The sequence below is a fragment of the Phodopus roborovskii genome, unplaced genomic scaffold (genome assembly GCF_943737965.1).
Source record: "Phodopus roborovskii unplaced genomic scaffold, PHOROB, whole genome shotgun sequence".
Lineage (NCBI taxonomy): Eukaryota > Metazoa > Chordata > Mammalia > Rodentia > Cricetidae > Phodopus > Phodopus roborovskii.
In genome coordinates, this window is record NW_026126541.1 from 18,350,884 (window position 1) to 18,575,789 (window position 224,906).

The window sequence follows — 224,906 nt, forward strand, 5'->3', positions numbered from 1 at the left end:
GAAACTTACCCCTCTCCATGGTAGCAGATTCAACTATAGTCATGGTGTAATGCCTGGTCTTCTCTGCAGGGAGAGAGCTGTGTTCTCTCAGGAGGCAGGGTAGCATTCTAAATATTCCTTGTGTCATTTCAAACACTGATCTTATTTCAACAAGTGCTAGACACTGTTGCTAAGCAGCTTTTCAGGATCATCACACTTAATCTTGGAAACAGCTCTGTGAGAATCACTGTTATTCTTATTTTATAGGCTCTTCAATGTGGTTGGAGACTAAATCTCAGAATGCCATCTGAAATACTGGGTTCCTGTCTTTTATATGCTTCTCTAGGGCTGGGATTAAAGGCATGAGTTCTAACTGTCTTTGAGACTGATTCACTGTAATGTAGCCCTGGGTGGCTCTGAACTCACAGAGATCCATCTGCCTTTATATCCTGTGACCTGGGATTAAAGGTGCGTGCCACCACTGCCCAGCTTCTATAGCTAACTAGTATGGCTAGCTTTGCATTTTGATTCTAAGTGCTTTATTAGATCATAAACAATATGTCACCACAATTCCCCTTTTTTGTCTAATACAAAAATAAGGCTACAACTAACATAAGAAAAACTATATATAATAATTACAATAAGTATATACAATATATACAGGTGATAAGTACATTAATAGTATCTAGTCCGTTTGCATTTGACAAATTCAGAGAAAATTTCTAGTCCACTTTAATTTGACAAATTCAAAGAAAATAGTTCATTATCTGTCCTATCTTGGTGAGTTTAAAGTCTTGTACCTAACTTACTTTCTATTCTAATTTGCATTGTCAAATTATCTTTTTTTTTCTGCTTTTTATTTTTTATTTATTTTTTCTTATTTTACATATTGATCCAAGTTCCCTCTCCCTCCCTCCTTCTCATGCCCCCTGACCCTTCTCCCATCCCATTCCCCCATCAAATTATCTTTTAATGTCTCTCAATCTTATATAGTTTACATTTCTTCAGTGAGTTTCTTTTCTGAGTCTGGTAAACTATAACTGTAACTATCTAGTCTTCAACTCTCTCAGAGACCCAAGAAAGAAATAATATTAACTGAGTAAACAAGAAGTTTGAACAAACAACTTCTAAAAAATGTGAGAAATGACAAAAACAGCTGGCTGCCTGGACAGTCACCCAAAGTTTTTCTGAAATGTTGGGGCATCCATCTTTGGCTTAAAAGTCAAGCATGTGTGACAGACATTTCTGTGAAGCAGGATATTTGAAGGACTGTCCTGCCTTGTATTGGCAAAGTTTTGCAGTCAATCTCTTTTCTGTCTTGTTTGTCCAATTCAGACAGCATACTGCCATCAGTTGAGACAAGGGCACTTTCTTGCCCAGTGGCTACTTTTGCCACAAATGAAGTAAACTCCACGTGGAATTTTTTCAGTACCTGTAGTGAGATAGTCCTTCTGTGGCACTGACCACGCCCATTGGGGGGTGGAGCCATGGGCGGAAGTGAGGTACCTGTGGAAGGAGGTCGGAGAGAGAGCCGGGAAAAGCTCTCTTGCTGGCGTGACTCAGACAGGAGAGCATCGGGTGGAATTTCCTGGGTTCATCTGTCTAGGTTGTAAGTTATTTCTCCTTGAATAAAAATCTATTCGGCCTATTTGTTTATCCTGATCCTTATTTAACCTACTACAGATGACTGGTTTTCCTAAAATATATCTCTGTTTGACTTTGAGAACATACCTAATGTAACTACAAGTTCAATTGTAATAGTTGACTAATTATTAACCTACATTTTTTTATTATCTTATGCAGTTGTTAATAATAACTTTCAAGGACTAGAATTTTCAATAAATTGTTAAATGAGTTGTATAGGTACAATACCTTGAACAATATTAGAAATATATGTACAGTATTAATTAACAAAATTAATCTCAAATTTGTATTAATTATGATACACAGAAGACCAATCCAATAAAAAATATTAAAACTAGTAGTTGCTTTTTAGACGTATATTCAATAATCTGCCTTTTTATCTCATCATATCTGTACTTTTCAGAAGTAGATTCAATAATCTAGCTTTTTATCTTACTATATCTATATCCTTCCTTTTTTCTTTTCAGAGTTGATTCAATAATCTACCCTTTTTATCCTATCACATCTGTATCCTTTTTTTTTTTAATTAAAGCAAAAACCTTGAATTTAATCCCCTTTGTTTAACTTTCTTTCTGACCACAACCAACAACATTTTGTAATCAATCCCCCTAAACAATGACAAATTTCTATAACCCAAGAGTGACCAAATACAATCTACCCCACCTCTTGGGATGTGGGCATCAGGTTCTTAAAGTTACTTTCTGCTGAGTGAGGGTGGTGGCATCTTTAGGGGATCCTGAAAAGAAAAATTTGGGTTAACTATTACGCTGTGTCATTTTTGTCCAGGCTAAGCATGAAAGGAAAGTCCTGGCTAGAGTATAGTGTGTGAGGCTGGATCATCTCAGATGGTCATCTCAAAGTTGTTCTGAGCAGTGTCTGTAGGGCTGGATCATCTCAGCTGGCCTCCTTGAAATTGTTCTGAGCCATTTGTAGTCAAAGCTGATCTTTAGTTGGTGTTGTTCAGCATAATGGTGTTGTTATAGTCCTGGTGCAATTGTCGTTGTGGGGCCCCATCATCTTTTTGGAGACTTCAAAGGTTGCTGTTAGGCCTCATCATGGTTCACTGCAGAAAGCTGGTAGAGACTCAAACCCACTATCTTGTACAGGAAGGTAATGGAAATCTTTTTCTAGGATTAGTCAGTACTCTATATGACCATTAACATAATGGCAAAAACTTTAAAATACATACATAAATCTTATAATTTTTAAATGTAAATATAATATTTATGATTTAAGAAAAGCTGTTAAAAATCAATATAAAACCAAAGGATTATGAGATTAGTGTCAATACAATAGTCCTTTAATTATTTGTTTTTCTTCTGTCTCATATATGGTGGCTCTTCTGACATGAAACAAAGATTTTAGATTTTTCTTTAACAAGGACACTTGGGTTTAGAGAAGGATAGAGCCACACTCCAACTCCAAAGCCAGCTTTAATCTTTAATTGGACTACAAAAAGACCATTTGTATGATATGTCTGTAGAGAAAAACAAAAATAAACATTTGGGAAGATTTATGAAATTTTATCCTGTTATAAATATGATATACCAATAGGCCACTTTACTCCTTTTCTTGGGACAATTTTTCTGGATTATTGGTTTTTTTTTCTTCAGATGTCTCAATTGTCCAGTGGTCTTTGTATTTCTTAGCAGGATACCTTTATTCTCCAGAAAAGACAAAATTAAAACACTTCATCAACCCTAAATTTTGGAAAGGTTCTCCTTTCCAAATGTGAAAAGCATTTATTAGTTATATAGGTTAGTTTAGATTAAAGGGTCATGCTGCTTGATGTACAATCATCTTTTCTAATTAAGAGGTGTTGTGCTCTTCCTCAGTGTAACACATGTCCTGGTTTTTCTTCAGAGGTCAACTCATCTTTAAAGTAAACTGGCTCAATTGTTTTGTTAATTTGATACAAGCTAGAGTCATTGAAGAGGAGGGAGTCTCACTAGAGCAAGTACCTTCATAAATCTGTAAGGCATTTTTTTTTAACAAAGATTAATTTGTCAAACGCTATCGCCTTGCCTGCAAGAACGACGCTCAACAACAGGATTCTTCTGCAGCTATGTTTATTGCGCGGCTCATTACAGCAAGTTGAGGGAAGACCCCGAGGAGGAAAAAGGGCTCTGCTTATATATGCTCAGAGGAGTCGTGTCAGTTACTGACAGTTGTAGCCCACAACGCTTGTAACGGTCACCCCATGACGTGGATCGCACATCCGTGCCTTGCTGGCGTATGGACAGGAAACCGGTGCCATCTTCGGGAATGGCACCGGTGGCTCTCTACATTAATTGATTTATTAATTGTGTTTTACCTGCATATATGCCTGCACACCTGTTAAGAGTGGGTCATGTCCCCCCCCCCCCCAAGTCTGGTAGCGGGAACGGAGAGTGGACCCCAGAGAGCCCTGAGAGCTTCACTGCTGTCGCCATCTCAGGCCGAGACCCAGCAGCTGCCCGACACTCTCAATGCCACTGACACCAAGCCCGGCCTAGCTCAGTCAGTAGAGTATGAGACTCTTAATCTCAGGGTCATGGGTTCATGCCCCACCATGTTGGGTGCCTTTATGTTAAGAGTGGATCTCGTCCCCCCTCCCCCGCCGCCGGTCTGGTACCACCACTGAGCCAGCCCCAAATAACACACAGAAACTCTGTATTTGATATAATACTGTTAGCCTGTTACTATAATTTCTTATTAGCTAACGCTGTCTTAATTATTAGCCCATTTCTATTAATCTAAGTACTTCCACACACCAGAAGAGGTCACCAGATCTCATCATAGATGGTTGCAAGCCACCATGTGATTGCTGGGAATTGAATTCAGGACCTCTGGAAGAGCAGCCAGTTCTCTTAACTTCTGAGCCATCTCTCCAACACCATAAGGCATTTTTAAAATTAGTGATTGATGTGGGAAAGCCCAGACTGAAGGGAACAGACCCTCACCCGGCCCCGTGCTTTGGCAGCCATGAGAGGCTGCAGAAAAGACCCAGCAAGAGGTAGGCCTCAGCTATATGTGCTGAGCTTCCTGACCTTTAAAGACCTCCCACTCACTGGGTCAGATACCCTCCACGTGGCAAGAAACCAATCAGAAGTTAGCTGGCGGGCTCTGTACTCTACATTAACAGTGACATAGCAATTGCCCTGGGAGGGCCTATAGGCCATAGCAACCAATTGACCAATCAACAAAGGCCAGGTTGCCCAAGCCCGGAAGTGCACCAATCCTGAGACTGTTGCAGACCCCAGACACTCCCATTGCTCCACCCCAATAAATTTCCTGCCCCGAAGTCTCTAAGGGTCCTTCTTGTTCCACTTGCCTTGTCAATGGACAGATGAACTGAGTTAATCATTAATTAATTAAAGACTCTTTGCTTTTGCATCAGATTGGGTCTCTTGGTGATTTTGGGGTTCAGAATTTGGGCACGACACAGACCATTATGAGTGATGCCAACCTGGTCGTCCTGGGTTTTATTGGAAAGCAGGCTGAGCAAGCCATGAGGAGCAAGCCAGTAAATAGCACCTCTCCATAACCTCTGTATCACCTCCTTGTAAGAGTTACAGCTCAGATGGAAAGGTATCCTGGCAACTGGGAGCCAAAGAATACAAATAAAATCACACAGCACAACAAACCTCACACAAGAGATGTACTGAGTGGGAAGAACCCAGGAGGGTGTCTGCCTCTGCTTGGGTGAGGAGTAGCAGAGAATTGGGCAGAACACAAGGGTTATGTAGAGTTTCTTGGGGATAGGGGGTAAATTTTCTAAGGTGACCTGGGATTGGAGGGATTATGTGGCCTGATTTTGGGGTCAGCTCAGGTATTGGTGAGATTTTTTTTTTTTTTTTTTTTTTCTTGTTGGGCAGGGCCTGACCACTCACTCTCTCCCTGGGGCTGGGAAAAGCTGATATAGCTTTAGGAAATGGCGGTTATTGCTTTTAGCGAAGCCTGGGATACAGGACCTCACAAGGTTTACAAAGTATAACAAAGGTTTTGAAGGGAGTATGTGCTCACTTCAGGGAAAGCCTTTCCTGCTGCTTGAGGTGTTGAGGATTGCCAACACTCCTAACTCCAGGTTCCTGCCCTGTTTGAGTTCCTGCCCTGACTTCCTTCAATGATGAACAGTGATGAGGAAGTGTGAGCCAAATAAACTCTTTCCTACCTAAATTGCTTTGGCTATGGTCTTCCAGCACAGTTAGCCCTAAGACATAGCTTTTACTTAAAACCTACTCATTTCTTCTTTATATTTAAATCATCATGTCTAGGTTATAATACCTAAGGCTACATTAATAGCTTTTAAAATGCATTACTTAGTGAATAACAAGAAGGAAAAGGTCTGTATACAGTCACTGTAGACCCTCCTTAACTTCTACCTTGAAAGTTTTAGATCTGCTCTTGGTTCTGGAAACAAGGTTGGAGATATGGGACCTGTTGTTCTTGGCTGACATTCTCGGCCTCAGTTTTGCATTTCAGAGAGTCAACGTTTTATTAGTGTGTCTCAGTAAGTTTACTTAGGGTTGCTTGCAGTTTACCACTGGCTATATACCATTGAAGAAAATGTCTTTTCTTCCCTGTTACAATCTATGGTTCCTGAGTAAGGGCATCAGGGGTCATGAGCCTTCTACAGAACTGAGAAGCACGGGGCTTCACAAGCCCTTCCCAAAAGTCATTTTCAATCATCAACATTTCTGTAACTCTTAGATTTACCTATGGGGGTGTGTATGGAAAGTGTAGACTGGTATTTCTGAATAGATTCTAAAAGTCGGAGGAATTACACTGGTTAATGAAAACGAGGAACTACATCTCCCGGCAGACCTCGGGACAGTTTCTCGCCCACCCTTTCTTTTGCTCTGTGCCACCAATGACAGTTAGATATTTGAATAGACCAATGATAGCATGGAAATGCTCATCTGTAGGCGGGGACATAGGTTCATCCAATCGTACGTGGGTTGAGGAAGCATTCTAACCAATCTCGGTGCTCGAGGGCGGAGCTTGAGGCGGGCCCGCGGACCAAACTGCCGCGGAAGATGGCGACTGAGGCGCTGAGTGGAGGGGAGGCACCGGCCTGCAACTCCGGCCGGAGGTGAGCCAAGTTTTCACTCCTGCTGCCTAGGAGACGGGGCCGTGGGCTGGCGATGTCGCCGCCCTGCCCTTGAGTCACCGTGGCCCACAGGGCCGAGCTTTGTTCCTCGCTCCCGTGGTGTCAACGCCGTCGCGCCAGCGGGGGCTGAGGCACGTCGCTGCGGTCTGAGCTCCCGGCCGTGCGTGGGGCCCGCCCGCCCGCTCTGGCTGCAGACTGCGGTCCGTGACGACCCGTCCCTGCCCTAGCGCTGAGCCTTTTGAATGGAAACTGAAGTCCAGAGCGGTTCAGCGAATGTCCCCCTGCCCCCACCCCCCGGGATATTTAAAGTCTCAGCAGGGACTTGAGTGACTGTTAGAAAGGGATTTGTCCCCCAGGCTGCCTGACCTCTCTCGGCTTCGTTTGTAAAAGAACATATTTTAGAATACAGAGAGTGAAACAATCCGTTTAAAGCGCCCAGCCTGGCAAATACTATTCGAAATGTGATAGATTTTGTGTTTCCTTGGAGAACAGCCGTGGGTTCTACTATCCATGAAATTGTGACTTCATTTTTCTTCTCTCCTAAACGGGAAAGTCGAGTCTGTCTTAATTGATTACAGATACTGGCGACCGATACACTCCAATAGAATGAGTTTATGTACATTGTCTCAGAATATGATCGGTACCATACTTTGATACCAATGGCAAGGAACGGAAGAGTCTTAAGATCTGTGAGAAACTGGGTTTATGAGCCTGATTCTTTCTGAGCACAGATAGGTTTTTTTCATGGTTGACAACCCCCACCCTGACCCTAACTATGCTGTGGGTTGATAAATGTCATTAGATCATCCCTCATCCAACTCGAAAATCCTGAATTATAATGAAAATGAGGACAAATGAAATATTGTTCCACAGCAAGAGGACTCTAAATTCCTCCCCAAGGCTACTGCCAACAGAATCTAAAATTTAAACTGTTAACCACAAGATCAACACAATACAGTTTTATCTGATTCTGAAACCTACTTGCTGTTATTGAGACAGGTTCTTGCTAAGTAGCTAGGCTGGATTGGAACTCCCAGTCTTGCTTCAGTTCTCCAGTACTAATTAATTGCATATTGCAGAAGATAAGTTCAGGGTTCTTGTGAGGCTAATTTATTTATTTATTTATTTACTTACTTACTTTTTTTTTTTGTTGTTGGCTTTTTCTGTTCTGTTTTTTAAGACAGGGTTTCTCTTTGTAGCCCTGGCTGTCCTGGAACTTGCTCTATAGAACAGGCTGGCGTTGAACTCAGAGATCCACCTGCCTCTGCCTCCTGAGTATTGGAAGTGAGCCACCACCGCCCTACTTTTTTTTTTTTTTTTTTTTTTTTTTTTGGAGACAGTCTCGTAATCCAGGTTGATCCTCCTGTCTCTGCCTCCCAAATGCTGGGATTACAGGCATCTGCCACCAAGCCCAGCTGTATATAGTGCTAGGAATGAAACCCAGGACTTCATGAATGCTAGTCAAGCATTCTACTGATTGAGCTAGTCCAGCCCCATTTAATTCATGGGACTAAAAAGATTTAAATCTATTACCTACCGTATGTATGTGTGTGTGTACATAGGTGCCACAGTAGAGGCCTGGGAGGTCAGAAGACGACTCACATGTGGAGTTGGGTCATCAGACTTGGCAGTAAGTGCCTAATCTTACTGGCCCAAGCAAGGTGCATAGTTTAGCCTTCACAGATATTTTGTATAGCTTTCTTTTGGTGTCTCCAGTAGATATGAGGGAACATCTTCTTCATGAGAAAAGCTTCTGTGAGAGGCATGCATTGTAGCAGTGGGTATAGGAGTGGCTGTAGATTCAGTACTGGGCAGTACTTTGGTTAATTAACCCTGTGGGGACCAATACTGCTTGCTCTAGGAAGAAAAGCCTAGGAAAGGGAAAAAAAAAGGGAGTGTGACAGCTGTCTGTCAGACATGGAGATGTTCAGGCTGGGTTAGCAGGGTTTCTTACATTCAGCCTAGGTCATACTCTTTGGAGTTGGGTGCCCCTGCATTTGGATCATCTTCACTGCTACACTCTGGAGAAGTCGAGCTTCATACCATTTTACTGAGCAAACGCATTAAGAACAGATACCATGAATCTAAATTCTTCAGTCTGTGTTTCTTTGTTTCAAATAGCAATGATTTAACTGTCTGCTTAGTAAATGCTAGCATAAAAAATTTGAATTTGTAAAGTGCTGTTATTTTAAAAACTTTAAAAATAGCTAGGTATAAAATTCTCTGTTCTCAAATTAGGAGATTTAGAAGAGGGACAAGTTGAACTAGAGGGTTGAATGTTCCTTTATTAACTGAAGCCCCCAAATGGGATTTTGCTGATTCCATTCAGTTTAGAAGACTAGCATTAGAATCTCATCTTTGGAGTATAGTTTGCTATTTGGTAGGGACCATTTAAAGTAACTTGTTATTACATTTTTTTTTCTTTTTATGGAACCGGGTATTTTATTTACATTATGAAGCAGTTGATACTGTATATCACAATTTCAGGCATTTATTTCTGGGCTCTCTACTTTCCTTGTCCTCTTTACTTCTTGTTTTTAATCTATTTGGTAGATGAAAACATATGCAAAAACTAATAGATGCAAGCCAATAGAGAGCCCAGTAGTGCAAAGAACACTTTGAGCTTTCCTCCTTTCTGAGATCTGTCACCAGTAACTTGAACCTAGTTGGGCTTCTCCCATGTTTACTGCCCCCACCTCTCTCCTTTGTGATGTTGCTGAGGTACCTATTGCTGAGCTATATCTCTGTCCCTGTTTTTTTTTTTTGCTTTAAAATCAGAATGGTTTAGATGGGTGTGGTGGTGAATACTTGTAACCCCAGTGCTGGTGAGGCAGAGGCAGGAGAAGCAGGAGCTCAAAGTCAGCCTCATCTGATGTAGAGAGTTTGAAACCAGCCTGGGCTACATGAGACCCTGCTCAAAACAAAACAAAGAAACTAAAAACAAAGCCAAAATCCATTATCTTGGGCAATGACTATATGCTATATAGTAATTCTGAGTAATGACTAACATTTTACAGAATTGAAGATCAGGTATGCATGTACCTGTATTCCTTAGTACTAGAGTGGCTGAGACAGCAGGATGGTAAGTTCAGGGTCAACTTGGGCTAAAGTTAGTGAGACCTGTCTCAAAAAACAAAATATCAAAAAAAAAAAAAAAAAAAAAAAAAAACAAAACAAAACAACAACAAAAAAAAAAAAAAAAAAAAAAAAAACAAAAAAAAACCCCAAAATACCCAAAAACCAACCAACCAAACAAAACAAAACTCTTCAAACTAATAAATTTCCAATAAGATGTTCCAGAGCAAAAGCACAGACTGATTCTTAGACAATTTTCATCATTCTGCATTTTGGAACACACAGATGTAGACTTAGATTTGCTTCTCTGTACTAATTGCCTGGGACTCTTGTGCCACATCAGCTCCAAATAATACACAGAGATGCTCTGTTATATATAAACTGTTGGCCTATTACTAGAGTTTCTTATTGGCTAGCTCTGTCTTGAATATTAACCCATTTCTATCAATCTAAGTATTTCCATGTAGTCTTATCGGAGAGAGGGTTCAGAGTTCTGCTCTTTTGGTCCTACATTTTAAATCTGCCTCTTCCCAAATCCTCCTTGTCTCCTAGTCTGGCTTATCTTCCTTTCCTATTGGCCAACAATGCTTTATTCATTAACCAATATGAGAAACATATTTACAGAATGACATCTCCCATCACTTTTGCCATTTAAAGTCTATACAAAATAAATTTGTATTGGGTAGTGGTCCCAGCACTCAGGACACAGAGACATGAGGGTCTCTGTGAGTTGGAGGCCAGCTTGGTCAACAGAGTGAGTTTCAAGATAGCCAGGGCTACATGGAGAAAGCCTGTCTTGAGCCCCTCCCCCAAAAGAAAACAAACTTGCAAATCTTTGACTCTACTTGTTTGAGGAGTTAGAGATTTGACATATAAATGGATAAGAGGGAAACCTTGTTAGTGAGATATAAATATTCCTCAAATAGAGAATTTTGATGTTTCTTTAAGAAATTGATTTTATTTATGTGTATGTGTATGTTTGTGTGAGTATATACTACATGTTTGCAGGTATCCATAATAGGCCAGAAGAGGGTATCAGGTCCCCTTAAGCTGGAGTTACAGGTGATTTTAAACTGATATGGGTGCTAAGTACTCTTAATGACTGAGCTGTCTTGCCAGCCTCTGATGTTATTTTAAAAGAACAACAACATCCCCACCCCCATTATTATGTGTTTGTGCCATGGCACACTGTTGGAGGCCAGAGTTCAGCTTTCAAGAGTTGGTTCACACTTGTCACTTTTTGGGTCCTAGAGATCACAGAGTGTTTGGGTCCTAGAGATCACAGGGTGTCAGGCCTGGAAGCAAGCACCTTTACCCACTAAGCCATTTCACCAGCCCATTGGTGTTCTTTTTTGTAATGCAATTAACTTCCTTCTCATTCTACATTGTTTTGGGGAAGGAAATTATGAGAGATGTCAACTTACAAGAGTAATGCCAATTCTTCTGACACTCAAAATAATAAACATTACCAATAAGCCACACTCTTCCATTAGATTCCAGTGTGTGGGTGACAAGGTAAGCTTAGCTCAGAGTTCTTTCCCCTCTGGTTTGTCAGTTTTTGTTAAGTTGTTCTTGTAGCTTCAAATTAAGTTGAGATCAAATATAGGGGCTAAATGCATTTTGCTGATGGTTGTAGCCTAGGAGATAAGTATAAGCATTGGGGCTCAAATGGAAGGGTATCCTAGCAGTTGGGAGCCAAGGAATACCCCAAAGTCACCATGAGCATAGCAGTTTACAGTCTTGCTCCAGAGAAAGGTTTCCCCAATGTAACAATTTTGCTCTGTCCCCAGCAAAGTTGTTACAGCTGGGCTACTCTGCTTGAGGGAAGTGTTAAAGGTACAGTGAAGTGTTACAGCTCTGCCTAGGTGACCTGAATGTAACAACTCTGCTTCTCTAGGGAAAAGTTTCCCTAGTGAAAGTGTTACAGTTCTGCTCTGCTCTGGGGAAAATGTCACCCTGAACAACAAACCTCACTAGAGGTTTATTGGGAAGAGAGAATCCAGGAGAGTGCCTCCAGAGTGAGACAGCAGCTAAGGGAACAGAGTACAGAGTTTATACAGGGTTTGGGGGGAGCTTTCCAGGTGGCTTGGGATTGGTGGATTTTGGTGGTCTGATTCTGGGCTGAGCTCAGGGATTGGTGGGATTCTACAACCTGATTGTGGCAAACTCAGGGATCAAGTCAGGGTCAGGATTAGGGTGTTTTTCCTTGACTCCTTTCTCCCTACAAGAGGTTCACATTATAGAACCTTGGCAGGACAGTGTCTCTTAGGGTCAGACTTTACGGTTTCAGTGTTCTAAGAGATTATTACTGTTCTGTGAAGCTGTGTGGTGCCACTTACTGCCCTGAACTGTTTCTCGTAGCTATAAGCTATAAGCTGAGCACATGCCCTGTCTTGTCTTCTCTATGTACAGCTTTCATGATCCAACTTAAACTTGTTATGTAGATGTAGCAAGAGGAAGAATATACTACCTTTGTTTTGTACTTTATTCCTTTTCTAATAGGTACCAAACAGAGTGACATACTTAGCACTGCATTTCAGAGTCTCTTAAAGTTGAAAACACACCAAGAGAGTGCATACTTCTCACAGGGTGGTAAGTCAGGCTTAGACAACTTTAAATATAGCTTGTATTTTGAGAAATGCTGCCAAGGTTGTGGTTCTTAGAGAACAAATCAAGTTAAGCAATTCACCAGGGAGGAAACATTTAGTTTTGTGGGTTTACAGTTTGGACAGGAGTCAGCCAGAAGATCCATCTGCAGGATGCTGCCTTTTGCTCCCTGGAGCTGTGTGGGTTCATGGCTTTAGTGCACTCAGAAGTACTTGCATTTCATTTTTCTTTAATTGATTTATCAAAGGTGGATCCTCTTTCCATCCCATTCCAAGCATATCGATTTACATGCAGAATACTATCTAGTGATAAAAGAAATCACTGTAGACTAGGTTGTAAAATGACTCTGGGCTCTGCCATTCTTGGAGATAGTTGCTTATCTGTTTGTCTACATACCTAATTATTCATTTTCCTCTTCTGACTGTACCTGTGCTTTTAAATTCAGGTCCTCATGCTTATGAGGCAAGTGATTGAGCTATCTTCTCGACTTCTCCTTGCCCAACCTGTTACAATTCTTTGATTTTTTTTTTTTTTTTTTTTTTTTTTTTTTTTTTGTTCTTTGTCTTCAAGACAGGGTTTCTTTGTGTAGCCCTGGCTGTCCCAGAAATCACTCTGTAGACAAGGCTGGCCTCTATCTCACAGAGATTCCCATGCCTCTGCCTCCCAAGTTCTGGAATTAAAGGCATGCACCACTGCCTGGCTGATTTCCGATTTCTGAATTTTTAAAAGTATTATGTGGGGTGGTGGTGGCACACATTCCAGGCTTGGAGTTCAGTCTTCCACTGAAGAAGGGATTTTTGAATTCTGATGTTCTACAAAGACTGAAAACTAAGTGTTCTCAGACGCCCTAGAAAAGGTTCTCAAGAGTGATAGAAGGTCTGCCAGTTTTGTCATCTAAACTATTCAGGTTTAAGAAAACAATGGAGCTGGGAGGTGGCACATACCTTTAATCTCAGCATCCAGGTGGCAGAGACAGGTAGATCTCTGTGAGTTTGAAGGTAGCCTGGTCTACAGAGTGAGTTCTGGGACAGCCAGGGCTATACAGAGAAACTCTCTCTCTCTCTCTCAAACAACAAACAAACAAAAAACAACAAACAGGAAAACAAAAACAAAACAAAAAAGAAAAGAGAAACTTAATGTAGTTTAATGATTTTCTGTTTTTGCTTTGGGTGTTAAAACTAGGGTCTGACACATGGCAAGCACATGCTTTATCTTGGAGCTTCATTCCCAATCCCATAATGATGTTTATGTTACTTGTAGTAAGATTTAGACCCAAATTACTTTGTTATCTAAAAAACAAAATAACAAAAACTCTCTCAAGAAACCCCAAATATTGTCATGAAACGTTGCTTTACACAGAAGTGTGTATGGTAATACATACTTTATTCCTCGGTCCCAGCAGATCTTAGCGTTTTGCCATGTTAGCTTCCAGCCCCCTTCACTTTTCACAGTTCAGTGATTTATAACTAGCGCCTGGCAAGTAGTCCCAAGGATGACTTGGAACTCCTGATCTTCAGGTTTCCTCTTCCCAAGTGCTGGGTTACAGGTACGGTCTGTAATCCCAGCATGGGAGAGATAGGTGGATTCTTGGAATCACCGGCCAGCCATTTTTGCTGAATTGGTGAGCTCTAGGTTCAGTGAGACCCTTGTTTTAAAAAACAAAAAAGTGGAGGGTGATAAAAGAAGATACCAATAGTCAACCCCTGGGTTGTATTCGAGTGGGTGAGAGCATCTGTACACACATATATGCGTACACCGCACACAAAATTAAAAGAAATTATGAAAGATACTGGAGTTGATTGTTTGTGGCTGGAATCCCCTGCACTTGGCAGGTGGAGGCAGGAAGTTCTTGAGTTTACAGTCAACCTTGGGCTGTACAAGGGGGTCCTACCTAATAGGAGCACCCCCACTCACCAACAAACCAAAACAATCCCTTAATCATTGAAGGAGTGTGAGCGTAGGTTAGTAGGATGCTTCCCTATCATGTGGGCAGAGTTTGAGTTCCACGTCTTACAGGAATGGGTACTGTGGTGGGTTGAATGAGAATAGCCCCATAGGCTCATGTATTTGAATAGTCCCTAGCCGGTGGACTGTCAGGGACGGATTAGGGGATGTGGCCTTGTTCAAGTAGCTGCAGCCTTGTTGGAGGAGGTGTTGTCACTGGGAGTGGGCTTTGAGGTTTCATGCCAGGGTTAGTCTCTCTCTCTCTCTCTCTCTCTCTCTCTCTCTCTCTCTCTCTCTCTCTCTGCCTGCTGCCTGTGGATTAGGATGTAGAACTCTCAGCTAGTGTTCTAGTCCATGCTTGTCGGCTTCCTATCATGATGATGATGGACTAACTCTCCGAAACTAAGCAAACTCCAAGTAAATACTTTCTTTAATAAGAGTTGCCCTGGTCGTGCTGTTTCCTCACAGCAATAGAACAGTAATGAAGATGAAGATATTCCTCTACCTTTAGCTGTGACTACTGAGACAAAAAATGGACCCCACGAAATTGGAATTCCCTCAGTTGGGAAGAAGGAAAGTGCAGAGGCCATGGTGCCAGCTGGAGGGGGAGCTTGTTTCCTGGAAAGAGATTGCACAAAAGTCTTATCATCTTGTCAGATCACCTTGTGGGGAGACTGGGGCCCAGACAATGGTGATGGGGGGGGGGATCACACCTTGTCTTAGACTCCTGAATTCTGCTTACCACCTGCCTTCCATTTAAACCTTAACCTTGCTGGGTGGTGGTGTCACACACCTTTAATTCTAGCACTTGGAAGGCAGAGGCAGGCGGATTTCTGAGTTTGAGGCCAGCCTGGTCTACAGAGTAAGTTTCAGGAGAGCTTGCACAGAGAAACCCTGTCTCAAAAACAAAACAAAACAGAAAAAAACCTTAACCTTATGTCATGACCCCTGAAGATGGCCTGGGAGGGGACATGTCACAGTACCCCCTTTCCCTCTTTGTTTTGACCACACTGAATAAGTCTCCCTTCTTTGTTTTTCATTATTTGTCCGTTTAGTTGGCCTATTGAAGACAGGGCAGCCAGGGTCCAGGCTGTGATTCTAATAACTGAGGTGACACCAGCACTTTAACACAAGAAGCAAATGCGTAATAGAACCTCACAAAAAGTCTTCCCAGTCCTTCAGAGGCACTGCGATTTTTTTTTTTTTTTATGGAAAATATATATAATGTGTGGACATATGATGCATGTGTGGTCCCATGTGCCATAGAGCCTAGGTAGAGGTCATGAGGAGAACTTTTTGGAGTCAGTTCTCTCCTTCCACTCTTACATGGTTTCTAGGGATTGCAATTTGAGTCACCAGGCTTGCATAGCAATTGCCATTACCTTCCGAGCCATATCCCTGGCCTAAAATTTTTAATGTAGGTAAACATTCAACATTTTCTTTGTGGATTATGCTTTTATGTTTTACCTCTTAGGCTAGACTGGCTGGTGAACTCTCTTCGCCTCTTCAGTACTGGATTACAAGTGTGTGCAACCACACTGGTCACTTTTATAGTTTCCAAGGATGGAATTCATGTTGTCTGGCTTGACAGCAGGTTTCCTTTACCCAGTGAGCTCTCATCTGCATAAGAAATTAAACAACATCCACCTTTAATAACCTGTGTTGGACTAGAGAGATGGTTAAGAAGGCTTACTGCTTTTGCAGAGGACCTTGGTTTGGTTCCCAGTACCCATGTCAGGTGGCACACAACCATCTTTAACTGCAGTTCCAGGGGATCTTATTGACTCCGGCCTCTGTGTGCACATAGAGTACAAACTCACATAAGCACACATATATACATGTAAAAAACATGGCTTCTGAGAGATCATCCCTCCTCCATCCTATAAAATTCCCCATGCTATGTGCTTACATTATGTGGTATTTCATTTCCTATAGCCTGCAGTGTAGCGGTGAAGAGGGATTGCCGTTAGTTTCATCCAGAGACTGGCAGTTAGCTAGTCTAGGTTTTTTTTTTTTTACTTCTGTTTTGTCCCTCCTTGCAGAACAGTCCTCAAAATCTTAGTGAGGGCCGCTATTGAGGGCCCATAATGTGGCCTTGTGCCTCCTACATGCCTGGAATTTGTGTAGGCTGCACAGGGGCTGGGAAGGAAAGCCCTTGGTCACAGCAGGGGAAAGCTTTGTCCTGTCCCTTGCACTTAGCCATGCCTCATCAGAAGCTTTCGGCATTCATGTAAGAGCTTTAATTTTTCTTCAACTTGAGTGGACTTAGTTTTAAAATTTTGTAGAATAGGTGTTGTCTTCCCTAGTACTAGAAATGTCTTTTGATAAACACATTCTTTGATGTTGTTAGCTTTGTGCTGAAGTGTGTGTCCTTTGGGAAGGAATTAGTGGGCTTTACAATGGGGGAAAGAAAACCTCTTACAGCTAGCTATCTCCCATGTCTCATCTTCCACTCTTTTCCTTCTTAAATTATTTCCGTCTCCCAAGTCTTCGTACCAGGTGCTCCGTTTGGAAGAAGTGAGGAAGAGGGTAAAAAAGATTTTGCTTAAAGGAAAGTGTGGCATAGTGAGAGTGAATGAGCATGGGAGGAGAGTAGGGGGATGGACAGAGATTACTTAGGCCTCATTTACACATTAGGACTTCCAGTGTGTCTTTTTTCTTAGGGCAGCCTTGAACCTGCTCAAGGATGTTTAGGAGAAAGCACTTCTTTCAGGGTGGTAGGAAGGAGAACTTTGTGGTTCTAGTCTCTTTTCAAATGTGTATGTTTGATCCAACTTAGTGTCGGGAGGGTCAGAGGAGGAGAAATCTCAGTCTTAACCAGTCATGCACTTGATGTTAAAATAATGAAAATTTGTAGGCTTTTACATGTGTATTTGTTTCTACTTACGGACTACAATATATATGTTTTATATACATTAATGCTAGAGATAATTTGGTCTGAAACCAGTTATTCAGATTTAAAGGGATATGGATTATATTGATTAGACAATCACAAAGTTATTTTTCTTGTGCTTCTGCATTTCCTGATTTTTTTTTCCCTGTGGTTACTTCATATTGGCAGTGATTATAAACATTAGTTCCATAGTGACTCTTGTTTCTTTCCTGTAATAATTGACACTGAAAAAAGAGGCTTTTGTCAAAGGGTTAAAATGGAATTGCTTCTCATGCCTTTAATCCGAGGACATGGGAGGCAGAGGCAGGCTGATCTCTGAGTTCTGGGTCAGCCTGGGCTATCCAGAAAAACACTCTGAAAAACAAAACAAAACCCCAAACCAAAACAAACAAAAAAGAAGTTGTTTCTGATTGTAGTTATCCTGCAATTACTGAGGTGTCTTAGTTTACATAGGAAAGCAGTCTGAACTAGTATGAAAGGCTGAGGAGATAATCTTCTAAGTGTTCTAGTTAGTGAGAACACACATTCAGTGTGTGTGTGTGTGTGTGTGTGTGTGTGTGTGTGTGTGTAGGTGTAGGTGTGTAGGCATGTGTGTAGGTCAGAAGACAATTTGTGGGAGTTGATTCTTTACTTTCATGTAGCTCCTAGGGATCAAACTTGGTTGTTAGGCATGGTGACAAGCACTTTTGTTAGCTGAACCATCTTGCTGGCCCTAAATTCTTACAGTAAAAGGCATATAGTAACCACCAATTGAAGATTGGGGTTGTTAGAATTATGCAATATTGTTTTTCAAGGAAGTACAGCTGAACTTTGAAGTTTACTTATCTGTGTCTTGTTTTATTACCCTGTTATTAAAAATTATCAGCTGGGCTGAGGATGTGGTTCAGTGGTAGAGCATGTCTAGCATGTACTCAGTCCTGGTTTTAACCCCCAGTACCACAAACAAAACATAATGCCAGGGTATGGCAGTTTACACCAGTAATCTCAGTATTCAGAAGGTTGAGGCAGTAGGGCTACAAAATGAGTTTCAGACCAGCTTGGTCTATAGAGTGAGACTGTCTCAAAAACCAACACACCAAACCAAACCAAACCAAACCAAATCAAACCAAACCAAACCAAACCAACCAACCAACCAACCAAGATTGGGGATATTGCTGGGAAGAATACTTGTCTAGAATGCAAAAGCCCAACACCAGAAAGGAAGATCATGTCCTGTTAGAAAGATATGTTGTTGATTAGATCTGTTTAATATTTAGAGGCATTACTGTTCCTGGAATAGTACTTGATAGCCTGGGTGCATGGACATTTTATTGTGGAAATATTTGTATGAGTCAGGAGAACTTAACTTTGCTTTACTGAGATATGATAAGATGCCTTTTGTTGTGTGTGTTATATTTGATGTCCTTTGTAGTGTGTGTTATATTTATTCATCTGCTATATAACTGATGATTGTATATGTATATGATAGAGATTAGAACCAGCCATTAGAGATACTTGATGGTAAGTACAATTGATGATGTGTGTGCTATAGGAGGTGTATTAGTACAGTTCTTATTTTTATTAATTTAAATTAATAATTATTATAATTTTTTAGGATTCTTATACATTTTTTTGCAGATCCTCGGATGCTGTAGTTTCTGGCAGTTGTGGGCTACCTAACATGGGTACTGGTGACTAAACTTAGGTCTCTGGAAGAGTAGCAAGTACTCTTAACTGCTGAGCCATCTCTCTAGCAACTTAACTATGTTTTGAGTCAGGATCTCATTGTATAGGCTGGTCTTCAGCTCCTAGTCTTCCCAGCCCCAAGGAGAATGCTGATACTATAGTCAAGTGCCACTGTGACCAACAATAGAGTTATTTTTAAAATTTTACACTTAAAGATAATTTTTGACATTTATTTTGTGTGTATTTGTGAGTGTGTGTACCACAGCATGTATGTGGGGATCAGAGGACAACTGGTGGGAATCAGTTCTCTCCTGCCACCATGTGAAAGTCAGGGGTCACACTAAGGTCATCAGGCTTGCCTGTCTTACTGGCCCAGCAATTGAGTTCTTAAATACCAAGATCAGGGCCTTGTAGAGAAAAACCTTTCTGTGCAAGAGTTAGATAACTCATGAGTCAGAGGCACCCAGAATGGAAAGATTTAAAAGTAAAAGTGGGTTTGAGAGAGAGTAGTATAATGTCAGAGAGCACTTGACTAACATGCACAAAGAACCACCGAATAAATGAATAAACATCGGCGACTGTGGCCGAGGCAAAGCTGGGTTAATGTGCATCTCTGTGTAGCGGTAAGCCTCCATTCTGTGAATGCGTTGGCTATGATGAGCAGATGCCAAGGTCAGGGGCTTCTGTTAGGGGAAGCTGCCTATTAGAACCCTCTGCTGTGTGTAGCTTCAGGACTACAGAACCCTTAGGGTAGGAAGCAAGAAACACAAAAACAATTCCTCCAAAGAGCCTTCTGTTTGATTTTTTTTTGTTGTTGTTGTTGTTTTCCAGTGATGCCATCTGCAATTTTGTCATTTGCAATGGTTCTCCCCTTCGAGGTCAGCCTATTATCTTCAATCCAGACTTTTTTGTGGAGAAACTACGACATGAGAAACCAGACGTGTTCACTGAATTGGTGGTCAGCAATATCACAAGACTTATTGATTTGCCTGGAACTGAGTTGGCTCAGCTGATGGGGGAAGTGGACCTTAAGTTGCCTGGTGGGGCTGGCCCAGCTGCAGGGTTCTTCAGGTCTCTAATGTCTCTCAAGCGGAAGGGTAGGTCTTATGTCTGGGAGGGGCAGTGGGTTTTAGCTGCTGATTGGGCTTTATTCTCTTCTGAAAAGAAATGTCTTTAAAAATTGTGTTATGAAGTGTACCTGCCAGCTTGTGCAGCAGGTATATGTAGGTGCCCATGGAAGCCAGAAGATGGCATTAGATGCCCTGGGACTGGAGTTACAGGCAGTTGTGAGCCATGCCAGGTCCTCTGCTGAGTAACAGTGCTCTTAACTGTTGAAGGGGGCTTCCAGGACTGCGCTTTATCCCGTTAACATTTTCACCCTCACTGGAAGTTGTAATTATCCTAAAGCATTTTCTTTCGTCTTTCCCTCACATTTTCATTAGTAGAACTTTAGACATTAATAATAAAATTATGAAACTGTCTAGGTAAAGAAATACTTAAACCTGGTATGGTGATGCAAGTCTTGTAATCTCAGCATTTGGGTGGCTGAGGCAAGAGTGTCTGAAGTTTGAGGGCAACTTGGACACATAGAAACAGGAAGAAGAGAAGGAGGAGAGGAGAGAAGGGAGAGGGAGAGGAGAGGAGAGAGAAAATATATATATTCAGTGCCTGAAAGAGGGTTTAGGCAGTTATCAGGGCATCTACGAATATTGTACTAGAATAACGTTTTTCAGGTGGCCTTCCCTTCTTCCTTTCCCTCTTGAGTTAGTATCTCACTGTGTTGTGTAGGCTGATCGCACTAGGCTCAAGTGATCATCTTGCCTTAGCTTTAGCTGGGACTACAGGAATGCACCGCTTAGTTCAATTACAATGATACTAGAGAAAATAAAGTCACATAGCAGGATAGTATAGTCAAGGAAGCCTGAAGATCAAAATATAATTGTACTCACATAGGAAATTCTCGAAGAATAAATTATATATATGCGTACATCTGTATTTTGATCCTGTCTGCCTTATTCCCCTCCAACTTCCTCTGTACTCCCCTTGAGTATATCCCCATCTGAGTTTCATGTTCTCTTTCCTTCCTTTCAGTTTGCTTATTTTAGACAGGATTTCATGTACATCCCTGGCTGTCCTGGAACATGCTATGTAGACAAGGGTAGCTTTGAACTCACCAGATATCTACTTGCCTCTGTTCCCCAGGGTTAAGATTAAAGGTGTGTGCCACCTTGCCCAACATTTTTTTCCCTCCTACGACCTAGCTGTCCTGGAACACACTCTGTAGACCAGGCTGGCCTTGATCTCAAGAGTTCTGCCTACCTCTGCCTCCTGAGTGCTGGGATTAAAGACAGGCACCACCATTGCTTAGGTTTTTTTTTTTTTTGTAAATAACTTACAGAGTCTAATTTGTGCTGCCTGTATGCACAGGGCTACGGGAACATGAAGAATTTACTAGTGGCTACACAATCAGAGAAAAATGGTTCTCCCTGCCCTAGCAGCTATCAGCTGCAATAGCCCCTCAGCTAGGGGTGGGGCCTGTAATGTTGATCTTGTGCAGGTAACTGTAATTGCTGTGAATTCCTAAGTACAGTGGCTGTTTCATGTCCAGAAGAGAGCATTTTACAGCATTCTTCTCTATCTGCTCTCTCTCTCTCTCTCTCTCTCTCTCTCTCTCTCTCTCTCTCTCTCTCTCACACACACACACACACACACACACACACACACACAGAGTTTCCTTTTATTTCAAGTTCCTTGAGTCCTTTGGAGAGAATGCTGATACTGATGTCCCATTTAGGGTTGAATACTCACAGTTAGCTATTCAAAGCACTGTGACCATTATGAGTCTCTACATTAACTGATGCCCACTTGGAAAAGAAGGTTTCCTGACTGAGAGCGGCTCACATCTGTAGCATAAACTTATAAAGACAGTTTGACAGCTTGACAATTTAGCAAAAACAATAGTAGGTTGCTGCTGAAGGCCTATGGACCTCCCCAGTCTTGGGCTTTTGACCAGGCTAATAGTTCCGGGTATGAATTCCCTCCTGTGGAGCAGGCCTCAAAGCCTACTTCTGTTTTCTTTTAATGATTTTATTTGTCCTGTGCATTGGTGTTTGCCTGCATGTATGTCTGTGTGAGGGTGTCACATCCCCTGGAACTAGAGTCACAGACAGTTGTGAGCTGCCATGTGAGTGCAGTGGAAGAGCAGCCATCTTTCCAGCTCTGCAGCACTACTTTTGATAAGGTATTAAATAAAGAGGCCCTGCTTTATTTTATTAAATGTGAGAAAATCACTAAGGCAGGATGGGATATTTAAACATTAAAGATCATATCCTGTGTCAGCGCTAGTGAATAATCACCATGACTTCACAATCATGGTTCAGGTTCTTTGTTTTTAAATTAAATCTCAATGTGCTAGGTTTTGTTTCTTAAATAAGGAAAAGTTGTTGTCTCCAGAAATTCATGATCTAATACTGAATTTAGACAGAATTGACTTGACATTTGTTCTGACAGCATTTTGGGGTGCATTTCTAGTTTTTAGTCATATATATATATATATATATATATATATATATATATATATATATTTTTTTTTTTTTTTTTTTTTTGTTTACCAATCTTGTGAAAACATTAATTGAAAGTAGAATGCTTGCATGCTCTTAAAATCATGATATTTGGGCTGGTGAGAGGGCACAGCAAGTAAAGGCATCCACTGCCATCCTGATGACCTGAGTTCGATTCCCAAGAACCACAGGGTAGAAGGGGAAAGCCATCTTTCTTAAGTTGTCCTCTGAACATCATATTTATCATGCCCCTGCCCCCTGAATAAATAAATATGGGTAAAAAGAATCATTACATCAATGACCTTGTACTCTTTCTGTGCTATAACCCTGTGATGTGTTTTTTCAGAAAAAGGAGTGGTATTTGGGTCTCCACTGACAGAGGAAGGCATTGCCCAGATATACCAACTGATTGAATATCTGCACAAAAGTAAGGCTACTCAAATATTTAATGAAGAATTGCCAGTTCTCCTTAGAGAGTTTGCTGATGGGTTAGAGATACCAACTACCCATCAACAAAGAATCATTGATTTTCAGGTGGTAGATTTTATAAATACATTTCCTTTTGAATTTCATGTCAATTATTGATTTGCTTTGCTTTCAAAGATGTAGGTAAAGTATATAATGTCTATGAAATCATAATTAGCTCGTAGACAATTCTGGAAGAATTCCTCATTCTTAAAGAATTATGACATCTTTTCAAGAAAGCATAGTATTTCCATCTTCAGAAATCTGTCATTAACATACACATGGAGTCTCACTTAGTTTTTAGTGGTCCTTCGTGTCATGTCATTGTTCTAAGAGTTCAGCACAGCCAAGAACGTGTAAAATGTGGAGCCTTTTATGTGACCTTATACATTTAAATACCAGCCAGACATCCCTCTCTGACTTACTGGGTGTGGGACACCATGTATGAGGAGCTCAACAGAGATTGTGGACTCAGGTCTTGAAAGGGTTTGTGGTGTCTGGATTTGTGGGTTTTTAAAGTTTTTGCATTTTTTTTTTTTTTTTTTTTTAAGTTTTGGCAAAGATGTGATTGAATTAGCAGCCCAGCTGCTGTGTGGACATGACCTGTGGAGCTCAGGGATGTGTTGTGTGGTTTGTTGTGGGTCCCCTTCATTCCTTTGCTGTCACTTGCCTGGCCCTGAAGTGGGGGGAATATGCAACAATGTAAACATGGACAAGCTTCTTCCAGATAAAACAATGTGACTGTCTACCTCTCTTTGTGACATCTCCTTACAGGAGCTTAGAGCCTAGTAAGGTGGGAACAGCTCACTTGGAATGACCTGAGCCTTTGGGAGTCTCTTAGCTACAGGGTGATCTGTTAGAATTCTGAGTCACATAGTAATGCAGAGATTCTGGGTTTATTCTTAGCTGAAGAAAACACTTGATAGGAGCCACAAACGCCCATACATGCACTCAGCTCCTTGAGAGTCTGAGGAATAAGCATAAAGGGGTATTGAGATGTGGTTTTATTTCATGTTACTTTTCAAGCTTTTTTTGGGGGGGACACTGACTGTTAAATTCAGTATTGAGTAGTTCCTCAGGAGGATAAATGACCATTGCAGGAACCTTTCAGTTTGAGTCATCTCTAGGTGCTCAGGGGGTCAAAAAGATTTCATGCTTCCCTAGAAATATTGGTGGAGCCTCCTTTATAAAGGTGCGGTGCAAGGTCTTTAAAGGGAAGCCATGTTTACACTGTATACATTAATCGTGACTCTCTTCTCTCTCCTATCGGCTGCCGTGCTAAGCAGACTTGCGAGTGGAAGGCTTGTTCAGAGTACCAGGCAACAGTGTCCGACAGCAGATTTTGAGGGATGCTCTCAATAATGGAACCGATATTGACTTGGATTCAGGAGAGTTTCACTCAAATGATGTTGCCACGCTGCTGAAGATGTTTCTAGGAGAGTTACCAGAGCCCCTCCTGACCCATAAACATTTCCATGTTCACCTCAAAATTGCTGGTGAGTATAAGAAGTGGGAAAGAGATGAAAATACTTTTTTCAATTTAGTCAAGTCCTTTGTGATCTCTTGTTGCCCATTACTCACTATGATGGGCTGATATTGGCTCAGACTTCATGATCCTAATGGCCTCCTCTGGCTACTTACAAATCTTGGCTAGTTAAGTTTGATTTGATCAATTGTTGTCTTCTTCCTCTTCATCTTTCTCCTTTTAAAACATTTTTTAAAAATTACAATTATTTTGTGTGTTCATGTGCATATGACATGGCATGCATGTGGAGGTCAGAGGACAAGTTTTGGGAATCAGTTCTCTCCTACCACGTGGGTCTTGAGGACTGATGTCAGGTCCTCAGGCTTGGCAGCAAGCATCTTTACCTTTTGAGACTTTTGAGACATCTCACTGACCTTATTCAGCAGTTAGAGCACTGACTGCTCTTCCAGAGGACTTGGGTTCAATTCCCAGTACCCATGAGGCAGCTAACAACTGTCTATAACTCTAAGATCTGACACCCTCACGCAGAGAAACATACAGGCAAAATACCCATGCATATAAAATAAAAATAAATAAATCTTTGAAAAATGTTTTGTCTGCAAGAACAGTAAGTACTCTTAACCTGTGAGTCATCTCTAAATCCCCTTAAATGTTTTTGATAAATTTCTTTTTTGATTATTATTATTATTATTATTATTATTATTATTATTATTTTAACTCCCTTTGGTTTTTCAAGACAGGGATTCTCTATATTGCTTTGGAGCCTGTCCTGGAACTCCCTCTGAAGATCAGGCTGGCCTTGAACTCACAGAGGTCCACCTGCCTCTGCCTCCCGAGTGCTGGTGTTAAAGATGTGTGCCACCAGTGCCCAGCTCTTGTTGATTTTTGTATCTCATATGTAGACCACCATAGTACTAGGAACATTTTAATTGCTCGATAAAGGTGTGCTTTCCCATTGGGTTGGACATGTCATTGGGTTTATTCCTCTCAGGTGGTTGCTGGTTCTGTGCTTTTGCTTTGGCTTGGAGTTTTTGCATGTATTTCCATGCTGAAGATGAGGCCTATCTCTGCCTTTGTAAGCTCTTCTTTTAAAAATATTATTTGCTTATTGAGTAGGCAGTTAACCCACATGTTCAAGACGGAAAAGCTTCTCTCCCACCCTGTTCCTCAGCACCAGCTCTACCCAGAGACAACCACTGCTGTGATGTCTAATGTAGCCTTCCAGAGGTGTTTGTACACTATGTGTATATGTTCTTTTCTCCCTGTGTTTATGTAATGGCAGAGTATTATACACATTGTTCTGTGTTTGCTTTTTCACTCACTGTACCTTGGAGACCGTTCGATTCTAAGCTCATAGTTCCCTCATTCTTTGTATCTATGTGGGAGGGAATTCATTCTTAAATTGAACAGCTATTATGGTACAGAAGGCTCTAAGTGTGCACAGTGCCAGAATCCATGCTTAGTTTTCCACCCATGGCATTCCTTCTCTCTCTTCCCACCCCTTCTCCTCCACCCTTCACCTTCTCTGCCTCCCTCCCTCCTCCCTCCCTCCCTCCCTCCCTCCCTCCCTCCCTCCCTTCCTCTCTCCCTCTCTTTCTCACTACCTACCTCTGTGAGCCAAGTGCACAGACATGCTTCCAGGCAAAAGACCCATACATTTAAAAAGAGACCCAAAGTGATTTCACTGTTTTAACACTCCCACCTGCAATAGAAGGGTTAGTGCTCCTGTTCCAGTATGTGTATTGTCGCACTTCTGTTCAGACCATCCTAGCAGCTGTGAAGTGGTGTCTTGTGGTTTCTGATAGACATTTCGGGCACACTCAGGCTTAGGCTTACTGACCCCATGTTTGACATCTTCCTTCTTTCCTTTCTCTTCCTTTTCCCCTTTTCATTGACAAGGCCTTGCTAAATTACCTCAAACTCACAATCCTTCTACTGCAGCCTCCTAAGTAGCTAAAACTGTAGGTCTGTGTCACAGTGCCTGGCTTGTGTATGTTATTTTCTTGAAAGGGATTCTATTCAGTTTGTTGTTTGCTTTTTTTTTTTTTTTTTTTTTTTTTTTTCCTTTTCGATAAGGTACCACTATTAGGAATCAAACTGCCTCTCAGTCTTCTGAGTGCTAGGCACATGGGTGTACATCACCACACCTAACCTTCTACTTAAATCTTTTTCACATTTTAAAAGTGGATTGTCTTTAGTTATTGAATTAGATTGACATTTATTTGTTGTATTTTGCATTTTCTTTCTTGTGCTGGGGCTCATGCTATACCTGCTAACATGTTCATAGTCACACAGGAAGTATCTTGCAAAGCTCATTGCCCATTTTACTTTTACAGTGTTGGTATTTGAATCTAGGCCTTTCTTATAAGGTATAATAGCAGTTTTGAATTTCCTTTATGATTGATTCTTTTATTCCTTTTCTTTCTTTAGTGAGACTGAGGAGAAAATAATAGCATTAACTTTTCCAGCTGGTTTATTCCTTTCTTTTCAATATTTCCTTTCAAGATTTGATGCAGTTTGATGATAAAGGAAATAAGACCAACATACCAGACAAGGAACGGCAGATTGAGGCCCTGCAGCTGCTTTTCCTCATCCTGCCTCCAGCCAATCGTAACCTGCTGAAGTTACTGCTTGATCTCCTTTATCAAACAGCGAAGAAGCAAGACAAGAATAAGATGTCCGCCCATAACCTTGCCCTTATGTTTGCACCCCATGTCCTGTGGCCCAAAAATGTTAGTATTGAGGGCAGATCTTCAGGGCTTGGTTTTCTCAGGCTGGGCCCCTCCTGTGGTTGTATACTGGTGAGGTTACCAAGGATCCAAGGTCCAGCCTTCATATTTATGAGGTTAGGAGCTTAGGAACCACCAGAGCTGAGGGGCCTGGTTCCTATAACCTCACTGATAAGTCAGTCTCTAGTAGCCCTGCATGGCCACATCTTCCTGGAACATTCTAGCTGCAAAAGAAGTTAGAATATTTGTTTTGGCTAGATGGTGTTAATCTCATCTTAACAGGAATGCTCCTTGGTAATCAAATTGATTTCTAATGATTGAAGGATTAATAAAAATTAATTTTTTGCAGGTTTAGAATAGTGTGATTGTATAAAATAATATTCCAAGCAGACAGTGCAGTCTAGCCTATGCCAACAGTTTTACTCCCATGCATTCAGTTTTCTTTCATAAAACTGAATGTGCTTCTTACTGGGGCCATGGCCTCATTAGTGGCTTACATTTTAAAATAGTTTTAAAATAGTTTGCTAAACAAATGTTTGACCTGGACACACAAAGCTCAGGTTCCTGCCCTTTCACAACATAGGCTTTGATGGGAGATGAGACTTTGAGTAGTTTATCTGGGTTGGAAACTACAACCCAGATCTGTACCTGTTTATTTTTGCTTCCTTTGTAAAGTGGGCATGGAGTAGTCGTTACCAGTTACCTCACAAATCATTAGAAAAAATAAAAATAGATTGTTATAGTGACTCAGGAGGCAGATCTCTGTGAGTTTGAGGCCAGCCTGATCTACAAAGCAAGTTCCAGGACAGTCAGAGCTTATAAACAGAGAATCCCTGACTTGAAAAGCCAAAACCAACCAACCAACCAACCAATCAAAGACAAAAGAAATAAGGAAAGGGAAATTAAGGAGAGAGGTTATATGCAACATTTTATCTTTGTAAGTAACAATTCAAAATTAATGGACTGCTCTGAGCTAAGAAAAGCCAGGGTTGGGTTAATGGGGATTGGATACACCTACATTTGTCCACATCAAGGAGCTCAAGTCTCATTGTGAAGGTTTTTGAATTAGCTCACCAAGTTCTAGAGGGCTGGATCAGAGCTTGTACTGCAGCCTGGAAGTGACCCTTCCCAAACAACCAACCAATGAGACAAAACCTCCAATGCTATACAGAAACAAGCTGTGGCTATAAAAAGAAGCATGTGTGAGACCTTAGGAAGCACAAACAGATAAAATTACAAGGATGAAGGCATGGCATAAAGAGATGCTGAAATGCTTAAAAAGGCAAGAGAAACAAGAGAAGGGATCAATGGCAGTTTGACTGTTTAGAAAATGTCAGCTCTAGGAGCATTAGTAGGTGGTCTCGGTATGAATGCCCCAATTTCCACAGAGCCACTGTCCTTGATGGCTGGGTACAGACTGTGGCCTTTCTTCTGTGTGTGTGTTTTGAATCCTAGGTTAGATTTTTTGCTTAGGCATCTGTGAGCAGAAGTAGGAAATGAAGAAAGCTTAAAGATTTCCTGTTCACTTTAGGGATACATGTCTGTGCTATTAATGTCACTTCAGGAGGAAACCTGCTAACTCAGAGCCTTTCAGTGACAATGTACTGGTGAGCCTTTCCAGTTCTTGACACCCTTTGTTTGGTCTCTTTCCACTGATTAGGTCACTGCAAATGACCTTCAGGAGAATATCACAAAGTTAAATACTGGGATGGCATTTATGATCAAACATTCCCAGAAACTTTTCAAGGTAGGTAAAGGATGGCATTTGGCTGGCAACAGGACAAGAAGATGGGGGCAGAGTGGGATCCTGGATGAGAGGCACTGTTTGGGATTGTAAGGCAGAATGGATGGTGGGTGGGCTAGAAACAGGAGCCCAGCCTTCTCTGTCCTCTGGCTAACTGACTTCATACCTTCATGGAGGGAAGCATGAGCTGGTAGTTGCTTAGTTGGGCAACCAAGCTGGGTTGCAAGCCGGGCATGGTGGCACAGGCTTTTAATTCTATTACTCAGGAGGCAGAGGCAGGCAGATCTCTGAATTTGAGGCCAACTTAGCCTATGGAGTGAGTTCCAGGACAGCCAGGGCTACTAGAAGAAACCTTGTCTCAAAAAACAAAACAAAACAAAAAAGAAACCAACAAAACAAAAAAACCCTAACCAAACCAAACTGAAATAACAACAATAAAACCCTTGCAAATAAATAGATGTCACATACCAAAATTAGCTCCAAGTCTGTACAACTTACTAATGAACTTATTTACAGTTAGAGCTGATACTTGAAATGGAACTGTGACATTTCATGTTTCATTTTCTGCTCTCAGGCTTGATTATATTTTATGTACTATCCACCACCCAAACCAAAAATCCATGACAGACTTAGAACTAGCTTTACATCCTCTTCCATAACTCCTGTCTATCACCTGTGTTCAGACCTTCCACACTCACTAGTATTTTGCTTCTTCCCTCTTCTTCATGCACATATACTGCACCCACATATGCACTTGTTTACATATATATGTGTGTGTGTGCACGTGTGTGTGTGCACGTGTGTGTGTGTGTGTATTTGCCTAGATTCTGTATAGGAGAGTACTTGTGGGTTATTTCTGAGTGTGACCTTGCTTAATAGTATACATTTAAGTCTGTCTATTTTCCTGCAAAATTTTGACCTCATTTTTCTTTAGAGCTAAGTAGTATTCTATTTTTTATGTTTGTACCAAATTTTCATTATCAGTTTATCTGTTGATGGACAACTAGATCAATTCCAATTCTTTTGCTATGACTAAAGCAGCAGTAAACAACTGCTCTGTGGTAGGGTGTGGAGGTCTCTGGGTATACATGTCCAGGAGTGAAATAGATGTGATATTTGGTAGTTCTATATTTATGTTTTGAGATAGGGTCTCTGTGCAGCTCTAGCAGTCCTAGAACTCACTCTGTAGACCAGGCTGGTTTGAACTCACAGAGATCTGCCTACTTCTGCCTCCCGAGTGCTGGGATTAAAGGTATGTGCCACCACCACCTGGCTGGTAGCTCTGTTTTTAATACTTTTTTGTCTTTTTATGATTGACTTACTTATTCAGCATATTGTCCTCAAATTAATCCACACAGTAACATGTGACAGCTTTTCCTTACTTAAGGCTGTATAGTATTCCATTGTGTATACAGCACATACTGCTAATCTATCCATATGTGAATAAACACTGAGATTGCATCTCTGGTAAACTGTTGTGAGTAATGCTGCTGTGAACATGAATGGTTAAACATTACTTAAACCATGCCTTTATTCTCTTTCTTTTGCGTTTGCTTTTTCTTTTTTTGAGGTTTCTCAGAGATATGCCTCCTCTGCCTCCTGAGTGTACACCACCACTGCCTGGCTCCTGCCTTTATTCTTTTTGGTATAATTCCTAGACTATATGGTAATACATTTTAAATGTTTTTGAGAATCTGCCACACTGTTTTCCGTTTCTCCTAATAGTAGAATGGGATCCATGTCCTTAATAGCCCCTTTTTTCCTGATAGTTTTTTTTTTGTTGTTGTTGTTGAGACAGGGTTTCTCTTTGGTTTTGGAGGGTGTCCTAGAACTTGCTCAGTAGACCAGGCTGGCCTTGAACTCACATAGATCTGCCTGCCTCTGTTTCCAGAGTGGTGGGTCTAAAGTTGTGTATCACTGCCTGCCAGCTCCTGATAGATATTCTCTGATCATTGTTATCCTAATGGATGTGGGGTGGGTGGGTCTCACTGTAGCTCTGATGTCTGCAGTGATGGGTGATGTAGAACATGTTTTCATATGTCACAATCACTGTTTGTCCGATTGCTGGCAAGACACAGTGGCCGAGGTCACTTTTTCATTTTGTGAAATGACAGGGTCTCTCTATGTCGCTCTAGCTATCCTGGAACTCTTAATGTAGACCAGCTTGGCCTCAAACTCACAGATATCCACCTTTCTCTGCCTTCCAAATACTGGGATTAAAGGTGTGCACCACCAAGCACAGCTAACTAAGGCAGTTTAGAAAAGACAGCATTTAATTTGGGCTTACAGTTTTAGAGTTAGAGCCATGACGGCAGAGCAAAGGCTGCAGGGGCCACTGAGAGCTCACAGCTTGATTTGCAAGCAGGAGGCAGGGAGACCCTGGGAATGGTCTGTATTTTCATGTTGGCTCATGTGAGTGCCACATGCTGTGTTTGTTTTTTAAAATATCAGCAACTGCAGTGTTATGTTCCTACAGTTTCCCATCAGATCTGTTGAGGTGCCTGTTGGGTGGGAATATGGTATTTTGGCAAGTATTTGGCTTTCCATAGTCATCTACCCTTTAGGTAATGTTATGATTCTCTTTCTGTGGCCTGAAAGAATTGTCTTATTAACCACTGAGCCCTGGTTTTCTTTTATACCCTGCTCAGGCTCCTGCTTATATTCGGGAATGTGCCAGACTGTATTATCTGGGCTCCAGAACTCAAGTATCAAAGGTAAGAACAGGAAACTGGTCTTCCAAAAAGGGAAGAATTAAGATTGGTGAAGTTTTAAAACAAAGTAATATCATCATTAAGCCAGTACTTTTAATGTTACAGCTCAAACTTATCTAGTCATTTGTTTTAGCAGGGACAAAGACTAAGAAGAAAGTTTGTGGAATTAAAAGGCCCCTATGAATAATATGCTTGCTTGTTTGCTTTCAGAAGTATACACATATACTCTCAAAATAAAAGGAGGAAAAAAGGATTTGTATTTTAGATTGCTTTCTGCTGCTGTGATAAAAACTATGGGTAGAAAAGGGTTTATTTCATCTTACACTTCCAGGTTACAGCCCATCCCTGAGAGAAGTGAGGGCAGTAGCTTAAAGAGGAAACCATGGCTGAATGGCTGAATGAAGGCTGCTTCCTGGCTCACTTGCTGGCTCATTGCTTAGCTAGCTCACTTGCCTAGAGATGGCGCCACTTACAGTGGACTGGGCCCTCCCACATCAGTTGTCAGTCAGGGCAATCTCTAATAGATATGGCCACAGGCCAGTCTCTTAAGGCTGTTCCTCAATGGAGGTTCCCTCTTCCCGGGAACTGTTGGTTGTGTCAAGCTGACAATAAAAGTTAGCCAGCAGCATTCGAGAGCAAATGAACTTAGAGAAATATATGATGCTTATTAACAGAAAATTACGTAAGAGCATTGAGCCGTAGCCATGAGAAACTGAGGAAGCCTAGCACGTGGCTGACTTGTATTTAGCCTGAGTTAGAGACTTGGAGATTATGTCTTATGCTGTGTTTTCTACTCCTGTTACTTTCTCAATCAACAAATATTTGGTGTGACTAAGAAACAACATTTTTTGCCTTAAAAAAAGATTTATTTATTTTTATTTTATGTGCATTGGTATTTTACCAGTATTCATTTCTGTATGAGGGTATTGGATCCCTTGGAACTTGAGTTACATGGAGTTGTGAGCTGCCATGTGGGTGCTGGGAGTTGAACCAGGGTCTTCTGGAAGAGTAGCCAGTGGTCTTAACTACTAAGCTATCTTTCTAGCCCCAGAAACGGCATTTTAAAAACTAGTTTAACTAGGATGTTGTTTTCCATGGAGACCTGCAGCTTTTATTCCTTTACTACTTTCATGTAGTTTGTGTGGAAGAGTTTGAGTTAAGGCCCAGCAGCTATGGGTTCTAGGGTAGGAGTATCATTTCAGTGTGTAGATGAAGTCAACTTTCACCTCAGATTTTTGTTTCTGTTTGTTTTTGTATTGCTTTGTCTGCTGGGCCTAATACTGTTGAGCTTACTTTATTGGATAGCAAGAAGGATTACTTGAGATTAAAAGGTGTTTTGAAAACTGAACTCAAACAGCTATAATTCTCTATGACAATATTCTAAATGCACATTGATTTTCTGGGCAGATCATGGAAATGGACCATTCAGAATCCTTTATTAATAGTTTTTCCTTTATCTGGTACTTGTGTTAGGGTTTTTCATATTCCTGCATGTAGTAGTATGTAATGGGAACCCAAAACAAAGCCAATAGGATGTATTAATTTGCTTTTTTATACATTTTTTCTGTAGGATGATCTTGATCTGACAACCTCATGTCATGCCATGTCCTTCCAGCTGGCAAGATCTCAGAAACGGAACAGGGTAGATTCTTGTTCTCAACAGGAGGAGACCCAGCAACATACAGAAGAGGCACTGAAAGAACTCTTCCAACATGTCCATAACATGCCAGACTCCACGAAGAAGAAACAGCTTATTAGACAGGTGCCTGGATGCAGGGGGATAGGGTGGGCTCTGGGGGTCACCGGGGAGCACAGTTAAGACTCTCCCTTAGGTTGCAGTCTCACTTGGAGCAAGCTTTGGCACAGCCAAAATAGCAGGCTTGCCCATGGAATTGCAATGTACTCCTGCCCTGGGGAGAGGTGCTTGGTTTCTGCAGTTAACTGTGCTTAGAATAGCTGTATTTTGACACGTACCGAGTTTGCTTGGAGAGAACCAGCAGTTCCAATGCTCCAGAATTTAAGTGCTGTGTGTTTTCTAGGTGAACAATTTAATTTCTGAATTTCAACTTTCATGTTTGTAAAACAGTAAGAGTAACATATGTGTCCCACTTGTAAAGGTGGAGAGGGTGGGCAGAAGTGACAGCTCTTGCTAACGGAGTAGTTTGTAGTTAGGAAACACCATAAAAGCAGGGTAGTGGGTATTAATCAGGAATTCTGGTGGCTGAGTTTGCTCATTTTGGGGTCTTGGAAGTAAGATTAGGTCTTTCATTTGCCATTTTGAGAACTCAAAGCATGGTTTGAGTGAATCCTTAAGACTTGGGAGTTTCTTGGGAAATTTGTCTGTCCCTCTTAGATTTTAGCTGCATAGGCAAGGTGAGTGCATCCCTGTACACACTCCCGGGATAGTCAACACATGAAAGGAAGCAGATATGCTTGGTGAGCAGTTGTGGAGGTTTCTGTCCATGACTGAGTGTCCCTGTTGCTGCTGGGCCTGTGGGAGGGCTGACATCATGGCATCATGGCATCAGCAGAGTAGGTGCTGCAGTGTATCTCGTGGTCAGGTGCTGCAGTGCTCCTTGAGGGCATGCCCCCAGTGAACTAAGACTTCCCAGCAGGCCCTCCTGCCTCCCCAGAGTGTAGTGCCATAGGATACCTTCCACCCCTGACCCCAGACCTGGCTTTGGAGGACACTGTAGACCCATCCACAGCAGGTCAGCTTTTTACACTTCTTGTTCAGTGAGTACCTTCTTTGAGCAAGATTGCCTTTATTTATTTTTTGGGCATCTCCACCATAGGACAAGATATAAAAAAGTATCAGACAATGTTGGAAACTGAGCTGTTCTCAACAATTGACAAAGTCCTGCACAAGTGTTTTATATGTGGCTATAGAGATGGTTTAGGGCCTCAGAACTTGAGTGTGGTGTCATACATCTGTAATCCCAGCAATAGGGACATAGAGACAAGCAGATCTTTGAGTTCAGTAGCTTGGTCTCCATAATGAGTTCCAGGACAGCCAGAGATACACAGGGAGACCCTGTCACACCCAGAATGAATGAGGGCATTGGCTAAAGACTGTACACTAACTGCATCTTCCTTTTTTCTACTGGAGATACGTCTACACAAAGAGCTGACAGCATTAAAAGTCTGCACTCAGTCTGTTTCCCATCACAGCAGTGAACTCCAGTCAGAGAGCTTTGATATTGGAGGAACACTCTGGCTTAGGAATGTAGCTCACGAGGCCCTGGGCTGGATCTCTGACACCTCATAAACTGGGTATAGCCTTCTAGGTTTATAATGTCATGACTTGGAAGATGGAGGCAGGAAGATTGGGAGTTAAAGGTCATCCTTAGCCATGCAGAAAGTTGTGGTCAGCCTCTGCTACATGAGAGTTTATCTTAAAAATAAATCTTGTCGTAAATCCTGTCATACAATTTGTTAAAATGAGGACTGCTGTGGGTTGTGCTAGTATCAAATACCAAGGTATTTGATGCAAAAATAATTCTGGTGTACTGTCAGATCTTAGACCAGTTCATAAGCATTCTGGATCTTGGTTTCTAGTCTGTAAACAGGGATAGTGAATGTCCCTTCTGCTTGGTGATTGCTTATCAATCTACTTGCTACATTTGTACAGACTCTTTGGCTTTCTGGGTATTTACACTCAGCTGTTGTTTGCCCTAGGCTGTCATTTTTTGATGGGGCAATATTAATAAATATACTCTGTATTTTCTTGTAGTTCCATAAGCAATCTTTGACTCAAACACCGGGGCGAGAACCTTCTACTCCCAGGGTGCAGAAGAGAGCGCGTTCACGTTCCTTTAGTGGGCTTATTAAGGTAAACCTCTGTGCCACTGCTGTTCACATGGGTCCTCAGGAAATCAGTGTCTTGTTTTCTTGTGTACAAACAGCTTAGTAGTTCTATACCTTGGAGTTCTATAAAGGGTTAATTGGTGAGGGTATAGAGTTTGGAAAGGCCTTTTTCCAAAGCATTTTACTATGTCACAAATGGATTAACTCTGTAGAGAAAGCAGCACCTGCCTTCCCTTCCTTCCTGTGTCTGAGGACAGGAGTCTCTTACTTACTTCCTGCTTTACATTACACACTTTTTTTTTTTTTTTTTTTTTTTTTTTTTTCTGAGACAGGGCTTCTCTGTGTAGCTCTGGCTGTTTTAGAACTCACTCTGTAGAGCAGGCTGGCCTCAAACTCACAGAGACCACCTGGCTCTGCCTCCAGAGTTCTGGGAGTAGAGGTGTGTGCCACCGCTGCCCAGCCACACTACACATTTCTTTATGTGGTTTGCTACCTGTGTGGGGAAGTGAGCGAGCTGAGCACCAGGTAAATTGTTGGACAAATGGGTTTTCTAAGACCCCAGTGAATTCTGATATCTTTAATTTTGATGAACTTAATGATGTCACTGTTGTTTTAATCTCTTTCCATATAGCATAGTTATCAGAAATCTTGATTTTGTATATTACTGTGTTGTTGCTGCTGTCCCTGTGTGCAGATTGCTGAACATGAGTGCAGTTAGTAAGTGTGCCATCAGGTGGCAGTAGGTGATTTGGTCATAGGGTTCTAATTTCAGTCCTAACTATGATGAGCTAACCTAGAGGGATTAGCTCTATCCTTAGTTCTACTTTTCTTTTAAAAACTGTTTTAACATTGTTAAAGTATATAAATCTACAAATATAAAGGATACTTTTACTAAAACTTTTTTGTGTAACAAATGTGTGCCTTTTAATTTCCTCCCTTTTATGCTGAAGTCATTAGCAGTTGCAATTTCATTTAGTCCTAATTTTGATTCTTTTTGTGTTTTATAGAGGTCTAGAAACCATTCTCCATCCTCATGGTTGGGGCCAATGGCCTTTGAAACGTGACACTTGCTGCTTAGAGAGTTTTCTTTGCTATCTACGATGGAATGAAAAGACAACTTGTGAAATAGGAGAGAATATTTGCAAGTCATGTATCTGGTTAGGAGATAATATCCAGAAAAATAGAAAGAACTTTCATAGCTCAAAATTGCTGAAAATCCAAGCTCATTATAAAACAAGCAAATAACCTGAGTAGAGGTTTCTCTCAGGACACACTCGTGACCAGAAAAGACAGGGAAAGGTGTTCATTATCATAATTGTGTAAAGCGAATAGGGCATGTGAGGCAGAGTCATAGTGCGGTCACTTCACACCCACCAGGGTGGCTCTATCCGCAAAACAGAAAGTTACAAATGACGATGAGGATGTAGGGAAATGAAAGCCCTGTATACTACTGCTAGGGATGTAAAACAGCAAAGCTGTTGGGGAAAACAGTATGACTGTCTCTCAGAAAATCAACAATAGAGTCATTTATGATCTACTGATTTCAGTTCTGTGTACATACCAATGAATTGAAAGCAGGGTCTCCGGGAGATATTTGTGTACCAGTGTTCATGGAAGCAGCATTTACAGTGATCAGAGGTTGAAGGAGCCTCACTTCCCATTGAAGGACTGAAGATGTGGGGTGTGGAGAGAGTGCAAGGTTCTCATCCTTAGAAAGGAAGGCGAGTCTGACACTCTCCTCACTGTGGTGGGCTGGGGATGCGACACCAGACCCCATAGGCCAGTCACCAAAAGCCAAGTGATGACCATTCTGCTTATCTGAGGGTGCTAAAGGGATCACAGTCATGGAGACAGGGAATGATTTGTGACTACTCATGGCCAGAGGAATGGAGGGACTGAGGCATTATCTTCTGTTTAGGAGGAATAGTGTGGGGATGGGTGAGCTGGCGCCGTTAGGACACTGAGGTGTACACTGAAGTGGGGAAGGTAGTAAACTTAGTTGTAGTTAAGTTCTTTTCCCTTTCTTTTTGAGACAGGCTCTCACTATGTAGCTCTGGCTACGTATAAGTGTATAATTGAAGCTGGATGGCTGTGGTTTTGTGGTTTGGCTTGAGATGTATTGGCCGTTATTGCTTGAAATGTAGGTGTTGCTATCTGTTTGACGGTTGCTTACCTCATTACTAAAGGAGTATTTGGACTTCAGAAGTACTTAGGAGAAAACATTTTAGAAATTATAATTGTTTTCTTTTTCTGTTTTTGGTGGCACCGTAAGCTGAATCCAGGACCTCATACTTACGAGCAAGCACTCTTCCATTGAGCCACACTCTAAGCCCAGAACAACAGCTTTAAACACAGATGTTGTAATAGCAAATTTTATAAAACTGAGGGACAAGGTGTTTTCATTATAAATGAGGAGACTTTTGAGCTGATAAAAGATACAGGCTTTTGCTTAGTAGCTCTGCAGTGAAAATGTTAAGTACCATTTTTGTTGGTGAGTGGTGCTGGTCCCTTGCACATGGCAGGTCCAACTCAGAGTGCCCTTTTGAAAATTCACTGGAAGCTTTATAGCTAGTCTCCTGGATCCTGGCATTCCCAGTTCACCATCCTCAGATGACTCCTGCCTTCTGGAGGGAGGGTATATAGGCCTTAGTTTTCTAGCACATTTGTGTGTGTGTGTGTGTGTGTATGTTTTAGCTGTTTGGTTTCTTAAAAATATAGCTATTTCATATCTAAGTCCTTTACAAATGAAAACGTTGGAAGCTAGTGAGGTAGTGGTAGCACACACCTTTAATCCCAGCACTAATAGGAAGAGGCAGGTGGATCTCTGTGAGTTTGAGGCCAGCCTGGTCTACAGAACGAGTTCTAGGACAGGCTCCAAAGCTACACAGAGAAACCCTGTCTTGAAAAAACCAAAAACTAATCAACTAACCAACTAACCACCACCACCACCACCACAACAACAAAAACTTTGGAGGCTGGTGAGACAGCTCAGCAGAGGACCTTGTTCCAGGCCAGAGCTCAGTTCCCAGCACCCACCTTGGGAAGTTTACAATTGTCTGCAATTCCACCTCCAGGGGATCTAATACTGCTGCCCTCTGCAGGGACCTGTACTCACATGTGATGTGTGCACACACACAAATAAAACAAAATCTTAAAAACATTAAAACTTGTAGAAATTTTCTTTCCTTCCAGTTGTACAGAGGTATGCCCGATAGTGGATCCTGCATCAACCTCTTGTTTTGGAAGAAGGTTGTTCTCTGTGATAGTCATGTAAATAGCTGATCACATTAGGATATTCTGGACCCTGCCATTGATAGTCATAATGTAGAGTTTAATGCTTTCGTTTTTTAGTTTGATAAATTTTCTTTGGTGTTTTAGTTTTGATAATGTTCTTGTCTTAGAATTCAGCTTTATTCTGCAGGGAAAAGGAGGAGGGGCTTCTCGGATAGAGTTGTTCCCTTGAGCTGCGGCAGCAGGTTATATCACACAGATTTCAGGCCGCTCAGAGGACCTTGTAGTTTTGCTCTGTGTATCAGTGGTCATGTGATCTCCCCCCCAAGTCCTGGGGCCTTTAGTGTCTGTATTAGAAACTCTAGACAAATTTCTGCATATTTACTGTGAGGATGGACAGAGAAGCAGAATCCTAGAGTTCCCTTAATGGGGAGAGGAAAGGACCCTTAGCAGCTGCCAGAGAGACTACTCCCTCTACAAACCCCAAGTCTCCAGGAAAGCCCAACTCTCAAGAGTGACTGGTGTTCCTTTCGTGCTCACAGGTGCACTGCTATTAGATCATATTAGGAAGGCTAAATTACCCAGGGAAGCAGTAGTTCTTGTTGCTTGCTATGTGCTCCCCCTCTCCTCCATCACAAGGCCTGGGTCTGTGCAGAGTATCAGGATGCTGAGGGGGATTTTTGTATTTGCTTTTGATTTTCTGTGTAGTTTTGTAGGCCAAGCTGGCCTGGAACTCACATAGATATGCCCGTCTCTGCCTCCCGAATGCTGGTATTAAAGGCGTGCACCACCACTGCCCGGCTGATGCTGAGGTTTTTAATTGAGGATGTTAATAGTTTTGAAGATCAGCACAGCTACAAAATAGCAAATGCTCATGAACAAAATATTTTCTGTTTCCAAATCAGCGCAAAGTCCTGGGCAATCAGATGATGTCAGAAAAGAAAAACAAGTCCCCTACTCCAGAGTCTGTAGCCATGGGTGAAATGAAGAGAGTCAGCAAAGAAAATATGAGCTTGGTAAGAGCACGTCCTTTCCCTGTCCTCTTGGGGGAAGAAGAGGCTGATAAGTAGGCTCGTGCTTGCTGTGCTGTGGTTTTCTGGCTCAGTCAGCACTGCTCAGGGCCTTTTCTGTAGGTTTTCACCAAATCAATTACACGCTTTGAGTTCAAGAAAGACATAGCATGTGCATTAATGTGCTTTCTGTGGCTGTGATAAACACACCAGAACTCAGGAGGGAAAGGGCTAATGCTTACAGCTCACAGTCCATCATGGAGGGAAGCAGGGGCTGAAGCAGAGGCTGAGGAGGAGCACTGCTTACTGGCTTGCTCCCGGTGGCTCACTAAGCTTCTCTCTCTTTTGGGGGGTAGAACCCAAGACTGTTTTCCCAGGGGACATCTCCACAGTGCCTGTGCCCTTCTACATCAATCATTAACTAATAAAATGCCCCATGTGCTTGCTTACAGGCCAGTCTGATGGAGGCATTTCCTCAGTTGACATCCTCTTCCCTGATAACTAACTTGTGTTAGTTGATAAAAAACTGACCAGCATAGATGGTTACAAGTACAGATGACCAATATAGCACAATGGCTCTGTAATCAGTTAATTCTTGCCAGAATGTCACAAGGCAGGTCCCTGGCTCTGTATCACCTGTGGGCAGTCCTTTAAGGTAGCCTAGACTATTTCCTTAAGCTAACGGCAGCCAATGATGATCAGAGAGGTATAATTTGCATCTCTGTAAAGAAGCTCTGACAGGGCTGGAGAGATGGCTCAGTGGTTAGAACACTGACTGCTCTTCCGGAAGACACAAATTCAATTCCTGGCAGCTCACAACTAATTCCCGTTCCAGGGGCCCCGGCACCAGTGCCACAACACCAATACACATAAAACAAAACAAAACAAAAGAAAAGAAAACAAAGCAGCACTGACATTTGAAAATTTAAGCCACTCTACAATTTTCTCATTGCAGTTCTTTTCCGGTTCTCCAACTGTCACAATGACGCCAACAAGATTGAAATGGTCTGAAGGGAAGAAAGAGGGGAGGAAAGGTACTCATTGTAATTGTCCTCCATTCTTACTGAGAATGTCCATGCTGAGAGTCCCCTCGAGTCACATTCCTCTTCCATGCATACTTTAGACCTAGTCAGTGAAGCTCCCCTCCTCCCCTCCCCTCCCCTCCCCTCCCCTCCCCTCCCCTCCCCTCTCCTCCTCTCCCCTCCCCTCCCCTCTCTCCTCCCCTCTCCTCCTCTCCTCCGCTCCCCTCCCCTCCCCTCTCTCCTCCCCTCCCCTCCCCTCTCCTCCCCTCTCTCCTCTCCTCCTCTCCCCTCCTCTCCCCTCTCTCCTCTCCTCCCCTCCCCCTCCCTCCTCTCCTTTCCTCTCCTCTCCTTTCCTCCCCTCTCCCCCTCTCCTCTTCCTCTCCCTTTCTTTTCCTTTCCTTTTCTTTCTTTTCTCAAGACAGTATTTCTCTGTGTAGCCTTAGCTGTCCTGGAATGGGCTCTGTAGACCAGGTTGGCCTTGAACTCAGATCCGCCTGCCTCTGCCTCCTGAGTGCTGGGATTAAAGACCTGTGCCACCACTGCCTGGCATCACCAAAGCTTTTCTGATGCAGAAGGATCTTGGGACTCATGTTAGCATGATTTTGAAGCTCTTTAGTACAGAGGGGATTATTATTATTATTATTATTATTATTATTATTATTTTTGTTTTTGGAGACAGGGTTTCTCAAAGAGTGAGAGGATATTTTAGTGCCACGATCACGGACTGCTCTGAGCTCTTCTGTTGAAAGGCTGCAGGCATGGTCTGCATATTTGGAATCTCAGCACTCAGGAGGGACAGCTGGAGGATTTCTGGAAGTTCAGTTACTACTTGGTATATCAGCAGCAGAAAGAGGATAAGTGTGTTGGCCGTGTAGCTCCGAGGTAGAGCACACATGTGAAGCCTTGGGTCCTAAGCCCGTCATAACAAAATCATGGTGATGCAGCTTTATTCTTTTCTAGGAAATTCCGCTTCAGTATGGTCTCACTTTGATGAATGCCTGAGCCCACCTCTCTTCTTCCCTTCCTTTTGCACAGAATTGTGCTATGGAAGCAAGCTTAGTATTTGAGTTATTCATATCCAAATATTTAAAAAATTCACAAATCAAAGTATGAGTTATTTTTTTAAAGAATATACTGTATTAATTATGCCTTTTGCTATTTTCATTTTTAAAGATAAGCAGAAAGTCATTTCTCTATCTTGACAACTCTGCTTTGGGAGGAAAGGAAGGAGTTTCTTCAGGAGAGTAGCGGCCCGCAAATAATGCATGACATTTTGGTGGATGAGGAATGGTGTCGTCACATGTCAGAACCTTCCTTCTCTCTTCTGGTGCCTTCATCTGGTGTCCTAATGACACACCACTCTTGTCTTCCTCTTTAACCTTTCCCCTGGTTACTATGGGTTACTGTTACAGGCCAGCCCCCTGCTTCTGTCGGTTTTAGTTGTGGTGATGGGATTGAACCCAGGGCTTCACACATGCTCTACTATTGAGCTACATTCTTAGGCAGCCCCCTCCCTTCTTAGATTTTTTTTCTTTCCTTTTTGAGACATGATTTCTCTAAGGTTCCCCAGGTTGGCCTTAAGCTTGCAATCTTCTTACTTCTGCCTCCCAAGAAGCAGGGATTTTAGGCATTATATAGAACTAGCTTGCTATTGGGTAATTGAGTTAAATTCTCTACTCTTCTCTCTTGCTTTTCCCTACTTAGGGCCTTCATCTGTTTCCACAGCTCACTCCCAAATAGCATCTTTAGGTCTGAACTCTTCAGTCTCCAAGCTTGCAGCTCAGGAGCCAGCCTGCCACGTATCTCTTACAGAACAATGGATACAATCCTGGCTGTTCTTGACACTGATGCTGGAATCACCCCCAGAAGAAACAGTGCACTGTCACTGTCACCACCAATAGCTTGGTGGAGACTTCTGTTTAGCCAAGGGCTTCTTAGCCTGGCCACTGTTGACACTTGGGTCATATTCCTGTGTAGAGCTGCCTTGTGCATTGCTGATATCTAGCGGCTTTGATCCAGCAGATGCCACTAGCATCCTGCCCTCTGTTTTGATTATTACCAGTGTACCTTGAGGATACAGGGGCAGAATTACCCCAGATAAGAACACATGATGGGGCGCCCACTCATCAAGGGGCATTCTTTGCAGTAGTCAAACCTTTCCAGTTCTTCCAAGTCCAGCTGATCCTTCCCTCCTGCTCCTCTTTGAAGCCTTGTCTGGCTAACTGAGCCAGACAGAAGTAACTTTCCATTGAATTGTCATCACTACTGAAGAACAGACATTGACTATGATGTATGATAGTTACCTCGTCTGCACTGTCATATCCCTGCATCAAGGAGGCAAGGGTCATAGGTCAGACTTTAGGATAGATAGGATCAGTGTTGGAGTGCTTGCCTGGCACCTGCAGTGTCCTGGGTTCAGCGCCTTGTCCCGCCAGCACACACTCATGCACACCCACACGCCTTTAACCCTTTTGCTCTTGTCTTTGTCTCGGCAGTGTCCGTGGCTTGCTGCTCCTGGTTTAGTTAAATGGCCTCTGGTGAGCAGGGCACAAGCTCCACACTCACTTAGACTTGGGTCAGCTCCATCTTAGTGCTTGCTGGCTTTCTACCCTGGGCAGGTCAGCTTCTGTGGGCTGCAGGCTCTGCATCTGTGAAACGACAGCACACCTCCTCCCGTATCGGGAGCAAGCTGGATGGAAGCAGAAGCAGACATCCACAGCTAAGCACTGACCAAACTCCTGGAACCCAGTTGTAGAGAGGGAGGGGTGATGAGCAAAGGGGTCAAGACCATGCTGGGGAAACCCACAGAGACAGCTGACCTGAGCAAGGCTGACAGCTGGGGAACTGGCATAAGACCAAACCTGGCCCCTGAAAGTGGGCGTCAGCTAGGAGGCCTAGGCAGTCTATAGGGCCTCTGGCAGTGAAACCAGGATTTATCCCTGGTGCATGAATGGACTTTGGGAGCCCATCCCCCAAGGAGTGATACTCCCTTAGCCTAGGTACGTGGGGGGGGGGGTGCTAGGCCCTGCCCCAAATAACTTGACATGATGATCCCTCATGGAAGGCCTCACCCTCCCTGGGGAATGGATGGGGGGTGAGGGGACATGAGAGGATGGGAGGGAGAGGAAACTGGGATTGATATGTAAAATAAGATTGTTTCTAATTTAAATAAAATTAAAAAAAAAAAACAACAAAAAAAGAGCAAGCTGGGATTAACCAAGCAGACTTGATGATATTTACATGGTAGAGGGTCAAACTCTCACATTATTTAATCCAAATGTGGAGAAAATACTAAAGTATAGATTCTGTAGCTTTTAGATGGGGCATTTAAAAAAAAATGAATGTTTTAATTGATGTCTGATCCTCTTGTTTCTGTTTTCACCTAGGGTTCCTCTGAAGGGTCACTAGAGTTCCCCTGTTGTTCACGTGAAGTTCCTCTTTGGTGGGACAGGTGATATTCTCTTCCCAGTGAAGTTTGCAGCTTGCTTTCTGCATTGAAAACTGTGAAAGCCAATCGAACCACGATGAACTGACCCCTCTAACCCTGTCACTGGTGTCTTTGAAGCTGTGCCTCTGAGAGTGTGCTCTGCTCTGTGTTTGTTTCTAACATCAGGAGCCACTGGACACCTGCCAGCTTACACAGTGCAGTGGGTGGGCCCAGCTGTGCTTAGTCAGTGTGCTCAGGACAGTTCTGTTTATTCAAAATAAGAAATTTATGTTTAATTGCTAGTAATAGTTTTTAAAAGTCCTGTTAGTCTTAGTGGATTGCTCTACTTTAATTGGTATTTGGGGCTTTTCTCCATGTTGTTAATAGTGAGTAATTGATTGTTTATTTACTTGTTTTAAAAGCCATTTAGATTCATTTCCTAGGTGGATTCTAAGTTAAATGCCTTTGATACTTTTCATTTTGAGCTTGAGAAATCTCTTTATCTTATTTGTGTTCAAAGGATTACCATTTCTTGTGTCTAATATAGGGCATTTGACATGGCCATGAAAGAGAGTTCAGTACAGTATATTTTAACAGGTTTCAGCTATTAAGCTGCACCCCATGCCTCACTATCTTCCCCTCAGTGATGTGGGAATAGCTATGTGGTTAACTTGCTTCCTTCCTTAGTGTCCTCTCATCCAAAACATCTCTGCTGCCACTGTAAGACTTTATGCCAGAGCCCTGTGACTTGGGAAGAGTCAAGATCTGCTACCCAGAGTGTGCTGCAGTCTGCAGTAGCCAGGAGGGGCTGGTTGGCTCTAGTAGTAGGTTCCTGTCCCACACTGCTAGGTATCAAATATGCCATTCAACTGTCTCCTGAGAGCAGCTTGGAACCAGGAAAGAAATGCGCAGCAGTATTTGTAGATCTGCAGGATCTAATAAAGAGTTCCCACAGGAAGCAGCTGTGTGTCCCTGGTGATCTAGGACAGTTGCTCACTGCCTTCTTGTCAGGGTGGGCACAGGAAGCAAGAGCCACTGCCCACTGAGCGGCAGGTGGTGGGTGAGGCCGGTGAGGCATGGGCTGACTAGAACTATGCAGCCATTCTCAGCCCACTGTGGGGAACCAGGTACACAGCAAAATACGGTTTGCCAACCTAATGATAGACAGTTGAGAATGCTGTGTTATTGCTGTGTCTGTCTGCCACCCCACTCTTCCATACTATACTGTTTATTTTATTGTATTCACAGCAGTGGTAAAGGAAAATGTGGTTTTGGCCTTCCAGATGGATAGTTTGGGAGCAGTGGTGGTGTTTAAGTTCCTTTCTCTACAAGTATTCTAGGTCATTCTTAAAGATCTTCATTAGCAAAATCAGTTGTCTAGGTTTTTTTTTTTTTTTTTTTTTTTTGCTTGTAGTTGTTGTTGTTGTTACTAAGAAAAGCTGATTTCTTTTTAAATAAATTTCTTGTACCAGGTATATAGTGAGGTCAAATAGAAATCCTTTTGTATCACCAAATCTAAGTAGTTCTCTCCCCCACCCCCCACCCCCCACCCCCGCATGAAGCTTGCTTTATGTATGTTCCACCATACTGTAATGTGTCACCAGATAGAGAGAGTCGAGCAATGCCATGATGTCCCCAGGGGTTTGCCTTCTGTTAGAGAGAGAAAGGGAGGATTGAGGAGATGGGTGTGAGCAATGACCAGGGGTGGTCTGGGGAGGGTGGAGAGAGACAGTTACCCCATGCACATGCTTGTCTGTAGCTGGCCTCTTGGGCAGTGTGTTTTATTTATTTATTGGATACTCAGTCTCTTGCCTTAGGGATATTATAGGTCATTTTTTTTCTTATAGAAGCTGTGATCCAGTGCAGAGTAAACTTGAGGAAGCACACAGTCTTCCTTCTGTGTCTTATAATATGTACCTATTCTAACCCTGTGGTGTCTTCTGGGAAACTGAGACAAACACTTCATTGTTGCTCCAGAGGGTTCTCTTGCCGTTCTGACAGGGTGTACAGTTACTTTTTTTGAGCCAGTATTTAACTAATGTTTTTAACCTGTGTCTTTTGTTTTTTGAGACAGGGTTTGTCTGTGTAGCCTTGGCTGTCGTGGAACTTGTTGTGTAGACCAGGCTGGTCTCGAACTCAGAGACCTCCTGCTTCTGCCTCCCCAGTGCTGGGATTAAAGGAAGGCTTGTGCCACCAGTACCCAGCTAACCTATGTCTTAAAGAATATTTGTTGTGTTTATTTTTCATGTTGGAGCAATCTCTTGGAAGTACCTTTCCTTTATTTCTGGGGTTAATTGCCACAGGCTTTGATGTTGTGTCAACATAGGGTAGTATATTTTTGCCAGGGGGACACAAGTCTGAAGAGGCAGACCATGTTGGATTTGGGTCTGCACTGGGTGGATGAGTAGAGACTGCAGCCTTTTTCTCATCTTTCACAGAAGTGGATTTCCTCACTGAACTCAGTGATCAGGCTTGAACCTCCCCCCCTCAAAACACACGCGCACACACGCACACACCCACACACACACACGCACACACGCACGCACACACACACACACACGCACACACACGCACGCGCACACACACACGCACACACACACGCACACACGCACGCACGCACACACACACAGAGCGAAGGGAATGAGGCTTAGGAGATATTGGTTGTATGGTTGTATTTCAGCACCAGACATTCACTACCAGCACAGCTGATATGCACAGGGGAGGGAACCCACAGTTGGCCCTCCATCCAGGATGTGCTTTACTTGGAAGGTCCTCCTGGAGTCAGTTATGATTGCTGAGGAAACACCCCTGGGAGATGAGGTAGTATAGGATGCTGACTACAGAAATAGGATGCTGCTCTCCTATACCCTGAAGCCTTCAGACTGAAGTTAGGATTGACTCTAAACCAATAGGACTGTCCTAGAATTTGGCTTCCTGAGGTGAAGCTTTTGTGTGACCCCAGTACTTGTTAACCCGATGGCAGACTCACCTGTCAAAAGCTGGCTTTACTAAACTAGACAGCTAATGCTGAGAGCAGTGTGGAGTTGATGGAGGTGGGCTAGTGAGGAGATGGAGGATAAATAGCTTGTGTCACCATGGAAACTGGAATGTGTGAGGCCGCAGCCCACTGGAAAGAGCCTTGGAGCATGCCTCTGGGATGCTTGGAGCAGTGGGCTGTAGGGAGGGCATTCTGTCCCCCCCCCCAGGCCTTTCAGCAGGGCTTGCCTGTGCTTGTCCCATACGCTCGCTCACTGACCCCCAAAAGGGTTCTTAGGAGAAGGTTGCACCTGTTTGTTACTTTTGATTATTTTGCATATATATGTAATTATAAAGAAACTATCATATATATTGTTTTTATATTCATGTAATATTCTGAAATTAAATTTCTGTTTCATATCTGTGGCTGACATTGCTTTGAAGGGAAGTGGCTTCTTGTTCTGAGGGGCACGATACCTCTGCAAAGCGCTCTTCTTGGGTGTGTTTTCCAGTGGGGGAGGGTATGTGGGGGTTAGGAGAAGTGGGCTCATGTGAAGAGAGTCCGCTAGATGAGGGAGCACACACCTCTAATCCTAGCGTTTGGGAGGCAGAGGCAAGGTGTGAGTTGAGGCCCCCTGAACCACATCAGCAAGATCATTTCAAAACAAAATAAGGCTGGGTATGGTGGCACACACACCTTTAATCCAGCACTTGGGAAGCAGAGGCTGGTGGGTCTCTGTGAGTCTGAGGCCAGCCTGGTCTACAGAGAGTCCTGGAGGACAGCCAGGTCTACACAGAGAGACCTTGTCTCAAAAACCAAACCAAACACAACACAGCTTTGAGTCCTGGGGTAGGTGGCCTACTCCTTGAGGAGAGCAGGTTGTCTAAGTTACTGCTTCACTCAGGGTTACTCCGTATTGTGGGGATAGTAGCTTTTGGGCTGTGTGCCCCAGTGGATTCCATTTTACAAAGTGCATCCAACTCCCTTTAAAAATTTCTAGAAATAGCTGTTTTTACTCTTAGAGCCTTGGTATTAAGAAATGATTAATTCAGTCAAACCAAATGTGTGGGCAAAAGAGAAGGAAAGGAAGCCACCATGGGCCGGAAGGGTGAAGAGCCCACAGGGCTGCAGCCGCTGTGCTGACAAAGCTAGTTCAGACTAACTAGGAAGACATCAGCTGTACACACGGACACAGCACGGACACACGGACACGGGCTCTCTGGGCACATGATGGCCGAAACAGTTACAGACTTAAGTTTGTACTTGCACAGTTGCACTCATCATGTTTGATGATTAATATCTATGGCAGTACCTCAGGAGGGGTAGAAATAACCGGAAATAAAAGTGTAGTGTGAAAAGGGCATGCATTGTTTATTGATGAGAATACATTCTGAGAAATGCATCATTACACAATTTTGCTGTTGTGTGACGTCATAGAGTGTACTTACACATGTAGCCTCAGGAGACACAGTAAACAGGATGTGAGGATGCTGCTTGCAGAAAGGTTTGGGTTTTTTGATAATTAGAGGAGTAACCTCTAACTAAAATAATGATAAAAAGTATAGCACAGTTAAGTGGCAGACCAATAACATGGCCGTTTACTGTCATGGGAAGTTTGCTCATGACTAAGTTGGTGAGGGTTGCCATGGATGTAGAGGTGTAGGAGAATCAGGACAGGACTGTCTCCACAGCGGGTAGAAGGGAGCAGGAGCAGGAGCAGGTCCTCTGCACCTTAAATGGTAGCAGTGGGCCTGGCATGTAGGGTGCCGAGCAGCAGCTCTCAGGCTTGGACGCAGAGGAAACCAACTGCAGGAAACACAGCTGGGTGGGACTCCAGGAGTTCCTGGCCTTGTATGTCTGAAATCCCAAAACATGCATGTTTAACCAGTTCCCAGGTGAACAGCTTTCTTCAGGGCCACACTGAGAGGGGTGGGTAGTTTTGTGTCCAGTGGCGGGACTGATAAAGGCTACCAGAGGGAGGAGAGAAGGCTCGCTGGGAAGGCAGGCGAGCGCGGGAAGGGTGACATGAGGACAGCAAAGGCTGAGAGCCAGTGCCTTGTGCAGCAATCACAGTGGGCACAGAGCGGGAGTAGTCAGGGCCCAGACTGGCGCTTTCCCACTATGGGATTCTAATCAGTTGGGGTTGAAGGAGGAAGAGAGAATTAACCATGCTAGCTAGCCATCCGCTCTGAGAGGAGGGATAACACTTTTTTTTTTTTTTTTTTTTTTTTTTTTTTTAAAACTGAGCACCCACTGCACCTCAGGCATTTTATATCCAACGTCACAAGATGAGGGTGCTACCCTGGAAGCAAGAGAACTTCTCCCCCAGGTAGACCCCTGGTGCAGTCCACCCTGGGCTTATCCGCCATATGATGGCCCCTGCTACACCCTCCACCTCAAAAGGTCTAAAGTCAGCAGAAACAATTGTTAGGTGTTAGGTTTTAACTTTTCCCCCAACACAAAGTCTTTAAGATCTAGTATACAGTTGCACAGACATTATATCTCAATTCAGAAAACCCACATTTAATTTCCAGTGTTCACTCAATAAGCTACATGTCGCCTAAGGGGTAACACTGTCTTGTGTGTCTGTAATCACTATTTTGGCCACTAGATGGCAGAAGTGACCTATCACTCAATGTTTAGGCAATAAGCTGTAGAAAGGGTGGAGCCGCACCTTAAATCTTCCTGTCTTTGGCTTATTTTTGATGGAAGTGAAGTGAGTTAGAAAGACCCCAAACCATTAAAAACTTAGTCTAGAGCAGATGAGTTGTCATATCAGCACCTGCATGGTGGAAGGAGAGAGAACTAACTCCCACAAGTTGTTCTCTGATCCCCAAGTAGGTGTTGTTACACACACACACACACACACAGAGTATAGGAATAGGAATAAAACACCTGTTTCCTACTGTCCTACAGGCTGATATCCATGCAGAAAACACTTTACTAAAAGTAGACAAAAATTAAATGTGCAAATTAAAATTTACACATTAAGATGTAATAGTAGAAAACAGGAGGGGAATTGTTTTAGGGAAGCAAAGGGACCAGCTGAGGTTACCAGTGAGGGAGGGTGAACACAAGCAAAGTACAAATATATATTATATATCTAAATATCATAACAAAACCCACTGTCTTGTACATAGAAAGTAGCAATTTTCAAGTTACATTTATTTATGTGTGTGTGTGCATGCACGCACACACACCTCAGCATGTAGTGGATGTCAAGAGGACAACTTGGGGAGTCAGTTTGCTCCTTCCACCATGTGGTTGCTGGGAATTGAACTTGAGTTGTCAGGGTTTCAGGGTTGGCGGCAAGCACCTTGACCCATTGAGCCACCTTGCTAGACTATAGCTAATAACTTTTTAGAACTTAGCAAGTGAAAGGTGCTTCTTGTGAGGGATATTTTCTTACATTGTTTAGAACCAAAGACCTGTGAAGATATGAAGGAGACTCAGCCGTTAGTTAGCCTTCCTTGTTACCCTCCCTTCCTTCTGTGAGGTGCTGCTGACCTCGGCCACCCTTGTGTTTCCATTCTGTATCAAGAATGAGGAAACAGCCTAGAGAGGCAAAGTTCTTTCCTGTTCCAGGAGTGCTGACATTCGGCCTAACAGTGGAGACTGGTAGCCCAGCCTAGGTGTCCAGCGCTCTCTCTTGGTGCTGCTTCTTGAGAGGTGGCAGCAGTTACAGCCAGCTCAGTGTGGACACAAACCCCTGAACGCTTGGCTCTTGCTAAGCTGGTTCTAGACTGAAGACTTACCTATTGCTGCTGGGCCGGGGGGAGACCCTGAGAAAAAGAACGGCATGGGTCGGAGACGATGGGAAATGTCTCATAGGTGCTTTAGAAACGTACTTCTGAGGAGAGGGACCAGGCAGTCAGCCACCTGTTGGCAGGTTGGGTCACGCTGGACCCCTTCCATCATGGAGGAGGCATGGTTTGTCCTGGTGAGAGAGGTGTTTATTTGCTATCCTTTCCAAAATACTCTTGCCAGCCCATCTGGCTGTTCAGGAAGTGTCTCTCAGCAGCATACTGTTATACAACATGTTTCTGACCAGGGCTCTCATTTCAGAGCCACCCAGCAACAGGTTGGTGCTTATGCAAATTTACTAGTTTGACCACATGCCCTTATCCCAGAAGCAGCCTGAGGGTGCGTGGGGCTGCCTGCTGAACACTCAGTGCTGGTACCGTTTGGCCTGGAAAATCAGAGTTCTGTTTCACAGAATACAGTGTGTGCTTGGAGGCTCAGTGTTCCTACCTCGGAAATCAAACGGGCTCCTCTCGCCCTTAAGTTACCACCTCCCTCTTGGGGTGGATTGCTTCCCCAAGGCATCCTTCTGATGGGGGAAGGCGGTTATCAGGGGATGCACACACATGTCTGTTGAGGCTGCATTTAGCCATGTTGGGCTTGTGCTCATGCTGCTTCTGAGCCAAGGGCATAGAGCTCAGCCATGGTGGGGCTCTGCTTAGCATTTCCATAGCAGCACCAGAAGGTACTAGAAGACTACAGCTGGCCAGAGTGGAGCTGAGGATCCAGCCCTCTCAGTGGTGGGAGGTCACCCTTCTGGGCAAAGTTCCTTCATCGACCGCTGTATTGGAGGGCAAGGGGAGCCTGGAGCTAGAAAGGAAGGAGGAGACAGGGACAATCAGCTGTGAACTTGGGGCAGGCAGGCTTGAAGGAGCAGCGTCTATGCAGACCGTGTCCTTCTGCTCTCTGTGAAGGTTAACTTTGTAGATGTATTCAAGTGGGTCCCTGACAGTTCATGTAACTAAAGCTTTCAGAGCTGGAGACTGTGACCATTGCTAGAGTTGGACACAATGCCTCCAGGGGACTTTGTATATCATCTAGTCCCTCGTGAGGAGGGAAGGAGAGCATGTGTAAGGGACAGTTGCACCGTGTCCTATGTTGAGTGGAAGCTGAAGGATGGGTGTGAAATCCTGCTTATACACATTGCGTCATACAGCTGATACAGGCTATGTTTGAAGTTAGTACCAAAGAAATAGCTTTAACTTTGATTATGTGTTACATGTTAAAAAGAATAAAATTTCAGATATATTAAGTGAAATATATAAAAATAAATTTCACCTGCTTTATGTATGTGCATGTGCTCATTTATTTACAGATATTCATGCTCACTTTCTTATTGTGGCTATCAGAAAAATTAAAAAAAATTATGCATACAACAGATTCAAAAGCTATAAAAGGATCTGCAGACCCATGAAACACATCAAGTATTTACAAGTCATGTATTGAAGGAGTGCATCCTGAATGGGTAAAGAACTCTTATAATTTATTAATTGAAGAAAATAACCCAATTAAAAGTGGGCAAAGATCCAAGCAGATGTTACATCAGGGAAGGGACTCAGATGGAAATGGCTGGTTGTGGTGGTACATGCCTGCAATGCCAGCATGCTGGAGACTGAGGCAGGACAATCAGGAGTTTGAAACCAGCCTGACTGACATAGCAAGTCCCTGTGACCCTTACCCCGCCCAAAGAGAAAAGAAACAAATGGCCACAGAGCATGAGAGAAGACGCTGTACTGCTTACAGCTGTCCTGCTGTAAACATTCATGTCGGCTCCACTAAGACCCAAAGATTCCTCTCCAAAGAAGGCGGCTTGCTTCCAGTGGGACACCAGGGGGAGTCCCACTGCAGTTTGAACATGATCACTGTGCTCTGTGCTTCCTTCCCGGGCAGGGTTAGAATCCTTTAACCTTTGCATCTCCCAGGCCTGGAGCGCTGAGGGATCAGCACATGGATGGAGGCCTCAGCAGGAACGCCACCACAGTCTGGACTGTGGGGCAGAAGGCTAGGAAGCCATACCTGGCCAGATGAAGACTGATTAGAGGGCAAAACATTCTGGACCTGTGGATGCTTACTAAGAGGAAGCTGCACTCTGAACTCAAGAACCCATCTATTCAGTTTGTATATTTTTAACATTCTGGGGTCCTGACTGGGTGGGAGGGCCAGCATGTTACTGTGAGTTGCATAATAGGCCTGAGGAGAGGCAAGCTAGAGAGGCTCACTGCGGGACTTCGGCTCAGAATGGCTCTCTATGTCTTCATTCTCTGCATCTCAGTGCATAGGATTCACGGCACCTTTGAGTCCCTGTTCACATGCTCTGGTCCCTCAACACTCAGCCAGCCTACCCTGCTGGCTGACCACCGGCGCTCACCTCCTTTCTCTAAGCTGCCCTGCAGCCAGGCCTTCAGACCCTGGGTTCAGAGGCCCCTCTAGCCTCAGCATCTCTGTGGGGGAAGCTCTCTCCAACTGCCACCTGCTCAGTCATCGATGTCAGGCTAAGACAGCCATCTGCACTCTGTGTCTGTTGGTGAATGTGTCTAGTGAATGGTTCTGTTCCTTTACAGTTGCCTCCCAAACCAGGGACTTCCTGAAGGCTGGAAGGGTGTCTGCAGCTCGCTAGTGTTCCACAGAGCCCTGCACGGGGAATGTATGCACAGGGAAGGGGGTGTGCCTACAAAAGTGTATCACATACTGGCACCCTGCATCATACACTTGGCTTGTTGAGAACACACGGTTGGACATGGTAGGCGGGGCAGCCCCAGGGAGCTGCTTTTGATTTCCCAGACCCAGGGAGTTGGTGATGTGCCCCAGAAGAGGACATGAGCTCCATGTAGCCCCTCCGTGCGACAGCAGGCATGAGGGTGTGACAGCCAGATTGGCTGGCACTGGGTCCTGAGGGCTTGAGTGGAGATCCACACGGTGGCGATGGGGACGCAGGGCAGGATCAGTGTTAGTGGCAGTGACCCAACACTGTGGCTTCTTCCCTGAAGAAACAGTGCACCTGTGTGAGCGATCCCAGAGGCCCCGGTGGGGATGGAGAACTCCACATCCTGGCATCTCAGAGTTTTGCCAGTGGTCCCTCCAGAGGCAGTCACCAGGAAGTGAAGATACAGTCGGCCTCCTGGGGCCAATCTGGTACCAGGCCTGGTCCCCATGTTCGGGGAACTTTGCCAAGGAGAAGGGAGCTTGGCAAAGGCAAAGTACAGAAAGCTATCTGGCACTGAATATTTTCCAACTCTTTCTCTCTCTAGTTTTTTTCAAAACAGGATTTCTCTGTGTAGCCCTGGCTGTCCTAGAACTTGCTCAGTAGACCAGCCTGGCCTCAAACTCAGAGGTCCCCTGACTCCTCATGCTGGGATTAAAGGCATGTGATACCACACCCAACATTGAGCTCTCTTTCTTCTATGGCTCTTGAGCTAGGGAAGGTTCTAGGGCTCATGTTGGCTGTCTCAAGGCGTGTGTTCCTTACCCATGTTCACCATCTACCAGGAGGCTCTCAATTGGCCGCCAGGATGGAGAAGGACAGAGTCAACCTGCTCTCCTCCTTTCTGGAAATTTCTCTGGGGAGGCTGGGCATTGGGAGGAGGCCAAGCATCAGTCTGTAGCACAGGCCATTGGCTGAATGCTGATGTGGTAGAGTCCAGTCAGGCTTGTTAAACGTTTGTCATGGTAATCTGAACTAGCCTCTTTCCTCCATCTCCACAGGACACACTTCCTTCACAACACTTATTGTGGCTCTACATACCTTTTTTATGTTTGTTTGTTTTAGAGAAACTCTCATATGTGGCCCAGGCTGGCCCCGAACTCTTAGACTCTCCTGGAGTATTGGGACTAATAGATGTAAACCGCCATTACTAGCTGTTCTCTCTCTCCACACATTTGTGTGATGATGTCTGTCTGTCCATCTTGTTGGAGCCAGGCTGAACACTCCTCAAGGTCAGGAACTGGGCCTCTGTTGTGTTCTGAAACTCTGATGCTCATTTGTTGCCCTGTGCCCAGTAAGTATGCACCCAGTGTCATCTGAACACATGAATGATCTGGAGGAACCGTGAGGGAGAAGCATGCTCCCTACGGCTCATGGGGCCAGGCACAAGAAGTCACAAGGAGGTTGGTTTGCCCAGGACACAGAGCCAGGAAGCGACACCCAGTTCAGACTCACAGTGGCTGTCTGGAGGAGGCAGTTTAGGGTCCAGGATTGGCCAATGGACCTCAAGCTGGGGAGAGGATTGGGGGAGTCCAGGTTCTTTTTGGTCCTGGCTATTGGATGTGAAACAAGGGCTTGTGGTGGCCATGACTCTTCCCTCATGGGGCAGCTATCCTGAGAACATAGTCACATTCGAGAAAAGAGTCAAAGGCAGGTGAAGCGGAGGATTGACTGAGCCTGATTCCTGGGTGCTGTCCCTTGAGTCCTCTGTGCTTTCAAAGGAGAGCCACTCCTGACCTGTGTCTGAGAGGTGATGAGCAGCTGGCTCATCCACACATGATGGAGGAGAAAGGGCCTGGAGCCACACACCTGGGCTTTGTCCCCTTCAGCACCGGGTCCTTGGATGTGAGCACAAGTCTTTTTACCTGCAAGTCTCACATCCTGGGCTGTACCACCGGGGACTCCCTCCCAGCTCCTGGGTCGGGGACAGGAGTAATGGGAAGGCACCGAGGTCCGTGACTGACAGATGTCTGGCATCCCACAGTGCTCAGCGAGTGTGAACTGCCTCACCTGGTTTTGTGGGTGGCTTTTGGTCACCAGTCTTGGAACACTCAGATCAGCTTAGAAAACGAAGTCTTTAACCACTGTCTGTTCTGAGAAGGCCAGAGGTGGCACAAGTCCAGGATAGTGAATTCATAAGCTCTGCATTATCACCGAGTCTTAGGGTTGGTTTTTTTTAAAGGTTATTTTCTCGTGTGGGAGTTGGAGTGTGTCCAAGCCACAACACACATGTGGAGGTCAGAGGTCAACTTTGTTGATCCCTTATGTGAGTTCCAAGGAACTCAGGTTGTTGGATTTGGCAGCCCTTAGGGTCCCCCTGTCTTCGGCTTTGTGGCTCTCAGGGTCGTAAGAGGGCTGCCCTGGATCCAGGCAACATTATGTGACATGGTGTGAGCCCGAGGAGGAGTGTTTATTCCTGTGTCCCTCAGTAAGAGTGGGGAAATTTCCCAACAGTCTCCAGCAGACATGGAGACCTGGAGACCTGGTTCAGGGTCTGGAGCACACACACACACACACACACACACACACACACACACACACACAAAGCACACACGCGCGCGCACACACTCTCACGCTTCTAATCAGAGAGCTGTGGGAGAATGAAGCTTAAAGTGGTTTGAAAAAAAAAAAAAGATGTTACAGGGCAGGAGCTGGAGACAGGGCTCAGCAGCTATGAGCATTTGTTCTTACAGAGGGTCCAGGTTCAAGTCCAAGGACCCACATGGTAGCTCACAACAACCCAGTTCCAGGGAATTCAGTGCTGTCTTCTGACCTCCGTGAGCATCAGGCATGCACATGGTGTTCAGACATACACCAAGTCAAACACTCATACACATTAAAAATAATAATAAAATGTATCATTAAAGAGAAGTGTGCTAGGGAGGGGCTTCGTTTGAAAGCACAGAGAACTCAAGGGATAACTACGCCCAGGAACTGAGACTCGGCCAGTCCTCACTTCACCTGTGCCAGCAGGGAGAAAGGAGGAAGGGGAGAGTGGCTTCTGGGCTATGCTGGCCATATTTATTCATGGCATCCCCAGCATGCACAGCGCCTGCACTAGGAACCCTCTGCACTGTCTGCTGAGGGCAGTGAGCAGAGGAGGGAGTTTCTTCAGCTGATGGAGGACTTGGGGAAGTACCCAAACCCTGACTTGACAGGAATGGGGCTGAGAGAGGAGCCTGAGGAGGGGGCTCTGAGCCGTCAGCGGAGGGCCAGGAAGCCAGGCTTGAATGGCTGTCTTGAGCGTTCTTAGAGGTTCGGAGCAGTTCAAGATGAAGAAAGGAGGGCACAAGTAGAGAAGTAGGCATAGACAGAAGTTTCTGCCCTGCCAGGTCCTGCAGCCATTTAGTCCCGAATAAACACACAGAGGCTTGTACAAATTATAAAACTGTTTGGCTGATGGCTTAGGCTTCTTATTGGCTAGCTTTCTCTTAATTAATTATTAACCCATTTCTGTTAATCTGTGTATCTCCACGTGCTCTTGGCTTACCGGTGATGCCTGGCCTCTTACTTCCTGGGCAGCTACATGGCATCTCCCTGACTCCATCCAACTACCTTTCTCTATTCCTGTTTGGATTTCACTCCTGGCTAAATCCTGCCTGTCCATTGGCCAAAACAGCTTTATTCATCAACCAATAAGAGAAACATATATTTACAGCATAAAGAAGGACATCCCCCATCAGGTAGGGCTCCAGAGACCCCTCACAATAGCACATGGTAGAGGTAAGGATAGAGGTGCAGCTGGAGGGCAGCCTGACTGCTTTCTGCTGTGGTATTTAGTCCCTCGGTGTCTCTCACCCAACAGTCACCTGCAATATGAAGCTGAAGTGCGTTTGAGCATTCCTGACCCTACATTTTTGGAGCATGTCATCTGATGCCCTGTCCTGGCTTGACTGAAGATGAAATCTACTAGCTTATGCCAGACACGTTCTCTGCTCCGAGCTTCAGCTCCAGTGTTAGTGTCCTGCTAATGAAGTAACAATTACTGATGACTTACTCTGAGGAAGGAGCTTATCAAGAGCCATGGCACCCCTAAGAGACCCCACTCTACCCCTGGAGAAACTGAGGCTTGGTATCTCACAGAGCATCTTCCTGAGGCCAGGGTGCAGCTCAGTCAGCAGTCAGAGCTGAGTGCCAGGGACTGTGTGTGTGTGCGACATTCTTCACAGAGACAGACTGCTCTCCTAATTCTGACCCCGTGACAGCACATTAGGGTGGCAGAAGGGTGGCGGATGAGTTCACATTAGAGAGTTTGGGGACCAGAAAATGGGATTTGACAGGAGGCAACAGGGCGTCCGAGTCACTCTTTGATGTGCTGCTGTGGCTGAGACCCTGGGTTGTCATGTTCTGTGGCTCCAGGCAGAGCTCAATCATGCTGGCTCTATGAGAATGTCCCTAGAGGTGGAGGGGACCTGGGGACCAGGCCCAAGGAGGAGAGGTATAGCAGAAGGCTTTGTAAGAACCCAGAGCGGGAGGATGGGGGAGCTGACTCAGCCTTGAGTCACCCCCGCCCCCCAATTCTTCTGTTAGTCCATGTAAAAAGCTTGTTTTCTCAGAATGTGGTTGTTGAGAGGATTGCAGTAGCTGCCCCTCCCCCCTTTAAGTCAAGACAGGGAATCACATAGCCCAGGCTGGCCTCAAGCTTTCTCTAGCTGAAGAGGACCTTGAACTCCTGACTCTCTTGCCTCTTCCTCCTGACAGCTGGGGCTGCAGGCATGGGCCACCATACCTGCCTATTGTGTTTTCTTTTTTCTTGCTTTTTAATGGTATTTGGGATGAAATGGAAAATTGCTGAAGATTCACACACAGCTTATTGAGTTATTGGAAAGAACTGATCAGGAAATGCAGCTGAGAAGCCTCCCTGGCCCTCTCCTCTTCCTTCACACCAACTAACTCCCCTCTGGGCTTTTATGGGAAGCAGTCCCCACATTTATTTATGATTTTATCACCCATGAGTGCCTTCTCAAACTCACAGAGGGCTGGGATTGCGGGTATGAGCCGTCATACACAACTCTGTTTTTTGTGTGGCTGATTTATTTCATTTGGCGCACGTCCTTAAGAGTCATCCATATTGCACCACATGCCAGAATTTCCCTTCTGTGATGCTGGGATGACATTAAGTTGTATGTGTTTCCCACACTTCCTTCATTATCCATTCACCTGCTTGGACACTGAGTTTCCTCTCTGCGTCCTTGTGAAGAATGTGGCTACGAGCTCAGCTATACACCCACCTACATTTCAGTTTGCTGTATCTTTTAAGCCTCTAAGCCAAGTTCTGCCTCCCCACTTCTAACATAAGTTGGAGAACCCGGGGCTTTTAGCTGGTAGCTGTCTCCTGATCCCGGGTTTTACTAGTGGCGGGCTCAGCATGTCGTCTGCCTGTATTTTTAGAGGCTTCATCAGAATCAGGTTTTGATTATTTTTTGCAGCTTGAGGTGGTGATGTTCTCTTTCATCAAAAGGAACATAATGCCTTCTTCCTGTGCGTGTGGAGGGTGCTCACAGCTGTTGATGCTCAGTGCCTACATCCATTAATTAACTGGTGCGTTCAAAATGGTGTTGTTCTAATTTGATCATTCCACTTTTGTTAATTAGCTGCAAAAAGCTCTTTGACAGTTTGGCCACTGGAGAGAAGCCATGTTACAACCAACGCACCCCAGCTAGTGTGTGTGTAGGTATACGCCTGTAGATATGTTTGCAAGTATGCAGGCCCATGTGTGTGCCTGTGGGGGCAGAGAATGATTAAAGAAGACATTCTTTAATGACTTCTTTAATCACCTTATCCACTTTAGCCAAAGTCTCACTCACCTGGAGCTTATCACTTGTAGACGGGCAGGCAGTCAGCCCCTGGGATACTCTTGTTTTGTTGTGATTACAAATGTATGCCTCCATACCTGGGTCTTTATATGGGTGCTAAGACTTGAATTTATATTTTTATGCTTGTACAACAGACACTTTTATCCACTGAGCTATCTCCCTGCCCTGTATCCCAAAATATATATCGTGTGTGTGTGTGTGTGTGTGTGTGTGTGTGTGTGTGTGTGTGTTTAAAGTAAGTTCTCATTATGTAATCCACTCTGGCCTGGAATGTGTCACCCTCCTGTCTCAGCCTACCAAGTGCTTTGATTAGAGCTGTGTGCTGCCATACCTAACTGTGTTTTATGTATACTGGTTTTGTATGAGCTATTACTGAAAACAGAATTGCTTATAAAAATGTATAGAAGACCCATTACAGATAATGATAGCTGATTCAATTAATCTGACTCTTTACTCTCTTGAAGCCCTAGTAAACGGCATTTTTTTAATTTTTATTTTATTTATTTTTTTTTAGTTCTGGCTGTCCTGGAGCTTGCTATGTAGACCAGCTGGCCTCAGACTCACAGAGATCTGTTTGCTTCTGCCTCCCAAGTGCTGGGATTAAAAGTGTGCACCACCATACCATGTAGCATGAATAATAGTTGGTCTTAATAAAAAACGCAGAGACAGATATTGGGGTTAAAGCTGAATATCAGAGAAGCAGATCTTCCAGCCACTAGAGTTCTCACCTCTAACAATGATCAGACCTGGGGCGATCCTGTCCTCAGACTGACTCCAGACTGCATCTGTCTCCAAACCTCAGACTGCACTGAGCTCCTGTCTCCTCCTGCCTTACATTTCTCTCTAGTGCTGGGATTAAAGGCGTGTCATCCCAAGTGCTGGGATCCAAGGTGTGATCTCTGTTTCTCTGCTTCACTCTCATGTAGCCCAGGGCAGCCTTGAACTCACAGAGATCCATCTGCCTTTGTCTCCTGAGCGCTGGATTAAAAGGTGTGTGCCACCATTGCCTGGCCTCTATGGCTAACTAGTGTGGCTAGCTTTGTGCTCTGATCTTCAGGCAAGCCTTGTTTGTTAGATCACGAATAAAACATCACCACAATACCCAGCCAACAAAAATAATTGTGAAGGCAAAGGCTTGCAATGATTGGCAAAAGCAGAGGGCCCACAGGGACAATTTGCAGTCAAACTAAAAGGCCTGTGCACCCTGTAAGACAGTGGTTCTTGACCTTTCTAATGCTGCAACCCTTTAATACAGTTCCTCATGTTGTGATGATCCCCAACCATAAAATTATTTTCCTTGCTTCTTCATAACTATAATTTTGCTGTTATGAAGTATAATGTAAATATCTGTGTTTTCCAACGGTCTTAGGTGACCCCTGTGAAAGGGTCATTGAACCCCAAAGGGCTCACGACCTACCGGTTGAGAACTGTTGCTCTAACTGATTTTGACAAAGGTATAGGAGAAGTGTGCCCGTCAGTGTCTGGGACTGCTCCCCTCACCCTTTCACTTGATTGACAGGGTGGTGGGGTGTAGGATTCTAAGTTGGAGAAGGAGCATGGCTTTGGGTCAGGTGGACTGGACTTGTGTTTGAACCTTCAACCTCATTTCACCCTGAGGATGTTCACGAGTGACTTGCTTCTTTACCCGTCTTCAGTTTTCTTATTTTAAAGTAGAGACGAGCTGGGGACCCAGTTCACGTGGCTGGGCTTTGTCTAGCATGCACAGGACCTTGGGCTCTGGCACCAGCATGGCATAGACACAGTGTGGTGGCTCTTAGCTGTGACCTCAGCACTCAGGAAGCAGAGGGAAGAGATTATCGGCCAAGACCAGTCTCAGCTACAGGGAAAGTTTGAGACCAGCCCAAAGTTGGACACTTTACCTAAAAACAAGAACCAACAGACCAACCAACCCACCCACCCACCCACCCACCCACACAAACAACCAACTGACCAACCAACCAACCGACCGACCAAACAACCAACCAAACAACCGACCACAACAAAAAAGTGGAGGAGACAACCTACCTTGCCAGCCCCTGTTGTGGGTGTGGGAGAGCTTGTTAGTCTTGAAGCATTAACTGGAGGAAGTGTAACCAGAGATCGGAAAATACCAGAAGCTGGGGGCTGCTGCTCACAGCTGTGTTTGATGGAATCATCAGATGTTGGGGAATATTGTTTTAATGCGTTACTTTTGTTTATGCTGTGGAACATTTCTTTATGATGTGGAGATGTGATACTTTTGCTTGCGCTGCATTTGTTTAACTCTGTGATTCTTTGTCTAAAACACCTGATGGTCTAACAAAGAGCTGAACGGCCAATAGCTCTGGATTCATGGTTCCCTGTGGGTTGAGTTAACCCCTGCCAAGGGTTTTTCTTAGTCAAGTGTCCCTTAGGCTGTTACTTGGCCACTTCTCAATCTGCCCTTGAGAGGCCATTTCCTCCTGAGGCCTGAACCTGGCCTTCAGGGAAGGTGCCAGGAGCCCGGCAGTGGATTCTCTGTCTCCTGAAAGTGCAGCTGAATGAACGAGGCCACCAGTGCGTCTCTGTTAAACCTCTTCATGAAGGAAGGCGCAGGCTCATGTTCCTTAGTGACAGGACACATTCAGAGGAGTGCATTAACAAGTGTAAACTGGGGTGGCTATGGCGTCACGACCTGTAGAATCTGGTACCTGGCCACTGTGTTTCCCATCTCCCACTGGAGCATTGTTATGCGGTGCACACACTGGGGATGCACAGGGAAAGCCAGCTAGTTCTGTATCAAAGCACAACCATTCAGAGCACTGATTGAATTGGTTCTGAAGCTAAGCTCCACAATGGAAGTATGGTGATTAATTAGTGACAACATGGGCTAGGGGTGTGGCACTCTGCTCTTTCTGTGTTTGTCATCACAGACAGGAATAAGTTTCTTCTTACAACCTCATAAAGCACGCTAATTTAAGTGTATAAGTTGATATATACTTCCATGCATGTGTGAGTGTGTATGTGTCTGTAGGTGCACATAATCCATATTCAGAACCATTTTGAGACCCAAGACGCTGGTCTGTAACCCCCTTTAGTCACACTATCTCAAACTTAATCTTTATTTCTGTTCTTATTTCAGTTCATATTTTTGAGACCAGGACTCACTGGGATTGCAGGGGTGATATTCATTCATCTCTCTTGATATTTGCAGCATAAATTTCTTTTGATCCTGCTTTACTTTATATAAGTGGAACGAAGCAACATGTGTGCAGATTTCTGGCTTCTCGTTTCCCATTAGTGCCCATGCAATTAACTCACATTGCTGGGTGGTTTGTTTTTGCTCATCGTTTCACTGTATGGTTAAAATATAGCTTACTTATATGTGGCTTGCTCCCAAGTTTGAGCTATAATGAGTGAATAATGGGCTGTAAATAGCATTTTGTGCATCTCTTGGCGGACTTACTCACACCTGCCCAGGCATCCTGGAGAGAAACCTGCTGAGACCCAGAGTGGATGAATTGGCTGGTAGGATAACTGATTCTTACTTATACCTTATCAAATTGAACAGTCTGTGACATATGTCAATCATTATGCTGGGCTTCAGGCAGACACCGAGCTGTCCAAGAGGACTTTGCCTCTGAGTTGGAATATCAAACACCTAATGTGCCCAGGCACCTCATTGTCCAGCATCCTTTCCTTCCTCCCTCCTCCCTCTCCTTCCTTCTGCCCTCCCCCCACCCCATGCTTACCCTGTTCCTCTGTGGAGGATTAAACCCAGGGCCTTACAGGGTTCAGTGACTTCATTGAATTTTAGTTTCTTTTAGAGTTGAATAACCCTTTAAAAAATGTAAAAAGAAATTTTGTGTGCATTTGTGGTTTGCCTGTATGTTTGTGTTGGGGTGTTTGATCCCCTGGAACAGGAGTTAGGAGCTGCTACATGGGTGCTGGGAATTGAACCAGGGCTCTTAACCACTGAGCCATCTCTCCAGCCCCTTGAATAACTTTTAACTCACCATTTCTTTCTTGACTTTTCTGGGGTTTGCCCAGGCTTGCAGTGCTGATGGCCAGTCTCCTTCTGTTTTCTGGGGCTGTCCTAGAGCTGATCTTATCTGTGCTGAATAGAACATGCCTGGGGCACCTCCTGGCCCATTGGTCAGTTCTTTGTGCCTAGAAAGTCCAGGAAGGTCCTTAAAAAGTGACCTCCTTTGACCTGGGCAATTGGGAATATTAGTGACTGTATTTGTGGCTTGTTCTGACACCCTGTGTTTGCTTACCGCATCAGGGACTTGTAAACTTGCCTTTGACTTTTAACAAGGTTCACACTTCTCATTTCAGCTCCATGGGGTGTGTTCACGGCAGAAGTGCAGCAAATATTCATTTAATGGACTTAATACAAATAATTTAAGAAAACATTACACAGACCGTAACGAGAAACTAAGGAATGTTCTGGTCTTTAAGTTTTTATTTTATTTTTAAGACAAGGTGTAATGCAGCCCAGTCTGGTGGATTCACTATGGGGCCAGGGGTAACTGATCTCTGCCTCCACATCCTTAGTGCTGGGTTTACAAGTGTGTTCCACGTGCTGCGGATCGCACCCTGGGCCTCTTGCGTGCTGGCCAAGCACTATACTGTCTGGGACACATCCTTGCCCTTGCCCCTCAGCCCTAAGACTCTGTTTTTATTTAAGTATGTATATGGGGGTGGGGTGGGTATGAGTACATGTGTGCAAGCACTGTGGAGGCCAGAAGAGGTGTCCGGTACTCTGGGTGGGAGTCATAGTGCTGGAAATGGACTGGAATTCTCCACAAAAACAGCACGGGCTCTTGACCACTGAGCCATCTCTCTAGCACTGAGACTTTAAAGCAAGACCTTTGGGATCTCCCTACCCTGAGCCTTGGGAGAAAGGGTGAGTGGGTGGGGAAGCGAGCTTCCTGGGCAGAGCCTGAGTTGGGTCAGCTTGTTCAGTCTCTACTGGTTGCTTTGGATACCTGTTATTATTCCTGGGTTCCTCCCTCCTTCTACTCCACTCCAATCTTTTCTTCCCTACCTCCTTGTCTTCCTTTTATAGTGCTAGGGCTCAGACCCATAGCAGTGCACATACTAGGCAACTGCTCTACCACAAGCTACATCCTTAGTCTCAGTATTGCCTAGATTTCTGGAGTCTGTAAGTTCGATTTGCAAGGCATGGGTAGCGGGTACTCCGCCCTGTCACCTCTGTGCCCTTGGGGAAGGCACTACTCTAGGGACTTATCCATTTCCCTTTGCTGTAAAGTGAGGTGTGTCCCATGGAGCATTCAGCTGTACTGGGCTGAAGTGTGTTCATCTGTCTCCAAGGGAAACTGAGGACAGGGTGGCTGGAAAACTGAATTCGGAATACAAAGTTGGTCCAGGGAAGAGATGCAAGTCCATGCTTACCCCTTTCCAGATGGTGCTGGAACCCTCCCCAGGGGCCTTTACTGTCCCATTTCCTTTGGCCACAGGCAGCGCTCCATCCACCCCTTTGTGCAGAGGCCCTCTTAGCAAACATCCCCATCTACAGGCAGATGCAGGTGGCATCACCAGCCCAATTGAAATCATCTGCCTTCACCCTTCTCTCTCTGCAGGGAAACCCCACAGCAGTGTCCCCTGTGGTGTCCTAGGGCTGCAGCCCCAGAGAGCAAGTGCTTGTCCTGGTGCCACCCCCATCTGTCACCCCAGGCCTTGGCTGCCTGCGGAAAGCATCTTCATCAGAAAGGACAAGGCCTCCAAACGCCCTAGAGCTCAGTGTATTATATCTGTCAAAAAACAGAACCAAACAAAACCAAAAACCAACCAAACAAAAACACCCCTCACAAAATTCCATTTCTAGTCAAGATGGGACAATGGGCCAAATTTGCCCCTCTGCCTTAAATGATGAAAAAGCAGGAGATGTTCTGTAAGTTTGAGGACAGTCTGGTCTACAGAGTGAGTTCCAGGACAGGCTCCAAAGCTGCAGAGAAACCTTATCTCAGAAAAAAAAAAAAAAAAAAAAAAAAAAAAAAAAAAAGTGAGGGATGTGAATGAAATGACTATTTTCAGACATGGAACGCTTAGTAGGTGGTGTGGGATGATGATTCCTAACAGAAGGAAAGCAAATGTGATGATCTGTGTCACGGCCAGGTCTGAGGCCAGGGAAGGGAGAAGCCAGTATCGCCCTGAGCAGAGCAGAGCTGAATGCAGGATCCTGGGGGAGAAAGCTGGAGGTTGCCGAGCAGAGCGGGAAGCACTCTGAACCACTGCGCCATCTCTCCAGGCCTAACCCCATATGTCTTAATATGCTTGCTTCCCTCTACTTCTTGTACGTGTGAAAGAGTTTGAATCTATTGATTTTTGTCATCTGTGTTATTTCCAGGCCAGCTTTGACTGATTGATTTTTCTCTTAATTATGGGCAGATTTTCCTATTATTTTCCATCCTAGTAGTTACTAATTGATATGAGACAGTTCATGTATGCATGCACTCAAACGTGTGCGCGTGCACACACGCGATTTTTTTGTCATTGTTTTGTCTCTCCAAGTTACAGAATGCGTCCCAGGTCAGCTTGGATGATGTAGGGAACCCAAGTCTCAGAAGCAAACAACGAGGACTGAAGATGTGGTAGAGTTTGCCCAGGCTTAGGTAAAGCCCTTGGTCCAGTCGTAAGTACTGCAACCAGAGACAAAACCTGCAGGGTTCAGGATGTTGTACTAGATGGGCTTAACGATGGGCTGGACATCGAAAGAGAAAAGACAATGAATGCAAGAGAATAGGAATAGTATTAACAATAGAAATAGTAATAGTCAAAACAAAACACAGAAACAAGACTAAAAAATAGGAACAAAGCATCAGCGAGCTGCAAGAGAGCTTCAGTAGCCCTGATTTTAATAGATGTGGGGCTCTGGATGGAGACGGAAGAGAAGAGGGGGCAGGAAAATGTGTGAAGGAACCATGGTGAAAACGTTTTCAAATCTGTTGAGGACTATGGTCAAAGTGTACAAACCCTGCTGAGAGCCAAGCAGAAGCCTCAAACTCCTGGCTCTCGGCTCCGAGTTGGCACGCACTCAGCCCTGGGTAGCGGCCTATGGTCCACAGGGCTTGGTGCCTTGCCTCGCCTTTCTCCTCTCTCCCTCCTCTAGGTGCTGGTCTCTTGCTTTACTGGGCAGGGTTGTCTTGGTCACATTGGTTGAGTTAGAAGACACTAACCTTAGGGCTAGGGAACCTGTCATCGCTTTAGACTCCGTCACTTCATACCTCAAGTACATCAGCCTTCTGTGAGTCTGAAGCTATCTAGAGATTTAGAGATTTAAAACACCCCAAGTCTGGCCGGCACTGGCCTCCCAGGTGTGTCCAGCATCACTTACTTACAGCTCAGCCCTGCACTTCCTTTCACACAAGAGGTCAGCTAGTTTCTTAGCCACTAACTGTACCATGAGGTGTGGATTCAATACTTTCTTAACATTTTTTTTACATGTATGTGTTAGTTTTATGTGAGTACTGGGGTGAGAGCAACACCTGGTAATGGTGTCTTGACCCAGTGAGCCGCCTTGCCAGCCTAGGATGCAGTATATACGCTTTAAATTCCCTTCCAGCTCCAACAGCCAGTTCCTGAACTTCGTCTGTTCTGGACTCTGTCTTCTGCTATGCCTCATGCCTGCTAATGGGGAGCAGAAGGCAGGTGGCTACTCCGTCAGTGGCTTCCTCCCTACAGTCCTCTGGTGCATGTCTCTGGTCTCTGGAAACCCACACGGTAGAACGGTACTGCCCTTCTCTGTTCCGTGCCGAAATCCTGACTAGGAAGGCCTGGGGTGGGTCCAGGAATCAGCATGGATGATAAACACCAAAGTGTCTGTGTGATGGGAGTTAGATCACGGTACACAGGGTATGTGTAGCAAGCAAGTTGTAAGCATGTGTAAGCACATTTGTCCAGGTGTGTTTCTGAGCAGGAGAGCAGGTCAAGTGATACAGAGGTCCACAGAGAACAGCTGTACCCCGGTCCCCAAGATGTCAGTCTCATCGACCTGACAGGCTTTAGGCTCACCTTGAAGACAAACCTCGGCATGCCTTGAAGGTGTTTCTAGAGAGCTTTGACTGCTGGGGGAAGATTCACCCTGAGTATGGGCAGCACCAGCTCCCTGGGCTGTGGTCCCAGACTGAGCAAAAATCAGAGAATGAGCCGAGAACCGGCATTCATCACTCTCCACTCCTTGACTGCAGACAGACTGTGATCAGTTCCTCACATTCCTGCCGCCATCCTGGCCTGTGACAGCCCATTCCCTCCAACTGAGCCAAAATACCCCTCCTTCCCCCTCCCCTCCCTCCCTCCCTCTCCCCTCCCTCTCCTCCCTCCCCTCCCTCCCCCTCTCCTCTCTCCCCCTCCCCTCCCCTCCCATTCCCTCCCTCCCCCTCCCTCCCTTCCCCTCCCCCTTCCCTTTCTTTCCCTCCCTCCCCTCCCTTCCCCCTTCCCCTTCCCTCCCCTTCCCCCTCCCCTCCCTTCCCTTCTCTCCCCTCCCTCCCCTCCCCTCCCTTCCCTTCTCTCCCCTCCCTCCCCCTCCCCTCCCTCCCCCTCCCCTCCCATTCCCTCCCTCCTCCTCCCTCCCCTCCCTCCCCTCCCTCCCCTTCCCTTTCTTTCCCTCCCCCCCTCCCTTCCCCCTTCCCCTCCCCTCCCTCCCCTTCCCTTCTCTCCCCTCCCTCCCCTCCCCTCCCCTTCCCTTCCCTTCTCTCCCCTCCCCTTCCCCCTCCCATTCCCTTCCCTTCTCTCCCCTCCCTCCCCCTCCCCCTCCCTTCCCTTCTCTCCCCTCCCTCCCCTCCCCTCCCTTCCCTTCTCTCCCCCCCCCTCCCTCCCCTCCCTTCCCTTCTCTCCCCTCCCTCCCCTCCCCTCTCACCCCCCCTCCCCCCCCCCTCCCCTCCCTTCCCTTCTCTCCCCTCCCTCCCCTCCCCTTCCTTTTCTGATGGGGTCTTACTATGTAGGCTGAACTGGTGCTCACAGTGGAGACCATAGTTCAGGAGGCCCTGAACACATAGTTTGCCTGCCTGCCTTTGATTCCAGAGTACCTAATTAAAAACATAAACCACCAGGTTTTGGCCGCTCCCTTCCTTGAGTTGCCTTTGCTGGGCATTTCCTCACTGCCAAGGAGCTGCCCCTCTGCTGGTTTTGTGTCCCCCGCAGCCCTGTTTATGGAGAGGCTGGTCACCCAGTGTTGCTGTCCAACCTTCTCCTTGTTGGCTGAGGTCTTCTGAAGGGCCTTGTCCTGCAGGGAATCCCCAGGCCTCTCTGCCCTCCCTTCTCGTCCTCTGCAGCCTGCCTTCCTCACCTCCAAGCTCACCTCACTCAGACTTTCCCTCCCTCTGCTCCCTTGTGGTTTGGAGGACCAGGTTTATTCTGTTCTCGGATGAGCAATCCAGTCCCAGGGCTGTCTGGAGTCATCAGTAGTGGTGACAGAAGCCTGCGGGAGGAGGGACCTTTGTACAAAAGCTGGAGGGGAGGCACTCTCTGTAAAGTCATCTGGAAGGCAGTGGCCCTCACCGGACAAACACATGGCCGAGGGTGTGTCCCTACAGGCGTGGCTCATCTCACTAGGATGGGGAAATGTGATCCTATGTTCTCCTATCTGGTTGCCTGCTAGTGGACGGTGGGCAGAGCTGGCTTGGTGGAGCATGGCTGCCAGAAGCAAAGTGCCAGGCAGGCTCCTCTGCCCGTGCAGAGGGAGCAGGTGGCCTGGGCTGCAGGGAGGGGGTAGGGAGACCCCCAGAGGGAGGGGCATAGGAGAGGAAATTGAAAAAGCAAAGTAGGGGGGGCAGCTTGGAGTGTGTGGCTGGCCAAGCGGTTGTTTAATGAGTAAATGTGCCGGGAGCACTAATGAGCTGTGTCCATTCATGGTAAGCTGCCTCTAGGATCCGGGAGCCCGCCGGGCTCTGAGGTGGAGGAACCAGGGATGGAAGCCAACTTGGGGAGCTGCCTGGCTGCTGGGGCAGGGCCTCCCATGATGGGCTGGTAGGGGAGTCTTTGTCCTGGGCCTGAGTTGCCCTCCTCCTTTCCCTCTCTTCAAAGGAGAGGCCAGGCCTTGCCAGGCGCTGACAACTTGGCTTAGGGCCTGCTTGGAACTCACTGGTCAGGCTAGTCTGGAAGCTTCTAGAGCCATATACAAAGTTGATCTTGCACCCTCCTACCAGCTCTCTCCTTGTCACTCTGAGAACCGCAGGGCATGTTGCCCAGTTAATCAACACTCTCCCCTACCCCACATGGGTCCTGCGCCCCTCCAGATGATGGCGCTGGAACACACCACTGGAGCAGAAGGCTGGAGGCTCCTTCAACAGTTGAGTGCTGTCTGTGATGGGCCTACTAAGTGCCAGATGCTGGGGTAGGTGCCACAGGAGGAAGTGGGGAAGGCGGGGTGTGTGTGGTGTGTGGTGTGTGTGTGTGTGGTGTGTGTGTGTGTGTGTGTGTGGTGTGTGTGTGGTGTGTGTGTGTGGTGTGTGTGTGTGTGGTGTGTGTGTGTGTGTGGTGTGTGTGTGTGTGGTGTGTGTGTGTGTGTGTGCGTGTGTGTGTGTGGTGTGTGTGTGGTGTGTGTGGTGTGTGTGTGGTGTGTGGTATGTGTGGTGTGTGTGTGGTGTGTGGTGTGTGTGTGTGTGGTGTGTGTGTGTGTGTGGTGTGTGTGGTGTGTGTGGTGTGTATGTGTGTGTGTGTGGTGTGTATGGTGTGTGTGTGCGTGTGTGGTGTGTGTGTGTGTGGTGTGTATGGTGTGTGTGTGGTGTGTGGTGTGAGTGTGGTGTGTGTGGTGTGTGTGTGTGGTGTGTGTGTATGGTGTGTGTGTGTGTGTGTGTGTGTGTGTGGTATGTGTAGCACTTTGGTCCTGGGGTGTCGAGGAAGGAACACAAGTGTGAAGAGCTCCAGCTACAGAAGAAAGACAACCCAGGCACTAACGAATGAGGATTTCCTTGTTTTGGAGGCTGGGGGATCGGCTGGTTTTCAGGGAGGAGAGAAGAGTGGCCCTTTGGACTTGGGCCTGGATGGTGGAAGGTTTTGAGATCACACCATGTGAGGACTCCCTGAGAAAGCTCCCTCTCCTAAATTACGGAATTTGTGCTCAAGAGCTCATAGTTGGGTGGAGGCCATGACTGTAATCAGAAGCACGAGCCAGAGCTTGAAAAAACAAGTGTGGCATTCTGGTCATAGTGCCCTATGCACCGAGAAATGTTAGCCAGATTTGAAAAGACAAAAACCCCAAAGGTTCTAGGCAGGTCATCTTGTGGTGACTTCAGTACCTTAGCACAGTGATGCGGACAAACTGCTGCCCTGCTGGGCTTAGCCTCTGCTCCCAGTCCCGTCCCTTGCTGCTTTCCCCTAGGCAGGGAGGGGAGGAGCTCGGGAGCAGCCCCACTAGGGGAGCATTGGATGCCTCAGTGTCCCTGCTGTCTCCTTTGCCCAGTTGTGCTATCCTCATGGGGCCCTGACTCGCGGGGCTCAGCCCACTAGGACCCCCAGGGCTTGTGTAGAGGTTCCAACAGAGCAACGCTTGACAGAGCCATCTGCTATTGGGAAAAGTCATCCTCTTTGACCGAGGGCAGAGCTTTGAGAGGGGATACCCACACTGCCAGTCAGATCACCCAATCAACCCTGATGATCAATGGGATGACAGATGTCTCAGCCAGCTCCCCCTCACATCCCGAGCCCAGCTCTTTAGAGCCCCAGCAAGTCACAGCTGTCCTTAGTTTGGGGGAGGGGCTTTGCCTTTTCTGGGGTTGGAGAGAATTCCGTCCCTCACTGGATTTCCTATTCATACCCACACCCCCAACTACACCAGAATAAGAAAAATCCTCGCCCATGGGACTGTGAAGCCCAGTACAGGTGGCAGGTGTCCGGGTGGTATTTTTCCCCTAAGCAGGTTGTGTGTTCTCTCTCTCTACTCTGTCCGTGGCCTTTTGATGATAGGACCAAATATTCCCTTTCATCTGTTTCCACCTGTCAGGTGTGGAGAAGGCCTGGCGTGCTTGGAGAATGTTTGCTGGATCTCCAAGACTCCCCACAGGCCTGCTTCCTCATTGGTATACCAGTAAAGGGGCTTGGGCAGAACCCCCCCTCCCAGTACAAAGTCCAGTCAGGACCCTTGTCACCCCGGCTGGCTGGCTGGCTTCCAGGGAGAAAAGAGGGGCTGCCATTTGGGGAGAGTGAATGTTAAGTGGACTAACCTGGCCTGGAGCTTTTGTAGTCTCTCAGGGATCTTCCCTCAAGATCCCAGGAGGGCCACCTGGGACTAAAAGCTTCACCAACAATTGATAAAGGACGTTGTTGGGGCCTGGTGACCTCTTCAGCCATCAGGAAAATCTGTGGTCCCAGGGAAGAGGGGGGCGGTAGGGGAGAATCCCTTTACTACTCTGGGCCAGCAGCTGCCTTGCTGAAGTGACTGATCTAAATGTGCACATCCTTGCAGAGAGGGGACAGGGGGGGGGGGAGAGAAGAGAGAGAGAGAGAGAGAGAGAGAGAGGAGAGAGAGAGAGAGGAGGGGGGAGAGGAGAGAGCACAGAGCCCACAGAGCAGGTCCAGCCTGCAACCCCTCCCTCCCCCAAGCCCCTGGCGCCTGAGAGGTTGCACCTTTGAAACTGTATGCCAGCGGCTCAGCCTCTGCTGCAGTAGAGGAGTGGTGGGGAGGAAGCGGGCGGGGGTCCGTGGGGCGGAGGGGGGGCGGGGGCGGGAAGAGTCTGGCCCTGAATATGTGCTTTTCGATTGATGGATGACTACCGGGTGTGAGCGAGCGAGCCAGCGTGTGTGTGTGTGTGTGTGTGTGTGTGTGTGTGTACGTGTGCGCGCGCACACGCGAGGTGCGCGCGCGGGGCCTGCCCATTTTTCCTGCTCGCAGCAGTCAGTTGGGAGCTGGAGTGAGGGAGAGGGAGACGCCGGCAGCGAGCTCTAGGAGAGGAGTCCTGCGCTCTCCGCTTAAGGCGCCTTTCCTTGCTCGGAGTACTGTCGGGGTCGCTGGGAGCATCTAGGTGCCACCCGGACCGCTAGGGCGCATCGCACGATCTCCCCCGGCTCTTTGGTGGCTCGGCGGGGATAGCACCTGGGGACGGCCCCAGACGGTGATGGTCAGCGGCTGCAGCCGTCTGGCACGCGAACGGGACACTGTGAGGGCACCATGGCGCTGACGCCCCAGCGCGGGTCCTCCTCCGGGTTGAGCCGACCGGAGCTGTGGTTGCTGCTGTGGGCAGCCGCGTGGCGCCTGGGGGCCACGGCATGCCCCGCCCTCTGCACCTGTACCGGCACCACCGTGGACTGCCATGGCACGGGGTTACAGGCCATCCCCAAGAACATCCCGCGGAACACAGAGCGCTTGTGAGTACCGCTCCACCGGTCCACTGGGACTCCTCCCCGCCCCAGGTTGCTCTCCCACCCTGACGCATCCGAGGGCCAGGGATGGGGTGGGAGACGCAAGACTGTTGGGCTCCGTAGCTAGTAGAGGAGTCAGTGCGCTGGTAGGTCTTTTGGGAGCCAGAAGCCAGGAGCGCGGCTGTCTCCAGGTGCGGGATTCAAAGGGTGCAGAACGGGTTGTCAGCCCATTCTCACACCTGCCCCTTGCGCTCTGCTTGGTGGCAGGCCCTTTCCACCGCACAACACTTTTATTCCGCCAGGATACCTGCGAATCAGTGCCAGAGAGCCTTCCTGGCACCCAGGAGAAAAGCTTCCCACACACACCAAGCGCAATGTCTCCTTTTGGACACTTGGGGCTTGGCTGGGTTCTGAGTGAGCAGGTGGATTTAGGCTCCCAGGGCTGGCTGCTTGGTGGTGCCATGGAGCAGAAGTTTCTGGGCTTCTTTCTATTCTATCCATTGTTTGTCTCCAAAGCCTTGGTAATTCTTCCCTTAAAGGTGTCAGCCACCTACCTCTCCTTCGGTCACCATCCCCAGGCCAGGCAGGCAGACAATGGGACCTGAGAGCCTTTTGGTTTGGGGTTTGGGGCATGTGACATTCAGTACCCTGTAAGGGTTGGATGTGTCCTGGACTAGAAGCCCAGGAATGATACTAAAGGCGAGAGGCGAGACGCTTGGCCTGGGGGCTCAAGGTTGAAGACATTGATGGTGACAAGTCTTAAAAACCACCATTTCTTTCATCTACTTCTGGATTCTTGAGGAAACTCCACCCTTTTCTAGACCTGCTGAACACAGTAGAGCATGTGTTTACAGACCTGTATGATGTGTTTTCTGTTTTCCTGCCGAATGTGGTCTGTGTGAAATCCCAGCATCTAAGAACACCACAGTAGTATGACGCCATGGGTCTTTGGGTCTTGCAAGTGGATTTCTAGTCACACACAGGGCCTTTGTACAGCTCTCAGAGGTGACTGCACTGGAAGCTTTTTATTGCTACTTTGGAAAAGGTTGCTTCTTTGAAGCCGGCTTCCCCTTTCTTCCCACACTCTTGGATGAGTGCAGTGAGCTCCAGAAAAGGTATATATATTTTGCTAACTTCCGAGCATATTTTCATGAGTTCCAGCTGGTCAGCGGCAAATCCTAGGGAGAACTATTTGATACATCAAACTCTGAAGTATTAGTGAGGGTGAGCTTAGCCCAGACTCTTTTTGGCTGGGTTTGAGACATTCCTGTGACAGTTTCAGGGACTTTGCAGTCTGCATGCAATGTAGTTGGGAATTGGTGCAGGCTCACACGTGAATGTGTGCGTGCATGTGCGTGCGTGCGTGTGTGTGTGTGTGTGTGTGTGTGTGTGTGTGTGTGTGTAGAAATTGGCAGATGGCACCAAACTGAATTTCCTCTAGGCAGCTTCACGGACCTGGAGAGGAATGAATGACCAAAGAGTCTGGAAGACCTCTAAGGTCATCGGTCACCTGATTGGCCTGTTCTGGATACAATTCCCATCCCCTGCTTTACCTGGCATGTTTCTGCTGCAGTTGTTACTCTGGCCGCAGCCTGCATGTGACACACACGGGCCCCTCTGCTTTGCAGCCTTAATTCTTGTGCACCGTTTCCCCCGCTACTTGAATGTTAGGATAGGGTCTGTTTTGACTTTCATGGATTCTGTAGTTCCCCCCCCCCCAACCCCCAGAGACAGTGTGTAGCCTTGACTGTCCTAGATTTCATAGAGATCTACCTGCCTCTGTCTCCCGAGTGCTGGAATTAAAGGGTGTGCCACCACTGCCTGGCTCTTTGGCCTTTTTCTAGTCAGTGAGATGAAGTGAATCCTGGGATAGGAGCAGAGTTGGTTCTGTGAATTATTGGCTGTGTTACCAGACGTAGTTGCTTTCTGTCAGGACATGGAGTTTGGGCTACATTAGGTTTTTGCTTCTTGGGAGGATGAAGGTAATGTGCTAAGTAAGCACAGGAGATGCCTCATGTTTATCAAGCCAGTACCTATCCTGGGTGCTGAGGCCCCAACAGAGAGTGAGCCTGCCTCTGCCTTCACAGGGCAGATGGTGTGAAGGATTGTTAGCTAAGAAATGTAAGGAGAGGCCAGGCTAGCCATGTGAATGGCCTGTGAGAACACAAGAAGCCCTTTTTGGGGGCCAAGGGGTTTCTCAGAAGATGGGGTGTGCTATTAGGATTTGTGGGTTTTGCCAAGTACCGGGAACACAGGCAGGAGTGATACCTGAACACAAAGCCTTCAGCTAGGAGTGGCTGGCCTGGAGGCAAGCAGTTCCCTGGGGGCTGAATCATGGTGTCCAGAGCCGAGAGGAGGCTGGGGTTGTACAGAGAGATCAGGAAGGGCCAGGAAAGCCTTTCTCCAGCTTCACATTACTCTTGGGGATGTGGGAGTCCAGGATGAACATCTTAAAGAGTGGGAAAGATGTGCTGGCTAGAGACCGGGCAGCGGCTCCCCAGGCTGGGAGATTTCTGTAGGCTATATGCGTGTCCGCTGAGCATCTTTGGTAGTAGCCCAAGGGCCCCAGCAACTTTATGGCCACATATTTTGTAACTCTGGGTTCACACCTGTTCTCCCAAGTGGGAAGAAACTGCTGTGGCTTTCTGTGGAGACTTCTGGGAGGAGTTTGTGGAAGGCTTAGCACGGCTGAGGAAATTGGTCCAGCCACAGAGGCTGAGGGCTGGGTGGACTGATGGGAAGGGATACTAAATAATTCACTGTAATGGAACCATTACAGTGACGAGTGAGGACTGGAGACCTGTGGCCAAGATCCTGCAAGAGTCACGTCTTTGTAGGGCCCAGGCTCAGAGGGACTCAGCCATGCTAGCCAAATGTTGACTTTCCCCCTTCCATCTTGACTTTCAGGGGGCCTCCCCCCTTAATTTAAACAATGGTTTGCACTAGACTATCCAGGAGTGCGTCAAACAGGTCTAACATATCCTGTCACTCATTAGGCTGTGAGATTTGCTTTCTTGCCCTTGTCTATGTCCTGTACCCTTTTGCTGGTTGGTCTGTCTCACTCTAGCTGCAGGCATGCTGCCAAAGTCCATGGCTAGCCTGGGCTGGAGCATTCCTTAGGGCTGGACGGTCACATTTATGATTTGGGGGACCCATTTAAAATCCATACAATGTTGGGATTGAGGCCAGGGGCTGAAACCACATCTGTCATCCAGGCCTGACTAGGTGAGCCACTGTGGGGGTCTTATAGCAGAGAACTGCTCTGAGCAGGGGACTTGGCCCTGGTAGGGTTGAGTCTCCTGCTTTCATAGGTACCGGTATGGTAGACAGCATGCTAAGCTCAGTGCTGGACTCTGAGCAACTTGAACAGAGAGCCAGTGGTGGTCCTTTACCTGCACAAGACCCTGTTGCTCACATATAAAGGAAAAATGGCAGCTTTGCAGGAAATATGCTGGAGTCTGGTGGCATGTGGCTGATGTCATCTTCCCTTGATCTGTGGGAATATCTCCTATTCCATAAGACCTTCACAAGGATTCACTCATAGCATGTTGGGTGCTAATACTGTGAGAAGCCCATGTGAAAGACTACAATGTTGGGTACTTGGAGGTACTTGCTGAGGCTCAGCCATGCTTCAGGCTGTTCTCCTGAGCTCCTGCCTCTCAGAGCAAGGGGTCATTATACTTGGGCATCTTTTCCTTTGTCCCCCGAACTTTGGGTACAGGGAGAAGGGACTGCAGGGTGGAGGGTCGTGATGGCATGACTCTAGTATCGCCTGTCTGGCGTTTTGTTAGTCTTGCTCTGCCTCTTGGCAGCTGGGGCATCCTGTGGGGTTACATTCCCTCATTCAACAGATAGCTGCCATCTACTGAGCTCTCTGCATTTTGCCTAGTGGAAGGAGAAACTGCCTCTCCCCAAGTTCCTGTCCAGCAGGGGATTGAGAAGAATAGCTGATAGGAGAATAAAGACATAATTGCAAATTGAGATAAGTGCTTAGGAGGAGCGCACTGCTTAAACCCCCAGTTTCTTGCCCATAAAGTGGGGGTAATGATAGGACCTGCTTCAAAGGCTGGGCCAGAGGATTGAACTCCATAATAGGCAGAGAGGTGCTGTGTGCCTCACAGAGCCTGGCAGAAAGCAAGTGCCCAATAAATGGCACGATTATCGTTGCTATTAACGTGACAGAGAGCTCCAGGGACATAAAAGGATTCGGAGACCACTCAGTGCTGGATCCCTGTAATACTTACCCTCTTCTTTCACCAGGCATGGCTGGGAGTCCTTCCTCAGTACCCTTCTCGATGTCATGCCAGGAGCTGGTCCATGCTGCGGAAGGCTGCAAGCAGGGGCGTCCATGCTCTCTCGGGGCCTGTGTGGGGCGGTGGGGACAGGCAGCCCCCGCGTTATCGGGAGCAGACGGGCAGGCGTTTGGCGGAGTTGCCGCCTCCAGTTCTGTGCCGGCATTAGCAGCTCGGCAGGGCTCTTGCTTAATGGGATTTTCTTCCCAAATGCTGTAATTATCGCCATACAAATACTTATTACCCAGAGCAGATGACGGCCGGGGCTTTGGGCAGTAGCCAGGGAGCTGGGCTGTGCTGGGGGTGGAGAATTGGCTCCTGTTTTTGATGGCGCTTGCCACCCCCTCCTCTCCTTTCTGGAAACCAGCCCGTGGCCAACAAACAGCTGTTGGGCACCTGCCGTGTGTGCATCACATCAAGAGAGGTCTGGGTACGGGCTGGTTCCTCTGGGAGCTTGTAGCGGGTCCGGAGAAAAGAATAGCACGCATGGACATCTGTAGGGACCGGGAGCACAGCAGCTTCCAGCACAGGCAGGCATCAGTGTGACAATGGCCTAGTTTGCATCCTGGCTCCATCAGCTGCCACCTGGGAGACTTCGGGCAGCTCGGCAGTGACTTGATTTCCTGGGACCAGTGATGACATTTTGCTTGTAGAGCTGTAAAGTTGAAATGAAATCACCCTGATAAAGGGCTTAGCCTATTGTGCAGTTTGCAGCCAGTGTCCCATCAGTGCAGAGATGAGGGTGATTGATGGGAGGCACTTGGTGATGGCAAGAGAGAGATGGGGGCAGGGCTGGAGTCAACTTAGGGTTTGAATCTGGAAGGCAGGTGGAGTTGGGGGAAGGGTAAGGGCTTTTGGGGACACAGAGTTGAGTCCCGTGGATTTAGGGTGGGTGGGGGCGGAGCACATCCACCTGAAAAAATTTTCAGGTGAATTCTAGGAAGGCATCGGTTCAGGGGGCTGAGAAAGAGAAGCTACCAGTGTGTGTGTGTGTGTGTGTGTGTGTGTGTGTGTATGTACTTGTATGTAAAAGCTTGTATTAATTTTTCAAAAAGTCAATGATTTTAAAATAAATCAGCAGAGTTGTTCAAATACCATCCAAGTTTGAGTTTAGATTATTTTGAACACTCATAAAGAACCCTTGTGCTCACTACCATATTTCATTTTGTTAGAAAATTTTTGACAGACGGGTCAGGAACCCCCGTGTCTCCTTTAACCAGGCCCATTCCATTCCATTTCCTTTCTTAACTATCTCACACTCATACTTAAGACATGGATGCTTGAATGCAGTTTTTAAGGCAGGGTCTCACTTTGTAGCCCAGGCTGGCTTTGAACTTATGATTCCACATCCTACCCTCCCAAGGGCCAGGGTGTCAGACATGTGTCACCACATCTGGCCTTGTGATTTTTTTTCCCTCATTTAAGAATAGGCTGGAGACCCTGTAAAGTTTAAGTATTTGTACATTTTCCAAAAGCAACAAATCTACCAAAATTAGAGCATTCAATAACACAATATTGTTATCTCTTCGGTAACTCATGTTCAGTTTTCATCAGCTGTTTTAGCAATGTCTTATCAACACTTTTCCCATGTTCAGACTCTGACCTAAGACCCCAGATAGCATTTAGAGGTCACGACTCTTCATCTTTAATTGGGGTGTCTCCTCTGCCTTTGTTCTTTTTGACTTTGACATACTGAGGACTACAGTCCAGCTATCAAGCGGTGTGACCTTCAGCTTGCCTGTATCCAATTGTTCCTCAGGTTACATCCCATTTTAACTAAGAATTCTAAATAAGTCACATTGTTTCCTTCTTTGTGTCCTGTGAGGAGAAACACATGTCAGTCTGTCCTGGCATTGGTGACTTTATCTCTGATCCCTAGGTCCGTAGATGTCAAGGCTCATCTGTTTTCTTCTGTGTTAAGTAATTTCTGGGAGATAGTTTGAAGCCGTGTGTATAACTTTTTCTTCAGAACTTTGTCTGGGGCTTCAGACCCAGTAGCTGATTCCTGGCCGCATCTTTTCTTCACTGGTTTGCTGGTAGGAGGGGATCTCCCCCATAAGAGACATATGTTACCATTTTACTTGTTGGCATCTAGTTTGTTACCATTACTATTTGATGCTGAGAGTATCTCGGATTATGCTGGTGGGAGCCGGTGCAAGCCCATCTGGTGTCCTGTTGACAGGTCCCTTTGAGCATCTGCCCCAGGGGTTTTGAGCAGTGAGGGGTAAGTATGAATGGAGTTTTCAGGAATTCTGCCGCCACGCTTTGGTGTGTGGAATAATTGGAATGGTGTTGAAGGGCAGCAGCGGGCAGTGCGGAGAGTCAATTATGTGATGTCTGTGTCTGGGATTTTGTCATCATTATTGCTATGGCTTTATTCTTTTTTTTCTTCAAATTAAAAGCTTTTTCTCCCAAAATGGTTTTAGTTGATTTAATTCATGAAATAGTTGACTGAATTAGAAATTTAGATGGTTCTACATTTCAACCACCTTCCACCAATGCTAACTTTGTAACCACAGTGCAGTTAGCCAATTGAGAAATTAGCATAGCTATGATGTTATCATCCAAGCAATGGGCTTTTTCTCCTCCTTTTCACCCATAAATGGCCCCCGAATCCCAGGGGTCCACATTGTATCTCGTTACATCTCTCCTCAGTCTCCTTCAGCCTGGGGCAGGCTTTTTGCCCTTTCATAACTTTGACTCTTTGGAATGATCATTAGCTAGTTACTTCGTGCAAAGTTCATTGACTTGGTTGTCTAGTTATCTGTCTCTCTAGTTTTTGAGGCAGAGTTTTATCATGTTTTCCTAGTCTGGAACTTACTATACAGATCAGGCTGGCCTCAAACTCTCAGAGATCACTGTCTCCTGAGTGCTGGGATTAAATGTGTGCATCCCATGCCTAGCTTGTTTAGTATTTCTCATAATTTGGTTGAGTCTGTGCATTTTTGGCAAGAATATCACAGGGGTGATGTGTCTTTAGAGTGTCTTGTGGGCAGGTACAGCCACACGGTTTGTTGCTGGCTAACCTGCACCCCCAGGTTAAGATGATGTCTACTAGATTCCTCCTGTAAAGTGACTTTCCACATTCAGGTGGTGGGGGATGGGGTGGTGCTTTGAGACTGCACAGTGTCCTGGGTTTCCTTAAAGTGTCAGCTATTTTAGCATTGATCAATGCATCTTATCTTCGATAATCATTGTCCAATTATTATTTTCTCTTTCCCCAATCTTTCTATATTTATTAATTAAATTCTTTTGGAAGGAAAAGCATAATAATATGCTTCCCCTTTTTGAGACAGGATCTCACTATGTTAGTTGTATTCTGGAACATGCTATGTTGTCCAGGCTGTCTTCAAACTCATCATGTTGCTATCTCAGGCTCCTGACTGATGGGTTGCAGGCAAGCACCGCCAAGCCTGCCTTCTACTTCCTCAACAGTAGCTTGTCCGGGGACTACCTTAGGGTTTTGCTTTCCCAAGGGCACACAGGCCTTGTGCCATGGACCATTCTATCCTTGGTATCTGCAACATGGTACTCAAAAATATATATATATATATATATATATATATATATGTTTAATGAGTTCTTTTTATTTGGACGATTCCACTCTTGATGAGACAATTCATGGGTTCTGATCTTTTCTTTAGAAAATAAGGCCCCAGTGTCAGACTGAGTGACAGCCCACAGAGATGCCCATATCTATTCCTTAGCACATGCGACCTTACTACCTTACAACTAAACTTAGTAGATGGGATTGAGGCCACGAGACAGTGGGGCTGGGGTGAGTGATCCTGGATCACCTGAGTAGCTCTGCACTGTCAAGGGTCCCTCTCAAAAGGAACGAAGGGCAGGACAAGACTTAGAAAATGTGGTGATGGAAGTAAGAGATTAGAGGTCGCTGAGGAAGAGTCCACAGCCAAGGTACATAGCCAGTGAAGTGTAAGGAGGGGGCAGTCTCCTGAGGTGCCCAGAGGGAGGCAGCCTTGAGTGCATCTGCTTCAGCACCGTGGGAGGCAGTGGATTTGGGGCAGTTTTGGCTGCTAGGTATGCGATTATTTTAACGACCATGACAGATATTCTCAGTCATCGTAGAATTTCCACAGGGCTGAGGCTAGGCATTGGAGAGGCCCAGCCTGGGAGAGACTAAGTCCAGTCTAGCACAAAATTCCCATTCCCAGGCTCATCCCAGACATGTTGATTCTATAGTCTTTGGCAAAGGCGATTTCAGATTTGGGGTGCACAGAACGAGATCTGGAAGTGCTGCGTGCTCCGGGGTCTCCTGATGAAGGAAGCACCTTTGAGGCCTCAGGCGGTGTGCCTCTAATTCTAACCCACACCGAGAGGACTGGGGATGAGCCGGTGTCGAGGAAAGGGTGGCACATGTGGGAGGAGCTATGCTCTGGGTGGGGAGCACCGGGTGGAGCCAGGGAGGAGGATGAGGACGGTAGGTGAGGATGAGGGCCGAGGCAAGCTGCTGGCACGGAGGCCAAGATCACTGCAGCCTGGGACTAACAGCTTCCTAGAAGGAAAGAAGGCAGGCGGGAGCAGATGGCGGGAGTGGGGGGGGGTGGGAAGCCTGGGTGGGAGAGGGCAGCCTAGAGGAAAGTCAGCAAGGTCCCAGAGAGTTGCTTGCTTGTGTTATAGCAATGGGGAGGCAGGGACATTGAGGGGTGGAGCACAGAGCGCAGGCAATAGGTCAGAGAGGGGTGGATACAGAGCTCTACTTGGATGGTGCCTGTGGTCGCCCTTTACCTCTCATGCCAGACTCAGGCTAAGATGCTTTAGAGCTTCATCTACACTCTGTCTTACTCAGCAGTACTGGGAGAAGATCTTACTTTAACCAGCTTCGCAGAGAGGTGGGGCCATCTGCAGCAGGGACAGGACAGCTGGCTGCTCAGTGGTTGGCTGAGAGTCCCTGAGTCATGGGGCTGTGAGATGTGTTTGTGTGTAGCTTTTAAATTTGACTGGAGCCTGCTGTTCTTCAGATGTTAATAAGGCTTTCACTCACCCAGCTCTACCCAGCACCTGTCAGTGCTTAGCACTGAGGCCACAGTCGATTCCTGCCTGCGTGCATTTGGGGTAGACTCAAGTTACCAGCTGGCACAGGAAGGGGGCGCCATCTCATCCAGAGGTGGAGGGTAGTGAGTCGACTCTGTGGCTACAGGGAGGTCAACCTCAGGGAGCCAGTGACTGCCAGTGTGGAGTGGCTACTTGGGAGGATCCTTGCTGCCTAGTGCTTGTGTGTAGGTAGCTCACAGGAGGGGACTGCCAGATGCAACACCCCAGTAATGAAGGGACCAGTTGACGTTTGACTCTCAGAATAGAAAAGTACAAGGGATTGGAATTGAGTTGGGCCCAATCCCTTCACTCCTACTGGGATTGCTACCATTAAAAAAAAAAAATTCCCAGACAGAAAGTAACACCTGTTGGTGAGGACATCAAAGGAATTGGCTGCTGTGCAAAACCAGACGGCAATTTCTCAAAAATTTAAAAATAGAGTTACTGGCCAGGCGGTGGTGGCACATGTCTTTAATCCTAGCATTCAGATGGCAGAGGCATGTGAGTCTCTGTGAGTTTGGGGCCAGTCTCATCTATATAACAAGCTCTAGGACAGTTAGAGCTACATAGTGAGACCCTGTCTTAAAAGACAAAGCAAAACAAAAGACAAACAACTGCAGAGGTTTGAATGAGAATGTCCCCTATATTAGCTCATATAATTCAACACTTGGTCCGCAGCTGGTGGCACTAACTGGGGAAAACTCTCCAGAGGTGTAGCCTTCCGGGAGGAAGTGGGCTCCGAGAGCTCAAGAACTCTGTTTCTAGTTTGCTCTTTCTGCTTCGTGCTTGTGGTTTAAGATGTGAGTCTTCGGCATCTAGGCCAGTTGCTCATACAATGGAGCTGTAAGACAAATAAACCATCCATAGAAGCCTCGATCATGGTGTTTTATGGTATCACAGAAAGCAAACTGATAATACTGCATGACTCAAAAGGATTGAGAACAGACACTTGAAAAGCTATTTTGTACACTTACATCCATGTTCATAACAACATTGTTTCCTACGGCCGAAGGCCAATGGATGCTCAAGTCGTAAATACACACAGCAGGCTATCATCCAGCCTCCAGTGGGAGGCTGTCCTACACACTGCAGCAGATGCGCCTGGGGGAACCCTTGTGGCCACCTGCTTTCACCAGCAGGGTTCCCTTGTTCACACTGGGCTCATCTAGGAGAGCAGAAGGCCTGGGAGAGACGAGGGTGTTGTCGGGGGCACACACTGTATGTGGAATGTTCAGGATATGTCCATCTGTAGAATATGTCAAGTGGAGGAGGGAAACAGAGGATGGCTGAAGCCAGCACTCCTGGAGACAAATCAAGTTAAGGCAGATCCACCCCTGTGTTCTAGAAAGCCAGTAGAAATAGGTGTCATGTGCTGTGCTTGACCATGGAAGAGGTCAGACAAAACAAAACAAAATTTATCCAACCAATAAACAACTTGGGGGTGTGGCATCAGTTGGGACTCCTTCAAACCCCTGAAAAGCAATCCCTGATTTGGGCTGTGGAGTAGAGGGTGATTGTGTCTCTGGGAGAGGAAGGTTTGCTACCAGAAAGTGAGTTAGGCGAGGGAGGGCAGGCTCAAAGACCGCCACGGGGCTCAGGGCTTGGAGTCTAGTGGGGATGGGGGTTGGGAGCACCTCAGGCACAATGGGGAGCTTATAATACATGGTAAGGAGGTTTTGTCTTGACTCCAACAGTAAAGGCGGTAAAGGGTAATTCCAGGACTTACATGGGGATCCGATTCACAGCTTGAAAAGACTCCCCTGGCTGTGGCTTTTCCAACAGAGACTAGAGGAGAGCCAGAGTGAGTGTGGGGAGTCCTTGGCATCTGCAGGAAGCTGGCACAAGGCTGAAGGCCTGAGGCGGGCTCTGCAGGCAGCTAGACCCACTTGTAGGTGGCTGGCCAGGCGCTGTGGGCCTCAGGACTCAGGTTAGCACTGAGGAGGCATGCCCCTCAGCATTCCTGCCCCCAGGAAGATTCCAAGGGAAGAGCTGGGCACAGCAAGCCTCACAGCAGGTTTACCTCATTCCCAGTGAGAGCTTCCCATGACCACTGCAGGCTTGGGCCATCACGGTCCCTAGAGCAGCTGGAATTGCATGGTGGGGTGTTGGTAAGGAAGTCCAGGGAGCCAGAGACAGCAGAGACTGGGAGGAGCCTTCTGAAGTCTAAGCTACCTGAGGACTCTCTTTGTGTTTTCACAACCCCCCAGATGCTGGTGAGTATCCCTGCTTCCTGAGAGGGTTCCAGAACTCCTTCTGGTTTGGTTTTCCCTTACATAGCTTTGCTTCGGAGACTTTTCTCCAAAATCTTTTGCCATTGAGATTTTTCCTTTAGCCCTGAGGCTGAAAGCTGCCCTTGTGGGCACACCACCTGCTGCTCTGACTGCAGTGGTCTTGAAGCGGTCCCAGCAGCACGTCCCGGGAAAGGATCTCCATGGCAGCACTGTGGGACTACCTGTTGGAGGACCAGAGGCCACAGTTGCCCTGCTGAGGCAAGGGTTTGAGGATCTTGGGAAGTTCACGTCTCTGCTAAGGCCCCTGTGATATTTCCAAGTCACAGCTGCCCTCAGACATGGGAAAGAAAGGGGTTCTCACTTAGATCTGGCCACTGAGAGTGAGGGTACATTGGGCAGGTGCATTGGGAAAGCACCAGCAGGGACTCCTGGGAAAAGCTGGACTTGGGTTGATGTGTGAGCCACAGGCCCTTCCCTAGCTTGTGTAGTCTTTTTACGTGGTGATGGAGTGCTGGTTAGGACATGAGGAGGAGGGACCGGCTTGAGGTGTGTGCCCCAGTATGCTCACCCTCTCAGGGAGATGGGAGACACGCAGGAGCCAGGTATAATCCGGACTCTCTGCCTGACAGTCCATCTCCACCTGCCTTAGTGGGAATTCGATGCTCGGGGCTTCCTGAGTCCCGTGCTGGCCCTGTCTCAGGCAGACAAGTCCTAGCGTTTGCCTTTCCTCTGTTTTTGTCAGTGTGCACTGGGAATATGCTATAGCTAGCTGCCTTATAAAATGAGGAGCCCCAGTGGTGTAGCAGAAGCCAGAGGCCTCAAACCGGACCAACAACTCATAGCAATGGACACTTACAAGGAGAGATGCATGGACTAAAGGGTAAACCGTGACTCAGCAGGGCACGCAACAGCTTCCATGACGAGATTCTTCTTCTTTTTTTAATCTTTATTTTTGCTTCCTTTCATTTTTCTTTTAAATTTGTTTTTTTGCGGGAGGTTGTAAGGGCAGAGGGTAGATGTGAAGAGACAGGGAAATGAATGGGATCAGAATACATGATGAGAAATCCACAAAGAATCAATAAAAGTAAAAAAGAAAAAGAATCGGTCTTAGCAAGTTTTTCTGAAGATCTTGTAAGGATAAGGATTGCATCCAAAAAAGCAGACTTGAGAGAAAAATATTCTAGAATATCCATGGAGATTATCCCTAGTGATTATTCTTAGTGATGTGTGGTTTTCATCTTCTTTCTTTCCCAGGAACTTGAAAAAAAATTCACATGTCACTAATTTTTAAGTTTTTTAAATTAACTTTTTTCATTTAAAAATTCTAGTAAAAATTTAAATGAAATAAGTTGTATACTATATTGGCTTATAAAAATTAAAGTGCAGGAAAGTAAGCAGAAAAGATAGTAAAGTCATTTTATTTCTCATCACTTAGCAGTTATAGCTGTTACTATGAGGCTCCCGGGTGCACAGATCTGTGCATGTGTGTGAATGTACAATGACCACATGAGTGGCTTTCATGGAATACAGGCTGTCTTGTAACCCACACGTGTTCTGTGTCATGGCAGCTCTCTTGGTCATCAGACCCATCTGTAGCTCACAGTATGCATTTGATTTTCTGCGTGGGCTGAAATTCAACCAAGCATTTTTCTACAGCCGACCATTTGAGTTCTATTCATAGATTGGTGGCCATTCTAGGGAAGAATGTTTAGATCAGTAAGATAAAGCCTTGAGGTTGACAAGAGCTGTCACACGGAGAAGATGTTTCTCACAGCAGTGAATAAGAAGGGGCTTGGTTTTTGGGCACTTGCCGAAGCTCTGGCAACTTGGAAGTCACTGAAGCCCCCTTTGATCCTACTATAAAAGGGGCGGGGACAGGGAGTCCTAGGCATAGAGAATGACGGGTCAAATGAATTACTGGTACTGTCTTGTCAGCTTTGATTGGGCCCTAGGGTCAGAAGGTCACAACTATGGGTTCTGTTACCTCTAAGCTGTTGTCTTTGGGACACACCCAGCACCAGAGAATTGCCTTCCCTCATCCATCAGGTGGTCATGATGGCACTAAGGTTCCTGGGGCGTGTGGAAGCAAAGAACACATGGTTCTTAGGGAAAGCGCCTGGGAACCCTTGTCCAGACCGCACGTCTCAACACACTCCAGGGCAGTGTCTTGGACTTGGTTTGAGCTCATAGCCATACCTGGAACTTTTGGCCACTGTTTGGTTAAGTGAGAAGAATGGTTTACAGGTAAACAGGGAGCGTGTGTGCGTGTGTGTGTGTGTGTGTGTGTGTGTATGTTTATGTGCGGGTGCACGTGTGTGTGTGTGTGTGTGTGCGCATGCATGCACACGTGTGCATGTGCATGTGTATGCATGTATGTGTGTGTTTGGGTGGGGTATTTAGGTTGATGGAAAGCATACAGATGATAGTGACAGTATGGCTCCTGCCTCAGGGATGGATTAGATGCTGGAGAGGACAGCCGGGGTCTGGATGTGTGTTGCTGTGGCTCAGACAATGCCACTTTCTGGTACCGAAACTTTCTGAGAACTTTTTGTTTGGACTGGCCTGGCTTCCTGAGGCTGAGCAGGCCCTTTGGGAGGAGGAGCTGCTGGGCAGAGACTGAAAGAGCACTAGGAAGCTGGGTAGGAGAGGGCCATCCGGCCTCTGATGTAGGATTTGTGTCTAGCATGCCAAGCATGCCAATGAAGATGCCCACCAGGGTCTGTTCTAGTTTCTGTAGGTGGGCCTAGGGAAGGCAGATGTGACCTTGGAAGGGAGGACAGGGCAGACACCGGCGTGGTGTGAGAGAAGGAGACACAGCATCAGAAGGTCTGGCCTCTGGGGATGGGACGTCAGGCTCCTTGGCCATGCCCTCCTGCTAGCTGCTTCAGGAATGGCCTCGCGGGCTCCCGGGTGAGCCCTTCACTGGCTCCTTGCTTTTTCTCTGCTTGCTCTCTCAGGAACTGTGTTTGCTTGAACCCATAGCCCCCAACTCTCAGCCGTCTCTCAGTCATCTCAGACTTGGGCTGACTCAGTGACTCTTCCTTAAGTTTGCTCCGTGCCTCCTCTGGGCAGGCCTTTCTTGTCTTGAGCCACTCAGCTCAAGTCTCACGTCCTCAGTGCCCCTGAACTGCACGTCCCTCCCCAGCTTCTCCCGCCAGCATATTGTGCACTGCCACCCATGACAATACTGCAGCGTGCCCAAGGACAGACATGGTCTTTACCTGTTTATGCTGGCGTGAACCCCATGAGGCTGTCACAATCAGCACCCCTCATTTTATGGGTAGGGATTCTGAGGTCTGGCTGGGATACCTAGAATGCCTCTGCCATGGCCTATTTCTAGATTCTTCCCCTCCGTGACTTATCTTTCCATCTAGGTGAGTCCCCAGAGGGGAGCCATGCTTGAGGGATTCTGCAGCCTCAACAGCAAGTCAGTTTACTGTTCCTGCTGCAGGAATGGGGGCTGCAGAGAGGCTCCTGCCTGCCTGCCGGGCTTCTTGGCTGGGAGGGTGAGGGGGTGCTGAGCTGAGCCAGGAGGAGGGGAGTCTGAGCTTAGTGCTGGGGGCTCGGGCCGCTCTTCTTACCACGTCCCTTTCCCCTTTGTCCGCCAGGGAGCTCAACGGCAACAATATCACCCGAATCCATAAGAATGACTTCGCTGGGCTGAAGCAGCTTCGAGTGCTGTGAGTATGGGCTGCTGTCCCCCATGGTCTGCATCCGTCCTCACCCCCAGCCTTGGGTCTCTAGATGGAGGTCTTGATGGGAGTTTGAGAGTCACAAGCTAGCCTAGGCCTTCTATTGTGGAGCCAGGAGCCTTCTGAGTGAGTAGAGGGAGTGATGTTGAGCATCCTGACCCAGAGAGGCTACTGCCTCCCGCAAGGCTGAAAGAATGTGTGAGGACTTGGATGAAGCAGTCTTGGCCGTTTCTGTCTCTGGGGGAGGAGAGTCTATAGATCTCTGCTAGTTCAGCCTGCTCTGGTGTTGGGACCTAAGGCACAGATAGGCTTTGCTCAGGTTCTGGAGGCTGAGGTGCTGGATCAGTCCTGATCAGGCTGGGACCTCACGTGGCCTGGCTCCGTGAACACACAGAGAGGACTCGCTAACCCCTGGGTATCAGGGCCCACCCAGATCGCCACTCACTTCACACTGTCCCTAACAGTCCTGCCTCCAAACACACCGCACATCGGATGGGGGCTGGTGAGGAAGCGCAGTGCAGCAGTTTGAGGGGTGGGCGATGCAGTGCAGTCCACCATGTCAGAAGGGCTTCTCAGCTCCTCGGTGAGGCCACAGGCCCTGGTCAACAGGGTGATGAGAAGAACACAGGCCTGACTTTACTCGGGAGTCTGAGAGTGGAGATCCTGGAAGTGGACGGCATAGCCCTGTTAAGCAGTGGGCCATCCATAGTGCCTGCCAGGCAGGGCAGACGCGAGGGGCTCGTGTTGGCCCTCCATCCCCCTGTGCTTTGCTGGTCTTGGGCAGCAGAGGTAGGAGGCCTTGGCACCCAGGCATCTTCACCACCTCAGTTAGATTTGGGGGCCCTGCCCTATCCGGATGTCAGGAAACCCACCATCACATATGCAGAGTCCCTCACCTCCCACTCAGGATAGTACAAGGTTCAGAAGGGCACACGTCACAGTTCTGGGGGTCTTTGGGATGTGTGGGGGACCTTGTGGATAATCCTCTCTGAGATGGGGGTGCTGAGTTACTGGAGTCTGCTGCTCCAGAACTGACCCACATTGACCACACTTTCCTCTTCCCATTCTGGGGAGTCCTCCTCTCTTTCCGGAACTCCTCCCACAGGCCTCCAGCCGACAGAAAAGAATACTGTCCTGCCCCAAACTCTGCCTGAAGCCCATTCAGGAACATGCAATCCATCTGCTTGGGAGTGGGGAGGGAAGAACACAGCAGAAACACTCCTTCAGTGTCTCCAAAGTGATCACACAGCATCCCATCTCTCGGTGACAAATGCTGCCCACCAGTCAGATGCTCCGAAACAGAGCATGTTGGTGGGGGAGATGCAGAAGCTCATGGAGCCAGGTGGTTGGTTGGCCTGGCACCCCACTCCATTCTTCAGCAGATGGGCCTAGGCCGAATTCGGTGCAGACAGCGGGGGTGTTGTCTGGCAACTCTAGCATTCTTGCTTATGTGTGGGCTCTGCCCAGTTAGTATGGCTTTCCTCTGCCATGCTGGCCATGTCTCTGGGATGCATGCTCTGGACCGAAGGACCACATGTGCCTCGGAAACCTAGCACCTTCTTCAAGCAGAGTTGTGAACCGTGCCACACTGCTCCTGCCAGGCGGTGCTTGCTGTGGAACCTGAGTTGGGGAATTTGTGAAGTTGTAACCACTTCAGCTAGAACTTGGATCTACATGGGGCCCGGGAAAGGCTTTGGTCCGCATTATGAGCCCACATTGCTCTGGCAAAAGCTAATTGGTCCTAAGAGCCCCTGTTTAGCGTCCTGCAGCTGTCCTGTCTCTTTGCCTCCCAGGCAGCTGATGGAGAACCAGATTGGAGCTGTGGAACGTGGAGCTTTCGATGACATGAAGGAGCTGGAGCGGCTGTGAGTATAGGGCAGGGGCTGGGGGCGCTGCTGGGGTTGCAGAGAGGCTGTCCGCAGGCCTGTAGTAAGGACTGAGGTGGGAGCATCCCAGCCTCACCCTGCCTGATAGTGCATAGAGATGCTAATTGAGAGAAAAATGGGAAGGAACCTCCATTCCCATGCACAGTACAGCCCTGCCCTTAGTCCCGGAACACGTGATGGCAAATGTCCTCACAACTGGGATCCCTCCCACCTGTCTTTCCTGAGGTGTGGCTGCCATTCATTGGTTTTGCGGTTCATAAAGGAAGTCACTGGTGTGCTGAGCAGGACTGCCAGGGAAGTCCCCAGACTTGCTGTCTCAGGTACAGGGCCACAGTACAGCAAGGAGGAAGTAGAGGCATGCTCGGAGCTTGCACGGCTTGGTCCTGGGTGGGGCTTTCAATTTTGAAAAAGGTCGTGGTGATCTTTCTGCATTCACATTGGTGTCAATGAATTGGTGGTGGTGATGGAGGGGGGTGGGTGGGCTCTCGCCTCTTTATGGCGGTCAACCTTTTGGTGCTGCAAAATGGTTTGGATGCAGATGTTGGGTGGGGTAGTCCCAAAGTTCATATTCTTTGACCAGAAATTTCATTTTATATTTAAGAACTGACCAGAAAAATGGCTGGAAATGAGTAATTCTGGATATTCTTTGCAAATTACCAAAAATTAGAAATAGCCAGATAAGATACAATCAAGACTGAAACACCATGGACCCCCCACCCCCACCCGGGATGTGATCACAGTGCAGATTAGGCAGAAAATGGAGGAATGTATAAATAAAATGAGAGAGAGGGAGAGGAGAGAGACAGAGAGACAGACAGACAGACACAGAGAGAAAGTGTAGTAGAGGAGACCATTAGCTTAAGAGGTGAGACAATGGGGTTTTCTCCCTTGATGGTCTGTCTCACAATTACAGCTAATACTGAGTGCCTTCCACCGCCCTTGGCCCTGTAGCATGTCATCTAACCCCGAGGTAATGCTCCTGCAAGTGGCATTCCACAGAAGAGAGACCAAGGTGCCTAGAGGCTAAGCCGCATGTGCAGAAGAGGGGATTAGAACTGGATTGTTTTGCCTTCAATGCCGAGGCTCTTAATGAGTAGGGCCTAATTAATCTCCCTCCTTTCATTTTTATGTCAAAGAAAAGAAAGCATTAGACAACGAGAAAGGGTGAGTTTGTCCCGTTGTTTCTTGCAGCCCAGGAACCCCCTTCCCACCCCAGCCTTAAACTGAGCAGTCAGCCATCCAGTGCTAGGCCAGATGTTCATTCCTGTGTTTGCTTCCTTTGAAACGCTCACAGTAAAATACCTGGCTCTGAGGGCCGGGCTTGGGTCTAATCCATCCCACCCGGCTTCTGGTGCTGCCTGGCCGTAGAGGAGATGAGAAGGCCGGAGTGGGGAGGCCCGGGCTTGGCAGAGTCACCCTCTCAGTCATGACTTGCCACTCACTGAAGACCTTGTCCCTTCTGTCCGTTTTCAGCTCCGTTTCTCGGGGCTGGGTCACCAGCCACTTCACCGCAGGCTGTTATTCTATCTCTGGGGGTGTCAGGTATGCACTGTGCACCCCTTCAGTGAGCAGCCAGCGCAGTGGCCATCTGCTCAGATTTGTGGGAGACCATGGGGATTGGTTTGTGAAAGCTGTTGGACGTGGCAAGCCAGAATAAAAACACCCAGATTGTGAACATAGCATTTTCAATTAAAATGGAAATGTGCATTTATTGGCCTCTTTCCCAGCCTCTCCCCCTGAAGAATTTCTCTATTCCTTTTAGTATGAGACAGTGACTGGGGATCTGTATGGCTTTATTCATCCAAACCACACACACAAACGGTGTGCTATTTTTTTTTTTTTAATTTTGGTTTTCTTGAAGGTAGAATGAGATTTCTTTTTAGCACCTTGGAAGCAATTTAGGTTGAGAATGAAATCTTTTCTCTGAATTCAACCACCCTTCAATTGGCAGCTTTCCTTTTTTTTTTTTTTTTTTTTTTTTTTCTGCTCTAAGATCTTTCCAGAGCAGCCAATGTAATTTTCATATAGATGACTCTCGCCCCCATAACATTTCATTTATTTGTGAATGAAATTGATTGAATCACATAACCCTGCTTCTAAGTACCTGTGGCATAAACAAATGACATAGGTGGTTCTCACAAGCAGTTAGGAAAAGTGTATGCAGAAGCTGGAGTGTGAGGCCCTGGAAGCCATGAGTCTGAGCCATGGCTGGAGCTGGCCTATTGCACAGAGGTCACAGAGCGTGCTTAGTTGCCTGGAAAGTCAGCTATGAGGAAGTGAGGCAGGATGGGAGCTGCAAAAATGCTAACTTCAGAAGCCTAAAGAGTGCTTGGATAATTCACGTCCCTCTTGGCAGCTCTCAACGATGCCAGCAAGCGGATCTTGGGCACTGGTAAGAGCCAAGCTAACACAAGATGGTGGCATTGAACATTTACTCTTGGGGTGGCTGCAAGGAGGAAGGCTGTGCTAGAGTGAGAGCATTGTTGTTACACGAGAGGAGGAAGCCCATCCTTCCCTCTGCTTTTGTCCTGTAAGGTGATGTCTAGGAGTGTCTGTCTTAGTGTCAAGAGTTCCAGAAGGCTAAGTGACAGGGAGCCCTCAGCAGCTGCTTTCATTCTCAGGTGCCCAATGTCTCTTACCATAGTGGCTCCCTCCTTTAGTGTCCTTTGGTTTTAAGTTAGTCATTGAATTCCCTTCCCTTCCCCCTTCTGAATGTTTTCCAAACTTGAAGCCAGAAAAATGAGAAAGTCTTGGGGGAAAACAAAACAAAACTAAACCTAGCAATTACCAGGCAGTGTAAATACCGGATTAATTTATTGGACTGGGGATAAGGGACTGGGGGAGATCCAATGTCAGCTCTTGTTGCTTTAAGGCTTACGTTGGTAGACCCCTTTCTTCCAAGCCAATGATTTGTTTCCCTAGGAGCCTGCCCTTTCAAGTCAGTTTCTTCCAATTGGTCTCCTAAAGCTGTAAATCCGATGTCTGTCCTGTGCTGGAACATGGAGATCCCCAGTGTGGTGACAATGGCCTTTCTCATATATCAGATGAAACACGACCTCAGAGGAGGTAGCCATGGATGAGTTCCTGAGGGCTGCACAGAGTTCAGCCTCGTCCTGTCCATCCAGAACATTTTTTTGGCTGAGCTGGCTCATGGCAGTCAGTGAGAGAATCCCTTGGGGGACCTTCGTGTGACATGCTGTGCCGATGCCTTGCTGGAGACTGTGTTGCAAGTCTCTCATCTTTTAAAAAACTATCGTCTGCTATAGTTTCTCAAAAATTAGACGGTGTCCTTTGCTGCATTCTAGATTCCCGTGTTAAGAGATTAGCTATGTTAGTTTGGAACAGCAAGTCTTCCCAGGGCAGGTCTGGGTCCTTTGGTGTTCTGTCTTCCCATCAGGCAGATCCCAGACCCAGCCTTCTGGCTCCTGCCTGTGTGTACAGTGCCACCCTCTCATCTGTCCCCAGAACAGCAGTTCTTGACCTATGGTCGCTGCCCCTTAGGGGTTGGACTACCCTTTCACAGGGGTTGAATAGCAGATATCCTGCTTATCAGATATTTACATTATGACTCATAAGAGTAGCAAAATTACAGTTAAGTAGCAAGAAAATAATTTTATTGTTGGGAGTCGCTACAACATGAAGAACTGGATTAAAGGGGCAGAACTTTACACGGAGGTTGAGACCAACTGATCTAGAATATCGAAAACTATGAAAGCACTACTTTAGGCATTAAACATTAAAGTGTGGCTGGGGTACAGCTCGGTGTTCTAGCACTTTCCTTACATGCATAAGGACCGGGTTTACCCCTCAGCACTGAAATAAAGTCTCTACTGTTTGGCAAGGAAAAAAAAACTTGAGTAAGGGGCACACTGGTGTTTGAGTGTCTCTCTTCCTGTAATTTGAGTTTTTTTTTTCCTATTTTGTTTTTTAAAGTACATTTGTTTGCTGTTTTGAGACAGGGACTCTCTGTGTAGCCCTGGCTGGCTTCAGAGTCACAGAGATTTATCTGCTTCTGCCTCTGGAGTGCTGGCTGGGATTAAAGTTGTGTGACACCATGCCCAGTGCCTGAGCATTTGATTTTTTTAAAAACAAACATTCTCTCTTCCTTCCCTCCCTCCCTCCCTCTCTCTCATCTATCTATCTATCTATCTATCTATCTATCTATCTATCTATCTATCATCTATCTAATTTCCTGATTTTTTGAGATAATGGTCTCAGTCTGTCCCAGGTTGTTCTGGAACACACTATGTAGCCCTGACAACCCTCAAGTTCACGGTGATCCTCCTGCTTCAGCATCCCAAGCGCTGGGGTTAAAGATGTGCACTTCCATGTCCACAAAAAGCTTTCATTTTCATTAATAATAATAATAAATGATGTCTTCTTCATTTTGGAAAAAATGAACAGAGCAAACAATAAAATAAAAAAATAAAAATAAAAAACGAAAGCTCGGTCAGCCAAACAGAAATCAACACTGCCTAGACAAGCGTGGACAAAACACCAAGTTCTTTGATGTTTAGCCACCCTACCCCAATAGGAAATTGCACATTTCATACGGTTAAGGATCCAACTCACAGTTGGGATTATCTGGGGGTCAGAGTTTGGTGGCTCATGAAGGGGACAAACAAAGAAGGTCACTCTTGCTGTTTAGTTGAGGGCTTATCCTTCCTGGTGCTGTGTAGCTGAGTGGCCACTCACAGATGAGCTGTATCTTAGAGAAGATGCCTAGGGGGCTCCGCTCCGGCCCTACTGGGACTCAGATCCAGATGACTTGGAATGCAGGGCTCTCTGGCCTCTGGCCATCTCTTGAACACTCGGGTGACTCTCACCTCTCCTGTTACCTTTTCCAGACGACTGAACCGCAACCAGCTACACGTGTTACCTGAACTACTGTTCCAGAACAACCAAGCTCTATCCCGACTGTGAGTTACACATGAGGGTTGCTGCCTACCCTGAGGGGTGGGATGGAGTCAGTGGCCCTGACCTTGGGCTCATGTTTCCTGCTGGCAGGAAAGGCTTGGGCATTGAAGGCCAGACCTTTCTATAGAAGTCTGTGTGGGATACTTCTCCAGGCAAGAGTTTGACAGGGTTTTATCCGGCTACATATGTTGCTGCTGGTGGCAGGGTGTCCTAGGGGTGGGTGTTCCATACCTGTGCCCACAGTCTGCTGTGGACATCCTTACATCCTTGCCACTGCCTTGGGTGCCTGTCTTGGGGTGGATGTTTATTCATTCCACTAAACACTTTTAAGCCTATTTCTATTTTCAGCTCTATCTACCTTTAGGCTTATTGTTCAGTGAGTATATTTATTACAGCGGTGTAAAACCATAGCTTTATTAGCTGCCAATGCACTTCTTCCAAGTGTAAAGGATACTGGCTAATTGTTGCTCCACGATTCTCATGTTTTTGAGTTGTTTTAACATCTATTCTGTTTTGTGGGATCTGCAGTTGGATGGGGTCTTTGAGACTTACTAGGGAGTTTCCAGTGTAATCTCCAGCCTACACTCTAAGCTTAGCTAACTCCATGACTGGGAGTTCATCACTGGACTGAGCTCTTGCTTGTCAGAAAGTTCTTAGCTTTGAGCCTCTCATTTGTTTTCTGATAACATATTTCCCTTAATTTTTATTTCTGCAACTGCTTAGAACAACCGTGTCTTATTTGTTTTCTAGAGGGTTGTTTGAATTTTGAGTTGGGAGATTTTTGAGTCCTCTTAATGGTGGTTATTAACAATCTTGGTAGCACTAGGATGGGGGCCTCTGCATGGGGTGGGAGGCAGGCTGGGAAACAGTACATCAAAGGTCAGATGGTCCTGGGTTTCTCAGCGTGACTTTGCTGGGAGCCAGCGTTTCTTCCTGAACTTTGTAAACTCCCAGCTGAGCTGGGGTGTGCATCCATGCTTGTGGGTGGCCTGCCATGGGTGTCTGTGGTGTCCCTGATCATGCTGGTTCCTCCGCAGGGAACTCCGGCACCTGTCACACGTGGCTGTGAGAAAGGCGGTGTCTCAAAGCCTCACTGCTGTAGAGACAAGGTTGGAGAGGCAAAGTGATACCCTTGGAGTCGACATGAAGCCCCTTTGACTCCTAGCCCAGCACTCACTCTGCATGTTTCATGTTTCAGTAGGAATTTTGGAGCAAAGGTCTTCCACACTTTAACAAATATTAAGTAACCAGACTTCATAACCAAACTGGCATATGGAAATCCACTCAAGGAGGGAAGAACCGAAGGAGAGGACCCTGCTCTTGGCACTCTCCTGGGCTGGGAGCCAGGGAGGCCCTCAAGGTCTCTCTCTCTCTCTCTCTCTCTCTCTCTCTCTCTCTCTCTCTCTCTCTCTCTCTGTGTGTGTGTGTGTGTGTGTGGTTCCCAAGTTCTACCGGTAGAACATCTGAATGTTTCCTGCCTGGCCTTCCAGGCATCGGCTCCCTTGCTTGGCAGGAGACATTGTTGTTTATGTAGGGCCAGAGCTGGCCCTGGGTGAAGGGAGACTGTGTCCAGCTCCTGTCTTTCGCTCTCACTCTCTCTCTGTTTTGGTGCTGGAGATGGGTAAATTCCATCTAGAGTGTTCTGAGTACACACTCTACCACCAAACTATACCCCAGCTTTTTCATATTTCTGAATCTCCGCTGGCATACAAGTCAGTAGGACTCGGCAGAGAATGCCTGTGTGACACGTCCCTCTGACATCAGTCAGAGACTGAAATCATGACAGAGGCCTGTGCATCCTGTGCTCCTCCAGCATGTGCTATCTTGAAAAAGGCACTATCTGTAAGTGGCTGCTAAGCAAAGTTTTGTTGATCGAGTCTTTTCTCCTGGTGTCTGTGCCCACACAGCCACTGTGGCCACTGTGGAGGTGGCTGTAGGGGCAGATACGGGAATGTTTAAAGGTTTATTTGCTGCTACTCTTTGCTTCATTCCCATCCCATTCTGTTGATCTGAACATCTGCCTTCCAGAACTTCCCTGCTGAGTTCTTCAGTTGTTCTGGCTAGAAAGCTCTCAGGCATGCAACCCTGGGGACTGGTGGGGTGAAGCTGAACTGGGTACTGTAAGCCATGATTACTAAGTTCCCAGGCTCCCCAGGATAGGGACTAAGGTACAGCTATCCTTCACAGCAACTGAGCTGTGAGGATGTTTCTAGTTCTGGGTATCCAGCTTGTTGTCTTGCTCCTTCCTACACCACCATCCAGGCCCCTTGGCAACAATGACATCACTGCACTGATCATTTGCATTAGTCACAGTGTTGGCCCTCCTCCTCCTTCTTGTAACCACATAGGTCTGATCTCTGTAGGGTCTTGGGTCCTGACTCTAGAGTCTTGGGAATAGAAATCTGATGAGCTCATTTTAGGCCAGATGATGGCTGGGACTTGTGGGATCAGCTGGTGCAGTGGTAACTCTGGAGCTGCCTCCTCGGCTACAGGACCACAGCATTCCTTAAGAAGGCGTGCCTAGACCAGCACCTTGTTTCTGGTCCCTCCGTCAACTTTCCCTTTGCTTTGGAGGGATCTGTGGCTAAGCCTTTCCATCTGGAGGAAATTAAAGACTTTCACGCAGCTGCTTTGCTAAGCATCATGGCAGTGGACCCCAGAGGCCACATGTGCTGGGGAAGGTGTGGCCAGGGGGTGTGCAGGTGGCATAGTCCGTGGTTCAGTTGATCTTGTCTGCAGCTTCCAGAACCTAAATCCACGTACTGTTTGTTCTATACTGGCAGTTCCGTTCCTTCCAAATGCATAATGAATGTCCCAAAGAGGGGCTTTTTCTCAGAAACACAGAGCAGTTAGATGTAAGGGCTGGAATTAGGCACTGGGACTCTGAGGGTCTATTAATGAGCCCCAAAATGGGCTTAAACCAGGACCTGGAAATCTCACTATTGGGGATCCACCCCAGGAGATCAAACCCCAGCATAAGTATGCATGCTGCAGCAATATTTAGAATATTGAAGAGAACATGGAAATAACCTTAATGTCCCACATCAGGGAAGTGGTTAGGCAAATTCCAGCATATCTGCTTGATGGGATACTTAAGCAGTCATCAGAAATGGCCTTCATGGGAGATGTCAAATAATGCACATGTTTGTGATATCAAAAGCCAGGGTTGTATTGATCCCTGAATTACTCTAAATAATGCATGGAAAATGACTGCAGAATTCTAGCAGGGATTGACTGTGGGTAATGTTTTTCTTTTGTGTTTCCCAGACGTTCTTTAAAAAGGACGTATTGTATTTATGGTAGGGCACCTGCTAGTTTTGAGCAGTAATGGAAAGCCCCGTGTCTGAGTTCAAACTAATGCCGGTGGGATGTGGAGGCAGCACAGTGGTAGAATGCTTGCCTAGCGCGGGAGAGGGCCCTAGGTTCCAGGCCCAGCCCCAGACAAACAACTAGTGCCAGACATGGTGTGGTTTCCATTAGCCCCATGGAGCCAGCTGCTCTTTTGTGGGACCAAAATAATGTCTACCTCCCAGGGCTGTTGGGAGGTTGAAGAGAGATGAAAAACTCTTGTTCCTTGGCATTAACACTGTGGCACGTGGCAGGTGTCTGGAAATATGGGCATCCATGCTGGCATTGCTCTGGAAGGGAAAACCTGACTCCTACACTTTCAGCCTGAGTGGCCAACCACACATAAGTATTGTTTAGCATCAGTATCTGCTTTCTCTCTTCTCTCTGGAGACCCAGCCTGGTGGAGCGCTCTTATCCTTAGCCCAGAACTGTCTGTCCCTTTACCATGCAGGAACCTATCCTCAGCTTTTGTTTCATTCAGTTAATTTTTTTTTTTTTTAAGAAGGCCTTAGGTACCCGTGCAGAATTACCCAGAAAGGCTATGGAGGGAGGCTGGTTTGCTGGCCATTAGAGGGCTAAAATCTGGCTTGGAACAGTCCTGTTGGTCACAGCAGAGGGGAATCCAGCAGAGAGCAAGTAGGCGATAGGGCTCGAGTCTCAGCTCTTAGAGCCCTTAAATACTCTCCAGCTGAGGAGGCCTGAAGTTCCTACTCAGCATGCCTCTCGTCTTTATTTTATTCTTGTTTTGCATGCGCGCGCGTGTGTGTGTGTGTGTGTGTGTGTGTGTGTGTGTGAGACTTGTGTGCATGTGAACGTGTGCTCATGTGTTGGGGTGTGTGGGTACATGTGCACAAGTGTGCACATGAGTGTGGAGGCCAGAAGCCAATGCTGGGTATCTTGAATTATTTTTCTCTTGCTGAACCTGGAGCTCATCCAGCCATATACTCTGGTTTCTCTTCAGATCGTATAAATCTTTCGTCTTTTACATCCAGCCATTAGCACCTGCTATTTATCTACACCAGCCATCTACATGGAGCCTCCTAGATGCCCTCTGTCCCCCAGCTCCTCGCTATCCTTGACCCCACCTCTTCCTCCATACGTTCCCACCCACTCATTCATTCTGAAGTTCTTTGTGGGCCTCCTGCAGGCCTGCAGGGTTGGTCAAACTTGGAGAGATAGCCATGTGGCTCTCACGTGAATGTCCGCCTGTCCAGGAGGTGATAGTCCACAGGTGCTCTCTGAGAGCTGTCTGGCTGTCAGAGTTCAGCAGGTAGGAAGAGGGGAGGGCAGACCCCAGCTGTTGCATCTGAGTCTCCTGTGGCAGCAGGTTGCCTGGGTGTGGGACCAACTTCCCTCTTTCCACTCAATTCTCAGGGGATGTGGGAATGTCATTTTCATGGACTTTCACAGGGCTCAGGTTTGAGCTAGAGGAACATGTCTGACTTCTGACAACTTCTCCAATCCCAGACATCACTCGGCTAGGTGGGGTCAGGTGCTTGTGTGCTTCCTCGCTCTAGCCTCTGTCCCCTAGGTCTGACAGACAAGATGTTCTTGTCTGGATGGCTGCATCCTTTACTCATCTACAAATTGCTTCGGACACTCTGTCCTCTGGGCTTTCGCTTAGCCTTGAAGCCCATATGCATCCTGACCAGATATACTTCTTGGTCTTTGTTGGTTTCTGTAGGTTTGGGAGGGGGCAGGCAGTTATTGAGGCAGCCCAGGGCATCTACTTCCCATGTGTGTATATATCTCTGTCGTAAGGACCACGGCAACTCATTAACAAGGCCCTGGTGATAGCAGCCAGGCTGTGAGCCTGCGCAGGCCTGTGGAAGAATGCCTGACCCTCATGACCCCATCTCAAGCTGGGTTTAATTAAACTGTCAGCACCGGTCAGAAGAACAAAGCATCCCTTCCCGCCAGGGCCCAGCCCCCATCGGAGGCAGGAGGCTGTGCCACTGAAACGAATAGCTGTACAGAATGGATCTGTCTCGCCTCTGAGGGAAATTACCCGAAGCAGAAGGTGACCTCGCTATTGCCACACGTCCAGGCCAGGAGGCAGAAGAGCTGAGCTTGACCAGCTTCTGGAAAGATGCAGACGGCTGTGTGGGAAGTCGGACTCCCGTGTGGCTTCCAGCTCGGACGGAGCCTCCTTCCTGTCTGAGCTGCCCCCAAGGGTTCTTGCTAGGTGTCCATCACTCCTTAACATCCTTTGTCCAGGGAGAGGAAGCCTGTGAGGGGCTCAGGGTGTTAACGATAGAAATGGCCTTGCTTAGATGCTTAGAGGAAAGCTGACTCAAGCAGCGTCATTCTAGGGGACTTCTCTGCTTCTAGCACATTGTCCGATGTCGTGAAGCTGTGGAGAATGCCAGCGAGACGGCTCAGCAGGCAAAAGCACTTGTCTGTACAAACTGGACAATGAACCTAACCTGGAAGGCAGGGTAGAAGGAGAGAAGTAACTCCCAAAAGTGGTCCTCTGAGCCCACACACCTCATGACAGGAGCTTGTGCTCGTCCATACCATACACAGGCACAACGATAAAGCAGACTTAAACAAAGCAAAACAAAAAGCTGCTCCAAGCCAGGAATAGTGGTGCACACTCTGTGAGTTCAAGGCCAGCCTGGTCTACAGACACCCAGAGCTACATAGTAAGAGACTGTTTCTAACAACAAACAAACAAACAAACAAAAAACCCACCACCAATAAAAAAACCCAAACCAACTCCAGGGAGATACAGGTGGTCCCATCTCCCAAACTTGTTTTCCTATTTAAAAATTTACTTTTTTCGAGGGAATCCCCTTTAAAACCTTCTGGACTTAGTGTTAAACGACTGGCCCAGGTTTCAAACAAGAAGCAATGAGAATCTAGGTTTGAACATCTGACCCCCAATCCATGCGCTTACTGCTAAACTGTCTGTGGCTAAACTAGGGTGAGAAGTGTGTGTGTGTGTGTGTGTGTGTGTGTGTGTGTGTGTGTGTGTGTATATGAAAATGGAGGTTTTCAAGGTCAAGGTCATCAAGGTCCTGAGTCAGTTGGGGCAGAAGGGCCCCTAATCAGCAACATTATCACGTTCTTTTTCTTTGGTTCCTATTTAATGAGGCATGCTTTCCCCAGTGTGCTTTGGGGGTGCGGTTAGGTGGAGACCCATGGTGGGCATGTACCTCTGTCCAGCCTGGCTGCAGACTGAGAGCTGAGGCTGCCAACCCCAAGAGCAGATTCGTCACCCCTAGCTGCCAGGCAGAGCCGTCTGGGGATTATGAGTTAGCAATTATGGAGCACTCTGGAATCTCACCGTGCCTTCCAATCATTACATCTGTGCCTGCTGTCAAGAGAAGAAGGCCAGCATCCCACTGAGCTGGCACAGGGGCCTCCGAGAAAAGGGCAGGGTGGCTGGTCTCATGTTGACAGCTACTTCCAAACAAGCCTCTGTGTTCAGCATGAATGGATGTCTGTCCACACAGCTCTGGCCCGTGCTTTTGGACCCAGTCCAGCCCCAAAATGGCTCAGAACTATGCTGGTCTTCATAGCTATGAACAGCTAGGGTGCCCAAAAAGGGTTTCGTGGTCACCCCATAAGGATGCCCAGTGAATGCCAGGTGTGGTGCCGGCATGGCCCCCGCACCACACAGAGCAGTATAAGGCAGACAGAATTCTTCAGCCAGAGAAGACAAAGGAGGGAGGTGTGCACACAGGCAGGGGCTGTCTGGGAAACCAGGGAATAGGGGTTGTCCCCTTCTTATACTTTGAAGACTATACAAACGACTTTCCTGGGATAGCGAACTTTGGAAACAAGCAGTTAATGGGCAAGAGGTTTAGTTGTCCCACTAAGATATTCAACAAAGTTTCAGCTAGCATGCAACTATTTAAAAATATTTAAATATTTAAGAAATATTCCATTTAAAAATTGGGTTGGGGGATTGCTGTTCAGACAGGGTCTTAGGGACTTGTGCACATACATGTTTGTGTAGCTTGGTGTCCTTGTGGACGCCTAACAGTGGGAATGGGAGGCACCTCTGACTCTTTTGCCTGCTCTGGGTCCTTTTCCTCCTAGGATTACCTTGTCCAGCCTCTGTATGAGGGTTTGTGCCTATTCCTATTGCAACTTGTTATGCTGTGTCCGGTCGATATCCCTGGGAGGCCGGCTCTTTCCTGAAGGGAAATAGAGGAGGAGTGGATCTGAGAGAGAGGGAGGGAGTGGGGAGGATTGGGAAGAGTGCAGGGAAGGGAAACTGGTTGGGGTGTAACGTATGAAGAGTAAAAGAGAAGAATAAAAGAGAAAAGGTGGCAATAGGAGGATACATTGATAAATAAGCATTGTGTAGAGATTTAGCACTGATGGAAATGATGCTTGAGCAATCTGGAAAAACAATGGCCCATATTGGTACATGAAAACCTAGGATGTTAAGGTTATCTATTGCATTGAAGAACAAACTTAGTGGAGGGGGGGATAGGGTCTCACTGTGTAGCCATAGCTGACTTGGTTTGGAATTCATGGAGTAGTCTTGTGCTTCTGCTTCCTGGATGCTGGGATTGCAGGTGTGAAGTAGCATGCCTGGCTTCATGTATACATTTGCCTATGGATGTTTGAGTGTGTGAGTTTGTGCATGCAGGTGTATGTATGTGGGGACATGGGTGCTTATGGGGACCAGAGTTGATAATGTCTTTGCCATTGCTCCCTCCCCCTTAGCTTTTGAGACAGTGCTTTTCCCTGAATCTAGAGCTCACTAATTTGCTAGACTGGGTGGGTGGCCAGTGAGCTCCAAGCATCTATCTGCCTTTGTCCCCTCTTCCACCCTGCCCCCAGTGCTGCTGTTCCTGGCTTTTTATGAGGGTATCGGGGATCCTAGCTCAGGTCCTCGAGCTTGTATGGCAGGCATTTTATTGACTGAGTCATCTCTCCAGCACACACACAAAATGCTTTCTTTTAAAATTAAGTTTAATATCATTGCAACATGTAGTGGTTATATGACTATCTGTTATGTCTTACATGCCAGACACTTTTCTGCTTTTGGTTGTTACAGTTCCGTGCAATCCGTGTCTGATAGTGTAGGGACTGAGGCTCACAGGGTTAAACACAGTGTGGTATGGCTGACTGTTGGTGAATCTGGCTCTGGCTGAGTAGCTGCTCCTTTTTTATATACCTCAAGTCCTGGGATTAAAGGCGTGTGATCCCAAGTGCCGAGATCACCTTTGTGTGAGCTGTTCCTCTTTAGGACTGGATCAATTTCATGTAGCTTGGTGTGGCCTTGAACTAACAGAGATCCATGCATCTGCTTGTCTCTTGAGTTCTGGGATTAAAGGTGTGTGTCACTATTGCCTAGCTCTATGGCTTGTGGTTAGTGCTGCATTCTGGACCCTCAGGCGAGCTTTATTAAATCATAAATAACATTTCACCACAGATTGCTCTGAAGGTTTCTAGGAAGGTGGCTGAGCACCGAGGAGTGTGTAACAGTGGGTGGAGGAAGTGGGTGTGGAGGCATAAGACGGGGATTCCAGCTGCCCATGAGCACGGCTCGCATTTCCCACTGTTGCATAGAGGTTCCCTGGAAACAAGCATAGATGGGTTCTTAAAATGTTCTAGAATGAGGACTGCGTTGGCAGTAGGCAGTGGGAGTCACAGAGTGTTCTTAGAGCAAGGTGACTATGCAAATGCATCCCAGACCCTCCCTGTGGACCCTCCTCTCCCTGCTCCCTGAACCTGAGCCGGAGGGAGGGTCTGTCTCGCAAGCCTCTGGCTCAGTGGAGAGAAGGTGTCCCCTTGTGCTTTTATGACACTTAATGGGGTAAAGTATACACAGCAGTTGTCTTAACCACAGAGAATGTAACAGCCAGTGGCATTACATGCACTCAGGTGTGCGACCATCACCACTGTCTGTACCTACATATCTCCCCACACCTCTGTCCCCTTTAAACAGTAGCTCCGTCTCCCTGCCTGGACCTCTGTTCTGCTTTCTGTTTTTAAGACTCTGCCTGTCCTATGTCACATAAATGGACACATGAATGCTTATTTCCCTTAGCATGGCACTTATTTTCTGAGGTCCATTCATATTGTTGTTCTTGCTACTGACCACATAAGATTCCACTGCTTGGATGGCCCACATTTTCTTTATCCATCCAGCTGCAGATGGACCTGGGGTTACATTGCCAATCTGTCTGTTAGCCATCACTGGAACCTCAGTTAGAGTTCTTATAGCTTTCTTTATAATCCAGAGCCCCCCTTTCCTTACCAGCTGAACAGAATCTCACCCAGGTTCTGCCTTGCTTTCTCTGGAGCCAGTGGGTTCATCAGGCTGAATAGGCTGCCTGGCCATGTTCCTGCTGGTCAACTATTCAGAGGCTATGGGAGGAGAGGGTCAGCCTTCCCGCCCTTCCTAGCTGACTCTGGGATGCACACTGTAAGTCTGGGCTTGGCTCCACTGGATCTGGGTTCAGCCTTAGCCTGTGGCGCACAGACCCAGTGCTGGTTGTTTAGGCTAAAGTTATCCATTGGTGGCACATTAAGTGATGTGTTGGAAGAGTTGTCTGGACACCCTACTATGAGGGCAATCACAGACACAGACAAGATCCTTGCTTCCAGGAGCTGGGGGAAGTGGATCTGGAAGTGCATGAGGAGAGGTTGAGGGAAAAGGGTGTCCCTTGCAGCTGGAGTTGGTGAGCAGGGGTTCTGATAAAAATGGGTTTGGGAGCCATTATAGTCGCTTGTATATGTACATAGGTTCTGATGAGCCCTGTGTGTGTGTGTGTGTGTGTGAGAAAGAGAGAGAGAGAGAGAGAGAGAGAGAGAGAGAGAGAGAGAGAGAGAGAGAGAGAGAGAGAGAGAGAGGCTGTAACTGTGACAGAGTTCGGCTTTGTAGCCTGGACCACCCTGGAATCATAGACTCCAATTTTGATGTTGATGGCCTGGGACCTGGCATCTCCTTTAGTTCCAGCCTTTAATGAAACACTGTAGCTTGGGTGATTCTATTTCCTGTTTGGGATTCCTAGGACACATCAAGGGATCCCGAGGGTCTCAAAGGATAGCTGGTGGGTTTCTCAGGAGACCCTGAGTCTGTGCTGTGACCCAGCTTGCTACTACAGTGTGCTGTCTTTGGTTTGCTGGGCCTTGCAGCATGGGCAGACTCCGTAGTTATTCTGTGGGTAAGAATCCCTGTCTGGCAGTTGATTAATTTGGGAAAATACATTATTGATGCAGCTATTTTAACAGCCTTTTTTTTTTTTTTAACTGTTGGGTTTGGGTGTGGGGTGAGAAAAGTTTAAAAAACGGTATCTTTTCTGGACAGGAACCAATGTTTGTTGTGTTAATTGTTCCTGCCTCAACCCTTGCATCTAATGTCCTGTTCACAGTGTCCATCCACTTCACACGTGTCTGGCTTCATCCCCAGTGTTAATGAGGAACCTGCAGAGTCTAGCTTTGTTCCAGGGAGCTCAGAATATCCTTGTTCTCACAGGTGGCCTGGGAGGTACTGGTTGGGTCAAGAGGCAGTGAAAACTGGTTCAGTTACTCTCAAGTGCCTGCCAAGTCCCTGGTTCTTTCCCGCCATCTTTCTGACCTTGACAAGCAGGCTAGACGGTGCTGACCCTCATGCAGACCCAGTGAGCCAGAGTGGGCTTCATTGGTCAGATTGGTTCTGGCACCATGGCTTGCTAAAAGACATTGTCGGGCTAGAGCCAGGAGAGCCTGTGAGGCGACAGCAGCCTGCAGAGATGACAGGGCAACTCTGACTTTGATATGAGCCGTATGTTTCCTCTATTAAACAGTTATTGATGTGTAGGTGTGTTTGCGTGTGTGTGTATATGTGTATGTGTGTGCGTGCATGTGTATGTGTGTGTGCATGTTCGTATGTGTACATGTGTGTGCATGCATGTGTGTGCATGTGTGTCTGTGTGTGTGTGTGTGCATGTGTGTATGTGTATGTATGTGTGTGTGTGATGTGGGTGCCCATGCTGCAATGCACATGTGGAGTTCAGGGACACCTAAGGAATCCTTTTCATCCTTCTGCATGGTTCTGGGAATTGAACTTAGGTTTCAAATTTGTGCAGCTCAGCTCAGTGAGTGCCTTTCGTACCTTTACTATGCTGTCATCTCACCCACCGTAGGTTTTCCTTTTGAAATGGGGTCTCGCTAAGTGGCTGAGGCTGGTCTCAAACTCATGATCTTTCTGTGTTGGCGTTCCTCGAATTGGGATTGTAGGTTGGTGAAGCTATGTCTAGAGTTTTTTCTTCACATTTTAACGAGACAATTTGTCAGTTTTAGTATTCGTGACTCTTCTGAGCTGACAGCTGTGAGCCAGTTTTCCCATGGTGCCTCGTCACAGTGTAATGGACCGGGAGCCATGCTTCTCTTCAAGGACATCAACCCAGTGTGTTTTCCTTCCCTGGTTAAGATCTGCCTGTGCTTTTAGAATGTTTTTATTAGCATGTACCAATTATATATAATGGTGGGTTTCATTATGACATTTCATACATATATATGTAATGTATTTTGATCATCGTCACCCCCCATTACCATTTCCCTCATTTGCCCACCCCTAGTCCTACTCAGGCAGGCCCCTCTTCTGTTTTTATGTTTTTAAAAAAAATGTTCTTGAATTCAGTTTGCAAATATTTGATTGAGAATTTCTACATCTGTGTTCATTAGAGTGGTTGTTATATAATTTTATTTTATTTTTGTTATGCCTCTCTAGTTTATCATGATAACAACTAGCCTCTGAGTTTGTAAACATTCCTTCTGAGTCTAGTTTATGGAATAATTTGAAAAGGATTTGTGGATTGGTGCTAGGTTTTTTCTCTTTATGAACCCTCGATAGAATTCTTCAGAGAAGCTTTCTGTGCCTAGACTTGAATTTTTTAAATTTATTTTGCTTACAAAATTGTCGTGTGTGTGATGTGCATGTTCATATTTGTGAGTGCAGGTGTGCACACACAAATCAGAAAAGTGTTTTTGTAGTCTGTGTGGGTGTGAGAGGACTATTGTGGGTACCAGTCCTTGCTTTCCACTTGTTTGAGGCCGGGCGTCTTGTGTGACTTCATTTCCCATCTTCCTGTAGGAACACCGGGATCACAGACATGTGCTGCCATGGCTGGCTTTTGCATGTATTCTGGGGATTTGAACTCAGGTCCTCGTGAATGTGTGACAAGTGCTTTATTTACTGAACCATCTCCCCAGCCCCGTGAACTTTTTTAGTTGGGAGATTTTTAATTACGGTTTCAATATTGTTGCTTGTTTTAGATCTGTTTAATTTTTATGAAACTCATCTTGGTTTGACTTTGGTAGGTCCTACACACTGGGAAAGTCTCCTTCTCTTTTGGATTTTACAAGTTACTGGACTATAATTTTAAGGCATGTCCTTTTGACTTTCTGAATTTTTTGGTATCTGTTGTAATATCTCTATTTTCATCTCTAATTTTATTGATTTTGGTGTTCTCTCATTTTTTTTTGGTCAATTTGCCTATCAGTTTCATTGATTCTTTGTATTATTATTTTTTTTGTTTTTATTTCAACCATTTCTGCTCTTAATTACTTGTCTGGTCTGATGTTGCTGGCTTTAGTTTGTTCTTATTTTTCCAAAGCCATAAAGTCATTATTACATTATTTTAAATTTTTCTGATCTGATACAATTACAAAGTTTATTTTCATTTTGTGCATGTGTGAGCATGCATGCGTGCGTGTGTGCGTGTGTGTGTTAGCGTATGAATGCCATTACATGTGTGTGGAGGTCAAAGGACCAACTTTGGGCAGTTGTTTCAGGTCTGGGGATTAAACTCAGGTAATCAGATTTGATACCAAGCACCTTTAGGCACTGAGCCAACTTTCTGACCCCTGTAATATTTTAACGTAGACACTGATAGGTATAAACTTCCCTTATAGGGTAGCTCTCATTGTATCATATAGGTTTTGTTATGTTGTGTCTTTATTTTCTTTTAATTCTAGAATTTCTTTATTCAGTGGTGTATTATTTGATCTCCATGGGTTTGTGAATTATTTTTCTAGTTTCACTTGCTGTTGGTTTCATAGCCAGCAGAACACAAGAAGCAACTTCGACTTCCCTGTGTTTTGAGGCTTGTTTTGTGTCCCAATGCACAATTTATTTTTAGAGACAGTCCCAGACTACAGTGTTGGGGTGGAATGTTCCATAGATGTCTGTTAAGTTCATTTGACCCAGGATGTCATTAGTGCAGTGTTTCTCTGTTTTCCTTTGGTTGAGATACCTCGTCTATGAGTGAGAGAGAGGTATTGAAGTCCCCATGATTATCACACTAGGGCTGCTCTGTGACTTCCGTCTTGTAGTTTTGTTTTAGGAAATAGGGTGTGAGTTTGGTGCCTGTGTTTGGAACCGTAATGTCCTCTTGATGGATCATTCCCTTCTCAGCATGAAATGTTTTCTTTATCTCTCATGATTCCATTTTCCTTGACGTCTGTTTTGTCCGATATCAAAGGGACTCAGTGGACAGGGTCAGGCACCTGGATCTGGGTTTCGTTGTGGGTGTTTGTATTTGGAGGAGGGTGACAAACATTGGGGGCCATCTGGAAAAGCATTTTATTGGGGGTTTAGTCCAAGGCCTAGGGCTGTTTGGTGTGATGAAAAGAAAATACAAACAAACCTGCAAGAGATTTTTCAAAGCCATATGAAGAGTTGCTTCGAGGATGAGGGAGCCGATTTGTTCCAGAAGCTGAGCACAGTAGGCAGGAGGTTTGGGGAAGCCATTTGTGTTCCTAAAGCCTGAGGGCACCGGCTGACATGGGGTGGTGGCCTGTCTACTCATCCCTCATCCCTAGGAGATCAAGCAGCAGCTTTGTCCATTTCTGCTAGGACGTGTGCAGAAGAGCTGGCCTGGGTGTGATAGCTTTGGGGTGTTCACGAACACAGCCATTTAGCAAGTGGAGCATTTAGGAGCAGAGAGTGGCCTCTCTGTGATCATGTTGTGAAACTGGCAGGTGGTTGGAGCATGAAATTCCCCTGACCCAAACCTCTGAGTTAGAAGCTAACCCTCCAGCAAAGTGGCTCTAGTGAACTGTTGAACAAAATATTTGCAGGCCCTGAGTTGTGTCTCATATTTGAGAGTCAAATTTGACAAATCCATTTGGGGATAACCTGGGATCTGAGAACGGACAGAAGTGTGGCTTTGCCACAGTGTTCCTTAGGAGGTGTGTCTGGCCCAGATGTGCAGGCTAAATGCTCCGTGGCCTGGCCCCTCCCACTTGTCCCCCCTGCACATCGATTGACTCATTCCCCTTTTGAAGTTGATGCCCTTGTTTTAGGAGCCTGGTTTCTGCACCCCGTGTTCTTCCAACAAAGGCGCTTCTGTGGGCAGACCTCAGTGACCAAGCAGGAAAGGGTTAGGAGGGAAAGCTATTGACGGAATACCAATAAGGAAGGAAGTGTGTTCCTACAGAATCAGGGGCTCCTGGCAAATCTGGGGCCCACTTGTACTGTCCAAACAGAGCAGAGAGTCCCTTCACAGCTTTGCTTTACTGGTCAGCAGCGGGAGGGAGGATGGGAGAGAAGGAGGAAATACCTCACAATGAGAAGTTTAAGTTGCATCTCTTGTTGGGGAGGGGCTGGCTGGGCACTGCAGGGCCAACAAAGAGACAGTGTGGGCTGGCGACAGTTAGGGGGACACATGGCAACTAATGGGGTAGTAATGGGCGGGGAGGTAACCTGGGAAAGCTGGTACAAGGAAAGCTGGCGCATAAATTTTGGTCGTGTGACATCCTCCTTGGCAAGGAGACAGGCACAACTGTCACCCTCCCCAAGGCCAAAGCCAGAGATGTCACGGCTCCCAGAGATGTGGCCAGGGTGAGTGATGGTTGGAAGGGGAGAAGCCAGGCTTCTGTGCAGTGGCCAGGGAAAGAGACGGAGCAGAAGCTCCAGATAAATGCCAGGCATAAAGGTAAAGACGCAGGATAGAGCCTCACCTCTGAGAGCCTGTGCTAATCTGGGGAGCCCTCATATACTCACTGGGACTGGCATTATGACCCCAAAAAGAGGAGCTTGAAGATGGGGAGGCCCAGGAGCTCTGCATGCCATTTCCACAAAGACCCTTTGAACATGTCACCTCCCAAAGAGGACAGTATTTATTGCCTGGGGGCTTTTGGAGGAAGCCATTTCACAGTTTGTATTTGGACTTTTTATGGCTTCCGTGGGGTTCCCCAGACAACCCGGGGCGTCCCGGAGTCCAGAACAGTGAGTGTGCTGTCAGTGAAGGTTTTGGTTCAGTCTGTTACACACCAACTGTTTTTTGATCAAGTTAATAATACTCTTAAAAAAAAAAGCAACTTTTTATTTATTTGTCTTTGTGTGTGTGATTAGCTCTCTTCTTCAGAGCCCTTAGAAATGTTTAAGAAAGAACAGACAGATCCACCCCCACAACTGATATAGACACTGTGAGCCCCTCCTTCAGGGCTCCAGGCCATGGTGTGAATCCTTAATGCGACCCCCAGTTGGTGTTTGCAAAGTAGCAGCTGCCCTTAGACCCCCGAGGACTTCCAGTTTCCCATGGTGAACATCCCTCAGAAAGGCTATGGGAATTCTCTGCTTAATCTTAGCCGGAAGGCGATAGTGATGGGAATTCTGGAGATGACCCCCAGCTTGCTGCTGCCTGAGAGCCAGTCTACCCCGGGCCTCTGTCTCTGGATGGGTGGTGGTTCACTCACACAGCTAACTTATTACCAGCCTGCCACGTGCGGTCATTTGTCAGGCACTGGTTTGAGGATGGATTAGGTATGGCGTTGGGTTTAGGTGGGAGTTAGTGGTAAAGCCGCATGCAGTTACTCATTTCTCAAGTGGGTGGTGTAACCTGTGAGGGTTTGATGGCTGCTTTATAGCCTGGCTTTTGGCTTTTTCCCTCCCAGTACCAATGAAATGGGATGGGGGTGGGGGCATGGAAGAAAATGAGTGGACGTGAACAGCCAGCCCTATCTCACAGGGACAGATGCATACCCATTGCCACACAGCTGTGCCAATGTACCCGACTGCCATTCATCTTCTCTTGTCACGGACGTATTGCATTTTGGTTTTGGTACCTGGGGACCTTCATGTCTTAACTCCTTGAGAGGTGACCAGAAAACACAAGCCAATTCCCTACAAGTCCCACCTTCATTTACAGGAAACAAAGGGCCAGGAATCATTTTGGGGCAGCTTCTTACAGTAAGTGGTGTAAGCAAGAGCTGGAACCCATTTATTGCTGGTCTGTAGTAGCATCTTTCACAGCTAGCCGACCTTAGCATGAGACCAACCTCCCTTGTTCCCTTGGGACAGCTGTGGATGAACCCTCACCACAGACCTCAGTGACTGCCCCCTGGGTCCCCACCACTGTGCCCTCTGTGGATCAGCAGCATCTCTTGACAGTGGGATTGAGTGTGAGGCTCTGCAGTGTATTTCTAAAGGGACGAGTGAGCCCTTTGCGTGGAGGAGCCACGGAGCAGCTTCCATCGGGTGGTGTCTTCTCTGGTGCTGGGAAGTGGCTTTAATCAGGGAACAAACAGAATGTGGGAATTGAGACTCTGGGCCCTGGAGTCAAACTGCTCCTCTACTTACTGACCTCAACCTGGGGCAAAATCCAGACTAGGTCTTCTGCATGTTTTAAAAAAGTCTTTGTGTGTGGAAGTGGAGGGGGCTACGGTGCTTGTGAGTATGCGTATGGTGTGTGTATGGGAGCCCAGGCATGTGAGCCGTGGCTCCAAAATGGAGGTCAGAGGATAATTTCCAGCCTTGGTCCTTGCTTTCCACCTTTGTTTTACCTGTTTTTTAAATTTTTACAAGGAGGAAGGAGTTTTCATTAGGACACTTCCACGTGCATGTCTGTGTTTGTGTGTATGTGTACATATATGTATGCATGTACGTGTGTGCACACATGCATACACACACACACACACACCCAATCTTTTTCCTTCTTTTTTTTTTCCCCCTTTCCATAGCCTCAATAGTATTCCCCTCTCTCCTTTCATTTTAATCTTTCACCTTGTTTGGCACAGTGTCTCTTCTTCTCTTGGCACATCAGGCTAGCTGGCCTTAGCTTCCAGGATTTTCCGGTGTGTCTCCCACCTCACTGGAGGAGAGCTGGGATTACAGGGCACACCACCACAACCAGCTTTTACATGGCTTCTGGAGACCCAAACTCAGGTCCTTATGCTTGCCTGCCAGTTACTTTATTCTCTGAGCCACCTTCCCAGCCGGAGACTCAGTGATCTCATCTGGATAAAAGGTATGAAAAGCCTAGATTCTGAGTACGGGTCACCTCAGGTGATGATGGCAGCGGGAGCATCGGAGACATACTAAGCTTATGTTTTTCTTGATGTTTAGTTTAAGTCCTCTCATATGCGCATACACACTCATATATATGGAAGGGCACACACATATATACACACATACACATGCATACACACAAATATATACATACATATGGGGAAAGATTAAATTTTTGTTATCCAATTACTAATGTTTTCATTTTCCTCATATTCTTGACTATGTTAGAACAAACTTTTCCAGAGAGGTTTTTAAGATTTGCAAGGGTTTTTCTGTTTGGTTTTTTTTTTTTTTTCAGAATCAAGACACTTAAGCATGCCTTAGGCTGGCTACCAAGTGTGATGATTCTTTTCAGCAAGAGAAAAACAAGCCATGAAATGGCCCTCTCCAGAGTGCTCTAGGTTGTATCTTCTGTTTCTGACTGGAGGTCCCAGAAAGACTTGATTTTTCTTCACTGTCTGGAGGAGGGAAACCCTGTGTTCCCATCCCTGTCCCCATCACCTTCTTCACCATCAGTTGGAGACACAGTGTCCTGCAGCCCAGGCTGGCTGCAAACCGATGAGGATGACCTGGGACTCTGGGTCTTCCTGCCTTCGCCTCCAGGGTGCCGCAGTATAGGTGTGCACCACCACAGCTGGTTTTATCTGGTGCTGAGGATGCACATGAGGCGCACGTTCTACCAACTGAGCTACATCCCCAGCCCTGCAAGACATTAGTTTTTAGAGAAATTAAAATGAAAAAGCAAGCGCCTTTTGTGCTGACAAGAGGGATGGACCTAAATCAGCAAAAAGGGTCCTATTCTTCTCCATTTGACCTCACTGAGGAGTGACTGGGTTGAAGTCCAAGAGGGAGGATGCTGGCCCGTCTGGCTCATTTACTCCTCCGCGTCGGTCTTTGTTGAGGGGGAGGACTTGGCAGTTATCCGCTTTGACACTAACACGGAAGATGGGTCCCAGCTCAATCTGTTCCAATCCGGTCCCCATTGTTCCCATCACCTTCCACCCAGAAGGGACAGAGCTTGAGAGGTGTCCCGTGCCCTAGCTCATGCTACACAGTCTATCTCATCAAGTGTTGGGGACGTGGTGTTGTAGGGTAAACTCTGAAGTTGGGGATTCGTCACATGGAAAGATTTCTCAGCTTTTGCAGCCTTGAAGGGGAGGGGGGCAAATCATGCTGTGCTCTGTAATAAGCCCAGCAGGGATGTTTGTTTTTATTTTTATTTAAAGTGTTTTACACACACACACACACACACACACACACACTCACTCACTCACTCACTCACTCACGAAGAGAGCCTAGCGCTTTTTGTTTAGTTGTACTTTGCTTTGGAGGAAGACATTATGTCCTTGTTGGCAGTAACCACTTCTTGGCCTTGCCTTCTTTCTGTCCCCTCTTCCATGATTCCGGAGCTGTGGGAGGACGGGGTTTGATGTAGATGCTGAATTAGGGCCCAGCGTTCCCAAGTTCCTTATCTCTGCGCCTGCCCAGGCGTGGACCTCTGTTTATCATCACAGCAAAGAGAAGCTCATCGGGTGAAGCAAGAGATATGCATTTGTCTGTGGTCCTGAAGCCGGCAGGAGTCGGTCAACTACCATGCTCATTTAGAGGATCACAGTGGAGGTTCTACCCTGGCTCTCAATCTGATCAGAGAGATCGTTAACGTAAGGACAAAGCATATCACGTTGAGCTTTACTTGGGGGCAGTACCCGTCTTCTAGGTACAGGAAAGCCTCTAGAATGTCCTTCTTCTGCTTGCGGCAAATACTCTACCCACCCCAGGTCTGGGCTCGGTGATTGCTTTGGGAGGCAGGAGGGGGATGTTTAGTGTCCCAAGCTTTGTGGCTGCTGCAGCCCCTTTTCTCTCTGCTTAGGGCACAGGTTTGGGGTCTTTCTGCTTGCTCTGAGGCCGCAGATCACTGCCCTCGGTCTTGACAGGTCTCACGGTATTCGGCTGTGTCTCCTCAGGGACTGTGAGAGGTGGCTTTTGTGTTTAAGTCTCACAGCTGCTTTGTCTAGTCATATGACTTTGGACCAAAACATGAGCCTCCAAACCTACTTCCTCACGTGTAAAATGAGGGGAGTGGGTGTTGACCTGCTCTGAAGCAGATGAAGACAGGGCAAGAGACTCGGGAGAGGTGAGTCAGGCAGCAGTGGTACCGGCTCCCAGACGCATGCGCAAGGACTGTTCCTGAAGCCCAAACCTTCCAGTCCCAGGGCAGAGCGCCCCAGCCTTGATGCGGTCTCTCTCTCTCTCTCTCTCTCTCTCTCTCTCTCTCTCTCTCTCTCTCTCTCTCTCTCTCTCTCTCTCTCTCTCTCTCTCTGCCCTTTCCCTTTCTTCCTCTTCCCCTCTCTCCCTCTCCACCCCTAGGTCTGATCTGTCCTCCCCTTCCTCCACCTCCCCTTTCTTGCTTTTCTTCAGTGCTGGGAATCAAATCCAATGTCTCGCCCCACATGCTAACCGAGTGCTCTGCCCATCGCCGGTATCTGCAGCCCTTACCCTTCGTTTGTTTTGATGCTGTGTCTGCATGTCCAACACTGGAAAGTCAGATTTCTGACAAAGGAGTTTTGTCCCCTGACTTGCAACACCCACAGTTTGCCAGCAATCCCCTCCATTGCCGGTACCTTGGGCAGCCTGGTTTTGACAATCCTTGGCACTCTGGCATCTTCTGGCTGTGGTCTATGTGTATGATTCTGAGTTTGTCCTGTTCCTCTGGTCTAGGTACCATCTGTCTCTCTCAGCCTCTGCTCCTGGTACCCTTCTCATCGGGGAGATATCTTTCTATGGCCTCATCTTTAAAACACCAGTAATATCCCTTCTTTCTTTTCTCCTTGGTTGGTGATGGGGAGGATCTCAGAGTTCCAGCCTAAAGAAAACAAATACTGTTCAAAAATTCAGTGCATGTCTGTTATAGAAATGGCCTTATGGATTTCAACCAGAAGGGACTTTTTTAAGATGAGAAGGACTTGGGAAGACTTATAAGAGCAGGAGGCAGGGGTGTGGGTGAGGTCTACTGACAGAATAAGCACTGAGTGTGTGTGAGGCTCTGGAGTCAGTCGCCAGCATCAAACGGAGTTCTGCATGCAGGTACAGTCATTCCACCGATGACGTCACCATCCCACGCCTTCGTGGTATGTTAGTGTTCCACAACCATGCTGAGCCCTGCGCAGGGGTCCTTTATGGGGACCTGGGAGCCGGGACTCACACCCATGGAGTTTGGCCTTCATGGCCTCCATTGTGTGAAGAGACATGATGCGGGTTCCCAGCCAGCCTGGGAACCTACGTGGTCTGGTCTTTGCTTTGCCAAGGATGAGGGTTGCTCCAGTGCCGAGTAGTACTCTGCACATGGAAGTCTGGTTCCTGTCAATCTTCCCAGCGGGTGGGGGAGTGGAGAACTTTTAGAGACTTGTCAAGAGCACACAGTGAGAGAGTGGACGACACTGGTGTCCTCTCCACCTCTCCAAGACCACACCAACCAACCAAGAAGCCAATCAAAGGCAATGAGGACGCCATTACTGTGGCCAAAGGTGACCATCGATGCCATGGGATGTGTGGATACCTTGAATCCGCTCTGGAGGAGAAAGTACTGACTTGAACCGTGGTGGAGGGATGTCTGCTAGGGACAAGAAAGTCTTAGTGCAAGGTGGCCTTCCTTCAATAAAAGGAACCTGCTAAGAACCTCAGGTGGAGAGATTCCTGCTACTCAAGGCTAGGATGAAGCAATTGTGAGGAGGTGGCCGGCCTCCTGTGCCTTTCTGGCTTGCATTCTCCTGTAGACCTTGCCTGCGTGGTGGAAAGCCCCCATCCTACCCAGGGGCACAGAGAAAAGGCTGCCCTTTCCCAAACTCTGTGTGCTTTTCCCAGGGGCCATTGTTCCTGGTTGCCAGGAAACCAGGGCCTTCAGGTGTCACCCTGGAGACAGGGGCCTGGGTATTTGGGTTTAGGTCAGGCACAATAATGCCTGCAGAATGAGATGGTATCCCCAGGACCTCCTCAGTCATTTGTCACACAATTGTGGTTCCCAATGGCTGCTCGGACCCAGGGGATGAGGGAGGAGGTAGACGGGAGGGAGGGGGCTGGTGGGCTGAGGGGCACGAGATAGGGCTGGCTAATGGTCCTCCCCCTGGAGTAGAGCAAACATACCTCAGGAAACAGGAAGTGAGGCTGCCCCAGTGTCGGGGCATCAGACGCCTGGATCTGACCAAGATTTCAGATGGCCAGCTGGAGGCTGGGGCTGAGGGTTTTCTAGACACAGAGCAAGGAGGCTACAGGAAGAATTCAGCCACTTCCTGAGATGCTTCAAAGCTGGCCAGGCAGTCCAAGGGCACAGTCAGAGTAAGAAAAAGTTAGTATGACTATACACGGGTGATGGCAAATCAAAGTCCCGCAGGGGACTGAGCAATGAGAAAGGGGTTCAGGAAGCCAGGGCTGGGGCTGGGATCACATTTTAACTGGCCCAGAACACATCCAGAGCCTTCCTTCTCAGCCTCCAGCACAGTGGCTCATATGTATGACTCTGAGCTTGTAGACCCTCGTCTTCTGTTTGCAAAATAGCTCTCTCCCCTTACTTCGTTTTAGAATTTTTAGATCATGATGACATGTGTATCACATAAAATAAAACCTACCAACTTAGTCATTTTAGATATATGGTGATGCAGTGTTACGTGTCTTCATCTTGCACCAATCTCCAGAATTGTTTCACTCCATAATAGTGGAAATTCACACCCATCAAGCAATAACTCCCTGCTATCTCTTTCTCTAGCCCTGGCAACAGCTGTCTGCATGTTGACTGCTTTGGGACCACAGATGAATGGAATCAAGTAGTGCCCATCCCTCCATCCCTCTCTCCCTCCCTCCGTCCCTCTCTCCTTCCCTCCCTCCATCCGTCCCTCCTTCTGTCCCTCTACCCCTCTGTCCCTCCCTCTTTCTTCTGCTTCCTCTTCCCCCTCCTGCTTCTGCTCCCTACAGGCTCCGTACAGAGGGTAGGTGGCATGCCGTAGACGGAACCCAGAACCTTGTGTGTTAAGCCCTGCCACAAAGTTATACTCTCACCCACTCATTCTGTCTTTTCGTGAGTAGCTTATTTCACGTGCATAATGTCCTCCAGTGTCATTCACATTGTGACTTGTGTTATGGCTTTCTTCCTTTTTTAAGGGCTGAGCAATGTCCCTTAACTGGCCAAGTATGCTCTGAGTACCAGTTGATGTGTGTTGGGCAAGGGGTGGCTTCTGCCCTTCGCTTTGGGGGTAATGGGGGAAATGGACTCAGGCCATTTCCAGGCTCACTGTGATTTACTTTCTGACCCCAGACATGAGCTGTGTGGGTTACCTTTGCTCCTCATCTGAACCCTTGAGGGACCCGACCTGGAGGTGGACAGTGAGTGACTCGCTTTGTGCTTACCAAAGATGCTCTTTTCAGCTGCTTCCTTCAGCAAGGCAGCTGGCTGTTCTCTGGAGATCTTAATTTAGGCCGGGAAGGGGGTGGGTGAGGAACTGAGTGTGCTGGTCCAGCTGGCGCTGAAGGTTTGGGCAATGTAAAGGCACAGCATCTCAGAGGCTCAGGAATCCCAGTGTGCTAAGGCAGATGGTGCTGGCAGGCTTGGTGGAGAGTGGCACCCAGGAGGTGGGAATGTACCAAATGGGGGTAGGTGGCCTTGGAAGTGCAACGAGGGACATTGGAATTTTAGAGTCGTAGTTTAGGCTTTAGGGGTGAAGCAAGGAGCAGAAAGGTGGGGATGGCTGCCTATCCAGTTAGTGAGCAGCATGGAATCTAAGTGGAGCATTGACTAGACAAACTGGACACAGGCCGCAGCTGTGATGATGCAGGGGTACCTGTACCCAAAGCTGGGGAAACCCTGGGGACTCGCAGGGGTGGGAGCTGTGGTGGTGTTTGGGAAAGCAGTGCCTCCTGCCATCCAGTGCCTCCTGGTGTTTTCACTACATGGGGAGAGAAGGATGTCAGGGACTGAGCTGCTAGGGACCGCAAGCCAGTTTTGCCTGGAAACCAGGGTCACCTGCATTTGAAGGGTTCAGGGTGTGTGCTGAAGCTGGCAGAGTAACACATCAGTTGATAGGTGCCAGGAACCTGAACTTTGAAGGAAACATGAGTTTGACAGTCCAAGGTCTGAGAAAGCAGCCTGTAGCCACGGCACTAACTGAAGCTGAGCCCTGGAGCCTCATTGGAACTTGAAAGTTGGGGGAGATGGACAGTGACGTGATTAAAAACAGCTGTGTGTACTCTTTATGTGGCAGTTAAAGGTGTATGCAGGAGACCATGCTGGGCCCTGGTCCCCACTCTGCCCCTCACAAAGATGTGTAATCTTGAGCACATTTCCTATGCTTTCTGCCTTGGCGTCCTAAGCCAGTGTACAAAGATGCTAGCAGTTCTTTGCTTCACACGCTGCTCTTAGGACTATTGGTGAGACACAGCATAGGAAGGGACAGAGTGTGATGACAAATTGGCCAGGATGTTTTAGATGGAACAGGAGCGACCTCCAAGAAGCTCTGTGCTTAGGGAGGCTGCTTTTTCTGCTCCCTAACCTTTGCGGACTTTGGGGACCTGGGAAAAGACACATCTCCCAGAGGGCAGACTCAATAGCACCAGTAAGGTAGTAACAGTGCTGGTGTGTACAGCACTGGCTGCCTACCATGGTTGGCAGAAGCATGGGCTGGTATGTCCTAGAGCTGCTGGCTCTAGGTAGGCTGGCAGAGCCTTCTGCAAGGCCTCAGTTGCGTCCTCACAGGCCTTCAAGGCTGCCAGTACCCTGTGGAATTGGTTTTAATTAGCTTCTCCAGGCAGCCTATTTGGGATAAAAGCTGTTAGCAGGGTTTGTAAAGGGCATGAAAGTAGGAGGCTGTCCCTAGCTGGAGGATCTGCAAGGGTAGGTGGAAACTGACTGGGAAGGGAGGGATTTCAATGATCCTTATTTAAGTGCAAGCGCAGGTCATGGGGTGGGAAGGCATTTTAGAATGTTGGCATTATGGCAGAGTGCACAGCAGTACAGTATAGTGCACAGTATTGCATAGAGCACAGCAGTATAGTGCACAGTATTGCATAGTGCACAGCAGTATAGTATAGTGCACAGTATTGCATAGTGCATAGCAGTACAGTATAGTGCACAGTATTGCATAGTGCATAGCAGTACAGTATAGTGCACAGTATTGCATAGTGCATAGCAGTATAGTATAGTGCACAGTATTGCATAGTGCACAGCAGTATAGTATAGTGCACAGTATTGCATAGTGCATAGCAGTACAGTATAGTGCACAGTATTGCATAGCACAGCAGTATAGTGCACAGTATTGCATAGTGCATAGCAGTACAGTATAGTGCACAGTATTGCATAGTGCATAGCAGTATAGTATAGTGCACAGTATTGCATAGTGCATAGCAGTACAGTATAGTGCACAGTATTGCATAGCACAGCAGTATAGTGCACAGTATTGCATAGTGCATAGCAGTATAGTGCACAGTATTGCATAACGCAGAGCAGTACGGTATAGTGCACACTATTGCATAGTACACAGCAGTATTGCAACACCACACTAGCCACTCTGCATCTTGAACATTCCACGTGCCTGGTGCATGCTAGTTAACTCAGACCTACTAATATGCTTATACAGTGAGTCCAGCTGCCCTCACTTTGTAGCCGGGGAAACTGAGGCACAGAGATTTCACAGGTTGCCAATATCACTAAAATGGAAAGGAAAAGCAGTGCTTGTGCCTGGGAAGCCTAGCTCAGGATGTGGGCTCTTTGTTCTTGTTGTCTTAAGTGTCTCAATACTTCTGCTGAGCTAGATGGTCACCCTGTCTAATGTTCAAATGGCTACCCTCAGCCCAGGGGTTGATCTCCAAGGCTGGCCAGACAGTGTGGGGAAGAATCCAGCTTGGCTGCCCATCTCTCTTTTGAGATAAGATTTTGGACATAGTCCAATCCCCAAGTACCACATCCCTGAGAAATGGAAACTTCCAGAAGACATCTGAGAGAAGCTCACAGAGCACCCAGTCACCCAAGTCTCATACTCCTGAGTGCCTGGGACCAGAAAAATGGTGCAGGAGGAGGGGGCAGAAGGAGGCAGGAGGAGATCACAGAGTGGCGTGGGTACATGGGTGCATAGGGATAAACGCAGTTGTTTTCTGGAAGCTTTCATCTCTTACATTCTATCCGCACTCACCCTTCAGGCTAATGTTCCCAATAGTCATTATTTCTGCTTTTTAAGGTGCATGCATGTGTATATGGTGTATATACATATATGTTCATGCCATGCAAATGCTGTGCCACTGAGCTGTACCCAGCTCCACCATCTGAAGCCTTTCAGGTATGGGGCTAGTGGCACAGGTGGCTTCCCACTGCAGTGCAACCACACACTACCTATCCACAGACCAAATCTTCCCTGACCAAGTTCTGTCCCTGCTGGAGAACACCGCCCTATCTCCCTTCACCAGCCCCTGCTAACCACCTCCTGTCTCTATGAATTTGACAACCTAAGATACCATGAAGCCCTACATTCTGTCCCTTGGTTATTGACTAATTTCATTCTGATATCCTCTAGGCTTGTTCTTCTTGCTGCATCTGTCTGAATTTCCTTCCTTTTAAAGGCTGAATAATATTCCACCCAGTCATGGGTGAACTCTGGGTTTTGTCTATCTCATGACCAGTGTGAGCTGTTGCTATGAACATGGGTGTGCACATGGCTTGTTGAGTCTGTTTCCTTTCTTTTGAATGCACACCCAGGAGTGTAATTGCTGGATCATATGGCAATTCTATGTTTAAGTTCTGAAGAAGTAACTGCCAGACTGTGCCAGACATTTTTCCTTCGTGTGCCAGACTTTTATACAAATAAATCCATGCCTATTTTAGGATTTAGAAATCTCCCTCCCCAGCCACTCAGAGCCCTATCCCAGTGTTTTGTTTCTCTGACCCTGGCTCCTGTCTGTCAGCTGACACATGGCCCTGTGAAGAAAGTCCCTTACCTTTCTTCTGTCTACATAACTTTTGCCTGCACAGTGGGGCAAGGGGGGAACTGGAACAAGGGTACAGAGGTGCCTTGTTCCTGACAAGGGACTTGCCAGGGCCCAGGCAGAGCTGGGTCTATGCCCACCATGAAGGTTTTATCTGTTGTAAGCTCAGAGTGGGAAGCACCACTGTGGCCATACTATCCTGCCTCGAACTTGATGAGGTTTGGGCAGATAATGTCACTCAGGACCTGTGTCATTTCCAAGGAGCAAAGGCAGTAGAGCTGTGCTGTGGTGATGGAGATCTTGGGACAAGGGGCACACGGAGGTGTGGTGGGTGTCTCCCTGGGACATTCTCCCTCTGCTAGTGTCAGCCACTCACAGAACCGGCATGCATGACCACAGTGCTACCCTTGCAGGACAAGCCACATGTCACCTGGTCTCACTCCTACTGTCCACAGCCAGGGAATGTGGGCATTTGTGGGTACTGACTGAGAGCTAGGCGCTACGCTTGGTACATCAGGGGATTGCTAACCTCAGTCTTCCACACCACCGTATAAGGGACCTGGATTAGTTTCCCTGTCTCTCCAAGGGCCTCAGCAGTCAGTAGAGAAGCCAGGATTGGACAGTGACAGCTACAGCCCAGGCCTCAGGCTATCCTTCTCCTTAGCAGTGGGCCTTACCAAATAAAAGCTAATGTTCATCCTCTCCTGGGATTTTTATTTATTTATTTTTATTGGTTCAGGTCATATATTTAAGGGGCAGGGAAGAAACGTGGCTTATAGCTCTGTTAGAAGACTGGAGATACTAGCCACCCCTGGGTGTAATCCCAAGCAAGTGCCTTTCTCCCTCAGGCAGGCAGGAGGTGGTGGAGATGAAATTTATCACTAAAATGTGTCCTCGCCTTTCCCCTCCATTCTGCTCCTGTACAAAGAGAAGCCTCCCTCCAGATTCCAGCTGGGCATCTCTGTCTCCTAGCAACTGCCATCAGCCAGGGCTCTGGGCTCTGGGCTCTGGGCTCTGGGCTCTGGGCTCTGGGCTCTGGGCTCTGGGCTCTGGGCTCTGGGCTCTGGGCTCTGGGCTCTGGGCTCTGGGCTCTGGGCTCTGGGCTCTGGGCTCTGACTCTGGGTGTGCCTTTCTGGCTCCTACACACATGATGCATGAGAGAGAGGGGCATCTTAGCCTCGGACCTGGAGGGAAGAGGAGCAGGCAGAAGAGAGCCAGTGGAGTGTCCTCTGGTGGACATATGCCCAGCTCTTTGCTGAAGAGGGGGGTGATTGAAGGAGTGTGGTGGGGAGCAGGGCACCATGCCAGGTGAGTGATGAACACTTCTGCTTTTCCCGCTGGGCCCATCTTCATGATTACACACATTTGCTCAAAAGGTTTGTTTCTTCAGTACAATGAAGAGCCCCCTGGGTCTCTCTGGCGGGGCTTTACTTTGGGGGGTGGGTAGAGCCTGGTAAAGGGGTATTATGGACCAGGGATAGAAGGGAAGGGCCAGGCTCAGCTGTTGTATGGCGAGAGCTTGAGGGGGAGAGTGAACACATGAAAGGTGGGAAGAAGACGCTAACAGGGAGGCCAGAGGAAGTTGATTCACTCTGAGGCCTTCCTTGGCTTGCTTGCTGAGGAGGCGTGGGGACAGCATCTGTCTCGAGCTACTGCTTTGTGTATGACTTTCTGCCTCTCATTCTCAGGCAGCATCACTCTTTCTACCTGAAATGAGCTAGCAGGTTCCTGAGGGAAGGCCTAATACATGTCTTGACTTTGCTGATGAAGACACTGACCGGAACTTGGAGCCCCAGCAGGGAGGGAGTAAAACTGAGAGCCAGACTTAGACACCTGGACACTCAATTCCCGCTGCCTTGCTCCCTCACTTAACTGGGGTCTTTCCTGCTCGCTGGGGAGCACCACTAGTGAGACACAGGCACATGAGCAGCGAAGTTCCAGGGTGTGGTCACATGCGCCACAGCGCAGGGCTTCCACATGGGGGAGGAGCTAAGAGAACCTGCTGGGCTCAGATCTTCCCCCAAGACCGGGTTTTCTAAGGGGACCCTGGCTGGCCAGGCTGCTTCTCTGACCAAATTACAGGCAAGTTCCAAGCCTGCCTCATACAGAGCCTGGATGCTGTATCCCCAATGGCCCTGCCTTGTTAGGGTGTCCTAACTCACAGTGTGTGGTCACACAGCCTTTCCCCCCTCCCCCATCTCTTTTCCAAACTACAAGGCAGGACTGATGAGCTGGCTAGTTTGGCGATCTAAGAAAGCCTGAGCCTGAGAATGTGCTAATGGGTTGGTGATGGGCAGGAACTGGACATGAGACAGTGTGAATGTCCTCTTGTTGAGCTTTTGAGGACACCCGTTCCCTTTTTGTCCCTCTGCCAAGTTGGGTACTTATTTTTCCCTGTTTTGTTTTTTTAAAACAGGGTTTTTCTGTACAATGGCTCTGGCTGTCCTGGAACTCGCTCTGTAGACCAGGCTGGCCTCAAATTCACAGAGATGAGCCTGCCTCTGCTTCCTGAGTGCTGGAATTAAAGGTGTGTACTACTACTGCCCAACTAATAGATACTCATTGTTCTATGCCATCTCTTTCTGAAGCTCAGAGAGCGTGAGCCAAAGATCACAAGTCACACAACAGGTAAGCAGCAGAGCTGAGACTAGAACCCATCTCTGCCACTCCTCCAGTATTTTTCCAATACGCTTACTCCCGAGGACAGAAGGGGCAGACCCCTGAGAGGTGGAGGGCCTTGTGCTGGGAATACCAGCAGCCCTGAGTAGAAGGAGCGAGTGGCCTTTAAAAATGTCTCCAGAGCTCAGCCCTTTTGGGTTGCAACTTGAAAGTATTTCGAGGTCACTGGGCTGGAGACACAGCTCAGTTGGTTAGCAAGGATAGCCATATTGGCAAACTTAATTCCTAACATCAGTTCCAGCCCTCAACGTGTGTACCCACATGTGTGCCCAAACACATGCAAACACAGATACACACACGGGGCATTAAAAAAAAAATGAAGCTAAAAAGTGCTTCCAGGCCTCTCTGGGAGGTTAATGGGTGTAAATACAGGTTTTCCATGGTCATGGTTCTGCCTGTCTCCTTCCAAGCCCTGGCCACCCAAGAATATCGAGCTGATGTAGTTTGTACCTGTGAATTATTAAGAAGACTTGAAAAGTCCCCGACCTTGGAACAGCAAGGCTTGAGGATGTCAACTATCATGCAGAGGGCCCAGGTGACAGACCCCCACTCTTGAAGCTTAGTCTTCCAAAGCCATGGATCCCCAGAATGTCCACAGATGTCCAAGATATCCCCTCCCCACCCTTCCTGCTCATAATTGGGCACTGAGCGTGTGTCATTTAAGATCTACAGGGACAAAAGCTTCCATGAATGTTTTGCCTTTTTGTTTAGAGCATTTAAAAATTGATAAAGGTTATGTGTACTCATTAGGGAACCAACCATGCTAGAGGGCAGCTGTGGGAAGCCGGGTGCTGTGACTGCCTGCCGAGGTCTGCAGAGATGGGTCTCTCTGCTGAGATGGGACTCCCGTGAGTCTTGTGTGAGAGGATTTCTGTTGATTTAGGTGGCAGCAGCAGCCAAAACTGGCAGAGGTCCTAGACCTTCTGACTGGAACCCAGCTCTGGGTCTTTGCATTTGGCCTTGATGACTTGTTTCAGCTGCTGGTTGCTGACTCCTCGGAAGTATGGATCCTTCACCTAGTTTCTCTGCCCTACAGTGTGTCTGGAACAGGGCATGGTAAGTGGAAGGTGCTGGTTTCCAATTGCCTGGGGACAGTCAAGATGCGGTCTGGGTACCCTTCTGTACCACACTGCCAAGTGACAAGTGATCTGTGGATGGACTCTGAGCTCTTCACTCCATGGCACAGTAGAGGGACCTGTTTGACAGTGGCTAGCTGATAGTGACAGGTAGCTGGAGAAGCTGTGCCATGCCCCTTTCAGCATCGGTGGGTCTTGGCTTCTGGGCTGGATTCTTTGGGAAGGAGGAAGAAGGAAGTGAAGGATGCTGGGAAGAGCACAGCATCTCTGTCATGTGGGAGCCTGAAATTCTGTACCTCCATTTCTTCATTTGTGAAGAGACGCCACAGAGATGCTGACTTCCTCAAAGGTCATGTGATGCTGTGGTGCATGGCTGTGGTGCAGGGCTGCAGGGCTGTGGTGCAGGGCTATGTGCAGGGCTATGTGCAGGGCTGTGGCGCAGGGCTGTGGTGCAGGGCTGAGGTGCATGGCTGTGGTGCAGGGCTGAGGTGCATGGCTGTGGTGCAGGGCTGTGGTGCAGGGCTGCGGTGCAGGGCTGAGGTGCATGGCTGTGGTGCAGGGCTATATGCAGGGCTGCAGGGCTGCGGTGCAGGGCTATGTTCAGGGTTATGTGCAGGGCTGTGGCACAGAGCTGTGGTGCAGGGCTGCAGTGCAGGGCTGCGGTGCAGGGCTGAGGTGCATGGCTGTGGTGCAGGGCTGTGGCGCAGGGCTGCAGTGCAGGGCTGCGGTGCAGGGCTGCGGTGCAGAGCTGCGGTGCAGGGCTGAGGTGCAGGACTGGCTCCATCTCCTTCCAGAACTAATGGCTGTTGCAAATGCCGAAAGGACGGGGTGAAGGGTCAGGTGATGCTGGAGGGGAGCCCTTTAAGGTGAGACAGGTGACATAGACTCTAGGAGAGTCAGGGAATGGCCAGCACAGACTCGGAGATGGTCTGAGGATGCAGAGTTGAGGCTGCTCTAGGACTGACCTAAGCCAGAGCAGCTCCCAGGCAAGGACACCGTGAGATCATTGTTGGCCCTTAGCAAATGGAGGAACTGATGAGTGGGTGGCCCTGAGACTTTCCAGAGACACTGATGTCTCTGAGTTCCTCATATGTGTCTGTGTCCAGCTAAGTTTGTACAAGCTCTTCTCTCCTGGGCAGATGCTCATATATACATGCAACACAAACACACACACACACACACACAGAGGCATACACACATGCATATGCACACACAAACACACAAAGGCACACACACACACAGAGGTACACGTACACAGAGGCACACACACATGCATACATAGACAAGTATACATACACACAGATAGACAGACCGGCACATACACAGAAACACACATGCGCGCGCACACACACAATCCTCTGGGCCATTTCTTCATCCTGTGGTCTCAGCTGAAGCACAAGGCCTCTTTTCATCCACTTGTGGGTTAGATGGTAATCCTCACTTGGTGCTTCTTGATGCCCTTGACCTCACCTCTTTGTAACATGAGGGTGTGGTCTTAGGAAGGCTGGGGTGCACTTCTGTGGTATTTTCAGGGCTCCCCAACCCTTCCGAACCAGGTGATCTTGTGCAGTGCTTCAGCTACTCTATATCGACTGCCATCTATAAGGTGGACGTAAGTCCTGTAGACACCTGCCTTGGAAGTCTTTTTGTGTGTGTGTGTGTGTGTGTGTGTGTGGTTGGAATGATAATCTCGGCATCTATCTGTCATCAAATAGCTAACTTCCATTTACTGAGAAGGCAGGACAGCTCTGGGATTGGCCAGGATCTCAAGGGCCAGACAGGAATGGGCTAACAAAATGGAACTTGAGTAAGACCCACACTTGGGGTGGTCCACCATGGAGGGTCAGGAATATTGATTACTGCAGACAGGTATGGATATGGCCTTGCAGGAGCACTCTGTATTCAGCCTGAGAATTCCCTGGTGTGTGCTCAGGACTTGGGTACAAATCTTCCTGTGTTCCTTAAAGTTGCTTCATGATCTTAGACAAGTTATTTCCCTGTATGAGCCTCAGTTTCTGCCTCTGCAAACTGGGTTGATAATAATGATGTCACAGTGGCTGGAGGCGTAAATCAGTGGTGGGTGTGAATAGCATCTACCCAAGTTTCAGCTGTCAGGAGCTTTGTGAACCCTAAGGAAGGAATTTGCATGTGATTGAGGCAAGACAGTCCTGAGACCCTTGGGGACAAACCCACACATGCTGTTGGGGGGCTTCAGGTCTAAAGGGAGGAGGGGTGAGCTGAATGCCTTTGACATGGCTTTGCAGGGCCTCGATGCTTACTGTATAATTACGAAACAGCACACATGGAAATGAAAACGTGCGTCCAGATGGAGGGCCTTCCGTGCCGTTGAAAGGCAGAACTAATGAACTTAACAAATCACCGATAATTAATTTTCAGAAGCCAAAGGAAACCGGGAGTGATGAATAGATCCACAGAAGGTGGAGCAAAGCAAAGCCAACTGCCAGCCAGAGCGGGGTGTGTGCCGGTGCCATTTCCAGGCTGTGAGGAAGAGCATTGGGCGACAGGGCCGGCCAGGCCCACTGACTCAGCCCTCCTGCTGCAGGAATGGGAGATAGCATTTGGCTTGGCTCAGACAATGGTATGGGATGAGGGTCACAAATCCAGGGACTGATGAAGCTTTTTATCTCAGTCTAATGGAGACCTGAGCCAGGCGATGCTACTGTTAACACAGCTTCAGCACCAGCTGCGCAGTGTCATGCAGAATGCTTCTCTAGGTGGTACCCACTCAGCATGGCAAACGCTAAGGAGAGGTGCAGACGCCGAGGGACACTGGCCCTGTGACAAGGCAACATGCTCAGATCTCTGGTGAGCACGGGACTTGGATGTCAGTCCCAGTGCTCTGGGGCGTGTCCTTGCATTTGACTGGAGCCAGGTGAACTTGAGTCAGGAGGGCACAGACCACAGGATGCAGGCTTCCTGAAAACAGCCTCTGTGCTCTGTACCAGCCCCTCCCCCTAGGCTCGCCTCCTTTGTCACTGAGCCCCAGAGTCCCAGTGTGTGACACACTGGGTAGCAGGGAGCCAAGTTTCTAGGGCTTCCTCAGCCTTTGTGATTGGAGATTCACAGCTTCCCTCAAAGTCACATTGAAGTGGTAGTTGGGATGGGTAGAGAGAGTTTATGGGGGCTACGGTGCTTGATGGGGCTGGGCTGGCACATAACCCTCTTGTTCAGTCCCCCGTGGTTATTAGCTGTGCATTGCTAGGCAATTAGCTTAACCTCTTTGAACCTATTTTCTCAACTGTTAAATGGAGCTGGAACTTCATTGGTTGGTATAAGAATTAACTCCGGCAATGTGTGTAAAGCTTGTGTCTCTGGATGTGGGGGGGGGGTCCTGTAGGGCAGTGGTTCTCAGCCTGCGGGTCACAATCCCTTTGGGGGGGGCTGAATGACCCTTTCACAGAGGTCACCTAAGACCATTGGAGAACACAGATATTTACATTACAATTCACAACAGTAGTAATGACAGTTATGACGTAGTAAGGAAAGTAACTTTGTGGTTTGGGGGTCACCACAATGTGAAGAACTGTATTAAAGGGTAGTAGCATTAGGAAGGTTGAGAAACACTGCTGTAGGGACTTAATTTTAATTGAGAGCTGGCTGCCTACTATAAACGCTGATTGAAAGACTAAGCCCTCTCAAACACATAGCATCACTTTGAAACTGTATGTGCTGCCCTTTATAAACTTTCACGACTTTGAGGGGGAATCCTAAGGCCCAGGAAGTTGCGGAGCTACACACTGGCCTCAGGCCTGAGGACAGAAGGGACTGACCAGGATAAAGCGTTGAAGTGTGCGGGCCCCTTTGTCTTCCTCCCTGGTGTGGACACATAGCTGGTATCAGCTGGGCCCTCCCAGCTGCTGCTGGGCCATCTCCTGCTGGCCTCTGGGCATCTGATGACAAGGCCAAGAGGTTGGAAAAGCCTAGCCATCTCTCCAGTCCTGTTCTGCCCTCCTGGTCTCTCATGGTCATTCCTGGTGACTTTGGCTTCCTTTCCTGCCCCGCCACACACCACCTTCTGTTCTCGGCCATCAGCCACTTTCTCCCTGACTGCGCCGGGATCGGAGCCATTGTCAACTCATGCTTCCAGATTAATTAGCAAGCCCCATGTCAGCTGCTAACTGAGACCCAGATGCCGGCTTGGTTCCTGCATCAAACCATTTTGTCACTGTAATTGAAGAACACAGGACAAGCAGTGAGGCTGGCAGGACAACTCAGAGGGTGAGCAGGGTCATCGAACTTAAGCTAGAGAGGCCTCCCTGCTGACCTAGAAGGCTGCCCCTCAGGACAGCTGGTGTAAGCTAAGCACACTGTCTACCTAAACTGGTCCAGTGAGCATTGTGGGGCCCGTGAGTCCTCCTAGCTTTCGGTCATGCTATGCATGCTTGGGTGAAAGAGACAGAGTAGACCCGTGGCCTTGTTTCCAGTCTCCCCAAGCCAGGTGTTGTAAATATGTTCCCGTGATTTTAATGGAAAAAGCAAGGGCAGGAGGCTGATGCCTACCTTCATCAAAGGTATTCTCCAGGGCAGAAGAACCGAGGGAGGGGACGAGTCAAGAAGGGTCTACTTCCTCCGAGAAGAGGGTGAGCACTCCAAAGTCAAGGACTCAACCTACCTCCAGATGACCTTGGGTTTCTCATGTCACCTCGCTCAGTTTTTCTATTAGATAAAATGGGCCAAAACTCTTCTTTTACCATGGGGTTCTGGGGTAGCTGCCCTTTGACCTTATGGAAACGGGAGGGTGTATGACAGAGCCAGATTTCTCAAAGCTTCTCTATTCATAACCGAGGAGAAGCATCTCACTGTGCTGGCCAAAGCTGGTCCCAGAACTTTCCATCCCCCTGACTCCACCTCCCGGAGCACTGAAACTACAGGTGTGTCATCCTTCTCAGGCACAGGGGCATAAGGGTTCAAGTCTTGGGAGTGGCCTCACAGCGTCCCGACTGAGGATGGAACCAGAAACCTGTACTTTACAAGATTCCCATGGATCCTCACATACTCACTTAGGTACCATGAGATGACGTCCTAGCGCTTTGGGAAGTCAGAGCTGGCCAGCGCCTCAGAGATCTTTTAGGTTCTTCCCTTCCTGGGGAAAAATAACTTTTGTCTTCTCTTTCTAAGAGAGAAAGGAGCAGCCACTTGTGTAGGGGTGGGAGGCAGAGAGAGAAAACCAGGACATTATTGGCTACCTATTGGGACCAAGTCCCAAGCCATGCACTCTCCTGCAACCTAGCAACCATGTAAGGTAGAGTCCACCAGCAGCATGAAGATGGTTCTAAACTGGGATCAGGCATGCATCATGCTTTTCCAGTCTGTATGGTGTGTGGGCATAGAGGGGTGGGCTTCCCCTTCACCCTCCAGGAGGCACAGATGCCCCAGGACAAGGGCCAGGCCTTGGCAGATCCTCAATGTTCCTGCCCCCAGCCTGCCAGAAGAGGAGGCAAGAACACCTGGGCCCCTCTCCCTAGGGAGCCTGGCTTCCGAGGCAGCTGCTTGCTGGCATCCTCTAGGGTGTTAATTGGGCAGGGTGCCCAGACCCTGGTACCCCCTACTACAGAAAGAGCTAGATCAGGGAGGAGCCTGATGGCCACCAGGTTCAGAAGGCAGACCAGGCTATCAGCTGGGGATGTGGGGACATGGGGCAGATGAACCAGGGACACTGGCTACTTCTTGTCTAGGAAAGCTGAGGAAGGTTGTACCTATCACATGGCCCCAGGAAAGACCATGAAGAGGATCCCTCCCGGAAGTGGGGGCGGCATTCTCCTAGCTGGGCCGATGGGGTTGGGAAAGCAGGGGCAGGGATGCAATGACTCGATGCTACTCTTCCGTCTCCTCTCTTCTGCGTCTTACTCCTCTTCATACCTGAATCCTGTCATTCAGTACTGGTCATAACCCAGGCCAGCTAAGGAATCCTGTGCCCCATTTCGTTGTAATCTCACAGGAGCCCACTGAAGGGTTGATTCTTCTTTAACACCTCAGAGAGGCGGGTCAACTCACCCGAGGGCACACAGCGGGGAACTGGCACACTCATGGCTTTAATGCAGGGTTACCTCCAGATCTGTGCCCTGCCCGCTAGACCCACACACCCTCACATGACAAGGCTTTATGGGGAGGTCTCCTTTATGCCTTTTGTCCCTGTACCTCACAGGAAGAGTGTTTCTTCATTTTTGGAAACCTTGGCGTGTGACCAGGCTTCTGATTAGCCCTCAGAAATGGAGAGCAGGGTTGATTTTTCCCATAAAGCAATGAGGTCGGGAGGTTCATAGGTGGAGGAGACTGGACTTTAGATGAGGACCCTGCACACCCAGGTGGCCAATGGCAGGCTTATTTAAAGGCCCTTCAGCAACGACCTGAGTGACAATGGACCTCGAACATGCAGAGATGCAATTCCCGGTTCAAGAATGCCAAGTGTTTTCCAAGCCTGAGACTGGGGTCCCTGAGAGCCAGCAGGAAGCCAGCAATGCCGCATTACCCAGGTATAGAGCATGTTTGCCAAGCCCAGGAGACCCAGAACCCACCTAGACCTGTAAGGACTTCTGAAGAAAAAGGGAGCGGGTAGACCAGCAGAGGAAGCACCCGAGCGTTAGAGGGGTGGATGCGGACATGGAGCATGGGAACTCAGGCTGCATACTTCAGAAGAGGCAGAGACCCTTTTGGCACTGGAGCCTGAGGGCCAAGGAGGCTTCTGGGGCTAGGGCCTCTAGGTTTCTCAACCCTCTGTGACTAGGCTCTGATGACAAGCAGAGGTGGCCTCTGTCCTCAGGCAGCCAAGAATCTTGGCATGTAGCCAGAACCAAAGGGACAGCACAAGTTGCTACGTGGCATATATGTCCTGTTGCACTATTGATCGACTAATTAATTCATTTGAGACAAAGTCTTGCTTTGTATCTCAGGCTGACAAAGAAGGCCCCGTTCCCCTGCCTCAGCCTCGAGCCTGGGTTTTACCACCATACTAGACCACTAACTCCAATTGGTAAAGTAGAAAACTTAGGTTCAGACTGGCCAACAATTTGCCTAAGATTCCACAGCTGAAAAGGGCTCAGATTTTTAAAAATGTGTTTTGGCTCAAGGAGCCTGGAATGCTAAGTCTCTCTGGAACTCAGGACCCTTGCCTGAACTGAGGCAAGCCTCGGGAACACAGAGACACAGAGGCATGAAAATTGGGGCCTTCACTCTAGTCCTGCATGTGCTGATCTCAGCAGAAGATCTGAGTGTGTGCAGGAGTGATTTTCTAGCGGTCTAGTGTCCCACGGCCCTGCTGGCCTCCCTTGGTGATTCTGAGTACCCCATGCTGACCCTGAGGATAGGAGACTCTTCTTGTTACAGGTCCCTTTGGTCCCTGGCATGTAGCATGGTCAGCATGGATGGTCACTTTGTGAAGTTGTCACAAACCCAAGAGGTCTCTCCTTTACAAAGCCCCTCATCCCTTCTACCTGCCTGGTTCCTGGTGCCTGGGAAAGGCAGGCGTGGCTTTACACAAAGTGATGTGTTGGGGGTCTCCCCTCTCTCTGCCCTGCCTAGAGCCTAAGGAAACCCTTCTCATGTCTGTGGGTTTTCCCTCTGTACTAGAAGAGAGTCTTAGGCCACCTTTGGGGACATCATAGCATAAAGTCCTAAAGGAAAGAGTTCACTTCACTGGGATTGAGAAGTTTGAAGTTTCCTGGGGCTCTAGGCAATTCAAGGTGTCATCAGTGCTTTCTTGTAGATGATCAAAAACAATCATGGACAGAAGTGACTGAAAGTGTTCCTTCCTAAGATGCTCTTTGGGTCTGCTGTCGCTTCTGATGGTGCTCAGTTGTTGACTCCAAAATTAGTAGAAGGTGGAGTTGGGGGATGAACTCAGTTTGTAGAGTGCTTGCCTAGAATCCATGAAGTCGTGAGCTCGCCCTTGACAGTGCAAAAACTAGAAAGGTGATCAGATGGCCTGTAATTCCAGCACCTGGAAGGTGGAGGCAGGAGGATCAGAAATTCAAGGTCATTTTCTGTTATGTAATGAACTTGAGGCCAGCTGGTCTTCAGAAAGTCCCATCTCCAAACAAACAATTAGTAGCCGAGAGCCCCGGCTGTATGAATTGGACCTTTCTAAAACCCATTTTCTCCCCCATGTGCGCAGGAGGCTGGAAGCAGATGGGACCATGACAGTACTGGCCCTGCGCCTGCATTATCTGTAGTTTCTCTGTGTAGCCCATTGTTGTTTGATGTGGCCCTGGGTCATGAGGCTCAGTGGATATGTACATTTGTATACTGCAAGCTCTGAATCCCAGCTCTCAGCTTGCTGCCAGTGAGTGCAGAAACAGGGCTTGTAGGATAGAGGGAGCTGGGCTCAAGAAGTGAGCACTGAGGGGCAAGGGATGGTTTCTGGTAGAGGTGAGGTTTTCTACGGAAGGAGGCATCCTCGCTACGTCGTTGAAACCCAGCAGCACTGTCTAGGGCAGAAGAAAAGTGGAAGGGGAAGGGAGGAGCAGCTGATGCAGAGGTTGGGTGGTGGACAGGACCATGGTGTCCTGGAGAACTTGGCCAGGTGGGCTGTGAGTAATGAGGAAGAGTAGTAAGCTTGAGAGTCAGTCGCTCTACTGGAGGCCTTGCGTTCTATTCCGAGGGCACAGGGGGCGTGGTGGGGGGAGCCTCTGCAGACCTGAGGCTGCAGAGAGGCAGATTCCCTCACAAGCTGCATCCTGTGGTTCCCAAGCAGCCCAGTCCTGTTTTCACAGCATGTTAAATTGCTACTGGTAGGTACTGGGGTAGTGGGCCACCTGGGTCCAGATGTATTGGCAGACAGAAGTGTGTGTGAAGGGAAATGAGCGACCATTCCCAGGTGAGCAGAGCCTGTTCTGGCAGAAAAGGCCCTGTTTGTCTGATGCCAAGCACTTCAGAGAATGGGCCTTATCAAAGCCAAACATTTGGTTATAAATATTTATAAATATGTGTTGGATTGAATTGCGCTTTGGTTCATTCACCATTTATGTCTATAAATATTTGAGAGACTGCTTAGCTGCTTTGCATGCGTGGACAGACGGGGTGTGATTGATTTCTTATCCTCAGTAGGATCGGCTTGGTGACCCTGGCCTTACCATGTGCCCCAACCCCAGAGTTGTTGTTTCCATGGTCATAATGACACTCATCTTGCACAGTAGCAGTGAGGCTTAGAGTTGTCTGTGTAGAGAGCTGGTATGTGCCAACGGCATGATGGGCACTCGGCAATGCCTCTATTATTGTTGCTCATTTGTCTCTGATTTTCAATAAAACCCAGACTCTCAGCTGGCAGAGTCACTTGGCTTCAGCAGTCCCCTGAGTGCCAACCCCTTTCTGCCTTCAAATGTCCTTAGCAATATTATGATCAACCTTCCTGAAAATAATTTTTGATTTTTTTTTCTTTTTTGGTGATGCAGGTGGTTGATCCCAGGGCCTTGCATGTGCTAGGCAAGCAAGCACTTGACTAGCGAGCTCTATTCCCAGACCCAAGAAAAGATATTTTATAATGTGTCTTGAGGTGTATGTTAATGGAAAAGGATAATAATAACATGAGTACTTGAGGTGTGTGTTAATGGAAAAGAACATGAGTAGTTGTGACCCCACCACCAAATGTGTTATGGTTCTGTGGGAAGAGCCAGTGTCCTTCTGCCCCCGCCTCGGCAGTGAGAGGCTATGAGGGCTGGGATTATAAAACCGTTCATCTTTGTAATATCATCACTTATACGAACAGAAGCTTTAGTTTAAATAGTCTTTTTCTCTTTAAAAATTTTCCTTACATTTTAGCTGATTTATCTTGTGAATGTGTGTGTCATACCATGTGGGTTCTGAGGTTGAATTCAAATAGGCTTGGTTCAGGCAGGCTTATTCTCACATTGCTTATTCCCAAACTTTACAATAAAAGAAACCAACTTAGGCACATTTCTTTGTAGCTCTATTTCTTTTTGAAATTCAACATTATTTTTTGTTGTTGTTTTCTTATAACACCATGTCTGTCTTAGGGTTTCTACTACTGTGAAGAGATACAATGACCATGGCAACTTATACAGGAAAATGTTTAACTGGGGCTGGCTTACAGTTCAGAGGTTTAGCCCATTATCATCGTGGAGTGGCGAGCACAGCATCATGCAGGCAGACATGGAGCTGAAGCGGTAGCCTGGGATTGGCGGGCCGTGAGACGAGAGAATGACACTGGGCCTGGATTGAGCTTCTGAAACCTCAGAGCCCATGCACTTCGACACACTTCCTCCAGCAAGGCCACACCTACTCTAACAAGGCCGTACCTCCTAACAGTGCTGCTCCCCATGAGCTTATCGGAGCCAATTATACTCAAACCAACATGGTATTCCTTTATTACAATATTTTCTTCCACTTGGAAAACTGTGTCTCCACAGGTAGATTCTTCCAGAATGTTGTAAGGAAATAGCACAAAGCCTATCTCTAGAGAGTCCCACTATGCTCTGGAAGGCTTGGGGTCAGTGGCACCATGGCAGATTTTCTGCAGTGGTTGGTTGTAACAAGTCTTTCTCTGTCCCGCCAGCTCCCAAATAATGACACAGAGACTTCTTATTAGTTATGAAAGCTCGGCCTTGTTTCTCACTGACACTTACAACTTAAGTTAATTTTATATTAGTCTATGTTCTGCCATGTGCCCCATGGCTCTTACCTCTCCTCCTGCACATCCTGTTTGTTTTGTGTCCCCCTAGTGACTCCTCCTTTCTTCTTCCCAGAGTCCTCATTGTCCCCAGAAGTCCTGCTTAATCTCTTCCTGCCTAGCTATTGGCCATTCGGCTCTTTACTAAACCAGCCAGAAGGTGCCTTGGCAAAGACACATCTTCACAGTGTAAGCAAATATTCTAAAACATTTCCCCCTTTTTGTCTAAGTGAAAAGAAAAGGGTTTAAGTCTAACACAGTAAAAAGTCTATACAATAAGAACAATTATCAGGTCCAATAACGTGTAGTCCATCTGTATTTGGAAATTCTGGAGAAAATATTATCTTTCCTATCTTAATGAATCCACAGTTTTATAGCCAAACCACTTAGCAAATCCTTTCCCAGGGTGTTGGGGCTCAGCAGGGTATTTTTCATGGTCCCAGTCTCCTCTGAGCACCTGTGCCAGGCTGGCCTGTCTGGGTGACCACTGGTTATGGAATTCTTTGTGTATACTCACTCAGGAGTGATTCCTGGCAGGCAGAAGGGAGCCAACAAATAGGAATATTTTAAAGTAAAATCTAACTCAGTGGCATCTGGCAGAGGGACTGGATGAGAATATGGGCAGGTTATAGGCACAGAGAAGCAATGAACAGGCCTTACACTCCATACTTTCCTATGCTCTATTGAGATGTCTAGGAGGCTACAATCCATCCTAAGTCCTGCTTGGCTGGGGCAGGTGAGCAGACAGCCCTGTTTTATTCTCTTTATTCAGACAGGAGGGAGTTGGAGGTCTCCTTGATGCCTGTAAAGCAAGGAGCACAAAACAGGGCTTGCTTCTGGCTTGGCTAATAGCAAGAAGCCAGACTGGGGAAACAGAGGGGCTTGTCAGCGATGTTTCTCTTTAACGTGGCAGAAGGGAACTAAGAGTTGATTGATCAGGCACAAAAGCCTCAGGGTGGCACATGCTGATCCACCCTCCACCCTCCTCTGCGCAGGCTGCACACACGCCAGCCTGGAAGCACAGGGCTGCAGGCTTCCAATATTTACTTTGAAATGTTAATTTCCTAGCACCACCCTTTCATCACCCTCTCTCTGCTCTGCTCCACAGGGTGAGCGGGACAGAGTTAGAGTGGGGGTCACAGAAAAGCAGGGAACATGCATGGGCTGTGCGGCCCTCATGGGAAGGTTTCCTGTAGGGATGTTACTAGAACCTTCTTCTGTTGAGCCAAGTGGGAGGAGCCACTTCTGCCCTCTGCCCCGCTTTCTCCTGTCTAACCTCGGAGCAACTGAGGCTACAAGTAGCGTCAAAGTTCGCTGTTACTGGCAGCAAAATCATCCTTTGTGCCCCAAGATGGTTCAGCAGACTTCTGCAGACCTACTGTGTGTTGGCTCTTTAAAGATCACATCCCCACCCCATCCCTTGAAGTATAGCTATGACGTCAATATTTTTAACTCTAGTTTTTAAATGCTGAGGCCTAGGCAGGGAAAGGAACTTGGCCTTGGTCTCTGCACTTGATTCTGGACCACACTCCAATTGAATCCAGGATCCCTGAGCTTGGCATGCATATCCCTGGAAGCCCCAAGGTTGCTCCATACCTTTCAGGATAGCCCTGAGGGGTGGCTGTCCCTCATGATGACTGAGAAGGCAGTTTTGAATCTCAGGTAGGGGGACATAATCAGGGATGAGACTCAGAGCCTGGATTTGTCAGTGCTTTCAATTCGGTGGGCAAAAAAGAATGAGTTAAAAACATGAAAACTGGGCTGGGCGGTGGTGGCTCACGCCTTAAATCTCAGCGTCCTGGAGGCAGAGGCAGGCAGATCTCTGTGAGTTCCAGACCAGCGTGGTCTACAGAGTATCAGGTCAATCTGAGCTATTGCACAGAGAAACCCTGTCTTGAAAAATAAGACAAACAAACAAACAACAACAACAAAAAGCCCAAACAAAAACATGAGAACTGTCTGGGTGCAGAGGCACATGCCTTCAATCTCAGCATATCCGTGGTCTACATAGCCAGTTCTCAGCTAGCCAGGGTTATGCAGTGAAACCCTATCTGAAAAACACAAAACACAACCATGAAAACTCAGGTTTGTTACAGTAGCCAGAAGCTGGCCAGATGGGCTATTTCCTTAGTCCTTAGTGCTGTTATTGTCCCATTTTACAGATGAGGGATGGGGAAGCTGAGATGTGAGAAATAGAAAGGTTGGTTAGAGCGATGAAGGAGGTGGGCAAAGCGAGGATGGAAAGCGGCAGGCAGGGTGGGCAGCTCTGCTTTTGTTGTTTTATAGTGCTGTTGCTTTGGAGACAGGGTCTGGAAGCCTGGCTTACCTGTACTGTATGCAGATAGCGATCTGCCGGCCTCTCTCCTGCGTGCTGGAATTAAAGTTGTGGCTCCCCCTGCTTGTTCTCATCTTGGAGGATGCCTTCATTGTCCAAGGCAGGACTTGGCTATCACAAACCTTGGGAGGGGAGGGAGGTCCAGCAAGGGTCAGGAAGTGGATTGGCAGAGCAGGGGTAGGAGAGGTTTCCCTGGCAGAAGGAGAAGGGCTGGGATGAATGCTGGAGGCAGACCCCGCCCGGCCCCGGCCCCGGCCCCGCACAGCTGCCTTGGTTAGCTTCTTCCCTCTCCATCTCTGTCCATGCAGTGCTCCTGGCCCTGCCAGTGTTTTAGCAAACCTTCAGGCTCTCCTCTTCCTCGGGACAAGTGGGTATCTAGTGGGCGTGGCAGCTGTGGGATGGCACTTTGCTGCCTTCGGTTCACCAGGATGGCAGCAGATGAGTGGGTGCACACTCCCACCTAAGTGCTCAGAGGAAGTCCCTGTGCATTCTCTCACCTCCCAGGCCTGAAGAGTAGGGTTCCTGAGAGCAGGAAGTAGCCCCACCCAAGTGGTCTCCAATGTCAAGGGGAAACCTGTGGACAAATCTGCGACTTTGTGGTACAGTTGGACCAGAGGTGACAGAGAGCTGAGACCGAGTCATAGAAGTGGCATCTCTGAGAAAGTGGCTTCTCCGCCTTGGGAGAGGCAGGCCTTTTCTTCACTCTGGTTCATCTGTTCTCAACAACGGAATGAGGTGGACAGCCAAGAGTACAGCTCCAGGTGTCCTGGCTGTAGTGGGCATCTGCCTGCCTGCTTTTATTGCCCATCCTTTCCTTACCCGGTCCCTATTTGAAGCCCTTCTAGGCTTTGATTCTGTGTCTTTGGCAAATACCTTAACGACTCCCGGGATATTTTCCCATTATAACTGGTACCTTGGCATTGCAGCTGTGTGAAAAGTTTAGGTTAGCATCTACTCCGCACGGATGACCCCGGATCATCCTGTACACTGTCATTTCCTGATGTTCTGCTGGCTTCACAGCTCTGAGTTCTGAAACACATCCCTGAAGACTTGGTGTTTCTATCCCAAAGAGCCTCATGCCCTATCAGCCCATGGGCAGACCTTTTTCTGAAGCTCTCCCCTGGGGCTGTTCTCAGAGGGGGACTTATGCACCCTGTAGTTCTTCTAGGAGTCTAGAAGGTAGAGAGGATGGACATCACAGCCTGAGGACATGCTGACAGCTCTGCCACCTGTGCTTCCCATGTCCGGAGCAGGTTGGAAGATGCAGAAATGAAAACTGGAACCCAGCTGACTGAGCAGCCACTGAGAACAAATGCAAGGGCATTTGCTCTGTAACTAGCAATAAACACCCAGAGCTGCAGAAGAGGCCTGGACAGGGCCCAGATAATGACGCCGGTGCCTGGATTCTCTCAGTTGTTTGTTCATAATTCATTCACCTATCCATTGTGTTTCTCCTCCATCCTTCCCTGTCTCCTTTGCACTGGTCAATTTTCTGTTCTTTGTCCCTTCATGTTCCAGATGGTCGCAGCAACTGTAGCTGACATCGCCTCAGCTGGAGTCCCCGGGAATGAACACAGCTTCTGTCTTAAAGGCTTTGTGCCTTCATATCAGTTTGGGGGTGGGTGGGAAATCCTGCACCCTGCTGAGACAAGCTGATTAAGAAGATGATGGGCTGGCCTTAGAAGGAGAGGCATCCTTCCACTTAGCCAAGTCAGCAATAGGGAGAGGTCCCCAAACCAAACCAAACCCAGGGTATCTTTGGGCAGTGACATCTGTCTCTCTGTGGGTCTGCTTTGTGTGCTGGCTCTCTGCTCTCCACCCTGCTCACCTAGTTGGTCCAGCTCTTGGCAAAAACCTCCTCTAGATCATTGCCCCTCTGGCCAGCTTGTCAGATGCTGGAGTCTTGGTCCTGGGCACAGACTGTGCTGGAGGTAACCTGGTGAAATGGCCTGAGAGAGAGAGAGAGTGCGCAGAGCCTCCAAAGAGCCTATGGGAACTTTGGTTCCTGTGTCTTTGTCTGGTTCACCCAGAACTCCTTAATGAAGGCCTTCTGCACATGCTCCCTATCCTGTGATTTATCTGCCTCTGACTGGGCAGTCAACTGAAAGATTCTGACCCCTGTTCGATCTTGTCTCTTCTGCTTCCACCAGGAAATTGTGTGGGAGTGAGCGAGCACTCAGCCGTGTTTTCTCTGTAGACGGGTGATTTACACGTCCGTTCTCATCATGCCCCAGCCTGTGAACAGCTGAGTTTGCCCCAGCACTGACTCTGCAGGGAGGGCCCTGGAGTCTGTTTCATCTCAGCCCCGAGCCCATTTATACATATAAAGGCAGTGTTTCTCCACAGGCAAGAGCTTGAACATGACCAGAAAATGAGGTGCCACGAGTGTCTCCCTGTGCTTGGCTAACAGGTGTGGAGGGTGGCATTCATGGAGAGGTGATCTCTAGATGGGCTGTGACACTGGATAGGACTTTAGAAGGTACCAGAGGAACTGTGTAGGTGAAAGCGAAGAAGAGGACAACGTGTGGGTTTGGAAAGAATTGAGTGGAAGTGAACTCTGGAGTGCTGGTGGCAGCTGGAAGGTGGATGGGCTTTACTCCTTATAGAAGAGTTTGAACCCGAGACCAAGGGTCTGGGATACCTCAGCAGATACCGGCATTTCACATCCGAGTGAAAATGCACATTCAAGTGTGAATATGTATATGTGTGTAAGAGCATGTATCTTTACATGTGTATATGATTTCTTTACTGTGTGTAAGTTAGCATGTGTATTCCCACAAGTGTGTGAATGAGACCTATACATTCATATGGGTGTGTGAGTACATTCATATGGGTATGTAGGTGAACCTGTATATTCACATGTATGTGAGTAAGCACGTACACTTCCGTACACATATGAGTGTATGAGTGAGCATATTCACATGTATGTGAATGTTCACATGTACATGCACACAAAGATGTGCATGTACATTGACACACATATGTCACTGAGCATGTACATTTGAATATGTGTATGAGTGTGTATATTCATACATGTGTGTCAGTGAGCAAATACACTCACTTGTCTGGGTCAGCTTGCCTCCAAGGTCACCCTTTGGCTGTCTCCGTAGTGCCCTAGAATTTTCTTATGCATTGTGTCCCCTGGGATTCTTGTACTGCAGGCCCAGGGTCCCAGGCTATGCTGTCTTGCAAACTCAGATACTGGCCTGCTGGTGCACAGCTCTCGAGTGACAGCAGTCAGTCGTGGGGGATGGAGGGATGGGAGGTTCTTGAGCACAGGATCTTGTTGAAGTCCCTTGCGACAGTGTGTTACCAGTCCTGACATCATCTTAACCTAATGTTGGTTGGGCTACTTTGCATTGTGATCAGCCATCCAGGAAGACACTTGGTGTGACTCAGCTCCTCCCCCCCCCCCCCCGGAATTGCAGCCTCATATCCATCCCAAAGCAAGGCTGGTGCTTCCTGGAACTGAGGCCATGACATCACCGCTCACTGTCAGCCCAGCTGTCAGGCCTGTTGGACTCCGAGAATAGAGTGTGGTACAGAGTATGGTGGCTCCTGAGGCAGGGGTAGGAGCTGAAGCCCCAGCTTTCCAGCTGTGATGCCCCCAGGCACCATACTGTTTCTGGAAGCATGGGATGGAGGGACATGGAAAGAACACTGGCTCATCAGTTGGATGAGACCAGAGAGCCATTTGACCACACTGAGTTCTGTGCATTTTCTAAGAGAAAAAAAGCAAACAAAGCCATATTTAAATTCCCTTCTGGGTCTTATTTCCTTGGAGTATGTTTCTCATTTCTGAGGTGCTTCCAGTTCCTCTGGGTAGCAAGAGAAAGAAGAGGAGCTTAGCATCTAGAAAGGGAGATGAAGCAGCCTTTGGCTGCCCAGGAGGTGGCTTGGGCTCCAGGGAGAAATGCCCTGCACTGTCCTAGAAGACAAACACCTCCAGGGGACCCTAGGACCTGAGAAGCTGATTCTTGCGGACATTTCCCAGCCTGACCCCCTCCTGGAGCTCTGCCCAGCTTTACTGCTGGGGACGCTGTATCCAGTGGGAGCAGGTACAGCTCCATTTGGGGTACACAGAAACCCCCTTCTCTGGCTGCTCCCACTGGCAGACACACTGTGTGCCTGGCACTAATAGGTGGCACCTACCCATCTTTAAACACACACGCCTCCTCCAGTCCCTCCTGAGCCAGTCTTTCCTCTCTAGCAGGCCACGGACCCTCAGGTCTTCCAGACTATGTGCACTGGAGATTGCCTGAGGTGGCAGCTTTTATTATTGCTTGCATCACTTTATTGCTATTAGTTTAATGACTGGATGAACATACCATTCATTTGCTCTGCAGACAACACCCTTATCTGCTGTACTCAGGAGAACCGTCCCTTGCACCCCACTTCCTGGTTGGGCCTCCCGGGTCCCTGGCTGCTCCATCCCAGCCAGTAACTTGTAAAGGAGACGCATTGTGTCAAGCATGTCTTTGAGGTGTGTGTGTGTGTGTGTGTGTGTGTGTGTGTGTGCTGCCTCAGTCCAAGAGCTAGGAAGAGTCCCCTGATGCTGGAACACTTCCCAGTTCAAATTGCACGACACAATGTCACTTACTGTCAATGTAGGGAGATGCCTGGATTCAAATATTGTGTCTTTTAGGGTGATGGAAGTGAGAAAATTGGTTCTCTGGCCACACTCTAAATATACATTGTCAGAGGGTTTTAAATACAGATAAGACATTTAATTATTAAATGGCTTTCAATGTGAGGCTCAAGCAGAGCTTTCTAATTAGCTGTCAGTCTGTCAGAGCTGTGGCTGTGGTGCCTGGGGCTGTCTTCTCCTGATTTTCATGTATGAATTCTACTTCTCAGCCAGCAGGCTCTGCAGAGCCCTGCTGGGCCTCCTGCTTCCCCTAGGCAAGGGGTTGCCTGAGCCTCCCTCTTCTTAGGGAGCTATCCTTGCTTAACCGTGAAGGGTTCCTCCCCTCCGTGTGCCCCTCGTACATGTGTGCATGAAGAGAAAGCGGGCCATGCATGGACCACAGACAGGGACGGGAACAGAGATCCCACAGCAGCCAATGCCAGCCAGCCAGACAGCCAGACACCCTGCCAGACATAGGACATCTCTAGTAACTTCTCTTGGCCTCCACCCCCCAAAAAAGCAATGCTGTGTTTTGCAATTTGGGCTTTTGTAAACTCCCAGGATGCAGCTGTCCGTTGAGTTCACCTCTTCTTGGCCATGCTGTTCCACTGGATCCAGTAGGATGGCCTTGCAAGGACTATGGCTGCAAGCTCAGGCCTTGGGGCCCTGCCTGAGGTCTCAGGCCTCCTGCTGCCCCTGCTACCCCTGCACTTCCATCAAGGAGACCTTGGCTTAGTAAAGTATTCAGAGGACAACAGCTGTTGCTTAAGGTCCCTGGCTCTAATGGGCCCTGAAAAGGTCCCCCGGCTAGGTGTGTTTCTGCTTGCTCTCTATATGATGTGTGGGTGGCAGGCTGCCATCACTGCCCCAGCCAAGGTGGCTTCTGCCTCACTGCAGTCCTCCTTCTTCTCCGGCTCTGTCTCCCCAGCACCATCTCTGGCCCCTGGAGGCTCCGGCTCTCTCTAGCCTGGCTGGAGATTTTTTTTCTGTGTCCCATAGCCAGCAGGGTCAGGCCGTGGGCACCTGTCCTGTTCACACGGTCTCCAGCGACGGGGACTTCTTGGGCTTAGGTTCCTCCTCTGTTCTCTCCAGGGCTTATGTGAAGGAGAGACATGATAATGCAGTGTGTGTAGAGAGTTCCAGAACACGCAGCCACTAGGATCTGCTCTATCTGACCTCCACTGTGCACAGGGCTGGCCCTGTGTGTGTTTATGGTCCCACATACACCTGGTGGTTTGGAAGGTTCCGGAGCTGGCTGCGCCAGCTGTGGTGTCCAGCTGTTGGGCTCCACATTTGGCTGCTGAATGAGTGATGAGAATTTGCAGATGGGACTGAAAATTTCCCAGTGTGATTGAAATGGGGATGTAGCAATAACCCTGACTAGGTCAGCAGGCTGTGTGTGTAGACGTAGCGGGTAGGGCACTGAGCAAACCAGATTCAACTCTCCTTACAGGGAGTGAATGAGAAGGAAAAGGCCCCACGGCTGCCCTGCTGTGTGTCCTGGCAACCCTGGAGTGCAGTGGACTTACAGCAGGGTACCAACAAGTGTATGAGTGGTCAGCGTTGGGTGGATCCGGCAGACTTCCTGGAGGGGTCTCCTGGAGATGGACAAGATGTGTTGTGTTGTTTTGTTTTTGGGTCCTTTGTTTCTGTGTTCATGACTGGTTAAGGAATGCAAGCCATTTTGACAAGCAAAGAGAAAAGAAATCCAAATAGTGGGTGACCTTTCTGAGCTTCTAAAAGCAAATGTCTCCTTCAAGAAGAATTTTTCTCGCCTTTAACTGCCCCTGCTTAATGAATTGACCCTGCCGTTTGTCGACTTGGCGGGGCTTTCTCTGAGCTAATCATTACCCGTGTGACCGAGGAGTGAATTATTTAGTGGTGTCCGAGACCTTTGCAACTGGAGTTTCAAAATGTGCCAGATGTATTCCCATGACCTCTGGCCTTGTTTGGAAGACATGAAACACCAGTAGGAATTTCTATGGAAACAGCACAATGTTCAGGCTGCTCTTCCTCAGGCCCAGAGATGCAGGGGATGTAGGAGGGGCCATGGTCATGACCACCATGGCCTTTGATGCCTGGGTGGGTGTAGGACACACCAGTCCTGAGCAGGAGAGTCTAGCCTGGGCCTGGCAGTCTCTGTGGGGACTCCTCTGCAGTTCCACGGGGGGGGGGGGATTGGGAGGTAGGGGGGTGGGTCTGTCCGCCAGCATCTCTGGGAACACATGGACAAGTGCCTTGGGTGGGGCTGGTCCCAATGAGGAGAAGGAGGCTGCACGTTCAGCTGATGAATGGGTGTGTGGTTTGAATTTATCCAAATGAAGATAAAAGGGCTGATTGGTGGCTCATGCTGCATACAAAAGTAAATGGGATCAGATTCTTCTGCTTCTCTGGCCCTGTTCACATCTGTGCTTTTCTGAGCCAACGCCATGTGCCTGGTTCTTGGGAGAGAAGCTGTGCTCTCTGGTTCTTTCGAGAAAAGCTGTGGTCTTGAGTGGCAGTTACCACTGAGGCCCCAGGGCTTGTGGGAAAAGATGTCCATCTTCTGGGTGTGTCAGGCTGGGGACATGCTCAGTGGGGCATCTCTAGAGGTAAGAGTGTCAGTGTTGACTCTCCTGTCCTCTCCTGCTCTGCTCCCCCAGAGCCCATTCAGCTTGGCTGCTGGAAGCTTCAAGCTGATGATGAGGGAGTGTGAATGTCAGCAGGATCCCAGTTCAATCAGAGCTGTGGAAAATAAGCAGCAGGGCAGGCCAGGCCGGGCACACAAGGTGAGCTTAGATAGCAGGAGGGGCAGGGAGAGCTGGGGGACACTGGGGAGCAGCCAGGGAGAGCTGGGGGACACTGGGGAGCAGCCAGGGTGGGGAACGTGAGCCTGATGGGTCCCAAGTGTGGGGGAGGCAAGGGGGTGGGAAGGCAGTACTTGTGTTCTTTTCTCAGCTTTTCAGAGAGGTTTGTTTGGAAAGGAAAGTAGTTTAATTAATTATTACAATAAAATTCAAAGATATTCATGCCTCACGCATTTTGTAACAGGGCCTTTCCTGGGCACAGTGCTTGGCTCGTCATACCGGATCATCTCTGGCACAGGTGGTACTGTCACGGGCCCACAGCTGTAGCTTCTCTGTTAATGACATGTGAGCCTGGAGACCAGACTTTGCATTGCATGCTCTGGTAGGGTGGAAATCCCCCTACCTTAGCCAATGCACACAGCCTCGAATCATCGTGTCATGAGGCTGAGATGTCCTCAGGGGCATGGCATAAAGCTAGTTTGGGAGCCATATGCCCAGTGCAGGTGTGCTGTGGGGCAAGTAGCAATGCAGGGCTCCGTGTACAGTTTCAGAGGCTGTAAACTACCATAGGGTCCCATCTTAGGGACACCACTCTCAGTAGAGAGGTGGATCTTGCATACTGAAGAAGGCTACCTTTCTCTGACTCTCACAAGTCCCGTCTATCCTTGGAGCAGCCCCAACAGCACCCCCGGACCTTGACACTTGAATCCACCCACAGGGAGGCATGCTTCTGATGCCCCGGCGTTTCTCTGGATAGATGACACATGCCCTCTGGCCAGTGCAGCTTTTCTGTGAGAAAAGGACAGCCAGCATAAACCGGTGGCTTTCGCCACCTCTGTGAATCCTCACTTTGCAATCACCATCTTCTCTGGGTTTGGTCGATTTTACTATGTTCTGACCTCCCCTCTCCTGTCACCCAGACGGCGAGGGTCCTGGCTTTGCATCTCTACCACAGCCTCCGAGGTCAAGGCTGTAAGCCCACCCATGCCTGCCTGACAAGATGTCTCTGTAGATGCCCTGCTGCTGCTGGCTGTGTATCCTGCTGTGGTTCCGAAAGCTCAATTCTGGCCTCCTTGCTTGTGCTTGATTCTATGTAACAACAATAACACCCAAACGTTTTTAAAAGCCACTTCAGTTAAGACATGGGAGTTTGTTTCTCATACTGAAGTTTGGTAGCTCCAGTCCATCCAGCAGAGGCCAGCATCCTTGGTCTTTTGTTACAATGCAATTCCGTTTTACCCTGTATTATTTTATCCCCTGTGATTCACAGTCGCTGCTGGAGCTCCACCCATCTCTCACGGGCTCTAGGCAGGAAGAGAAGGAAAAGGAGGAAGGGAGGTCCCCTCTTCCAGGGGAATCAGCCTCTTTACAGAGAGTTTTCTGGAAACTTGGCATTCAACAGCTTTTGCTGGACACAAAGACAGTGGGACCTGTCACTTTCTCTGGCCAGATGAAACCTTAGTTCTCGGAGGAAGGGAACGGAAGAGGATGGGCTTTGGTGGAGGTACCTGGTGCCCTCTGCCACACGCAGTCTCTGTCCCCTGTCTTCCATTGTCTTCCTGGGGCCCCGACCACTGCCACGATGCCTGCTCAGCCACCCCCAAGGTTCTTCTCTTTGCTTTGGTTTCTTCCTCTACCACCTCTCCCAGAAGGATCATCTGCTTTGTGAAACCTCAGGTCCTTTTGAGAGTCAAGGGTGCCATGTGCCTGGTCAGAGTGTGCACACAGCTTTAGGGGTGCACTGACCTCAGTAACCGGACCTTGGGCCTCTAAGAGCCGTTGGACATTGTCAGGAGTGACCCACGCAGAGATGCCTATGTTCTCCAACAAGCAGGGAGGGAAGCCTTGCATCCCAGGGGCCACTGTATGGTAGTTGGACTTTCTTGTTCCTTCTGGGTGGCCTGGGTGGTGCACAGACCTAAAGTGAATGTAAGAAGCCAAAGCAATGGTTCCCAGCATCCTTCAGGATAGGCTCTTGCTCTGTCCTCTTGCCGTGAGTGGTTGAGTAGTGGCGTGGTCATGAGTGAGACCTTCCATTGCCCTTCTTTTAGAGACCTGCTCTCCTGTGACGTGTGATAGTTCAGACTTCTTTCAGCCTGGAAAATGCAAGGAGTATTAGGCTGTGGGCCTTGGCCTTCAGCTGGGGCTGAGTGCTGGGATGATGTCAGCTCTGTGCCTAGGCTTGCCTACGGGTCCCTCTGTCCTGTATTTTCCCACTTGTAAAGAGGGGAGAAGGCACAGGTTCCAGCAGAATGTGGGGAACTGAGAGCTTTCACCAGCATCAGTCAAGAGCCCCGGAAAAGTGTCACAAAGGTGAAGCTGGTTCAACAGAGAAAAGCTCACCTGGAAGTTATTTCCCACCTGACCCTGCCTGCACGTAGGTCGGCTATTCCCTGTGTAGCTTCCACGGAGCTCTGTCCCTGTTAGCAGTAGAGAAAGAGGTCCCACAGGAGTTGCTGGTTTTGTGGAGGGACATCTCTTCTATCCAGAGGGGGAGGTAACAGAAAGGGCATGTCTGAGCAGGTCCTCACAGGGCGATCTCTGAGGCAATTTCAAGGTCACGAGAAGTGGAAAAGCAACAGTAAACCCTGGCTCGGAACCCCTGGTTCGTCTCTCTGCAAGGGACGTGTCTGCATCATGCGGAGGTGAAGTTATGCCAAGCCACAGTCAGCTTTGGTGGGACATGCGGTGTCCTTGGGATGTGTGGAAATGATCCCGAAGTCCAGCGGATTGCTTTCCCCCTGTGCCTCTTTGGACTTGAAGGGTTCCCTCTGGAGCAGAACAGCTCTGTGGTCACAGTTGATGCCAGGGGTGTCCAGATACCTGCTGGTGCCCCAGTGGACAGGGAGTGGGGTTGGGGGTTGGCTTCATCCCAGCACCCCCTAGATGGCCTGGGTTTGCCGTTTAGCCTCTGTAGGCGAGCACAGGGGCTGGGCATGGGGTGTTAGTCTCCACAGGGCCTGCTAGCATGCCCCCCAACAGCTCTGTACCTTAAACACATTCTAACTGGTTAAGAGGGGGTGATTAGCCATGCCACAGGGCAGCCACCTTCCGGTAGCCAGTTCTGAGGCAGGCAGTTCCTGCTGCTTGGATGCTGGACACTCCAACTCACCTAGTACCAACCCTGGGGCTCTGAGACACAGCCCCCATCAGGTTCTTCCACACACAGGCATGCACTGGAGCTCTTTCCTCTGCTGGGATGTGCTCTCCTGGGACTCTGTGAGGCTCTTCTCCCCAGTGTTTGGTCCCTCCTCATACAGGACTGGGACCCTCTCTCAAGTCACCCTGGTGACAGTAGCCTGCCCCCCCCATACCTTGCTCAGTTTCCTGATTGACATACATCATTCATTTCTGACATCTTGCTGGCCTTTGGTTTCCCACCATCTGTAGACTGAACCATTGCATTGCCCCTTGCCTTGATTACTGCCTGCCCTGGCCTGACCATGCCCCAGTATTTGGGTGAGATCAGCAACAATGGCGAGCTGGCAGGCTGTGTGAAGATACCTCCACACACTAGCTCACCACATCTGCCTAGAGGTCCTGGGTTACTTGTTATTCCCATTTTACAGAAGAAAGGGAGGCACAGACAGGTTAGGTAATAAACGCAGAGTCAGGATCAATCCAAGGCCTGGCTCTTACATGTAAACTTGTGTTTGTGGTATGCCAAGAGAACAGGAGACTGGTGCCCATGGCCTCCCTTTGCCATGAGAATGGACTGTCCCTACTGGCCTCAATCCCCCTCACTGCCTGCCGCCCCTGGGGCCACCGTTCCTCATTCTAGAGGCGTCCCTTAGCAGTGAGTGCGGACAGATGACCCTACCCAGGAAGAGTTGGTTCTGAGAGCAGCGTGCCCACAAAGCTAGCACTCTTTCCCACCTCTGCCTGGGATTTGTCAAGCAAGAAGCAGATCCTCCACAGGCTTCACACTCTGACACCTTTGGCCCTGGGCAAATTATCCCCTCCTACCCGACAGGCCCAGGAGAGCCTGGGCCACAGCCTCCTGCCTGCTGGGAGAGTGCGGAGGGCTCAGCAGCCACACGCTGTGTTTTCCATTTGCACATCTGTGGTTCCTCATCTCCAACCCCGGGGGTGGGTGGGGTGGGGGGGCTTTGGGCACTCTCTGTGAGGCCTCTCATCCAGTTCTCGCTCCCGGTCAGTTTCTATTTCTTCGTCACTCCTTTTGTCCAATTTTCTGGTGTCAGCCAGCTTTTCATCACTGTGACAAAATAGCTTATGAAATTAAAAGGGATTTGTTCGGGGTCTTGGGTTTAGTAGATGGTCATGTGATCCGATGACTCTGAGCCAGTGGCAGGCATGGAAGAGTAGAGCTGCCTTTCTCGTGGAGGCTGGGAAACAGTGAGGGGAAGAGGCAGGGTCCCAGTGTGCCTTTCAAGGACACCCCCAGAGGCCCTGTGTCTCAGTGGTCAGCGGCAAAGTCTCTGGCACAGCTCACAGCCCTAGGGGGCGTTCGGATCCAAATTATAGCCCTATCCCCAGCTCTGCCCTTGTCTCCTTTCCTTTGGGTCTCTTTGGCCTCAGTAGGGCAGTATCTGGACGTGCTGTGCATGGATGCTGCTCCCTTGGCCCCAAACATCACTTCCTGCTGTTCCAGCTGGTAACTTGGGGTTCTGGCATGGGACTCTGGGTTTTCTTTGGGGTTTACTTACTGGTTATGTGACAAACTCTTCTTTGGCCTCTGGCTACTCCCAAGGGTCAGCCGAGAGGCTAAGTAGATAGATCTCACCTGGCCTTGGCTGCTTCTTAATCTAATTGAACTGTCAATCAAAACTAACCATCTCTAGAAGGTCAGGGACCCTCTGTCATTCACAGGACTCATGAGACTGGACACAAGAGCCCTGGTATCATTTTTGCTGGCCTCTGAGGTAGTGGCCTTGGGGTGAGGTAGGGTCTCAGAAACTCTGAGAAACTAGTGACTAATAGCCACCAATCATCCTGCACACTTCCCCATTGCAACTTGTTCATGCTCAGAGTCTGCATGAAGCAGGCTTAAGTGTGGTTATGTGTCTGAAATCGGCTTTCAGGGCAGCCCTTTACCACAGGAACCTACAGGGGTTTAGGAGTGACAAATCCAGGGCGGCAAGAAGTCCCCCAGGCAATGCTCATTCCAGATAGTGACTAACATTCTGTTCTTGGCATAGATGCTCAGTGATTCTCGTGCCATTTTTGATAAGAATATGTCTAAGATGTATTATATAATTACCAGGGTTATAAAACAGAGGGTCTTGAGTACAATGTGACCTTGTGCTGATGGCTCAGTGTCAGCGTTATGACGGCTTATCAACACAGTGCTGCTTGGGTTTTCACCTCCTGACTCCAAGTGCATCTGTCACCAGAGACACGTGTGTGCTTCTGGGGGCTTCCCCACCCACCTGTCCATCATTTTGATGGTTCGGGTGTGCTGAGCCAGTGTAGCAGGGTAGGTTAGCTTGTGGACTCTACAACCAGACAGCCTGAGGTTATACACATCTATTACAGTACCTGGAAAATGGGCATGGTGCCAACACCCTTTAAAAAAAAATAAACTTGAAAACCTAAAGTGGTGGTGCATGGCTTTAATCTCAGCACTTGGGAGGCAGAGGCAGGTGGATCTCTGTGAGTTTGAGGTCATCCTGATCTACAGAGTGATCTTCAGTACAGACACAACTACATAGAGAGACCTTGTCTCAATCAAACAAACAAAACCCCCCACAAAATAAAATAAGTAAACTTTAATATTCTAGGAGTGGACCCCAAGTGTAGATTGTTCGCCTAGCATTCACAATGCCCTGGGTTGATCCACAGCACTGCATAAACCAGGCTGATAGTACATGCCTGTGATATTGGCACTCAGGAGGGTCAGAAGTTCAAGACCTACCTGAACTACATGTGACTATACCTTTAAAAATACCTTCAGCCATCACTGTAACACACCTGTATTTCCAGCCCAAGCTGGGGGTCATTTAGGGGCAGCTTAAGACACTCATGGAGACAGACTCTGTCCTAGAACACAAATGAACTAAAAAAATAAAATAAAATAACATAAAAAACCCAAAACAAACAAAAAACCAAAATAAATGTGTTTATCTCAACATCAAAATATTTGCTTTGTATGCTTAAGGATTTGATTTCCAAACCACAAAAGCAAGGTAAAATACAGCTTTCATGAGGTCCTAGGTCCAATCTCCAGTGGGAGGGAATAAAACAAGTCTTCAGTTTTTAAGAGTTTCAGGTTCCCAGCAAAACTGGGAGGAAAGGAGAGGCTTCCCACATCCTACTCTCCCTACTCTCCCTATCACACCCTACAGAGCCATGGGAGGGATGCTTTTGTAAGATGTTTCAAGGATTAAAGAGGATGTGTCTATAAAACATACAAAACACATGACACAGTTCCAGGCATGTAATAGATGTCACAGGTAACAAACTTGTCACTAGCCCCACTGACTACAGTAATGACAACTTTGACTACAATCGAGGTCCTCGGTATTTGGGAATGTTCAAGTACCATTTCAGCATCTTACTGCACTGGCCGCATCTGGACAGAGAGGAAGGTCCAACCTCAATGGAGGAGGCCTGGGTCCTAGCTGCACCCCACTTAGAAGCTCAATGGGTTGTGTTCAGCACATGCCTGTCCTGAGACTCAGGGCCACAGTGTGCTCCACGGTCCTCTTGTGTATGTTATGAACTGGAATCTCTGTGGGTTTGGGGAAAGAGACAGAGCTGATTCAACTGGGTCTGGACTAGATGGAAAAGGTTGGGGCAGCTGAAATCCAAGGTATGTCTTTAACCCTGAGCAAAGACAGCATGGTCCGGGAAGGTTCAGGACTAGGGACAGCTCCCAATCCAGCCCATTCTGGCGGCTCCTCCTGCTTCCTCTGGGCTTTGGAGAGTCTCTGCAGATATTTGCCCCTGTGGCAAGATGGTTGTGTGCCACCTGCAGATGGCTAGGTGTCTTCTTTATCTGAGGGTCCCCTTGTGTGTTGTGTTGAGGGGGCCAGGGTTACGACTGTGGACCCCACTTTCTGTCCAAGATGCTTCTGAAGTCAAGGATCTAACAGGGACTCTGCTCTTCTACAGGAGGACATATATGGCTTTTAGTAATAACAGTAATAGTAACAGTAATAGTAATAATAAGGCAGTGTGTTGGCAGGATAAGAGGAACACAAACACTTCAGAGCTCAGTGATGCTCTCTGGCCTCCCTAGTAGGCTGCTCCTTCCACGACATCTGTCCTGACATTGGCTGCCTTGCCACACTGGCCAGAATCCCAACTTCTTCCCAAAGAAGCCCAGACTGGCAGCTGCTGCGACTTGGCCACTTGCCTTGTGCAGAGAGAGATTCCTCCCTTCGCACAGAGTAGGCTTTGCTTGCCGAGCCCTGTTGCTCCTTCTCTCGGCTTCCTTTCTTCTCAAAGTGCATTAACCCTTGCTTCCCTACCCGTGTCACCAGAGAATCTTCTCTCTGTGTCCCAATGTGCTGGGCAGAGGAAGAGGTGACGGGAAGTGGTCTGCATGCTGGGCAGTGAGCGCATTCTTCAGTTCTCTGACCCCACATCCAAGCGCTGAGCAGTGTGTGAGGTGGGTGGGTGAGCCGACCATCTGCAGAATGGTTTCTGTGCCCTGGTGCCAGGCTGGGAGTGTGTACATAATTGCCCTGTAAAAGCATCGCTCTGTCAGAAACAGAACAATCTACCAAACGTCATTGTGCTAAAAGCCAATTTGCTGAAGGCAATTCGTGGAATGGCCGATTTGTCCAAAGATCGATTCATCAAACTGACTGGCTGTAACTCTGGGAGTCTCCTGCCACCCTCCCCCAGCATTGTCTCTGTCCCAGCTCTTGGTGTGTTTGGGCTGAGGTGAAACCTGACCCCAGCTTCCCACTGCAACTGCTGGGAGCCAGGGCAGGCAACCAGGAGTCCTTACACCACATGACCAGGGAAACAGCTCCCCTGAAGCTGAAGTCTTAAATACAAAGGTGTTGGTCCCTTGGCTGGCTGACCTGTAACTTGTCCTGTATCCTCTAGCTTTCTTTGGGGATACTGGTGAGGGTCTTGCTTAGACTGTGGAGGCCTGGGAGAATGCCAAGCTCAGTCTTGAAACCAGCTCACGCTTGGCCTCATTCAGGATATCCACTATCAGAAGCCCAGGGCCCAGGCAGAGCAGGTGGCTCTCCCCCTTTTTCTCAGACAGGGCCTTACTATGTAGCTTTGACTGCCTGGATCTCACTATATAGACCAGGCTGGCCTCTAACTCATAGAGATCCACCTGCTTCTGCCTCCCAAGTATTGGGGTCAAAGGTGTGCTCTACCATGCTTTGTCTGTGTTCTCTTATTTGACAGTTTTACCTTCTTCATTTTTTAATTGCTCTCTGATTGCAGCTCTCTTACTTTGTAACAGAGCCAGGAGCCACCTCCCGTCACATGGTGAGAAAGGCACTTAGACTTCTGCCTGCTGCTCCCGTCCCCACTCCCACCCTCCTGTCCCTTGTTTTTTTTCTGAAGTCCGTGTCCTCCAGTGTCATGTTCCCATCCTCCTGTGTGACTTGGAGGTCACATTCCTGGAGCCCAGCACAGTGCCTGTTTTTCAGGGAGCCATGGAACCCGACTGTAGAGTTTGACAGTAGAGACCGTAGGAAATGCAGTGTATTCATCCCCAGAGTCCAGCGCTACTTCCTAATTCAGCCTTTGCCTGTGTGCACACCTGCCCAAGTCCCTTGTGACTTTTGGTCATGACTGTTCCTTCAGTAGCCAGTTCTCCTCCAGCGGGAGAGCATCCCCAACCCTTACAGTTGTGAATACAGCCTCTCCAAATGCATCACCTTGAAAGACTTCCTTGCTCCTGGTCCCCAGGCCATGACACTGTCTCTGTTGAAAGTCTGCAAACAGCCGACACTAAGTCAGTATTTTCTTTGCCACTTTGAAAGCTTTGTATTGAAGTCTAAGGTGTACAGAGAGGAAAGTCCCAGCAGTGAACACCTTGGTGAATTTCCACAAAGCAAACATTCCAGTCAGCAGACCCAGGGAGATGAGGGAAACACCAGAGTACCCATCAGCCCCTTTTGCCTCCCTCTAGTTACTCATTTACAGTGCCCAAGGCTAGCAAGGACCAGCTTTGCTTCCTTTTGTCATTATATAAGTAGCACATGTGACAATCAGTCCCCCATCCCCAACCCAGTAGGAGAGGCATGTGATTAACCCTGCTGTCCACAGAAGCTGTCAAACTCAGAGAGGTTGAGTAACTTTCCCGCAGTCACATGCTGGGCACGGTGGCGTTGAGGCCAGTGTTGTCTGGCTAACCCTTGTGCTCCTCTGAATGCTGCTGTCTTCTCATGTATGGCCTCCTTCCCCCTCACCCTGTGGGTCTGGAACAGTCTGTTGAGGAATCTGAGACAGGGTTTGCCTCTGGGCACATGCTTGCCCAGAAGTGAGCAGAACACTGGGGATTTCCTAGGCACTCCACTGTGAGGAGGGCACTCCTGATAAAAAAAAAAAAAAAAAAAAAAAAAAGGACAGCTTTCCCCATCCTGGTGAACAGGTAGCCCTGTTCTGATGGTGATGCCTCACCTCTCCCCGCCATCTCATCATCCATTCTCATTGCCTGGCTCTCTATTCTCACCATATGGTTGGCACCCTAGCTCGCTACTTTTTGACAATCAACAGAATAAAAGGACAGAACAGTTCAATGTCCTGTGTGTCCTTCAGCTGAGTGGGACTATAATGTCAGATCCTCCTTGCCTTGGAGGCAAGTCAGCTTGTGAAAGAAGGCTGCTTTGTTGGGGGAATCTCTTCTGGGATATTAGTTTTGTGGGTCAATGTTCACAGCTGCATAGCAAACGAGCCAGTGTCAAGGCAGTATCACAGGGTAGTTTATGGTGTAGTTAGTCACTTAGTGCCTTTGTTTGGTGATGTTTTTAGTCTTATCCATGATGGTAGTGGTGGTGGTGATGGTGATGGTTATGATGGTGATGGTGATGATGGTGGTGATGGTGGTGGTGGTGATGATGGTGATGGTAGTGGTGATGATGGTGGTGATGGTGATGGTGGTGGTGGTGGTGATGATGGTGGTGATGGTGATGGTAGTGGTGATGGTGGTGGTGGTGGTGATGGTGAAGCCTGCATATAAAGCTGGTGGCTTCATGGTGGCTTGGAGGGAGGTGTCTGCTGATGCCAATGCCTGTGACCACAGACACTCAGAAAACAGAGGAGAACAAGAAGAAAGACTCAAGTCTATCACTGTGACGGTGATGTCCCAGGAGCTTGGCATCAGGAATCACCGGTGACAACATGTACTGTCCTGTAGGCTGGTGTTCTTTCCCATACAAGACCCAGTTCCTTGGTGAGCAGTGAGGGGCAGCCTGCTCCTCCAGACACCCTGTGGTGGGCTTGTGCTAAGCAGAGGTAGACAGTGTCTCCATGCCCCCAACCCCAGCTGTGATGCAAGAGTACCTGAAGTAGCTGGTTATCCCCACTTCCTGAATCTCTCTGGTTCCTGCATGCAGCCTATGCCTGAGAGGCCCAGTAGCTGCTTTCCTTTGTCCCCAACTAAAACATAGGTATCGGGTCCCTGCTGCTTTGAAGTAGGTACAGAGGCTGTAATAAGGTTTGCACTGGCGGGGGACATCACAGTGTTTAATACTTCTCTGTGTCAGATGTAGCCCTCCAATTTGAATATGCTCTAGTGTGCTGTAGACCTTGCTAAATGCAAAAAATCTTCCCATCCAGCAAAACAAAGGTGCTGGCCCAGGTACTGGGGCTGGCCCGATGAGCATATTGCTCTGAATTCCTCCTAGGCGGTCCCCTCCAGGTAACAGTATGAGATGGTGTTGTATACAGCACACTAGCCACCTGTGGCAGGCTGAGTGAGTGGTACACACCCATAGACACTGGGAACACCCTTGATTGGAGTTCAGCCCCAAACCAGTAGGAGGCCACCTGGATCCCTTGCTGATTGCCAAACCTCAGGCTCCGTGGTCCTATGGCAGAGCCACATATTCAGTGCTTTGGCTGAGCTCTCCTATGCCTCTGCTTCAACCACGATAACTACTCGTGCTTTCTAAAGAGGAAGCCCAGCTCAGTGAGCGTGTGGCTGACTTAGCTAGGCTCCAGGCCCAGGTGGGCAGCCTGGCAGTCTGCTGATAAGGAAGCCATGGATAAGGCACCCGGGGACACTGGGTTGTACCGAACTTCCCTGTGGCTTGAAAAGCCACAAAATAAAGAGCTTTGCAGTGGGGCAGAAGACCCATGTCGGAGCCCAGAGCCCAGCATGGCCTTGGCTGGTGCCCAATGCCCTGCCCCAGCTGGGCTTGTGCCTGCTGAGACCAGTTAGAGGTTAGAGCCTAAAGGGAATTAGCAGTGAGAACATGGAGGCCTGACCTTGGCTCTCCTGCCAGAGTGTGGGAGGGGCCTGGAATAGGCACTTGGGGAGAATGTCCGGGCTGGGCAGGAAGTGGCTGGGAGCCATATGCAATGGGGGTAACTGGGGATAGACACTTCCCTCCGAAGCCTTGGCCCTTGGGAATGGGGTACAGGCTAGGCAGGGCAATCTCTCTCTGCCTATAGGACACTCACCACACTCCTTAGGACAGACTTCTTTCTCTGGGGGCTCCCAGGATAGACCCTTACCTTCCTCAGTGGCTGCCCAGACCCCGTCTGGATGTGGGAAGCGAAGCACAGAGTCAAGATGACATCATCCACAATACCAGCTCCGTGTTTGGCGCTGCTCTGCCTTCTAGGGACCATCTGTATGACAGAGCGAGTACAAGAACCCCCCAAAGTGCTGGGGGCCCAGTAGTGCAGAGACTCCTATCTGATCCCAGTCTTTTCCTCCCTGGAGCAGCATCCTGTCCCGGCCCCTTGCTCTGGCAGGGGCATGCGGATGCCAGGGTGGGAGGCTGGTGTAATACAGTAGGCAGTGCACCAGCCCCCGGGTACGCTGGAAGCAAGGGAGGTGTCTGCCATTGGGAGATTATGTGGAGACGGGTAGTAATTAAACATCCATATGTCAATCAAATATGCTAAAAAAGGAAACGTGTGTGTGTGTGTGTGTGTGTGTGTGTCTGTGTGTGTGTCTGTGTGTGTAGGAGAAGGAACGGTTGGGAACTAGGGAAAAGCTAAAGGGTTTTCTAGGTGCAGGGTTGCCCAATACCTCATAATGCAGGTGGCCCAGTCAGGGCTTGCTGGTTGGCTCTGCACATCACCAGGACCAGGCTATGCACTGCTCTCCCCAGGCTTCCCTTGTTTCTTAGACACTCGTCTGGCCAGTCACCTCATTTTGAGGGTCCTGTGACCACCACGGAGGAAAGATGGGTGACCTGAGTTTGAGGATGACAGGAGGCTGAGGGCTGGGGCAAAGCCCAGGCTGTTCAGTGGGGATTCCCACACGGGCCATGGGCAAGCAGAAATGAGAAGCTTTAGCTCGGGGTGGAGTGGGGGATGCGTGCACATGCATGCATGTGTGATAAAGACAAGAAACGTGTCCCCCAGCAAGTCAAGTGCAGCCCAAAGTGAAATCCTCCTTGCTTAGAAGGTTGCAGCTGCGTATCACATCCAGGGAAGGCTTCTGGCGCACCCTAGTGGCCACTCTGGAAACAACTGTGAAGCCTGGGTGAAAAGAGGGACAGACAAAAGCCCGGTTTTCTGAATACTGATAAATGGAAATGAGCTTTAAATGTTAAACTGTGCAGTCACAGGATCTTCTCTAGGTCCTGCATGACAGACAACGCCTATTCTCCAAAGCCCTCTGGGTTCTACGGGCCCCTGGCTGGTGCTGGCAGAAGCAGCTGAACCCCTAAATCTTCCCGTTACTTCCTTTGGGGTCATCTCCCTTCATTCTCTCGAGACTTCCAAAGCTTGCCTGTTCCCGCTAGCCTTCATGCTGCCTCTTCTGGGTTTAAAACTGTTCCATTTGGCTTTTAAATAGGAGAGAGGCTTCCTGCAGTGCTCTGACTGGCCAGGGCTGGCCTGGGCTTCTCCAGTGGGTTACACCCCCAACCACTGCAAAGCTCTTGGGGTCCCACTCTATCGTCTCTGTACTCTGGGACCGTCATCCTCTCTGGCCCATCTTAGCAGGCTCGGATGTGACCCAGTTGGTCCAGGCTGTGCCAGGCCTTCCAGCGGCTCCTTGCCCTCGCTCCTTGATCAGGTTCTGGTATGAGTGCTTGCAGAATTGATTTCCTGAGACACCTTGACACAGGGTTGTGAGAAAAAACACTCAAAACCCATTTATTATCAGGATCCACTGTTGCCGCCAAGGCCATGCCGCCATTTTTCATAAAGACTCCTGGGAGAATTCTTGCCTCAGCTGAGCGCCCACACAGTGTACTCCTGACACTGGGACCCATTTAGATCTTGTGCGCTGCTGATCCCCCTTCTTTGGTCTCTTGAGCCCCTACTCTGCCCTGGCTGGTAGGCCTGTGAGTCACACTGCATATTCGGAGCCATTGATTTTTCTTCTCTTTGCTGAATCCTCCTGTCTGCCCCCTTGCTGGTTTGTAAATCTCCGCAAGCTACTGTAAAGCCTGCATGGAACAGGCCTGGGCCCAATCGATTGGCTAATCAATACAGAGAACAAACCTTCCTTGCAGGGCTGAGGGGAGGATTAAGTGGCTAATACACAGGAGGAACAGCCCAGGCTTCTCTCTCAGACTCTGCCTGGGGGAGAGCTGCCCTCTGTGCTATGCTCAGGGCCTTCCTGGGGTTGCGGCCTCCCTGTGTACCCCACATTCTGAAGGGCTCCACCTCTCTGCCTTTATCTTTTCTAAACAACAGGCTTTCTTAATCTCCCTGCCTCCCTGGAGTCAAAGATAGCTAGTAGTTCTGCTTTGCCTTCTTCCCACCTCCACAACGCCTCTATTAGCAGTGGTCCCCTCACCTCAGGGATGCAAAGGGCCCCAAAGCTAAGCCCTTCACTGATCATGTGTCTGAGTCTATTCAAGCTCCTGTAATGAAATACCACAGACCGAGTGGCTTATAAACAGGAGAAATTAATTTCTCCGGGTCCTCTGCAGCCAGACTCGAAATGTGGTATGTGAGGAGGACCTACTTTCTGATTCACAGAAACCACACATCACTGTGTCCTCTCACAGTGGCGGGGCAGACAAGCGTTTGCAGCATCTTTGTTCTTAAAATTTTCACATTGCATTCACTTATTTACTGGGGGGGGATGTTGGGGGTGAGGTGCGTGTGCCACAGAACACGGTGTGGAGGTCAGAAGACAACTTGCAGGAGTCCGTTCTCTCCATCCGCCATGCGAATCCCTATGACCGGGTTCCCGTGGTCACGTGCCTCACACCAATCCTGTTCCTAAGAGCCTGGCCCCAGTGTAGCCCCCTCCTGCAGTTCCACCTCCTGCCACCACCATTTCTGTAACTAGGCTCCAGCACAGGAATGGGTGGGGGTGAGCAACACTTAGGCTCAGCGTGTGTCTCTGAGCCTCACATGTGGAGGACCCCACTGGTGGGGTGCTTAGAGAGCATTTAGTCCAGCCCATGCAGCTCATACATAGGGGAAGGGGTGCAGGAACATCTCATATTGGCGCGCCCTGCCCTTCCTTTGCACAGGGTTCTCAGGGGTCCGCACCACCTGCGGGCACTCCTCTTGAGCGGCCCACTGATGGCTGTATCACCAGCTGCCTCAAAAACAAACCAACAAACAAAGACAAAACAGAGAGCTAGTGATTTGGGTTCAGCACTAGTTGGAGGTCTGGCCTGGGGTTCTCCTGCAGTTGCTGTGGTCAGGGGTAAGGGCACGGGGCCAGCGAGGGCTGCCTGGTGCCCTGGTCCGCGAGAGGTCCAGGCTGTCCTGTGCTGCGCTGTCTGCAGTGCCCCAGAGTAGACATGGAATCAGACCCAGCATAGTTCAAGAAGTGGGGGCAGGGCAGGGGTGCCACTGGGTCTGTCTTCTCCAGCAGCCACAGCTTCCTCACCAACAGAGCAGAGGGGAAGCCCAGAGCAACCGGGGGCCATGGAGAACGCCCTCCTATGCAGTTGGGGTGCAGCCAACCACGGGGGACCTGCTAGGGCTGATCACTGCTACTGGGAGCTCCTCTCTAACCATCCTCTGCCCAGAGGGGAGGTGGCTGGGGACAGAGTGCCTGTCAGGACAGAAAGCTCCTCTCTAGCTCCGCAGTTTGTTAATCAGACACAATTTACAGCATCAGGGGCCCAACCAGACACTAGAATGTCAGCACCAGGAGGCCACCGGCCTCTCTTCTCACCATGCCATCCCTGACTGGTACTTCTCTCTTTATGTTTGTCCCCCAGGGACCTGAGTGAGAACGCCCTCCAGGCTGTGCCCAGGAAGGCTTTCCGGGGAGCCACAGACCTCAAGAATCTGTGAGTAGAGGCCTGGGATGGCCGCCCTGGCCTATCCTCATCTGTACCACAAGTTCTAAGCCACCTTAGAGGGAATTGGCTGTGTCACCCCTTGCTTGCTTGTGATTCTGTGTGACAGCCGAGCATGTGCTCTGGGGACTGGGTTGGGGAGGGTATGAACCCCGGGGTGCCAGACCGTGTTCCCAGCCTCTGGTGCTCTCTCCAGTGCCCTCTGGCTCTTTGGGTGAAGAGCTGGGTTTAGTGATACTGCATACGCTGCCAAAGTCAGTTTGCATGGCTGAGCCTCCAATATTGTTCAAGATAACAATGCGCCCTCCACAAGCTTATTCTGAGATGTGGAAACGCGTGCACTCGGTGGAGCACTATTTAAATGCGATGGTTTATTAGTATTCAAATTTATTCTGGTCCAGGCTTACCACCTCCTGAGGTCTGGCTACAAACAGAAATGGCAAATGCCTGGCATGCTTGTCACACACACCCCTCCCATGCCTGTAGCAGACATTGGTAATCGATCACCACATTCTTTCCCACTGAACTCAGATCACAGCTTCCGTTCACTCTGAAAGCAGCACCCCAGGTATCCAGGGCTAGCCGATCTCACTTGGCATTCAGCGGAACTCTGGCTGCCAGCCCCAGAGAGTCTCTGGGTGACTCTCATTCGTCAGCTGCCAACACACTCTAGGTGGTCTCCAAAATGGGCGGGAAGGACGCCTGCTTCCAAAGGGGCATACAGGGCTGGGTAGAGGAGTGTCAATAGGACTTTTATTTCCATTTATTGTTTTAGCTGAAAGTGAGAAGAAATCAGCTTTTATTAATAGTTCTACTTTGACTGACACATGCAGAACAAATGATTGGCGCTATGAGTTTCTTCTTTTAAAACAGAGTGCTCTGTCAAGAAGTTCAGGCCCCTGTTGTGGGCAATGCTTCCTTCTTATAGGGTCTCCTCTGCTTTACAGACAGCTGGACAAGAACCAGATCAGCTGCATCGAGGAAGGGGCCTTCCGTGCCCTGCGGGGACTAGAGGTTCTGTAAGTACAACCCAGGCTGTGACTGGGAGGCCAAGCTCAGGGTCACACATTAGCGGCAGTGTAGGTCTACTGCCCAAAGTCCTCCCAGACAGGGGGGTGTGGCCACTTCCCGCCATGGAGGCTGAGAGGCCGCTCTTCTCCTCTGTGTGTAAGCTACCCTTTCTTCTGTGGCCTTTCCCAGCTGTCTCCCTGTCCTCCCCTAGGGTCTATGGTGTGACAAGAGTGTAGTCACACCTGCTCTGGGCTGTCCCCTCCCCCTTCACACCCAGAGCAGGGCTGATGCCCCTCTTGGTAAAATGTCACAGCTGGCATGAGAGCATCTATGTGAGCAGATGTGTCCCGTCTCCTCTACATCCTTGCGGGGCATTTACCATTGCTACATGGTCTGTCTGTCCCTTTCAGGACCCTGAACAACAACAACATAACCACCATCCCTGTGTCCAGCTTCAACCACATGCCCAAGCTTCGGACCTTGTGAGTCACCTGAGCAGTGGGAGGAGGGGCGTGGGTGTGGCTGCCCTCCACAGCCCGGGGGCCAGCCTGCCCTCCACAGCCCGGGGGCCGGCCTGCCCTCCACAGCCCGGGGGCCGGCCTGCCCTCCACAGCCTGGGCGGGGGTCAGCCAGGGTAGCTTGGGCTCTGAAACGTAAAGGCGCCCAGAGCCTCCTATGCTTGGTTTTTGCTTAGACAACAAGGGACTTGGTTGTGTCCCTGAAGTTGAGGTGGGTGGTCTGGGTAGGGGACCACGTGAACTCTGAGAGATGAAGCCAGGCCATACAGCAGGCTGGGAGAGAAGGGAGCCGGGAAGAGGTTTTTGCAGGCTGAGACTGAGGGAGGGAGGCTGGGGTAGGGAGGAGGCTACCCCTGGTGGAGCCGGTGCGGTCTGTTGCTGTGAGCTGCTGTCCTCCTGTAGCCGCCTGCACTCCAACCACCTGTTCTGTGACTGTCACCTGGCCTGGCTCTCACAGTGGCTGAGGCAGAGGCCCACCATCGGGCTCTTCACCCAGTGCTCCGGGCCTGCCAGCCTCCGGGGCCTCAATGTGGCAGAAGTGCAAAAGAGCGAGTTCAGCTGCTCAGGTGGGTGCTGCGACCTCAGCCCTCACCTGCTCACCTGCGTCTGCACCGCCTGTCCCGACTGTGGTTCCTCCCTCCCCATCCATTGTTTACAATGAGCACCTGTAACTACTCATCATTATCCACACTGGCTGCCCTCCCTCACCTCCTCTCTCTGCCTGTCTCCCCTGGCCAGTGTCATCTCCCCTCCTGCCTGTCTTTGTCCTTCTGTTATCACTCATCTCTTGGTTTCTGTTTTCTTTCTTGCTCCCTCTCCTCCCCCAGCCCTTCTGTTCCTCTGCTCTGTCCCCTTCTCTCCCAGTCTCCACCCCCCCCCCAGGCATCCCCCACGCCTTCTCCAGTTCCTTATGCCATTCGTTCTCGTTCTTTCCCTACCTCCTTTCCCCCACCAGAGTCACCCCCCTTACGGTGGCTTCACCGAAATCACATTAATAGCTTGCCCCCCTTGGCTTCAGTGAGGGAACACCAGAACTCTACCCTTATGTCCCACATAAAAACCTGTCTGAGGGTAGAGTTACTAGTGACGGTTTCCTCATAAAGTGGAATACTACTCAGCAATGGAAAAGGCTTAGTAAGCACGTAAGTATTCAGCAAGGTGAATCTTGGGGTTTTATAAATGGAAGAGACCCTCCCTTGTGATGGCATTTAGGTGAAGTTCTCAAACAAGGGCCACAGATCTTTGGTGCAGTATCTCAGGATAGCGATACCCTTAAGGAAGGGGCCGGAGGGACCTGTCTGGGTAGTGTTTCAACCAGCTGTGCATTTAAAATGGCAAGCTTCATGTAAGTGATATCACAGCACTTAAAATCGTGAACTCGACATCACACAGTGGGCTGCCCTGGCTTTGACACTTAGTCATTGAGCCGTGTGGATCTCTGCCATGTTAGCAATGTCGCGGGCACAGGCAATGATCAGATGCTCAAGCGTGTTGCAGTTCATGTGAGACTGCACGGACTGTGCTAATACGATGTGGTCACAGAGCCGGTGCTCAGTGAACCAAGCTCCTGAGGACATGGGGGTCCTGGCTCAGGAGGCTGAGTGGCTTGAAGTTTCAGAATTCTAGGATAGAAATTGCTAACATAGGAATCACCTTTGGGAGCAGGCATCTCTGCTCAGCTTGAGTTCAGAGAGTGCCAGAGGCCCCAGAGCACACCAGAGTATACTCTTATTCCTGCACCCTTAGGGAGCTCCTGTGACTGAGCCCCCTCCACTGACTGTGTGTGTGTGTCCCTGTCCTCAGCCAGCTGCAGATCTGGAGAGGCAGTGGCCGTGTAATAGTCTCTGACGCCACACCCACTGTCTCTGCAGGCCAGGGGGAGGCCTCACGAGTGCCCCCCTGCACCCTCTCTTCCGGCTCCTGCCCAGCCATGTGCACCTGCAGCAGTGGTATCGTGGACTGCCGTGGCAAAGGCCTCACTGCCATCCCTGCTAACCTGCCTGAGACCATGACGGAGATGTGAGTGCAGGGCTGAGAGGCTGCAGGACACAGCTTTTGCTGTTCGGGCAAGTTCAGTCCACCAGTGAAAAGCTGGCCCGCTGCCCCCCACCCCCCGGGCTTCCCCAGGTTTCTCAATGGCAAACGGAGAAAGCAGTGCCTTGAGCATGAGGTCTCTGTTCAAGGCTGGGAAGTCCCCAAATGCTGGGGGAGGGTATCCCTTTGAGGCCCACACCCAGCCCAGTTGGGTGAGGCTGCCAGAGTGGTTTTCTTAGGATAGCATCACCATTAGGCCCTTTCAACCACAGAAGGCCAGGATTCTGGGGCTAAAAACACAGCAGTATCCATCTACCTGCCAGACTTTAACCCCACAGGTGAAGGGCTGCAGGGGACAGTTGTTTGTTACTAAGGGGACCCTCAGCCTTCCCTCACCTTCCTCTCCCTGCAGCCGCCTGGAGCTGAATGGTATCAAATCCATCCCGCCAGGAGCCTTCTCTCCCTACAGAAAGCTGCGAAGGATGTGAGTGAAGTCTTTCCCCGAAATCTCCAGCTGGCAGGAAGAAGTGTCTGGGCCAGTCTTGTCTCCCAGCCTAGGGACAGACCTTGACTCAGCACCCTGCCTGGCCTTCCTGTATCAGGGCTGTTGTCTGGGATGTTGGGTGGCAGGATGGCTGTGAGTCCAAGCCTGGCCCATGCTTGCAGTTGCTTGTCATTCCATCCAGAAAGCCATTAGAGTAGTGAGAAGACCGCTGGGCCCAGGCAGAATGTCTTTTACTGAGCAGCAAGGACAGACAAAGAGCCTGTGGGTGTTTCCCTGGGTGGGTAGCCGGCCTTTCTATTTTCAGAGAAGCCCTGTGCCCTGTGTGGTTGGGGGGTAGAAGAGATCAGGCCTACAGCCTTAGGGTGCAGCCACCTTCCTGTTCCCTTTGCAGAGACCTGAGCAACAACCAGATTGCTGAGATCGCACCTGATGCCTTCCAGGGCCTCCGCTCCTTGAATTCTCTGTGAGTAGAGCACTGAGGTCTGCTGGGCTTGGTAGCTGGCCAGGCACCTCCTGGCTCAGAGTCCTGTGGTGCTCTCATGCACAGGGCAGCACTAACACATCTGGTGGCCTGGTGGCCTGGTGGCCTGGTGGCCTGGCCAGGGGAATGGATGGATACCTCCCTGCCCGGGAAGAAAGGAGATTGTGAGCATGCTGCTTCTATGCATGTCTTCTTTTGGAGTAAAGTGCCCATTAAGTTATAAAGTATGCAGTCCACACAGATGTGCAGTGCACAGTTCACACAGATGTTCGGTGCATAGTCCACACAGATGTGCAGTACACAATCCACACAGATATGCAGTATAGAACCTACACAGATGTGCAGTACATGATCCACACAGATGTGCAGTGCACAGCCCACACAGATGTGCAGAGCACAGCCCACACAGATATACAGAGCACAGCCCACACAGATATACAGAGCACAGCCCACACAGATATGCAGAGCACAGCCCACACAGATGTGTAGAGCACAGCCCACACAGATGTGCAGTACACAACCCATACAGATGTATAGTACACAACTCACACAGATGTGCAGTCCACAGTCCACACAGCTATTCAGTCCACAGCCCACACAGATGTGCACAGCCCACACAGATGTGCACAGCCTACACAGATGTGCATAGCCCACACAGATGTACAGTACATAGTCACATAGCTGTTTAGTGCATAGCCCACATGGCTATGCATAGCAGCCTGAGCGTGAGTCATTGTCACGGGCTGAGATGATCAGACCTTGTGTAGCCTGGCCTGTAGTGTTTTTTGTTTGTTTTTTCTCCTCTGAGGAATGACTATAGTTAACTTACATTGGACCAATACAGTTTGGAGGTGATAATAGTCCTTTGCAATGGATTCCTGTCACTCCCGGAGTCAAGGCCACTTTCCTGTTCTCTAAGAAATTGTATGCTGGGGTGGAACACATGGCCCTGTTGTCTATGCCTGCCCTGGCCTTGTCTTTGTGCCCACTTTCCCCCTCTGTTCCATCTTTGCCCTGCGGTTCCTGGCACAGCTCAGGGACAGACATCTGACCATGTCTTGAGTCTGGTGGTTGTCCTCCCCATTCAAGCCTTCTCTGTGCTCTATATGGACCCTCCCCCTTGCCTGCCCTCCTCTGGGAAGGCTCTTCAAGCCATATTTGAGGAGACAACACGCCTGCTTTTCACTCTGACTGATTGCCACACTGGGAACAAAATACACACTCTTAGCTCCTCCAACCCCTGCAGCCTTTCACTGTCTGCCTGAGTGCGTTCCTGTCTGCATGGTTTTTTTTTTTAATTCTGTGCTCCCCCTCCATCTCATTATACACAAGATTCATTCATGCTCAGTGTGGAAAGCTTTGCAAATATCAAAGTATAAAAATACACCGCGTGCAATCCTACCACCTATCTCACACGTGCCGTCTGCTCTTCTATTTTTTCCCTGTGTCTCTCTGAAAATGTGCTCATCCTTCCCGCCCAGAGACTCTCTCTCCTTCCGATCTGAGACTGAACGACTTTTTTGTGAGGTCCCTTGGAAAGGTACCTCTGCATACATCTGTGGAGTTCACTGAGAGCGGGTGTGAGTAGAGGGTTAGGCACAGCAACATTGCACCCAGCTGCCAAAATCTAGCCCTGTAGGAAGGGTGTCTTCCTGCCTCCTGGAGACGGGCCTCTTGAAGATTCGTTACTGCTATAGTAACCGTATGGGTGGAGAGGCCGCCTGTGGGCCTGCAGAGCCCTGCTGAGGCTTGGCAAAGCTGCCCTCTGACCCTCCCTCTCTGTTGCCTTTTCTCCAGGGTTCTCTATGGCAACAAGATCACAGATCTGCCCCGCGGTGTATTTGGAGGCCTGTACACCCTCCAGCTGCTGTAAGGAATGGTTCTGGGATGTCCTTGGGTCCACACCTCTGGCTTTCCAGAGACAAAAACCCCAGCTCCCTGCTCTGTGTGAAACCTGCTGTCTGATGATAACCTTAGCTTCTACCAGGAAGCTATGGGTCTGCTAATACAGCCCAAACGTTGGCCTGAGAGCACCCGAGGGTGCCAGGTCAGGTACAGAAGTGAGAAGTGAATGGCTCTTCAGGGACCCGTCCGAGAGAATTGTCCCTGGGTCCGCACTATTCCATCTCTCTTCAGTCATCAAGTTCTAGCCAGCAAACAGCCTTGTAGAATCTTTAACACTATGGCTTTTCCTGGGGACTTCAGTTGCTATCACACTTGGGGTGCAAGGCTCATCTGAGACAGGATGTAAAGACAGTCCGCCCCATAAAGCTTTGAGGCCAGATGGGGAAGCAGAGCTGGGCTTAGTACTGCTTGTTAAATATCACGGTCAGAGGCTCATGAGATGTGACCTGTGTTCTAGGGCTCTTGGGGACAGGGCTGTCTTTTACAGGGGCCCCAGGTCAGCTCTGCCTCCTGGAATCAAGAGAATTCAGGCCAGGAATCTAGACCTAGGTGATACTATATCAAAAACAGCCCTGTGTATGCATGGGGACCCTGCAGGATCATGGGACGAAGGAACCCCTCTGCTCCTGTGCTCTCTGCAGACAGAGAAGGAGAAAGCAGCTTGAGGTCACCAGTGTCCAGGGCCAGGATGGTGCCGGACATGCCACCCATCTTACCTCCTATCCTGTCTCTCTGCAGGCTTTTGAATGCCAACAAGATCAACTGCATCCGGCCCGACGCCTTCCAAGACCTGCAGAGCCTCTCTCTGCTCTCCTTGTATGATAACAAGATACAGAGTCTCACCAAGGGCACCTTCACCTCCCTACGAGCCATCCAGACACTGTGAGCACCTCTCTTCCTCTCCCCTACCCCCCCAGCAGAGGAGCTAGTGTACTTACAACCTTGGGGTCCAAGTAGGTGACTTCCCTGGGCTGCTGTGCACACTGAGGAGACTTCCCTCTGAGAAAACACACCCAGAGACTCTGGATAGATAGATGGCGTGGGTCACATCCCAGGGAGGAATCTTATTGGCTGGGTGACTCTGGGTCAAGTAAATTAGCTTCTCTGGGCCTTCCTTTTATCCATCCATAAAATGAGGACATCTTCATACAGTTGTTAGGAGATTAACAGATCTTTACATAATGATAAGCTCACAGAAATGCTGGCTAAATGCCAGCTAAAGTTTACTAATGTTTCCACATTGACAGCTCTGTGTTTTCAGGGATGGCATATTGTTTAATCAGCAATATGTTCTTCTTTTCTTGCTAGTTCATTAAGTAATAGCGCATCTGGAGAGCAGTAATACCAAGTCAGAAAGAAAATATAGCACTAAATATAATCATTAATTGTACTCCTTTGCCATGGAGAACTGCGCTCCCTTGCTGTGCTCTCTCACTGTAGACTATGGAAACTGTGTTCCCTCTCTGTGTGGAGCTGTGCTCCCTCACTGTGCTCCCTTGCTGTGCTCCCTCTCTGTGGAGAACTGTGCTCCCTCTCTGTGGAGAACTGTGCTCCCTCTCTGTGGAGAGCTGTGCTCCCTCACTGTGCTCCCTCACTGTGGGGAGCTGTGCTCCCTCTCTGTGGGGATCTGTGCTCCCTCTCTGTGGGGATCTGTGCTCCCTCTCTGTGGGGAGCTGTGCTCCCTCTCTGTGGAGAGCTGTGTTCCCTCACTGTGGAGAACTGTGCTCCCTCTCTGTGGAGAGCTGTGCTCCCTCACTGTGGGGAGCTGTGTTCCCTCTCTGTGGGGAGCTGTGTTCCCTCACTGTGGAGAACTGTGTTCCCTCTCTGTGGAGAGCTGTGCTCCCTCTCTGTGGAGAGCTGTGTTCCCTCACTGTGGAGAACTGTGCTCCCTCACTGTGGAGAGCTGTGCTCCCTCTCTGTGGAGAGCTGTGTTCCCTCACTGTGGAGAGCTGTGCTCCCTCTCTGTGGAGAGCTGTGCTCCCTCACTGTGGAGAGCTGTGCTCCCTCTCTGTGGAGAGCTGTGCTCCCTCACTGTGGAGAGCTGTGTTCCCTCTCTGTGGAGAGCTGTGCTCCCTCACTGTGGAGAGCTGTGCTCCCTCTCTGTGGAGAGCTGTGCTCCCTCTCTGTGGAGAGCTGTGCTCCCTCACTGTGGAGAGCTGTGCTCCCTCACTGTGGAGAGCTGTGTTCCCTCACTGTGGAGAACTGTGCTCCCTCACTGTGGAGAGCTGTGCTCCCTCTCTGTGGAGAGCTGTGCTCCCTCACTGTGGAGAGCTGTGCTCCCTCTCTGTGGAGAGCTGTGTTCCCTCTCTGTGGAGAGCTGTGTTCCCTCTCTGTGGAGAGCTGTGTTCCCTCTCTGTGGAGAGCTGTGTTCCCTCACTGTGGAGAGCTGTGCTCCCTCACTGTGGAGAGCTGTGCTCCCTCTCTGTGGAGAGCTGTGTTCCCTCACTGTGGAGAACTGTGCTCCCTCTCTGTGGAGAGCTGTGCTCCCTCACTGTGGAGAGCTGTGCTCCCTCTCTGTGGAGCGTTACAAGTATAAGCAGAAGCAGTACAGCAAAGTCCCAAACGGCTCATCACCAGCTTTTACTCCTACCTAGTCTTGCTCCTACCTCTCCTTTTCCACGACGCCCAAACTACTGGAAAGCAAATGCCAGCCATCATCTGTCCTCTCTGAAAGACAAAGATTCTTAAACCACGTAGCCATGAGGATTGGGCGGTGGGGTTATAGTTCTGGGTCAGAACGCTTTCCTCACATGCATGGGGCCTGGGTTCTACCTTCAGCGCCACAAAATGAACAAAACCTGCCAGACTGTTAATGTGTCTAAAAACTCAACAACTAATCCTTTCATATCATCAAACATTTAAGTTGGTGTTTGAACTTCTGCCGGTCTTGTATGTTAGACCATTTTTCATTCTGTGTTGGAATGAGGATTTGATGTGGCCTATGCAATGGGACTGATTTGCTCCTTAAGTCATTCTTCGTCTCTGGATGTGAGTACTTCCTTTTCTCCTTGATGAGGCAGATGCCTCACTTAAGCAACTGACTCTCCCTAGAGACTTCCTTCCAGCTGGCATTGCCTCCCGAAGTTTTCATTTCTCCCCCCAAAAGCGGGGACCAATACTTCAGCACACATCCCGCGGAAATAAGGTGTCCCCCATTGCCTTTTTTCCCTGTCATTCACTCATCGGTGACACTCCAGCATTTGCTCTGTCACACTGGAAAAAACCGGCATCTCCATGGGAGCATGCTGTGTATTCCCTTGCCTCTAGATGTCCTTCCTAATGCTGCTACCCTTTAATATAGTTGTGGTGACCTCCAACCATAAAAGTATTTTCATTGCTACTTCATAACTGTAATTTTGCCACTGCTGTGAATTAATGAATTGTAATGTAAATATCTGATATGCAGGCTATCTGATATGCAAGCCCTGTGAAAGAGTCAGTTTGACACCCCCGAAGGGGTCGTGACTCACAGGTTGAGAACAACTCAGTCTGGAGTATTGGATCTAGGAGCTTGGTCGGGTTCAGGTTTGATTGGCTGACTGACAGGTTGTTTCTTGGCAGCAGGACTTTGGAAGTATTAGATGTCTGTCTTATTGCTTTTTTTTTTTTTTAAATGAAACAACCATTGACCACTGTCCACCTGACTGTGCTTAGAATCACCATGGAAACATACCTCTAGCTGGTTCTGGAAGGTTTTTCCAGAAAGGTTTAATTGAGATGGGAAGCCCCACCCTGAATGTGGCTGACAATCATCTCTTTGCTTCTTTACTTCAGGTGACCCTGACTTTCTTTTGCTCTTTCTACTGTCATACTGTCCCACCAATGTGGATGCTGTCCTTTCTTAGACCCTTGGTGGTGGTAGAGGGGGGATGTCGGGTACTTTGTCGGAGCAGGAAGAAGAGCCACTCAGCGCAGTTAATGGATCAGGATGCTGAAGGGGTCATGCTGGGATCCAGCCTTTTACATTCTCTGCTGCTGCTGTGGTCAGTCATTAGTCAAGAGTTCTTAGGGCGTGGCTGGAGTACTTCCGCACACAGAGATGTTCACCCGGTGGCTGCTTAAATTCAGGCTCTCTGTCCCCTCCGCCCTACTCACTGGGGTCTGTCTGAAAGTGTTGGAAAGCCTGGGCACTAAGAGCACTGACTGACCGTTGATATCCTCGAGGGGCTTCTGTGATGGGGTGGTCCCTGCTGGTGCTGTGCAGGGTTAGACAACATCTGTGTCAGTCTGAACAGGTGGAGTTAAAGGTATGACACTCACTCTCTGGGGACTCTGCTCAGCAGCCGGTGACAGCTACGAGGACAAACTCATTAAGCTCACACATACACCTGCAAGCCTGGCTTCTGCTAATTATTTTACTTAACAGGCAGTGACAGGAATGACAGATTATGGGGGAGGATGGGTAAGATGGTTGTGCTCAGTAGCTGGCAGAGTCTCTGGCAGAAGCGTGCTAAGGAGGTGCATTGACTTGGATTGGCGCACAGGAAACCTGGGGTGGGCAGTGGGGTGGGCCGACTTATGCTCTTTGTATGCATTATCTTGCTCAATAACCGTGGCCTATCAGATGTATTTTTATTCATAAGGAAATTGAGATGGAGGAGGTCCTGAGGCCCCCATGAGGTGAAAAACAGCAGGCCCTATCGTTTAAAAATAGCATATCTCCCCACTTGTGCTTCTATAGAACAGACTCCAGTATGGCTGTAAAGCAAAGTTAGACTGCCATGAACACCTGCTCATATTGCAACAGAAGTATGAGAGCTACGGCCCATTCTCCTCCTCCCATAGGTGTGGGCCAGTCCAATACCTCGACCGAGTGCGGAAGTAGACCCACCATCCTGTGGGTTGCTTGATTCAGCCACAGCACCGAGATTGATAAGCTGCTAAGCGGCTGTACTGGCTTTGCTGCAGTCTGCTCCCGACCCATACAACGTCAGACAAACTATTATCCCAGCTGCTCACGAGGCTGATAACTGGAGACCAAGAGTTCAAACTCAGCTTGAGCAACAAATAGAGATGCTAACTCAAAATTCAAGCTAAGAAACTAAGATAGCTTCATTGAGATGTAACTTAAACACATGAGGTTTCTAAGTATGCAACTCAGTGACTCAGAAAATCCACAAAGTGTTCACAATCCAGTGTTGGAAAGTTTCCATCAGGTTCCCTGACCCCTTCTATCCATTCCCAGCCCAGACTGTCTTTCTCTGGCCATTTCACAGCAGGCCACCTTTCTTAACCAATTTCTTTCTTGTGGAGTAATGTTTGGGGGCGGGGCGTTATTTCATCCTTGATTTGACTCATAGGGAAACAGAGACAAAGGACTGTCTTTTGTTATCGACAGATAGTGAATGTTCCAGGGTATCAGAGTACCAGTCTTGTTCACCGACTGGGTCAAGGTGTATTTAGGTCCTTTCCCAGCAGCTTTTCCCAGAAGTTGCAGTCACAGTGAACATGGCCACTGCCCAAGCTGGCTTAGAGCCCTCCCCCCACCGCCCCACACATCACTATTTTCATTTCTCTGAGAGCCACTGGGTCAGAGTGAGTTTACTGTTAGTCAGGCTGAGCTGCCAGGGGGTCTCACAGTGGCTGTAGTATCACACACACACACACACACACACACACACACACACACACACCCCTAACTTACAGCAGTCCTCTGCTAACAAGTCCTTCCTGGAGATGCGCTGGCAGAGGGATGCACACTGATAATTCCCTGCACCACATTCCTCATAAGGCTAGCTCTGGTTGAGCCCCAGATGGTTATGAAACCTTGTCTACATATAGGTCAGCAGCCCTGGTCTCTGACAGCCCATTTGTCCCCTTGGACAGGCATCTGGCTCAGAACCCTTTCATCTGTGACTGTAACCTCAAGTGGCTGGCAGACTTCTTACGTACCAATCCCATTGAGACAAGCGGAGCCCGCTGTGCCAGCCCCCGGCGCCTTGCCAACAAGCGCATTGGGCAAATCAAAAGCAAGAAGTTCCGCTGCTCAGGTAAGGGCCACCTGTGTGTCTCCGGTGGGCTTGGGGAGCAGGAATGTATCCTGGTGGCCTTAACAAAGATGTCCTTGGATACTTTTGAGCCTGCTGGTTGCGAGGGTGGGGTGGGGCCTGCATTCAACTAGGATGGGAGGGTTCCTCTGCTTTGCCCCTCACTTTCCTGAGGGGTGGGAGACCTGCCCACCCCTCTGCTCCCAGGCCAGCTCTTCTGTGTGTCACTGTGTTCAAGGTCTAGGAAGCATCTCCATGAGGTCAGAGACTCCTCTAGGACTGAGATGGAGAAGCAGCCTCAGCAGAGGCAGTCCACTTGGCATCTGGCTGTGGGCAGTTTGGGTCAGCTTCTGAGCCTAGTTGCCTCAACCCTATCCATAGGTCAGCACAGTGCCTGCCTGTGTTGTGCAAGTGAAAGTTTCAGTTGACGGCAGGGCTGCTCAGCACTAACCCTGGGGCATGAGTGCTCTGTACACATAAAGATGGGCTGGGGAAAAGCAGTCCAATGCAAGGTCCAAGCTGCATGCCTGGGGTGCCTTCCATGGGGCACGGAGCTGACCTGGCTGCTTCTATATCTTGATGAATTTGCTTCTTTCCCCCAGCCAAAGAGCAGTACTTCATTCCAGGTAGGAGAGTGGGGGACCAAGACCAGCTGCGGGTGGGGGGTGGGGATGGTGGCAATAAGGGAAGGCTGTAGAGGCAGGGAGCTTGGGGGTCCCCAGATGCTTGGAGCCTACTCAGGCCCTCAGCCCCGCCACCCTCTCACTATAGGGACGGAGGATTACCACCTGAACAGCGAGTGTACCAGTGATGTGGCCTGTCCCCACAAGTGCCGTTGTGAGGCCAGTGTGGTGGAGTGTTCCAGCCTGAAGCTCTCCAAGATCCCTGAGCGCATCCCCCAGTCCACGGCTGAGCTGTGAGACCCTGAACTGCCCATTCTTCCCCGATCCCGGCACCCACTAACGCACCTGTGTCTGCTTAAGTCTCCTCTCCAAACCAGCTCTGTGTGGGAGATTGTGGGAGACACTGGCTGCAGCATGCCAGCAGACAGTTTTGGCAAGCTACAGCCCTCACCCATGACCCCTGCTCCTGCCTCCCTGCTTCCTAGATGAGTCTTTGCCATCTAGGACTCGTCATCAGCCTGAATCATGAATGGCTTTCCTTAGGGATGACTCTTTAGGGAGACAGGAATCCATTATCTCAAGATGAGGTTTAAGTCATTCCTTAACTACTGTTTTCCTTTATCTAAAAGTATGAATCTGTGTGCCTGTGTCTGCATTTGCAATGTTCTACACATATTTGTCTTTCATGTATGCAAATTTTCTTTTTCTTTTTCTTTTTTTCTTTTCTTTTCCTTTTTTACACTTGTTCACTGTGCCTTCATTACATGAGATTTTTTGTTTTATTTCGTTTTGGTTTGGTTTGGTTTGGTTTTTGGTTTTTTGAGACAGGGTTTCTCTATGTAACAGCTCTGGCTGTCCTGGAACTTGCTTTGTAGACCAGGCTGGCCTCAAACTCACAGAGATTCTCCTGCCTCTGCCTCCCAAGTGCTGGGATTAAAGGTGTGAGCTACCACCGCCCTGCTCCTTCATTATATTGTTAATATTAAAAAAACACCTCATCCACCACCATCCCTTTGTGCCCAGTGCCAGGTCCAGCTTTGCTTTGAAATGGGCTCGGTTGGTCTTTGCACCCTGTAATCTCAAAATGAAAAGCATGCTTAGGTCGACCCTATATGTGTGCATTTGTTCCATTCCTTGCCTTTTACAGACGGTTGAACAACAATGAGATTTCTATCCTAGAGGCCACGGGGCTGTTTAAGAAACTCTCACACCTGAAAAAAATGTGAGTTCTCCCATTGGCGGGAAGGTGTCCATCAAGATGTGGCATGCGATGTGGCGCACCCACTGGGGGCAGGGGTGGGGTCCTGTGTGTGCAGGTGATGGCTACAGTAAGGAGGGAGGGGCTCCTGTGTGCAGGGGGCTCACAAGTCTCCCCTGCCCCCTCTCCCAGTAACCTGAGCAACAACAAGGTGTCAGAGATTGAGGATGGGACGTTCGAGGGTGCTGCCTCCGTCAGTGAGCTGCACTTGACCGCCAACCAGCTGGAGTCCATCAGGAGCGGCATGTTCCGTGGTCTAGATGGCTTGCGGACCCTGTGAGTTGGGGAGCGAGGGGTACGAAGACAAGCCCCAGCGTGGGCCTGTGTTCTAAAGAGAAATGGCCCCTCCTAATATCATTGGCGGGAGAGTGGGGCCCCTGGCAAACCTGGCTGGTAGGACAGATATCCCGTGAGGCCCATTCTGTTGTTCTTGGGATGTGGGCTGGCCCCTGCTGAGGAGGGCAAGGGATTGGACCCCCATCAGTGTCCTGAGATCCAGATGACACATGCTACCACACAAGAGGGGTGGCTGGCTCTGAGGTGACCCTCGAGGTGGCTTGGTATGTGTAGATGTTAAAGCAGAGCTGTCCACCATCTCTAGAAACCCTGGGCTGTGTCTTGGAACCAGCCAGAGCACTCTGTGCCCTTGGGTACCCACCCAGATCTTATAGTCATCACCTGTAAGGAGTATGGGCTTTTCGCCCGCCGCCGCTGGTCTTGTCCTGCTGCCACGCCAGCCCCAAATAACACACAGAGACTCTGTATTAGATATTATACTGTTGGCCAGTTACTATTTTCTTATGGGCTAGCTCTGTCTTAAGTATTAACCCATTTGTGTTAATCTATGTATTTCCACGTGGTCTTCTTACGGGGAGTCGGCTGCTGCATACTGCTCTCTCCAGACTCTCCATCTTTGTCCCTCCTTCCTCCTTCCTATTTTCCTTTGTTTCCTAGTCCCTCCTATCTTCCTTTTCTATTGGCCAACAGTGCTTTATTATTAACCAGTATGAGAAACATATACAGAATGACATCTCCCATCATCTCCTCTTTTCTGTCTAAATAAAAAGAAGGGTTTTAACCTTAACATAGCAAAATATATTATACAACAGTTATCAAGTAAGAATCATACTTAACAATATTTAGTCCATTAACATTTAGCAAGATTTGAAGAAAATGTTTTATCATCTATTTTATCTTTGTGTGTCTAAAGTCTAAGTAACTTATCTTTAATCCTAACTAATGAAAACTATAACCATAACTATCTGTCTTTAACTCCTTTAAAGACCACAGAAGGATAATATATAAGCTCTAGAAATGACAGAGACAACTCATTGCCTGGTCACCCGAAGTTCTTTTGTAATCTTTCATCTTTAGCCCATAGGCCATAGTGTGTCTAGCAGACTCTTTAGCAACGCAGGAAACTTTAAACTGTCTTTTTGTATTGGCAGTTTATCAGTTACTTTTTTCTGTGTCCTGCATACTGTCTTGCAGACTCTTCCATGAAGCAGGAACTCTGTAGCAATGTCCATCTTGAATCAGCAGTCACTTTTCTGTGGGTCCTGTATGTTCAGTTTATACAGCATAAAGTCAAACAGTCCAGACAAGAGCAGTATCTTGTCCAAATGGCTAGTCTTGCCATATTGGAGGCAAACTCCATACGTGTTTCTTCGATGTCCATCTTCCTTTTTGACGCAGGTGGTGTTGCCAGGAGCATTTATGTCTCACTGTCACGAAAACCCTAAACCATTTTAAATGTCATATTTTGTAGGTCTTTGAAAGGTTTGAAGAATGTCTATCTATCTCAAATACATGTCTGTATATCTAGAAATCTTAACTAACTTAACTATAATATCTGACTATCATAGGTACTATCTATAATCTGTATTGAATTATACACTACATTTCTAAATGAGCTATATAAACACAATACCTAAACAAAAGGAGAAATATACATCTCACAAAATTGACATTAAATTGTATCAATAAATGAAAATCCATTCCAAAACAAAGTATCCATTTCTATATCATAATTCCCTTTTTTACCTTTAAAAAGATATTGGTTGTGATTATTAACCATTTATAACCATTTATAAGTCCATTTAAATGAAAACAAACATTTATAAACACTATTTGGGAATTTGGGCGTCGTTCTTTCCAAACTACTTCCTGCTGATAGGAGGCGCTGTCATGGGGATCCTAAGAAGATGCAGAAATCTTGGCTGTAGTCTGCGAGGCTGCTTTGTCCAAGCTGTTTTGAATGTTAGATCACCAGACCCTCCATCTTTGCCCCTCCTTCCTCCTTCCTATTTTCCCTTGTCTCCTAGTCCCTCCTATCTTCCTTTCCTATTGGCCAACAGTGCTTTATTATTAACCAGTATGAGAAACATATACAGAATGACATCTCCCATCAATCACCCATTCATGGCCACTGCAGGGAACTCCCTCCAGACAGCACTGGCTCTCCAGTGTCCAGTAGACAGGGCTACATTCCTGTTAGTCTCCACAGATGTCCCCTGTGCATGCTGTCCAACTCAGAGCCACCTGTGGCTGTGGGACACACTTCATTTTATAAACAACTGTGGATGGGCAGCGGCTGCCATTCTGGAGCCCTTGGAGCCACCTGCCTGGGTTTAAGTCCCAGGAATGCACGCAGCAGAGTTTGCTCTGTCTTCCAGTGTTTGTAACTTGTAAATAAATGCACGTGGGATGCCTGTGGCATTTTGTGAAGGGGGGAGGTCCAGTCGCACGCAGCACAGTCTTTCTTCGTGAGCCCAGCATGGCCATATTTCCAGTCTGCTCCTGTTTGGCTACCTCCTCCCTCTTACATAAGCCCAGTTCCTCTCAAGTCCTGGGGGAGATCAGCAGTCACTGTGTTCTTTCTGAGAGAAGAAGGACCTAGGAAGGGTCAGTGTGAGGACAGGAGCAGCAAAAACCCAGGAAGGACTGTGAAGCGTCCAGAGTTTCAGTACCACCCAGTGTCATTGGTGTTGGTAACTGCCCTTCTCATTTTTATCTACATATATCTCTGTACTTACAAACATATAACATACACATGTACATATATGTGCATATACACAGGTTACTATAGATAGACCTCTATAACCATCACCATGGTCTATGCCACAGACATATCAGTTTCTCCAAAAAGTATTACTGTCCTCTCTATTATTATTATTAGCACAATAAGAACATCTAATTGGCGGGGAGTGGGTGGCACACACCTTTCATCCCAGCACTCTGGAGGCAGAGACAGATGGATGCCTGTGAGTTTGAGGTCAGCCTGATCTACACAGTGAGTTGCAGGACAGCCAGGGATAAGCAGAGAAACCCTGTCTCAAAACAGAACCATCTGATCACGGGACAAGAGAACTAGCTCAGTGGTTAAAAGTACTTCTTGCTCTTGCAGAGGACCAGAGTTTGATTCCCAGCACCCATATGATAGCTCACAACCACCTGTAACTCCAGTTCTAGAGGATCCAGCACCCTCTTCTGGCCTCTGTGGGCGGTAACACACATATGGTACAGATAAATTCATGCAGGCGAACACACATACACATACTTATAAAAAAAGATTATCAAACATAAGATACAACTGCTGTCAGGCAGTGGTGGCACACACCTTTAATCCCAGCACTCAGGAGGCAGAGGCAGGCAGAGAAATCTCTGTGAGTTTGAGGCCAGCCTGGTCTACAGAGAGAGTGCCAGGATAGGCTCCAAAGCTACTCAGAAAAACCCTGTCTCTAAAAACAAAAACAAAAACAAAACAAAACAAAACAAAAAAAGTTACAACTCCTTAGTAAAATTTTAAGTACATTTTAAAGTACATATATGGTACTGTTTGCTAATGGCACTGTACTGTGCTGGAATTTTTAGGCACTATTTTGTATAACTGAATATATATCACAATGTATAACATGTATACATATGTATGTTTATATGTAAATGTGTGTGTGTGTGTGTGTGTGTGTGTGTGTGTGATTTTCCTCTTCTTCCTAAGCAGGGTCTCCCCATATAACAGGGGATTTGTGACCCTTTTGCCTCAGTCTCCCACATTCTGTGATTATAGGCTTGTATCACCATATCCAGCTCCCAGACAGATTTCAATAGAACCCTATAATAAATTGTGTTTAGTAGCCTTCTTTTTCCTTCAATATGAACCCTTTCATATAGCACAATTTCTTATTTTTAATTTAAACTTGAAACAAGCTTGTTTTACATGTCAATCCAGTTCCCTCGCCCTCCCCTCCTCCCCTATCACCCCCACCAAATTTCATTCCATCCCCTTTCTGTTCCCCAGGGAGGGTGATGCTTCCAAGGGGGATCTTTAGCAGGGCCAGCTGTGGTTATCCATGGGCCGCAGGGGCCCTAGCTCGTGTCAGTCTGAAGAGATGGCCCAGGGCTAGGAGACACCCTCTCATAGCAGTTTGAAAGCCACCAATGGGTTTTAAGGTAGACAGTAGCTTCCAAACTGCTGAGGTGGACTGTAGTGGGTCACGGATGTGCTCTCCTCGCTGTCGTGGGTCACGGATGTGTTCTTGCTGTAGTGGTCACTGATGTGCTTTCCTCCTCCCTCGTCACCCCCACCCTAGGATGCTGAGGAACAACCGCATCAGCTGCATCCACAATGACAGCTTCACAGGACTGCGCAATGTGCGGCTCCTGTCACTTTACGACAACCACATCACCACCATCTCCCCTGGAGCCTTCGATACCCTTCAGGCTCTGTCCACACTGTAAGTCTCAGCCTTGGAGGTCAGGCAGGTGGGTGGGTCAGGCTGGGGGAACCGCCTACCGTCCTGGGTGGGGGGCTTCTCGGGTCTTACTTTTGGAGACTCCTTCAGGGCAGTCATGGGTCCTTCTGGTTCCTTCCACTGCTAGTTCTGTCTCTGGTCACCTAGGAGATTAGTAGCTATGTATGCAGGAGCATCAGATGGCTGGGTGGCCGGGAGAGCCCTGCCTGGTTCAGAGATTGGCAAAGTGCCTTCATGACCACATTCCCCCCCCCAGAAACCTCCTGGCCAACCCATTCAACTGCAACTGCCAGCTAGCCTGGCTGGGTGACTGGCTTCGGAAGAGGAAGATTGTGACAGGGAACCCACGCTGCCAGAACCCAGACTTCCTGAGGCAGATTCCCCTGCAGGATGTGGCCTTCCCTGACTTCAGGTGTGAGGAAGGTAACTTGTGGGCCTTGCAGCAGGGAGAGAATGGGGCTGGCCAGAGGTGCTGGGCAGGCAGCTCCCTACTGGCCCTTGGAGAGGGGATAGGAGACATGTTTGCCTGGAGCTGCCTCTGTGCAGTCAAATAAAACAAAAGTCGGGGGCGGGGAGGGGATACATGGATAGAAGGAAATAAACGTGATTTCTTATCCTATCACACAAAGAGAAATATAGTAATTCCTCAGTATTTTTTTTTAACCTATGGAAATGTGTTTAACTCAGAGAACAGCTCCATGGTCTGGGGGGCTGCCATGTCTTCCACGGTAGGAATCCCCACTTGCAGGGGGCTTGGTCATCATAACTCCTAGTCTCTGTCATGCGCACAATTGTCTTGTCCTTCTAGCAGGGTGTAGCTTCTCCTTCCGTTCTTTCCAAGCCTCACACACCGAGGTTCTCGTGGGAAGCAGACTTTTGTCCATGTTCTCAAGTGTCTCAGCATGCCCGCCATGGGAGCTTTTCCCAGGTGGATATCAGGTCTCAAACCTCTCTGCTGCTGGATACTGGGGACATGTCCCTGGTCTCTGTGTCCTTGTCCCTTCTGCCATTCAGAGGGCGCCTCTGCTCTCCAGTCACCCCAGCCAGGCCATGTAGACATGAAAGAAAGGCAAGGGAATGCCTCAACTTTCACAGCAAGAAAAACAACGAAGGAGCTTTTCTAAAGAAAACCAGTGGATTTTTCTAGGATCAATTTGTCTTCCTACTTTTAAAATTAGAACAACAACAACAAAAAATCTCAAGCTAGGCTTGGGACTGTGTAGGCTGAGATAGGAGAATTCAAGGTCCACCAGGGCTCCATAGCAAGACCCTGCCAAAAAAGGAAGGAAGGAAGGAAGAAAGGAAGGAAGGAAGGAAGGAAGAAAGGAAGGAAGGAAGGAAGGAAGGAAGGAAGGAAGGGAGGAAGGAAGTCACCATATAATTTACCTTCACCACACTGTTCACACACACATTTTATGCTTACACATTTTTGTTTGTTTGATATTTTTTTTTTAATCCAAACCTGTAACTTGGTCATTATCTCTTGCGACTGGCCTTGAAAACTTTGTGGGCTTTTTTGTTTGCTTGCTTGGCTTTGGTTTTTCAAGACAGGGTTTCTCTGTGTAGCCCTGGCTGTCCTGGAACTCACTCTGTAGACCAGGCTGGCCTCAAACTCACAGAGACCCACCTGCCTCTGCCTCAGGAATGCTGGGATTAAAGGCATGCACCACTACGACCCAATGAAAACACTTTGACTTAAGAAATGGTCTACTGGGGGCTGGGAGCTGGGGATGTGGATCACTTGCCTTGCAAACACGAAGACCTGACTTCCATCCCCAGAATCCATGTTTACAAAATAAATAAATAAAAGCCATGCATGGGGTTGTGGGAGACCAGTGCCAGGGAGGCAGAGATAGATGGGCGGGCCTCTGGGGCCCTCTGGGGCTCACTGTCTAACCAACCCAGCCTTCCTGGAAAGTTACAGGAATGATATCCAAGGTCTTCTCTGGCTTCTACATGTATGCCCTCTCACGGGTATGTACACACACACACACACACACACACACACACACACACACACACACACGTCTGCTTTTCTTACATAGAAACACACCCCTACTCCTTAAAAACAAGAAACAATCTAGGAGATAGAAAAATCACCCTTGTACCTCCTCCCCATCCCAGATGCCCAGTGTGGGGCAGCCTCTGTGGGCATTCTGCAGTGTGGTTTGCATGACCCCTACTGTATGCCTGTTTGCATGAGAGAACACACTCAGGATTTTCTGGTCCCCTGAAAAATCCTTTCATCACAAACCATCCTGGTCTAGAGGGCATCACCAAGCCAGCACCTGTCATTTAGCAAACTTCCCAGTGACAATTTTGCGCTGTGCTTCCTGGAGCACAAACATAGATAACTCCTTCCGTACAAATGAGATCTTCCCTATAGGACAACTTCCTAGGCCGGAAAAGATGTGGATATTTCTCTGAGAGTTCGCAGCTATGAGGCAGTGGGGCCCAGTGGCTAGGACAGCTTCCAGAGACTGTCTGTCTGGAGCCCCGTCCCAGTGCTGCCTTCAAGGCTAGGGGAGTTACCCACCCTGGATTTAGTTCTGTCATCTCTAAAAGGAGTCTATTGTGGCATCTCTACCTGAGGGCGTTTTGAGGCCTCAGCGAGTTCATCTTTACCTACAGTGCAGGGTCTGAACGCAGTCGTCAGTCCCTATAACCGGGTCACTGTTGGCAGAGGGTACATGCTGTCCCTTCATGATCTCAACTACTCTGACTATGACCACTGATTCTGCTGTACCCCATCACAAGAAAGGTAGACATACAGGGAATTCTTTACTGGAGAAATGAATGATGGGTGAAGGGGTCATTGGTCTGCGTCATCCAAGCCTGGGCCTCAGCCCTAAGATGCTTCATCAGCTTGAGGACAAATCATTCACCCTGCCCAGACCTCAGTGAAACAGAAACCCATTCACTGTCTTCATCCATTGGATGCTGAAGATGGGCCCGCTGCTGCACTGAGCTCTGGGCCTTACCGGTGCGTCCCAACAGGTGACAGCAGCATCCTTTTCTGTGTCACCAAAGGAAACATGCTTGACACATTGCCGGGCAGTATCAGGTGCTCAAGAAGTGGTAGCTGTGTGTCCCTCCCCTGAGGCAGGAGAGGTTACCCTGGATCTGTTTTAATCTGGAAACTTTCCCAAAAGCCTTTGTTCCTGGTGTTAGCTTACTGCACGCAGTAAAGAGAGAGACATAGCTGGTGGCCAAGGCAGTGTTAGAGCAGAGCTCGGAGGGGGTCCCGGGGACTTTTCCAATGAGACCCGGGCCCTGACTGACCAAGATGTCACACCTTCCTCCCTAGGCCAGGAGGAGGTGGGGTGCCTGCCTCGCCCACAGTGCCCCCAGGAGTGCGCCTGCCTGGACACTGTGGTCAGGTGCAGCAACAAGCACCTCCAGGCTCTGCCCAAGGGCATCCCCAAGAACGTCACAGAACTGTGAGTAGCTCCAGGCTTGCAGTCTGTTGCTCTGTGAGACAGGGCCAGTGGGACCTGGCAGTGGGGGGACATGCTGCAGCGTGGGTACCGGCTGACAGGAAGGAGGGTTAGCCTAGGACACCAGCATGGGTTCACCCTTTCCCCGGCCCTTCTCCATAGCATGGGTTCACCCTTCCCCTGGCCCTTCTCCACAGCTACCTTATGACAAATTCATGGTGAGGGCTCTGCTTAATAAATAGCATAGCTTTTCCCACCTCTTACGTTTGTGGGGAAGATGCTGTTAATGTCTATAGACACAATATTCCTCACCTGAGTCAAACTCTGGTCTCCACAAATCCCTCTTTTGGTTGGAGATGCTTCCTCTTTTTACCATCACAGGTAGCACCTAAGCGTACATCCCTTAGTGAAGCTTTCACTCCAGAGTACTGGGCACACAGGACTTAGTGAAGCTTTCACTCCAGAGTACTGGGCACACAGGACTGTTGTTGCCTTTGCCTGGCGGCCTCTCAAGGAAACCCATGTCCTTTTCACTCACTGACCAACCAGCTGTGTGCAAATGTGGCCTGGCCCTCACCCCCCCCCCCCCCCACCGCACCAGCACTGTGCTAAACGCAGTTTCACAGCGGTCTCAGGTCCTAGGTGTATGTAAATGCCTATGACAGGTGCTCATGATGCTGTGTTCTCTTCTCAGCTATTTGGACGGGAACCAGTTCACACTGGTTCCGGGACAGCTGTCTACCTTCAAGTATCTGCAACTTGTGTGAGTATCCAGGTGCCTTGAGCATCCCAGGCCTGCTTCAGTAGTCAGGAGGACTGTTGGCATCTCACCACAGTAGCTCCACCTTCCCAGGAATCTTCCATTTGCAGGCAGATGCTGTTAATGAATGCTGCCTGCTCCCCCATTCATTCTTCAGGGAACACCTATGCCCAGGAGCTGTTTTGCCATCTGGTGGCCAAATCTAGGAATTGCATCCTTTTTGGCCTCCGAGGGCTGGGCCTGCTGCTCTGCCCAAACCTCCCTGTAGGCTGGTAACTATTATTGCTCTAGATGGTCTCTGCCAGGAGCCAGGGATGAACAGGGGATGATGCAGAGTCCTTCAGTTCAAACCCTGTCCCCCAACCGAATATGAAACAAGTCAGCTATGAGTCCATATACTATTTTTTTCCTAACTTGCTTTGTTACCACTGCCTTCCACGCCTTCTGCCCCGTAGGAGTCCTCAGAATAGACCCCTGGGTCTGAGAACTGCTTTTGATGAATTAGCCCTCAGTGTCAACTGAGAACTGTTGTTAGTAGGTTTGTTCTTAGACAAGGAGCGAGGGTAGACATCAACATACTGCTCCTTTCACTGGGGAAGCTTGGCCATGGAAACGGTAGCCATGGGCTGGCGACATTCAGCTGAAAGCCTGGCCACTTTGAACAGCACTGACTTACAGCATTGAGATGTTCCAGTTAGTCTGTTTTGCACAATGGCCAGTGTGTTTTGAACATTTCAGTGGAGCAGGGGTGAATAGTGGCAGGGGTCAGAGAGAGGCTCCATCCAACAAGCTCCCCAGGCTTTCCGTGGCCTGACCTCTGCCAGTGGCCCAGGTGTACAAGAAGGAAGGAAGGACAGACAGACAGAGCAGGAATGCAAGTGAGCTCTTCCTGCCAGGCTGTGTCTCTTGCACTGACAGACTCCACCTCCCCATCACAGGCAAGGAAGTGGCCCTGCAGCAATAAGGAGAGTTGGGATAGTGGTAAAGGAAGGCTCACTGGTGCTGAAGGAAGGGCACACGTTAATGATCTTCAGAGCCAACAGTTGCATACATTAGCTGTAGCAGGCAGCCCAGGCAGCCCCGAGGGCATGGATCTCTCTTACATGGTCTAGGGAGGATGTAGGAAGAGGTCAAAGGCTCCCTAAGTTGTAGGGAGCAGCAGGGCCCAACACAGGCAGCTGCAGGTGAGAGCTTGGTTGGAAGGAGGGTGTGATAAATGCAGAGTGGAAGCTGGTGAGAGGGTACCACTCGTGAATGCTGGCTTAACACAGGCAGGAACTTGGGAAGGGCGACAGATGTGGACAGTGATCAGAGGCCAGTGTCTACCAGGGATTAGAAGATGGGGCTACAGGGGAGTAGGACACAGGCACAGTCAGGGTAGGCGGAGCTGTGTGTAAGGATGTTCTGCAGCTAACATGGCCAGGGACCATAAGAGAAATTGCAGGGATGGGTTGGCCCCATGTGAGTTAACCACGGAGGGAGAGACTGAAGACTCCAACCCTTTCTGTGTAAAATGGGATTTCACTCCCCCTGGTGGGTTGGGGGCCTAGTGTTCCAGCTATGCTTTCCGGGGAGACTGCTAGGCTTGGCAGGTAGAAGTTGGTCAGTGCCTGCTGTACCTGCAGAGGGCATGCAGGAGGCAGATTAGGGACGGGGGAGCTCAGTAGTCAATTGCAAGTCCAGCGTGCCCCTGCAGAAGGGCCAAGAGATGAGGGAGGGAGGGAGGGAGGGAGAGAGGGAAGGAGAGAGGGAGAGGCTCTGAAAGTCATCGGGGGCAAGGCCTTCTTTCTTTCTAAACACTGACAGTCTTGATTATTTTTCCCAGGGACCTGAGCAACAACAAGATCAGTTCCTTAAGTAATTCTTCCTTCACCAACATGAGCCAGCTGACCACGCTGTGAGTCCCAGCAGGACTGGGTGGGCACATGGGATATGTCATCAGGCTATGCTTTCATTGGGATCACATGCATATACCGTTTCCCACCAGAGAGGGGGCTGAGAGCTCACAGACCAATGCTCCATCCATCACTTCTCCACTTTTTGGGCCATGATCAAATGAAAAAAACAAAACAAAAAAAGCCAATTTTTCCTGTGAAATACAACACACACACGGGAAGGAACAAAAAGTTTAAATGTCACACAGGGACTGATCACAGGGACATAGTAATGCTAAGCATAAAAGTCTCCCAAATGATTCAGCCTATATGGGGGTTAGCAGAGAGAGAGAGAGAGAGAGAGAGAGAGAGAGAGAGAGAGAGAGAGAGAGAGAGAGAGAGAGAGAGAGAGAGAAGAATGTTGTGTAGAAATTCATGTGCAGATGGAAATACTACAGAGAAAACTCAAAGAACCAATCACCATTAATGAGGACAAGAGCTACCATGGGATGGAGGAAAGGGACCAAGAAGGGGCTAGGGAGCTCCAGACTGCTAACTTTGTATTATTTTAAGTGTCTATATGTGTGCTGGTTAGTTTTTTGTTTGTTTGTTTGTTGTTGGCAGCTTGTCACAAGCTAGGTTTATGCGGAAGAAAGAGCCTCAGTGGAGAAAATGCTCCATCAGATTGGGATGCAAGCACGTGTGGAGCATTTTCTTGATCAATGATTTGTGTGAGCCAACTGTGAGCAGTGCCACTTCTGGGCAAGTAGTCTTGGGAGGTGTAAGGGGTTGCTGAGGAGCAAGCCGATGGGCATCCTTTCTCTGTGGCCTATGCCTCAGTTCCTGACTCCAGGTCCCTACCTCGAGTTCCTGCCTTGTTCATGCCCATGTCTTGTTCCCTATAAGCCTGACCTACACTCTCCTTGCCCACTCTCTTGGTGAGTGTGAGGGCTGTGTTCAGCTTGGACTGTTGTGAGGAAGACCCTCTGAAAATGTTGTGCCTATGTCCTAAGACACCCCTTGCTGGATGTCATACTATCCCAAGCTGTTGGTCACGGGCATTAACCAGCATCCTTTATATTTGCCTGGTGGCTAAGAGTGCATCTCATTCTCCCCCAACCCTCTTGAGTTACACATTGTCTGCTAGGAACTGAGGCCTTCCCAGGTGTGACTCAGATCAAACCTGAGGGCCAGCACCCAGGAATGAGCAAAGGCCGGCAAAGACCTATCGGGTCCCCACTTTTGTGTATAGGCCAGCTCATCCTCCTTTCCCATCTTTATGAAAATCTATGGCAGGGCTTCAGTGAGTCTGGATGTGAAGGTCACCCCCACTTAGAGTGGTATTTCAAGCCCCAGATCCTGAGCTCTGGGGGCATTTGGCAATGTTTGAAGATGTGTAGTTGTAACACCCTGGAGTGAGATTGTTGCTAGCATGCAGTGGGCAGAGGCCAGGGAGGTCACAACCTTCCCTCAGCACCTAGGACATTCCCACAGCCCAGAACTGTGAACAGGGCTGAGTTTGACAAACTTGGGACTAACCCATCTCAGTAGGCAGTAGGAAGACAGTGTTCCTCCCCTGATGTGGACAGTTCACTTTACTTGGAGTGTGTGTGTGTGTGTGTGTGTGTGTGTGTGTGTGTGTGTCTACTTACATATAACTAATATTCCACAATATCCCATATCAAAGAGTAGAATTTGACAGCCAAGAGTGATGACATACTTCCATAATGAGGTAATAATGAGCCACAACTCGAGGCTAGCCAGAACTAGGTCCCCAATTAGGCTGTGGGTTTAGAGTTTTATTTTAGTAGCTTCACGGTCCAGTCTTGTTTGGCTTCTAGCACTCAGCACAATTGCACAAACATCCTTCCATACGCTGGAGTTCCTTTCCTGGAGCTGCCAATGCACTCTATTCAGTGTACCACAGAGTCAGTTCCCTCGTTAATCTGCCTGCCTGCTCCTGGTGGGTTCATTTATTTGGAATCTTTTGAGTTAGTAGGTTAGCTGTGGGCTCTAAAAGCACAGTCCTAACACAAATGCTGTTGACTGACTTAATGACAGACTCTGGGATGGGAGTGGCCTCAAAGCCTCGGCTTGCTCACCTATAGGATGGGGTGGGAATGGTCCTTCATCTCCGCCATAACTTCCTCCTTTCTTCCTTCCTCCCTTCTTTCCTGCAGGATCCTCAGCTACAATGCCCTCCAGTGCATCCCTCCTCTGGCCTTCCAGGGCCTCCGTTCCCTGCGCCTGCTGTAAGTCTCTCCCAACTCATCCTTCTAGGAAATCTCTCCCATTACCCATGGCCTGCTCCCTACCCCTGGTGAGCAGAAATATTCCCAGGTCTGCAGCCCCAGCAGGGACAACGCTCTATCCAATGATGGGAGACAGAGGAGAGTAGGTTATTTGTAAGGAGATTAACATAGCCAGCCACAAGTTAGGACTGAAGGAATGTCACCTTGGTTCTGATGGTGTCAGGAGCCATCATAACAGACACAACAGAATGTTTTGGTCAAAATCACTTTGAGAACTTGTGGGAAAGTTTCTCTGGAAGCAAACACTTTCAATCTGAACAAAAGTCTCTTGTACACCTCTTCCCTATCCTACACATGTACACAAACTCAGCTTGGGGTGAGGTCACTTCTTCTCTTGGATCAGTTCCCACTTGTAACTAGGCTTCTTTCCTCAGGTCTTTGCATGGCAATGATGTCTCCACCCTCCAAGAGGGCATCTTTGCAGACGTGACATCACTGTCTCACCTGTAAGTAATGCCAGCCCAATTCCCTGGGCTTCTTTCTAAGCAGAACTTGGAGTCTGAGGGAGATCCAATCCCTCAGGCTATCAGAATACATTACCTTCATCCTGATATTGAGTTTGTGAGTTTTACCCAGTCACCTTCATGGCCTCTTACATCCTCAGTGGTCCACAAGGACAGTGAGGGAGAACGGGCCATTAGCAGGCAGTAGCTAATGGATGCTATTATTGATAGCTGGAATTGTTATCTGCCAGTGTGACACCCCCTTCCATGACAGTACCACAACATGGGTAGTGTGTCCTCATTTTACACAAAAGGAACTAGGACTAGAGAAAGGAAGATGCTTGCCAAAACTTCCCCAACTCCCATGCTCTTAGGTATCCCCATAATACATTCATTGCTTCACACCATGAGATGGGATCCTAAAATCTATTTTCCAAAGAGGTAGAACAGCATAGAACTGCTTCCCAAGCCCTATAACTGGCAATGGCATAATCATTCTTTAAAAACAGTAGACTACGGCTGGGAAAGATGGCTCAGTCAGTAAAGCACTTGCCATACAAGCATGAAGACCTCAGTTTGACCACCAGAACCCTCATAAAAAGCTGGGCATGGTAGCATGTACAGATCCCTGGGGCTCATCAGCCAGATGACCAGCTTTGACTATCTGGTGACTTCCAGGCCAGTGAGAGACCCTGCCTCAAAGAAAAAGCGTGTGAGACCAAGAAACAACACTCAAGGGTATCCTCTGGCCTCCACATGCACACGTGCGTGTGTGCACGGTGCGCACACACACACACACAAATAAATAAACATAGTGCAGAGTTCTGTTTGGAGTGATGCAAATGGTTTGGAGGTGGGTAGCAGAGATGGTTGTTCAAGACTGGGAATGCAGTCAGTATTTCTGATTTGTACACTGAATATGGTACAAATGACCAAGTATTTATTTTATATATTGTATATAAGGCAATGAACAGATAGGTAAGCCCAGAGCTGAGGCAGGGTTGTCCTCACCCTGGATGTTGGGATGGTGCAGAAAAGACACCTTCCTGGCATTTCTTGGTATCCTTGGCTATGACATGTGTGTAGACTGTAGCCATATAAACTGTAGCTGGAATGCTTTGTCTCTTTTTCTCTGAATCCCCTTCACACCCAGAGCCTTACTTAGATCAGAGAGCCTTGGTATCATCAGTGTTTTTCTTGAAATTAAGTCAGCCATCTTAGATGTCCCCAGTTCTGAGAATTGTCTTTCCCATTTTAATCTGCAAAGTCAGTGTGATCTTAAAATAGCTAACACATTCACATATGTATATATTTTAGGAAGCTTCTACTATATTAGGTTCCCTTCTGACCCCTCAAGTGGCCCTTAATTTTAACTGTCTCTCCACGTATTCCCTTCCTTGTCCCCCTTTTTCCTCCTCATCCCATTGAATCTCCCATTCCAGTCTATCTCCCCATTCCTAACTATTTATTCCGTTTCTATTTCTTAGGGAGACCTATCTGTGCACCCCAGACCCTTACTCTATACCTTAACTCTGTGGGTGTGTCTACATATTGTAGCTTTGTTATCATTGACTTAATAGGTAATATTCCCTTAAGAGAATATATACTATATTTGTCTTTCTGGGTCTGGCTTCTCTCGCTCAGGATGATTTTTCTAGTTCCATTCATTTACCTATGAATTTCATGATTTCATTTTTTTAAGTGGCTGAGTATGTCATTGTGTAAATGTATTCACATTTTGTTTCTCCATTCAATCTATTGAGGGATATCTAGGTTGTTTCCAGTTTCTGGCTATTATGAATAGAGCAGCAATAACATGACTGAGCAAGAGTCCCTGTGATAGGATGAAGCATCCTTTGGGTATATGCCCAAGAGTGGTACAGCTGGATCTTGAGGTAGATTGAGTCCCATCTTCTTTAGGAACTGCCATGTGGATTTCCATAGTGGCTGTATAAATTTGCACTGCCACCAGCAATGGAGCAGTGTTTCCCGTATTCCACATCCTCACCAGCATGAGCTGTCACTGTTTTATTGATTTTAGCCATTCTGACAGGTGTAAGATGAAGTCTCAACGTATCTTTGATTTGCATTTCCCTGGTGAGTAAAGATATTCACCATTTCTTTAAGTGTTTCTCAGCTTTTTGAGTTTCCTTTACTGATAATTCTGTTTTATATATTTTGGATATTAGCCTTTTATTGGATGTGTGATTGGTAAAATCTTTTCCCATTTTGTATGCTGCTGCTTTGTCTGAATGATGGTGTCCTGAAGTGTCTGTCCTGAATGAAACTGAAGATTTTCAGTTTCATTCGGTTTCATTTATTAATTGTTGGTCTTACTGTCTGTGTTAATGGAATTCTGTTCTGAAAGTCTTTACCTGTACCATTGAGTTGAAGGCTAGTCCCTACTTTCTCTTCCAGGTTCAGACATCACATATTCGAAACAAACAAACAAACCCAAAGCTGTAAAAACCGAGTTTGATCCTATAGCTGTCTTCCAGAAAATAGTGATATCAACCTGAGGCCAGATATATTACATAAGAAATCAATCCGTTAAGATCATCTGCCAGCTACCCATCCACTAATGTTAGTCAGTTTGTTATCATTGCAAAATATCCCAGATGTAGTTGGAATTTCTATTGGGCCACCTACCAGCTCCCAAATAAAGACACAGAGACTTATTATTAATAATGAATGTTTGGTCTTAGCTTAGACTTGTCCCATGAGCTCTTCTAACTTAATTTAACCTGTTTTTATTCATCTATATTTTGCCTTGGAGCTTTTTACCTTCCATGTCCTACTTTCCTACGTCCTCCATGTCTGTCTGTCTGGCCTCTGGCATCTCTTTTTCTTCCCCCCCCCAGCTTAAATTCCTTCTCCTACTTACTCTCCCTATACCTCATCCCTCACTATTGTCCATTCAGCTTCTTATTAGACCAATCTGGTACCTTAGGCAGGCAAGGTAAAATTAAACAAATGAAACACATCTTTACATAGTTAAACAAATATTCTGCAACACTCAGATGATCAACTTCAAAAGAAGAAACTTCTGTTTTTTTTCTGGCAAGTTCAGAGGCTTCAGTCCATTGTTGGTGAACCATATTGCTTTTGGGCTGGTGGTAAGGTTGCACATCATGATGGGAATATGTGGCCCAGGAAGTTGCTGACTTCATGACAGCTGGGAAGAAAGGAAGAGGGAGGCTGGGGTCCAGATAATCCCTTGCAAGGCACATCCTCAATGATATATTGCCTTCCACCAGATCCCACAGCCTATAGGTCCTACTAATTGTCAGCAGTGCCAAAAGTTGGAGTCTATGAGTTTAACACATGGGTTTTGAGAGGATGTTCAAGATCCAAACTATAGCATCTCTGCTTATCCATCGGCAGACACATACCACCTCTGACCCGCAGCACAATGCCAAAAGTTAGAGCTCATGGCTACAGTTTCTCAATGTTGTCCTTCATTGTTAGAACCCTGCATCTCTCTGCCTTTATTCTTCTATAGGCTAGAAAGCCATATTTCAATGTTCACTGAGAAGTAGGTATGGAAATTTAATAGAAATGATTAATTACATCATCCCATGCTCATAGGACCAAAAAGAAAGTAGTTAATGACAATTATGGCACTGTAATTTATTATTTGATGACGTGCAGAGTAATTAATGTGATAAAACTACGAACATAAGGACTGGTGGTGCCATGCATAGTGGTGTACACCTGTAATCCCAGTACATGGGAAGACAGCAGGTCATAAATCAGCCTGGGCTACCTACTGGGTCCTTGTCTCATTGAAAGGAAGAAGGAAAACAGACAGGCTGGAAGGGGATAAGCTCAAATGAAGTTAATTCTATTTTAGGATGGATGATACTTATCTTCCTGCATTCCTTTGCACTGAGGGTTTGTGCCCTTCTCATGTGTTCGGCAGCCCTCACTTAGTTAATACTGACTGACCCAGCTTGTGTCTTTGGTGTTAGCTAGTGTCTCATCCAGCTCTGGAGTCAGTGGCTACCGTCCTCAAGGAACCACTTTTGCAGCCTCTGGAACCAGAGGATGACAACAGCACAGGCATAAACCCATGAGTGGGCTGGGGTTCAGGTGGAGGGGTTACAGTTTGAGACTTATTCTGGCTTCAGACCAGGAGAGGCTGTTTCAGGCTAGGCTCCATTAATAGAAGCTGGTACAGCTTGGCATGAGCAGACGAGGCAGCAACTGTTTCAGTGTGCCCAAGCTACACCAAAGAGCAACAACAAGGAGCTATTTATAACCTCACTGGGGTGTGTTCCCAACCCACAGTCCTTTGGGATGGATGAGGGCCTGGCTGCTGCCTTACCCAATTGCCTCCCTTGTCCCTACCTGTTCTCCACTCCCCACTGGGCCTCGGTTGTCTTTACTTTTTGAAATGTTTTGACTGATTAATTAATATTTTGAAACAGAATCACACTACACAGCCCAACTGACCAGAAATTCACGACCTTCCTACTTGAATCATTTTTTAAAAGCTTTTGATTAAAATATGTAAATCGTGCTGGGAGTGTGGTAGTGTACACCTTTAATCCCAGCACTCAGGCAGAAGCAGGTGGATCTCTGAGTTTGAGGCTAGCCTGTTCAACAGAGAGTTTCAGGACAACGTAGCCACACAGAGAAACCTTGTCTCAAATAACCAAAAAGAAAAAATGTGTATGTTGTTCACATTAGCTTCCAAGATGGCCCCTAGGAGAAAGGAGTTGTAAGAATTACCAAAAGGAGGCACAGTGGTCCACGGTTGGGAAAACCCCGCCTTGGGCAAGTGGAAGCTAGGAGTGTTAAGTGAGGTGCTGATGTCTCCCCAGGACGGGAACAAGTGGCCACACATGCAGGACAAGTCAGGGTGGTTTTGAGTGGCTTTTAGGAAACTTTGGCCCTGCAATTTTTAGTAATGGATTGGGAAAGGACATTTACATCCTAACCCTAACCCTAACCCTAAACATCAGCATTGCTGATGTTTGTGATGGCCACCTGTGCAAGGGCCCAATACTCAGGACAACCTTAGATGCTTTTTTTTAACCTTAGATTCTTTGAGTGTTTCCTCTCTTACCATCCTGCTCCTGTCTGGTCTATGCTCCTTGTAGTTCACTATAAAGCCTATATTAAGTTTTTAAGTGCTATAATTATGCTATATTATACTTTTTATATTATATTTAAAATATTTTTAAAATAAGTATATTTTTATACTTATTTTATATAAAATGTATTTTAAATATACCATAATATCTGCCTTCCTGTAATCTTAAGAAGTCTGCTGTTTTTACACATTGGAGTCTGCCTCTGACCTTCCCCTGTGTCTGAGAGGCTCTGGTGCTGATGGGGGAAGATGATGCTGTCTTGCTCATCCCATTAGCCAGGATACACGCTGTCAGCACACGAGGACAGAAAATTAAATACACATCAAGGTTGCACCTGCCCTCCTTCCTGAGCTGTGTGAGTCCCTCGGCACCCATTCTAGGTTATCCGCGCTTGTCTGTCTTCCCCTCTTGATCGCAGGCTTTTTATTGAATCATAAAGTGAACCCCAGAGATGTTAAGGGAACAGCCAAGGTCACCCCAGGCAGGGAGCAGCTGTGGTAGGCTGGAGTCCAAGTCTTACTCAGCCTGTTTTATAAGGTCACACAGCATCAGCTGTGCTATTCCGGGAGATTCCCGTTCAAAGCCATAGCGACTGTACCCATCTTGGGGGCCACTTCCTCTGCAGTCCAGAACAGGTGGGAAGTGGCTGGGTATCCGGTGACCTGACGAAGGCTTCCCTTCTCATTAACCTCACACAACCTTGAGGTTTTAAAATTGGTTGATATGGATGAGCTTCAGGCACTGATCTTATGAGAGGAAGAACTCTGGCCCCTTCTTTCCATTAGATTTGCATCCTGTCTGTGTGCCTCTCACTGTGGATGGGAAATGATTCTGAACTTGCTATAGGATTGGTGCAGGGCTGGGCAGCTGTCAGTACTCAGGTAGGCACAGATGCGAGGGTGCAGGCATGGCCCTGGACTGCTGGCCACGGAAGCAGACTCAGCCTCCCGAGGACGGCGCTATCATTCAACACCTACTTCTCCTGTCACCTGGGCTCCATAGGCTCTGGAGGAATGCTCACAAACCATGTGTAAAAGAGTGTTCACAGCCATCTCAACTGCCAGAGAGCCCAGCGACTGGGAAACTGCTCATTAAACCACAGGGTACCTATTCTTCCCAAAGACGCTGCAAAGCACTTTGGCCAAATGAGGCAGATTCCTAGATGCTGACCTGGAAGGTTTCCATGGCATGCTGGCTAGTGACAAGAAACAAGCTGTTTGAATGTGGTACACTGTAGCTAGGAACCGTATGCATCCATGTGGGAAAGGGCTGGAAGGCCACACACACATGGGCTTGGTAACTGTGCCACCTGTGTGCGTCTGTGGAGGACAGTGACATACTGTGAACATAGCATAATTTATTGAACCAGTTACTTGCTGATGAACAGTGGCAGTTTCCAGGTCCTGGTTTGTGTTCTGCAACTCCAAACTGGACAAATGATTATGCAAAGAGTTTATTCTCATCGTGCTTCTGCAGCCTGGAAGCCAGGGGCACAGGGATGGCATGGCAGAAGCATGGCTGAGCATTCACATGGCAGGGTTAGCAATGAGGCCAGACGGATCCTTTGTATCCGGCATCCACTCCTATGGCAGTAGGCTCCGTTCTGGGGAACCACCATTACCTCCTTTAAAGGGCCATCTTCTAACACTGGACAGATGAAAATCTCAACATGCATTAGGAAGGGACACTTAGACCATAGCAGCAGTCTGTCACACAGTAAGTGTCTTTGTGTGTATCTGTAGATGTGTCTGTAGGAGAAACTTCCACAAAGCAATCACATCTAGGACTGGAGTTAATCACTTCTTCCATCAGTAACACTAGAATATATGGGCTGGAGAGATGGCTTAGAGTTTAAGAGCACTGACTGCTCTTCCAGAGGTCCTGAGTTCGATTCCCAGTAACCACATAGCAGTTCACAACTGTCTGTAACTCCATTCTAGGGGACCTGGCTCCCTCACATGGACATACCTGAAGGCAAAACACCAATGCACATAAAATAAAAATAAATTATTTAAAAAAGAAATATTAAGTTGCTGGGCATGGTGACATGTCTTTAATCTCCACACTCAGGAGGCAGAGATGGGCAGATTTTTATGAGTCCAAGCCCAGCCTATTCTACATAGAGAGTCCCAGGCCAGCCAAGACTACATAGTGAGGCCCAGTCTCCAGCAAATCAAACAAAAAATTGTGTGTGTGTGTATGCGTGTGTCTCCATGGTACTTAGCACTCACAGTGTTCTGCAGCATTTGAGAAATCTTGCAAGTAAGAACGCATGCAATGCATGTGGTCTTTGCTTAATTAAAAAGAAAAAGAAAACAAAAGTGACTGGGTTTCTGAGACAGGCAGTTCAGGGTTTAGACCCAGAGGCTGCCCTTAGCCGAAGTGTGGCCCCAGGGAAATTATTTATTCCATGCAATGCTCAGCGCCACATCTTAAAGGATGCAGAGAGCTTGCGTGTGGGGTTAATGAGAGCACTGGGTGCATGAAGGCAGGAGCAGAAGCCATTTCTCTGCAGGGGTAAATGCTGGCTGCCGTCTCCCTCATGCCTGTGGAGGCTCCGAGTAGAGCTCTCCCTGTACCCAGCAGAATGGGTTCCAAACCCAGATTCCTCCCTTCCTTTGATCTAGGACAATTATTCTATCTTTCTAAGCCTGTCTCTGTATGCAGAAAACGGAGCTAGGCATAGGGAGGACTAAGATGCCACCGCATCTCTGTGTGCTCAGTGGCTCAAAGCTTCTGAACTTGGAATGCCTATTTGTCTCTGCTGCCTGTCCCAGTGCCATTGGTGCCAACCCCCTGTACTGTGACTGCCACCTCCGATGGCTCTCCAGCTGGGTGAAGACTGGCTACAAGGAACCTGGCATTGCCCGCTGTGCTGGACCACCTGACATGGAGGGCAAACTTCTGCTTACCACACCTGCCAAGAAGTTTGAATGCCAAGGTGAGCCCAGGAACATGAGAGAAGGGTGGTGGGTACCAGGGACTTCCAGATACTCCTGGGTACCGGGATTCCACTAGCAGGAGAGTCAACAGATAGAAATAAGGTTCTGCTTGTTAGCACGGCTGCCTTCTAGTCTTGATATCCAACAAACAAAACAGCCAGGCAGAAAAATCCCAGTCCATTAGGGCTTAGAGTCTTGCCCGTGATTATGTAAGAAAAAACCAAAATAGCATTTTCGAAGCTCCCAGGCTCCTGGCAATACAGGCCCTCAAACTTCCCTTAGATAGGCATTGTGCTGGACAACTAGCTGAAACCCTACTCTGTCCCTGACCGGCCCAGGTGACCAGCTGGTGCTTTCTTGACATTTGCAGAACACAAAATCAGGGCGTGACTGGTGGTCTGCGCTGAGGCTATTTACCTCCAGCATCTACAAATACTTGTTCAGGCAATGAATGACTGACTGGCTGGCTGATCAAGCCCCCGGGGCCCTGCAGAACTTTGCAGAGCAGAGACAGGTGGCTGAGTGGCTGCCTGGGCTCGGCTTTGTATGCAGGGAGGACCCTAGGGACCCAGGGGCATGGCCCTTGCCCTCTGCAAGCTCAGAGGCCACCATAGGAAATGAAACTGACAGCTGTAGGTTAATGAGGAGGCCCAGGCCACCCTGTGTGCAGGAAGCTGTCACAGCAGTAATAGTTCCAAGGGCCCAATCTGCAGAGGCTACTAGGAGCAAGCTGATCTCTGCTAATAAACACTTGGCATTAGCTGTCAGAGATGTGCTAAGTTGTATTTTTTCAATGTATCCTTTTTAACTAAAATATAACAACATCCAGGAAAGTACACCAACATGAAAAAGGAGCCTGATGATGTTCAGTAACTGAGTTCACTCAGCACTCAGGCACTAATACTGGGCCACGAAACAACATATCTGTGTCTGGAAGTCCCTCCAGCAGCTTTCTGTCCTGTGGAAAAGTTCTTCTTCTCCTCCTCCTCCTTCTCCTTCTCCTTCTTCTTCTTTAAATTCTGTTCTTTAAATTCTTCTTCTTTAAATTCTGTTCAAATGCATGCCTCTTCATCAGAAGTGATATGTCACCTCTTCAGAAGGAGCCTCCTGAGGGAAACTGAGTCAAGTGGCCAGATTTCCCTATGCTCCCTTGTGAAATCTTGGTGTCCCTCAGGGTTGGTACTCAGGAACATTTGCAGCCAAACTCCTCTCTTCCAGTGAGTGAGGGCTGAAGAAGGGTCAGCTTAGCCTGGAGGTAGCAGGGAAGGCTCTCCCTGCTTTAGACTTGGAGAGGAAGAACCTGGAGGCATGTGAACTTTCCCCAGGTGGCCTCCCTGCAGAGCCAAGCCAGGGCACACCTCTGTGCTGAGCAGGCTGAGGTGATCGCTTCTGAGGGTGTGAGGGGCAGAGTCAGGAGAAGTCGGCAATCAGAACTTTGCTGTTCTCTTACTCTTAGAGTGGCCCTAACCACTACGTATGCAGTTTCTACCTATTGAGCACTGCATATCCATTCATACAGTTCTCGCAGCTACGTGTGAATCGGGCTGCTAGGGCCCTGAAGTAACGCAGGTTATGCAGTTGGGAAGCTGGACTGAACTGGCGGATGCAGCGTTGACCCTCACACTCGTGGTGAAAGGCTGTCTCCTGGGAGGAGGGTGTCCCTCCACAGGGCTGGACCTCTCAGAGTGGAGCCCCATGCTCCCGCATGCCCTCTTGCTCTGCTAATGCTGTCCCTGTTCCCACAGGTCCCCCCAGTCTGGCAGTCCAGGCCAAGTGTGATCCCTGCTTGTCCAGCCCATGCCAGAATCAGGGCACCTGCCACAATGACCCTCTTGAGGTATACAGATGTACCTGTCCCAGTGGCTACAAGGTGAGGAGGGGCTGAAGCTGGAGGAAGGGTTCTCTCTGCTGTGAGAAAGGCCTTGCAAGACCGGCTATGATGTTTGCTGGTCTACCTCAGAACGGGCATGTGAGTGACCCTGTCACCAGTGACCTAACCTGTGGATGGTGGATACATGTTGATGAATGAGTGGATGGAAGAATGAACAGGCACTGCGTGGCAGACAAGCAGAGAGGCCGAGGGCTGTTTCTTAGTTCATACCAACCTCCTTGGCTCTCCCTGACTTTTCCTCCAGGGCAGAGACTGTGAGGTGTCCCTGGACAGCTGTTCCAGCAACCCATGTGGAAATGGGGGAATCTGCCTTACCCAGGAGGGCGAGGATGCGGGCTTCACGTGAGTGCTCATGGAGCCTGGGGCAGGGTTGGAGAGGCTGATGAGTTCAGCATCCAAGTCTCCCTTTGCTGGAGACGATGGTGGGTAGAGGGAACAGACCTGTGCTCCAAATTATAGAAGCCCCTTCTCACCCGAGAAGGGCACCCGCCGGATGGCAGACTCCAGACAACACAGGTCACAAGGGAGAGCCTGGGCTTGGGCTGGCCTCCAGTGTAGTTTATGCTGCTCTAGGAAGTGGCTAGGAGAGCTTTCCCACACACAGGAAACCTATAACCAAGAGTACATGTCATGGCAGAGCCAGGGAATGATTAGGGGCATCCCAGACTCAAATCTCCACAGATCCCCGAGTCCCCCCACTTTAAGCTGAAGAAGTCTCTAGAGGCTGTGATTAGCCCTGTGGTACAGCTGAAGTGACAAACGTGGAGACTCGTCACCCTTGGTCACTCCTTCTGGGGTCCTAACCTTTGCACAACTCTCACTGGCTGGACGCTGTAAGGAGGGAGCCCCTCTACCATGAATGGCATAGCCCATGCTCTGGATACAGCTGCCCTTACCACTTAGTGTATTCAAATCCTTCCAGAGCAGATGTCTTATCCTACTCACACCCTCACTAGCCTGCTTTCCCCAGGAAGCCCCAGCCCCCATCCCTGTCCTCCCAGAGCTTTTCTGAGGAATACAGTACTTAGTTGGTGCAGATAAATTGCCTACCGAACAAATTGGCTCTTCAGAAAATGATGTTGAATCTACGGGCGGAAATGGCCAAACCTGCCTCTGCAGACCCAAATTACCAGATGTAAAAAATAAAGTGCTAAGTGCCTCTCCTCCAGTGTTGCCGTGGAAACGCATCCTTACACTAGGCAGGCCCACCTCAGGGGCAGGCAGCAGCTCCAGCTCAGCTTGCTGCCTGGTCTGGTCCTCAGCTCCCGCACAGGGCTGGGGTGCCCCTTCTGGGGCTAGGGGCAGGTTGGCTAGCCCTACATACAGCAGCCAGGAGTGGAGATCTTCTTCCCACCTGCCTTATATGCTCTTAGATCTTGCTGGGAGGGATTTTCTGCACAAACGTCCTGTCACCCTACCTTAAAACCAAACTCTAGGAGATGCCTGTGGCACACCCACCTCCAGATCTCGTTACTCACCCTCCATATAAGATGTAAAACACCACCCCACACAAATTTTCTTAAACCAACAGCTACATTTTTTTCCCTATTGTAAATTTATTTATTCCATGCAACGGAAACAATGCCATGGATATTATAAATATTATTGCCATTTTAAAAATAAAACAACCAGGTTAAGTACACTATTCCCCATCCCCCAGTGGTATCCGTTTGGCATAGCAATTGGGTACCATTTTAATTTATTATTTACTCACTATTTTTTTTTTTTTTTGAGACAGTATTGTGGAATTCTCAGCTACCTTGCTTTGGTTTCCTCACAGCTTCTGAGGCCACACTTAACTTTCGGCATCGTTTTAAAATGCCACCAGCAAGCTCCTCCATAGCAATGAAAACCATGTCTCCCTGTCTGGCTGGAACTAGTATTTCCATTGTGTTCACCACCCTCCTGGCCTCTATTGTGGTATAATTGTATGCCATGAGCAACTGCCTCCCATGAGGGCTGGAGAGCTAACATTTAAAGCCCCTCCCCTTTTCTTGTCACCATAAGCTCCTGATTAGGAATTTCTTTTGGATGTGTTTGGTGGTACACATTGGTAATGCTATGGCTGGGCAGGAGGATTATGAATTTAAAGCCAGCTTGAGCTACATAATGAGATCCTATCTCAAAAAATTATTTTTAAGTTTCTTGGGGACATGGATAGATGGCTCATTGGATAAGAGCACTGACTGCTCTTCCAGAGGACCCAGGTTTGAGTCCCAGGTCCTGCATGGTAGCTCACAACCATCTATAACTCCAGCCTCAGTGGACCTGATGCCCTCTTCTGGGCTCCAAGAACACCACACATGTATGTGGTACACATACATACATGTAGACAGAATACTCTTACTCATAAAAATAAGTAAAATTACAAAAAAATAGTTTCTGTGTCTGCATTAATGGTGACTAATAACATACAAAACAATGCAACGGTTATAAAATTTGATATTATTACCTATAAGGCGATGTGTTCTGAGACTGAACTCCTTTATAGGAGAATGGCTATCTTCTGTGTGAATTGGTCCATGTTTCCATGCACAAGCTGCCCAGTTTTCTTTTTGCATGGATATTATAGACTTGCTGGGAAGGTCTGTTCACATAATCCACTGTCAGGGTAAGGAGGTTCGCCAGAGACCTGCTGCACAGCTATTGGAAATCCTTCCAGTTTATATGCCCAAATCTCCCCAGGGAGCAGCCAGTAACAGTCTTACGGTTGTGTTCAATGACAGCTCACAAGTCTCCTGTCAGTTATTTTTAGTGGTTTACTTACTGTTTTCCTTGACACCCGGAGGCACATCCCACCTCCTGCTTGGGCAGAGAGGGCACCTCACCTAAGGCCTAGGGATGCTGGAGGAGTTCTATGGACCCTTGAAGAGCTGGATGTGAATTCCTCAGTCCACACTCTCTGACCCTTGGGAAATCTCACATGCCCGAGGCTAAGAAGGACCCTGGTTTTTAAGCATCAACTTCTATAACCTTATACAACCCAGCTACTGCTCAGCCCAGCTCCATTATTACTGTTTCTGAAGTCTGTGTCCTTAAAGACTTGAGCAGTGTAGATGGGCAGGTCCTCCTTCTCACTTCGGTCCCTCTGTGTCTTCTCTGTCCCTCTCTGTCACCAGTCCCTCAGTGTCCACTGCCTCCCCTCCTCTGTTGGGATTCTTGCTGAGGCTAGCCCCTCACCTCTACCAGGAAGCCTGCCCTGCTGAGGAAGGGTTAGATGCTCTCTGCCTACACCTGGCTTCAGAGCCTCTACTATCCTGACTGTAAATTCTCCCTGAGTTACTGTCTCCTATTTGTCTCCACCACCAGACTGCAATCCAGAGAATTCCTTGAGGGCAGGGCTGGTCTTGTTACCTTCTAATCTGTTCACCTTCTGGCCTAGTAGTTTCTACTCTGGTCTAGAGTAGAAACGCCAAACGTATGACCAGTGGCCACAGGCTTTCCCTGTTCCTCCTCATCCTTCCCTCTACCACAGGTGCTCCTGTCCCTCTGGCTTCGAAGGGCCAACCTGTGGAGTGAACACAGATGACTGTGTGAAGCATGCCTGTGTCAATGGGGGTGTCTGTGTGGATGGTGTGAGCAATTACACCTGCCGGTGCCCCCTGCAGTACACAGGTAAGCATTGTGGAGGCCAAGGCATCACCCATGCTTTGGGGATGCCAGTGTCTGCATAGGCTCCATAGAGCTTAGCATCTGCTGCCTCTTGATCCTTCTTCTCCCAGGAAAGACCTGTGAGCAGCTGGTGGACTTCTGCTCCTCAGATCTGAACCCATGTCAGCATGAGGGCCAGTGTGTGGGCACCCCGGATGGGCCAAGGTCAGTGACACCCACTGCCAGGAAACGCAGCCTGGGCTTGGCTTCCTCCCTTTCTTCCTATTCCTCATTTGTTGGTGGGTGTGGTCTTGGCATCCTGGGTTCCTGAGAATCATCACAGGGATGGCTATGGGCACAGCTCTGGCCACACAGCCCCCAGTAGATGCTGGCTGGATTGACCCCTTGTTCTCACTGGGGACTGGGAGCAGCAGTAGAGGGCTCTTGAGGTAAGCGAGAGGATACTTCTTTGGAGGGACTTGGCTCCGAGCCGGACAGCCACCTACAGCCATCCATGCCAGGTCCATGACCTCTCACCCCAGTCGCAAAATCCACAAAGCTCACAAAATTAGAGTACTTTCAGAACAAAACCTTACCTGAAAGAAAGGATTACGGAAGGCTGGCACACCTGCCACTCCTCTGTGAAGGGTGGATAGGGGTAGGTTCTGCTGAAGTGCAGACTTACCTGTTTACTGGGCTGTCTCAAATTCCCTCGGCAACTTCCCGATATGCTCAGTTGTGTGAAGACTGTGGTCCGATCGCGGCCACAAAGCTCTGAATTCTACAACCTGCCCAGCCCCAGAGCAAGCAGTCATTGTGTTAAGTGGATCATGTAGAAGGGCTTGTCACATGGAGACTGCTGGATGGAGGTCATATGGGATTTTGATAATGTCACTCCCTTAAACACAGTTGCATTCCTAGGACGCCCTTCCTCCCATCCATGAAGTCCGCATAGAGTTGTCAGGCTAGGACTTCCTGTGGTCTATAACAGAGTGACCCAAGCCCAGGGACTGGGGCTAAGGCCAGGGGTAGAGGCCCCGAAGGAGCCTGCTGTGCAGCCCAAAGTGCTGTTGGGGACCCACTAACCGTGAGCTCTAGGCTGCTGTGAAAGCAGGCCTAGTGAATGCGAGAGAGGCGTAGCACTCCTTCGTAAGTCACCGGGATGGGAGGGGGCGACGAAGCCATCAGGTGGCAGTGGCACACTGGTGGGAGACACCCTTCTCTCAGGTGAGGTAGCTCACAGGGCAAGGCGAAGCAGGATTGCCCGGGGGGGGGGCGGTGTCACCCCTCACCCTCAGTAGACGGGCTCCGTGTCCAGCCCTGGGCCCAGCCACCGCCCACCAGGCTGTGTGATGCATGAACTCTCAACTTCCTACCCTGGTGGTAAGATGGAAGGGAGGGGTACCTAGCCATGCCTGCCATCGTGCTGGACCCAGCAAGCGTTTGGTATGAGGATCGTGAATAAGAGAGTGAACACGTGTGTGGTGGCTTGACTATCATAGCATTCTTGCAGGTTGTAACTCAAGACCCATTTGTGGGCGGTGATCAACTGGGTAGGTCAAAATTAACACCCTTTAATAAATCTTTAATAGAGAGAAAACAGAAAGTGTCAGGAAACAGTGTGCTATTTTATGTGGCTGGGACACACACCCAACTGGTTCTGTACATACGCTTAAGTAGATTGGGCCGGAAGACATTCCTTCCAGCCTGAGAAACACTGGATTTGAAATGAGAAACAATCATTAAGTAAGAATGCACGGTCTGCTTACATGGGATTTGGAGTCGGCAGGGGTTCAGACAGGAGTTGCTTGGTGTAAACTAGAGTGTTTCCTGGAAGCTTCCTGGGAAAGGGGAGGAACTGGCCTGGCTGGACTACTCAGGGAGAGAGCAGAGGTGTTCTAGAGTTAACAGGGGCGAAGGCAGGGATGTGCCTGACGGGTGGGCTTGGTGTGTAGACAGCAGTAGGTGTTCTGGGGGCTGGGAGGGGTAGAGAAATGTGTGCTTCATGCTTAGATTGAGGGTTAGCCTGATGGGGTTTGGGGACACACTTGAGGCTCCCCTAGAGCCCGGAAATTGGGAGCAGGTCAGGGTCAATGTTTTCATGGAGGGTGGGCACAGGTCTTGCCGAAGGGTGGGAATCTGGGCCCAGCAGAGTTGTAGAGGCTAAGCATAGAGGAATGGCCAAAATCTGGGGAATGTGGGGCTGTGTGGTGGGGTGGGTCCTAGGAGACCATGGAGCAGGGCAGGTCAAGAACGGGCCCAAGGCTGACCTTGGATGTGTAGCTGGCTGGAAGTAACAGTGGACATCTAAGACAAGACTGTGACCTCCTCTTGCTGCCAGGCATTCACTCTCTCAGCCCTGGTTCCCTCACATTTATAGAGCTCTGTTCTTAGTTGAAGAGACCCCGTAGAGATCCTTTGTCACATAGGCTACACAGCCCTGGCCACTGAGCTCTAGGCTGAATGGTGGCTGATCCTCTCCTTGTCCACCACAGGTGTGAGTGTGTGCCAGGTTACACGGGTGACAACTGCAGCGAAAATCAGGACAACTGCAGGGATCACCGCTGTCAGAACGGGGCCCAGTGTGTGGATGGAGTCAACAGCTACGCCTGCCTCTGTGCCGAGGGCTACAGGTGAGCCTCTCTGGCCACACTGTGAGCAATTCCCCTGCTTGGGGGGGGGGGCTGGCAAGGGCCCTTCTAGGACTTAGGTGAGTGACAGCCCCATTGTGGGAGCTGGAGTTTTAGGTGTGGCTCCACCAGTCTCAACTGTGCAAACTTGGGAGAGTCAAACAACCACTTGGAACTTAGGCACAGGGTTCTAAACCTGTTTGTTTAAGGGCTAAACATGGGAACAGTGAAGGGGTTTAAAATCACGCTCTGGATGTGGGTATCCAGTTGTCCCAGCACGATATGTTCTCCTTCTCCTCCTCCCCCTCCTCCTTCTCCACCTCCTCCTCTTCCTTCTCCTCCTCCTCCTCTTTTTCCTTCTCCTCCCCCTCCTCCTCCCTCCTCCTCCACCTCCTCCTTCTCCTCCTCCACTTCCTCTTCCTCCTTCTTTTCCTCTTCATCTCATTTGATTGTCTTGGCTTTCTTCTGAAAACTCTGTGGTCTATACATTTCGGGTTGCTTCTGTATACTGTCTTTATGACAGAAGCATGCTACCTTTAGTTTCATGATGAGTTTTTAAATTGGAAAGTCCAAGTCCTGTTTTGTTTTCAAAGTTGTTTTGGCTATTCTGGGTTCGTTGAATTTCCAGGTTAGCTAGTCAAATCACCTCAAAAGAAATAATTTGGGATTTCGGTGGAAGCATTATCGACTCTGTAGAGCAGTGTAAGCAGCAGTGGTATTTTAACAAAACAATATCGGATTTTCCCATTCTTGAGCATGAGCTGCCTTTCTGCATATGTAAATGTACTTTAACTTCTTTCAACAATCGTTTTGTCATTTTTAAAGTAGGCACTTCACACTTACTTTTAAACATTTTTAATTATTATTTTATGTGTACGGGGGGCTTTGCCTGCAGGTGTGTCTATGTAGCAAGTGTCTGGTGCTTTCAGAAGCCAAAACAGGGTGTCAGATCCCCTGGGACTGAAGTTACAGATGGTTGTGAGCCACCATGTGGTTGCTGGGAATTGAACCTGAGTCTTGTAGAAAAGCAGCCAGTGTTGTTAACCACTGAGCTGTCTCTCTAGCTCCTCATACTTAATTTTGAAATTATTTCCTAATTTTAGTTCATTTTAAAAAGATTTATTTTATTCATGTGTACACGTGTTTGCCTGCATGTATTGGTGTGCACAAGTGCATGAGATGGCTAAAGAAGTCAGAAGTGGGCATCAGATCTGATGAAACTTAAGCATTAGTGGTTGAGAGCCACCATGTGGTTGCTGGGAATTGAACTCAGGACCTCTGCAAGAGCAACAGGCTCTCTTGGCCATTGAGCCATCTCTCCAACCCCCTGGAAGTGATTTCTTAATGTCATTTGCTGTGGTGTGCATTGATTTTGTAAATCAGACTGATTTCTTTAATTAGTTCTAAGAGCGCTTAATAGATTTCTTGGGATTTTTTTCTACAGGATATCATCTACAAATAGATGATTTTTCTTCTTCTTTTCTGTCCTAACTGCTCTAGACAGACCTTGCAGTGTGTTGCTATGGGAGGCTCATGAGAGCAGACACTCTTGGCTTCTTTCTATTTCTACAGGGCAACATTCAACCTCTGCCCATCAACTGTGACATGGGCTGTGTGTGTTCCTACCTGTTTTTCACTAAGCTGATAGACTTCCCTTCTACTTCTAATTGGTTGAAGTTTAATTTTTAAAAATATGTTAGTATGATGTTCTTCATTGATTGATTTCAGATGGTAAACTAACCTTGCTCCTAGGGTAAAACAACTTAAATGGTCATGGCATATAACAATGGCTCTGCTCCATTTGATCTGATGATATTTTGCTGAGGGCTTTTGCCTATGTCCCTTAGAGATATTGGCCTCTAATTGTGTGTGTGTGTGTGTGTGTGTGTGTGTGTGTGTGCGCGCGCGCGTGCATGCGTGCGTGCGTGCGTGCGTGCGTGTGTGTCCTTGTCTAGGTTAAGTACCAGGGTCTCAGAATCAGGACATGTCCCTTTATTATCTGCTTCTCAGAACTTGTGGGAAAACGAGTATTAATTGTTTTTTTTTTTTTTTTTAAATGTTTGAAAGGATTCATCAATGAAACCCTTTGGGCCTGGAGAATTTTCTGGTCATTATTTCAATTTCCTCACTCATTAGCATGGATTGCTTATATTCTTGAGTCCATTTGGAGAGATTTTATTTTTCTAAAAACTGGCGATTTCATCTATGCTATTCAAGTAGCTGGCACACAATTATACATCTATGGCCGTCTAAGTCTCCCCTGCCTCATGCTGGGGTTATTAGAACCTCGGGCCTTGTGCACACTAAACAGATGCTCTTCCTTCTGCCACACCCCCAATTAGTTGTTTTGATTCTGTAAGTCTGGTAGTAATGTACCCTCTTTTATTTCTGGTTTCTGTAACTCAGTGCCCTCTTCACCACCACCCTCCATCACCACCACTTGCATTTTAAGTCAGAGCTTTCTCTTCTGTGTTGTGAAACCTGCCCTGCAGAGTTATTGGCATGGGGAAGGAGGGAGTAAATCTTCAGCATCAAAGTGCATGCCAGTCACCTGAGATCTTGTCAGAAAGTGGCTCACGTGGGGTTTCCCGGAGGTGCCAGGTGATGCTGCAGCTGCTGCTCTAGGGTGTCCTCCTCCTGGGACTCAACATTCTCAAAGGACATCGTCTGTCCTTTAAAGGTCCATTTTCCTCCTGGGGTGGTTAGAGAATCTCTGACCAGCACAGTGGGAGAGATCCCCCCTCATTAGGCCAGCCCTCTCTGACCTGTGTCTTTTCCTCTCAGCGGACAGCTCTGTGAGATTCCATCTGCCCCCAGGAGTCCCTGTGAGGGGACTGAGTGCCAGAATGGGGCCAACTGTGTAGACCAGGGCAGCCGGCCTGTGTGCCAGTGCCTGCCAGGCTTCGGTGGCCCCGAATGTGAGAAATTGCTCAGCGTCAACTTTGTGGACCGAGACACTTACCTACAGTTCACTGACCTACAGAACTGGCCTCGGGCCAACATCACTCTGCAGGTGTGTGCCCTGGGACCTGGTCACTCACGGGGAGTCAGGGAGCAGGGCACCTGTGCTCGTCAGAATGTGAGGGTACACCCCTGTCCACAGGAGTCTGTGTGAATTGCTGTGGTCCTCATGTTGGGATGAGTCAGTCTGAGTGCCATGTAAAGGTTCTGAGTCATCTCGGGGACAGCTGTGCAGTGACGGTATCCAGAAAACTGAACTTGCCGGAGGCCTTGCCCACAGGGTTTTATCACACCTTCTGCTTAGCTCTGTCCTCCGGCGCATCAAACGGGCTTGCTCCATGAATTCTGGGCTTGTCTTTACCCAACAGTCTTGGGAGCCCCCTAAATGCCCTTTTTGTGCCTTTAATATCATCTCAGAACATCATCATATTGAGGGGGAAAATCAGGTCCACGCCAACAAATGATGAAAGACCTGACTGTTTTGCTGAATATGGCCCAGAGGAAGAGAGGGGAGCAGATCTGACTGCATTTTGCCCAGGAGAATGGAAACTCTTGACACCCTTCTTCCTCAAATTCCATTCTTGGCCAGCAAGATAGTAGGCAGCTTACCCACTCAAGGCAAAACTCGTCCTGGCCCCAGCCCACCCCCGGCCCTGGCCCCGGTCCCCACCTGAGTTCAGGCCATTGTAAGATTTTCAGGAGATCTCACTGTCACACATTAAGAGACTGTTCTTTACCTGCACTCTAATTCAACAATCGGTGGTCTTAGGAGAAGCTCTCTGAGTGGCCAGGCTTTTGTTGCATACTGATTCCTTGACCAATCACTGGGTCCAAGGAACTGAGCTACTGTGGTTTACGTAGCCTTGGTCCATATGCCCACTCTATAGACCAGGGCATCAGGATATTTACCAGAAGGATGCGGGGAGAAGGAGCTAGACAGAAGGAAGCAATCATGCTTCCTACAGCCATGGCTCCTCCCTCCCAAATACTTGCATCTCTAACCACGGACCCTGTTTCCTAGCATATACTTCCAGCATTAAATGGCTCCAGCAGGGAGAACCTTCCATGCTCCCCAAGGTTCACAGGGGCTCCCCCACCACACGGTGGTGACCGGGTACCATCTACTTCCCACTGGGCAACTGCTCTTTTACCTGTTCTTGGGCAAACGCTTTCCGTGTCCCAGCCAGCCTTTTGATGTCTGGTGCTGCCTGGTCTGCAGTGAACCTGGGACTTCTGGCTTAGGTCAGCTACTCTGAAGGAGGGGTCTCTGGTCAGGTAGAAGAGGAGAGGGGAGAGAATGTTTTTGATGTGACATCAGTCTTCCAACCTTGAGTCCCCTGTGTTCATGTGCCTGCCTGTGCTGCTTCTGGGAGGGGTGGCATGGGAGAGAAAGTGCCTTCGCCTCTCAGGTATCTACAGCAGAGGACAACGGGATCCTCCTGTACAATGGGGATAATGACCACATCGCAGTTGAGCTGTACCAGGGCCATGTCCGTGTTAGCTATGACCCAGGCAGCCACCCCAGCTCTGCTATCTACAGGTAGGAATTGCTCAGGCTGTCAGCCTTCCTTGGGTGGGCATGCCAGGGTGTGGGGCTCCTGGGCCAAGAACAGGAGGCTGTTGGAACTACAGAAACTCAGCTGGCCAAGACGAAAGGCCACTTGGCCTCCCAAGTCCAGCCCACTTGGAGCTGAAGCTCCTGGGCACCCACTCTCCCCCATCCCACCTCACCTCAGAGGCAGCCCCTAAGTGAGAAGAAGCTTATGTCCAAATGTCCCAGCCTCCCCTGGGCCTCAGGAAGGGGAAACAGGAGGCATCAAGCCAAAGTCTGCTTAGTCCCCTTGAGAGGTTTGTCTCCTTGGGTAGCAGTGTCTGGGTTGGTGGCCTTTCTGGGATGTGCCTAAGGAGGGCCTTCCTGAGGCCCACTCCCTGGGTGGGGTACCCCTTCCATCTCCTTCCAGTGCCGAGACAATCAACGACGGGCAGTTCCACACTGTTGAGCTGGTCACCTTTGACCAAATGGTGAACCTCTCCATCGATGGCGGCAGCCCCATGACTATGGACAACTTTGGCAAGCACTACACGCTCAACAGCGAGGCCCCCCTCTATGTGGGAGGTGAGGACTTTCCTGTTCAAGCCTCTCACCTAGCCGTGGTGATGGCCTCTTCAGGCGGGGACCTCCTGTGCTTTCTGGTCTGAGACTGGCAGGGAGAGCTTGTGTTATGGCTGGGGATGCCAAAGGATGAGGTGGTCCTGGTGAATGTTTAATCTGGTGGATTTTGCTGCCCTGGATGGCATCTAGCTGCATTCTGGCCAACCCAGACTAACCAAGAAGGATGAGTAACAGGCCTGGGGAGGGATGGCTCTTTCCTAGTTATCTTTCACACTACAGGCACCCTTGTAGGCTCTGGACCAGAAGGAATTTCCCATGTCTAGGGTCCAATTCTAGTCTTGGACTCTCTGAGGCCAGAAAGACTGCAAGAGACTCAGCACAGAGTCCTACACCAGCTGGAGACTCCCTGGTGGACCTGCAGGTGCTGCAGGCCAGGAAGCCCCTGTCTACCACCTGCAAACTCTCATTTTGCCTCAGCCTGGGGAGTGCCAGGCCCCCTATGTGATCCCAGCTCGGTTCCTACCAGTTGAGGCTTTCAGATGAGTGAGCACCTGAACATGTTAGACAGGGCCAGGCAGCCTCTGCCTTGGGGCTTGGGGCTGCTGCGAAGCCACTAGCACAAAAGCAGGTGTCAAAGTGCCCTGCACGTGAGTTCTTTGCTTGGACTGGAGTGAAAGCAGATGTCCCAGAGGGAAGGAAGGAGTCCCAGGGGGAGATACCTAGACTTAGGGAACAGGCATCCCAGAGTCTAGCTGGTCAACTGGCTCTGCTGGCCTAACTCTCAGCTCTGGTCCCAGAGGAAGTTCACTTTCCACATCTCCCTGGAAAGGAGTCTGATCCTCCAGGGTGGAAAGAGGCACAGATAGCACAGAGCCCAAGGGCAAGAGGAGACACTACAGAGCTGTCCAACAGGCATGGCTCAATCCCAAGGCAGGTTACTGTTTCTTCCTGTCACTCCAGGGATGCCCGTGGATGTAAACTCAGCTGCCTTCCGCCTCTGGCAGATCCTCAATGGCACCAGCTTCCACGGTTGCATCCGGAATCTGTATATCAACAATGAACTGCAGGACTTCACCAAGACACAGATGAAGCCAGGCGTTGTGCCTGGCTGCGAGCCCTGCCGAAAGCTCTACTGCCTGCATGGCATCTGCCAGCCCAACGCCACCCCGGGGCCTGTGTGCCACTGTGAGGCTGGCTGGGGGGGCCTGCACTGTGACCAGCCAGTGGATGGCCCCTGCCACGGCCACAAGTAAGCCCGGGGTGGACCAAGAGAACCATTACCCTTGCACGTCCTTTTCCTACAAGCCATTCGCTTATGGCAAGCACCGTCTCACCAGCTGTATTTTTAAATCTTTAAATTGGCCTGCGGCCTGACACAAGATATCATCATCATCATCATCATCATTTCCCTTTAAGCCCTTATTAACTGGAAAAGGACAAGCATAGAATTACATCTTGGCCCCTGACTCTTTAAATCTTGGGAACAGAACCAAGTGCAGGGCTAGGAGGGGTGGGGCAGCCTGTGGCTGGTCCATGGGCTAGCCTGCTCTCACGGGTCTCTTCTTGTCTCCTCCAGGTGTGTCCATGGGAAATGCGTGCCCCTTGATGCGCTAGCCTACAGCTGCCAGTGCCAGGATGGGTACTCAGGGGCTCTATGCAACCAGGTCGGGGCTGTGGCAGAGCCCTGTGGGGGCTTGCAGTGCCTGCACGGCCACTGCCAGGCCTCAGCCACCAAAGGGGCACACTGCGTGTGCAACCCAGGCTTTTCAGGCGAGCGGTGTGAGCAAGGTCAGGGGGCCCCCTCCTGACTGCACTCTGCAGAGACCCTCCCCGCCATTCTGCTGTAGGAGCTTCATGTTGTTATCCTCAAACCCCAGCTAGCCCTCTCATCCATCTCCCCCCCTTCCCTCCCCTCTGGCACATAGGAGACTACTGGGGTTTTGTGTCCCTGCCCTCTAGGCACAGATCTCCACCTTTTCACCTCCTGGACACAACCTGCCCTGCAGTTCCCTTTTCCAGAGCCCTGTCCTTCTTGGCTAAGGTCTCTCCATGAAGAGACCATCCAGGCACATACGGTAACAGCTCCTAGCCAGCCTTAAGCATCTTGCTCTATCAGCTTTGGACATAGGTACGGCAGGATGCCTGAAGGTTGGGGGATTTCTTCCCCGGCTTTGCCTGGGCCCATTCACCAAGATACTTTGGCTAGACTCCAGACTGAAGAGGCTGGGAAGAGGGAAACTGGAGAAATTCAGCCTTGAGCACCATAGGGTCAGTGGGTCATCCTCTCCATCGAGGACTGCTAACGCTACCGCCCCCAGGTCTCAGCTTTTCTTGCACATCTGCAGAGTGGGAACCACCTCAACTGGCAGTCACTGTGGCCTGCAGAGCCTGGGCAGCTAGCTGCTTCCTCCTTCCCCAGTCACACTGTGGGCCCAAGAGGAAGCCGAGCATAAGTGCATGCAGAGACGGGGGAGGATGCTCGGGACAGGGGGATGAGAGAGCCCTTCCAATGGAGCCCTCCTAGGATGCTGCCCTGTCCCGCCCCTGTTTTCTACCGTGTGCTCTGAGGCTCTCTCTTGGTATCTGTCCCATCCAGAGTCCGAGTGCCGGGGGGACCCTGTCCGGGACTTTCACCGGGTCCAGAGGGGCTATGCCATCTGCCAGACCACGCGCCCACTGTCGTGGGTGGAGTGCCGGGGCACGTGCCCGGGCCAGGGCTGCTGCCAGGGCCTCCGGCTGAAGCGGAGGAAGCTCAGCTTCGAATGCAGCGACGGGACTTCATTCGCTGAGGAGGTGGAGAAGCCCACCAAGTGCGGCTGTGCCCAGTGTGTATAAAGTGCAGGTGGCGTACAGGCAGCTGGGCTGAGGTGAGGGCATCGCCAGGATGACGCCTGGGTCCTGGTGAGCCCGGGACACTGAAGCTGCCTTTCGAGCAGACTGCACTGCCGGGACACGGGAGTAAGCAAGGCCTGAACTGCCGCGCCCTCTGCCAAAGTGCCTTGCACAGATAGGCGCTTAATAAATATTTGTTGAATGAATGTGTGTGTAAGGTCAGGCCACAAACGGAGGCAGAATGCTGGCACTCCTCTACCTGATACCTGGGACTGAAAAAGGGGGCTTAACCCTGTCTCCACTTGCTTCTCCCTTGGCCTGTGACCCTGGCTGGACTGAAACAGCGTTAATGTAGCTTCGGGCCCTCTGAGGACAGCCACCTCCCGGGTACTGACCTGGCAGCATCTACTGGCAGCAGGCGGCTTTCCAGAAGTGGACCTCCTGCCATGGGAGAAGGAACTGACCCCGCTTCCCATGTCATGTGGCTCATTGCCTCCCCGTCTTGGGAAAGAGGTTGGGGTGGGGTGGGGTTGGTGTAGGGCCAGGCCTCTGACACAGAATGACCACGATAGGTCATTTTACATGAGGGGTTCTTAGCTTGGGGTGACAGACCTCCACCAGAAAGCAAGGGTGTGCTCTAGCTGAACAGATATCACTGATTACAAAAGGGGCATTGGGCCTTAGCCAAAGGCAGGGGATAGGGTGTGAGGGGCAGATGGGTGAGACCAGGGATCCCTCAACCTGGCTTGGAGCCTTGTATTGAGGCCACATGGAACAGAAGGTCGGATGATCCAGATAATATTAAAGTATCTCTGCCCTGTGGCTCTGGGTAGACTCCTGCCCATTTTTGGCCTTAGTTCTGCGCCCGTGAAGCAGGGAACCACAGAGACATTGCCTCTCTGGTCTCCCGAGGGAAGAGGCCTGAGGAGTTAGAAGATTCATTTGCATTAACTGCAATTAGCAAGCATTCACATACCTAACCTGGTGTGGGCTCCATGGGAGTACAACCTTGGTGTGAGCTAACTCCTCACTTCGGGGTTTTGCAGCGATGGCTGCTTGAAGCCACCAGATACATGGCAGGCTGACACGAAGGCTTCTCTTCCGTGCAGAGTAAAGCGTAGAAAGATGAGGTTTGAGCCTAACGGGGCTGCTAAAGGGAGAAAGCCTTATACTTTCTCACTTCTCCCTGAGAGGGTTTAGCCCTGGTGGGTGGGGTGGGGTGGGGGTGTCTTTGTGGGCCAGAGGTATGAGCATGTCTCTCTCGGCTCCTTCCGGCTGGAAGTGTAGGTAGAGCATGGAATGGTCCTGTGCCTGTGTCCCTTGCCCATGTGGACACCAAGAGGAGCCTTCAGCGCTGGTGAGGACACTAGCCTCCTATGACTTTAGAACTTGGCTCTCAGGCTAGCGAGACTCTGGGATGGAGAGAGCTGTGCCCTGACCAAGCTAACTGTTAACGTCCTCATGACTGGGTACACCCTTTGCTGGGGTCCTGGGGCCAGGCTTTATGTTCTTAAGGCCCTGAGCACAGACCAGCAACTCCCCAAGAGGGCAGAGGCCCAGGCCTCTAAGGGGCTTTACCCAACTCTGCCCTGTGTCTTTCTCTTACTCCAAGCTCTCAGGCCACCGTGGGACCCTGGCAAGCAGCTACCCCAGGTTCCACAGGGAAGAAAAGCTTAAGCATGTAGCATCATGTTCCTTTCTAGAAATAGGTGTTCTGGCCTCCTCAGCCCTGTGGGAGTTACCATCTCCGGCCACTGTCATTGGAAAAGCCAATTGCAGGGCTTGAGAGGCATGGACTGGCAGGTTTGCTCACACCGCTGAAAGCGAAACACCAGCAGTCAAATGATGCCACCTTTCCCCAAGGTCTGGGGATGGGGAGTGAGGCTGATGCAATGGTTCCCAGAGATCCCCGTGAACACTGAAGGCCCTTCCACCTCCCACCTCTGCCCCCTACACCAGCTTTCTATTGAATCTGAGGGTCAAGACTCATCGCAAAGCGAAGGCACCAAGGGGCAAGAGAGCCATGAGGCCCCAGGCTCAACTTTACCTTTGACTCAGTTACTTCCTCGCAAGCCAAGGGCCTGGCCTATCACCCCCATCCAGATCACAATTGGGCTCCGGTAAGAAGGCAACTATGAGACCAGCCCTGTGAGGAATCATCTCCACATTGTGTTCCCCTTTGATAAAGACCTCCCGTTTGCTTTGTGGTCACCACTGGCTATTTCCATTAGACACCCACAGAAGAGACCCAGCAGGGCAAATCCTCCAGGGGCTGGTACTGGGCAGCACTGCTCATGCCCTGTGATATTAAGAAATGGAAAAGACCAGCTTTGTTTCCTTTTTGCCTGCTGTTAGCCTAACCATGAAAGCAATCGCTTTATACAGAATACTTACAGATTCTAATATATATTTGTATTTCATTTTGTTATAGTATTTTTATATGTTAAAGTCAACTTCCAGTATCTTTTGATTTTCAGATGCTATGTGGCTGTGACCTTTTGTTTGGGGGTTTCCTGTAGCCTTGTTTGTGTCAATTTTTAAAGCAGTCCTTGAGGGAGCTGCACCTGCCTTTCCCCCAGAAGTATTGTTTTAGAATATGTCAGTATTGTCCACTGTCTTCCATGTGAACATGACACTGATTCACTTCCTGCCTGTCTGGTCTCTTTCTTCACCAAAATGAGTCTGCTGCTACCAGCATTCACCTTCCCAGGGCGTCAAGGCTCTGGGCTACCACACTGGCTAGTCATCACAGGCAGGCTTTTCTGCTGACCCGGATGTAGCAAGACCTGTTCATCCAGGAAGGGGCATGTGACGAGTGGGAAGCCTGCTCACCTTCATCTGCCACCAAGTGTTTGCAGTGAGTGACACTAATGTTTTAAGCATATGTCTACAGTCACTCACACATTTAACCAGATCCTGAAGGGTTTGGAGCATCCAGGCAACAGATGAGAAAGCAACATGTATTCTCAGACGTCCTAGAAGGCTAGTGGGTTAAGGAGGAAACATACACCAGACCAGAAAACCTTGAGAGATGAATATGGATCTGAGGGTCCCCCAGATAGGTCCTCAAAGCTAAAAGGACCTCTATTGATGCCAGGGCCATGAACTAATCTCACACTAGGAACATAGGGATGTTACCAAGTCCCACTGGTTTTTTTTTTCCCCCAGACAGGGATTCTCTGTGTCTTTGGAAACTGCCCTACAACTAGCTCTGCATACCAGGCTGGTCTTGAACTCACAGAGATCTGCCTGTCTCTGCCTCCCGAGTGCTGGGACTAAAGGCGTGCACTACCAACGCCCAGCCCAAGCCCCACTCTTAAAAGCGAATGATCACAGAAAGGGCAAGGGGTGATGACATCAGAAAGCAGGGCAGAGAAGGGAAAATGAAGTCTAGGAAGGTAAGACAAGTAGGCAGTGCACCTTGTCCTAGAATTTCCACGGCCACTTCTGGTTAAAGCGGGGGCACAACAGGGACAAATGGAAACTCTCACTGCCAGAGACCGTGGCACCTGGAGCGTTTTCCAATCTACTTGTACCAGGTGGTTCTTGTCATGAGCTAAATTTGTTAGGTTAAAACAAAACAACCCTCCCCCCAATCAAATCCCACAAAACAAAACTAGAAATTAGAAATCCCAAGCTTTAAAATGAAAATTTTAGCTTTTTAAACTTTTTAAAATCCTGAGGTAAATAAACACATGAAAAATTGTAGGTTCCGTGTTAACGTAAAACTTAGGGGTTGCTAGACAGCCACTACGTGTATTCACTGAGTGTAGCTGTGGGACAGACTAGTTCTGCAGGTGACCTTGAACAGACCCACTTCAGCAGAGACAAAAGGATCCAACGAGGCAGATCACAGTATAAGTGCAAAGTTTGTGATCTGCCATATTCCAGCAGGGTCGCAGGATGGGGCAGCACTGGCTGGCCAGTTCCCCCACCCCCCAAGATGAACCCTGGCTCCTTTCCTGTCCTCTCTCGATGTTGCCATTGTATTTTCTGTCCCCTGAAGTCAGGCATAACTCAGCATGACTGAGGGTTTAGGACAAGGCCCAGCAGTGTTTGTTTCTTTATGCCCAGGCTCATGGCTGACAGTCTGTTTTCTGCCATGTCCCAGTGGGCCAGGAGGCTGTGCTGTATTCTGTTCTCTCTCCAGTGATCACACAAACACACTTTAATATCAAAGAAGTTTAATACGCTGCAATAAAATAAGCGCCTTGAAAAAGCTCACAGAATAGATGTCAATGTTAGAGTAGTCCCTCCCACACATCCTCTAGCTCCACATCCAACTCCCTCAAAACCAAACCAGAAAATCTTAACCACAGGGAATCCCTCAAGCTTGATTTCAGTGTGGGCCCCTTTATCAATAACAAGAACACAGTTATCTATGTGGTCCAACAGGAAAAGCAAAACAAACACAGAAGCACAAAAAGTCTACAAGATCTCAATATTTAAGAGACTTGGTACATACTCAAAAGTTAAAATAACTCCAACTTTTATAGCTATACATACTGTTTTAAAGCAACTTAATATATTTTTAAATTTCATATATACACTCTCAAAGGTTCTCAGGTGAGGTATGTAAACATTGTCTAATGAAAAATTTTCAATGTTTCAAACCAACAAATTCACAGCATACATTGAATTCTCATCCATTAAAGACACAGTATTTCCCTACACTCGCTAACAGTGGAATCCAGGCCCAAGAGGCACATGCTGCTCTGCCAGGTGGCCATCTGCAGACTCCTCTTCTCACTTCACCAGCTTGGAAGGTGCCAGGGGCAGGGAGGGCTGGGCCCTCCAGTGACCCCACTCTTGGGCATCTGGAGCACTGGCTAAGACTCACAAGACAGCAGAAAGGAGCTCACCCAAACACCTACAGGACTGACCTCAGCAACACTACCAGCAGGGACCAGTAAAAACTTGAGGAACCGTGCGTGGAGACTCAGCTCCCTGAACCAGAGCTGGATCTGCAGCCCCTGCCCTAAACTCATTCTGAAGGGTTGTGGCCTAACAGAAGCAAAATCCAATGTACACCTGAGCTTCGGTTAAATTGCATGGCCTCCTAGGAACCCAGACCCCTCAAAGGCTTCTTAGCCTAAATCAGGGCACTGGGGGCTGTGCTTTCATACAGGGTGGGGTTGAACTTCTTAATATCATAATGCATATGGGGAAATAATGCCATGAGATCACAAAGACGACCAGCGTACACAGGCACTGGCCCAGGACCTTGGAGGAGCTTGATTTTGAAAACCACTTGTTCCCTGAGGGTAAACAGCAGGCTTATATTTAGATAAGTGAGGCTAACGTGGGGATTTTCATTACAAAATATCAGAGACTTAGGAAACCTCTGGCCAGAGTTTCTATTTCACCTCCGTATCATCTACAAGACCCTCCCCCACCCCCACCATAAGTAGTCACCTCCCCAACAATGCAATGCAGAGTGAGTTCTTTCCTCTGCACACTTCTGGGCTCAGCAGTGGAAGGTTTACCTTAATGTACCCACGTCAATCTAAAAAACACTAGTGAAAAACCCCAAACACCATCAGAAATATATATATATATATATATAAAAAGGAGACATATTCCAAAAGCCTAAAAAGCTACATCACTTCCAACAACATTATCTGGGTGTGGGTATTCTGTTCCGTTAAGTTCAGGACAGTCACAAGGAAAGGCTGCTCAATAGAGCTGGACACACTAAGAGCCGAACCAGACTCTAGGGACCATGGACATCTCGAGCTGAGGCATAGAGGCAGAAGGCAGGACATAGGCTGACTTCTAAAGGTGAGTCAGATAGAGCAGGGGGAATATAACAGGCCACATGTGTTTCTCCGGTAAAAATTCCTTACATTTATTCTATGGCCAAATGAGCTTTGTCTCATCTATTCTGGAAACTACAAGTTCCTGGGAAATGGCTAACCTTTTGATTGGCTTGTCCACTTTTGATGTGTCTGGTGCTGGGAGAGTTCCCACACACGCTATAGTTTTGTGAATAGGAACATGAAGAAGAGATAGAAGCAATAATTCAAGTAAAGCAGCCTCTTAGGAAAGGCAAGAGGCTTCGCAAGAGCTGTCCCCCAACCCGATCCTCTGAGACAACAGGACTGGTCAGCACCTGTGGTCGTATTGCTATGGAAACACATCAGAAAGAATACCTGGAAATCTGCTCTGCAGACCCGGGCACTGACCAATTTACTGTACACCTGTTTATATATATATCTATATATAATATATAACACAACCAGATGAGAAGAGGGGCAGTTAAAGCTTGGATTGGATGGTCCATTACAGATCATAGGCCCCAAATAGCTCTCAACCTGCTGGTTTTGTTTCTTTCTCCTTGGGTGAACTGTGTTACAAAAGAAGTCCACCGCTCAAAATATATTCTTCTGCAACACAATGCAAACCAACATCACTCCGAACATAAGTCTGTATACAGCACATGGAATAAATATTTGTAGAAAACTATTTACAGCATTACATCTTCTGAACATTTAGATGAGAGCAGAGTCCACTCTCTGCAAAGGTTAGAAAAGTTCTGACTGTCTAGTTCAGTGCTAAATTCCCTGGCACCTAGTTACCCATTCACAGTTCATCTCAAAATCAGGTTTGCTTACAAACAGCGTCTTAGAAAAACATTCTCCAGCATTGCCGTTCAAGTGCCTTCCTTGCTAAGAAAAGACAAAGGCAGGCCACAGGAAATACTCAGACTACAGTTCAAATAGATGACAATAATCCCTACATACGTGGTCTCCAAGCACCCTAAAGTCCTGCCATCCTAGCAGCCATGGTGACATATGAGCTGCCCATGGATGAGGCACTGGAAAAAGGACCATGCATAACCACGACACATTGGTTCCATGACATCTAGGGTGCTCTCAGTTTCAGACCAGGACTCCTGAGAAGTAAAGCTGAGTACATTTTAGAACCATGGGTTACAGATGGGTGGGACGGGGCCACATCGGCCCAGACACTCGATGGGAAAGGGTAAGGAGGAAAGCTAAGGTGTTCCCAGTTTTATCAATGTGCAGAAGGTGACCTGTGTCTCCTATGGATGTGTGAAAGGATAACTCTTGTGAATTCTGAAAGCCAGGCTAGAAGCTCATACTAGCAACCACAGCGGTTTCTCCTCATTGCATGAGGCTACTTGCCATGGGACTACAACCGAGGCCAATCCCCTGCACAGGCTGTGGGAGTGAGCAGCTGAATGTACTGCTGGTGCATGCGTGAGTTGGGCTGTGGGGGAAAGCCCTGGCATTGGGCTGAGCAAAGTTACACCCTTCACGCTCCACTCTGGTCTGAGATGGAGCATCAGTGGGTGCCGCATTAAGGTTCCCAATCTACATTGTGTCTTCCCAAACACAGTAAGAGTTTCAAGGCCTCCTGCCTTTACTCCGGCTTTAGGGGGTGGACAGCTGAGCAGGGGAGCGGGGAGAGCAGATGGCAAGAAGTTTTTGGAAAGCCCTTTCAACAGTTAACTAATTCTGTTAAAATAAATACTTTGTAAATATCACTATTTACACAGTAAAATAAATCCCACAGTGGTGTGTATAAATACATACTCTCTATATTTGAAACTAGTCACTAATACAGCCTTCTAGAACTACTAAGAATGCAAAAGCCACCAGTGGAATTAATTACCCTAAGATACAGTGGCTCTAGCAATAATCCCTACCTGTGGTATAAATATACAAAATTATGCAAATCTTATCTTTATAGTATCTTTACCACAAATGCTTCCAAATACTACATACAGCTCTAAGTACAACACAAGATGTACATCATGGTACCAACTGGAGTGGGGAAAAGTTGATCACTGAATGGCATTCAGACCCAACCCACTAAATACTGTGAGAAACTAGCAATGAATAGAGAAATTCTTCTCATGTGACATGCATGCATTTGGAGAAGCACTTGGGGGTGGGGGTGTGGTGTCCCAGAGAAGATGCCGCCCAAAAGGGGGCCAGTGGCATAGGCAGGGCAGAAGAGGACAGGCAAGGTACCAAGGACTCCCCAAATGAGGATCAGCTTTAGGCCTGACCAAGAGGGTCCTGAACTAAAGCTGCTGGTGCGTAGACCAGGTGCTGTCGGCACACTGGCCATGTCAAAAATGTGTGGCCTGGACTCAGGTTTCAAACATGCAAAGATCAGCCACTTACACTCACAGGTATTGACCAAACTTGAGACTTGTAAACTTGCAGAAGAGAAATGGAGGGCTACGGGTGTGAAACTACTGGTTCCTATGCTTTCAAAGACAGGCACTACTCTAGGCTGTTCAGTCACTGGAAATCAGCGTGTGCCCAGCACTGCTGGTGGAATGTTTCTATCAGTCAAGTTCCCTGTGATGGGCAATGAGATTGCATTTTTTCAAGACTGTACTATAAATTAGACCCTAGAAGATATGGTATATCCACAACTCATCAGCAAGTATCTGATGAGCAAAGATGATCTCTTTCTTCCTTACAAGCACTATTAGGAATGATGCAGCACAGAGACAGCTGCGTGCTGAGACAGACAGGCAAGATATCCCAAACCCAAAAGGACTGTTGCAATGCTGACCTATATGCACAAAGAAAACATGTGCCTAACTGCCCCTACAATTTGATAATGACGTTTGCAAAGATCAGTACACTGACCTAAAAGGTCAGGCAGTAAGTATTCTAGGTAGTGTGGATCACATATAGTTTGCTAATTGTTTTGTTATCTCTGCTTGTCCAATTCAAAAGTGTTATGTCCATTCATCCAACCTCTGGTTTATTCTAATTCCTTGGGCACCTGGATGCTGTTCCAGGCAGGCAGTCTATGCATTCAAACGGCTTACAGACTGCATACCCTGTCAAAGGGGACGGACCCACAGGGTGTGTGAGCTTCAGTGTCTCCTTCCTTGGCACACATGCTGCCTGTCTGCTAGAGGAGGGGCTGGGTCCAGAGCACGTTAACACAGCACCCTAACACCCAGAGGAGGAGGATTCTATGGAGGAGACAATGGGCTCAGATCCAAAGACAAAAGCATGAGTAAGGACAGTTTGCACACTGCTCAGCAGGGTGCTGCAAAGTGACTAGTCCTACAACCCGTCCCTTGTAGGTGAGCGGGCTCTGCAAAGTGGCTAGCCCTATAACCTATCCCTCAGGTGAGCGGGCTCTGAAAAGTGGCTAGCCCTACCTGTCCCTTGTAGGTGAGTGGACTCTTCAGAATTTTTAAGAGTTGAATTATTTTGAAAGCTGTCTCAAAAAGGCTAGTTTCCTAGTTCTGCTGGCTCTAAGTTTTTAAAAGTATCTTTTCCTTGCAAGGGATTTGGGAGCAAGCACAGGGAAAAGTACCTGCGGCAGGGACCTGAGACATGCTTTGGGAATACATACACAGATGCAATTTCACATTTTAAGTGTTCTAGCATTTTCGTGAATAATAAGTCATAAGTAAATACAAAACAACAGGGAAGAATTCAAAATAATTGGGCAAGGATGCTTGCTTGTTTACATCAGGCCCAGAGTCGATCTTCATCACTGTCCACTAACTAGGGGACACGGTCCCCATGTTTTAAAATTTCCACATGACGTTCAACTTCATTCTGGAATGCAGAATAGAAACTTTTATTTGAGTTTTGGGGGGAGGGGAGGACTAACACTCTGAAAGCTGACTGGATTTGATGTAAAGATACAACCCATAACTCCTTAGTCATACTCAGGTTAAACACATTCTAATTGTTTTTCACCCTTTTGTACAGCAGTTCAGAAACTACCATTTTATTGTTAGTATGCCTTTAATAAAAAGAGATCAGTGGTGGATACATTATAGTGCTTTGGTCTCCATGCTGTGAGCCTTTCCCACAACTACATGTGGTACTGAGAACTCAAAGTTCAATAGACGCACTCCCAGCTAATCTCACCACAGACAGTCTTGACTTATTTTAGTGTAAACAAGTGAAGCTAGGGTCAGTTCTATGATTAGAAACCATGGGAGTGAAACAGGGGACAGTCCGTATAATTTAAGAACTCCAAAGGCAACTTGTTCGGGGGTTCTGGTCTACAGGCTGTGGTGGCTTCACTGTGAGGCTGGAGGGAAGGACTTACTCTGAAACTGTCTCAACGACAAGCCTTTATTACAGCAAGAGCTTAAGACAAAACTGAGATGGGGGGTGGGGGGAGACAGAGGGTATGAGGCAGAAGAAGAGGAATGGGAAAGATTTATTCTCAAAGTGGGTTATTTCTCAAGCAGGGGTCAGCAGGCTTCTTCAAAGATAGAGACATTAACTATTTTAGGCTTTGTGGCCACTTCTCCAAGTATTTAATCTGCTCCAAGGACAATCAATAAGCAAATGGGTATGGTTATGTGCCAATAAAACTTTATTTATACACACGAGCAGCCAGCCCACAGTTTGCATGTCTGTAACAGCTCAGAAGTAAGTACGCTAATACGCTAAGAGAAGGCCTGCACGGGCTGACCTACAGCCACAGGAATGCAGGTGGCTCCCCAGCTACTGGACAGTTTCTCAGGTCGTTCAGTCTGTTTACAGTATTATGACAAGCACAGCACCTCCACTTTGCATCATACAGCATGGTGTCATTTCCTATGGGACTCTTACATCTGCTGATCAACACAAACGCAACACAAATGAGTGCCCTCACGCCAGAAGCCATCTCACGGCTGCAAACAGGCCAAATCCTGATTTATAGCATCTGTCGTAGTGAAGTGATGTTTGCTGATGACGTATGAGCACAGTGAGAAATTCACCAGTGCTGGTGACACACAGGGTGCATGGGGGAAATGGATGGCTCTTCTTTCTAAGCCATTATAGGACGATGAGGCACAAACCCCACCATCTGACTGTGCTTTAGGTAGGACAGAACCCCACCACTACCAAACAATGAAAAAATAAGAATAGCAAAACCCAGGGAATTCCAGGAACTAGCAACTGTGGATCAGTAGACTCAGGTAACATTTCTATGCTGGAAGCTCCCAGAACAGAGAAGGCACCTGGACAAGACTCTGAACCCCAGCCAGACAGCAGGCCCATCCCAGGCTTCTTGGGCATCTCCCAGATGCTGAACAGAGGAAACACCAGTCCTCTGGCTTCAACTTCAGCCCCAGCCTTAGGACAGCCACTTCACTGAGTGTAGGGCCAGGAAAAGGGTGCCTTTAAGACTTAGGATCCAAACTGTGGGCCAGAGTTCATCACAAACAGTGTCAAGTCATATTTGAAAATGGCTACAGGAAGGAGGGGAAACAAGGAGAAAGGCATCAAGGCCAATTCTGGGGGTGTTGAAGGGACACTTTACCAGCATCAGCTATGGCTGTAGAAAGGTCTAATTCTACCATCAAGTTTTGAGGGTTCCCCCCCCATCTTCTAGTAACAGAATTAACCAATCACCAAAAACGAGTTCAATAAGTGTGAAACGATTAAAAAAACTTAAATGCCCTAATTTTGTAGAGTGTCCATCTATATAAACGCAGTCACTACTATCAAGTGTAAGCTGATTTTAAAGATGCCTACTGCACTGTTAGATGGATATATAACAAACACTTCCACGCAGCTCCCTCAAATGCAGATTTTAAAAATGACAACACAATCAGAAAAGTAATGGAATGAATTATAACCCTGGGGCTGGAAGCAGCCCCCCACTTCCCACTCAGTCCTCCCTCTACCCTAACCCAGCACCTTACAGGGAAGCCCCCAGGCATTGCCACGCCTCACAGTGGCAAGCCTTGGCTGTTTAAGTCACTACAGCAATACCCAGTGGCAACTATAAGAAAAGCTCTTTTAAGCCTTAAAACCACTTTTTAAATATTTAACGAAACTACTCAAAACATATTAATGCTTATGTGCAACTTAATGCTGAGGAGTTCTGAGCACACACTCAGCAGTGTCATCACCATAGGTAGCTTGCGTACGGTCCAGGTCAAGGATAATAATAAAATAACGGGGAGTGGGAAAGCAAGGGGAGGGAAGGAGGAGGCAGAGACGGGGGAAAGCCCAAACACTCATGAGACAGAGGCGACGCTAAAAAAAACAAAACAGGAATCGACGACTTTCGTCAACACAATTCTCATTTTCTCGTGAATCAAATGCTCCAGTCCTACCCAATTATCAGAAGTTTCCATTATCTGCAGCAAACTTTAACAATAGCAAAATAGGTAGAAGGCCTGTTTTATCAGGGTTTGCATATAAAAGAAGTCCACCTGGATTG

General features: G+C 48.2%; 2 protein-coding genes across 2 annotated transcripts; both read left to right on the forward strand.

The window, feature by feature from the left end:
* The first annotated feature begins 6,616 nt into the window (after positions 1–6,616).
* Positions 6,617–41,550, forward strand: Arhgap19 (Rho GTPase activating protein 19). Its single transcript, XM_051200036.1, has 12 exons — positions 6,617–6,697; positions 19,731–19,996; positions 22,806–22,886; positions 24,211–24,420; positions 26,916–27,142; positions 28,800–28,886; positions 31,532–31,597; positions 33,165–33,356; positions 35,328–35,426; positions 39,538–39,648; positions 40,598–40,685; positions 41,414–41,550. Exons 1-12 carry the CDS (start codon positions 6,642–6,644, stop codon positions 41,548–41,550), a joined length of 1,620 nt encoding a protein of 539 aa, XP_051055993.1. The 5' UTR covers positions 6,617–6,641.
* Positions 41,551–72,118: 30,568 nt separating this feature from the next.
* On the forward strand, positions 72,119–213,076 carry Slit1 (slit guidance ligand 1). Its single transcript, XM_051199724.1, has 37 exons — positions 72,119–72,670; positions 87,851–87,922; positions 89,728–89,799; positions 94,668–94,739; positions 160,685–160,756; positions 161,713–161,784; positions 162,187–162,258; positions 162,697–162,860; positions 164,166–164,313; positions 164,741–164,812; positions 165,225–165,296; positions 167,112–167,183; positions 167,958–168,101; positions 173,046–173,209; positions 173,809–173,832; positions 173,978–174,122; positions 174,977–175,051; positions 175,220–175,363; positions 179,677–179,820; positions 180,095–180,261; positions 183,146–183,278; positions 183,970–184,038; positions 185,861–185,932; positions 188,090–188,161; positions 188,596–188,667; positions 196,541–196,704; positions 198,451–198,575; positions 198,841–198,938; positions 202,072–202,211; positions 202,319–202,412; positions 204,683–204,820; positions 207,602–207,830; positions 209,188–209,318; positions 209,740–209,894; positions 210,852–211,140; positions 211,468–211,679; positions 212,488–213,076. The coding sequence occupies exons 1-37, from the start codon at positions 72,474–72,476 to the stop codon at positions 212,724–212,726; spliced, it is 4,596 nt and encodes a 1,531-aa protein (XP_051055681.1). The 5' UTR covers positions 72,119–72,473; the 3' UTR covers positions 212,727–213,076.
* Positions 213,077–224,906: the final 11,830 nt, after the last annotated feature.

What these genes read in the sequence shown, in the direction of transcription:
- Arhgap19 (XM_051200036.1), top strand. Translation starts at nt 6,642, where the DNA reads ATGGCGACTGAGGCGCTGAGTGGAGGGGAGGCACCGGCCTGCAACTCC. An exon ending in TGTTCACCTCAAAATTGCTG is followed by an intron (nt 24,421 to 26,915) that starts GTGAGTATAAGA and finishes TTTCCTTTCAAG; the next exon opens with ATTTGATGCAGTTTGATGAT. An exon ending in CCAGAACTCAAGTATCAAAG is followed by an intron (nt 31,598 to 33,164) that starts GTAAGAACAGGA and finishes TTTTTTCTGTAG; the next exon opens with GATGATCTTGATCTGACAAC.
- Slit1 (XM_051199724.1), top strand. Translation starts at nt 72,474, where the DNA reads ATGGCGCTGACGCCCCAGCGCGGGTCCTCCTCCGGGTTGAGCCGACCG. An exon ending in TACAGAAAGCTGCGAAGGAT is followed by an intron (nt 164,813 to 165,224) that starts GTGAGTGAAGTC and finishes TTCCCTTTGCAG; the next exon opens with AGACCTGAGCAACAACCAGA. An exon ending in CTCCGCTCCTTGAATTCTCT is followed by an intron (nt 165,297 to 167,111) that starts GTGAGTAGAGCA and finishes CCTTTTCTCCAG; the next exon opens with GGTTCTCTATGGCAACAAGA.